The sequence below is a fragment of the Anguilla rostrata genome, chromosome 2 (genome assembly GCF_018555375.3).
Source record: "Anguilla rostrata isolate EN2019 chromosome 2, ASM1855537v3, whole genome shotgun sequence".
Lineage (NCBI taxonomy): Eukaryota > Metazoa > Chordata > Actinopteri > Anguilliformes > Anguillidae > Anguilla > Anguilla rostrata.
In genome coordinates this window covers 26,410,233-26,616,138 of record NC_057934.1, presented here as the reverse complement: position 1 = coordinate 26,616,138, position 205,906 = coordinate 26,410,233, and the positions used below count along the sequence as shown (strand labels likewise).

Here is a 205,906-nt window from a genome sequence, read left to right as displayed (position 1 = left end):
AGCTTCTTTTTTGACCTTCACCATTTTCCTCATTGTGTGTGAGGACAACAGGCAAATTTCCTCTTCCTGGCAAGTTTGCGACTGCTCCAGATGTTTGAAACTTTTTGTTTCTTGCTCTACCTGTGCTTTGTGGTATGGTTATCCATTCATGCTAATCATTTATGATGTGTACGTCAATCCCTAGCTGTATTTTTGACAGGTCTTTGACTTTCTTTAACTTTGATTCTATTCATTAACAGGTGGCAATCACTTTGATACTCATGATTTTCATTTTAAAAATGGAATTACTTAAGGAAATTATAGTTTTCCCATGTGTTTGAGAATAAAATCGCACATTGTCTGTGTTGTTTATTTTATAGTGTTTTCTTTCATTTCCATCAATAATTTTTTTAACGCTAAGGACTGATTTTAACCAAATAAGTGTAGAAGAGGCATACATTTATTTTTTCATATTCTACAAATAATTTGTACATTTTCCAAAATGTAACTAAATCAACAAATTAAAAAATACATACACAAACATTAAAACATTCCCCCCACCATTCAAATATTACAAATAAATTATAAACTGCTTCTTTGCATAATTACACAGTTTTCACATAATTGTATAAAAATCAAGAATAATGTTATGGACAGATCTGAGCAAAACCAAACACATTAAACCATTCACTGAAGCATTGAATGAGTAGAGAATCAGATGGATCTCACTAAGCCCCTTATTTCAATTCCATTGTAGAGGATGACTTCCCACGTTTCTTTGATTTTCTGTAATTGTAGCCCAAGTAAATTGTGGTGACCAGAAACACCAGTCCCAGTACCAGCAGGATCCACTGTCCTGCTGCAGCTCCTGCGCTGTCCACACTCATCCCTAGGAAATCCACCACGTCCACCTTACCTGGGAAAGAGTATGGGACAAGTTTACATATTGTGCACAGACACCAGTGTCTCCTTTTTAGCGATAATATAGCAGGCATTGGGACTGAATTAAGCCATGCAAGATGATGGCCAATTATCAGTACACCAGTATGTTTGTAACATCCAGTGCATTCCCAGGTGATTAAATAGAAACCTTTCTGGAAGAAATGGAAGTGAGTTAAGCTTATGATGATAGAGTGAAATACCCACTAATATGAGTGGGGGAATTATAAAATAGATTATTCAATAAGTAAAGGGTTGACTGTGAGCGGATGTGGGTGGTTGGGATTGAGACTTACTCTGTGGTTCCCAGTCATAATCAGGCCAGCCCAGCTCTTCTTGATTCCTTTTGTTCTCCTCTTTCAACCAGGTGCTGAGAGGCTTAAAGTACTCCATCAATGGCAGGGCAGACATGTGAGGCTGACCTGTGATCATGGCCATGGCCTCTGGCCATGGTTTGCTAAAGCCCAGCTTCATCACATCACTGCAGAAAAGATAGCTCATGAATATATGTGTCATACAGCACTCTTAACACATTTGAGCTTGTGAACAGGGGTCCACAGAAGGTCCACAGAAGGTCCACAGGTTGCTGATGGCATAACACAAGGCCTGAATTCAGTCACCTGTCCAACTTTGATTTACAAATAAAAAGTTTTCTTTATTTTCTTAAAAAACACAACCAAACTGTGTTTTTGAAAAATGTTGATAATTGGTTAAATATGGATTTCTTGAGAAAAATAAGCTAAGTCTGAAAGTAGATTCAAGTTTAGTATAGTTTACATGGAATTATAGCACATATTATCTGTTTTACCTATTTAAAAAACTATGTAACACCATGTTGGGTCTCCATAGGGGGAAAAAACAACAAAGCTCCTATAGTGATACACATTGCTAATTTCAGATGAAAGTTAGTGATAACCTTTCACTTGATCAGTGCAAGGAAAGTACAATGAAGGTGCTCTGCTGCTGAGCAGAAGCAGGTAGGTGTATTACTCACCCAAGTAGTTTCCCTGCAGCCTCTGACTTGTAGATGTCACAGGTATGGAGTGGACCTACATGATTGGCTGCATTGCACAGAGCTTGGTGGAACTGGAACTGGATTATGAAGCTGACAAAGTACCTGAAGAGTGAACAGGTTCTGTCAAGTCTACTGGTCCATGCTGACACCAGAGGCATTGGGGCACTTATGTAGTGCATGGTACTTCATGCCCATCATCTCTCTTTTCCAAAATCTTAAAATTACAGCAACTTTATCCAACAAATGTAGAACTGTGACACCTAGAAAGGGTTACATTTTTGACAAAAATGTGTATGCTTACAGAGCTGAAAGTGCTGAAGTATTATTGTTTAGCCAGTATGGAATGGTAAGTATGAAGTATAAAATTAAATTGACATTCTATTAAAAAACAAAGGAGTAAAAATGTACAAGCTTTCCCTGGCCAATTACCGTGGTTGCTAAAGTGTTATTGGTGGTTGCTATGGTCTTACTAGGTGGTTGCTATGGTCTTACTAGCTAGTTGCTAAGGTCTTACTGTGCAGTTGCCAGGGTACGACTAGGTGGTTGCTAGATTATAGTAGGCGGTAGTTAGGGTGGTTTTTATCTTAGCCCTTTTCTTCCTGTCGGAAACTCACAAAAACATGATTTCTCATCAGCACAGCCATGTTTACTCATAGACATGCATATTTAATAGACAGGAAAGCATGCCTTGAGCTAACCTAAGCTGGGGAAGCCCTGGAAGTAAGCCTGTACTGTGCATGTTCAAGGAAAAACACTGGAGCTACCATTAAATTGAACTGAGAATATCAAACTTTTGAAAGCAAAATAAAACTTCCCTGGTTGTATTTTGAAACTCGATTAAAGATTGTTTCATATGAAAAGCAGATTGTGAAAATATGTAATATGTAATAAAATATTTACATTTTAATCGTATTTTCCCAAAACTTCTGGACCATAACAACCATACTTCATTATATGTCACAAACTGTGACATATAATGAAGTATACAATAAATATATGGTCTTCTATATTGAATTCATGGGCAGCAAGCGCTTTTGCCCTCAACATGTGCAGTAGGCTGTTTACCTGTTTCCCACTACTTCCTTTAGGCAATGGTGAGTGATTAAATAAACATTTTATTTAATTTACAGCTGCAAGAGCAAACTTACATGCCAGTTTCCTTTCATGTTATTAATTTCACTCAAACAGAAGTGACGATACCATTAGCATATTTCTAGAGGTATTTCCTGCCAGTAGGAAAGGGCGGGACCACTGTCTCAGTTAATGTGGTGGTATTTTGCATACATAGATGGACCTTTTATAGCCTTTTTTAAAGGGTAGCTATTTCAGAGTGACGTGGAAGTGCATTAAGCATTTTGGTTTCTGTGTATTTTGGTTGTTTATAATCCTGGAGAAATTTGAGATCATCCCAAGGGGGAGGAGTCAGGGTAATATAACAGCTGCAGTTAGGCTGATTGAGTTTTCTTTTGATCCTAAGGTGCATGTGTGTGGGTGGTAGTCTGGTGGCAGGGTCAGGCAATGACGTAGCCTGCCTAGATGGTATTGCCTAGCTAGCTTTTTTGTCTGTTTTGTACAGTTTTTGGTTTGATTCATTTTTACTGAGATTTTCCATGTTTTATTTTTCTCAGTTTGAATTTCCGAAATTAAATGATTTCACCAAATGTTTGGCACTTTGCAAAATAAAGCATCACAGGTTTTCTACATCTGTTGTTATGCTGCTCTTTCCATCTGCCAACCCTGTGTCTATCCACAGCAGTGGTCTTATGGCTGCTTGAGGCACATTTGTTTTTTGCGAGGAGGGATATCTACTGAGATTGTTTTCAAGTCTCTAGGTCAAACAGTGCACTTGTCATTATAACTTAAGTACCGCAAAATACACTACATGGCCAGAAGTATGTGGAGACCTGACATCCAACATCTCATCCAAAATGATTGGCGTTAATATGGAGTTAGTCCACCCTTTGCTGCTATAACAACCTCCACTCTTCTGGGAATGCTTTATAGTAGAAATTGGAGCATTGCTACGGGGATTTGCATCCATTCAGCCAGAAGAGCATTTGTGAGGTTGGACACTGATTGTGCGATTAGGCCTGGCTTGCAGTGGCTTTCCAACTGATCCCAAAGGTGTTGGATGGGATTGAGGTCAGGGCTCTGTCAAGCTCTTCCACACCAATCTTGACAAAACCATTTCTATAGGGACCTCACACCCCCACCCCTCCCAGGGGGCACTGTCATGCTGAAACAGGAATGGGCCTACCAAACTGTTGTCACAAATTGGAAGCACATAATTGTCTAGAATGTCATTGCATTAACATTTTCCTTCATTGGAACTAAGGAGCCTAGCCCAAACAGCCCCAGACCAAGGGGTGTCCATATACCTTTTGTAATATAGTGTATATTTGGGTGGAGTACAGTCAAGAAAAGCACAGTGAGTGAAAGATTGAGCTGGGCTAGAGAGAGGCAGGGCACTCAGGAGGAACTGCCATGTGGGCAGTTGTGTGTGCTAGTGTTTCTCCGTCCATACGTCGCTGGCACAGCGAACAATCAATATTTTTGACAATGCTAGTTTATATAGAAACATGTTTTGTCCTATTGTGTTCAACCACTGCTACAAGAGTGCTTTATGAAAGGTTTTTTACTCTACCTGACATAAGGGACATTGGCAGGTATATGGAACTTGGCACCAGGGTCAAAGTCTTTCTCACTGCGGGCCACTGGTGGGCACAATCCTTGGTACTTCAGTCTAAAAGAAGTAGCAAGTTCAAGGTTAGGTTTATGTTACAAAGGGATAGGGGATAAGAAAGGAGGCAGAGTGACATATATGGTGAAGATTCACCTGAGATTCCACCACTCTTTGTTGTATTCATTTTCAGAGATTCGCCCATCAAACACCTTCCACCTCCACTGGTCCATCAAGTAACCAAAAGGAAGGAACGCAATCTTGTCCAAGGCGACGCTGATCAGGTAGTTAATGTCACTCTCTGTGAACAAGGCATATGCATTCACCATAACAGTACCATCTGTTCTATAAAAATGTCTTGCTCAAAATATACTGCTTTGTCTAACTATGGACTGCTTTGGCTATGGACAAACAGCAGATGGCATATGTTGGAGCAATCCTTAGCTGACATTTGCAACCTGAAATTGTAGTTCTCTTTTTCCACAGCAGGGGAAAGTATTAGAACAAAAACTGAATCGCCTACACAGTCAGGTCCGTCAAAAAAGCATCAGTTTCAATGAAAAAAAACAAACCAATATCCTGTACTAACACAAGGACAGTTACCAGTATGTTATTCTCCTCTCCCAGGATATAGCCAGCATAGCCTAGAGATAAGATAAGCAGGAACTAGGGGGTTTCCATTGGAGGTGTGGAGGTGTGAATGTGTGTTTCTGTGTGTGAGTGTGGGTCTGTGTGTATGAGCGTGTGTGAGTGTATGTGTGTGTCAGAGGGGGTGTCCGTTCCCCTCCTCCCTCTCTTCTTTTGCACTAGATAAATTATGTGGCTTTTTTTTAGTTAAGTCAGTTCTGGGCAACCTAAGAAGTTTGTAACAGTTAGTCGAAAGTGGGCATCCTGCATCTAGGTCTGGCATTCTACATTTCATCTCTGGTTCTTTGGGAATATTCTGCTGTCTTTTGGATTTTTTGGGACAAATAAGCTGTGGTTTGGAATCTCCTTTCATTCATTTCTTGTGTGACTGTCATGTCTGTAACCTTTGTTAATTGTTTTAAGCTGGTTGACCCTCATCTTTAGATTAGACGTGAATATTTGTTGTAACTTAATAAATACAACTGGTTGTGAGTTTTACATTTTGATAAAGGTTGATCCAAAAGTTTGCCCTGTCGTTCAACAAATTTGGTAATTTAATTTATATCTTTGATAAAAATTACCAAATTAAATCAAATAAATATATTTTACATGTTAGATAAATGAGGTGTGTGGTGGAGTGGGCGTGGTTTGAGCGTCGGCTGCAGAGAGAGAGAGTGTGAGAGGAGCGGCTCTCGGATCCTTCGTCACAACTGTCAGCTGGAGGTAATCAGCGCCGATAATTGTCAATTGTTTAATTGCTTTCAACAGTGAGCCTGGGGTTTTTAAAAGTGAGACCGGAAGCCGGAGAGGAGGACGAGCGCCGGTGACAAGACGGCTACGAAACCTTGTTGAGTTTAAGAATTGTCTGGAAAAGACGAGAGTTTGAATAAAATAGCACGGCAGTGCTAATAACGAGTGTGTTTTTAACCAGGAGGGGTGGCACTCACTTGCCACAAGGTGTTTTAACTGTTGATGCATTTGTGTTCGGTGTTCAGAGTGCCAGACATCAAACGAGGGTGTTAATGGTTAAAACCGCAAGGTTTGGAAAATTAAATATATTTCAATTCATCTTCACCTTGCTGACAGGTGATCAAGTCATCCATATTTGTAGTTTCCCTTCATAAGTCAAAAATTCATTTATTTCAAATTTGTAAACTAATTTGTAGTTAACAGGTATTTAAGAATCGTGGTTGCTTTGCTTGGCAAAAGTCGATTTGGTCCTGGTTTCTCCATTGGGAAAAGTTCCACAACTTAGTTTTTAAGTTCCACAAATAGTTCCTGAGTTCTGGAAAAAGGTCCCTGAGATGGAAGAGCGGCTTAAGATGGAAACATGTCTTAAATTGTTGAAAGAATGTCAGATTCAATGTTAATCTCAGAAAAAAGTTCAAGGTTTGGTGCAGTGTTTTATATTCAACACTCTTTACATTATTGATAGACATTCCTGAGCAGAATATTCAGAGAGCCCATTTGCCTCCTATTTGTTATAAGAGTCCAATGGAAATTAAAGATAGCTCACCACTGTTGCTCTCCACTTTGTCCAGCAAGCCAATGCTGTTGAGATGCTTGGGAGTAGAAACAGATAGAGCCAGCACATCACCGATGGCCTCATGGAAACCTGGGTTGGCACCATCCCGGAAGGAGATGTGCTGGTCCTTGTACTGTAAGAAGTACTGCACGTGGCCCATCTCATGGTGGACAGTGATGAGGTCATCCATGGTCACAACTGTGCACTGCTTGATCCTGTAGGGATTAAGGTGGATTACAAATCTCTGAACCAGAGAGCGTGAATTTTATTTTACAATAAGGAAATAGTATAATTTTACCTCAACTGAATTATCTTTTGCAGTTACAACTTAAGTGGGTGTAAGGGGTGTAGGGGATGATTAGTCAGTCAGATGTAGATTTTTCTCATTTTTGTCAAAATTCAACAATTTCTGACAAGGGCTGGTAAATTGGTCCACAAATATCACAGGATCATTTTTATGTTTTTTATAGGTTGTGAAAGTACAGGTCCTGACCATTCAAATGATGTCTCATGCACTGCAATCTACACTTAGTAGAAGAAGATACACAACAAGACCACAGGTATGTGGACACCTGACCAACATCATGGTCCATATGGGCTCAAATTAATGCCAAAGTATTTTGTATTTGTAAGCAATGACTTGTGCTTGCAATTTATGGTTTGTGTTTGTACACTGCGAGTTGAAACTGAAACAAAGTATTCGTCTTTGTATTCTGCAAGTTGAACCTGTAAAAAAACGTTGTGTTTGTGGATATAGATTGTCGTGAGGGGGGAGGGTCACGTCTGTAAATTAAAATCTACATGTGTTTTGTGATCTGAAGTGGTTTATTAACATCTGTGAACAGAAAAAGTACGAATGCAAAACAGTTTTTTACGTGCGACACTCCCTCTACATGCAAGGCCAAGTTTACAAGAAGAAAGCTACAGACAGACTTTTGGCGCTGTTTTTACACTTCCGGTATGGAGAGCCAATCGTTTAAGGCATTTTCAACTATCCAATCAGCGCTCCAGTAGAGACCAGGGTTGCCATGTTGGGCAATGTTCCCCCCATTGAGTCTCCAAGAACGTCATTATTAAAGGGAATATTGCAGGTTGGAGACCCCAGTGAATCAATGTGTAGGAAAATGATGTTGGAACTAGATTTTCATTTTTAAAAATATACTTATATATACACTACTGCAATTAGGGTATCTACTTTATTTCCATAAGAGATCATTTCAAAATAATAGCTAAGACAGATTTATTTCAGCTCTTATGTACTATATCAGATTTTCAGTGGATCAAAAGTTTACATACACTTTGTTAGTATTTGGTGGCATTGCCTGCTTAACTTGAATCAAATGCTTGGGGTAGCCTTCCACAAGCCTCTCACAATACTTTTACAATACAATTTTTGCCTATTCCTCCTGACAGAACTGGTGTAACTCAGTCTGGTTTTTGGGCCTCCTTGCTTGGACATGCTTTTTTAGTTCAGTCCACAAATCTTCTATGGGATTCAGGTCAGGGCTTTGTGATGGCCACTGCAATACTTTCACTTTGTTGTCTTTAAGCCATTTTGTTACAACTTTGAAGGTATGCTTAGGATCATTTTCCTGCTGGAAAACAAGTTTTAACTTTCTAGCCGATGTCTTGAGGTGTTGCTTCAGTATTTCTAGATAATCCTCCTTCCTCATGATGCCATCTATTTTCTGAAGTGCACCAGTTCCTTTTCCAGCAAAACACCCCCACAACATGATGCTACCACCCCCATGCTTCACAGTTGGGATGATGTTCTTCGGGTTAAAAGCCTCATCCTTTTTCCTCCGTACATAGCACTGATCATTATAGCCAAACAGTTAAATTTTTGTTTCATCTGACCAGAGAACACTCCTCTAAAAGGCTAGGTCTTCGTCCTGGTGATCACCTGCAAACTTCATTCTGGCTTTTCCATGCTGGTCTTGGAGTAGGGGCTTCTTCCTTGCATGACAGCCTTTCAGGCCATGGCGATGTAGGATTCTCTTAATAGTGGATGTAGATACTTTGGTACCTGATGCCTCCAACTCCTTCACCAGTTCCGTTGTTGTTGTCTTGGGGTTCAGTTTGACCTTTCGGACCAAAGTTCGTTCAGCCCTGGGAGTTCATTTGTGCCTCCTTCCTGAATGATGCAGTATCTGTATGGTACCAAGATTTTTATATTTGCATACAATGCAGTTGTTTGTACAGATGCTTGTGGTGCCTTCCGTTGTTTGTAAATTGCTCCTAAGGAGGAACTGGACTGTAAAACAGACGGTATTATTTTTATATAGTTGTTCAAGGAACACGTGAAATTGCATAGGAAAACTGTTGTTCAAATGTACGTTTATGACGTAGAGTACTAGTAGCTATAATTACGAATGAGTCGTGTTTTTAAATAGAATCTTTTTAATCTCTTGGTTGTCCATCGAATCCGATGATGACGCCCACTTCTGTCTTTTATCGATGAACTCTTTGATGGCTGAATAGTCCTATCCTGGACCCACAAGTCCTATTGCAGGTAGGACATATATATGTGGTGGTAGTGGTAGCAGCAACCATGGGTGTGTTCCTCCTGAGTCTCTTTTGCTGTCTCCTGGCTGTCCTTTCCTCCTCCAGCATGCAGATCCCACCCAGACATAGCTGCCGCCAGTTGTTACGGTCAGCAGCAACATCCTCCAGGCCCTCGGGTCTGATTTTGCACGTCCTTCATGCAGTCTTCAGCTGGTTCTTGTAGCGCTTCCTCTGCCCTCCTGCTGAGCGTCGTCCATGGTGTAGCTGGCCATATAGCACTCTGCGAGTCAGCCGATTTGGGGGAATCCTTACCACATGCCCCAGCCATCGTAGCTGGTGCTGGGAGATCATAGCCTCAATACTTCTGCAGTTGGTCTTTGTGAGTATTTCAGTGTGAGGCACACGATCACGCCAGGTAATTCCCAGGATGCGCTGAAGGCAGCGTATGTGGAAGTGCTCCAGGGACTTGATGTGGCGGCTGTAAGTTACCCAAGCTTCACAGCTGTAAAGGAGGGTGGTGATGCAGATGGCTTGGTAGACGCAGACCTTTGTGCAAATGTGCAAATCTTTTTAATGGGGTGTTCCAGACACTACATATGCACTAATTGTTATCATGACATTTGACATTTAACCACTGAGATTAGTTGCAGCGTGTCGCATTTGGTCTCAGTCAGGCATACATACCTGGGTTGCGTTAACCAATCAGCCCAGGTGCTAAAGGTGTGTTTCTTTCCACAGTTTGGCGCCAAGACCGGGAGCTTACACCGAGAGTGCGTTTATTACAAAAAATAAAAAATAAAATAAAGAAGACAGCTTCGCCTTTCACCCTCACGGGATCCAGGTAAAAATAATAAACCAACACCACAAACTAAAATAACAAAGACAAAAATAAACAAAATTATATAACAGCCTTCCAGCTTTGCTGGTCACTTCCTCTTTCTCGGGTTGTGAATCCCACGGTCACAGATCCCTGCTGATAATACAGCACATTTTAAATAACTGGACTGATCAGTGATGCACTCCCGATGCATGTGCCTACTTAACCAGTAGGCATGGTCCTCCAATTGCCCTGAACCTCTTTCACAAACCAAGCTCTGCCACACAGTGATATTAGCATTATTTGGAATGGTATGGTATTTTCTATATAAGTATCTATATGATTTAAATCATTGCCATGAAATGTATGGTTTTTTTTATTTTATTTTTTTAATTTTTTTAAATAAATTCCATTTTTTTGTTGGGGCCTTACCTATAGATAGATAGCTAGATAGATATATAGGTAATTTTGATGTATATATAGGACGGAGTGTAGCACAGTGGGTAAGGAACTGGGCTTGTAACCGAAAGGTCGCAGGTTCGATTCCCGGGTAAGGACCCTGCCGTTGTACCCTTGAGCAAGGTACTTAACCTGCATTGCTTCAGTATATATCCAGCTGTATAAATGGATACAATGTAAAAAGCTATGTAAAAAGTTGTGTAAGTCGCTCTGGATAAGAGCGTCTGCTAAATGCCTGTAATGTAATGTAATATAAGAATATATTGACGAACATGCTTGCAAGTGATATATTGTTTGGATATACAACTAGCTACAGTAGATAGCTAACTGTTAACTTAGCCTGCAAAGGCTTTGTTTGTGCTACCAAACAAAACACCCAAAAACAGATAGATATGGATATTACAATGAACAAGCTTGCAAACGATACATCGTTTGGACAAACCACTAGTTAGATAGCTAGCTATCTAGGGACAATTTAGTATTTTGCAGGATGGTTGGCAACCCAAACAAAGTAGCTACAGTAACGAGAACCGTTATTCTACGATGCCATCAGTTGTGAAATTGGACAAGGGAGGGGATGTAACAACAATTCAAAATAAAAATAGAAATGCTATTCTAACTGCTTTAGAATGTTGGATTTTGTAGCGCATTGATTTTGGAACTGTTAAAAGGCAGAGGTGTCCTTGGACCAATCAGTATCAAGTATTCAGCCAAGCCGTATAAAATTCGGTGACGATGTTGTGTAAAATTTCTCCCGTGCAATTATGTATCTTGTGCACAATAAGCAGTCTTTTTCGTGAATGATTATTGTGTGGTATTTCTGAAACAACTTCCTTGCAAAATGTTACCCCTGGTGTTTCTGGTTTTGCTAGCTAAACCGTTCGAGAATAAAGCTGAGCTGGGTGTTAAATTAGCAATCAGAACAAGAAGAATAGAACAAAAACAAAGGCGATTTCATCAAAAAGGGCATCAAGGCTGAAGGAACATATGAGGAAGCGTAATAAAATAATAACAATGCTAATCCATACTGCCGTATTTTTTTATTTAGTTTTCTCCTGCATGACGTCTTCAGAAATCAGACTGCCCACATACCCTGGCTTTATTTTGACCATTATAATATATTACATTACATTACATTACAGGCATTTAGCAGACGCTCTTATCCAGAGCGACGTACAACAAGTGCATTGGTTCACGATGTAGAGGTGCAAAAGAAACACTAGAGTGAAGTAAGGATCGTAGTGCCAGAAGTGACCACATCGATCAGGACTCCAACCCTGTAGAGTAAACTGTTCAGCAAACAAGAATCCTACCAAGTACAAACTAGCACTTTTGCCTAATCAGACAAAAACAACAATCCTGCCAAATACACTAACGTAATCATATTATCCTAACTAGGTACAGTGAGCTAAACTATAGGCTAGGGAGGGGTGGGGAGAGGTGCAGCCTGAAGAGATGAGTCTTCAGTCTGCGCTGGAAGGTGGTAAGATTCTTTGCTGTTCTGACCGCCACGGGGAGGTCATTCCACCAGCGAGGGGCCAGGACAGACAGCAGATGGGAGCGGGAAGTACAGACGCGATAGGCCATATTGATGAACTCGATGGCAATGTAAATAACGGTAACGTTAAGGCCAGTTCAGATCAATGATTCGCAACGAGGCAAAACGGTTTTAGAATGTTGCAGAGAAAATTGCAGCGGTGTGAACTGGTTAGTTGCAGAGCCGTTGCCTGCCCTGAGGTTTTAAAAGACCGTCCTTGTCAAATCGCCAAGTGCAGTTTTAGAACATTTACAATGAGACGTCTTGGAATTTTGCAAGTTGCACCCAGTCTCGTTGCGAATCATTGATCTGAACTGGCCTTTAGTTAGCTACACTGCAACGTTGCAACAAGGTAGCATTGCATTCGAGAGACGGTTTGCGAGGTCGGTACTGGTCGGTAGCGTTAGCTAGCGTTTTTTTCTAATTGTTAGCCGACATTAGATTGTGTTAATTACATTAGCTAGCTAGCTAACGCAACGTTACCTGATATGAGAGATGGATACTGTGCGCAAAGTCTAAACTAATGTTGTCTTTCTTGACATGGTCCGGTAGCTAGCGTTAGCTGTGCAAATAGCTATGTAATTTAGTAAAGTTACATTGTCATTAAATGTAATACGAAATCTACATCAACAAATAATATGATCTCTCATGTTACACAAAACCTTTTTAGGGTTCCATAACTCCCCCAACCCCCCCTTTCTCTGTTATTGTAACGCATGTAGACACCGGAAAAAAACAGTACGCCGCTCACACACAAGTGAGTTGAAGAGCGAGCCTGTTGCGTTAGTTCCGCCTACCCTCTCTGGCGGACCAACCACTGATGGGTGATGAAAAACGCGTCACCAACTGTGCGCCCCTTGTGATTTTTTCCCGGGAATGTCGCCACAGACACCAAGTTTTTTTATCATGAATTATGATAATAATAATAATAGTATAAATTAATATAAAAATAGGCTTAATCACCATTGTGTTACCCAATGCAGCGATAGATAGTGACTTAAAAGACATTTATTTTAATGAAAATCTTCGAGATTATTACTTTAAGTGCATAATATTTCCCTTAAACTTAAACTTAAATTAGCACAATACAGGTTTGACTCGTTATCATTTTCTTTGTTTTTGAATTCTTCGTTCTATCAAATGATTAGATTTAGTGGCCAGATGTCCTCACTTTACCCAATTAGGAACCTGTTGATTTGCCTCAGTCTTTATTTTGATTAGTTTAAAAGTTTTTTTAACCTCTTTACGTTATCGTCTACAATACAGCACAATGTGAATATGGGACTTCTATTCTTTATGGCTTGCACAGCTATTTCTGACCAAGGTGGCTTAAGTGGGCAAATAATCCCTCTGACATGAGAAGCACCTAATTGAGGAAAAATAATAGCTTGTTACAATTCCGGGATTGCAATTGTGGCTGGAACGAAAACCAGCATACACAGTGGGCCCTCAGGACCAAGGTTGAGAATCACTGTACTAGGCAACACTGCTGACAGTGGCAGTCAAATATCTGTTTGCAATTGACAAGGACAAGAATCTTGATCTCAGAGCATTCTAGAATCAATATAGGCCTACATTGTCACACTTGTTTCTCCCAGCATTTGGAAATAGGCTACTGTTAAAATACGTAGGCCTATACAAATAACACAGTATAGGCTATTTTAAGGTTGACAGGTTACCATCTAAAATTTCTATGATGAATGCATATAGCCTTACTGATCGGTAGACTATATCTCAATCACATCATGAAATCCCCATCTTTATTATATTATATAATTATTTTTCTCATTATCATGCTATATTATTGGGGGGGTTATTTGGCCTGTTTTGTAATAGCCCCAGAAGTTACGCTCTTATTAAGATTGTATATTGATAGTAGAATAATGTGGTATAATTACACTAAAATTACTCGTTATTTCACTATTCAGTGGGCAGCGATTTTTGCCGCTGTATTGGCATACGTTTTGGCTATTGTTAGATTTATCTTGTTACTATGAAGGAATATAAATTTTCGGGGGTGAAAGAATATTTTTATGAACTCCCAGATAGATGCTATTGCCCAATGTGTTACGCTATTTGCATTTCAGACTGGGCGGGGAGTAGTTCTTAAATAGACAAACTACACAACAATGGTGGAGAGATGTATTTGGTGCTGTTGTTACATATCATCAACTAATAAAGCTAGAACACAGAATTTGTTTTTTCCACTCAGAGTTTGGTTGCAAGGGAATGCAAAGTTGAGAGCAACTTCAACTTCACTATAGCCGGCAGAGAATTATACCATTGGGTACATGACTCAAGTTGTTCTTTTATATCCTCCAGCAGCATGATTATTGAGTGGCTGTTTAACCTGTATTGCTTCTGTTAACTGAAAGAGTAATTGTTGGACAAAAGACCCTCTCTTGTCTTCTGTTTTACTTTTGTCCTCTGGGTCTTCTCCTGGCTCTGATGATTGCTGCCATGTTTGGGAGAGAGATCCCCTTACTGTATCACACCTTTTAGAGTCTGAGCTATTGCTACATCAGGGCAGACAAATAGCTGCCTGCTTTCAGGCGTTCAAAAAATTTTCACGTAAAGAGGAGAGTTGCAATTAATGCATGCTTTTTTAAATTCCGTGGAATACTTAATGAGTCTAATTTACACAATCTGCACTGTTTTAGCGCATTCATTTTGTGCACTTCCGGTATACATATGCACAAATTTTATTGTGCGTCAAAAGGAAAGTTGCAGAGTGACATAATCATTGCAATTTACATCCTAATAGAAATTTTACAATTTAGTAAATCAAACTTAGATATCGCGACCTTGTAGCAACAACTTTCATACCAGAAAAACAGTCATTATCCTTCAAAATCTGGTGCTTAGTTTTCCCTGGAGGCCTCCTATCCAAGTTCGTCAGAGCCAACAAGTACTTACTTCTTGCAGTTTAACAAGAGAATGGTATAAGGCCATATGGTTTCTGTAGAAATGTTCTGTTTGTAGAACAAGGAGTTACCAGAACACAATAATGTTGCGGGCAGGGTGGACTCCTGTACCTGAAGTCCTTGCGATTGTAGAAGTCCCAGGCTGAGGCGTGGCATACCACCTTGCGCCCATCATTTGGCTTCTCCAGCATAGACTTGCTCCAAAATTCAGGGGGCATGGGTAATAGACCCAAGGAAGTGAAGAAGTCATCTGATGTCTGAAACATTTTTGTGGCATCCCATCCCTAAAGAGATAATACACATTCCTGTGACCTCAAGGTCATAATTACAGTCATATCACCCACACAGCATCATAGAACTAATGGGGTGTTACCTTGGCTATCATGGCTGGAGTGGCATCTACCTGTGTGGCATCAGGGAATGGGACAACAAGGTCCATTATACCTGACCAGGTCTGGGCCCACATGTTACCTGTAAGGAAAATAACCACAAAGTAACATTGGCATTGCTTTAACCTGACATTGCCAAGCAGGCGATTTGCTGGTATGTAGTCTGTGCTTTGACAGGCACTTTCCTTTTTCCCAGAAGTAAATTCAATCACAAGTGTTATTCAACTTTAATTTGTCATGCTGACTGATGATAAAATGTTACATGTTGCATCCCAAAGGACATTTACAAGTAATTATAGAATATCAATGGGTATGTTGAGTATCTAGGCATAAGTCGTGTCTGTCCATTTAAATGCATTTATATCTAAATTGACTGCCCTCACCCAAAAGGTGAGCAGGGATTGGCCCCTTCAGGTTGATACGGCTGGGTCCATATTTCTTGTAGAGAGCTCTACGAACATAAGCATGCAAATCAAGGTAGAGGGGCTCAAGCTCCTTCCAGAGTTTTTCCAGATCTTGTTCAAATGTGGGAGTCTCATACAGAGAGCGCCAAAAGGCTCCATTGTCAGCATGGCCTGCAAGAGAAAATGACACGTAGAGAAGTTTATGACCAGTTGGAGACACTAATGTGTTACAAAGTGTGTTAATTGTGCATGTATACAGTTGTAGCCTTATAAAATGTCTACTGAATTGCAGGATTACAGGGGGGGCCCTCCACCTATAGTTTTTCATGGATTTTTTCAGATGTCACGGATTATATTTGTCATTTTATAGACAAGAGCGTAAGAGTGGTTGACTGGCATTCCCAAACGCTGGGAGAAACAAAGTGTGACAATCAAAATTCCCATCCTTGTCAGTTTGTTTGACTGCTCAACAGTGTAGATGTACTCCAAGTACAAAAAATGACGTTCTGTGACATCAGTCATTTGAAATAATCATGCCAAAAAATTGTTATTTTCTGTTAAAAAAAATACTGGACAAGGCAATACATGTTCAAGCAGTTTTTAAAATTTCCACCAGTAAGATACTAGATAAACGAATACATATTGGGATTTGTAATGAGTTCATGCTAATCATTTCTACATTTTTGTTTTTGCTTTGTTGATATTAGAATTAAAAGATTGTTCAAGTTCCATTTATTGTCATTCTTCTCATTACAGAAGGGTTTAAGAAAAAGAATGAAATACAGGACTACAGTTCAGTATAAGAACAGCCATAAGCAATTAAAAATTGAAATAAGTACAGGAATTAAAAATATAAAAAAGAAAAAAGACAACGAACATCTATCCATTATCTATCACAAGGGGTGCTGGAGCCTATCCCAGCATGCATTGGGCGAGAGGCAGGAATACACCCTGGGCAGGCCGCCAATCTATTGTACAGCATGCACACCATTCACTCCCCATTCACCCAAACACTCATACTTGTGGGAAATTTAGCATCTCCAATTAGCCTGCCTCCCTGCATGTTTTTGGACTGTGGGAGGAAACCCACATGGAGAACCACCGTGCCTACCAGATAATGAACAATAAATGCATTTTTCCTACTCCTGGGATTTATATTGAAGTCAAATTTGGCAACATAAGATCCATGAGAACTGTTGATTCCCTTTTAAATAGACTGTGAAATATGCGCACATTACATGGTAAACCCCCGAATCTGCCAGACAATGTCCTGTGCCATAAGCCATAGACGTGTTCTGGGCAGGTGGGTGGCGAATGGTGCAAATGACAGACCAAAATGTCCCGAAAATTCCAATGAGCTGCCAAAATTGCATGTCATGTGATATTCACTGACACACCCCCAGCACTGGCTCTCCTCCCACTTAGGTGCATGGTGAGTCACAAAATTACCTAACCACTCAGGCCCATCATGTAGTCACAGTTTCTCAAAATGCCACTCAAGGATGTAAAACTAGCAAGCATATACTGTAAAATGTACAAGCTTCCATTGCTGATGTTTGTTTGCTGTTAGTTGCTCGTTTACTCAGAAAAATGTTACCTGCTTTTGTAAAAAAAATAATAAAATAAAAAAAACGTGATATATTCTGAAAATGCAAGCAGATGTTTCTACTATGTTGTTTCCACAAGCTAGGTTACCAGAGCTCCAACAAGTCTGGGCAACTAGAGAATCCTTCCATCTTGCTGTCCTATGGCCAACTGAATCCTGTCACTCAAAAAGGACCTGCAAAATTAATTTGAACATCGATGGTCTGTGTGGTCTAAACGTCAGAATTTCAGAAATTGGCCGATTCATCTGATCAGATTGCCAACATGAATGATGGTCTTAAAAGACACAAGCAACATGACAATTGTCATCAATTGTCACTTTGTACAGCAAGTTTTCCACCTGGTGCATGAAGACAAAAATAATGTACATTGAATTTCTAATTATTATTAGGCTTTTTTTTTTTTTTTTCTTGTAGATCATCAAAACCAACGGAGAAAAGCCAATATACGCAAGGAGCCCCCAGGACCGATTCTGAGAACCACTGTCTTAAATACTCTTGTCAGTCTCCTAAATGCTAAGAACATGTTCCTTTCTAAATGCCAGTCTTACAAAGATGGTTAATTTCGTTAAATTCTGTGTGTGATTTGAATCGTGTGTTGTATATTATCCAGCAAATAAACCTTAAGACTCTTAATTCCCTTCGTGAAACTGAAAATTTAGCAGTGTTTATCCCAAAATCAGGATTATAGTAGCTTTGTCACATGCATGAAGCATGGCCCAGGTAGACATTTACGGAATGTACACGACTGACAAGCCTTGACAGATTGAATATTTGCAGCTTAGGGTTAGCTAGCTAGTCAAATGGCTTGGTAGCCGAAGTTGCAAACTGTTTTAGCATAGGCTACTGGACTACCAAATATAGCAAGCTGATTACGCTTTCTGCCAACTAATTATTTGGTTAAGTAGGCTAAAGGAAATAGTAAAAATGACTCAGCTACCGAAAAACTTCAGGGGATTATTTTATGGTCGTCTAGTGCAGCTGTAAATAGCACACGCCATAATGAAATCACTACGAAATGGGATGCCTGCATTTTCTGACTTCGCACAGGTGGACCGTGGTCGGAGCCGCAATGTCAAGGCCAAGAGGTGCCACCTCCCACCCCAGTGACCATAGACTGTAGCCCTTACTGTAGCTTAGTCCTCCGCAGTAATCAGGAAGTGACGCAAACTGTACCTCATTGGTCCACAACAAATATTATAACAGTGCCCAAATGACACAATAAATCATGAAATCGACCCATGGACAGTCATAAGACGAATAAAATACACATATTTGTTCTCATGAGAAAAAATTATTGACTTTGTATTTTGACCGCATTTGTACCGTAGACTTATATGGAAACTGGATATGAAAACACCTATACTAGAGCCAACCGTAGTGGCGCTAGTGAGCAACCAGGAACAACAAGACCAGGAAATGAGCTTCAAAAACGAAGTCTGGTTTTGGCCGCTTGGGTATTCCAGCAGGACACTGATCCTAAGCATACCTCCAAAGTTGTAACAAAATGGCTTAACCACTTAGCGCACACCCCCTAGTGGTCGGCATGCTGGCATGCCTAGATTGTTCAACTCAGACATTCATTGCTCCTGTAAACAAAGTATGAGCTGAAAACAGAAACGCTTTGTTTTAGTTTCATTATTAGAGGATACACGACAACTATGCCGAATACGGAGTTTTGCAGTGCCACCATTGTCGCTCTGGTCGTTCATTTAACAAGCACCCCCTCCCTGCAGTCTCATCTGCAAATACACGTCCCAGCAAGGAGGCCCACAAACCTGACTGAGTTACACCAGTTCTATCAGGAGGAATGGGCAGAAATTCGGGCATAGTATCGTGATAAGCTTGTGGAAGGCTACCCTTAGCGTTTGATTCAAGCTAAGCCATTACCACCAAATACAAACAAAGTGTATGTAAACTTTTGACCCACTGAAAATCTGATATAGTGAATTAAATCTGAATAAATAAATCTGTCTCTATCTAATAGATTGTTTTAAAATGACCTCTGATGTCTACAAAGTAGATGCCCTAATTGACTTGCCAAAAAAAAAAAAAAAATAAATGATGGTAACATGAAATGTGCGGAGTTCTGAAAAACTGAGTTTGAATATCTTTAGCCTAGGTGTATGCCTCAACTGCAGGTTACTGTATGGAATTCAATGGTCAAATTCTCCTTGACTTCATTTGTGTAAAATTTCAGCAGTTGCCATAAACATGCAATCATTCTCTGCCAAATTTATCACAAGCAATAATCCTACAGGTAGGTTATATTCATTAAACTGTTGAAATTTTAGGATGTCAGAAGTCATAAATGTTTCTCAGCAATTCTCACTTGTACCTGCAATGTGCAAATATAGGCCTATACTGTAGGCTACAACATCCAAAGTAAAATTCTAAAGGGAATCTTTAACAGAGTTTTTAAATGGCTATTTGTGACATCTGCAACCATGATGTATGTAGACTCTTTCTAATTAGTTGTCCTTATTGTATTTCGGTTGCTTGCTGTTCTTAGTTCTTAGCTCCATTAACAGTCATGAAATCATTTTTGACTAAAATGAGAATGTAAACAGCCTTTACAGCCTTTACAAAAGCTGCTTACATGGACACTGCGTCTCCTTGTGCCTCTTGTCAACCACTGCAGGCTATTGCTCAAGGCTCCCCAACACCCGTGCTGAAATGGCGGGTTTAGCTGAGGTAATTTGAAAAACCTCCAGAATTTTGTAGACGTTTTATTTGGCTACAAATATATACATATATTTGAATTGGGAAGAACTCAAATGTATAGAAATTGCTACAAAATACTGGTCAGTGCAGCAGGTTGGTGTAGCCAAATAAAGTTGATGGACTTCACAATGGAAATTATATAGAATGCAAAACTTCAATCAAGGTATTTGTGATTTCTGCAGGCCTTTCATTTGAAATTTACTCCAGGGCTTATTTGTAAGCTTTTTTACCATTAAGCCGGGCAGCCTTGTTGGCAAGCTGCACATATTTCTTGTAATCATCTCGGAGAATCCTGCCAGATGCATTGCGCCAGCCCTCCCAGGCAAATAGCAGCTCATCATAGTCCCTGGACCGAGCCATGATCTCATTGAGATCTGCAAAACAACAGAAGGACATTGATGTATAGGTGTAAGTCTTATAAGGGCTTGGTTAAAGGGTAACATGGGGTTAATAGTTTTCACTGCAGTTGTCATTTTACATGCATATATAATTACAACAGAGCTTAAATGTGGAGATTTTCATAACACTTATGGGACTCAGTGGAATGAAATGTGCAAAGCTTAATGTAAAACTCATAAGAGGAGAGATGTATTGCCTAGCGAATGATGCTGGAAATTAAAATGAGGGAACATGCTGTAAGTGCAGTTGCTTCAGCAACCCAGTGCCTGTTCTCTTGCATACTTATTAGTGTGGCTGCTTCAGCAAACTTATTCTTTTTCTTATTTTTATTTTCTTTCTCCCTGAATTTCTGCACGCTACTTCTCCTACAGCTTTTAAGCTAGACATGCCATTTCAACTTCATGATATTCAGCTTGGTTCAGAGCAGTGTGCTTGTTCAAAACCTTTTGAACCAAATATTCCAAATATTTAATAAGTTTTTTCAGAAATAATTCTCACAGAGAATGAATGGGGAACAAAAAGTAAATTGCAACAATGGCAAACATTGACCTATGGTACATGTGATTCTATTTCAGCCAATAGGACACATAGCGAAAATAGAAAAGACACCATTATGCGCCTGTGAAGCAAGCCATCGAGCTTTCAATTCATAACAACCAAATAAAAGTGTTAATCTAACAATAACAGGCATCATACATTTATAAAACCAGGTCTTCAATTGAAAATTAAAAAATTTGCATTTAGCGATGGCTGTGCCATTGTTATCTATACAGTAACTACACTATGTTAATCTTTTCAAAATCAAATACCGCACCCTTAACTGCAAAATGCTTCCCTAATTGTAACGTGTTGCAACGATAAAGATATTTGCAGGATAAAAACGCTTTCTTCCCAGCATATTTAACCATTTTTAGCTATTTCATTGTGTAGTCCTCTAATGCATGTTTGGCCTATTTGTAGGCAGCTGGCTCCCTCATGTGGTTACCTTTTGTATATTTTAAAATTAAAGTTAAATAGCAATATGCCTTCCTATGAACAATTCTCCAATTTTGATACTTGTTATTTTCAGCAAATGACAATATTGCAATTACATGTATGGTGAAACAACGAGACTATCTTTACTTGTATTAGCCATTAAAAAATACCCCTTCCAATCTATATCTATGTATAACATTTGGGAATATGCTGTCTAGGCTTTAAGGAAAACTAACTTCTTCATCAGGCAACAGCTAAACAACTGCTGAAGCAACCACAATAAAGTTTATTCATAACCTTTATATTCTAGTTGTTGTATATACTCTTATCATCAGAAGCCTGTCCAAGAGCACAAGAGGGATCAAGACCAAAACCATGCCTGACATTACTGCACTAATTTAGAAATGTTAAACAATTTGTTTCTCCAGTTTGGCAGTATGAAATTAACATTGTCTATGTGAGCCAACCGGGATCCAGAGGGTGGCACGTTCCATCCTCTCTGCATGCTTCAGCCACACTGTACTTGGTCTCCATGTTGGCCAGTAGGTTGTTGTACTGAGGGAAAAATGAGGGAGGGCATTAAAACCATCACTCTGGCCTGAATATCACAGTAGATATGATATGTTCATATTTTTCATGTTTCATGAATAACCATATGGAATATTCTTAATCATTCCTGTACTTCCAAGGACAACTGATGGTAAATTAGACTACAAGCATCCACTTGGTGCATATACAGTGATGTGAAAAAGAAAGTACACCCTAAATTTTAATTGTTTTACATATTAGGACATACCTAAATCACATCAAAGTCCTCTCCTAGTCCTAACAGTAGTGTTACTACAGTGGTCATAATAGATAATTGCTGCCTTCTGTCTTTTCGTTTCTTTATTTGCTCTGAATGTCTGGGAAGTGTGGCAGTGACAGAGAGCTCCAAACTGGCAGGTCACTTCCAGATTGGTTGGACCCCGAGGGATGGGCTGCTAGGTATCTGCAGCTGATTGGCTCACTGATGACAGCTCAGAATTTAAAACTGACCTGCGAAAAAGAGACTGGATCCCTTCTTTGCAATTCCCAAGCCAACATTCAGACATTCTCACTAAAACTTTTCTTTTGGTAGGTTATTTAGAATCTTGGCACTGGTGGCTTGTCTTTTGTTTCTGTTTTTGGCCTTGGCTCACCCTGATGACTACGTTTTCCTCTGAGTTGTAAATAAATATCCCTCATATTGGCAATGCTGGTTTTCTGGAGTTGGTTTTGGTAATTGGAAGGAAGTGTTCTACCTTTTGTGTTGTGTCCTGGTCCATCCTAGCTGGGGCATAACAAGTATATACATCTTACTTCATGTGACTAATAACACATTTTACCTTGTCATTATGTATTCCACAAAAAATAAGCTAGCATGTGGTAGCAACATGTGAAAAAGTAAGGGCACCCTTACTGCTTTTATAGTTACCTTACAAAGGTAACTGAAACCAGGTGCTGCTATTCAAGTGCACAAAATTAGTTGATCATCAGGAAGTAGTACCATCTGTATAGGTAATTTAAAAATTTGGTCTGGAGCATTCAGGTCTACCCAGGAATGGGTGTCCCTGCAAATTCACCCCAAGATCAGACTGCATGACGCTCTGAGAAATTGCAAAGCACCAAGTAACATCTTGTTATCTACAGGCCTCTGTCCACATAGTAAAACCACATGACAAAAATCAAGCGTTGTGCTCAAGTAAGGCAGTGAATACACATGAGAAGAATTGAGTGCACCAGCTGGTGAAATTTGAAGTTGGTTTGGAAAACAGTAACAAGCGACAACAATAGAAGGGTGTCTGAGTGATAATGCTAAATTCTGAACTTTCTTTGTGAAACTGGAAATCCTTTATCACAAAATGATCTACCTGTTTCCTACGAACCCGTGATATGATTTGACACACTACAAAAAGTCAGTTTTAACATTTTGGCATAAACTCAGGATTTTCAAACTATATGAACTTTGAGGATTGCAATCATTAATTTTGAGCTGTGCACTACACCAGGCTTAGCATTGCTGGCAAGTTGGGGGTCAATGCTACCTCCAAAGTAATTTAATGGTTTGACACCATGTTGAGCATTCATAAGCAGTTAATATTTTAAAAATTCATGACGCCACCATTAGGAAAAGAATGAACAAGTATGGCTTTCTTTCACATAATATTATTATTACAAAATTCTTATTTCAACTATCAAGCATGGCGGTGAAGGGGTGATGATTTGTGCCAGCATATTCTAGAGGAAAATGTCTGTCTGACAGCTAAAGCTTGGCTAAAAGCGGATCATGCAACAAGAAAATAATCATGAGTACATGAGTAAATCTGTGACTGAATGGCCAGACCTCAACCCCACTGAGATCTGGCATTACTTTCAGAGGGTTGTGCATAAAGGAATGCATAAAGGGAAATGTCACTGAGTGGAATAGGGCTGTCAAACAATGGTTCGATATCAAATACTATTCAAATTTTTAAAATGACATTCAAGCGTGAAAATTTATATTCTAATGTGAAAGAGAAAAAAGCACCATGTTTATTGCAGTTATCTTTCAACCTGGGTTGTATTAAACCAAAAATAAAACTCGCATTTTAGTGCCTCCTCTGATGAAAACTGAAGTTGTTAGGTCAGATCATTGCTATGCTGCTTGGCGGGCAGACTCTTCCACTTCACCCTTGGTGCTATTAGAACACGTCTCTTCCACCCGCAGGGAATATAGTGAATAAGTGAATCATGAAGTGGCACTGGCCTCTTTGCAAGTTGACCATTTGGTGTTTTTGTCAAATAACCTGACATTGGCATAAAATGCTTAAACAGTTAAGTTTTACTTATTCCTTTTTCCATGCTAGTGTTTTGGGAGTTCTGGAATTTTGGCAGGATAATGTTACAAATATTCTGATCTTAGGTCCCTCTCCAAAAGGTCCAAGAAATTATACTTTTTACTTTTATGGCACTTTATTGTAAATTGTCCATCAAGATTAAAAAAAAATCTCTAAATATGTGCCTTAATGCTATTTAAACAAAAGTATTATAAACAGGGGTTGACATAAGTGATACACACAAGCAGCTTACGCATGCACAGCAAAAAGATTAAAATGTGCAACAATTTTACTGTATCCTTCTTTAGGTATGGGAGATTCAGTATTAATGCACACATCATAAATATAACAAGGTCCTCAAGTTTTTGTACACTGCTACCACATGATTTGTATGCAGTAGCTACCTTTTTGTACACAGTAACCATTTCAGCTTTGTACATGCGCAATTCAGTTCTCTACTGAGTGATAAAATAATGTAGCAATTCGACAACCTTCGTGGGCAATAATTATAAAAAACTGTTCTTGAGTAAGCTACATAAAAATTTGTAAAACATGTTCCAGAAATAATTTTCAGATATAAGGCAATTTTATTCACAATAAATCCAATCATCCAACATTTTAAGCAGTTGTCTGTCATTGAAATGTTCTGAGTCAGTTTTAGCAGGAATTGTTTGCTAGGTGATCCAGGAAACATGATGTCCCCGTCTGTATAAATGTATTACACAATTATTCCGCCTCCAAGTTTCTTTAACAAACAACATGCTTTTTTAAAGAAATCTAAAAAGAAAACGAGGGGGTTGGTACCCAGAGAGGTCATGCTGAGGTCTTTAGATTTGGAGATTAGGGACACTAGACGGTGTTGAAAACCATCTACATGTAGTGTCCTTTTGGGGAGACCTTAGGGATTTTAAATAGTGTTTAATATCTGTTAAATAAATAAATTGTACTCATCAACATGTTTGACTTAAATTAGTTCAGTGTTTAATACTAAATGTGTTCAACTAATTTGCTTGCTCCATTGACATAGCATCATCTTCTTGATGCTCCAAGTGGATGGAAAAGAAATAGCCACCTGGTCACAAGCATTTATAATAAGCACACACCAGATTGATCTGTATAGTAGGCTATTTGCTTAACACCCAGCTTGCCTGGGTGTTAAGTAACAAACAGAAGCAGCTTTCCTCGATTTTGACGTTACAACAACTCACTTTACGCTAAGTTATGAAGCTGCTTGTGCGTCAATGTTTGTGCACTTTGTGTTTGTGTCTTTTTTCATAAATAAAGCCCCAGGCTTCATAATCGGAGTGTGAATATGACTGGTCTCACATCACCATTGGAAATGTGTTTTCTGTCATTAACATTAGTATGTGCTAAAAAAAAAAAAAAAAAAAACACCATACGCTCATTATAGAGCTTCTCATTTGCTGCCACAATTATTCTGCCCCTTAACAATTATACCGACTAGGTCATATGAATGTAACATCAGACTGCTTGTACCCTACTTTGATTAAAATTGTATCCAACTCAATTAAATTACACTACATGGCCAAAAGTATGCGGACATCTGACATCCAACATCTCATACAAAATTATGGGCATTAATATGAAGTTGGTAGACCTTTTGTTGCTACAATAACCTCCACTCTACTGGGATGACTTTATACTAGATGTCGGAGCACTGGGATTTGCTTCCATTTAACACAGCCCTAAAGTTGGTCAAATTCTATGTAATATAATTCAACATTTTAAATTGTAATATATATTAAAATATGTGTTTTTTTAATGAATATTCAAACATCATTTTTGGCCCATGTTGACAGCCCTAGAGCTGAAGCAGTTCTGTAAGGAGGAGTGGGCCAGAATTCCTCTGATGCAATGTGAGAGACTGATAAACGCATACAGAAAATGATTACTTCAGGTTATTGCTGCTAAGCTGAAGTAGTCATTCTACATGTTACTGAATGATGAGGTGCACTTACATTTACACGGAAAACTTCTGCATTTTAGCTTATCTTTGTTTGAATAAATAATGGCAAAATACAAATCTTTTATGTATCATTTGTCACATAAGGTTATACTTATCTACTGTTAGGACTTGATGAGGACTAGATGGGGATTAGTTATGCCCTAACATCACTGCAATTTCCCTCAGATATGATTTTTTTTAGTTAAATATTATGTGCTGTATGGATCCAAATACATCCCTGTCCCACCTCCTTTAGCTCTTCCTCTGGAAGCACCGCCCTTTCAATGTCACCGAGTTTCTTCAGTATTCGCTTTACTGATGCATCCTGGAAGTCCGTGGGGTCAAATTTTCGTGCCTCCACCCCATACGCATTTGTGTGGTTGGACATCTCCAGGCTTTTCTGAAGCTGTGAAGCAAACACCATTTGTATTTTTAAACAGACTGGAGCTGAAGAAGTGAACCCCTCAAATCAAAATGGAAATTTAACGAGCCCCTAGCTAAGATTGCACTTTATTTTGTACGTACTATAAAAGCCTTAGATAGTATTACTCTATCTAGATGAGGCAATTACATTATGTGAAAGAGACTCTCACTTTGTAGATATATGAATGAGCCCTTACCATGATTTCCTTATTGGTATCAGTGATATTTGTGTTGTAGGCCCAGGATGCCTCAGTGTAGGCATTCCACACCTTCTCTGCAGTGCTATTAAACTGTTCCAGGAACTGTTTGGCTTTTTCCTCATCTGAAATTTTATCTGAAGGAAGAGAGGGAGGATGCATGATCCATCATTATCTACTGCATTAATTAATGTATTGACTGATGTAGTATACACCCTCACAGCAGGCTTCATACTTAGTGCATGAAGAGAAGAATCAGGTACTGTTTTGCTTTCAGAGAGGCTGATCAAATACACTGCTCTGAGAAGCTTTTGTCCCCTAAACTGGTTCACAGCTAATTTGATGGAATGTTAATTATGTATGACTTAACTGTGTGTTAACATTCATAAACTGATGCACAGACCCATTAAGTGTTAAGTAATCACGCAAACTGATAGTGTCTTGATATGAGCTACAGGAGTTCATGATACGCCATACATTAATTCATCTAGTAAATCATGAGTCATACATTATTTATTTAAGCATGAGTTGTATCCATGTATTATAAACAATTACAAACATTTAAAAATGTGTTATGCATAAAAACTTAATTTAAATTTTACCCACAAAATGTCTCAAACCTAAAAATATTGTTTATGTCCAAAAGACACACAAGTAAACAGTACAAGAGTAATAGCATAGAAAAAGCAAATGTCTAAGAGGAAATGTTATAGCACACATTAGAAGTATGGGGGGAGGGGGGGATGTAAAAGCACAAAAATTCATCAAGCAGAGGAGGGGACAACATTAGCAGTGGCAGGGAAATCCCCCCCCCCCCCCTTCCCTCCATCAATTTGCATCCTGGAAGGATCTGCAGAATATGTGAAAGAAATGGTAATTGGTGGCTATACACTAAACATGTCACTAAGCCAATCTGTCACACAGTAACAGAGCTTTTGCAAACGTGAAGCTGACGACAATAAGGACTTTCGCAAGGGACTGAAATTTTCTAATTTAAAGATCCATCAATAAAATCACTAATACATTCAACATAATGGAATTAATGAAGCTATAATCAAATCTGTCTTCTTACTGTTGCTCACGGTCACTCATTTCACGGTACTAACGTTACATATAGCTATCCAGCTAGGTACATTAGGTTGAATAACTTACTTGGCTTGAGTGGGTGGTGTTGAAGATTGAGGAGGAGACTTCTTTGATATGTCGGAGTAGACTTCTTTGATTGTAAACATAGGCTAAGAAATCCTGCATAGTATACCTTTATCTGGCCAGTCATTCCCACTGAAATGCTATTCCTCACCCCAGAAGCATGTATTGATCACGACATCTAAAAAAAGATTCTGATGAATGATGGGATACTTGTGCTTTCCTCTTACCAGTATCTTCCGGGTAGCCCTCAGGCAGTGGAGGCCTCCACTCAAAGTCAGGCCAGCCAAGAGTTTCATTTTTGTTCTGTTCCTCAAGCCAATCTATGATGGGCTGGAAGTACTTCATTAGAGGGCGAGCATCCATCTTGTTGGTACCTAGGGCCTCCATGAGCACCTCTGGCCAAGGTTTAGAAGAGCCAGCTTGGAGGACCTTCCTGTATAAAAGCAGTCAACAGGTCACCGTTAAAGGTCTAGGAAACTGAAATCAGTTTATTCTTTTCTGATGCATTGTTTTAATACTTTTTTGGATTTACAAATGGCAAAGAAATATTTTTCACCAATCCTTGCAAAAAAACAGTCTAAAAGCCTGAGCTGAAATTGGCTTGCTTTCCCCCTTGGCTAGGTTTTAAGTGAATGGGGTTAATTGGGCGTTAGTTACTTAGCGAACTTATGTCCAGTGAAATCCTTTCTATATGCAATATTTAAATGACGCTCTTGCCACTTTTGTGTGGGCAAGGCAAGCTAAGTTGAAAATGCCCCTTCTCTGCAATACGCTTTTTTCTTTTTCCAAAAATGAAGAGACCTACAAGAAATGGGCTGTATTTCTTGATCCTATGGGCACTGCAATAATTTAATTACCTGTACAGTGTATTTGGAGCACCAATTTTCGCCCTGAACTTGTCACAGAACATAGTCGATTGGTAAGTAGGCCTACCATTAGCCAGTGATAATTAAATAGCTTTCCGGCTTAGACATCCATCCATCCATCCATTATCTATACCCGCTTATTCCGGGCAGGGTTGTGGGGGCTGCTGGAGCCCATTCCAGCGTACATTGAGCGAGAGGCAGGAACACCCTAGGGAGGCCGCCAATCCATCGCATGGCACACACACCATTCACTCACACACTCATACCTATGGGAAATTTAGAGTCTCCAATTAGCCTACCTGCATGTCTTTGGACTGTGGGAGGAAACCGGAGTACTCGGAGGAAACCCACACAAACATGGGTAGAACGTGCAAACTCCACATAGAAAGTTCCGGGCCGGATTTGCACCCAGGACCCGCACCCAGGACCACCATGCCACCCAAGCTTAGACATGAGTAATCAAAGACTTTATTTGGATGTAATGTCCGGAATTTGAGACTGCTATATAATCTAATGTTAGTGTACAGTAGCTCAGTGTTACAAAGTTATTACGCATTGACTGATCTTCACGTTCAACCATACGATGGCAAAGTTTAGTTTATGTTACTTTTTTGTTTTGTCTGGTAGTGTAAGATTACAAAGGACAGTCTGTTCTAAACCTACCTAGCAATGAGGAATGGTTTACAGATGACGTGTCTTACGGATGTGAATGTTAATGAGCGCAGAATACACGCCCACGTCTTTGTTTGCTGAACAGGTTACAATAATCTAATAGTGTTTATTTCAATTTAATGGTTATAATTGGGTTAAAAGCTTGAAATAATTTTTAGAAGACAATCAATAGTCACTTCGGGAAATATAACCACAATCTGAATCCAGTTTCCTGGACCTTTAAGGGAACACACTGTGACCATTTTTGCTAATGTATATTTATTGGAGTTAATTCACACTTACTCATTAAGTTCAGAAAAAAACCGCATAGAACTGTTAGAGCAAAGGATAACTATTTATAGCTATATCTGCGCAAACAAGGCAAGTAACTTGTTTTGATTACATGTACTAGCCTATATAAACATTCACTACACATTTACATTCACTATTCTTTGTAAAAAAATATTGTATATACATATAGTTTCAAGGACCTGTATAAATAGAGATGGTAAATGGACTGCATTTATATAGCGCTTTTATCCAAAGCGTTTTACAATTGATGCCTCTCATTCGCCAGAACAGTTAGGGGTTAGGTGTCTTGCTCAAGGACACTTCGACACGCCCAGGGCAGGGTTTGAACCGGCAACCCTCCGACTGCCAGACAATCGGTCTTACCTCCTGAGCTATGTCACCCCCAGAGGAAGCTAAGACAACAGTTTCTTTAATTTCCTGTATCTGTAAGAGTGGACACACACTCACAAATAAGCAGCTACATCTTATCCACAGCATTTGTATATGAATTCTTTGTATATGAAAGTTGCACATACGCAAGGATCATTCCTGCTTCCTTGGACTGGTAGATGTCGCAGCTGTGTAGCGGTCCATCTTGTTTGGCTGCTTCGCACAGTTTTTCATGGAACTGGAATTGCAGGATGAAGCTCACAAAGTATCTGTGAGGGAACAGACAGTGAACTCTACAAGTATAACTATGATTGCAGAAAATATCCCCTTAGCACAGATGCCAAATCTGCCCAATCTTTTCCCATTTACGGGGTACCTTATTTAAAGCTTTATAACTGCAGTTGGGAGCATCACAGAGACTTGAAAAATGCCTTAAATGAAGCAGGACATTTGTACCATTTACAGTACTAATGTAGATTTGTTTATATTCATACTGTAGGAAGAAATAAAGTGCCACAAATGCAATTGTCTAGGCAAAAAAGTAAAAATGAATTTGGTTTTTTAGTTTGCAATGAAATACTGAGAGATCTCATATATAAAACAGGTTAAACTATACATGTCCTACAAACTCCTTGACCACAAGTGCGTAAAATCTAAGGGTGGATATGCGTAACTTCTAAAGATCTATGAAGCAAAAAGTAAGCAGTTTTCCCAGTGTCTCCAAATCTATCCAAAATGTCTAAATTATGCATTGCTGTAAATCAACACATTATCATGTATTTTACTACTAATCAACTGTTTTGACTCGTGAAACTCACTTTTGCACCGTTTTCAAGTGGGAATTACAAGCTTTCCATCAGTATGGTGATCTAAAATATCTAGGGGTCCAGAATCGTATCCAAAACCTCTCTGAAAATTAATCAAATAGTTTTGTCTATTACACTGTAAAGCATTTAAATTAATCCACTTTTCACCAAAGCTCTATTACAAATGTTAGAATAGGAACAAATGACATAATGAAAAAGCATTATAACACACTTTGTCATACACATCTATATATGTAAAGATACACACCAGTACTTCAATAAAACACCACTTTTTCTGTACTCTACATTATGTAATATTTTTTTGCATGGCCAGGGATGATATTTTGCTGTAGTGAGTTTCAGAAATGTTACAATTTATAATCAGTCAAAGGCAGTCCCTTGCATTGACTATTTGGTTGGCCTGCCCAGAGAGATTTTTTGTATTTAACCCAGACACATGCTTTTCTGAACACTAAGTTTGTGGTATTTGTATCAACCTTAACGTGGTATGCGGAACATAAGGAAGTAGTGGAGTTTTTTTTTCTGTTTTTCTATTGGTCCAATTCACATCAATCAAAGTGTTTTAGTGTCTCTGAGAGCCAATAAACAACCACAATCATAAAGATTCATTAGGAGAAAAACTGCCATTGAAGGGAGGTAAACGTCTGCATGAAGCAGCCGTCTCCCCATGTTTTATTTGGAACACCATGTTTGGCAACGCACTGTACTTTGCATTCATTATTTTTTCTTTCAAATATCAAGTGCCATATGGCCAACTGTCATTTTGCTGTCCACGCTGCCCTTCCCCCTTCCTCCAATTGCTTATTATAATCGACTTTTGGCTTCTTTTTTTAAAGGTCGCTGTCGCTAGCATTTTTTTTTTCCAGTTGTGTCCCTAAATCACATGTAAAACGAGGATAGCGCAGACATTGGCTAAAATAAATAATAAATAAAAAAATTCATATATTTGTCTGTGTGGTAGGAAAAAAATATTTTACCTCGGAAAAATAAGTTATAAGTGAATATAATGCACGACGTTAACATCAATATTAGAGCGGAAGTATTTAATTTTTGCTGTCAAAAAGGTTCTTTTGTACTATGACTTTTTATTTTTTTATTTTTTAAATATGCAAATGAGCTATTAGCTGATTAAATATGTGCTAATTTGCATATAAGCGTATTCAATATTTAAGCTCAACAGATAAAATCTGAATTGATTTTTTTTTATGTGATAAATAACTCAATAGTTAGGGCTTGTCAGAGGCTTTTGTCAAAATATTGTTTTTTTAATTAATTATTCCAAAAGCAATATGTACATGCTGAAAAAACCTTTTTTTTAAAACTATTTTTTACTGATAAAATGCCACATAAAATGAAAATGACATAACATATCAAAAAAAGCCTCTGACACATCCTAGCTATAACATTTAAGAAGCAGTATGTAAAAATGATGTAGCTGTATCTATTGTTAAAGTAGAGATAAATTGAATACCCTATGGGCAATATACAGTTTTGAGAAAATGGCTGTTAAAGGGACTTTTAAATGGTAGTAGTCAATTTTAAAACCGTGGAGGCATTTAATCATAAATGATGCTACCATAAACTAATTTGTTCATTTTATGAAACTATAGAAGTTATAGAGGCAAAATATAAAAAAATATCAATATTGACATATGGAACCAAAATCATCGTTTTTGACGGTGGTGTCAAAAGGCCATCTGGCCACGTTCGATTTCCCTTTTAAAAAAAGTCATATATGGGTCTGAATTTATGGGAATGCCTTTTTGATGATTATATGCACCCAAAAGGATATCTATACCAAGTTGGGTTCTTCTATCTACAATTTAACAATCTGGCCTATTTTAAAGCTTAAACCTATCTTGAGTTATATACCCCAATAGTGGGCTCAAAACTACTGATGGGAACAAAAAGTTAGCAATAAGTAACCTATAGACTCTTGGTCCTTGAGTGTGTTTTTAAGCATCATTACCTGCATTTCTGATCATTAACATACCTCTCACAAGTGAATATTTAACCCCTTTGCACAAGCCCCCTAAGTGGCCGGCACGCTGGTGTTCATAGATTGTTCAACTCGGACATTAATTGCTTCTGCAACCAAACTATGAGTGGAAACAACAAGAATCTTATAGATCAAGGGAAATCCTTTTCAACCACTAAGGTCTACCTGGCAGCTTTGGTCATGTTGGTTTCAAAGACTATGCAGTGGGGCTACACCACCCTCATTCGCAGTTTTATGAAGGGGACTCGCTGTTCTCTGCCTGTTGCTAAAAGCACATCCCTATCACTGGTGCTGGAGGCTCTGTCTCTACAGCCATTCGATCCAATAAATGAGATTAAAATTGCTGTCTTGCTGCTTGCTCTAGCTTCGGCTGAGCGAGACAGTGACCTCCATGCGCTCTCAGTACATACCTTGTGCGCAATATTCTCCCCTAATATGGATAGGGTTTTTTAAACCCAATCCAGCCTTTTTGCCTAAAGCGCTTCCCAGCTTTCACATGTGAGGTGTTGGAGCTTGCTGCTTTTCACCACCTTTCTCTCAAGAGGATCAAAGGCTGCATATGCTATGTCCTGTGTGTATTCTCCACACATATATGACAAGGATTGGGCTTTCAAAAAGAGCAACCAGCTCTTTGTCTCCTGGGGTCTGAGCTGCAAAGGGAAAGCCATCTCTAAGCAGCGGCTGTCTCATTGGCTTGTGGAAGCTATTGCTATGGCATATGATTCAAAGGGGTTAACAGCCCCCTCGGGCCTGAGGGCTCATTCTATGAGGGGCATGGCTGCATTGTGGGCCCTATTATGTGGGGTCTCCTTGCAGGAGATTTTTTCAAACGTAGGCTGGACTTCTCCACATACCTTTGCTAGGTTATACCGCCTGGACATTACCAGGACTTCAGTAGCCCACGCAGTTCTGGGGGTGAGCTCTGTGTGAAGCTTAGCAACCACGGTGCTGTTAAAATATTCCCTCTGCTTATTCAGTATTTTGATTGGAAGAATGGTGGCGTGGGAAAGATTCGATCTTCAGGGAAGTATACCAGAACACATCAGGAGGACTGAAAAGTGTCTAGTGAAATAGTGGATTTTTTATGGCAACTGATTTTTTATTTTTTTATTTTAATCTATGGCCATGAAAAGAAACAGTGTTATGTAAAAGGTGTTAAAAGCTAAACTATTTTTTTTATTTGTTTGTTTTTATTTTATTGTTGAGGGCCAAAAGTTGAATGGAAAGGAATAAGATTATCTGGCCATAATGGCTTTGAAGGCATTTGTTATTTGTCTTGTTAAAGACTAGCTGTTTATGTATTAAAGTTCAGTAACACAGTGGCATGGTTGTGGACGCATTTGTCAACTATTCGAAACCCCCCCCACCCCCACCCCATACACATTGCCACGGTGCCACCAATTACTTGAACCCTCCCCACAACCCCAACCTTCCACTCACTGCGGGTGTCCGTCTGCCCCATGCCGCCATCCTGCCCGCAGTGTCCTCTTTTTTGAAAACCAAAATATGGTCACCCTATATTTTCTGAAACATTATCGATTCCGCTTGGCCACAGTGAGTGAAACTAGGCGATCTGAACGTATAGTTGCTATGTAAATTGCGTCAGAAGGATTCAGCCTTGTTGTTTGCTACCTAAACTTCACAGAACACTCATTTCCGTTACCATGATTGTAGCATGAAGTGTCTACTTTAAAAATCCATTTAAACCATTCACAAATGACTTGGGACTCTGAAGTTATAAAGCAGGATGTATCAAGTGAAAATACTGACCAGGCTATCAGTCAGAATTCTGAAAGAACCAACTGCCATAAATGACCACGTAAAATCAACCAAAGTTATTATGATGTCACTGGTTCAGAACCCCATAAATGTAAACAGTCGAATGTTCGGTGAAATCTATTGGTTTTCGGTGCCGTCGGAGTCCCGATCTTATCATTGATGGAATTTAGGGAAAGTGTGAGCTAAAAGACCACAAAAACAGCCAATATATCACATTAATATTCCATATATGTACAATCGCTGTTCACAATACATTAATTTAAGGCTAAACTGGTATTTTAATCACAATACTTTTTCGATTGTCCTCTCTACTATCAGATATCATAGTTAATTCGTTGACAACTAGCTAGCTAACATTGACGTTAGCTGGCATATTGATAGGATTACCATTACCGTTCTTTCCAACTGCTGTGAGTCACTGACTTTAGGTGACGTTGTCATAAAATTTTTCCCAACCGTGAAAACTCACGGTAAGAAGAAATATTAGGATAGCGCTTCCAAAATTGGGTGGGACAAATGCAACTGTTTCCAATATTGCAGGGGACACGTCCCACCCTGTTCCTACGCCAATGTGCTAATTACATTGAATCGAGAAAACTAACCACTTTATCATATTTTATAACAGTTAATATTTTTCATTCATCATGATGATATGATTATTTGGGGGGGTTGTATTGGCCGGTTTTGATTATTGGGGGGGTTACAACCCCCCATCCCCCCCGTAATTTACGCCCATGCATGCATCTCCCCTCACCTGTTAGGTGTTTAGTACAATTGGATGCTTCTGAGGAGTTATGATCAGATTTCAACCTACCACTCGATGTTTCAGAGAACTGGGGTTACGACAGTAACCTAAATTTCTGTATACCAGAGGTCAGCTCCGGCTCTACAGACATGTCTAGCGGCAGCAGTGGTTCATTGTATTCACCTAATTTTCAGCCCATTGCATAATTATGGGCTTTATTGGTATGAGGTGGCATTGTGGGCAAAAGTCGATAAAAAAACGTGAGAGAAAACAAGCGCAAGAGAGATTCAGTAAACCAGTGAGAGCAATCTAAACACTGTGAGAGAGATTGACAGCAAGGGCGACTGAAGGTGGTCTGCAAGAGCGGTCCAGTGGACAGCACGCACAGTCCAGAGGATAGCGTGAGCAAATAAAATGAAGCAGCTAGTTAAGTAGTTTCACATCAGTTAGCTCGATAAATACATAGTATCCTGAGTTAGAGTATGATCGTGTTGACAGTTATAATATAACGTTGCTGCTTATTTCCAATTATCAATAAGGCTTAGTATCCTGAGTAAGGGTTAGGGTTAGGGTCTAGTTAGCCAATACTGCATCATACTGCTAGCTGGCTGGTTAGAAAGTTGGGGCTGTTGATTTAGCAGGTGAATTACTGTTGAGCTAATATAAAAATGATGATGATCGTGTTAACAATTTATATATATAGTATATATAGTAATGGTATCACTTATTTTCTACCCTAGAACACTAATGTCCATATGTGTTACACTAACACTAATGTCGGGTATATTATACCCAATTTTGGGAGAAAAAAAAATAGTTGTAATAAAGATTTATTAATGTACAAAAATACAAGACAAGTTAAACTACTGGACTTTCAATTCCCCCCATGAAAAGGCACAAAAAACGAAAAGAAGGTATTGAGGGGGGTACTACAAAAAATTAGGAAAATTTGTCAAAAATGAGATATATGTAAACATTTAATTCCTGAGAACAAAAACAAGTAGAGCTAAGAACTTCTGCGTTGACCGATGTAATCCCGGGACATGTGGGCCCTGACTGGAAAAGGCGCAGCCTTCCAGCATCTCCATAAACTGTAGGGGAGATAGACAAATAATGCCAATTAGCGAAAAATCACTAATTGGCAATGTATCGTATGTATCCCCCTGTAAATGGACACTAACTGATATTTATTCATTACTGTTTTATACTAAATAAGGATTGCAGGCAAATTCCAAGACCATTATAACTTACGGTACCTATGCATTACATGCAGTCAGTGCAGACAGGGTAGTAGTGGCAAGGACAGACAGACTTTTCTCATGGAATTTCACCAGAAAGTATTTCACTTCTTTTTTTAGACACTGTTGTTAATTTAACTAGTCACTCTGTAAAGCAATATTCACAACCTGTAATGAAATTTATGTAATTAGGGCACTGATTTATAGTAAACAAACACTAACTAACGCAAAACTAACCTGGAACTAACCCGAACATTTCTCATACACAAACACTAGTGTCGGGATGTTGGGTGGAAATCACCCAAAACCGCGCCTGTTGAAAAAACCAGGGACGCGAGTGGCGCAATACACCCTCTGCTGGCAACGTCTGGAAGCACACTGAAGCTACCCGGGGACCCATGCCGCTACCATGCGGTAGCGCGAGGCGATCATGTGACCATGTCTTGGTGTGGTGAAAATCTACTGACATTAGCGTTCTAGGGTTAAAAATAAGGCAACTCACCTGTTTTCTGCATTGTCATACTTCATGTGTAGCCAAGTGACATTGTTTACAATGTCAGTATCATGCTCCCATACCATTCGTGGACTAATTTGGCAACATTTCACTGGTGGACTGGTGCTATTAGTGGTACCATCAGCAGTAAGACTACAGGGCATAATGGATCCACAAGAGTCAGATCAAGTTAGTTCCATCTGCACAACCTACAAGTGCAGCACCTGATCCTCTGGCCTTCAGACAAACCTAAAATTGACACATTCTTGATTACATAAATATTTTCCTATCATTTTTAAGTGATTACTTTTAATTTAAGTGTATACACGGCTTTTGTTTGCATGGTTATATTTTTTAATACTTTTTCTATTTACAACTGTGCACAATTTAAGTGTTTTCTGATGCCATTATGCCCTTGCATTGCGGAGCATTTACAGTATCTGCATCTCAGCGAGAACCACGGGCCTCACAATCTTCAACTGAAATTTTGATATGTACCACAGAAATTGTGTGGCTGCCTTCAATTTCTTTCTCCGCAAAAGGAGTGAAAACCCTACTAAATCAAGATTGCGAAGCTCAAAAGCCAAGAAATTAAAATTGTTAGGATGACTGGGAACCATCCTCTTGTTAGGAATATTTAATCTAAGACAAATTAGCAAAGCAACGGGAGACAACATTTTAACAATACCAGACCCATTAGAGATAAGTGGGCCAAGTGACTTTAAAGAATTGAGGAAATATTGGGTAGCATTGCTTTGGAATACATCTTATGTAATTTTGGTGAGGCAAGATAGCCTATATTGTTTGTAGTACCATAAAACACTGGCTCTGACAAAGGGTGCGGTGGCGTAAGTGTAAACGCGTCCGAAACGCAGGTGAAATATGGCCAGTGTATGTACTCACGGATTTGACGGCCATCCAACGAGCCTTGATTGACAAAAGAATCAGCAAGCCCATAGAATTAGAGCTCCCTAGGTCGCAACTTGTGTACCCTTCTGTCCTGCTCCGTTGTCTGTTATGTCGTGGAGATGCACTTTTAGTGTTTGTAAGGTTTATAAGGCATTTTGATAGGCTTATTTGCAGGTGGGAATCCTCTTTGCTGTTTTGCTAAGCTAGAACCGGAAAACTTAGTAGTGGATAGTGGAGAATAGGAGCAGACGCATATGTCCCAACAGGCTTTGCATATCAGAAAATAACAACAGTGTGAGAGAAATTAGGATGAAATGATGAAATTGCGTAGTTGAAACGATGTGTTTTTAGCAGAATGGGCATGTAGGTGAAGGTTGACATGATCACAGACTATAGTGCGAAGTAAATGAAGTGACCATGAGCGAGCTTAGTATCCTTATCGAACGGTATATATAACAGTGGGTATAAAATTTCAGCTGTTGAAGTGGAGGGTTAAGTAACATGAAATCTATTGATTTCACGATTTTAACGTGATATGCTTTTCTCATGTTCAGTACTAGTAGTTATAATTATGAGTGAGTCGTGATTTTAAATGTAATGTTTTAATGGGGAGTTGCAGAACGTACATATGTAGTAATTGTTTGTATGTGGCTAGATAGAGAACAGGGCGAGGTGACATGAATGTAGAAATATGGCGTTTGCTGAGAAGAAGGTTTTGTACAGTAGCCAAGTGAAGAAATATAGTTAGTAGAAATGGGAGAGTGGTGAACTGGTATAACTTTTTAATAAAAGGAATACATTTGCCGTCATGAAATGCATATGGGTGGCCGTGAGTGAGTTTTGGTAAAGCAAATATAAGCGTAAGAAAACGTTAGTGTAAAAGAGGAAATTATATGCCTGAGGGCGAGGCGGGATTCAATCCTTCAACCGGAGGTTTACCAGTCTGTGACTTTATTAGTGCGGCACCATGACATAGCGATGCAATGCGTGAAATATCATTAGAAAACCTGTCCGTAGTTTTAAAGAAGAACACAGGCCAGTAAGCACAGAAGAGCTCCCGTTGAATCCATATGGCTTTGCAATATTGTAGCCGGTTAATAACTGAACGTGCAGATGGTACGTCATAATGCAGTGTATACGTTCGGTGAACAGCAGGTAGATATGGTGCAAAAGCAATAATTGAGAAGTAGTAGACAATTATTAGTGAGGATAAAAGCAGGTTAAAGAAACATGTTCCTAGCTGGGCTTGAACCTGGGACCCTGTGTTTCCAAGACTGTAACCTTGCCCACTAGGCCACAGCAGACTAGCTGTTTAAATTGTAAATGTTTCAGAAGAAAAAGGTATGGGTATTTTGCGTGTGTATGCGAGTTTTGATTGGGTCGTGTAGGTGAAGATTTGGCTGGTGTCGGTAAAATGTCCAATGGGGAGACATGTTGTTAGTGGGATTGGTGGCAGGAAAAATAAGAAGAATAATGAGAAAAAGAAGAAGAAGGAGAAAACACAAAATCCCCTTAGTTTGGGGCTTTATTGTGTGGACATGTGAAGTTGTTTATGAATTCTGTCTGTTGAAATGGGGTCAGAATGTACAGAATTTAATGTTTTTAAGGGCTGGGTGTCTGTGGCTGTTGTGGTTATTTGTGTGGGGAACCCTGAAAAGTGCCAAACTCTCGGTGCTGTATAGGTATGGGGCATGCCCCTGCCAAGGCGTAACTTGGCGGGATGGCATACCTGCCATGCCAATCTTTCTTAATGTAAGTAAGTGGAGACAGATCCCAGCTGCAGTATAAATCAAGTGCATTAGGTATCAAAGGACTGTTGAAGTTGGAGGAGGCTCACATGGTCAGTCTTGGTATGGACTCCCTGATCCTAGCTCGTGGCCACAAAGGGAACTTTTGAAAATGGTGATTGAATGAATCTGGAACAACAGTTATTTGTCTCCAAAAATATATAAAAAAGTCTATATATATATACCCATATTGGACTTTATATTTCATTTTATATACTTTCAAAGAGACTTAGCTTCCCATACTTCTTTAGCAGGCATATTACAATATTCAGCTTTACTTACTTTTATTAATTGTATTACTCTCAGTGCTATCACTTTTATGTACTATCTTATACAGTCTATTTTTTCTCTCCCATATGGCTTTGTTTATTCACTGGAGAGACTGCTTCTTCAACTTACGTTTCCTTTCCATTGGAATAAATTTACATTGTGCCTCAAGAATAACTCTTTTGAACCTGCCCCACTTTTCATTCACAGTCTTGCAGTCAAGAAGCTGCACCCAGTCAATATTACTTAAATTTGCTCGCAAAGTTCAAAAAATGAATTTTTTTTTATACTTTAGCATTTCATAAATGAATGTACAGAAATAACAAAATGAATAATATCTGACATAAATGGGTATTTCTGAATACATTTATATTGTATCTATTAATTTCTCTCTGTGTATATTCATTTATGTTTACATTTTTCTTGCATTGGCATTGGCAGTGGGTGGAGTGAGTTCTCCCTCATCACTGAAAAAAGCTTTGAACATCTGGAAAAGTGCTACATAAATGCTTTGTTTCATTATTCATTCATTGAATTTAGAAATAAAAATGTTGAAATTGATTGTGTACTTTATTTCAATAAAATAGTTTTGCAAAATATGGTTTCGCAATCTTTACGAAATTAGGTTACTCTGGGTGCAGAAAATCGATGCTGTAATACTGGACAAGACTGACACCGCAGGGCGTCAGGTTTGGCGGTAAAAGGAAGTTAAAAACGTGGCCTTTCTAGTGTCAAAAAAGGCGCTCCATTAGCGATGTGTGCATGTGATTGGTTGAGTATGAGAACATGTAGTGGCTGAGGCTGACTAATGGTCAGCTGCAGCAAAAGTCACCTGACCAAACTCTGCGCATTTCATGTGCAATGCTCATTTGATTAAATCTAATGGAGAGTTTTTAACAGGGTGGCAGATGGCAAGTGTAGGGCACGTAAAGAGGTTTCATCAGGGACAATACCTAATGTATGGTGTGTTTCCAGGTACGTGGTATTTGGCTCCTGCATCAAAGTGCTCCTCTGTGCGCTTGGTGGGTGGACAGATTCCCTGGTACTTGGTTCTAACCAAGGGAGCAAGCACAGAACATTAGACATGAATGCTGTTACCAGATACATACAGTAAAGTTGCTTGAATTTTCTGGCTTTTCGAATGTAATGAAATTTAAAAAGCAACATTATGGCTTCCTAAAACATCTCACTATGAATATACCTCAGGTACCACCATTCTGCATTGTAGCGTTCAGGAGGTGTGTTGCTGTTGAAAACTCCCCAACGCCATTGATCGATAAGATACCCAAATGGCAGGAAGGCAATCTTTTCTAGGGCCATCTTCAACAGGTAGTTTATGTCACTCTCTGTAAGGTAAAGACTACAACATGTTACTGAACAGAAAAACTAAAAGTCATAAAAATGGAGAGCAAAAAGTAATGCATTAAATAAATGAGGGACAATAATTGAAATGACAGTGTACCGTAGTCATTAGTCAACTGTTCCAGCAGCCCAATCTTTTGTAGATGCTTTGGTGTGGAGACAGAGAGAGACAGCACATCACCCACAGCCTCGTGGAATCCTGGATTGGCACCCCGACGGAAGCTGACTGGCTGATCCTTGTACTGGAGGTAGTATTCAATGTGGCCCATCTCATGGTGCACAGTGAACAGCTGCTCCATAGTCACAGTGGTGCACTGCTTGATTCTGTACATTAAACCAACACAGGTTACAGACCAACACAACCTTAGTGTGTCACATGACAGCATTTCTTTTTAGGTGCCCCTTATCCTTCATGACTTGAGAGACACCGCAGCTGGGTGAGATTTACAACAATTACCTCCTGTCTTCCACATCGCTCTACACCTCGAACCAATGCTTGTACACCGTTGCACAGTAATACCCTTAGTTGTTTTTTCATGCTTTATCCACTCTGCCTGCATCTTTAGTCAAAGGACATCACAATGGACACATCAAAGTACTCAGAATGTGGAAGGCTTTATGTCGAATAAAACTCTTTGTTTACACGAAAAGACATGGCCTACATTTACTGGTTTCATTTGACGCATTTGCCTCTTGCAGGGTTCTGACAGTAAGGGGCAGCAGAGTGTAATTTTTACTCATAAGGACCACTTCAACCATTCTGCATTGTATTTGATGTCACGCCGCGTTGCATTTTGGGGTGATTTGCTATCTTAAGATGAAAGCTTAGCTCTGTGATTTTAAGATAACATTAATATTTGGGAAAAATAAAGCCCTAATACCAGCTAATACTGGGCTGGTATCAGCATAGAAGTCATTCAAATATTTTTATGGATCCGGTAACTCTCTTGTCATATTACAATAGTTAGCAGCATAAAACTCATAAGACCCTAATAGGGACGTCAAACCCGTTTTGGCGATTTTTCAGAAAACTTTTTTTTTTTGCCATTTTCTCCCCAATTTAGTTGTTATACCAATCCCTGTGTATATCACATTCCTGATCGATGCACTATCCTCTGTCGGTCTGGGGAGGTTGTAGACTACCACATGCCTCCTCCAATACATGTGGAGTCACCAGCCGCTTCTTTTCACCTGACAGCAAGGAGTTTCACTGGGAAAGCGTAACGCGCGTGGAGGTTCACGCTATCTCCCCCAGATCCCCTCCCTGCCGAACAGGCGCCCCGACTAACCAGTACGTGTCGCTAATGCATCGATCAGGATTCATACCCTCACCGGCTTCCCACCCGCGAACACTGCCAATTGTGTTCGTAGGAATGTCTGACCAAGCCGGAAATACTGCTGCCGGGGATTGAACCCAGGTCTCTGTGGTGGTAGGCAAGTGCTTATACTTCTACACTACCCAGACGGCCCCTCAGAAAACATATTTTGACAGTTTATTTTTCACAATGTCATAAATGCTACTCAAATAATAGCATATAAATTCCTAACTTGTCAGAAAATAATGGCTGTTTTCTTTAATACGATTTACTATCCGCTTCCCATTTCCTGTGTAATTACTCTAGTTGCAGAGGGAGGTGACACTTTCTGCTGGCATTGTATTCACGGGCGTTCCACGCACAAACATTAACACAAAATTGGCATCTAGGCTCACTTTAACAGGTCATTTGACTTTGTTTACAAGCATTTGTGCCTGCACCTAACGCTGCACCGAAGTCAATTATGGGTCATTATAAAAAATATAACCTCATTGAAGGTATTATTACACATTTTGGTTGTAATAAAAATTTGGTGTAAAATGTTTAACATGTTATTCGGTTATTATGTAGTGTCCTAAAATGTTAAGCTACCAGCGTCCTGAGGAATTCTACAGCAAGCAAAATGTCACTAAAAAAAGAAAAAAGGGCACTCACTATGTTTCCAGAAGGGATTTTTTAAATTAGTAAATAAAGTGCCTTCAGATTTCCACATTAATATTTTTTTTAATTGATATTTTTCTACATTTGGCCCCTGGTTGTCAACAACACGAGTAACCGATTGATTCTCATTTTTCGATTTCTGTTTTAAAAATGAACATCGAACACCGATTAATTTCTTGCTTTTTAATTTCTGTTCCTGAAACAGAAAATGAGTAGCCAAAAAGTACACAGATCCTTTCCCTCCAATGATAGTTATTAAATGCCGAGGGAAGCAGCTAATTTTTAACATTGTATTTTCTGGAAAGTCCGTGATTTATATATTTATTGTTATTTGATTATACTGTAGCATTTATGCCATTATGGATTAAAAATAAACAGTCAAACTCTGTTTTCTGAAAATCACCAAAACAGGCTTGACCTCCCAAGGGATATGCATCATCGCACACTGGCAGCAGGCTGGGAATCGAAAAGAGGCATCTCCTTTTCACCGTAATTAAAAAATAAAAATAAAAACAAGAAAAAACACCCATTTGTAAAACTAAAATGCATTATACCACACTGCAGACATGATCTTGGTGAAGCCTAGATAATGAGCACTATACACCTGATTATCTATATCTCTTCAAGCGATAGATAGCCTAATGTAACACTCTTCATCAGTTTCTTTGATGACAGACTGTTCAATTTACACCTCTAATTACTCATTTTCGAAACAAAAGGAACCTGCAGGCTGAACGGAGGTCTCCAAATTATATTTATTTAAGATAATTTCTTGCAAGTAGAACATAAAAAATGTTTCTATGGGTTTTTACATGAATATGAGGTTGTTTAACGTTCAAAAGGCCATGTTTTGATTACTTCTGTTACTTCTCACAACAACCTAAGTTCATACAATAATGAAACAAGAGGCCGAGGCTATGTTGCAAAACTATTTTCTTGAAATAAAGTACTCAGTTGGATCAACTCTAACAGTTTTATTTCTAAATTATATCATTTTTGTGACAGTATATAGGCGATTTCTTTAGGGTTTTTTAAATTTAGGATTTATGAACATTTAAAAATCATTGCACACATCTTTGATCACTGCCCAGTGAAGATGCAGAACCTGCCAAGATGGCCACAGACCAAAATACGGCTGGTGACAATAGCCCAGTCAACTCTTTTGTGAGAGAAGTGTGAAGTCGTTTTTATTTGTTTAATTACCCTATTTACCGTGTTCATACTCAAAACAGACTGCTGATGTGATTGATTGCTGAAGGAATTGTGCTGTTTGCACTTTTAGCAACATTTTTAGATGCTATACTTACATTTAGGTTAGGGAACAACAGGCGCACAATTGTAAAACGTCACATGCCCAACATTTTAAGCACATGAGTGAAAATGAGTCCATCTCTGCGCTGTACTGTCCTTTAACTGGTCTGTCACTGAACTGTACAGGCCATCAACCAGTTAGCAAAAACAAGCAGCCAAAACTGCTCATTTGCAAGGAAAATGTCTAAGTTTTACCACGAGGGTCTCCCGAGCCGCTAGAATAGTATGCCACAGCCACAACGTCTTGGAACCATGCTTTCTTAATTACGGTGAAAAAGGATAATTGATAGTTAATACTTGTTTGTGATAGTTAATACTTGCCAGCTAGCTTACTAATAAAAATGTTTGTCATTTTTTTAGGAGTTGGGTGAACATATGGATGCTAAACAAACAAACTCTATAATATAAAGTGCCAAGTCTGATAGAATGACTTAAGATTTAGGACAGTTTACTGGAGTGTGGCTTGTCTTCACATCCCCGCTGCCTTACAATAGCCAGGTGTTGATACGGAATGCGGATGTGCGAATGTATTCTGTCTCTCCTCTGGCAGGCTATTTACAGTTGAGGCCAAAAGTTCACACACCCCTAGGCTAAAGACATTAAAACTCCATGTTAGTTTTTCACAACTCCATACATTTCATGTTACCGTACATTTCCTGTGTTAAGTCAATTAGGGTATCTACTTAATTTCCATAAGAGGTAAGTTCTAAATAATAACTAAGAGACAGATGTATTTCAGCTTTTATGTACTGTATCATATTTTCAGTGGGTCAAAAGTTTGCATACACTTTGTTAGTATTTGGTGGCATTGCTTTTTAATTGCTTAACTTGAATCAAACGCTTGAGGTAGCCTTCCACAAGCTTCTGACAATACTTAGCCAGATTTTTTTCCCATTCCTCCTGATAGAACTGGTGTAACTCAATCAGGTTTGTGGGCTTCCTTGCTCGGACACGTTTTTTCAGTTCAGTCCACAAATGGGATTCAGGTGAGGGCTTTGTGATGGCCACTCCAATACTTTCACTTTGTTGTCTTTAGGCCATTTTGTTACAACTTTGGAGGTATGCTTAGGGTCATTGTCATGCTGGAAGACACATTTGTGACCAAGTTTTAACTTTCTAGCTGATGTCTTGAGGTGTTGCTTCAGTATTTCCCTTTAAAGTGAATGGGGAATATCAGACCTTTGTCAAAATAAGTCAAAATAAAACGTCCTCGATGGTATTTTGATACTCGATTGACGACCGTTTCATTTCATATGAAAAGCAGATAGAAAAATATGTATTATTTAATAAAATATGCACATTTTAATAAATTGTTTTCCAAGACTTCTGGAACAAAACAATCATTGTTTCAGAAACTGCTGCACATAATGAAATTTATGATCACAAAAAAAGGATCGCTGAGGTTTTCCTTGGTAATTTGTCTTGAATAAATTCTCAAATAAAACAATTCATTTCGCATTAAAAACAAACACAAAACCAAATAGCCAAAGCCTACAATACAGACCAATCTGGTGTGTGCATATTATAAATTTAAGTGATGAATGGTGTTCCTTTTCCATTAATCATTTGGTGTACAACTGAATTGAGCGTATACAATCCTCAAATGACGACTGTAGCAGCAGTGAACAAAAAGTAATTTATCGTGTTACATTTATGGTGCGTAACATTTATACAGACTCTCCCCTATATCCTAAGTGAAACTAACATGGATGACATTAGACTGTGCTCAAAACTATCTGACTATTATTAAATTTCACAGTCTGACCACGAAGTTCGTAGAATAACCGTTTATAGGCGTACATTTCACTTAAATACATGCAAAAATGTTAGGGGTAACAAGCATGTCCCTATTTTCAGCTTGTCTTTAAAATATATTTTCCTCTCCTTTCCCCTTAAAATAAGAGCGGTGATAACACTGTTCTACTTTGCTTGTGAGTGCCACAGTTGTAGTGTTAACTTTGAGTGCTCACATTTGCCACCGGGTGGTGGTTTTGCGAACAAAAGTAGTTCTTAGGGAAATACAAATAAAATATATGCAAATTTGCCTCCGCCAGGAAGATTTCTTGAAGCAGAAGCTCCAAATGAAACCAGTAACCACTGTACATTGCATGCTGTTCACCTTACATGCAACACCGTTCTTTTGTACATACTTCATGATACATCTCTTCTTAATTTCATTTTGGAGATTAGGCTTTTAATTGCCTTGACCACTCACACTGCACAGTCTGAACCTTGTCGATCACCATAGGGGCTCACCTGAAATCTTCACGGTTGTAGAAGTCCCAGGCGGAGGCATGGCACACCACCTCCCGACCATCTGTAGGCTTTTCAAGCATGGATAAATCCCAGAATTTCTGGGGCATGGGCAGAAGGCCCAAGGAGGTGAAGAACTCCTCAGAAACCCGAAACATGTGAGTGGCATTCCAGTTCTGTAAACACAGGGATAAAAAGTTTTTAGATCCTGCGAGTGGGGGATTGCCTCCTTAATATTCACAGTGACAATTGGCTTAAATGCTGTGAGTGTCTTTTAACCTAATTATGAAGCTCTTGTTTTATATTGACCACAATATTCAAATTCTGTAAGGTTGACCTGGAAAACAAAATAGGCAACATTGGGGTGGAAAAAGTAAAGAAAAAATCTGTTAGGCAGCCTGTATTAGCATGATCCTTTTAAATATTATGGACACTAGATCAATTTGACTTTGTGACAAACTTTCCTGCCAATGATAACATGGTGAATATCTGCTGATGATAACATGGTGAAAATGTATTACTGGAGAAGCTTTTTGCAACTGAGACTCATTGAAATGATGCATTCAATAGATAGATGTTAAATCAATGCCAGTTCATCTCTGACTTGCAGTAATATGACAAATAAACAATGAGTCATGCTGATATGCATGTGTTTTGTTTTTGCCATTAATTTTGTTTTGTATATGCATCATATCCATATCAATTAAAACATTTTATAAGATCAGTCACAGTAAATACAGAAGTAGGTTTTTTCCTGTTGCTACAAAATATCAGTGGGCATCACAGGCTGCCATTAAAAAAAGTAGACAGCTCGAAAAGTAATCACCTGACCGGCAGCCAGTGCATGTGGAAAACACATGCAATTGGATGCAATATCTGAAAAAAGTAATGGTTACGTGGTTGGTACAATGGACTACAAACGACACTCCACAAGACTACAATGCCCTGCCTCAAAGGGTAACGCATTTAACCATGCCTCCAGAAACGCCCTTAAGTCATAAAGCACAAATAGGAACTGGAGAGGCAGGAGCAGTCAGAAGTTGCTGAAATCAGTATGGCATCCACTGCACTGCAACTCTTGATTTCCCATAAGCTATAATGGAGAAACTGTCATGGTCCTGTGTTCCTGTCTGCGTTTTCCCTGTTGGGCCGCCAGATGGCGGCACTTCTGTTTTGTGTCCTGCTCCCCCTGTGTAATTGTTTGATTGTTTCCAATTGTCCTATTAGTGTTTGCTGGTTGTCTCGTTTTCCCTTCCCTCTCTGTGGCCTGATTGTTCATGGTGCCCTCCTGTGTCTCGTCAGTGTCTGTTCTATTTAAGTTTCCCTCTTCCTTGACTCAGGTGCTGGTTGTGTGCGCGTAAGCCCCTACCCAAGTACCTGCTCCATGTGTTCCTGCCCATGTCCTGGTTTCCTGGTGTTTTTGTATTGTCTGCATTTTCTTTGTTCCTGTGTTTTTAAGTTTTCCTTGGTTTGTTGAAAGTTGCCCTGCGAGGCTTTTTGTTCCCTTTGTTCCCTTGTTTAAGTAAAGTCTTTTGTTCCTTTCATTTGGAGTTCTGTATTTTTCCACCCTCTGTGTTTGGGTCCAAACCCCCCACGCATCCAAACAGAAACCACTACATTTTATATCAAACTAAGGGGTTTACAGTCATATTTTTAACCCAGTTATACCTAAAATACATTTTAAGAATAAGAATCAATCCGCGATTACACTTGACATGATTTCATAAACAAATTTATATGCGGTTGACTCTTATTAGTGGAACGCCTACAACCGATAAATAGCCTACAAGGAACACAACTGTAAAGTAGTTTGAACAAGTGTTGGGAAGTTTGATTCTTTAAAATGAATCGGTACATTCGAGTCAGTACATCAAAATCATCTTGACTGTAATTTCTCATTTCTAGATCTCGCAATAGGCTACCCTCATTGGGGAGACGGGTATGCCATCCCGCCAAGATATGCCTTGGCGAGGCAGCATGCCGCATACCTATACAGCACCGAGAGTTTGGAACTTTTCATGGTTCCCTACATAATTAATAAAGTTTGGGGCTTTATTGTGCGGACAAAGTTGGTTGTGAATTCTGTCTGTTGAAATTGGATCAGAAGGTATCGAAATTAATGTTTTAAGGGCTGAGAGTCGGTGGTCATTGTGGTTATTTCTGAAGGAAACCCTGAAAATGGCTAACTCTCGGTGCTGTATAGGTATGGGGCATGCCGCCCAGCTAAGGCGTAACTTGGTGAGATGGCATACCAGCCACCCCAATCACCAGATGTGAATTGGGCTAGGACAAAGGACAATGTTACTGAAATTAACAGGCAATTAATCACAGTTTATAATCAATTAGTAGAATTTAAGGCTATATCAATGAAGCATAGTATGGGTAAAGTGCTCAAAGCTGCCAGACAGAAAACCGTAGGATAAAACAAAACATTTCTTCCCATTAACACTGAAGCCATCATCAGTGACTCTGTTTTTAATGGGACATATCAGCCACTTATCCATTTCTCCTCGGGAAACTTTAAACAAATTAGCTGACATTTCAGTACAGCCAATACTACAATACTGTTACAGATTTTTATGTCAAAAACACAAAAAGACTGGCTAAACCCGTTATCTGTCTTAACTTGTATGAACAATAAACAAGTTACTTATTGTAGGTAGAATCGGTGCTATCTCGGAATGAGGCACCAGTAAACATTAAAGTAGGCATTTACGTGATCATATGAAATACACTGTCAAATGCAAACAATAAAAAATGTGTTTTTGCTATTTGGCATTTATTTGTACAAACACAGAATAACATGAATATTAACCCTTTTTTTCATACAGGCCTAATTGCATTGCTGCTGATATCACCCATGATATAACTTTGGCTGGCCAACTAAACTTGCTACCCAAGAAAGAGCATCAAGGACAGTTATAAGCAGTTACGTTAATTGGTACTATGCAGCTGAGTAGAAATTATGTGGGTCACCCTCTCAAAAATAAAAAACTTTCAGCGAGAACACACTAGGAATGCTGCGTTTAGTGTAAATTCAGGGGAAGGCCACTCATAATGATTACACGACCCATATCATTTGAGGCCAAAAGTTTACATACACCTAGGTTAAAGATATTCAAACTCAGTTTTTCACAACTCTGCACATTTCATGTTGCCATACATTTCTTTTGGCAAGTCAATTTGGGCATCTACTTTGTTCATATCAGAGGTCATTTTAAAACAATCGAAATTTAACTGACCAATTTCTATATATTACAAACCAGTCATTGCAATCTGGCTTTTTTCCAACTAATTTCAAGAGTTCAACAGTAAGACCGAATTTGAAAAAGTGTACCCTTAGATTCCACCTCTCAGTAATTTCTTGCAAATTTCCAATTTGATGTTCATGTAAAGTACTCAAGAAGCTGGTTTTCCATCAACTAACTGATTTTCTTAACTCCATCTTCATCTTCGAGAAATTTCAGTCTGGCTTTTGTGCCAAGCTCAGCACTGAGGCTGCTCTGACTAAGGTTGTGAATTATCTCAGAGTTGTTCTGGATGCCAAAAAACCTTGCATCTTGGTACTGCTGGATCTGAGTGCCACCTTTGATGCGGTTGATCACAGCACCTTAACTTCCAGTGGGTCGGTCCTGAAATGGTTTCTTACTTGACTAGAAACGACTACTTTGTCTCAGTAGGTGAATCCTCCCCTCAAAGAGTAAATATCACATGTGGTGTGCCCCATGGGTCAATCCTCAGACTGTTATTCAGTTTTTACATACTACCGCTGGGGACCATTATCCAAAAGCATGATATTAACTTCCATTGTTATGCAGACACCTGCGATAGATTGGCAGCCTGTTCAGGGTGTATTCCTGCCTCTCGCTCAATGCACACTGAGATAGGCTCCAGCACCCCCCGCGACCCTGCTCAGGATAAGCGGGTATAGATAATGGATGGATGTTATGCAGACAACACCAAATAATACATATCTGTGGCCTCAGATGGCCTTCACCCTATCGACACCTTGGTAAACTGTATCTCAGATAGTAATAGTTGGATAACCAAAAACTTCTCATACTAAACAGAGACAAAATGGAGATTTTAGTAATTGGGCAAAAAAAGATACCATGATGGTATACCTACATTCACTATCTTTAACAATTACACCTCAAGCTAAAAACCTGGGAGATATTTTTGACAAAGATTTGAATTTTCAAACACATATCAGAAACATTACTAAATCTTCCTTTTACCATTTTAAGAATATATCCAAGGCCAGCTCATTTCACTCCAAGGATGGCACTGAGAAACAAATGCAGGCATTTATTACTAGTCGCCTGGATTATTGTAATGCCTCCCAAAGAAAACGACTGGTCAGCTACAACTTCAACAAAATGCTGCTATCAGAGTGCTATCCAAAATAAAGAACAGCAGACATATTACTCCAATATAAAAATCACTGCACTGGATCTCAGTCCATTTTAGAATAGATTTTAATGTGCTTTGATTAGTTTTTAAATCTGTGCATGGACTTGCTCCGGTTTACATTTCCCACTTCTATATACAGTACAGTGTGTCTATTTACTGTCTACACATGCTGCTTTCAGATCATTTGATTCTCTCCAGTTAACCATTCCATGTGCCATGATGAAGGCTTTTGGGTAGGCAGGGTAGGGCTGCAAAGCATGAAACAGCAATGCAAACAGTAACATCTACCAAACCAAGCAGACATAATGTGCTTTTATATGCTTTCAGACATCCGCCATGCTACATAATAGATGGAAAGCTCTTCAATCTATGACAGTTTCAAACCAAGACCAAAGTTCATGTTGAGAGACTGCATGGCTTCCTGTTTGTAGACATCTGTACACTGATTGTTTGGAATGAGTCAGACATGCAGTCCAGTGTGGAACTGTTTTTTGAATCCTGTGACAACTTTGGACTCACCATCAGTACAAAGAAGATAGAGGTCATGATCCAACCTGCTCCAGATAGCCCCACCAAGAGGCAGTGGACAGATTCACCTACTTGAGTAGCACGCCATCCTGCTGCACAAATGTTGGTGATGAAGTCATCTTGTTTTAGTTATAAAATCAAGGGGAAACTCATTTTAGCTACATAAAGAAAAAAAAAAAAAAACAGTTTTGGACTATGGAGACAAACTTTACATACATGCTTCCTCCTCTACTTTACATGCCTTAGTTTACCATAGCGCCTTATGCTTCATTTCAGCTGCTAAATCATTAACCCATCATTGTTTGCTATTTAAATGGTCTGGTTTGTCTTCATTACATCTGCGTAGATTGATCCACTACTATATATTCATTTATAAAAAACAATAATTGGCCTATTTCCTTCTTACTGCAGTGGTCTACTAATTAGAAATAGAGATAATTATCACCTCCGCTCCAGTGATGTGATACTCTTCAAATTCCCTCATCCTACTGAATTTTGAAAGCTGGGTTTCAGATATTTTGCACCGTACAGTTGGAACAATCTTCAAAAAAATCTTCAACTTGACAAAATACTTTTAATTCCTGATTCAAACATGTAATTCATGACTCTGTACCTGAAATATGCTCCTGTTTTTAACTTCAGCACTATTTATAACTACTGTTACACTGCTGTCACCTTTCTCCATTTGATGTCTATAAATTGTTTGTCTACTGTCTTGTGTAACATTGTAACTTTTTGTTTTATGTCAGGTCCCCCTTGCAAAAGAGATCTCAATCAGGGTTTTCCTCGTTAAATAAAGGTTAAATAAAAATAAAACAAAAGTCGATGCCAGACTCACTAAGGCTAGTGTATGTTTTGGAGAAGACTCCACCCAACAGTTTGGAAATGGAGATTAAGCACATAAACCAAGATAAGTCTACCAAGCCATTATCCTTACCATCTTTCTGTATGCCAGTTGTGACATGGACTGTCAACCAGAGGCATGCAAAGAAACTCAACCTATTCCGTTTTACGTGTCTTCACAAGGTCCTAAAAAATTCACTGGCAAGACAGTGTCCTTGAGTGCTCAAATATGCCAAGCATCTCCACAATGCTAAGGTGAACACAACTCAGATAGGCAGGCTGTATAATTTCTGATGAGCACCAACCCAAACTCATTTTCTATGGTGAGCTACGAGCTGAAGCATGACGCTAAAGTGGTCAGAAGTACTTCAAAGATGCTTCAAAGAGGCCTCCCTGAAAATTGCATTTCTAAAATAAAACACGGTTATTGTCTGTCAGTTTTAATTTCTTGAAACTTTATTTTGGTACGATACTTTGTACATTAGGAGGTTTGAGTATTTGATGGGTGCCTGTTTGTTTCACTTTGTTTCTCCCAGCATTTGTCAGTGGGCTATTCTTAAAATGTGTACGCCTATAAAAATAACACTGTAGACAATGTTAACCCCTTCACACACATGCCAAATCTGGCCAGTCCTTGTCCAATTAGGTGGTACCCTATTTAAAGCTTTATAACTCCAGATGTGAGCATCACAGAGACTTTTTAAATGCTTAAATGAAGCAAAATATTTGTACCATTTACAATACTAACTTAGATTAGTTTATATTCATAACTATGGAAGAAATAAAGTGCCACAATATAATGCAGCTGTCAAGGCAAAACATCAAAAATGAATTTGCTCTTTTTAATTTTCAGTAAAATACTGAATGATCCCATTTATAAAACAGGTTAAACTATACATGTCCTGGATCAAAAACTCCTTTGTCACAAGTGCGTAAAATCTAAGAGTGGATATGTAGAACTACTAAAGAATCTATCAAACAAAAAGTCAGCAGTGTACCCAGTGTCTCCAAATCTATCCAAAATGTTTAAATTATGCATTGCTATAAATCATTACAAATCAACTGTTTTGACCCAAGAAACTCATCTAGCTGCTCATGCATCATTTTCAAGTGGGAATTACAAGCTTTCCGTCAGTACAGTGGTATAAAATATCTAGGGGTCCAGAAACATATCCAGAATCTATCCAAAAATGAATAAAATGCTTTATATCCATTATAAAGCATATGAATATGCCCCTTATTAAGTTTTAAGATGAAACATTGATAATCAGAACAATGCAAAAACAAATGCAAAAACATCATCACATAATGTGTTACAGTACCTAGATGTGTAATCATTAACTCTCGTATGTTCTTCTGTACTCTACAGTATGAAATGTTTTTAGTATGGGGATGGGATGACATTAAAACAATATTCAACCCGTCCACCACATTTTGGCAATGTTCCGGCTGCATAAAACACAAACCCTGCTGAAGCTACCACCAAATGCTTGTTACAGTGTGAAATATGGTCATTATAAAATTCCACTAACCTATTTAAAGACACTAAATTTAAAAAATAACATGCATAACCAAAATATTTCGAGCAGTAACACTGACATATCAACAAAGAAATCTTATCTGTGTTCAGTAGATAGAGACAGAGACCAAGAATCAATGTTGTTGTCAACGGTCTCCTGACTTACTCCACAAAACTATGTCAGCTAAGTCTATCAGCAAACATTTGGCTTAGTTATGCTCAGAAGCCCTCAATAATAATGGCTTAAAATAAGTCAAAACTAATCAATAACATTTTGCCAGTGTCTTTTACTGCTACCACAGAGTGAATGTCACCTATTGGATAGATTCATTGCCAGTCACAGCTATTTTGGAAGGTACCCAGGCATCACAAATGAGCATATATTTCACAAACGGATTGTCCAAGACAATATATGACCACTCAATATCAAAAGGGACATCTCTACAAGTAAAACCACTGGTAAGTTTGTATATTTATTCCATATTTAGTCCCAGATATTGACAGTGGAATAACATGGTATAATTTTAGAACAAGTTGTCTTGTTTAATTTGTTATTCAGTGAGCCAAATTTTCACTGCTGTATTGGCATATCTTAGGGTAATTGTTTGGTTTATCTTGTTGCTATGACGGAATACAATTATTTAATGGTGAAAGAATATTTTTATGAATGCCCAGAAAGGCACTATTGTCCAGTGTATGATGAGTGGGGGGTGTAGTGGCAGATGAGACTGCAGGGAGGGGTGCTTCTTAAATGAACAACCGGCGCGACAATGGTGGCGATGCAAAACTCGGCATATTCGGCATTGTCTACTAATGAATCTAGAACAAAGAGGTTCTGTTTTCATCTCATAGTTAGGTTGCAGGAGCAATGAATGTCTGAGTTGAGTAATCTATACACACCGGGGGACCACTTGGGGGATTGGTTAAAGTTGCCAGTTACCATTCAGAACCAAAAAATCACAGAAATAGCAAAAAATGGGGAAAGTCACAGAATCTGTGGCACCTGCAACTTGTGTGACAAAAACCCAGCCTTACTTATCAGTTTAGCCTATCCCATTGACATCATGGAATCTCCATTTCTATTATATCTAATTATTTTTCTTATCATCAATCTATATTATTTGGGGGTTATTTAGCCTGTTTGGTAATATTGGGAGGGTTGTATCCCCTCCCCCTCCCCGAATTACACCCTTGCATAGGGAGCTTTGAAAACAGGCCCATGCCCATAATTATTGAAAAACATTTAGGAATAAGAAAAACACAGTAGCTATCGAACTGAAAATATGTAGGCCTGTTTGTAATATAAAACAGTACACCCATAAACAAAAAATCTGTCTTTGCATTTTAACAAAGATATCATTATACAACTATGCCTTAGGCTGACATCAGACAGGACATGCTTTGTAGGCTTCAAAAGGTATCTTGTCTAGATTTTATGAAGCCTACTCTTAAAAGGTGCTGGAGACAACTTTTATTCTGTTGCTAGGCAACTGCACTGCACTCCTGTCGATCACTTGGATGGCATTGTTAACAGCATTAGCAAACTAATTGCACCTTTTTTATATCTTTTTGCATATATGTAATAATATATATTTGCATTATGTTTTCATTATAAATAGGAGCTAACAATAGTGGAAAGATAGCAAACTTTCAGTTGGGATAATGACAGTGAGGTTGAGTTTTCTGGGTTTTTGCAGCAAGCAAAATCCAGAATCTAGACATATAAAGGGTTGGAAATCTAGTTAAGATGAAAAACATTTTTACATAAATAGAATAGGTTAACACCAATATAGCTCAGGTTTTACCCGAATATAGACTGGCTACATCCTAATCAGCTTTCACAAATGCAGAGTTTTCACCTGAATGCCTATGCGATGTTTCGACTTTTCACCACAACAACGTTCTGTGGGTTGTGACCAGCAAAGGCTCACCTGTCAAACATGCTCTCTAAAACACCCTGCTATCCTGAACTCCATCAGCTCTTCCTCTACTGTTGAAAGTGGGAATGACAAATAACCAGTCTCAAATTCCTCTCCCACAACAGACAGTGAAACTTGTGGTTCTAGTGGAGCCAGCGAAGCAGCCTGTGAACTTTTGATTATTCCAGTTAAGGTCAGGTCTGTGAGAAGCAAATAAATATCTGAAACATACACATAGATCCAGGCAGTACAGGACGCTTTTGTATGAAGGAGCTGGTGAGGGACCTAAAGGTAACAGGGAAAAAATCTTGCCAGTCGGTAAATGTTTGGGGCTTGAAGCCAGCGGATTGGATGAGAACAAATTTTTTGGAACTCCCCCCTTACTCACAGGTAGAGATCTCAGTCAAAAACATTCCACAACAGAATGATGTGGACAGGAGAGAGAGAAGAGAGAAAAACAGTGAAGGAGACAGAGTGGCCACAAGTAACAGTAAATAGAATCTAAATGGCAAAACTAGAGCAACTCACTCAGCAACAAATGAAATATTACTTTCCTGAGTCTCAGCTGCCTGAGAAATTGGAAATGTCTATTGAGGATAGACAATTCTGGGATTTTGTGACACCATTGGTGAGGCTGATCGAGGGCCACTACAGAATTGGCATTTTCTTAAAAAAAGCAAATAATTTCCCCAAACAACCGGGCTGTTATAGGACAGAGAGCGGGAAAACTGAAATGGAAGTTATTGAGAAACCAGGAGTTTCATCACGATTACAAACAGGTCATATTGGTGGTGGAGAAAGGCTATTCTGAGGAGATCCCCATGGTAGAAATTCACAAAGGCTGTGACAAGATAATGTACATTCCACATCATGGGGTCTACTACCCAACAAAGCACAAGGGTCATGTTCAACTGTACAGCCATGTTTCAACAAACCTCGCTAAACTCACAGTTGCTGCAAGGACCAGAACTGACTAGTTCCCTCATTAGTATGCTGATAAGCAAATTGCCTTCAGAACAGAGTTCCTGCTGAAGACTCCTCCTGATCAGCTAAGATTTCTTTGGTGGCCACAAGGAGAGCTCAGTCTGGAACTGAAGGACTACAGGATGGTTGTTCACCTATTCAGGGTAACCTCATCACCAAGCTGTGCAACTTATCCTCTACGAAAATGGGCTGAGGACAACCACACACACAATAAATACAGTCCTAAGGAACTATTATGTGGATGACCATGAATTATTCATAACAAGCCACTGACAAGAAGAGAAGCACTTTCGATAGTGACTTATTATATCTATGACCTACTTTGGATTATAGCCCCACTCATCTCCCAGTGAAGTCAATTCTGCGGGCGCTCTGCAGAATAAAGCATGCATGGAATGACAGCATGCCAGATGCTCAGCCTCAGCAGTGGCAACAGTGGGCGACAAGTTTACATCAGTTGGCCAACTATCAGAAGACAAAATGTTTGAAGTCACTCGATTTTGGTGGGACCACTTCGCCACTTTGTCAATGGAAGTGAAAAAGAGGTATGACATTCAAATACCTGGTCTCCAGAACACATCAGAAGCACACACACTGCACTTTCATCATTGGCAAAGCAAGGGTTGCACCGGTAAAATTACAATACCACAACTTGACCTCACTGCTGCAGCTTTAGCAGTAAAGATGAACGTGATGATGCAAGACAAATTGGATCTGAATCTAAAGTAATCTGTCTTTTAGACAGACATTACTTCAGTCCTGAACTGGTTGAGCTTGAGGCTTTAAAAAAAAATGTAAAGCTACTCCTGCACTGTCTGATTATAAGAATGGAAATCTCACCTGTGAGACCATGGAATTTGTGACATCCACATTGGGTTTACTTGGGAAGGGGATCATCATATCATATACATTGTTCCAGGTTTGTGCCCACATGTTTCCTATCGAAGAATAATAGAGCATCTGAGAGTTAGAATAAGGCCTAACAGAGCAGTCAAGTAGGACTGTGCTGTACAGAGGTGTCCTGCATTGTCATGATTCCAATTTACATGTACTTTGTAATATATATGTCTAATAGGACATTTTGGCATTTTGCACTGATAGGCATAAGGTGAAAAGTAGTATTAGATGGGTTTTATGTTAGATCAGGCTTGCTACAAACAGTAGAATTTCCAGTGTTAAATCAACTCTCACAGAGTACTTTTGCTCCAGAGTAGGATCGTATGTGCTCTGTTAAGCCGGACACCCACCGCATGCGTAACGGGCGTGAGCAAATGAGGCGCGTACTACGCGCGTAAGTGAAGTGTAGTTGAAGTACTGTTATTACAACTGCTGCGGGCGACGTCCTCTACACCAGCCGCAAACGCGGCGCTAACCTAGTGCGAAACTTGTGCGACACAAGCGAACTGAAGCATAGTTTTTAGCTTCTGTTCTATTTTTCGGCTTGCCGCGCATCATAACCTGTTTAACACACAGAAATATGCTCTAAAATGCTAGGTATACATGCTCTGATTTATATTTCATCCTTATATTACTGGGGGTGTGTCCCTAGTTCCATCTTGCAGTAGTGGAGAACAAGATAAAACCAGATATTTTATAAGCAGCTAAAAAATACCAGCCTTTTCATTTTTGCATTGTCCTTGCAGAAAAAAATGGAACCTGGGAAAAAGGCAAAATACATTTGAAAATACACCACAGAAAGACGTAGCCTATTGAATGATGTAGAAGTGAATGCACTGAGCAGCGGTTTGTTAGCTCAAAGTGTTGGAAGGTAGTTTTTAACCAACCATTGCTCAGCCTATTTGACTTTGATGTCTTTGTTCGCTGTGCTTTCAAAAAGGGCCTGCTAATAAAAATAAGATAATCCACAGAACTTTAAAAAATCAGATTATTTAGTGGTCTTGCTGATGACAATGCACCTATTTTATAAATGAAGTTGTAAGCAAGCCTTTATTGCACTTGTACTTCAAAGCTTCCAGTATTCATGGCGTTGTGGTGTTCATATCCCTTCAAGTTTAAACTGTTACGCTATCTTTTTGATGATTAGCTAATTTTATTAAATCTGATCATTTAAATGTTTTTGACAAGACGACGCGGGAATTCCAAATGGTTGATTACGGATTATTTATTATTATTATTATTATGATCATTACATATTCTTCATAAAGTTGGCATGCTTGTTAACCAAGCAATTAATTAATACAGTTTGAGATTGATTATTATGTAGGCTACGTTGTAATTTAAGTTTATGGTAATTCTTTAAAGCGTTTATTTTCTCACGTATTTACATGAGTTAACGAAATATTACCAAATTAACAAACTGAAAAAGGTCTCACCAAGTATTCACTTAACCCATAATCAACAGTCGTGAACAAACATGAAATACAAAATGTAATCCCACTGCAGAATGCGAGAGCTACTAGAAATATAGAGCTTTAACCAAGCCTTTGTGCGACACAAACGGAACACGTGTAGACACGACATGCCGCGCCATGCTGCTTCGCCGTGCTGCTTATGCGCCGCTTACACTACGCGTGCGGTGGGTGCCCGGCTTTAGAGTTGAATTAACACTAGACATTTTACTGTGTAGGGCTTTTTTTAAACCATCTTACCAAGCAAGTGGGCAGGAATGGGGCCTTTGAGGTTGATGTACTTGGGTCCGTAGTGATTGTAGAGCTTACGGCGCACAAAGGCATGTAGATTCAGGTAGAGGGGCTCCACCTGCTTGTAAAGTTTCATCAAGTCATCTTCAAAGGTAGGTGACTCATACCATGAACGCCAATAGTCACCAGTGTCTGCAAAGCCTGGGGAAGACAGGTATGACATGAGGAAATGGAAATCCTTAAACCATGTGTTCAAAAAAGCATACTAATCTATACTTAGCATACTGTGAACAGTGACTATGTAGTATTCTTCATGTGCACAGTATGCTCATTTAAAAGTTATTGTCAAGTGGCAGAAAATAGTTGAAATAACCATAATTATCACAGAGGGGTATATCAACTACACCTCCATCAAATATCTACTCAAAATAAAGTCAATAACAGTAATAACATTAGTTTTAAAATAGGCTATAAAATCCATATGTAAAAAAACCTCAGGGTCCCACCACAAGTAAACAAATCTCATAATAAACACATTTTCAACATAGAAAAATGCCAAGTTACTCACACAAACAAAGCACTGTCTATAACTCATTCTTTCAAATTGGCTAAATCTAGGCCTACCATTAAAAGTATTAATATCAAAATGACACCAAGTTACTGTTCTAGAAACTATATAGACTATCTTGCTTCACCGAAATTAAAGAAACTGTATTCCAAAGTAATGCTACCCAATGTTTTGTAAATAGTTTCAAGTCACTGAACGATCTGTGGACCACGATGTTACCACTGAGCCACGAAGTGACTAGCTGTAGTGACTGGCAATTGTCTTGGGTAAAAAGATATGCCCATTTTGCGTGTGTATGCGGCCTTTAGATTGGCTGGTGTTGGTGAAGGATTGGCTGGTGTACGTAAAATGACCAACGCAGAGACATATTCTTTGTGGGCTCGGAGGCGGGAAAAAGAAGGAGAAAACGCAAAATCCCCTTAGTTTGTGGCTTTATTATGTGGACATGTGACGTTGTTAATGAATTCTGTCTGTTGAAATGGGGTCAGAATGTACCGACATTAATGTTTTTAAGGGCTGAGAGTCTGTAGCTGTTATTTCTGTGGGGAACCCTGAAAAGTGGCAAACTCTTGGTGCTGTGTAAGTATGGGGCATGCCGCCCCGCCAAGGCGTAACTTGGCAAGATGGCATAACTGCCCCAATGTTCAACAGCAACAAATGCAATTTGTACAATTTACACAATACTGTGGCGTTCCGGTTTGTCAATTCTGCCTTTCAACCCAGATTCTGTGATTCCGTCCTCTATTTCTGCAAAACAGGAAATATGAGCCCCTACATGTAGCCTATTGTAGCCTACCTCATAAAGGAAAACAATTACCAATAGTCTACAACTTCTCAATATCATAGAATATTTTCCAGCACATGCATGGGCACAAATTAACCCTCAAAGTGAATGTTCTGCACTATTCATAGCCAACTGGCTTCCTCTTGTGGTTAACTTTAGTATAGAACGTATTTTTGTATATACAAAAGACACTTGATAAGAGCATTATGTAGTTCCATGGTTGGTAAGTTTATTAAAGGACACTTTGTGACAAGACAGTTAAATATTTAATTTTTTAAGATAAAACGATTGATGTCAATGGCTCACCTTTTATTTCTTCATTAGCCTTGAGAGATAGGCTATATGGCTGTAAGTAGTATGGCTATATTTATATTTTTATAAAGCCAGTAAAGTACCTGAACTTCATTTTACAAGTCTGGAACTTTATTGGGGTTCCTATTTACTTCTGAGGCAAACTGACAACCAAGGCACACTGCTACAGGCAACCTCTAATCATGACATAAATGTGTAATGCATCCCATATTGATTTAATAAGAATGCAACATTATATTCTTATTTATGGGACAATTTTAAAATTTAAAAATTGGGTGGCAACCTGGTATTTTTATACATTCTGGATTCTCCATGTGGAAATTACTGCACTTGTTATATATAGCCCCTCCCATTTTTGGGCACAATGATGTTTTGTCATAGGGCAAACCTTAGGGACATAGGGCATGTCCTTTAAGGTCTGAAAGTGAAAAGGGTAGGGAAGTGCAGACTGCCAGGATGGAAGCTCTCAGGTTTTCATATAATAGTCTGAACACTAATGAAGTCTTATTAAAGCAAAGTTGTCGTAAGGGTGTCTTGGGATGGCGGGAAGTGACGGAATGGGAATTGATGGGTTGTAGAAATAATCTGAAATGTCTTTGCTTAAATGCAAGAAATATAAACAATCTGGAACTTGAGACTGCTATAAATAGGAGGGGTTATGACATAGTTGGGATTACAGAGAAAGAGCCTTATGGTAGGAGTGTGTTACTGGCCACCAGCTTTAGACAGTAGTGTGAACTCAACGCTCTTGGGAAAAATAAAACAAGCTTTTCAGGACTGTGAGACATTATTATGGGTGGCCTCTATAACCCTGCTATTAATTGGGAAATGATGACAGGACAAGGAAAAAGTGAGGAAGAATTTTTAGATGTTATAAATGACCTTTTTTGGCAGAGTATGTCAATCAGCCCATAAGAGGGAAATCAATTCTGGATCTGGTGCTATGTAATGATCCGGACAGAATTTGCAGCATAAGCCGTGTTTAGTCCCAGGAACTACTTTTCGAGGAACTAAAAGGTTCCTTCAGCCCATTGTTGTCTGCGTTTCCACCGCGGTCTAAAGACCCGCGATGATTAGGCGGATTAGTCCACTGACGTATGTAAAAGCAACGTCCTCGTCGGTCCATCTGTCCTATGATTTCTTCTGTAACCCCATACTACCACCGAAGTACATTATTTTCCAATAACCGGGACAGCTGGAGGGGTTTATTCCACTTAAACAACGGGTTACCAACAATGACTATATGGTTACTTTAGTATTTATTTATTTTTATTGACTTAATCACCTGAAATTGAAATATTCTTCTGCGGCTGTTTGGGCATATTATTTTACCGTTGTCAAGCAAAACTCTCGTTGGTAGTTCGATTGGACCGTTGCTATGCAACAAACAGGATATAACAGGCTAATATACAGATTGTAACTGTTTTATATATCCTCTCAAACACATTCATTATGTTTTTATGCGAACATTCACTTTCATGTCTTGACATCCGAGACGACAGAATGCATTCACATTCTACAAATAACTGGTAACAACAGCAGAAAACATGCACACGTTGTAAACAATTTGCTGTTGAATTGATTAATTCGACTCTTATCGTCATTTCCAATATAGGCTAATCGCAAAAAGGACAAGAATAAATAGAATGACAACTCGGACTTGCGTGCAAATTTAAATTAATATTGCAGTGGTACGGCCACCGTTTGCTTTTCTTGAAAGTTACTGCTAGCGGAGCAACGAAGTGTGCCCTCCAGATGCGAACCATGCATAAATAGAATCCATGTCTAGTCTTCCTGGTCTTTTTGTGGAATTGAAGAATCGCAGAGTGAAATTATGGCAGTCTGAAAAAGCAAAAGGGACAATTACTGGAATTAACCTGTTATTTCACCCTGACAAAAAATTCAGAAGGTGATTTCTAGTTTGCTTTTACTGTATCCCCAATGTAAATTACGTGGAACTACCGCATACCTCATGTAACTGTGTCAAATGTTTGGAGTCAGTTATAACGGACTAACAAAGAAAATCCGGAGGAAAATGTTCAGCAACCGAATTAAACTGTTTGAATGTTTTGGTACGTAATATGCTGTCCCAGCACGAATTCTTAACATTTTATAAAACGAATACTAAAGCAAGAAAAGAACAGACGAGCACACATTATAATCCTCAATCTTAATTTCTCATCCGTTCCAAGACGTTGGCAGGCTATAACCAAAAGTAGGCTACTGCGCCACATAACATACAAGTTTGAATTCAAGTTATTATTATGAAAATAAATCGGTTTGCGGCCGCAGATTTTTAAAAATGGCGGTTGAAATAAAATACTGCGAGTAGTCGACCAATCAGAAATATTCAGCGCTTGCGCCCCACCCCAAAAGTTCCAGTACTTTTGGAAAGTACTACCCCCCCAGCAGGGACTTTTTTGCGGGTAAAATAAAGTCCCCGGAACTTAATTTAGACCCTGGTTCCTGCGGTGGAAACGCGGCTATAGAGGTAATTGAGCCACTTGGGACTAGCAAGCATTCTGCAGTTAGATTTGATGTATTATGGCAAATTAACAAGGCCTCCTCTATGGCCAGAATCTTTTATTTTAGACAAGCCAATTTCAACAGGATGTGAGAAAATTTAAGTAATATTGACTTGGTGAAACTTCTTAACTACAGGACTGTGAATGAAAAGTGGGGTTGGTTTAAAAGGGTTAATCTTGAGGCGAAATGTACATAAATATGACAGCACTGATAAGGCTGAACATTGTAATATGTGCTAAAGTTAAAAAAGAACTATGGGAAGCCAACAGGCTTTTCGAAAGGCAAATTGCCCAAGATGCTAAAAGTAATCCTAAATGTTTCTTTCAATACTTTAGTAGGAAAAGGAAAGTCAAAGAGGGTATCTGGTGCAGCAGGAATGGAGAAGGAGCATTCCTTTCTAAGAATAAATATATTGCTGATGCCTTAAATAGTTATTTTGTTGAGAGTTTTACTAGAGAAGAGGTTACTAATAGACTGGAAGTCATATTCAGTACTCAGAATGTCTTATTAGATATTGAAATAGAGGATAAAGAAGTACTGGATGAATTACTTAAGCTAAAGACAAACAAGGCAGCAGATCCTGATGGTATATACTCAAGAGTACTCAAAGAGTTAGCTGAGATCATTTTTAAACCACTGGCAGGTATTTTTACACAGTCCTTTGAAACTGGTGAAATACCTGATGGCTAGAAGCAAGGTAATATAACACCAATATATAAGAAAGGGGACCGTATTGATCCAAGAAACTACAGACCTGTCAGTTTAACTTGCATTACATGTAAAATACTGGAATCTATCATTAGAGACAAGTTGGAAGTATTTCTTGGAAATAGCAACATCCTAAGGGATAGCCAGCATGGTTTTTGTAAGGGAAGGTCATGTCTGACAAACCTTCTGCTACTCTTTGAAGCAGCTACCAAGTGTTTTGATTATGAGGTGTATGATATTATCTACTTAGATTTCCAAAAGGCATTAGATAAGGTACCACATGAGAGACTTGTTAGTAAAATGAAGACAGTAAGAATTAGAGGACGTATTTCAGAGTGGATTCGGAACTGGCTATAGGGTAGAACACAAAGAGTAGTAGTAGGAGGGATATACAAGACAAGACCTCCCTACTACGTGAGCTCTCAATCACGGTTGATGGCACGACAGTGACTGCCTCTCACTCTGCCAAGAGCCCGGGGGTGGTCCTGGACAACCAGCTGGACCTCAAGGAGCACATCAAGGCAACATCACAGTCCTGCAGACTCCTCCTGTGCAACATCAGGAGGATTTGCCCAAACCTGACTACGCACTTCACCCAGCTGCTAGTCCAGGCTATGGTGACCTTCCGCCTTGATTACTGAAACTCTCTCCTTGCAAGCCTGCCAGCTTGTGCCATACAGCCTCTACAGATGATTCAAAATTTTTCTGCCTGACTCATTTTCAACCTTCCCAAGATCTCCCACGTCACTTTTCTGGTGAGGTCACTCTCCACTGGCTACCAGTCGCTGCCAGGATCAGGTTCAAAGTCCTGACCCTCGCGTACACTGCAGCCAACAGGATGGCCCCTGTCTACTTACAGGACATGATTCTATATGCCTGCTCGACCACTCCGCTCTGCAGCAGAAGGGCGCCTTGCACCCCCTCCCATCCGAGTAAAGGGATCATGGAGCTTCTCCACCCTAGCTCCCCAGTCATGGAACAAACTCCCTGTCCCTCTTCAAACCTCTCCCTCACTACCATCTTCTGCCGTGGCCTGAAGATGCATCTCTTCAGACTATACCTGGACTAACTTCCACCACTCTGTGAATCATTTCACTTAAAATCCCTCCTTTCATGGCACTCATGTTACATGTACCCCCATCCCAGCACTTTGTAATTTGTATTTTCGTCCTAATATTGTCGCTTGTTCCTCCCCCTAGTTTGACTTGGCATAAGTTAGATCAGAATAATGTTCACTGTGTGAACTGAACTGTGTTCTTGGCTATTAATAGTTGTACAAAATGAGTATTGTACCTTATCAAACCTGTGTTTTGTAGTTGTTCCAATGACTATGATATGCACACTTTTGTACATCATTTTGGATTAAAAGCATCTGCTAAATAAATGTAATAGATATTATCTGAGCAGGGAGCTGTTGGAAGTGGAGTCTCACAAGAATCGGTGCTGGGACCACTGCTCTTTCTCATTTATATCAATGACCTTAACAGGGACATAGAAAGTACATTAGTCAAATTTGCAGATGATACAAAACTGTGAGGCCCAGCTAATAGTTTGGACTCTACTAAAGTAATCTAAGATGATTAAAATAAAATCCAGAAGTGGGTGGAAACCTGGCAAATTAAATTTAATATAGCCAAATATAAAGTTCTGCATGTGGCATTAAAAACATTGGGCAAGATTACTTTATGGGAGGAACAAAATTGGAATTGGTGCTCATTTTGAAAAAGATTTAGGAGTAATGGTTGATCAAAGCCTTTCAGGTTCTAGGCACTGTGTTGTAGCAGTAAAAAAGGCCAACAGGATGCTTGGATATATAGCTAAATCTTATACAATGCATTTGTTAGACCACTTAGAGAATTGTGTGCAGTTCTGGGGACAGTACTACAAGAAAGATGTAGAGGCTCTGGAAAAAGAGCCTCTTCAAAGAAGAATAACCAAATTGATTTGTGGTATGAAAGATAAAAGCTATGAGGAAAGACTTAAGATGCTTAACCTCTTCAAGCTTAGTAAAAGGAGACTCAGGGGTGATTTGACTGTGGTTTTTAAATTCATAAAGGGGATCAACGATGTGAACTACAAGAGATTCTTCAGGTTGAGTTATGTTAGTAGAACGAGGCTACATAAATTGAAATTAGCAAAAGGTAAATTCCATACAGACATTAGGATTTTTTTTCACGCAGAGAATAGTCAATGTGTGGAGTAGCCTGCCAGGTCACGTAATACAGGCAGAAACTCTAGGGATTTTCAAGACTAGGCTTGATACAGATTGTTATGATCCAGCATGTGTTTTTGTGTCTTTTGTCTCTCTCTCTCCCTCCCTCTCCACTTTGCCACTCTATTCCAGATTTTTTGTTACCCATTGGCTGCCCAGATTCCTGTTACCCATTGGCTGACCAATCTGAAGCAAGCAGCCAATCAGAAGCCCTCTTCCTCTAAAAACCCATGTCACTTCCTGGTTCACTCTCTTACTCTCTGTTTTGCTGTTGGCCTGCTGTGATTGTCTCGTATAGCCTTATTGTACTGTAGTTTTCTCATGCTGCCAACTTTGTGTGTTTGTGTGGTATGTGGAACTGGACTAGGTAAGGGGCCCTACACATTTTGCTACACATAGGTATTGGATTGTCTAAACACCCTAGGTTAGGAGTGGATGCCACCTCCTGTATGTTTAGTTTTGGGTAGTTAGAGTAGTTAGTCAAAAGTAGGGTTTTTGTTTGAACTTTATTTTTATTGGATAGTTAGGCAGTTTACTCCAATTGAGTTAGCTTGGTTTGAGTTTACTTTGTTCTTTCTTTTGGCATCGCTCATCCGGTTCCTTTGAATGTGAGTGTGAATGCAACCAGCAGTGCATCTTTGTAAATAGTGTAAATACCCATTGTAAATTCTACCTTCTTGTAAACATTTTCACTTGCACTTTGTCACTAAACTTATTTCACATACCAATTGTTGTGTATTGTTTTCTGTCCTCCCATCGGTTCATCCACCCCAGATTACATCACAATAATCCTTTTATGTTAAATACCCCTTCTCATATTCCCCTTGACTATTGGGGTCGTAACACAGATACTATCTAGTCTGTAGGTAATTTCAGCACTAATTTAGTCAGAAAAAAGACAAGCATTGTTGGGCTGAATGGGCTGTTCCCGTCATCATGTTATGTTAGGTTTACCCAAATCAGCTGTTTAGAACATTAAGAAGAAGGAGAGCACTGAGGAGCTCAGTAATCGCAAAGGTCCTGGTAGGGTAAGGAAGACCTCTATAGTTGATAACCGAAGAAATCTCACCATCAGGATGAGAAAAAAAAATGAAGAAAAAACCCCGAAAACCTGTCCATTACATCAGAAACACTTTAGGATGTAGGAGTGGATGTGTCAGCGACTAGACTTCAGTCGCAAAAAAAAACAGGATGACGAAGTTTCCTGCAAAGTACATAAAACAACTTGCAGAGTTCTGGAAAAAGAGACAGATGGACAGATGAGACCAAGATTCACTTGAATTAGAGTGATGGCAAGAGCAAAGTATGGAGGTCGAAGAAACTGGGCAAGATCCAGAGTCTAACAGACTACATTTATGTCTTTGAAAATAGAAGTGAATTAATGTTGGTATTGTGGGGCTAGCAGAAAATGTTGAGGGAGACTGGCCAGTGCAGTTTTGAAAAGTGCCTTCCCTGTTTTTTAAGCACTGAAGCTAAAGATGCCACACCGCTCTCGAGCATCCAAGCCAAATGCAAGCTAATACCCTCAACCAGTCATTATATGACTGCATCACTTTACTGACAAGTAATGAGTGCTGGACATGGCACGGTGTGCAGCAGGGCAACAATCTGAAATATGAGGGCCCCAGCATTTTTTACCTGGACTTTTCAGCGATGGTGCAAACATGGGGTTTGGTGAGGCTAGGAAGTGCCTTAGTGAAATTGGGGCTAAAAAGCCTTGCTCTATCCTGCCACTCTTAAGCCTGATGTATACTTTGTTGCACAAACCTTTCGACAAGTGTTGTGTGACAAAAATGAAAGTGTTGAATGACGTTTCGCATTTAGGGTGCGGTCACACATGCTAATGCAGGCGAATGACCATTGCCTGCCGAGGCAAAATTCGTATCTTATCGTGCTGAATGTGGGCAGTGCAGGATGTGACACACACGGAAATCAGTTTGCTGGTTTGTAGTCCGTTTGAGTGGTTGTGGTTGTTGAGTGATTGTGATATCACATGAGCGGTTCTTGGGATTGCGACGGGAAAATGTATACAGTTGTTATAGTTGTATTTGTTAGCTAGCTTAGCCAAGTTAAGCTAGCTAACAAATACCACAAAATATGAATTGATGTTATTGATACATTTTCCATTTATTTACCTTCATTGCCTGTCTCCTGACTCACTGCCAGCCAGGCAACATTTCTCTTGTGGGGCAGTTTGTAGTTTTCATGGGCAAGATGTTACAATACCAGCTGGTTAGACACAGCAAAAATCAAAGTCTCCTCCATCCTGGCTCACTAAGAAAACTACAGCCAATTACAGCCAAGTGGGGTCAACCACACACACTTCTTTGCTATTGGTTGAGGCTGCGAATTCGCCGGTCAAAGTTCACCAAAGTTGAACTCCAAGCGAAGATGCGAATTTCCTTCGCCACCGGAAGCGAATGTTTTATTCGCCCCTTTGCTCGCATAGAATGGAAATGAACGGGATGCGAATATTCACAATGTGTGACCGCGCCCTTACACTTCGGAAAATGGCTGTGGAGAGGGTTCGGTTGTCTATGGTAACGAGATGCAAAACTGCTGATGTTTACATCTGAGAAAACACTGCGGCGCCCGCTGAAATTACAGAGAAATAGGGGAGGAATTAATTTTATATCAACTTTCGTTTTTTAAAAATGATGCAAACTGAAAAAAGAAGGCAGTCTGTCACTCCAATAAACCGAAAGTAATGACATATCCATGACCATGAATTTCGGAGTGCCATTTGGCTGTTCAATCAACACTGTGTGACAAAGTTTGAAGTTCTGCGACATAAAATTCTAGAGGTGCACGACACTGAAAAGAGTGTTGTGCAACACTTTTTCCCATTGAAAATACGTCATTCATGCAACACTCATCGTAAGGATCGTGCGACAACGTATAAATCAGGCTTTAAGGAGACCAATAACAGCACCATAACAGTAACCATACCACCATGCACCCTGCTCTGGCTGAATGGCTGAAGATAAGCTAGTGTGGGCTTGGTTAATCCTTGGAATGAGAGACCTCCTAGGAAAGCTAAGTTGCTGCTGGAAGTGGTGTTTGTGAGCCAGTAGGGGGCAATGCCCCAATGCAGTGACGGGGAAAGTGCTGGAGGAGACATCATCCTTCAGATGAGACCAAGACATTTCTTATAAAAAATGGTTTCTAATATTTTTAAAATGTATGTTTGGAACACTAGGGGGCTCTATAAACAAGCCAAGACCTAACCTATGATTTTATATTTAAAGAAATAAGGGAGTAGTGTTGCATTTTTTCAAGAGACCCATTTGGGAGATATGACTTCCCAAATTTACAAAAACAAAATTAGGACAGACAAGTTTTTTTTTTGTACTCTTTTAACAGTAGGTGTTGCTATTTGGTAAGTATCTTTCATTTAGTTTGTCCTGCTGTATGAAGGCTGCTTCATACTTTCCGCGTTCCGCGTCCGCGGACAGCTGCGGACTTGGACCGGTCGCGCAAACGCGCACCTGGTTCCATTCATACTACAGTTCAGGGTCCGCGTCGGTCTGGCATTCCACGCATGCGCATTTCCCGATCTACTCTCCATTCCAGTTCCATTACCACAGAGCGAATGCGTAAGTGAATGCGATAAGAAAATTTTCGATTACGCTGAATTGTCAATCAAGCCAGACTGTACTAAAAAGGGCAACAACGCCGTAAACAACAGGTGTGGTATTACGTACAGCTATTTTGGAACGTACCCAGGCATCACAAATGCACGTGTATTTCACAAACAGATTGTCCAAGACAATATATGACCACTCAGTCTCAAAAGGGACATCTCTACGCGTAAAACAAATGGGAAGGTTGTATATTTATTCAATATTTAGTCCCAGATATGGACTGTAGAATGACATGGTATCATTTTTAAAAACTTTGTTTTGTTTATTTCGTTATTCAGTCAGCAGCGTTTTCATTGCTGTATTGGCATATCTTAGGGCTATTGTCAGGTTTATCTTGTTGCTATGACGGAATACAATTTTTGAGTGGTGAAAGAATATTTTTATGAATGCCCAGATAGACAATATAAATGTGGGTAACGGCGGATCTCCTCGCACAACTCTCTTCAAAACAAGCATCCATTAAATTTTGTTATCTGGAGCATGCGCAGTCGGCGCGCTTGCTATGCATACAGTCCACGCGGTCACAAACTTTGGGCTGCGGGCGGACGTCCACATAGGGCTACGTAGACCCTCTGGACATGGGCGGATGACGACATTTACGTCACGAGGACCAAAGCGGACCCTCGCGGACACGGGAAGTATGAAGCAGCCTTAAATTGGAAAGTTGGATATCTAGTTTTTAGATTATCACCTTTGGAAAACAGACTATATAATTGTATCTGACCACAGGAATGTTGTCTGTTGTCCTTTCTGTCTTCTTCCTTTTTAGAAGCGGTTCCAGTCTCAAGTAGAAAACAATGCAGTGCGATTTGGTTTTGTTACATTCCTAAAGAAGGGGATTAGAACTGGCTCGATTAAACTGAGCTGGATAACCTCTTAACAAATTCATGTTTGGTGTTTTTATGATGAGGAGAAAAACCATAATCTTTTGATAATAATATTATAGTGCTTAGTCCTGCTTCCAACAACATAAAACAACTTTCATGCCTGGCACCCACCCCCCTGTTGCTTTCACCTTGTGTGTTATTTCTCTTTTGGATGGGGGGGAGGTGGGGGGAAGGGGGCTTGCTGAGCCAGGCGTGGCCTCTTAATTGCTGCTGGCTGTAAATAGGCTGGAAAGTCTTCCAGTCTTACCTTTTTCCCTTTTCCTGCTGGCCAGCATGGGCCTGCCATACACATTTTCTGCTTTTTAGTTTAGTACATGCAACACACACTCACCAAATATCACACAAACACTGATTACTGATACTGACAAGTTTAGGGTTTTTATAGCATTTAAAAAAATTTTTTTTTAATTAAATAAACTGTTATTCCTTTTCTGAAGTTTATGGTTTTGGTGTGTCTTATTTCATGTGGTGGGCTGTGAGCCAGGTCGTCACACAACTTTAATATGTAAATTAGTTAACTTTCAGAGAAGACAGTCATTGTCTGAGCCCTCTCCTCACCCCATCCTTCCACACCTCACCCAATCAGTGCAACCATGCCCCCTGTGTCTCTCAACCACCCCCTCCCCCTCCCCCTCTTGCACAACATAAAATGTGGACTTTTTTTTCTCTTTAGTGGAAGATGATTTTCGCTGCTTAACACCAGCCAGTTAACATCTATTGTGGTGTACATTCAGGGGGTGATATCTGCTGTTGCCATCTAGGGAATCTGAACCATGCATCTTGATCTGGTTTTCCTTGGTGTTTGGTGTGTGCAGTCTTATAGCTCATTTGCCATTGTTACGGAATTCCTTTGGATTCAGCAATCAGAGAGAAACTTGAAATTTGCCAAATAGAAATTATGTGAATTGGGAGATAAACCAGGTAAATATCTTGTTCATTTAGTTGAGAATCAGCTTTTTTCCTAAGTGATAGGATCGATTTCGGATTCACATGGTAGTAGATCATTTGAAACTGAGATTATTAATGAGGTATTGACAACCTTTTATTCTAAGGTATATGTAAATGCAGAGAGACTGGTGATGCCTCTATGCTAATGACATTTTTGTTTCCAATTCCAATCTCCAAAAAATGTAAAATAATCAAAAATGAATGTTATATGCTCCCATTACAAAAGACGAAGCCCTGCAAATATTGACAGCCTTATAGTCTGGTAAGGCCTCCCAGGCCAGATGGAAGAAAGAGAAATGCCTTAAACTATGCCTCCTATAAGCCAATTGCATTTCAAAATGCTGGCCTTACATTGCTATCAAAGGTAAAACACATCAACTCTACTTGCACCTTTAAGAGAGAAATCAACTGGGACTGCAGCAGATGTCATTCCATCCATCGTTGAACTGAAATGTCTCATAAGATAAAGCGCTAGTGCAGATCATGGTGTGAACCCAGCAAGCAGATGAGAAAAGATTCAGCCTCATTGAATCAGAGCTTGTTCACTGTGTGGCTAAGGCAATAATGGTGTTGGTATCTGAACGTATTGGTAACCTATAGAGCAAACAATCTTATGTTTTCTTTGTTACGTAATGCTTTAAAAAATTTATTAATTACAAACTTTAAAAATCGACTATCGGAATCGGCTGATTTGGCTTTTAAAAATTGGCAATCGGCCATGAAATTCATAATCAGTGCACCCCTAAGATTAAACAGTGAATTGGATACAATATTATATTGTTTCTAAGAATGCCACCTATTCTCCCCTCCACAAACATCAAAGGAAACTTCCTTGTGGCAATTAAAATTTATGCTGATACCATAATCTAGGCATGTGATCTATGGGTCTCATTAGAAAGTGGCTAACATCATGAATCTTTTGATAATAATATCATGGTGCTTAGCCCTGCTTTCAACAACATTTAGTAAGTACATGTCTGTCACACACCAAACGTGACACACCGGACAGGGAGATGTGACCATACCGGCGAACACCGTTTCTGTCGCATGGAGGGAGAGCGCGCACACACACAAACACAAAATAAAATAAACGGACCACTTCACCCTTTCCCCTCACGGGTTCCAGGCAAAAACAATAAACTGAAACAATAAGCTTTAAGCACCTGGGCTGATTAGCTAACGCAACCCAGGTGCGTGTGCTCTCTCCACCAGCGGGCGGAGCAGAGCCCAATCCACCTCTCTGGCAGACCGACTGTCACACACCTTCCACGCGAGAATTCAGCCGAAGGCTAATTCGGCTTATGCTGAGACAGCTCCCTCCCGTGTTTCGGCACCAACCATCACACACCAAGCGTGAAACACCGGGCAGGGAGACACGACAATACCGGGGAACACCATTTCTGTTGCATGGGGAGAGACATAACGCACCTACTCAAACACGAAATCAAATAAACGGACCACTTCACCCTTCCCCCTCACGGGTTCCGGGCAAAAACAATAAACGAAAACAACAAGCTAAAATAACAAAGACAAAAGAAAGTAAAACCAAGCAGCAACTTTTCAGTTCGCCTGCTCTGTAGCTGACCCGCCTTCCTGGCCAGGTCCAGCTCGCCCAGCATCCCAGCTGAAGATTACTTACTTCTTGACTTTCGTGCTTAAAAGAAAGGTTGTTTTTCTGAGGTCTTGGCTGAGTTGCTTGGATTTTCCCATGGTATCAAGGACAAAAAGGCAGTGGCTCTAAAGGTAGGCCCTTAAATACAGCCACAGGTGCCAATTAACTCCTAATTATGACAATTAGTGAATCAGAAGCATCTGAAAACTCATGACATCATTTTTTGGAATCTTCCAGACTGTTTAAAGAGACAGTCAGCTTGGTGTATGTAAACCTTTGACCCACTGGAATTCTGATAAAGTGAATTGCTGAAATAAATCTGTCTCTATTAGATTGTTTTAAACTTACCTCTGATGTGAACAAAATAGGTGCCCTAATTGACTTGCCAAACAAAATATATGGTAACATGAAATGTGAAGAGTTGTGAAAAACTGAGTTTGAATGTCTATCCTAGGTGTATGTAAACGTTGCGTCAACTGTATGATTTCAATTCATTATTCTATTTGACTCCTCCTAATTTAATTGAATTATTTAACCTTAAGATCTGATAGTTTGTTTAGACTTGTTGGTTGATTACACCAGGTCACTGTAGACTGACATATCAACAAATTCAGCAATTTAATTGATAATTGTCGTTCTCAATCATAATTATTACATTTATATTGAATTATTAAACAGAGTGTCTATTTGCACCCGGGTGAGAATAGTCACAGGGCAGCTATTCGGCTATTTACACCCAGCCCCCGGCTCCACAATGCCCAACAAGCTGTGGCTCTAGCCACTTACAGGTTATGTTAACAGGTTTGTAAGTCCCGGTTCTGAAGCACAGCACGCTACAGCTCGGATCGGAGTTAATGTGAGTCCATGTGGCGGTCCCTGATGCCCGCTACTGGGTGGCAGAGACTGTCAGACTTGGTCTGGCCTCATGGAAACTAGGGATGAGCGAGTACACCATTATCCGTATCCGTATGTGTATCTGTTCAACCAACAAAATTATCTGTATTTGTATCCGTACCAGAGACTGTAAAAAATATGGACAAAGCTACTGTGACGTCACCCATTGACTCTCCGTGGGTCTCTAAAACACATTTTGAAGCTCAATGGCGGGCGCGGCCATGTTGTCAATTTGGAGCCAAAACCATAGAGTTAAGCGGTCTTGTGATTTTTACAATGTGATTGACAGTCTGGTGCGGAAAAGCCCATCAACCTGAACGAACGATTGCAGAACGAACTTGAGGCTGGCTGACTGTCTGCCGTTATGTTTTAAAATATATTATCAAATGTTTATGGATTTTAATTTCCATCCTTGACTGTACTGTGTCATGTAATCACGTTATATGTATTATTATTATTATATATGACATTAATAATACAATTATGTTCAGTTATCTTCAATTTATGTTTCCCAGCAAAACATAAATGCTTAGCTAGCATATCAGCTTTCCCGTGAGCTAGGTAGACTATCCGTGGTTAGCTCACACATTAGCAATATGAACCACAGGGGAAGAACATCGACTACACTGATGGTCAATCAATCAGAGATGTGTAGGCTACTGGTGATTTGACTAGGCTAATTTTCATATAACTGTCTGGTAGACCTGCTGTTAACCGAGCAAGTTATCGTCGTAGGTTTTCGCCACAGTCAGTTGATGAGCCAGTAACTGCTACTACTCCATCGCCGTTTGTGGTGTTCACTTACTGGGTGACGCTAGCTGACCGATCGTTCGCAAGTCACTTTTTACCGAATAAAAATTAACACTGTCAGCGGTGATTAACAAATCTACCAAGAATTTTAATAACTGATCTGCAGGCGTGTAAATATGACAACGCACTTTGTACAGCAAGTTTTCCACCTGGTGCATGAAGACAAAAATAATGTACATTGAATTTCTAATTATTATTAGGCTTTTTTTCTTGTAGATCATCAAAACCAATGGAGAAAAGCCAATATACGCAAGGAGCCCCCAGGACCGATTCTGAGAACCACTGTCTTAAATGCTCTTGTCAGTCTCCTAAATGCTAAGAACATGTTCCTTTCTAAATGCTAGTCTTACAAAGATGGTTAATTTCGTTAAATTCTGTGTGTGATTTGAATCGTGTGTTGTATATTATCCAGCAAATAAACCTTAAGACTCTTAATTCCCTTCGTGAAACTGAAAATTTAGCAGTGTTTATCCCAAAATCGGGATTATAGTAGCTTTGTCACATGCATGAAGCATGGCCCAGGTAGACATTTATGGAATGTACACGACTGACAAGCCTTGACAGATTGAATATTTGCAGTTTAGGGTTAGCTAGCTAGTCAAATGGCTTGGTAGCTGAAGTTGCAAACTGTTTTAGCATAGGCTACTGGACTACCAAATATAGCAAGCTGATTATGCTTTCTGCCAACTAATTATTTGGTTAAGTAGGCTAAAGGAAATAGTAAAAATGACTCAGCTACCGAAAAACTTCAGGGGATTATTTTATGGTCGTCTAGTGCAGCTGTAAATAGCACACGCCATAATGAAATCACTACGAAATGGGATGCCTGCATTTTCTGACTTCGCACAGGTGGACCGTGGTCGGAGCCGCAATGTCAAGGCCAAGAGGTGCCACCTCCCACCCCAGTGACCATAGACTGTAGCCCTTACTGTAGCTTAGTCCTCCGCAGTAATCAGGAAGTGACGCAAACTGTACCTCATTGGTCCACAACAAATATTATAACAGTGCCCAAATGACACGATAAATCATGAAATCGACCCATGGACAGTCATAAGACGAATAAAATACACATATTTGTTCTCATGAGAAAAAATTATTGACTTTGTATTTTGACCGTATTTGTACTGTAGACTTACATGGAAACCGGATATGAAAACACCTATACTGGAGCCAACTGTAGTGGCGCTAGTGAGAAACCAGGAAATGAGCTTCAAAAACGAAGTCTGGTTTTGGCCGCTTGATCCGTACTCGGAACGGGTGGGGCTTAAACCGGAAATGGACAGGGAATAACCGGAAGTTGGTATTTTAACCTCTTAGCGCAGAGCCCCTAGTGGTCGGCACTCCGGCGTGCCGAGATTACTGAACTCAGACATTCAGTGCTACTGCAACCAAAGTATGAGTTAAAACAGAAACGCTTTGTTTTAATTCCATTAGTAGATGATACATGACAACTATGCCGAATACGGAGTTTCGCCGCGCCACCATTGTTGCTCTGGTTGTTCATTTAACATGCACCTCCCTCCCTGCAGTCTCATCTGCAACTACACCCCCCACCCATGACATAATGGACAATACTGTCTATCTGGGAATTCATAAAATATTCTTTCACCACTGAAAGATTGTAACACGATAAACCCAACAATAGCCATAAGATGTGCCAATACAGCAGTGAAAACGCTGCTCACTGAATAACAAAATAAACGAGAAAAAGTTTTTAAAAATGATACCATGTTATTCTACAGTCAATATCTGAGACTAAATATTGAATAAATACACAACCTTGCCATTGGTTTTACGCGTAGATGTCCCTTTTGAGACTGAGTGGTCATATATTGTCTTGGACAATCCGTTTGTGAAATATACGCGCATTTGTGATGCTTGGGTACTTTCCAAAATAGCTGTGTGTAATACCACACGTGTCGTTTACGGCGTTGTCGCCCTTTTTAGTACAGTCTGGCTTGATTGACAATTAATTTATTCAGTAGGTGAGAGTATAAGCTTTCTAACGATGTATAACATGTCTAATTTTTCTTTTGGAATAGCGTTTTATAGGTCAGCATAACTGAAAATGTTCTTATCATCGCATTCACTTACGCATTCACTCTAGCAGTAAAAGACGCTGTTATCGTTACTCTGGTTTTATTAATAGTAGACAGAGCGCGCCAGGTTACAGTTGGCTAACCACGATGTACCATATGTCTTGTGATTTCAGGTGAGCGATGACCTCTAAATGTGCACAAAAGTGATATTGCATTAGTACAGTGGATGTATAAGAATGCTAGGATGTCAATGATGCTAATAGAGTATGTGTGTGAGATCGCTAAATGTAAATACAGGTACATGCTTATATCATGTAGTCGCTAGCTAACTGACTAGTTAGCCCCACTGTAGCAAGCTAGAAGCTAGAAATGTCCGTTTGTAATCAGTATGTACTTACGTGTGAATGTCCAGTAAATGTGTGTTTAGCTATGGTGAGAATAATGTGTTGAGCCAAATCTGAGAATTGTAAACTTTATTTTATTGAGAATGACAATAGATAATAGATCCCTGTTGACAGAGTGGCTGCGATGATGGCAAGATTGTGTTGTGTGGCGCAGCAGCAGTTAACTTTGTATAGGCTCTGTGTAGAGGAGGAGCTCTGTGTGTGGCTGGCCTATCACGGAACTATGTGGACACTGGACACAGTTACCCAATGAGGATTTTCCTTCATCGCGAGTACGAATATTGACACATTTTACTCGGATGGTACTCGTGCTCGTAAAAAGTACATTATCTGTACCGGATACTCGTTTCATCCGAGTATTCGGCTCAACCCTAATGGAAACCTTTGTCCTTTACGCGGTGCAGCAGATCAGGACTCTGATGCTGTTTCTAAAATATACATACAGTACATATATACGTACAGTACCTAATGTGTGACCGGGTGCAAATAGCATTGTTGGCTACGGATACCTGGGTGCTTGTCTCTGCCATGCTATATACATCCGGGTGTAAATAGCCGCATTGGCTATATTCTACCCCGGGTGCAAATAGCGTTGTTGGCTACGAACACCTGGGTGCTTGTCTCTGCCATGCTAAATACACCCGGGTGTAAATAGCCACACTGGCTATTCCACCAGGGTGCAAAAAGCATTGTTGGCTACTGACATCTGGGTGCTAATAGCATCTGCTATTATTAAATCACATCTATTTTATATGTAGGTTAAATAAGGGGTTCTAGTATGCAATGCCACTTGTGTTCAGTATTCAGAGCACTGAATATTTTAACAAGATTGGATTCAGAAAATAAACATATAATTCATTTTTAAAATGATTGAAATTCCAATAAAAATATGTACAATACGTATAGGGGTTTTAAAAGTCAAAAGGTTTTTTCTACATAGCTTTTGTGTCTACCTAACTACATTAAATATTGTGGTTTTGACCTGAATTCAGTATTTTCATGAATTACAATCTATGATGGTCTATGCATACTGTGTGCTGTAGTTCCCTGGTTTATTAGTGAGAGTGGCATGACATTCTTACCATCCATGCGTGAGGCATTGTTGCTGAGCTCCACAAATTCTGGATAGAACTTTTTCAGGGGGACACCTGATGTGTTGTGCCAGCCCTCCCATGCGTAGAGTAACTTCTTATAGCTCCGTGAGTTTGCCATGATGTCAGTTAGCTCTGGTGGAGACAAGGGCAGAGTAGCAATTTGTTAAAGATTATTGAAGCTGTTTGTGTCTGTGTGTGTGAGAGACGGAGAGACAGACAAAGAGAGAGATAGAGAGAGAGGATTGTAACATTGGGCTAATATTAAACATGCAACTTGTGATTATATCATTTTTACTCTAGTCCGGTAACAATTCTCTCTCACATTGCCTGTAACCTATAGAACCACGTGACCCATTGTAGCATTGTCTGAGACATCTGAAAGTTGTTTCATGCAAATAGGAATTGTAAATATCTAGAGAATGCACTGACAACGAGTGTGGCCAGGTGTAGGGAGAAACTAATGGAAACTTTTGAAAGGAAAATGACATGAGTGGGTGGGCGAGTGAGAAGAAAGGAATTTTTTTTTTGCAGGTTATGCAGGGTGTCAAAGTTACAGCAGTTTTGAAAGGCTGGCTGTTTTTCATGGAAAATATTGGCTAAAGGCATGGAGCAGTCACTGCAAAGTTGTTAAAAAATCACAAAAAGATGAAAAAAATAGGCAGAAAAAATTATTTATTACATTAACTAATAGATCTCATGCACAGCAATGACTGACTGAAATACCATGCACAACTGTAGTAACAGTAACAAGTGCTTGAGGAAAAAATCAACAGTATGGTTGCACGGTATATCGGTGTTGTGTAGTAAATAACACTCTGGGCTCTATCTTACACCCGGCGCAAAGCGGTGCCTAGCGCAACGCAAGTGTCTTTGCTAGTTTCAGACCGATGCAGCATTTTCCTGTCCAGCGCCTACGTTGTTTAAACAGTAAATGTACTTGCACTCATCTGAGCGCCCATGGGCATGTTGGTCTTAAAATGAGATGTGGTCAGGCGCATTGTTGGCACATTGCTATCTTGAGGCAGCGGAGAGAAATTGCGCGATTGACCAACAAAAACCTGGTCTTAAGTCAATGGCGCAGTATTTTATTGTTATTTTAAGGGCGCATTATTAAGATAGTAATATGCGCCTATATAGGCGGGTGCACAACGCGCAATATTTTTAAAAAAAAATACATGTCATAATGGTTAGTTTCCTCTGCAGAGAAGCGTTCTTTCCTACTACTTGGAAAATCCGCCTTTATAATAGCAATCCGCCAAGGTGCAAGCGCACCTGGCTTTTAAAGGGAATGGGAGATGACACTCTGTGGCTGCATTGTGTTTCTATGCCCACCAGGTAATAGCCACAAGCATCTGTATCCACTACAAAGATTTTTTTAGGCGAGAAAACAACTTCTGCTTCTGCACTATGCTGGAGCTGCTGTTCCTTTCTTTTAGTAACGGTGACTCTTAAAAAACAAGGGTTAACTTTCAGAAGAGGCCAGAATTATGCTTGTAGTCAAAGGGCTCAAGAATAGTAACAATTTTAGGTATTTTCAAGGGGGCAATACAGAAAGGGTTAATATATATCCTTTTGATAAGGAAAACAAATGTTCTGTGGCTAAATTAAGAACTAACTTTACATTGCATGCTCGTAATCAATAGAGGGAAATAATTTAAATCTATATTCTTCAAATTAGAGATTAACTTAATGTGAATTTAGCAAATTGAGCATTTTCACTCTTGAGTTTTAGCAAGGTGGTTGCCAAATCTTTCAGGCATGCCAGCAAGTCAGCTGGTCCATCATGAAACAAATTTATCAAGCTGGTCAATCTTCTCAGCTGAGCTGGTCCACCACAAGTCAGCTTGACTAAGCTAGTTCATCAGTGTGATGAAGCTTATCTACCAGTTAAAGCCAGCTTGACCAGGCTGGTAAATCAGTTTAGCCCAGATCAGCCAGACTGGTACACCAGCTCAGCCTAGCTAATCCAGCTATATCTGTAAAATACACTAGGATTTTAGCTGGAATTTATCTGTGTGAGGCAGTGCCACAGCGAGCATGTTTACAGAGGCTGTTCGGGGACTTGGATTTGGAAGGGCTAGGTCAATGATTGACTGAACCTTTGGAATGATTTATTTTATTTGTTGGCTGTATTCTACAGGACGTAGCAGCAGCAGTGTAGTATAATGGCTATGGAACTATTGTTGCATGATACACCAAAACTTCAGTTTTTTTTTTTTTTTTTGGTACTGTAAAGTGAAAAATGGTCCAGTTATAGGAGTTTTCATATTTTCAGTTTTGTTCACAAATGTATTTCAGGTTGTATATAAACTGGGGTTCTTGTCTGTGTAAGGGGATTCCAGGGGCCAGAAAAGCCAGGCGGTACTCTGGTCAACGGGGCCAACCAACTAATATTCTTGGCTTTATTACCAGACCAACAGGGGTGACTTTGGAGCCATCTCACAAACTTTTCATGCGAAGCAAGATACCAAAACCACTCTGACTGGGAAAACTAGGCCACAGACTCTGTCCTCTGTCCTCAGGGTCTACCATGGTGTGAAAGAGCTGAGTCATAAACTTGGTCTGTCAATAATGCTTTTATGCATAACAAGACCAGGTTAAAACCTAGTATATGGCTGGACCTAACACACGTGATCCGGCGGACTAATGGTGTAACTTCATAACTCGACCGACCAATGGTGTAACTTCATCACTCACTCACTCAGTCAGTGTTACGCGCTCCCCCCTGTTCTGCTCTTATTCCCCTTTGTCTGTCTCTCCCTCTCTTATTTCTTATGTGCCTATGATTAGGGACTGATTGCACCTGTAGAGCCCCTCCCCCTTCAAAAGGGCTCAGTGGAGAGTGGAGAGTCAGACTCTTGGCTGGCAGCATTCCATTTTGTTTGGTCCCTCTTCCCCTTTAGAGTTTTTGTCTAAGTTTCCTATTTTTCCTTTTGCTTTTGGGGAGGGAGGTCTGGTAGTATAGTTATCGTGGCTTTATTGTTGTAGTTTAGTTTTTTCTCTATTTTGTTAGTTTAGGGATAAGTCCTGGGTCTGATGGTCCACTGTGTGGTTGGCCCAGGCTTCTCCTTCCTTTTGTTCTTTTTGGCCAGACCTCCCTGCTCTTATTGCTCCATCATTTGTGAGTATTTTTTGTGTTTTGTTAAATAAATTCCTTTATTCTAACTCGGTGTGGCGTCCAATTAATATGTTTCTGCCTCATGGTAAAGCCATTGGTTTTTGAGGCCGTAACAGTCAGTCACAGACATTCGTGTTTGTAGGGCTGGTCCCGCTGTTGTGGTCCAGCCAAAAAGGAGCGAGAAATATATACAGTGAGCTAATGTTTGGGACAAAGACACATTTTTTCTTGATTTGGCTCTGTACTCCACAATTTTAGTTTTGTAATCAAACCATTCACATGTGGTTGAAGTGCAGCTTCTCAGGTTTATTAAAGGGTATTTATATACACTTTGATTTTACCATGTAGAAATTACAGCACTTTTTATCCATACCCCCATTTTAAGGTACCATAATGGCTGGGACACATTAATGTTATGTATTAATGTGTAATCAAACCATTCACATGTGGTTGAAGTGCAGATTCTCAGGTTTATTAAAGGGTATTTATATACACTTTGATTTTATCATGTAGAAATTACAGCACTTTTTATCCATACCCACATTTTAAGGCACCATAATGGCTGGGACACATTAATGTTATGTAAATTAAAGTAGTCATGTTTAGTACTTAGTTGGATATCCATGGAATGCAGTGACTGCTTGAAGTCTGCGACCTATAGACCACTGGTTCTCAAACTATGGTACGTATGCTAAACAGTAAGGAAATATGACTTGAGTTACGTCAAATTTGGATTCAACTGGAGAGGGACGGGGGAAGAGCCTAGGCCGCAGTGTGTGGTATGTAGTGATGTTCTTAGCAATGAATGCATGAAACCATCGCATCTCAAACGGCATCTTACAACCAAAAACGCAGTGCTGAAAGACAAATCAGTTGATTTTTTTCTAAGAAAACGTGATGAACTGAAGCAGTCCGTGTCCACGATTCAATCCTGTGTTACACCTGTAGCCAAAGCACAGGAAGCTTTGTATCGTGCCAGCCTCCGTGTAGTGAAAGCCGGTAAGCCACACACAATTGGCGAGCAACTGTGTCTACCATTAGCCAAAGTGATGACATGCATCATGTGTGGGGAGAAGGCTGCCAAACAGTTAAACTTGTAAAATAGGAGCCATGGCAGATGACGTTAAAAACACACTGATTGAGCGCATTAAAAGTAGTCGCTATTATTCCATCCAGCTAGACGAGACTACTGATGTTGCAGATTTAGCCAATTTGCTTGTTTATGTCAGAATATGATGGTGCAGCTCAGGAGGACTTTCTGTTCTGTCAATCACTGCAGACTAGAACTACAGTCGAGCACATATTCCAGCTCCTGAACGTGTTTGTCCAAGAGAATGGGCTCGATTGGAAAATGTGTGTTGGAGTCTGCACAGACAGCGCCAGGGCTATGACCAGTCACCACAGCGGAGGAGCAGCTTGAATTCGCGAGTTAGCACCCGAGATGCGATGGACTCACTGCAGCATCCATCGCGAGGCCCTGGCGGTGAATAAGATGCCCGAAGAACTGAAGTCTGTGCTGGACTCGGCTGTGAAAGCTGTGAACTTCAGTAAGGCCCGACCAATGCATTCTCGCCTATTCCATGTGCTCTGCGATGAGATGGGGAGCGAGCCTGTCCAACTCTTGCTTGGGACTACAGGGACTCTCCATCAATGTTTTTGATGTGCAGGACTAACACTGCAACATGGGGGAGTCACGTGAATTCCCTGCTTAGCAACCGAATGCAGCTATCGCCAAGTGAACATCATATTCAGACAGTGTACCGACAGCTATTACCTAGCTAGCTACTTATCATACTATCAGATATCATAGTTCATTCATTGACAAGTATCTAGCTAACATTGGCGTTAGCTGGCATATTGATAGGTAACGTTACAAATATAAGATTACCGTTACCGTTCTTTCCAACTGCTGTGAGTCACTTACTTTAGCTGACATTGTCATAAAAGTTTTCCCTACTATGAAAACTGCCTGGCTTGTTTACATTTTGGACAGATGCTAGTGGGTAAATCTATCGCTGTTTCCATTGCAGAACTTTCGACACAAGCAAAATCGGAAGCGCTATCCTAAAATTTCTTCTAACCATTTTTATTTCTATAAGGGTTATGGGAAGTGAAGTCTACAGTGTGATCGGCTTCAGCAATCACCTCTAATTGTTGACTACATATCCCATTTGTGCTTTCGTAAGCTGAAACTTTTCGTGGCCATGGGAGTAAATCAATGCTACTGTGTGAAGAGGGGAGTCAATAATTCACGTTATGTTTACAGGCATTACAGACCTTTCCGCATAATTTTTAACTAATCTTTTATTGCTGATTGTATGAAAGCTCTGCATGGGAGAGGGATCAGTTATGGTTGGGGGGGGGGGCAATTTGATTCTTTACACACATGGAGGGGGACACGTCCCACCCGGTTCCTACGCCAATGCAAATGTCTCATTTGGTACTCTCACGCCGATTTTGATCCGGGCTGCAAAAACGATGGAATGACATTCTGAAACAGCTGTTGTACCCATAGACATATATATGTTTATGGTTGTACCTGTTGTGACATGCTTGAAGTTTCGTTGCGGCGTCCATTCCTATGCCGACGCTCCCAGCCCTGCTGCATTCTGCGGCGATAAAGATTCTAAGACAACTCCGCAATTTCTCTGGTTTAACGGGTTATTTTCCAGCCGGTGCAATGGTATTAGTAAACGGCTACACGTGTCATCTAACTTGCAAGTAGTTGGCGATCTCCCTGAATATGAATTAAATGTTTTTAACAGAAAATAACAATTATAAATGTGATTTTATCCACGGAAACAGCTATACAAAAATGCTGGCTAGCTAGCTGGCTAATCACTAAACCAAGCTTGCAAAACGTGCAAACTCAACTGTGAAACTATACAAGACTATTAATATAACTAGAAAGAAAAAAGGTATTAACAGTTTTAATTGGATTTCTGATAGCAGCTAGCTACAAACAGGTTTTACAGTTCACTTAATCATGTCTGTACCGCATGTGTGAAGAAGTGGCGTGGTTTCACGATAATTTAAAGGAGCAGCACTGACTAAGCACACCCACGCCTTCAAAATGGCCAATAGGAAAGCAGTGCATTTTTTGATGACCAATGACAAAATTACAGAAAACTATGGACCCTAAAAAATAGCTATAACGGTGATTTTTTCAGAGTTTTCATTGGATGGGCAGATGATTCCTCTGGGTGGGCAAGGCTTATCTCTGGGTGGGCAATGCCCACCCCAGCCCACCCGTAGACACGCCCCTGGTGTGTGTGTTTGAATGAAATACAGTTGTTATTCTTAATGTTCTCACTTGCTGTGTGTGTGTGTGTGTGTGTGTGTGAGGGGCTGCCCCTTGCATTGTATGAGAGTTGTGTGTAAGAGTTTAAGTGCCAGTTCTAGTGCTACCCCTGTGTACAGCGTGGCTATGGCTGACAACAGTCAACAATAAATAATTTTCTTATTAGGAATATATTAGCCTCCTGCGTGAACTATGCATAGCTGAATAGGATAGGCCTACGCTACTATATTTTAACGTCGGTCATAATGGTGGTACTTGGACAGCCAAATATTTTCTGAGGTGGTACGCAGTTTGAGAACCACTGCTATAGACATTGCCTGGTGCAGAGTATCTTTGGTGATGTTCTGCCAGGCATGTACTGCAGCCAACTTCAGCTTGTTTTAGGGGCCATTTGCCATAAGATTTTTCTTCAGCATATGAAACACATGTTCAATTGGATTCAGATGGGCCAGTCAAGAATTTTCCAATTTTTGACTATTGAACTCCTTTGTTGTTTTAGCAGTATTTTTGGGATCATTATCTTGCTGTAAGATGAAGCACCGTCTAATGAGTTTGGAGGTATTTGGTTGAATTGAGCGTAAAATGCTTCTGTGCACTTTAGCATTCATGCTGCTGCTGCTATCAGCAGTTACATCATCAAAGAAGTCAAGTTAGCCAGTACCTGTGGCAGCCGTACATGCCCAAACCACAACACCCTCACCAAAATGTTGCTTTGGGGGGTGCTTTTGGTGATGGGCAGTTTCTTTTGGCCTCTACACTCTGCTCTTCACTCTGATACAAGTCAACCGTAGGCTCATCTGTCCACAAAACCTTTTTCCAAAACTCTGATGGCTCTTCTAGGTACTTCTTAGCAAACAGTAACCTTGTCGTCCTGTTTTTGCAGCTAACTAGTGTTGTGCATCTTGCAGTGCAACCTTTGTCATTCTGCTTGTGAAGTCTTCCGTGAACAGTAGTCACTGACACATCCATGTCTGCCTCCTGAATAGTGTTTCTGATCTGTTGGATGGGTGTGTGGGGTTTTTTCTTCATTATGATGAGAATTCTGTGGTCATCAACTGTAGAGCTCTTCCTTAGCCTACCAGGCCCTCCGCAGTCCCTCCTCACCAGTGCTCTCTTTCTTATTAATGATGTTCCAAGCAGTTGATTGGTAAGCCTAGAGTTTGGCCAATGTCTCTGACTGTATTTTTTCCCTTATTTATCAGCCTCTATGTATACAAATGCTGTAATATCTACATGGTGAAACCAAAATCTATAAAGATTCCCTTAAAAAGCAGATAATGTGCACTTCACCCACATGTAAATTATTTTAAATCTTTGTCTAAAACATTATGGAGTTCACTGTATTTTGAAACACACGTGTGCTTATCATTGCTGTTCATGGAAGGACCTAACACGCTCATGAAGGATCCAAAAGAATAATCATTACATTACCCATCGTTCTTTCCATAAAAAACAACAGTAAGCAGATGTGAGTCAACACATAGTCAACAGTGTAGTTTGGCCTACAGTTCAGTTCACAGTGTGAAGGTATTGAATATATTGATATATTCAATATATCAATATATATATTCACAGTTAAAAAATTTCAAATAGATTAATTTCACAGTTCAAAAATTAAAATCAGTCAAGTTCAATGTGTAAAAATTTTTTGACCCCTATTTTTGACCCTTTGTCTGTCTTTAAAATGCTGCCAGTTCGGCCAGATCTGTCTTGAAAAAGAGATACTTGATCTCAAGAGGTAAAATAAAGGATATATAAAATAAATAATTAGTCAGGTGATTGCAACAATCCCCCACAGGGATTAATGAATCATTGTGAGGCAGGTGCCCAAGGTAAACTGGTTTCCGTAGTTATTACACATAATTGGAGCATGTGAATCGCTTCAAGGGAGGATTCCAGTAGCAGGGGAAGCACAGTGAATACCAAAAATAGTAATTACAATCCTTCTGTAATAAATGGGCAAACCCAGAACGCTGTACATTGTGTACAGCAACAGTGAGAGGGTACAGGTACTTGACATAAAATAAGTGCATAATTGAGTTATTTGTGAGGTACGTTGTGCAGTGAAAGTGAGAATAAATAGGATTTTAAACTGTAAACTGTATTTTAAGTGTGTTTCATATGAAACATTCACAGCTGAGTGTGACCTCAGTCCACTCAGTATTTATCTTGGCATAGTTTGAAAGGAAATTATTTTCTATGGGGATCAGATCTGTACAAACATGTTAAGACAAAATTGCTTGCTATCACTCAGGTTACATAAACCTCTATATGCAAGTTGGAATTGAAACAGGGTGGGCAACAGGTTTTGATGACATAAAGGAGAAAATGGTTTTCTTTGTCAAACCCTACAGTATGTGAGCTGGATTAGTTTCACAAAGGGAGGTTATGTATTTTAAGTGATTACTGACAGGATGCATGACTTTAATCCAGTAAGAATCTGCAATGTCTGGTTTTTACAAGTCAGGAATGTAAAAACACCAGACTGAATTACCATCTGTGTTTTGTCAAAATCAAAGTTCTTGCAGAAAGAGCAATTCAGTTGAAATGGACTCTGCTGTAATGTAATTGCATATGGAAAGTGTTTGTTTTGGTTTTTGGCAGCCAGTAATCAGATTTTAACTAGCCACTTCTTTTCTCATGGACATTTACATTCGGGCTATCTGTGGTAATTTCAGAGGATTTGCCAATATAGTAAATCCCATACAAATAGACCAGGTATCTTGAAAATGTAATTACAGCACATCCCACAGTAAAATGAATTCAGCTCAAAGTTCTATTCACATGAGCCTAGTTTAACCCCAGGACATCCTGTATTGCTATTTTTATGCATTATGTGGGTAATTGCAGCGGATCATTCATATGGTACAAACCAATCCCTACCTTTTCATCCCTGTCACAGAAATAGTTTATCACATGTTTGGTGTCTGTCTGTATCTCCACACCCTGGAACAGGAACCGCACTATGTGTGTATGCGACTTGACCACGGCTTATTATAATTGTTTAGAAGCTGGTTATCAGGCACTCTACCAACTGTCATTGATACTCATTTATTCTTCCCTCCTGTGTTTTTGGTAAAGTTGTATACATTTTTGGAGCACCAGTCACTTGTGCGAGGGCTGGAACACAACTAATACTGGTTGGTTAAAGTGGGGGTGGATGATTAAGTGCAGTTAACAGAGACTTTTCTGTTCTATAATATAGATAGGGATGTGATTTGTCCTGCTTTATATCAGGCATTGCTGCATTTTGGACACAACATGCACATTCATTTCTAATGGAGGTTCATACACCATAAGCCTATAGCAAGAAATCTGACCAAATGCAGTTACACTCGCAATCCATCTTACGTATTTGTGATATTTTCAACTTCTGGCTTTGATCATTTTTCCTTCTGTAAATTGATCTGCATGCTGGGTTGGTTGAGTGTATGTTATTAAAACACTCATTGTTCCAACAGTCTTCCACTGAACTGTGCCTTTTTTTTGTGAAATGAAAAAAAGATATGCAAGACCTGATGTGCGACAAAAATAGCAAAAATCCGAGGACCCCCCCAAAATGGGGAGAATAGGCCTAGACCTCTCAGTGTAAAAATATCCCCTCATTATGTTTATTTGTTGTAATTTAGTTGTGATAGTATAAAAACTTTTTGCAACATTAAAAAAAATATATAGTTTTAATCAAATATCTTATTTGCAACATATTACATACAGCTAAGCATTAAGTTATTAACTGTAAACTTAAAGTACACAGCATGACCAAATATATCCGGATACCCCTTGGTCCGGGGCTGTTTTTCATGGTTTGGCTAGGCCCTTTAGTTCCACTGAAGGCAAATCTTATGCTGCAGCATACAACCACATTCCAGATAATTCTGTGCTTCCCCAAGAGTTTAGGGAATGCCCTTTCTTGTTTCAGCATGATAATGCCACCAGGCACTAGGGGTGTGCAGAGACGTCATTATCTGTATCTGTATCTGTTCAACCAACAAAATTATCTGTATCTGTGTCTGTATTAGGATAGAAGACAGGAAGTGGGCATGGTTTATACCGGAAGTCAAGTTAAATCCCCCCCCCCCTTTAACTGGGGGGACATCAGAACAATCAGAAACTGAAAAAATATATAAATGGAAAGATTCTGTATGGCATCGGAAATAGAAACTATTTACAGTAAAGATATATAGAAAAATGTCCTTCAGTTGAAGGGAATAATCTTAAATACCAATGATGCTGCGTTAGCGTTTCTTGATGTGTTAAAGGAGTACCATGGTGATTTTCACACTTTCTTGGTTTTATGTGCTATTTGCACAAGAGGCATTGAAGAAACACAATGAGTGAAGTATTAAATATGTCCGTTCTGTATTTTTGGAGAAATATGCGTTTTAAATTTATCGTTCTATTTTCAACCGGTTGAGAAAGTTGTCAACTTGATGCGTCACGAACACAGTAACCACTCCCCATTCCACGCCCCGTAAACCCATGGATAACTCGAGACCCATAGTTTGTGCCGCTGGCTTACGGGCAAGACAATGCAAATATTTGACTAACGTTAGGTTCACTTAAGTTATAGTGCCTTTTAAGGACTATTAGATTATTTCTGGTTATATTCATTTAGCTAGCTAGGTAGTTTGCTTTCATAAGGCAATGTTATCGATAATGTTAGCTAGCTAGTTTGCTATTATGAGGACGTTATAGTTGTGCTTTTATCTTAACTTGGCTAGCTAGATAGTAAAAATTATAATTGGATATAAGTCAATGTCCCTACCTTAGCTATCTATCGATACTTGATATACTACTAAATTAGCTAGCTTGTGAAAAGTCTCCCAAAAAGAGCGCTTATCATGGGGGTAGCTATGGTAACGGGGCACGGTCTGTCAATCATAGCTAACTGACAGTTCTCATTACCACGCCCAGGCGGTTCGGGTGAACTTTTATAGTGGGAAATTTAGGCTTAGAAAAATAGGTTTTAAAGTACATTGAAATGACTGAATAATAAAAAAATTATGCACATTTGTTTCGTGACAAGTGTCACGTTCAACCACCATGGTACTCCTTTAAGAGTTCACTATGGAAACATGAATGGACCACTTTACAACAGTAATTAGCCTACATAACAGTAATACATGAACTTTTTTGCCTGTTTTATTTTTTTCCCCTACTGAACTAAGTTTGGATAGACTGATGTCCTCATATTTTCCCTTGGGGGCAACTGTTAGCCTACCATGAAAATCTGGACTGGATTTCGTATTCATTTGATAGCCAAGACCTATGGCTGATACATACAGCATGTTACATCTTAAACGGGTGAATATTGACTGAAATACAAGGTAAAACGTTTTATAAAATATTTAGACTGGATTTTTTTTAATGGAGGAAATTAACAAATACAGCTGAAACTACAGGTTCTAAGCTGCTTCATTTTGATGTATAGGTTGCGGGGGTTTGAAAAAAATCCAGCTGCCACACCAGGCTTTTGTCTCGCTAGCTCCCACACCTGACGTCTCCTCCTCCTCGATGCGAGAGTTTCCCTGAGTGATAGCCGTGAATGGTCAGCTCTCAGCCCGCTGCCTGCTGTGCGCTGCCTCGGTGGGGGCGACTACATAATATAGCGATCACTTTTCAATAATGTGTAGTAAATTAAACGACTGGTTAGTTAAATAAAAGTCCTATGTTGCAAACAGAATGGGCAATTTTATCTTGTGGCCATCCACAATGATATGAATCGATTTGAAGAAACATAATGGCTGACGCACATAACTTATTCATTAAATGTTTTGCACCGCAGTGGCTCAAAGTTTGTTGGTGTGTGTACCGGAGTTCCAGATACAGCTAGCAGCCGTGTATGAAATGTTGGATGTCAGGTGTCCACATACTATTGGCCATGTAGTTTATGTTGGAAGCATTATCTTTGAGTTGTACACCTGTCATTTCTATAACTACAAAGCCCACAATTATTGATCCCCATGCCAAAGTAAATCATCAAAGTAAATCATCATCATTACATGATTGCAATGAATTAATTTTGTGTGATTTTATGTGCTGAATTATTTTCAATAGCACATGATCAAGCAATTTGTATCAAAGTGTTGATAATTCAGTTGCTGAATAGCATGTCAGAGGAGTGAGAGACCAATTCACACCTGTTGTACCAGCACTTGTTACCTGCTGTCTGGTGGAGTTTTAGAGAAAAATGGCACAAACTACCAGTATTTCTTTAATAAGTCGATTTTTTAGCATTCCAAAGATACTGTTATTTCAAGCCAAAACATATTGGAAAGGTCCTGGAAGGAGGGGGATATTGCATTTGTGGTGTGTGAGTAATTTAAATTTTAAAGTCCAAATGCCTGATGGCATTGGCTCTGGCCTTTAGTGTTAATTTTCCATTTGTGTCTTCCATGTTCCAAAGAGCTGCCTCTCAAAGTCTTTCTCTAAAGGCTTTTGTAAATTGGTCATTTTCCTGTTATTTTTCTTTTCAATGTTCATTTTTCTACATAGTTATCCTGATGTAAAGAGGTACAAACCTCAATCGACATCGTCTAGTAAATTTGTAACCTTGAACATCTCTGAAGTTACATCATTGCATATACAGCTGTAGAAATGTTTAAATATGAAACTATCACAGCCAGATGAATCCTTATACAGCTGAACATACAAGAAAGGACTACTCCAGAATGAAAGATACTCACCAGGCTCAAGAGACCAGCAATTCTCAGTCACACCCGGAGGACATACTTTGGCAGTAGAGTAGATACTGTCCATTTTGCTAAGAATGGCATTGTACTGAAATTGAGCACAAATTACTTATTATACATAATTTAAAATCACATGCATTACCCCACATTTAAATCAATAAATCAAAATAATAGCATTCATTATGAACATTCCTTCACGGTTTGCTTTCAAGCTACCTGCCATTGGTTAACTGGCCACAATCAAACCCTCATTTGTAGGTCAATATACAGAGTTAGTGTCCAATATAAGGCAGTGCAACAAATATACAGACAATATAAAGACTGGGACAGTATATAAATTTGGTGGGTGGATGTATGCTATTTAGCTCAACATACCATATATAGATTCTGGTCCGTATATAGTACAAAGACATATCAGTATACTGAGACTGTGGATAAGTAGGCAGAATAGAGACCAGTGGTGAGTAAACTGTACATGCAACAGGGAAGTGCATAGAGACTGTGAATAAATAGACAGTACATACTGTGGGATTGTGAGTCAGTAGATAGTATGTTACCAATCAGTTTAATAAATGTGGGTAACTTGATGGATGTACAGAGTCAACTGATGTGTCATATAACACCTGAGAGCAGGTATGGAATATATATACCGTCTCTCGTTCCTGCTGGGGTAAGTTTGCTGCTCCAAGAACATTGATCTTCTTGATTAGGTTATTCAACATGGGGTTAGTGAAATTGTCCATCAAAGCATCACTGAAGAGCTCCTTAGCTTTCTTTCCCCAGGCCTCTGTGAAGGTCTGCTCATCCAGCGAAGCTGCAATCTACAAAGAAAGGTAGAAACAATTACACATCAAGAGACACATCCCAAAAAATGTTTATTTAGAAAATGAAGTATGTTTTCATTTTTAGAGGAGGCCAAAGGCAGAATTTAAAGTGGTCTCAAGAAAAGAGCCCAAGTGGAGCACACCCAAGAAAGCATTTCCCTCCCAAGACATATTTGTTTTGGATTCAAATACTTTTCTGTGCTCTATGGATCTTGCCCGGTGTAATTGAGCCTGCCAATCTGAATAAATTTAGCATTGGGATGACAGGTATGCCGTCCAGGTATGCCAAGTTATGCCCTATATACCTATACAGTGCCAAGATTTTGGCACTTTTCAGGGTTTCCGACAGAAATAACCACAATGACCACAGACTCTCAGCCCTTAAAAACATTCATTTCTGTACCTTCTGACCTCATGGCAACAGACAAAATTCACAAACAACTTCACATGTCCACACAATTAAGCTCTAAATTTAGGAGATTTCACACTTTTTCCCTCCTTTTTCCTTCCAATTACATCATCACAAATGCTCCAGGCCCACACAAAAAATCTCCCCATTAGACATTTAGCTACATCAGCCAATAAAAACTTCAGATACACGCGCAAAATGGACATATATTTTAACTTTGTGGCCACAGCAGCTAGACTACTTCACTGGGTAGCACATTTGCCTATGGGACGAGTGACAGGCACGGGTTGAAATCCCGCCCCCCCCCCGGACTCAGGAAAATCTTTAACTCGTTACACTGACTTGATTGCTAATGAATAATTGCCTAAAAAATATAAATATTGCTTTGCAGGAAACTCATTTATATTTCTGAAATCCAAATAATATACAACCAGAATAGACCATTTGGTTCTCGGCATTTTGAGTTTAACATTAGCTACCGTGCTAATGAGTCGACAGACCGAGTATACAAATCTAGTACAGATGGCTCCGAAATTAAGCACCAAAATAAATGGTAAATGGACTGCATTTATATAGCGCTTTTATCCAAAGCGCTTTTACAATTGATGCCTCTCATTCGCCAGAGCAGTTAGGGGTTAGGTGTCTTGCTCAAGGACACTTCGACATGCCCAGGGTGGGGTTTGAACCGGCAACCCTCCGACTGCCAGACAATCGGTCTTACCTCCTGAGCCATGTCGCCCCAAAATCTGCATTGCAGTTCGGTCTGGTAGGTAACGTTACTGGTAGTATGGAAACCCGCTCATGACTTCTTCACAGGAGGTATATCGATTTTGAGAATGGTCAAATTGACAGCTGTACCGTTTGTACTGTTAACTACTTTTTAAGTTGGCTACTCTAGCTAGCCTGCGAAGCCACATTTCTAAATTAATATTAATTACCCCTATAGATGCTCTTCTGACCTACAAACAATTAGTAGGCCTGTTGTGTACACAATACCTCATTAAAACACTTTTAAAACACATTTAAAAATATGACTTTTATTTATTTGTCATTCATGGCAAAGGAAAAATGGGTGACTCCATGCCTATGTGTTTCTTTCAGCTAAAAAGTATGTTTGTTTGCACGTATTTATGTGTAAACTTCTCTCTCATAGCCGAGAATTATACGTATTACTATTATCACTTATAATAAACACAATACAAAAAGAAATGATATCTGAAGAAAAAAAATACTCACACAGGAAACATTGTGTAGCATTGATTTGGAATACAGCTTGTTTAATTTGTGTGAGCTAATATTGTTTCTTGTAACTTGGTCTAATTTTGCTATGCATACTTTAATCACAAACCTAGATTTTGCAAGTTTGAATTAATGACTTATAGACAGTGCTTTGTATGTGTGACTAACTAACATTCATTTTTGTATGTTGCAAATGTGTTTCTTTTCAGATCTTATTTACCATGGCTGCAGTTAATGACACAATAATCAAATGGGTCTGCCTACTAATTGCACCTGTGGAGCAGAGCTTAAAAGACACAGTTCAGGGGTATAATCTGTCTAAAATGGCATCAAAAAGGTCAGAAAGAAAATGAAAATCAAATTTCATTGATGTACTGATTAATGAAGTAACAAGATACCAAAACATTTCACAAGGCTGCAATTTGACTCCAGCTGAGTCCAAATTTGGGCATCTATTAATCATAAAATCCATGCAGTAAGTGACTAAATGAACTTTAATAAAAAATACAAATGAAAGAAAAGGTTGCATATAATAAAAACCTATGCCACCCCAGGTGCAGGTGAAGAAGTTGACACGAATGAAGCAACTCGTCCAACAGCCAGTATTCTCAGAGTAGATGGAAGGTGTGGACAACTGATGTCTTCATAGAATCTGAACTAGGCCTTGCTGTAGTGTAATGCAAACTGGGTGAGCTTTCTCCTAAATGTTTAAATAAAAATGGTGAAAATTTCCATAGTGTTTTAGCAGTTTATTATTATTATTATTATTATTATTATTATTATTATACAGGAAAACACCTCTACGAATTGTTGAATAGTAAGGACAAATAATTAAAATGTGTTTGTTGCAGGAGATATAAGCATATTACCTCATACAGTGATCAAATGGTGAAAAGTATAATCAGTCTCATAAAATTAATTATTAAATCATGATTATGAATTTCAACACTAAATATTAATATAATAACCAATGGTGTAACAACATGCGTAAGTGTGGGTCAGGGAACAAAAGCTCCTCTGTTGGAGTGAAATTATGAATCCAATTTTAGCATGTGCAGCTGAAACTAGCCTGGAAATCAGGGGAATGGCTGTGTCTAGCTAATTTCAGTGTACTTTTGGATTCTAAATATACAAGACCATATACTGAATGAGTATATGTTAGTGCATGAGCGATCACATGCATAGATCTTGGTTAAAAGCAAGGTGAACTGTAAGCTAATGTTAGTAATAGAGTATATACATTTGCTATGCAGGCTAGGTAGCTGAGGGTGCTAGACTGTAGCTAATCAACAAGAGATGTGATATAATCTAAACATAACATTATATACAATCAATAACATAATTCATTGAAATCAAAGAACAAAGAAGTTTCCTAAGCTAGTTGATGCCAGGATGTTTGTCAGTCTAACTGCGGGGAGTGCAGATGGTTCCATGTAGTGCTGGCTTGTCAAAGGGACTTGGGAATTGGCTCTAAATCTCCGTTGCGCTGTGAGTAGAAAAGCCGCTCTTCGTTCTGGTTCTCTTTTGTCCTGGAGCTTGCTTTACTTGCCATCACAGGAAAGTACATGGACTATGTGCGTTTAACTTGTTGCTATGTTGCAGAACAATAGCAAGTATAAAGTTAGTAAATTAACTTATTCCTTGATGGATCAGTTTCTTTAGCTTACTTGCAGTATAGCGAACACATTTACTTTGAGTTATAAACTGCCAGTTGTGGCTACAACACGAGAGAGCCAGTGCATCTCTCTGCGTGTCCCGTGACTGGCAGGCCTTAGCTTTCTTTAGGCCTGTGCCCTTAGAGAGTGCCTTGTGCACGTCTCTCCACTTGAGCAGCAAAGAGACATGGACAGACAGGGATGCATGTTTTACAGGTGTTAACAGGAAGTACCCAGTCCATGTGATCAGTCTGTCTGTGATCCCGTGATTGTGACGTGACGTCATTGAACCAAAATAGCGCCCAGTCCTTACATTATTATTATTGATTCTCATAGTGCTACCTATTAGCCTAAATCAGTGGTGTCAAACTCGTTGCCATGGAGGGCCGTGTGTATGCAGGTTTTCATTCCAGCCTCAGATCTTGATTATATAATTAGTTAAATTATTTGCTGAATTAGGGATGCAGGTTTGTGCACAATGGTGACCCGACGTCTATGGTGACCCGCATTGTCTAAATAAAAATTTTCTTATATTCTGTGCTTCAATGCAGTTAAACGCATATGGCTGAATGAGTAATTGGACTCAATTAAGGCAGCATTAATTGGTTGGAATGAAAACCTGCATACACACGGCCCTCCATGGCAACGAGTTTGACACCACTGATTTAGGCTAATAGGTAGCACTATGAGAATCAATAATAATAATGTAAGGACTGGGCGCTATTTTGGTTCAATGACGTCACGTCACAATCACGGGATCACAGACAGACTGATCACATGGACTGGGTACTTCCTGTTAACATTTGGCAAGTCAATTAGGGCATCTACTTTGTTCACATCAGAGGTAATTTTCAAACAATCGATTACAGACAGATTTATTTCAACTTTAATTCACTATATCAGAATTCTAGTGGGTCACAAGTTTACATACACCAAGCTGACTGTCTCTTTAAACAGTCTGGAAGATTCCAGAAATTGATATAATTATTTTTAGAAGCTTCTGATTGGCCAATTGTCATAATTAGGAGTTAACTGGGCACTTGTGGCTGTATTTAAGGGCCTACTTTTAGAGCCTCTGCCTTTTTGCCCTTGATACCATGAGAAAATCCAAGCAACTCAGCCAAGACCTCAGAAAAAAAATTGTGGACCTCCACAAGTCCGGTTCCTCCTTAGGAGCAATTTCCAAACAACTGAAGGTACCACAAGCATCTGTACAAACAATTGTATTCAAATATAAAAATCTTGAGACCACACAGACACTGCATCATTCAGGAAGGAGGCACAAATCAACTCCCAGGGCTGAACAAACTTCAGTCCGAAAGGTTCAACTGCACCCCAAGACTGGTGAAGGAGTTGGAGGCAGCAGGTACCAAAGTATCTACATCCACCATTAAGAGAATCCTATATCACCATGGCCTGAAAGGCAAGGAGGAAGCCCCTACATCAAGACCGGCATTAAAAAGCCAGAATGAAGTTTGCAGGTGATCACCAGGACGAAGACCTAGCCTTTTGGAGAAGTGTTCTCTGGTCAGATGAAAAAAAAAATTGAACTGTTTGGCCATGATGATCAGCGCTATGTATGGAGGAAAAAGGGTGAGACTTTTAATTCGAAGAACACTATCCCAACTGTGAAGCATGGGGGTGGCAGCATCATGTTGTGGGGGTGTTTTGCTGTAAAAGGGACTGGTGCACTTCAGAAAATAGATTAAATCATGAGGAAGGAGAATTATCTAGAAATACTGAAGCAACACCTCAAGACATCAGCTAGAGGAATAAAACCTGGCCGCAACTGGGTATTCCAGCAGAACACTGATCCTAAGCATACCTCCACTATATTTAAAAATGGCTTAAATACAACAAAGTGAAAGTATTGGAGTGTCCATCACAAAGGAGCAAGGAGGCCCACAAACCTAATTGAGTTACACCACTTCTGTCAGGAGGAGTGGGAATACATTCTGGCAAAGTATTGTGAGAAGCTTGTGGGAGGCTACCCTCAGAGTTTTATTCAAGTTAAGCAATTAAAAGGCAATGCCACCAAATACTTACAAAGTGTATGTAAACTTTTGACCCACTGAAAATCTGATTTAGTACATAAAAGCTGAAATAAATCAGACTCTTAGCTATTATTTTAAAATGACCTCTTATAAAGTAGATACGCTAATTGACTTAACACAGGAAATTTATGGTAACATGAAATGTGTGGAGTTGTGAAAAATTAAGTTTGAATGTCTTTAGCCTAGGTGCATATAAATATTTGGCCTCAACTGTCACACAAGACTTTTTCACAAGACTTGTCCCTATCTGAAAATATCTAGTTTAGGCCTGGATATGATATGGATTAGTTGGTAGGCCCTATTTTCGGCGGAAATAAATAATTTTTTTTCATAAGGGGCTCATTTATATGCTTTATAATGGACAAAAAGCATTTTATCCATTATGGAGAGCTTCTGGATATGATGCTGTACTCCTAGAAATTTTAGACCACTGTACTGATGGAAAGCTTGTAATTCCCACTTGAAAATGATGTAACAGTGAGTTTCTTTGAGTCTAAACAGTTGATTTGTAGTGAAATACGTAATTATGTTATGATTTACAGCAATGCATCATTTTGACATTTTGTATAGATTCTGGAGTCACTGGGTACACTGTTCAGTTTTTGCTTCATAGATCTTTAGTAGTTCTACATATCCACCCTCAGATTTTACGCACTTTTGCTCAAGGAGTTGTCAGATGCAAATATTATTTCCTGTATGTGACGGCATACTGGATATAAACTATTCTAATTTAGTATTGGAAATGGTACAATTGCCTTGTTTCATTAAAGCCATTTTTCAAGTCTCTGTGATGCACACATCTGGAGTTATAAAGCTTTAAATAGGGTACCCCCTAAATGGGCAAAGATTGGGTAGATTTGGCATGTGTGCAAAGGGGTTTATAAATGGTGTGTAAGTAAATGAATGACTGTGTGCTTGTTTTAGCTGAACACTTGAAATGTAAACGACGCTTCTTGCACTCATGCACAATCTTGAACTGGTACTGATTAGCAGAGGTAGCTGTAAAATAGCTGTAAAAATCTTTCAAATGGAGAAATGAAAACCAGAAACAATGAAACAGATGACCTAGAAACAGACGAATAAATGAGCAATATTTAAAATCCTTAGGTGTCTTTAATCGAGTAGGGAAATGGCGCATTTAGAAATGAAATGCTTGTGTGATGAGGCTGGCATGCGGCAAGTGGAAAGTATACATAGTAACATTTGTATTTCATTACATAATCCATAAAAACAACACTTAACTCATTAGTATAGCATGAATTCATCTGTTTCAGTTTCACTTCAACCTCAATTCCACATTGTCTTTCATGAAAATAAACATCCCCAGTGCCCTTTACTTTCACCTCCAGAAGCCATCATCTTTGTCCTTAGAATGAAGTAGTGTTGTAGTCGAGACCACCTAATCCAATACTGAGTCAAGACCAAGACCGAGGGGGGGCGAGACCGAGACCAAGACCGAGGGGGGGGGGGGGGGGGGCAGACCGAGACCAAACCAAGACCGAGGGGGGGGCGAGGAACCCTGGATCTATATGTCAGAGTATGCTGTTAATAAACAGAAACATTAGTTTATAGTAGTTATATTCAACATATATATATTTATTTGAAATTTAAATTTTCAACAAAAGTTTAAATTAAAATGTAAATTTGTTAACTGTTGGCCTGCAGTAAAAAATAAAAATTAATTTAACAATAGAACAGAATATAACAACAATTTAACAAAAATATTTTAGCACAATGTCTGTAATGGTGCTTGCCTAAGTGAAAAGTTGAGATTTAGTTTAACTATTTTTCCATTGTGAAGTAGCTTGTAGTTTGGTAGACTAGTTTTAGATTAGTTTCCTCAACACTGTTGAAAGGTGAGTCTCTAATCAACCAAAATACAGATTTTACTAGATTAAATTTTTTTCAGTTGGCCGTGTGACATCATCTGTCTGTTGCCCTGCCTTGTACTCCTGAAATACAGGGAGGAAGAATCTATATGATTGTTGGTAATATGAACATCAATCACATCAAAAGAGCATTTCCTCTATGGAAAGTAACCCCACAGCAGGGGTTGCCTGCGGTACTTAAAATAAGCCAAGTTATTGGTTGCAACTGAAGAGGGACGTTTTACATCCAATCACAGAAAAAAAAAAAAAAAGCCCAGGCAGGTAATGATGTGTCACTGTAGTTGTGGTCTTGGCCGGTCTCGACCTAAAATTCCGAGTCCTCTCTCTCCGAGGCCAAGACAAGACCGAGTAAAAATGCAGTCGAGACCGAGATGAGACCAAGACCATCAAAATATGGTCTCGAGACCAAGACCAGTCTTGAGTACTACAACACTAGAATGAAGTATGGCATGAAGCGGTAGTTCTACTAATAAAGTTTATCTCTAAAACATGTTTCTGAAGCATTAGAACTGCAGAGCTGAGTGCTCTGTGATTTGTGTCCTAATTTCAGCAACTAATACTGTTGGTGATGGAACAGCCAAAATTTTGAGAAATGTAGTCGTGGTTGTCAAAAGCATATCTGGTTTGATTGTCATTGGTTCAGTTTATTTGAGAGACGCAAGTATCCACTGCAAAACAAACAAAAAAAAAAACGATCCTACGTTCATATATAAGAGTTATTTAATGGAGATTAAAGGGGGTGTTTTATAATGCCAATACACATCATTCAGGTTCAAGGAGTTAATCATAGCCAAAGACTGCTCTCTGAAAACTTACATATTTACTATTGTGCCCCCTAAAAGCCAAGTGATCCCAAATTTTACAAGGTAGTACCAAGTCAAAATGTCAAACTTTCACAGAAGTGTAGTATACAAAATTTCAGCCCGATTTGTCAAACGGATGAAGAGTTATAGCTAATTAAATAAATTATGTTCTTATAGCGCCACCTATTGGCAGAGAGGTGCCAAAATTTGCATTCTTCTTCCTGTAAGTAAAAATGGCCATGTAAGGGTAACGCCGATAGCCGGAGGCAAACAAACGTGGCAAAGCAGCAGTGAGGTCAAAGAACCCAGTGAATTTTATTTTTTTTACAGTGCCAGTTCCCAAATAAGCGCAAAATATATACAGTGAAGAAAAATACTAGAAAATAAATATTGTACCTAACAAAAAGAAAAAATAAGGAAATAAAAAGAAATGCAGTACTTCACAAAATTTGGCTATACCTTGTGGCCCAAAGTATACTATGCACGTTGAGTCAAGACTGCCTGGAGGAACTCTAAACTGAGAACTTTTTACAAGTAGCTCCTCCCCTGGCATGAACCATCATAAATTAAATAAATTAGCTTAGAACAGCCAAACTACAATAAATGAACAATACAGAAAACATGAAACCAATTACATAAATAATATATAACCTAAGAAAAGAAAATAAAGGCACTTGAAAAGATCTACACACAAATTATATATAAATACAAAAATTCTCCCTGTGAACTGAGACTGCAGTGGTAGCTGCCATCTAACCCCATCTACAGTACATTAGGTTGGTTTGTTCTCTTGCTCCGTTTGGCAGTGCATGGAGCTGAGACGCGGAAGTGAGTAGCCTACGATAAACATGGTTTTAACAGTCAATGAAAATAGTGGTGATTTGTGTTATTCAAAAAAAACAGTGAAAGAGAAACATTTACACGCTCGACATTTGACACAAACAGTAAAAATAACACACAAACACAAGATTATAAACTTGCACCAGCAGGCCTTATCTGATACAAGAAAAATAAATAATCACATTATCAGAACAGACATTGCCATACAAATACATAACACAAACACTGTTTTTCCCTATATGAAATAAGCCGGCATGTTGGGAAAACAGAGTTGCGCGGTCTTTAATGAAAATGAATAGCATAGGCCTAGCTTACGGGCTCATCATGGAATCAGCCTGTGACAGGCCATGCCCACAATTGATTGACATTTGATGGCCATATTTTTTTGAATAGTCAACATTTTTTATAATTATGTGGTGTTCAGAGATTATTCCAGCCTTATTTGCTGACGATAGGAAAAATAGCCATAGATTAGTTCACAAAAGTAGGTTTTGCTAAACAATTAAAATGTTGAAAGATTTTGGCATGCACATTAATTGGAAATATATGTTTGATTTGGCGAAACCCAAGGAATCTGGCAAATAAAGAATTTTGATTCTCGACACGGTTCAGGAGTTATGGCCAAAATGTAAATGGTTCTGTTACAGCACCACCATCTGGCCACTAGGAGTCATTGTGACAACCTGAGTAGTCGGGATGTAGAAATATACCTGCCAAGTTATATACCTGAAATAGCTCTACAATTTACAGTTTTTGCTGCCTGTTCTGTTTAAGGGAATAATAATAATAATAATAATAGTAATAAATGGAATTAATAATAATATAGGCAACTTTGATTTATTAAAAAAATAATGACAAAATAATTAAGGAATAAATAGAGAATATAAAAGGTCCATTTAATATAATGGTTTGAATTCTAAAATAATAAGACAACAAATAAAAACAGGAACCTGTAAAACAGAGGCATAGGTAGAAAATAGTATGTCGTCCCCCACTAAAGACGCAATATTGTGACCTCCAAGTTCCTTTGGGTGGGGGACAATTACTTGATGTCTAATGTTGGTGGTATGCATACAGTTAAAGGTCTGGCAAACTGAAATTATCATGAATTTTTTGCTGATGTGATATTTTTATAGAGATAAATAAAAATATAGCTGCAAGCAGCGATTCCCGGGGTTAAAATTGCATAACAAGAGTTGCCAAACACAAAGACTCTATGAAGGTGGAAACATGCTTTATAGATATATTCCAACTGAGATGTTGGACCATGCCATCAACTAAGGGACACCTCTGACGCTGTGAGTTTAAATAAATTTTTAAATATATTTTATATTTGGATTTTAATTATATATTTAGATCTGTATAGCATAATCTTGTGGTTAGATTGGGCTAAGCTTTTATAGCTGGAGTCTGGATCTAACTGTCAATGCACATATTAAGTTTCATAACTTTATGTCAAACCCTTTCAGAATTATTTGCATTTTAATGAAAATATCTGCAACTAAATATGGAACAAATATACAAGCATACCATTGGTTTTACATGTAAAGATGTCCCTTTAAAGATTCAGTGGTTATTTATTGTCTTGAACATTCTGATTGAGAAATATACACAAATAGAAAGCGGGGATAGGTACTTATAATGGCACAAAACACCACTCACAATTCAGACCAGTTTAACTCTGTTCAGTTTATTATGGTTTGATTGATACCTCCATTACCCAGTAGAGGACAGTATAAGCTTTCCAACAGTGTATCATATCTCTCATGTAATTTTTTTTAGGTCTCAGGCCCGCATGCAACCACTTGAATGGTTGCTTTGTCACAGCATTGTGCAGTAAACCATAACATTATGCAGTAATATACAAGCATCTGTTGCAACATAATTGGGTTTTTTTTCCTTTGGCTTTTGGAAGATTATACTCATTCTTCCAACTCATCAGTATGGCTAAAGCAAATTCTCTGGGGAGTGGGTCAGAAGAGGAGGAAACATGAAGTCTAGCCAGGATACATACGAAGACAAAAGTATTACTGCTTGTAACACTTCATTATTTATGGTGTGTCATATTTTTGATATTGTTATATTTGCATTGGTCATAAGAGACAACTATTAGACATTGCTAATAATGTTCAGAACGTTTGTATTGCGCCTAGGTGTTTGTATAGGGGCATACAATTTCAGTCTGAAATAAGACACCTAAGAAATTTAGGGAAATGCCTTATAATACATAACATATACATTTTTCCACACATTTATTGTAAATTAAAGAGTGGAACTTCACCAAACTGCCCAAAATGTGAAGACTGTATTGATACTAGGTCCCATTGTTTATGGGAATGCATTCACATGCAAGCATTCTGGAGGAAGCTCTGTGACAAGCTATCAGGAATACTTGAGCACACTGTAGATGTTAAACCACTCTTAGGATTACTGGTGGTCATATCTGTTACCTTGAAAATGCAAAAGAAACTTATCCACCCCCTTATAATGCTGCAAGGAAAGCGATAATGATAAGGTGGGTAGGGGACCAACCCCCCACTACTATTTTGTGGGAATCAATGACTTTATTTTCAAAGGTGAATAAGCATAATTTAGGGCATTGTGGAGAGAACCTCTGAAACTGCTGGGCCTGAATCCTGACCAGTGTACTTATCCTTGGCCTGGCAATATGATTATTTCAGTCCATAGCCTACAAATAGTGCTGTAGGTGACTTGTTGCACATGACCATCACATTAGTACACATTATTGCTGTACCTTACTGAACTATTTGCTGTGATGTTAACTGTGTTACTGTGATGTTCCCTCTGGGATGTGTTTGTTTCATAAATCATTTAAAAAATTAACTGTTTGTTAACGCCAGTAATTGTAATTTCCCCCTGAAAACCTGAACCAATTAACTGTTATCAATAACAAGAACACATCACTGTATGGATCCAGCATCATTTGTACTAGCTGAGGTACAGCAGATGAAAGTAAGCCCATATTCATTGCAGTTCTCGATTCAATATCACCAACCACTGGTCTGTTAGATTTAAGTGTGAATAATAACTCCCTCGACATAATATGTTCAAAACATTATGATAACAATAACAATAATAACACTTCTGCTAAGAACCAAATTTCACCCTCAACTGTGTTGAATCACAGTGAGGCCTGGGGACGATGAGATGGGGTTTAATGTGATTATTGAATGGGATTTGTGAGGTATTGAGAGTTTGTTCACGTGTTCTCTCCTTATTCTCTCAAAGCCAGAGGTATGTTCATTCATTCATTGTGGCGCATTAATATTTTTGTCTAGTCCTTTGCCACTATGATCTGGCATTTTGTGATCCACTGTTTCTATTCCTGTACAGTTGAGGCTAAAAGTTTACGTACACCTAGGCTAAAGATATTCAAACTCAGTTTTTCACAACTCTGCACATTTCATGTTACCTTACAATTATTAGTATTATTTTTTTTGATTTTATTAATTAAGTCAATTAGGGCATCTACTTTGTTCACATCAGAGGTAACTTTAAAACAATCGATTAGAGACAGATTAATTTCAGCTTTAATTCACTGTAGTATATCAGAATTCCAGTGGGTCAAAAGTTTACATACACCAAGTTGACTGTCTCTTTAAACAGTATGGATGATTCCAGAAATTGATATAATGAGTTTTTAGAAGCTTCTGATTGGCCAATTGCCATAATTGGGAGTTAATTGGCACCTGTGGCTGTATTTAAGGGCCTACCTTTAGAGCCACTGCCTTTTTGCCCTTGATACCATGGGAAAATCCAAGCAACTCAGCCAAGACCGCACAAGGAAGAAGCAACTACTCCAAGACCGTCATAAAAAAGCCAGAATGAGGAGATCAAGTGATCACCAGGACGAAGACCTAGTCTTTTGGAGGAGTGTTCTCTAGTCAGATGATAGAAAAATTGAACTGTTTGGCCATAATGATCAGCGCTATGTATGGAGGAAAAAGGGTGAGGCCTTTAATCTGAAGAATGCCACCCCAACTGTAAAGCATGGGGCGGAAGCATCATGTGGGGATGTTTTGCTGGAAAAAGGACAGGTGTACTTCAGAAAATAGATGGAATCATGAGGAAGAAGGATTATTTAGAAATACTGAAGCAACACCTCAAGACATCAGCTAGAATGTTAAAACTTGGTCGTAACTTAGTCTCCAGCAGAACAGTAATCCTAAGCATACCTCCAAAATTGTAACACAATGGCTTAAATACAACAAAGTGAAAGTATTGTAGTGGCCATCACAAAGCCCTGACCTGAATCCCATAGAAAATATGTGGACTGACCTGAAAAAATGTGTCCGAGCAAGGAGGCCCACAAACCTGACTGAGTTACACCAGCTCTGTCAGGAGGAATGGGCAAAAATTCCGGCGTTGTATTGTGAGGAGCTTGTGGAAGGCTACCCCAAACGTTTGATTCAAGTTCAACAATTAAAAGGCAATACCATCAAACACTAACAAAGTGTATGTAAACCTTTGATGCACTGAAAATATGATATAGTACATAAAAGCTTATAAAAAATAAATCTGTCTCTTAGCTATTATTTTTAACTTGCCTCTTGAAAATAAAGTAGATACCCTAATTGACTTAACACAGGGAATGTATGGTAACATGAAATGTGTGGAGTTTGAATGTCTTTTGACCTCAGCTGTATATGCTGTTATACAGTAAATGTTTGAAAGGAGCTGATGGCTCCCTGCTTTCTCTTTGAGGCCTTTATTTTTAAATTATCATTGGGAACCCTCTTAAGTAATTTGAACAACCAGTGTTGTTTGATCTATTGCCTGTCTATGACCAAAGGCAAACTGTGCATATGCTGAATTAATTTATCTGAGGGCTCTGGTCTATGTGCATATGTGGGGAAAGCAGAGGACCATAGACTACATAATGCCACATAAAATAATTAATTTTCCCTAAATCATTGCGGTAGGGGTTTCTGTAATGAATTTAGTAGCTATGCTCCAGCACATTACAGCCATATATCACCACGTCCCTAAAAGAAAAGGAAATAAACCTGCAAAAAATTTTACTTTACAAAAGTTCTGTATACTAAGTTCTGTATACTATGTAAAAAGAGAGGACTGCAGACACCTCAGTGGCTGCCACCTCGAATAGAAGTCAATATATAATTTTGCTTGCAATGAAAACAGTCCACGGCTTGCCTTTCTGTTACATCATAGCCATTTTAACGAAAGAATGTCTCTTTTTTGTAAGCTGAGTTGGCTCTAAAAGCAGTGTTGGCAGAATTAGCAGGTGTAACAGTCAGACTACAGAGGTGGTCAGTGCCTGCTGTGTGTGCCTGGTTCCCTTCAGATTCAGTGAGAACAGACGACTACACCTCCTCTGATTCAGAGATTCAAGTAAGGAATCCCCCACCCCATCTGCTGAGGTCTGCGTTGAATCCCCTGCACCCCCTTCTTCAGACAGATAGAGGTTTTCAAATGTGTAGATATCTGCACCAAGTGCATTGAAGCAACCTGTACGGAATCTGGCCTGCATATCTGTATAATTAAAACAATGGCAGAATCTCCTTTCTTTAATTGATTCCATAGGTTTTATAAAAGCTCAGCTCCATTACTTCACCATTTGAATATTTCAGTTCGAGGTATGAGAGCTCAGAGTTTGATGATTGTGGTGCACAACAGCTGTCAGGACAATGGGCTGAACTCAGATAGTGTCAGTCAGCAGCGGACTTTGACACTTCAGCATACTGGCTGTGAGTAAGGAGGTTAATTAGTGTTAAAAATGTATAAAAAATGATCAGGTGTGTAGACCCTACTCCACAAATGAATATGCGCAAATGAATAGCCTCTCCTATGTATATATGAATGGAACCCCTCCTTATGACTGAACCCATGCAACAGCCCTAAAGACAGAAAACTGGAGGCTTACCTGTAGTTGGGAGTTATGGTCAGTCAGGTTAGTGTTGTAGTTCCAGCTGGCATTTGTGCTATAGAAGAAGACTTCTTCAGCAGTGGTATTGTAGTCACTCACAAACTTTTCTGCCCCAACCTCATCTGAGGTAAAATTCCCAGGGAGCCAGTGGGGTGGCAAAGCATGGGAAACTCCCAGGATGAGCAGTAATAATGCTGCCCAAAACATTCTGCTTCTTCCCTCTCAAACCTGAATGGTAAGAGAAATTAAAGTTAAAAAAAGAAGTCTGAAAATAAAAGTCTTGCTGATGTGTGCACAGCTTCTTGGCTGGTTTATGAAATTGCCCTCTAGTGAACAGGCTGCCCCCCCCTGCCTCTCCCTCTGTTTCTCATGTGCTGCTGAGCCAGAGCAGGCACCTTTTAAGTGCCAGTTTAACCCAGCCCACACTTTCTGCAGCCTTCCCCTCACAAATCCACAGCAACATCCCTTAAGGTATGTTTCCCTCTCTCTGTCCCTCCCTGTCTATCAACCAGTCTCACTATGGATTCCCACTAAGTCAACGACAGGAACAATAAGAATAATAAGCCACAAATTTGCTCCGCAGCTTCAACAGTTGCTCCTGTCCTTCAGAGATAAGCTTTCCACACCATTGCTGGCAAGAGATGGGTCTTCAATCACTGTTCTCTGGGTCTGACAGTCACTTCTGGATTCTGATTTCTGGGTCTGGAGGAGATGAGAAAGAGAAATGGCGTGTGTGTGTGTGTGTGAGAGAGAGAGAGAGAGAGAGAGAGAGAGAGACAGAGTGAGAACTGAAGGAGGGGAAGGTAGTCTTGCAATGCATGAGAGCGCAAATGCAGAGGAACTGAATAAAACGAACTAGGGTGCATCTTGAGGTGTATCCTGCTCAGAATAAATGCTGATATTGGCAGCATGTGAATTAATTGGTATTTAGCTTAAAGTAACTATCTATCTCTATCTATTGCCGAATTAGGTAACACAATGGGTATTGAGCCTATTATTATATTAATTTATATTATTATTATTATTACTATTATTATAATTTATGATTAAAGAAATCACAGTGACTTGAAAGAATTGAGGAAATATTGGGTAGCATTGCTTTGAAATACATCTTATGTAATTTCGGTGAGGCAAGATAGCCTATATTGTTTGTAGTATCGTAACTTGGCGTCATTTTGATATCAATACTTTTGAGTAACTTGGCATTTTTGTACGTTGAAAACGTGTTTTTTATGAGATATAATTTCTTTTTGCAAAGCGTTTTATTATGAGAGTGAGAAATGCGAAGTGACCCTGTAAGAAACGGTTGTGGATTATGGCTATCCTTGTGTGAATTTGTAGCCTACAGTCTGATGAGCGTGTACTGTTTAGCAGTTTCGGTTTGCTATATATGTAAAACAGTGGCTGTGACAAAGGATGCAGTGGCGTAGGTGTAAACGCAACAGAAACGCAGGTGAAATATGGCTAGTGTATGTCCTCACGGATTTGACGGCCATTCAACGAGCCTTGATTGAGAAAAGAATCAGCAAGCCCGTAGAATTAGAGCTGCCTAGGTCGCAACTTGTGTACCCTGCTGTCCTGCTCCGTTGTCTGTTATTTCGTGGAGATGCACTTTTCGTGTTTGTAAGGTTTATAAGGCATTTTGATAGGCTTATCTGCAGGTGGGAATCCTCTTCGCTGTTTTGCTAAGCTAGAACCGGGAAACTTGATAGTGGAGAACAGGAACAGACGCATATGTCCCAGCAGGCTTTGCGTATGAGAAAATAACAACAATGTGAGAGAAATTAGGATGAAATGATGAAATTGCGTAGTTGAAACAATACGTTTTTAGCAGAATGGGCATGTAGGTGAAGGTTGACATGATCACAGACTATAGTGCGGAGTAAATAAAGTGACCATGAGCGAGCTTAGTTTCCTTATGGAACGGTATATATAACAGTCGCTATAAAACAATAGCTGTTAAAGTGGAGGGTTAAGTAAGGTATGAAATCTATTGCACTCATGTGCTTTTCTCATGTTCAGTACTAGTAGTTATACTTATGAGTGAGTCATGATTTTAAATGTAATGTTTTAATGGGGAGTTGCAGAACATACACGTATGTATACGTAGTAATTGTTTGTATGTGGCTAGATAGAGAACAGGGCGAGGTAACATGAATGTGGAAACGTGGCGTTTGCTGATAAGAAGGTTTTGTACGGTAGCCAAACAGGAACATTTCCAAACGTCGTGGACGGTTGAATATTGCTGTAATGTTGTCGCATCCCCATTCAAGAAAACATCACATACTGTGGAGTACAGAAAAACATACGCAAGTTAATAATTACACATTTAGGTACTGTATCACAGCGTGATCATGATTTTGCAGAACAGGGCGAGGCAACATGAATGTAGAAACGTGGCGTTTGCTGATAAGAAGGTTTTGTACGGTAGCAAGTGAAGAAATATAGTTAGTAGAAATGGCACAGTGGTGAACTGGTGTAATTTTTAAATAAAAGGAATACATTTGCCGTCATGAAATGCATATGGGTGGCCGTGAGTGAGTTTTGGTAAAGCAAATATAAGCGTAAGAAAACGTTAGTGTAAAAGAGGAAATTATCTGCCTGAGGGCGAGGCGGGATTCAATCCTTCAACCGGAGGTTTACCAGTCTGTGACTTTGTTAGTGCAGCACCATGACATAGCTATGCAATGCGTGAAACATCATTAGCAAACCTGTCCGTGGTTTTAAAGAAGAACACAGGCCAGTAAGCACAGAAGAGCTCCCGCTGAATCCATATGGCTTTGCAATATTGTAGCCGGTTAATAACTGAACGTGTAGACGGTACGTCATAATGCAGTGTATACGTTCGGTGAACGGCGCAATAAGATATGGCGCAAAAGCAATAATTGAGAAGAAGTAGACAATTATTAGTGAGAGTAAAAGCAGGTTAAAGAAACATGTCCCTAGCTGGGCTTGAACCTTAGACCCCATGTTCCCGAGATTGTAACCTTACCCACTAGGCCACAGACAGATTAGCTGTTTAAGCTGGAAATGTAGTAAACTGGAGTAAAAAGGTATGGGTATTTTGCATGTGTATGCGAGTTTTTGATTGGGTCGTGAGGGTGAGGATTTGGCTGATGTCGGTAAAATGTCCAATGGGGAGACATGTTGTTAGTGGGATAGGCGGCAGGAAAAATAAGAATGAGAAGAAGAATGAGAAGAAGAAGAAGAAGAAAGAGAAGAAGAAGAAGGAGAAAACGCAAAATCCCCTTAGTTTGGGGCTTTATTGTGTGGACATGTGAAGTTGTTTATGAAATCTGTCTGTTGAAATGGGGTCAGAATGTACAGAATTTAATGTTTTTAAGGGCTGAGTGTCTGTGGCTGTTGTGGTTATTTGTGTGGGGAACCCTGAAAAGTGCCAAACTCTCGGTGCTGTATAGGTATGGGGCATGCCAAGGCGTAACTTGGCGGGATGGCATGCCTGCCATCCCAATGAAAAAGTTTGCTGGCCCTCTCTTTACACAAGAAGAGATCAGCATTGGTTTCTATTTATTTATAAAGCCCTTCTGTGTAATCTACCCCTTCATTTGTCATCACTCCTGGACTGGAAAAATTGGAAATCGCTACACTCACTCTCAGGACTGGCTAACACTCCACATTCCTCAAACTAACTCGGAACTAGGAAAGATTGCTTTTAAATTCTGTGCCCCTCACACCTAGAATGAACTGCAAAAAAGACTTAAATTGAATTCCATTGTATCACTGGGCCATTTTAGATCCCTGATCTTAGATTTGATCAGTTTGGATTGTAAGTATGTTAATTGATGCTTGTTATTATCTCTTTTATGCTCTTTTACTTCTTATACATCTTATACATATATGTGGGGTTACATTTTGGTATGTGTCCATAAATGAAGAAAGAATGTCAAGTAATTGAACCAAATTAACACAAAGACCTCAAGCCAGCTCATACATTTTTATTCAGGCCACTTCCTTCTTGTCTTCATAATGCTTTTCACTTTGAATATTTTATGTAGCAATGATGTACGCATGTGGTTTTGAAATAGTGCTTCCTTTTACTGCAAAATGTTATACTAAAAAGTGGCAAATAAAATGTTTGTCCAGTGACTGTCTGGTTCAGGGGTCTGTAACCCTGATCAGCAACTAATTGAGACCTAAGAAATCAGGTAAATTGAGGTGACTATGTTATCAGCTGCTATAATTGATGAATTAAGTGCTCAGTAATAACAAAAATCAGCAGGCCCTTTAGTTCCCCAGGACCAGGGTTGTAGACCCTATTCTAATTCAAGAATGAATTTTCTTCCTTGAAATGCGGCTTATGATTGTGTTATTCCCTGGAGAAATTTCCATGCAATCTAGAAAGGGTTGTTGAATGATATATTCTCTAATACATGTTTAGTAAAGGTAATAAAAAGAAGGAAAGGGGCCATTTCAAGGGGAAAGTGTGGCAAGCCATTTAGCACATCCAACAGGCCATTCAGTTTTGTCGAAAAATTGTTTCAGACTTAAATCACAGTAAGTTTGATCTGAACTTTTTAGCTCTGGCTGGAGGTTACTAGCTGCACACTAAGGGCCTATTTAGCCATGAGATACATGCAGGCAAAGTCTACTTAATTCCAAAAATTGCAGACCAGGCAGTTTAAGCCAATTTATCTAGGCACATTGTGCAGAGACTGAAGGTGTGTCTCATGTGACCAAGATAAGTGCATTCAGACTGAGTTAAGCATATTGTGTCCACGTGCACTTTATGCATAAATGGCTGGAATATCTGGTGTGCTCCATCAGGGAATGTTGCATAACTACAAGGGGGTTCAATGTTTTATTATTTTATTAATTTATTTGTATTTCATGTACAGTTGAGGCCAAAAGTTTACATACACCTAGGCTAAAGACATTCAAACTCAGTTTTTCACAACTCAACACATTTCATATTACCATACATTTACTGTGTTAAGTCAATTAAGGTATCTACTTTATTTCCATAATAGTTCATTTCAAAATAATAGCTAAGAGACATATTTATTTCAGCTTTAACGTACTATATCTGATATAGTGAATTAAAGATGAAATAAATCTGTCTCTAATAGATTGTTTTAAAATTACCTCTGATATGAACAAAATAGGTGCCCTAATTGACTTGCCAAAAGAAATGTATGGTAACATGAAATGTGCGGAGTTCTGAATTTGAATATCTTTAGCATAGGTGTATTTAAAATTTTGGCCTCAACTGTAGAATACTTAAAAAGGGACTTATATTTCTAATTATGAATCAAATGTACACAATATTGTCATTGCTCACTTCCAAAAATGTTTTTCATCAGCTCTGATTGAGTTTGTAATTAAAAAAATTAAAAAATAATGTACTTCTGTCAATATATGACCTAACGTCTGTTTAACTAAGGAATACTCAATAGTTTTTTTCAATCTAATAAATTGCTTAATAGAATGAGTTAATAATTAGCACTGAAAATGCTACATTCATCCTACTGTTCACTGAATTAATCTTGAATATTTTTGCCTCCACATCTCCATCTCTTGTACATTTGAACCAGTGTTGGCTGTTTGTGTAGGCACTAAGCCAAAGGAAATTTGAAAATGATCATTAACTCTTTAGTAACCAACAGAATGATATAGTTCTGGGGCTTGTTTCACAAAGGATTTGCAAGGATTATAACCTGCAGGTTGTTATATCTTATCGAAATGCTTTCACAAAAATGCATCACTCGCAAATGGCAAATACAAGTGCAACAACTACAGACCTCTGGCAAAACAATTATTTTTTCTCACAAGTGTAGCCTTTCCCCTGATTGTGTGGTGACTATAGAGGCAGGCTACAGAAATAATCTTCTAGGATCATGCCCACCTTTTTAATATCTATGGATATAATGAACTGATCAAACAAAATTGATTTATGCAGCATGAAATATTATGTTTATGACCTTGACAAATATCTTAGGTCAATCATTAATAGGAGCATGGCCGTACCAGTCTCACTTCAAGTGTTTCCTTAAAAAAAATAGTACATATATGTTTTTTTTTTTTTTTTTTAAGTAGGGTATAAATTATTTTGTTAATTTTGTTGGTTTGGAAGTGTCAGATTGTGAAAATCCAAGCCAGTTCCAAAAAACAGAGTTTAACCTTTTCTGTGACTAATTTTTACGTCAGTTGTTTTCTCAATCATTTCTCTTGAGGAAAAACTAGAAAATTTAGTTAACCATCAATAGTAGGGTGAGTTGAAAAATGTATGGTGGCACCAACATTTTTCAGCATTTTTCAGCTATTTGTTTCTATGCAGCTTAAAAGGATGGACCTTGACACAATTGGGGTTTTTTTTTGTAAAAACCTATAATAAATTATGAATTACAGTATTACAGAAACCTGTCCAAAATGCTTTTTGTCCATTATAAAGCATATAAATTTGCCCCTTTATAACATAGCATAACATAATATAATGGCAAGAACGGGCTGTTCAGCTCAACAATGCTCACCTTTTCCTAACTAGTGTTCTGATTTCCTACAGACTAGATAGTATCTACCACTACTCTAGAGTTTCTGCTTCTACTACGTGACCTGGCAGGCTATTCCACACATTGACTCTGTGTGAAAAAATTCTTCCTAATGTCTATATGGAATCTATCTTTTGTTAATTTCAATTTATGTCTGTCACGGATTGGCGAGGGAATGGACCCAAATGCAGAGTTAAAAAAACCCCAAGAACTCCAAAAGGGGAATACAGACTTTAATTACAAAAACTCAAAAACAGAAAACAGAAAATCCAAAGAGAAGCTAAATGGGCAAACGGGCAAACGGGCAAACGCTCAGGCAAGACACATGGAAACACAAGCGAAAACACAAGGAACCAGCACCGAGTCAGGGAAGAAGAAGACTTAAATAGACTAGACCCTAACAAGACACAGGAGGGCACAATGCACAATCAGACCACAGAGGGAAGGGATAACTAGACACAACTGAAAAACAATAATAGAATAATTGGAACCAATAAAACAATTAAGCAGGGGAAAGGAACAAGACTACCGCCACCTGGCGGCCCAAAAAAGGAAAAAGAGAAACAAGGCAGAACCATAACAATGTCCCCTTGTTCTACTAACAGAACTCAACATGAAGAATCTCATGTATTTCACTTTGTTCATCCCATTTATGAATTTAAAAGCCTAAATCAAATCACCCGTGAGTCTCCTTTTACTAAGCTTCCTCAGAGCTTTTATCTTTCATACCAGGAATCAATTTTGTTGCTCTTCTTTGAACTTTTTCCAGAGCCTCTGTACCTTTCTTGTAGTACGGTCCCCAGAACTGCACACAATATTCCAAGTGTGGTATAACAAATGTATTGTATAAGATTAGTATAATGTCCTTGGATTTATACTCAGTACTTTTGGCTATATATCCCAGCATCCTGTTGGCCTTTTTTTTACTCCTACAACACAGTGCCTAGAACCAGAAAGGCTTTGATCAACCATTACTCCCAAGTCTTTTTCAAAATGAGCACATTCCAATTTTGTTCCTCCCATAAAGTAATCCTGCCTAATGTTTTTATTTCCCACATGCAGAACTTTACATTTGGCTATGTTAAATTTAATTTGTTTCCGCCCACTTCTGGATTTTTATTTAAATCATCTTGGATTACTGTATTAGATTTTAAACTATTAACTGAGCCTCCCAGTTTTGTATCGTCTGCAAATTTGACTAATGTACTTTCTATGTCCCTGTTGAGGTCATTGATATAAATGAGGAAGAATGCGAAACCATTGTGACAGACTGTAGTACACATATCTAAACATGTAATAATTCACACGTATGTTTTTCAGTACTCTGCAGTATGTAATCTGTTGTTGCACGGGAATGGGACAACATATTACTATTATGAACACTTCATTGGAAACCTTTACCGCAATCTAGCATGTATTAGCTCACTGTAAATTTGAATGAGTATTTCCCATGCCGTTTCCATTCCATAAGAACAGCTAGGGCTGTTGGTTAGGCCCCAACACATATGTGCTGAGCATTATTAGCAAAGGCTAACAGATGTCTCTTATGAGCAATGGGAATATATAGCAATATCAAATGGTACACATGTCTTCCTTCATTTGAGGCATTTTCCAAGTCTCTATGATGCTCACATCTGGAGTTAAACCTTAAATAGAACTATGCGTACACTCTGATCATGGCATCTCTGAAACAAATACACGCTGTGTGTTACGCAGTTGGCTCTTCATTCATCTAATTTCACCACAAAAAAATGCATAGTATAAACACAAGGCAATATTTCTGAAGTAGCTTCATTTTGCATTCCCCACAAAATGACATTGGATAATTTTTTAATATTCCATATATCACCCAGCCCCAGTATCGTGCTCCATTGTGCCTCAGCATAGTTAAAAAGGCAGCATTACCAATGTACTTGTGAACATTTAAAAAGCCAGTGGCAGATGACCTGAGGGTTGGGTTACCCTTATGCAAAAATATTTAGGCATGTATTGAAAATAAATAGTGCAATACAATCAATACATTGTAATATATAGGTGGACCCTGCTTATATTCATTATATCCATAACCACAAATGAGAATATTATGTGAGATACATTGACATAATTTATTCATAAACCATACATTTTTATTTATTGTCAAATATATTGAAATAACACATAGACTATACATTGCTATGTATTTTCTGATATATTCTATACCATATATAACTGTAAATTGTGATACACTGAAATGCAATGTATTCAAGACCATACATGGATATGTATTATGAAAAAAATATATTTAAGTATCAGGGTTTTTCCTGGCTCAAAATAGAGCTTAGGGCATTTGTGTGACAGTGACTGCGGCCAGTCCAGCTTTACTCCTACCATCAACTCAATAAGCTGTCTCCCTGTATTTAGCTACATTTAGAATGTAAAGTTCTAGTCATCAAGAGACCACTACACTGCACTGAGATGTAGGCTATAAAAAATTAAACATTTGAAAAATTGGAAAAATTAAAATATTTATTGAAGGGTTACGTATTGCAATTCGGGGGGGGGGGGGGGTTATAGTCTGTATTGATGGATTTACATATTGTAATGGGGTTATTCTACAGGAATAGTGGCATTTAAAACTGCAATGAAATGGCTTGAAGTGCATTTTGTTTTAGTCACTCAAAGCTTATAATAATAATTAACCTTTTAACTTAATCGCCATATTTAAATATTTTTTATACATTCACTCAAAGAATACCTGTACTATCCTTTTTTGCCACTGGTGTTACTTGTACCCTACACAACATTAAAGGCTTTTCAGACTTTTGTTTCATTCTGCACAGATAGGCCAAAACAGTGTAGGTTAATACAGTAGAATCCACTTAATTGCATAGCGGATTATTGCATAATTCGGGGACTTCGAATTCGTAGAATTCCCAAATCCAAACCATTTCCGATTAAATTCCATTCTAAAGATATCACATATTTGCATAAACCACTAGCTCAGTGATAACCAACCTTTTCAAGCCCAAGATCACTTTTTATTCCAAAATGTAAGCCGAGATCTACCACTCCGAGATCTTCCAATTAAAACCCACTTACCACGAGTAAGACTGTTCACTGTATTTATTTTTGTTAATTTGTTAATTAATTTCTGTTATGACAGGCTTTATGTACGTGCATATATGGACCTAGGACCCCATGCTCCCAAGACCGTAACCTTAGGCCACAGGCAGGCCACAGGCAGACTAGCTGTTTAACTTGAAAATGTTTCAGAGTAAAAAGATATGGGTATTTTGCGTGTGTATGCGAGTTTTGATTGGGTCGTGTAGGTGAAGATTTGGCTGGTGTCGGTAAAATGTCCAATGGGGAGACATGTTGTTAGTGGGATAGGCGGCAGGAAAAATAAGAATGAGAAGAAGAAGGAGAAAACGTGAAATCCCCTTAGTTTGGGACTTTATTGTGTGGACATGTGAAGTTGTTTATGAAATCTGTCTGTTGAAATGGGGTCAGAATGTATAGAATTTAATGTTTTTAAGGGCTGAGTGTCTGTGGCAGTTGTGCTTATTTCTGTGGGGAACCCTGAAAAGTGCCAAACTCTCGGTGCTGTATAGGTATGGGGCATGCCCCCGCCAAGGCGTAACTTGGCGGGATGGCATACCTGCCAATAACTTTATTTTGTGCATTTTTGCCTAGATTTTATTTATTTATTTGCTTATTTATTTATTTATTCATTTGTCGGACTTAATTTATACCTACATTATGAAAATAAACTTTAGATGGTATTTTAAATGGTACATGTGTCTTGATTGATTTAAGCCATTTTCCAAGTCTCTGTGAGGCTCACATCAAGACTTATAAAGTCTTAAATAGAACACTACATAAAAAGGTGAGCCTTGGCCAGATTTGGCATCTGTGCAAATGGGGTTAAAGGTCTTTTACTTGTTTTTAAAGCATTATAAAGGTGCTTCGCACATAAATATAACAGTGATTGCTTATCTATACGTGTACCCAATGGAGCCCTAAGAGCCTCTAGTGCTGGCCTGCTCAAGAGTACAAAGGTAAAACATAAACAGAGAGTTTTTATGCCCCAAAGCTGTCGAGGACTCATAATATATCAGATTTGATTTTAGTTTTAAAACACAGCTGAAAACATGTTTACTGAGGATGCCTTTTAATTATTACATTTGTTTTATTTTGTATTTTTAAAAAAAATTATCCTATTTTATGCACATTGTCTTTTATCACTGTGTTGTTTCTGACTTCACATTTTTATTTAATTTGTATCTCAACATTTTTTATTTTGTCCGTTTATTTATTCTTTGCTTTATATTTCTATTTTCTAAACGCAAATGCTCTTCTGTGAAGCACTTTGGGCAAACCATTGTATGAAAACTGCTATATAAATAAAGCAATAATAATAATAATAATAATAATAATGATAATAATATGTCTCTATTACTCAAATGTATGGAAAGAATATCAGTAGAAAGTTATTCTTATATTCTTTCTAACCCCTAATAAAAGGGAAAAATAAGACCAGAAATATAAGGTCGGGTCAGAGTTTGTGGGGGACAAAACAAAAAACAAAAAACAAAAAACATTAAATACTGGTTCTAGAACAAAGTTTTATGGACAGATGAAATGAGTATTAACCTGTACCAAGTGTTGCAAAGAGGAAAGTGTACTGAAAGAAACAGGTTGATCACGATCCAAAGCATACAACCTTGTGAATCATGATGGACATATAGTTATGGATTGGGCATGTATAACTGCCACTGGAACTGGCTCATTTGTGTTCACTGATGATGTGACTGTGACAAGATGAATTCTGCAGTGTATATGCTCAGATCCAACCAATGTCCAAATACTGCTAATGCAACCAAGCAGTTTATGAGGGCCCAAAAGTGGAATTTTCATAAATGGCCAAATAAATTACCTGATCTGAATCCAACCTGAACATGCTTTTCATTTTCTGAAGAAAAGACTGAAGGCAACAAGCCCCCAAAACAAACAGGAACTGAAGAAGGCTGCAGCATAGGCCTGGCAGAAAATCGCCAGGGAAGATAATTAGATTCTGGCTATGGGTCGCAGACTTTAGGCAGTCATTGAAAGCAAAATAATTTGCAACCAAGTATGATGACTCATACTTTAATGCAAATAATGTATATGAATCAGTGTTGGCAAGTAGGGGAACTGAATCTAACAGATTTATGAGCTTACCTACCTTTCCCTGTAGCATGTGGTAACTACTTGAAAAACAATCAGCTTTTAAATAGCTAGTTTTTTAACCAAGTAATGAGGCAATATGGCAAAGCTACATTTCCCCCAGGTTAAACTGTGGAAGCAAGATTCAATTCAATGTGCTTTTTTCCTGTTTACATGTTCATAGTACAAATCCAATCTGTGCCACATGTGTGTAATCAAACAATTCACATGTGGTTAAAGTACATATTCTCAGCTTTTATTAAAAGGTATTTTTTATGCACTTTGGTTTCACAATGTATAGATTACAGTACTTTTTATACGTAGTCCACCAATTTCAGCTCCTCCAGCATCCCAGCTGAGGATTACTTCCTTTTCAGTCTTTCTCGTGCTTAAAATAAAACGAAACGCAATTGCGCTCTTGGTGTTAGCTCCCGTTCTCGGCCCAGAACTGTGGATAGCAGCACACCTTTAAGCACCTGGGCTGATTAGCTAACGCAGCCTAGGTGCGTGTGCTCTCTCCACCAGCCGGCACACAAAACCATATTTTAAAAATAATCTTTAATAAAAGCTGAGCTAAATCTTCACTTTAACCACATGCATTGTTTGATTACAAAGCTAAAATTGTGTAGTGCTGAGCCAAATCAAGAAAAATATGTCTGTCCCAAACATTATGGAGCTCACGGTATATTGTTTAAATTCTATGAATTAGTATTGCCCAATATTTAAAATGTTCACAATTTGGGAATTCTTGGTAATTGAATTAAAAATGCCAAATTCGAAAGTTTCCGACTAAATTCTTCTAAAACTATTTTTCTCTTCGATAACCTCTTTGATATCTTGTAACAAGGATCACATGATCAAAATCTGGTTAATAGCTATCTGATAAATAATAATAATAATAATAATAATAATAATAATATATTATTATTATTATTATTATTATTATTATTATTATTATTATTATTATACATTTTATTTATATAGCACTTTTTCAAATGCTCAAATATTCACAAAACAAAATCAAATGGACAAGTATGAAAAAGTTCAAAACCAAAAACTAGATAACTGTAAACATAATACAAGTAGCATATGAATTATAAAGTGAATGCTATTGTGAACAAATTAGTTTGACAACTTTTTTTGAAAGTGGAGAATGATGGAGACTCTCTAATATTTTAGAGTGGAGTTCCAGAGGGATGGGGCAGCAATGGAGAAAGGCGATGAGGAGTAATTTGAACTGATGAATTGGGAGCCAGGAGAGGTTTTTAAGGACTTTTTAATGAGTGATGTGGGATTTGGGATCAATGATGATTAATTCCAGCTTTTCACAGTTTAATTTGAGAAGGTTAGATTTCATCAAATATTTGATTTCAATCAGGCCGTTGTGAGAGTGGAGTGGGTGGCTGTAATAGATTTAGTGGCAATGTGGAGCTGGGTGTCATCTGCAAAAGGCTGAAACTGGAGATCATGATGACGGAAAATATGATAGAGGGGAAGCATGTTGAAGATAAATAGGAAAGGGTCTTGCACCGAACCTTGGTGGACACCATGGGAGACTGGGGCTATGTCAGAATTACAGTTGTTGATGTTAATAAATTGATGTCTGTCTGAAAGGAATGATTTAAACAGGATAATGCTTTGTCAGTAATGTTAATGGAAGAATCAAGCCAGGAGAGGATAATGGAATGGTCAATGATGTTGAAAGCTGCACTGAGGTGGAGAAGAATTAGAATACTAAGGGAGCTGGAAGCAGATGAGAGGAGGAATCATTTGAGACTTTGAGAAGAGCTGTTTCAGTGCTGTGCTGTGATCTGAACCACACTGAAACTGTTCACATAGATTATTAGAGTTTTTAACTCTGTGGCGTGTACGGTCACACTGGTGTTACAGCTTTAGAGTGGAACCTGAAACATACAATCACACCGGTGTGATTAGAACACAAGATTAGAACGTCTCTTTACGAATGACCCACAGTCGTCATTTTGGTTCTTTCTAGGACTAAACACATTTATTTTCCACAAAACATTGCACCAAATCAATTCTTTGGAATGCTGGTATGTATGCTATAGTCTTTATGTCTTTATGCTAACCAAGCTGTCAAAATGAGCAAACTAAGGGCTGACAGAAAGCAGAATATAATAATTTACAATGTAAAACATCACGGGTAAGTCCGCCAGCAATAAAAACAATTGACTAAATACTCCGCAAAGTGGAAAATAACTTTTATGTATTCGACCAAAGATAATAGTGATAAAGATCCACTTGCTCCCAAAATAACCTGTATAAATTCCCTATCAAGTCTTCTGGGAAAATTGTCAAAAACAAGTAAGTAATCTTTAAACATTATCATCTTTGATTGGACCAGAGGAGATTACATTACAGGCATTTAGCATACACTCTTATCCAGAGCGACTTGCATTGTATCCAATTATACAGCTGGATATATACTGGAGCAATGCAGGTTAAGTACCTTGCTCAAGGGTACAATGGCAGTGTCCTACCGGGGAATAGAACCTGCGACCTTTAGGTTACAAGACCAACTCCATTATACTACACTGCTGTCTAGTGGATTATATGGTAGTACCTGTGTTATTCGCTTTATTTCAGCATATCATGATCAGTAGAACTTTCAAAAAAGTACTCCAAAAACATGGTGTCCGACTTCCGGTTTAGCGTGACATGGAGTAACCACATTTTTCTAAAGCTCCCACTCGTCCGCTCTGCTTTTTACACTTTTTATCAGAGCTAAAAGTGAAAATTAGTTGTTAAATCAAGAAACTGAAAATAACTATAATTATGTCAAAACAGCTCAAAAACGCGGAAAAAACAAATGAAAACGAAGACGGTGATGCTAGCAGCAACTCCAAGGAACAGACGCCAGTTTCTTCTGGGCCTGAACCTCTAAATACAACGGACATAATGAAAGCAATTGATAACCTCAAAAAAAACATGGATACTCGGTTTAATCAAAGAAACTATTGCTGGGTTTGCTCGGGTTCTGAAGGAAGTGGATGTATGAGTGACCTCCACGGAACGAGACTCGCTTTGAAACACTTGAGAGACAGTACGCTGCCCTGACAACTGAGGACCAGCAGCTCAGGGGAAAAACAGAAGACTTAGAGTCTCGTTCAAGAAGGCAGAATATTAGGATTATTGGAGTTCAGGAAAATGAAGACCATTAACCCAACAGATTTTGTCTCACGGCTCATCCCATCACTGCTCGGGGAGAAAAATTTTAACAACAAACCAGTGAAGGTGGACCGTGCACACCGCACTCTGCGCTCCCCCCCTACAGCAGGAGGCCGTCCGAGATCCATTATTGCCCTCATACACCACGACTTGGTCAAAAAGCTGATTCTACGTCTCGCCAGGCAGAAGTTCCCACTAAAATACAATGGGTCGAACGTCTTAATCTATCCTGACCTAGGCCCAGCAATCATGAAGAAGCGACAGCGGTTCGATAAAGTCAGGGAGAGATGCATAACGAGGAATGTGAGATGTGGCTTCCGACACCCGGTACGCTTTGTAGTGTCTGTGGGAGAGGACATGGCCTTTTCGAGGATCCAGTAGAAGCAGACAAATACCTGGATGAGAAGGGGATACCACGCTGACTTGAGTATGTGTGTATACCTATGGTTTTTTTCTTCTATTTTTTTCTTTCCCTGGTCTAAACTCAACCAAAAAGCAAAGGTAATTGTGTCCCTCTCGCTCTAACTTGTTTGACTGGCTAGTCAACTTAACTGAAATAGCTTCTGCGGCCACTACTATTGTTTATACATCTCTTGAATCATTCAGAAAGGAGGACACATTAGAAATGTTTCTTGAAAGACAATATGCTCTGGAATCAGGGGGGAGATGGGGTCTTTTATACTAAACGTTATACGATGAAAGCACGGAAAGTCACATTGAAGTTAAGGGGAGACTGTTTCTCATAGGCGAGAGGGAGGGTAGTAGTTCCCCGGAGGACAATGTTGGGTATGTTTATGGGTTCCGCTTTGTTTTTGTTTTTTTCATTTTGTTTTGTTTCCTATGTTCAAGTTGTTTACACATGGCATATCTGTTGGTGGTGGAAAGGAAGATTGTACAGTTATTCAGTTATTTTGTATGCCGATTACTTTGCTCACTACATTGGTTAAAAATGTCAAATAATAATAAAGATACTAAGACCACGTCCACAAGGTTTCTGAGCTGGAACACTAGAGGACTTAACCATCCAGTAAAATAAGTTTTTGCACATATTAAAACTTTAAAGGAGTAACATGGTGGTTTTCACAGTTTCTCGGTTTTACGTGCTATTTGCACAAGAGGCATTGAAGAAACACGATGAGTAAAGTATTAAATATGCCCGTTCTTTATTTTTGGAGAAATATGCGTTTTAAATTTATCATCCTATTTTCAACCGGTTGAGAATGTTCTTGACTTGGTGCATCACACGTACAGTAACCACTCCCCTTTCCACACCCCGTAAAGAAATCTGGCTGGACACACCGTCCTGCTACAAGTGTGCTGTGACGTTTAGGCAGCAAACAAAAAGGCTGAATCATTTTGACGTAATTTACATAGAAACTATACACTCAGATTGCCTAATTTCACTCACTGTGGCCAAGCGGAATCGATAACGTTTCAGTTAATTCAATCTTCTACTGGGAGTTATACCATTTATTGAGGGTTTGACAGAAAATTTTGGTGCCGCTGACTATAATCCAATGTTTTTCACATTTACCGTTCGATTGAGCAAGTACCATTCAAAGTACATTTTTATGGGTTAGTGCTGTTCGATTGTGCTAGCTACTTCATATTAACCTTGTACGGCGATCAGTAAATGCTAACAGCACAGTGCCACTTCATTCTTGTCACTTCTATCACCACTGTAATGAACTAAAAATGGCGAGAAACTACCTTTTCTGTGAGAAATGTATTGAGCTCACGCACATACACTGCTGGCGAAATTCTAAAGGTCCGTTTTGCCCGCCCTACTGTCAGTCAGATTGCTGTGATAGCTAATTCTAAATCATATTTGGGGACCCATGGATAACTTGTGACCCATAGTTTGTGCCGATGGCTTACAGGCAAGACAATGCAAATGTTTGACTAACGTTAGGTTCACTTCAATTAGAGTGCCTTTTAAGGACTATTAGACTATTTCTGGTTGGTTATATTCATTTATAGCTAGCTATTAACGTTAGCTAGCTAGTAGTTTGCTTTCATAATGTAATGTTATCGATAACGTTAGCTAGCTAGTTTGCTTTCATAAGGACATTATAGTTGTGGTTTTATTTTAACTTGGCTAGCTAGCTAGCAGAAATTATTATTGGATATGTCAATGTCCTTAGCTATTGTTACTTGATATATTAAGTTAGCTAGCTTGTGAAAATTCAGTATCCCAAGATGAGCGTGTATCATGGAGGTAGCCCAGACAGTTCGGGTGAACTTTTAAAGTGGGAAATATAGGCTTAGACAATACGTTTTAAAATACATTTCATTGACTGAATAATAAAAAAATTATGCACATTTGTTTTGTTGTTTCCTAAAGACAACTGGGAAGTGTCACATTCAACCACCATGTTAATCCTTTAAAAGCAGACGTCATTTTCTTACAGGAGACTCATATTAAACAGATTGCAAGCACCAAATTATTATGCATAAGTTGGGCTTCACATATTTTTCAATCAAACTTTGGGGCTAAGGCTAGAGGGGTAGAAATAATAATATGCAAAAACGTACCCTTTGATCACCGGTGCACTATTTCAGATCCCAATGGGAGATACCGCATTGTGTCGGGTGTGATGGACAGTATACCAGTCACATTAATAAACGTGTATGGTCCAAACTTTGAGGACCCATTGTTTTACCAAATGCTCCATAAATAAAATCCCTTACATTGAAAATACCAATATCATAATGGGAGGAGATAAACAATCCTCCTGCTCTACAGTTGTTAGTAAATCCAGCACTGTATTGATTAACGCCATGACTAGTTTGAATATAGTGGACATTTGGTTAAATCCCTTGGGTAGAGATTACTTTGTAATTACTTTTAGATTCTTTTTCATTTTGGACTCAATTGATACCCAATGTAGTATCATGTCAATACCATAATATTTTAATGAGTGATTATGCCCTAATGTCATTTGACATTCAACTAAATAATGTCGGCAATAGCTATACGTGGCGATTCGACACCTCTCTTCTAAGTGACAAAAGTTTTCTAAAATACATGTCTGATCAAACAAAATGATGTGAACAACTCAATATTATGGGAATCGATTAAGGCAGTTTTAAGAAGAAACATAATTTCATGTGGTGCTACAAAGAGGAAGCAAGGCAAATTAAGACTAAGGAGATTGATGAGACAATATCTAAGTTGGAACAGATATATAGAACTACTTCAAACCCTGATACTCTGAACTCAATTGTGGCACTGATACATGAATATAACACAATCCTTTCAGCCCAAATACAGAGACAGCTACATAGGATTAAGCAAAAACAATTTGAGATTGGGGATAAACCCCATAAACTACTTGTTCAACAGTTAAGACATGCTCAAGCCTCACGTGCAATATTAAAGATAAAATCTGAAAAAGGTGATATTCAAACAAATCCCAAATAAATTAACAAACGATTTATGGAATTTTATTCTACATTATATGAGTCTAAATGTAACCACAACCCTGAAATTATTAATGAATTTATGGCCAATCTGAATCTCCCTCAGCTTAATATTGAAGCAAAGGAAGACTTAGAGTCAGAAATTACACTAGAGGAGATAGAAGAAGTGGTCAAACAGTTCCCCAATAATAAAGCTCCTTTGCCAGACGGATATACCATGGAGCTCTTCCAATCCTTTTCCAAATCGCTAACCCCTTTGCTATTACGAATGTTCAAACACTCCGCTTCTTCTGGATTACTCCCCCAATCACTGTACAAAGCTAATATTGCACTTCTACTGAAGAAGTACAGAGATGAATTAGACCCAGCATCATTCCACCCTGTGTCATTGCTCTCGATCAAAACAAAATTGATCAGAAAAATACTAGCTAACCGGCTGAAGAATTATATTCACACCATAGTGCACCCTGCTCAAACAGGATTTATCCCTAATCGTCATATGTTTTCCAACCTGCGACGCTTGTTTAATATTTTATATAGTAAAAATGATACTGAAACAGTAGTTATATCACTGGATGCTAAAAAGGTGTTTGATCAAATTGAATGTAAAACTTAAAAAGAAAGAAGGCTCCGTTTACTCCAATGCAGATTTTTATCGCCAACGTTTCAGCAGCTACAAGGTGTGCGTTTTCTTTTTCGCTTTTGATTGATCAAATTGAATGGCCATATACTGTATGTACAACACATTAGACAAATTTGGTTTCGGTAATAAATTTATAGATTGGATCAAAATACTATATGCTCAACCTACAGCATGTATCAACACAAATCATCACATCTCCCCCCCATTTCGGCTACATGGATCGACTCGCCAAGGTTGCTGCCCATCTCCTTTTCTTTTTGCACTGGCCATAGAGCCTCTTGCTACTAGTATCCGACAACACCCAGATATAACTCTGGTGGTTATTGAGTCAGGAACATCAGATCAGTCTATATGCGGATGATTTACTTTTGTTTCTTAGTAATCCTACAGACTCGATTCAGGCTCTTTTAAAAGTTATTAAATATTTTGGTACTTTTTTGGGGTTTCAGATTAACAGGGAGAAAAGCTAATTTATGCCAATTCATCTGACGCAGATTAATCCCATTTAAAAATCCACTCCATTTAAAATAGCGAATGAGAAATTTACTTATCTGGGGATCATTGTCACCAGGAAGCAAAAGTTGCTGCTTCGAATGAATTTGCAACAAAAAATTGAACAACTGAAGCGGAATGTAGAGTTTTGGAAGACACTACCAATTACTTGTGGGACGTATAAATGCTATAAAGATGGTGGTTCTCCCGAGATTCCTCTATAGCCGCGTTTCCACCGCAGGAACTTTACCCCGGAACTAGGAACCTTTTGAGGAACTCAGTGCGTTTCCACCGCAGGAACTAGGGTCTAAATTTAGTTCCGGGGGCTTTATTTTACCCCCTAAAAAGTTCCTGCTCGGGGGGTAGTACTTTTCAAAAGTACCGGAACCTTTGGGGTGGGACGCAAGCGCTGAAAATTTCTGATTGGTCGACTACTTGCAGTGTTTTATTTCAACCGCCATGTTTAAAAATATGCAGCCGCAAACTGATTTATTTTCATAATAACTTCAAATCAAACTTGTATGTTATGCGGCGCAGTAGCCTAGTTTTGGTTATAGCCTGCCAACGTCTTGGAATTATAACGTGTGCTCTTCTGTTCTTTTCTTGCTTTAGTATTCGTTTTATAAAATGCTAAGCATTCGTGCTGGGACAGCATATTACGTACCAAAACATTCAAACGGATTAATTCGGTTGCTGAATATTTTCTTCCGGATTTTCTTTGTTAGCCCGTTGTAATAGACTCAAAACGTTCGATACAGTTATGTGAGGTATGCGGTAGTTCTGCGTAATTTACATTGGTGATACAGTAAAAGCAAACTGGAAATCACCTTCCACACTTTTTGTCAGGGTAAAATAACAGGTTAATTCTAGTAATCGTCCCGTTAGCTTTTTCAGACTGCCGTAATTTTACTCTGCCATTCTTCAATTCCACAAAAAGACCAGGAAGACTATGGACTAATTTATGGTGCATGGTTCGCATCTGGAGGGCACACTTCGCTGCCCGGCTAGCAGTAACTTCGAAGGAAAGCAAACGGTGGCTGTACCACTACTAATTTAAATTTTCACGCAAGTCCGAGTTTTCGTTCTATTCTTGTCGATTTGCGATATGGAATTGACGATGAGAAAGTAATCAAACAGCAAATTGTTTACAACGTGTGCATGTTTTCTGCTGTTGTTGCCAGTTATACATATAAATGTGAATGCATTCGGTCGCTTCGGATGTCAAGACCTGAAAGTGAATGTTCGCATAAAAACATAATGAATGTGTTTGAGAGGATATATAAAACAGTTACAATCTTACTATTGGCCTGTTATATCATATTTGTTGCATAACAACGGTCCAAGTTCAACTACCAACGACAGTTTTGCTTGACAACGGTAAAATAAGCCCAAACGGCTGCAGAAGAATATTTCAATTCCAGGTGTTTAAATCGATAAAAAATAAAAATACAAAAGTAACCCTATATAATCATTGTTGGTAACCTCTTTGTATATAAGTGGAATAAACCCCTCTGGGCTGTCCCGGTTATTAGAAAATAATGTAGGCTACTTCGGTGGTAGTATGGGGTTACAGAAGAAATCATAGGACAGATGGACCGACGACAACGTCGTTTTTTCATACGTCAGTGGGCTAATTTGCCTAATCTTCGCGGGACTTTAGACCGCGGTGGAAACGCAGACAACCATGGGCTGAAGGAACCTTTTAGTTCCTGGTAAAGTAGTTCCTGGGACTAAAAGTTCCGGGTAATTTTGGTGGAAACGCGGCTTATCTTATCCAGTCGATAAGTTGCTTTATACCACAAAGTCTTTTCAAGGAAATTGACTCCATCATCATCACATTCATCTGGCAATACAAAACAGCCTGTATAAGTAAGAAACATATTTCTAAAGTGAGGGGAGTTGGTGGATTCGGTCTCCCTAATTTTAAATATTTTTATCGGGCAGCACACCTAAATATACTATCATATTGGAGGAATTGTACTGGTGACACCACTGAGGAGTTACAGCCAGCTTGGCTGATGCTAGAACAATCTGCATGCAGAGGGACATCTCTCCCAGACCTTTTTAAGATTAAGATTGATAAATCGATGTAAGGAGGAAACATCCTGATGCATAATTCACTTAGAGTGTGGAAACAAATTAGAGAACATATAAAAGCCACAAATATGTACGATGACAGCCCTATTGTAGAGAATTATGCCTTCATCCCTGCTAGGGATGACGCCACATTTATACAATGGAAGCAATTGGGCATCTCCACATTAGAGGACCTATATGTGGATAATCACTTTGCATCATTTATGCAATTTAGACAGAAATATGAGATTACAACCTCACAGACATTAACACAGACAAGATTAAAAGAGAATGGGAAACTGAATTAGGTATAGACATTAATGTAGTAGATTGGAAGACATGTTTAAAGAACATACACCACTGTGCAATTAATTCTAGAGATAAACAAATTCAGTTTAAGACTGTTCACAGCCTGCACTATTCTTAAGAATAAATAAAATGTTCCCAAATGTCCCAGCAATATGCAATACATGCAATATGGAAGAAGGTACACTTAGTCACCAATATTTCACATGTACCAAGATCCAGATCTTCTAGTGGCCATTTTATGTTGTACAAATAATATTGTGTTGGAGTCAGGAAGTGATAAATGGGCTGTGTGTCTAGGCATGATACTAGCCAGAAAATTGATACTGCAATTACGGAAGGCAGATTCAGTTCCTCCATTTGAAATGTGGCTTAGAGAACTTGGAGAAGTACTCCATTTATATTAGAAAAGTTGAGGTTTAAGCTCACTGGGAGACTGAAGTAATTTGATAAAACATGGAGACCTGTTTTAGATTGCGAGAGACAACTTTGATTAGATATTTAAAATGCACTTGTGTGACCTGGTTTTTCTTTTTCTTTCCCTTCTTTTTTAAATTTATTTTTCTTCTGCTTTTCCTAATCTGTACCACCTAATAACTGTATATTTGTGCAAACTGCCTAAACATATATATATTTTTTTTTTTTTTTGATATAGCCATGTGTATGTAAAAAGTTGATTTGGTCTTGGGTTGTAGGAGATGGGTAAAGAAAATATGTGTCATTTTTTGTTTCCGTTGTGTTATGTAAAAAGAAAAAGAAAAATATTGACCGTACAGATTGTTCTTGCAACCATCATGAGTACAATAAAAATATTTGAAGAAAAAAAAAACATGGTGTCCATTGCAATATTTGCTGGAATTGGAATACACCATTTGTGTTACATCCCAGTGTTTTTTGTGCTTTGTGTTTTGTTGCTGCTGTGTTTGTTTCTGTCGCCCCTAAAAACGGGCATAATGACATCACAATCCTGAGAGACATTGCATGCCATCACTTGGCAACCAATGTAAAGGATCCCTGTTGTGAGGATGCCGGGACCGTCGCGGAGCAGCGTTATTAGAAAGATGCCGGACTATATATTGAATATGTGCATCTGAGTCTTGGTCTACAGCTCGGAGTTGCCTATTGCCTACTGTCCATGTTGTCTTTTGACTGCAATCTGCTCATCTTGACAGCACATATATTAACACACACTTTTCTATAATGTGTTAAGTCACTAATAATAGCCTCTGTGTTACTTTTTAGCTGTAGAAAGTTATTTTAGAGTACAGATTATAAGGATAGTCAGTGATTACCCCAGTTTCCAAACATCTGTACTACAACTAGAGGACTGACTTTTAGATAAAAGGACCAACTTCAACTCTGCCGTGGGTTACCTGCCCTGTGAGATCCTGCAATCCTGCGCTGAACCTGTAAATATGCTTAAAGCACCTTTAGGATTAAAAAAGTCTAACTCCCTGCTTTGCTGTATAATAAACCCCTTCTTGCCTTTTATATATCACTTTGCTTAACTGGGTCTTCTTTTGGGTTGTGGTTATTGTTGTGGTGGCTTCGTGTTACGTTCAATAGTGTACACCTAGTTGTTGTAACGCATGTGAGTTACGGGACGTAACAAGTATTTGAAAATATGCAAACAATATTGCAAATAAAGAAATTTTCACTACACGAACCATTAGCTGACATTGACAGCTGATTTTTTATTGATTTATTTATTTATTTATAAATAGGCAGTGCAGTTGGCTAGCTAACACGTCACACATCCCTTCATCCCCAGTGTTGTTGTATTCATTTGTATATTGACCTGAATTAAATGTTCAGATATTAAATGCAGGTAAAATTGATGAGTTATGCTTAAAAAAATAACAACAGCAGCTGCTAAACAAAGCTCAGATACACAGTGTATTGCCGTGTGGTCACATGGTGTGGGTAAAGGTGAAGGTGGCCAATATCTGCAGATGTGGGGGCAGTTTGGCAATTTCCCCACTAATGCGTGACGTTACAATTATTATTATTACTACTATGCTATAATAATAATAATAATAATAATAAAAGAAGAATAAGAAATCATACATTTGTTTGCCTGTCAGCATATGTTCCAAGCCAAACACTTAGATCATCAGCTGCTGGTTTAGAACATACCAAAAATCAAATCCAATGAAGCTGAAGTTTGTTTTTATGCAAACTTTTATGTATATTTAAGGCCTGGGATGGATTACCAGTTGTTATCCATCAGGCAACTACTGCACACAATTTTAAACAACAGCTGAAGACTCAGTTTTTTTTATTAAACTCACTTTCCTTTAAATTGTTATTTATAAAGTTTTATTTAATTTTAACTCTTTGGTTTACTCTACTGTTCTAATGATATGCTTTTATTATATTCTTTTATTTTCAAATTTTTATATAATTTATTTTGTCACTATGCTTACTATGTTTTATCATTTTTATTTTATTTCATTATGCTTGGAAAGCACTTTGAGCTGCATTTTAATGTATGAAAGGTGATATATTAATAAAGCTATTATTATTATGGAGTGATGTATGTGAATGGTTGAGAATGAGAACGTGTTTGCTGATGCCGATCAATGGTTAGCAGCAGCAAGAGTATCCTGACCAATCTTTCTCTGTGCATTTCATGTGTGATGTTCATTTGTAATACAAATATATAATCACAGAGGAACACACTGAAATATTTTTCTAGGACCTACATAGCGCTTTTGAAAGGAAATGCAAAATCCAAGATGGTGATTTGAAAATTGGACTGCAGTTCTACTTTTGTTCTTTGGATATATTTTTAGTATGATGTTATACATATATACATATTTAAGGTAAGCCTTTAAATTTCTTCAAATCAAAACATGAAGTTTCTTTACTGCATTACATATAATTACAAACAAAGACAGTCTGATATAACATTTATTGCTTACAAGTATGGCAAACAACATTGCAAAAGCTGTGCTAGTGACATTTTCTTGTCAAATATTTGTGGGTATGGCTACATGTTCCATTGAATGTAGCATGTGTGTGTGCGTGCGCGTGCGTAATATACACAGTTGAGGCCAAAAGTTTACATACACCCAGATTAAAGACATTCAAACTCAATTTTTCACACCAGTCCGTTTTCCAGCAAAACACCCCCACAACATGATGCTGCCACCTCCATGCTTCACAGTTGGGATGGCGTTCTTAGGATTAAAAGCCTCACCCTTTTTCCTCCATACATAGCGCTGATCATTATGGCCAAACAGTTCCATTTTTGTTTCATTTGACTAGAGAACATTCCTCCCAAAGACTAGATCTTCTTCCTGGTGATCACCTGCAAACCTCAATCTGGCTTTTTAATGCCAGTATTGGAGTAGGGGCTCCTTCCTTGTGCGACAGCCTTCCAGGCCATGGCGATATAGGATTCTCTTAATGGTGGATGTAGCTATGAGCTATAAAGAACAAATAAGAATCATATGTTTATTTTACCAATAAATTTACATATGGGTCCATACAAATATTTGCTTGCGCAGTTGACATTAGACTAATTAGAAATGGGCCTTTTTCCAAACACATCTGTATGTCACTATGTAAAAGAGCATATGCCAAGTGATTAAAATAGAAGCTGTAAGCTTTCAATGTGTTGGTTATGTTTCAGACAACTTGTTTACTTCTGACCTTGTGCAGTACTTCCTCATGCAGTGTGTGAGTGAATGTGCTGACACATCCTCCCATGACAATAAAGTTCTGAACATGCTGACAGCATACACTTTGTTAGCTATTGCCCAATCAGGTACAAAGCCTACCTGTGATTAATAGACCCATACTTGGATTTATAGGCCGATACTAATAATTGTTACAAAATGGGTGCCTTTAAACAAAGTGCCCTTTGATAGTAGAGATAAGTTTACTGAAGCTGCTGTGTTCACACTAAAAGAAGAACTGGCAATAATTTTAATTTTAAATGCTTTTACGGACAGGAAAAAAGTGTCTTATTTTCAGGGAAAAAATGGCTATGCATTATGAACATCCATACGCTTCCTAACAATATGCAAACAACGCTGATGAAAAAGCATCATGCAATGTAACATTGTAAAATTTGTGCCAGTATTAAATAAATAAATAAAATAAAAAAAAGAAATGGCAACATAAGTAAATACAAAATCTGTTTCCACATTAAATTATTTATATCTTCATTGTATTATGTATTTACACATTTAACCTCTTAGCGCAAAGCCCCTAGTGGTCGGCAAGCCGGCGTGCCGAGATTACTGAACTCAGACATTCGGTGTTACTGCAACCAAAGTATGAGTTAAAAACAGAAACGCGTTGTTTTAGTTTCATTAGTAGACGATACACGACAATTATGCTGAATACGGAGTTTTGAGGTGCCACCATTGTCGCTCTGGTCGTTCATTTAACACTCACCCCCGCCCTGCAGTCTCATCTAGAAAACACCCCCCAACCTTGACATAATGGACAATATTGTCTATCTTGGCATTCATGAAAATATTCTTTCACCACTAAAAATCGTACTCCGTCATAGCAACAAGATAAACCCGACAATAGCCCTAAGATATGCCTATACAGCAGTGAAAACGCTGCTCACTCAATAACGAAATAAACGAGAAAAAGTTTTTTAAAATGATACCATGTCATTCTACAGTCAATATCTGGGACTAAATATTGAATAAATATACAAACTTACCATTGGTTTTACGCATAGAGATGTCCCTTTTGAGACTGAGTGGCCATATATTGTCTTGCACAATCCGTTTGTGAAATATACGCGCATGTGTGATGCCTGGGTACCTTCCAAAATAGCTGTGCGTAATACCACACCTGTTGTTTACGGCGTCGTTGCCCTTTTTAGTACAGTCTGGCTTGATTGACAATTCATTTATTCAGTAGGTGAGAGTATAAGCTTTCTAACGATGTATAACATGTCTATTTGTGCTTTTGGAATAGCGTTTTATAGGTCAGCGTAACCGGAAATTTTCTTATCATCGCATTCAATTACGCATTGACGTGGTAGCAGTAAAACAAAGACGCTGGTAACGAAACCTTGTCAAAGATTTTTTGAAATTTATTGGAAAATACTATTATTATTGAGGACTTCTGAGCATAGCTAAGCCATATGTTTGCTGATAGACCTAGCTGACAGTTTTCTGGTGTAAGACAGGAGCGGATAGAACTATATCATTGATTTCCTTTCTCTGTCTCCATCTACTGAAAACAGATTTCATCATTGCTATGTAAGTATTACTGCTCAAAATACTTTGGTTATATGCGTTATTTTTGAAATTGAGTGTCTTTAAATAGGTTAGTGGTATTATATAATGTGGATATTTCACACTGTGATGTAAGCGTTAGTTAGTAGTGTAATAGTTTTTGTGAAGCATGCAACAGTGATGATGTATAGAAATACATACAAGAGTTAATTACACATTTAGGCACCGCATTGTGTGACAATATTTTTGTATTATTTTTTAACCTGATAGCAATGTTCCATCTTAAAATTTCATAAGGGGCTCATTTATATGCTTTATAATGGACAAAAAGCATTTTATTTAATTTTGGACAGATTTTGGATATGTTTCTGGACCCCTAGATATTTTAGACTACTGTACTGGCTGAAAGCTTGTAATTCCGACTTGAAAATGATGCAACAGTGATTTTCTTGAGTCAAAACAGTTGATTTGTAGTGAAATACGTGAATATGTTGTGATTCACAGCAATGCATAATTTGGACATTTTGGATAGATTTGGAGACGCTGGGTACACTTAGTTTTTGCTTCATAGATCTTTAGTAGTTCTGCGTATCCATCCTTCGATCTGACGCACTTGTGGTTAAGGAGTTTTTGATCCAGGACATGTATAGTTTAACCTGCTGAATATTTGCAATCTCTCAGTATTTCATTGCAAACTAAAAAAGAGCAAATTGATTTTTTGCCTAGACAATTGCATTTGTGGCACTTTTGTTTATATTCATAATTTAGGAAGAAATAATCTCAGTAAGTATTGTAAATGGTACAAATGTCTTGCTTCATTTAAGACATTTTTCAAATCTCTGTGATGCTCACATCTGGAGCAGGACACACCTAACAGTCTTAATAGCTTTAAAAGTTAACACAAAGTAAGGCAATTCAATACAATTCCATGGTATATGATACAAACGGTCTTTAATTTATTGATTGAGTACATTATGTTTTTTCTGGCCTACTTATATTTGAAAAATCAATCATAAGACGGTACATTATTCTTTGGTTCCCGTCGAATGTCAGCTGTATCAGCTGATGTCACACATCACCACGTAGCCGATTAAAGTTGAGTTAAATATATTTATGAAGATCTGGTCGGAGTTGAACAGATTCAATCAATTGGTTAATTAATGGTCTTACAACAGGCTAACAACCCTGTTCAGTTTTACCCCCCGGGGGGGGGGGGGTCTGCACTTTTGCCTGGCTTGCAATCCCAGCTAGCATGCTATATCAAAATTATGGGATCTGTTAGTCACTAAAAAGACTATTATGATTACACACATTTGGATTTATTGTTGACATACACACAATACAGTAGCTGAAAAAAACACTTCCGGTGAAAAAATTCTATTGCATATAGCCAAAACAGACTTCGACAATATCTCCCCAAATATTTACAGAACTCTCCCGTTGTTCATTGAAGACAGAGATGGGAATCCTGCGTGTTTAACCTGAAATACGTTGTTCAATCTTGATACATTTACCTAAAAAGTCTGTTACATTCTACTAGGGGTGTGCTGTATCTGTATCTGTATCTGTTCAACCAACAAAATTATCTGTATCTGTATCTAAATTCGGATAGAACACCGGAAGTGGGTGTGGTTTATACCGGAAGTCACGTTAAATCGAGAAAATGTTGTATTTTCTAACCTAATATTTATTGGCAATGCAATTGTTGTGCCTTCAAAGCATCAAATTGATTTAATTTTGGCATATAATTAATTATTAAATATATTTCCACATCCTCATACTGTACTGTTCATATCTCTCTCTCATTTTTATTTTTTAACTAAACTAAGTTTTATGAGCTGTTTGAGCCCCACCTCCACCCCCCCTTTAACTGGGGGACATTGAACAATCAGAAACTGAAAAAAATGTTTTATAAATCGAAAGATTCTGTTTTGCATTGGAAACAGAAACTATTTACAGTAAAGATGAAAATATCCTTCAGTTGAAGGGAATAATCTTAAATTCCAATGATGCTGCGTTCGCGTTTCTTAACGTGCAGTTCGCTAGGGAATTACTTTACAACAGTAATTACATAACAGTAATACATGAAATTTTTTTTGCCTGTTTTATTTTATTTATTTATTTTTTTTCCCTACTGAACTAAGTTTGAATAGACTGCAAACCATCTGAACCCCACCACCATCCCCCCTAAACTAGCTGGGGGACACTGACCAGTCAATTTGAACTAGGAAAATGAAGCTTTATAAATCAAAACACTCTTTTAAACATTTTCTCACTGCGCTCTTTTTGTAAGGCTATACCTCCCTAACATGGGTCAATGAATAATCAGTTAGCCAAGACCTATGGCTGATACATACAGCATACATCTTAAATGGATGAATATTGACTGAAATACAAGGTAAAATGTCGATTTTTTCAATATTTCGACTGGGTTTTTTTTAAATGGAGGAAATTAACACATACAGCTAAAAATGATCTTTGATCTATAGATTGTGGGGGGTTGAAAGAAATCCAGCTGCCACACCAGGCTTTTGTCTCACTAGCTCCCGCACCTGATACCTCCTCAATGCAAGAGTTTCCCTGAGTGATAGCTGGGAACGGTCAACTCTCAGCCCGCTACCAGCTCTGCGCTGACTCGGTGGGGGCGACTACAGAATATAGCGATCACTTTTCAATAATGTGTAATAAATGAAACGTCTAGTTAGTGAAATCAAAGTCCTATGTTGCAAACAGAATGGGCATTATCTTTTAATTAGTGGTTATCTAAAGCCGCGTTTCCACCGCAGGAACTTTACCCCGGAACTAGGAACCTAGGGTGAGGCGCAAGCGCTGAACATTTCTGATTGGTCGACAACTTGCAGTGTTTTATTTCAACCGCCATTTTTAAAAATCTGCAGCCGCAAACCGATTTATTTTCATAATAACTTGAAATCAAACTTGTATGTTATGCGGCGCAGTAGTCTACTTTTGGTTATAGCCTGCCAACGTCTTGGAATTATAACGTGTGCTCTTCTGTTCTTTTCTTGCTTTAGTATTTGTTTTTATAAAATGCTAAGCATTCATGCTGGGACAGCATATTACGTACCAAAACATTCAAACGGTTTAATATGGTTGCTGAATATTTTCTTCCGGATTTTCTTTGTTAGCCCGTTGTAATTGAATCAAAACGTTTGATACAGTTATGTGAGGTATGCAGTAGTTATGCGTAATTTACATTGGTGATACAGTAAAAAGCAAACTGGAAATCACCTTCCGCACTTTTTGTCAGGGTAAAATAGCAGGTTAATTCTAGTAATCGTCCCTTTTGCTTTTTCAGACTGCTGTAATTTTACGCTGCCATTCTTCAATTCCACAAAAAGACCAGGAAGACTATGGACTAATTTATGGTGCATGGTTCGCATCTGGAGGGCACACTTCCCTGCTCGGCTAGCGGAAACTTTGAAGGAAAGCAAACGGTGGCTGTACCACTGCTAATTTAAATTTTCATGCAAGTCCGAGTTTTTGTTCTATTCTTGTCATTTTGCGATTAGCCTATATGGAATTGACGATGAGAAAGTAATCAATTCAACAGCAAATTGTTTACAACGTGTGCATGTTTTCTGCTGTTGTTGCCAGTTATTTGTGGAATGTGAATGCATTCTGTCGCCTCGGATGTCAAGACATGAAAGGGAATGTTCGCATAAAAACATAATGAATGTGTTTGAGAGGATATATAAAACAGTTACAATCTGACTGTTGGCCTGTTATATCCTATTTGTTGCATAACAACGGTCCAAGTTCAACTACCAACGACAGTTTTGCTTGACAACGGTAAAATATGCCCAAACGGCTGCGGAAGAATATTTCAATTTCAGGTGATTAAATCGATAAAAATCAATAAATACAAAAGTAACCATATATAGTCATTGTTGGTAATCCGTTGTATATAAGTGGAATAAACCCCTCCGGGCTGTCCCGGTTATTAGAAAATAATGTAGGCTACTTCGGTGGTAGTATGGGATTACAGAAGAAATCATAGGACAGATGGACCGACGACAACGTCGCTTTTTCATACGTCAGTGGGCTAATTTGCCTAATCTTCGCGGGACTTTAGACCGCGGTGGAAACGCAGACAACAATGGGCTGAAGGAACCTTTTAGTTCCTTGAAAAGTAGTTCCTGGGACTAAAAGTTCCAGGTACTTTTGGTGGAAATGCGGCTTAAATGAATCCGATCTCTTTAGCTCGCTAACTTTGTGCACAAAGCAGCTGCAGTAGTCTAATAACGATAGGCATAAAGCCTACTGCAGCTGCTATGTGCCGGAGTTCCAGATACAGCTAGCAGCCGTGCGTAACTGCTGCCGCCCCCCCTCTCCCTCTCTGCCCGTGTAACGTTAGATAGAGGCTATGAGAACTCGACATGGAGCTTACTTTTTTTTCCCCAAATCCGAATAATAATGAGCAACTTTGGGTAGAAGAAATATCTGTTTCCATCGCATTATTCGTGCTTTCCCGAATACCGTATTCGGATTCGGATACATCCCTACATTCTACTGTGTTAGGTTTTGCCACGTTCTCCCCTATAATTGGAATGGTAGGTATGCCATCCTGCCAAGTTACGGCTGGGTGGGGTGGCATGGCCCATACCTATACAGCACAGAGAATTTGGCACTTTTCAGGGTTCCCTAAAGAAATAACCACAATGACCACAGACACTCAACCCTTTAAAACATTCATTTCTCTACCTTCTGACCCCATTTCAAGAGAATTCACAAACAACTTCACATGTCCACACAATAAAGCTCCAAGCTTAGGGATTTTGCATTTTTTCCTTCTTCATCCTGCCTGATTACATCATCATACATGCTCCAGGCCCACAAAGACTAAGTCTCCCCATTGTACATTTAGGTACATCACCCAAGAAAAACATCGGATACACACACAAAATGGAAAAATAATGGACTTCATAGCTCACTCGGTAGCAAGTTTGCCTTTTGAACTTTTTGGATGAGTGACAGGACCCGGGTTCAAATCACAAAACACACTCGTGGCATTCAGTCTACAATGTCAAATATTGTTTGGAAAGATCTTCCCAACACTATTGCAGACGTTCTCACAAATGCATTGCACTTGTGGGTTACTTTGCTTTCACCCTTCTCTCCAGTTCAACCCAAGCCAGCTCGATGGGGTATAAGTCCGGAGACTGTGCTGGCCATTCCATGATTTGAAGCCTACCGTCTTGTTCTTTTCTTCTAAGATAGTTCTGACATAGCCTGGAGGTATGTTCTGGGTCATTATCTTGCTGTAGGATAAACCCCTGACCAACTAGGCGTTGACCAGAGGTTATTGCATGGCGCTGAAAAATGCTGTGGTTGCCCTTTTGGTTCAGGATTCCAGTCACTCTGAGCAAGTCGCCAACTCTGGATCCAGCAAAAGAACCCAAGACCATCACGCTTCTTCCTCCATGTTTGACAGTTGGTGTCACACACTGAGGAACCAACCTTTCACCTACTTGACGCCGTACAAAAAACCCTGCGTGATGAATCGAAGATTCCACTCCAAATGAGCGTGTTTTTTCAACAGCAGGAGACTTTGTGAACTGTCAGATGTCTCAACTGCTGCCTGAAAATGTCGACATGCTGATTTTCTTTAAAAAAAAAAAGAAATAAAAAAAAAACATGTAATTGTTCTAGGTCAAAAATATAGATGAGTTCCTGTGAAAACATTTAAACTGGGTTTTGTGGCCTGGCCAACTCAGGTGTCTTGTAGTTTGGTAATGGCTTTTCAACAAAAGTTCAGACATTTGCCCCTCTTAATGAGGACATTGTTTACACATTAAGGACATTCTGATTATTTTTATTTTTATATTATTTTTCCTTTTAGTTTCAAGAAGGTAGGGATCTGCTTTTTTTTTTTTTTAAAAAAAGCACAATTTTAAGCACAAGTTAAGAGATTTTGAGATTTTATTTTTGCATTTTGCACTGGAGTCTGCAGAATAAGGGAAAAACTGCAAGAAAAAAGAAATGGTTTGAAAACAGCTTTTTTTGTAAACGTACATGCCTAAGGAGGAATAAATAAGAACTGTGAGATCTTAGTTTGTTTTCAGTCTTACTTTGTTGAATATATTGTGAGTGTATCGAACCGTGAGCCCTGAATCGCCTATCGAACTGAATTGTGAGTTGACTGTATCGTTACACCCCTAGTTGATAGTATTTAGTTGAGTTATTCAATTTAAAATTAATTTATTGGATTATTTCAAATCTAATTACAGTTCTGTATTCAAGGATCACCTTTTAGGGGTCACCCTCAGTTAGCCTGTTAGTGGCACAGCACTCTGAATACTGAGCCTGAAATAACTAGAGATCAGCCTTTATCAACCTCAGCACTTAAAATTATTTAGAGGGAATTGACCCTCGGCACTTATGAATTCAGATGTCTCTATTTGACTTTGTTGGTGGATCATTCCATCAGTATGAGAGAGGAAACACAATCCATAAAAAAATATAAGTTTTAATGACCAATAATTCTGAAAATTAAGCAGTTTGGTTGTAATATGGGATAGCATACTGCCAGAGTATAGCACAATACATCTCTGTACACATGATGTAGCATGTGGTGACAAGTCAGACGTTAAAGTATTAGTATTATGGTTAATAAATGATACACTTTCTCAACAAAGTTGCTGGGTACCGCTACACTGAAACTAACTATGAACAAATACAATTCTATGCACGTAGCCTACGATTAGTAGGTGGCAGACAACAATCAGTTACATCGACTCATAACAGAAATGTCTTTAAAACTGCAATTAGTTTTACAGTCCAGCAGCTGTGTGGTTGCCAGATGGTTAGGTGAGGGTAAAAAAATTAATTAATAAAATAAATAAAAAATAAAAATAAATCTAAAAATAAAATTAATTAAAAATTTAAAAATTAATAAAAATGTTCAGAATGCTAAACGCCTTGTGCGGCAAAGTACTTGTGCAACTTTATTCTTCTGCAGTAAATTAAGCAATATGTGAGAATATGTAAGTTTTAAAGCAGTGGCTTGTATGTTAGTTTAAAGTAAAGTCTTAACAAGCTGATAGGGTGACGATTTAAATGTATGAAAAAAGCAAGCAATGAAACAGTGTAAATGGTTATAATAGCAATGTAGTTTAAAAGCAAGGATTAGCAAAAGTGCAAAAGTTGCACTTTTTGGCATTTTCAAAGCCTAAATCCAATGGCATGGCGCTCAGTTTCATTGGCCCTCATTTATCAATCTAACGTAGAAACCACCGCAGATCCGAGCGCAGAAATCATCTTACGACAGGGTTCACGTGTGATTCATGAAACTTTCGTATCTCGTCAATCACAGCGTAAGAATGATCGGGTGTTGATAAATGTGGCGGCTGAAAACAATCGTCATTTAAATATCACACCCCTATATATTCTCGGTTTAGGAGGCCTCGCCCCTAGAGTTTACGACATGGAGAAGCGTAATACAGCCAAGAAGAGGAATTTTTCCGAACTGGAAATAGAATCTCTAACGTCCCAAGTGCAATTGAACCAATTAGTTCTATTTGGCAGCCTAAAAAGTGGCATCAAAGGAAGTCTGAAACAAGCAGTGTGGAAGGAAATCACTGCTGCGGTCAACAGCGTTTCCGTGGAGAATTGAACTCCAGCTGAGGAGTTGGAATATTTAATTTATACATCCGTGATGTGTGTGTGTGCATATATATATATATATATATATATATATATATATATAGTATATATATATATATATATATGAAATAGTAATATAATGGCTTATATCGTAATTCTTTACATTTAGGTCAAGAAAAAATGGTCAGACCTGAAACTCGCCACCAAAAAGCATATTGCAGCCCTTCGGCGCAGCACCCAGCTGACTGGAGGAGGCCAGCTGGATCCCAGCCTTGCATTGACGCAGACTGAGGAGCGAGTGGCCGCGCTTATCGGGTCTGCTTCCATTTTGGGCATAACGGGTGGCAGAAGAGACACAGACTGTGTCCGAGCCGGATAATGGTAAAATTGAATAGCCTAGGCTACTAGTATATAAATAATTACACGGTTGCAGGGTTTATTTTTCTTCATTTGAATGATGTTATAAACATGCTTTCGTTTGTCACTGTTCACACAAAAAAATTGTTTCAGATGAATCACAGCCAGGCACCAGTGGTGTTCAGCCTTCGGCTACACAAACCGGCCTGGAGCCAGCCCCACAGAGTCAGGCAACCAAGAGCTGTGAGAGAGCGCGTGTCCTTCGCCCCCCGTGCTGGGCCACCACGACCCTGGATTCTGACAGCAGAGGTCCTGGAAAAACAGACAGAAATCTGTCGGTCAATGGTGGAGATAAATCGCTCACTTCTAGCGATCAACGACACTTTAAAAGAGATCAACGAAACTTGAAACGTGCATCACATAAATAAAATGTTTGACTAAATGTTGTGCATTGTCTGTTTCCCATATTGAATAACCTACTTGCCAAACATAAGTATTAACACTTTACATTTTAGAAGCGATGAATGAGGTCCTGTCTCCTTCGTATAGCCCCCCAGTTGGGGCTATGCTGGCCATGGCTCTCTGGGCATAGGTTCATCTGGCTGCATCGGAACATCAAATGGCACCCCGTTATCCTGCGCAATTATTGTGCAGAACCCCACAGGCCAAAATTATCTCGCACACTTTCTCTGGCGTGTACAGAAGAGTTCCCCCCGCTGATCCTAGACAGAGCCATCTGCCCTTAAGCAACCCGATGCAGCGCTCCACCGTAGCCCGTGTGCGTATGTGCACTGTTAAATCTGTGCTCCTGCTCTGTTGCAGGTTTTGCCAGTGGGGTTACCAGGTATTCCGTGAGGGGATAACCTTTGTCACCTAGTACAGGAATCACACAAATGTTAGTCGTTGGAATACTTTTAGAACATTAATTAACGCAGAAAATTAATTTTTTAACGCAGCACCGAGGAGATGACTCCGGCCCTGCAGTGCGCCCTCCTGTAGCCGTGTCCCTACGCTGCTATTTTGCCAAATTAAGGAGTCGTGCGTCCCCCCGGGCCACCGGGCTACCACGTTTAGGAGCGAGAGTCTGGCATCACAAATGCCCTGAACGTTTATGGAGTGATAGTTTTTACGATTGATCAATGCGTAATCATTCATGGATGGTGGCTTCAGACGCACATGGGTACAATCAATCACACCAATCACATTAGGAAACCCAGCAATCACCTGCACTGGCACAGGTATGGCATTCGAGCGGCGGGTTTGTCTCCTTAACCGAGGTTCCAAATTGTGGCATAATTCCAGAAGGAGATGCCTTGGGAGACGAAAGCGACTTAATAACCACTCGTCACTCTCCATAAAAAGATCCCTGCGGTCCCGAAAAACCCTCTCGCGTCTTACCGGCGCGTAGAGGTCTTCTAACAGAGTCAGATCTGCCATTGCCGAAATTTTATGGCTGTCATAAAATTGTTTAAATAGGTGAGGGAATAAGCATCTAACCTATCATATTGCAAATTGGCTAGCCTACCCATTGCTTTTAATTGCTTCATTTTAATTGCTTGTAATTATGTCACCAGTAGCCTAGCCTAACAAGTAGGCTATCTCAAAATGAAAGAGAAATTAATCTCATAGCCTACACCAAAAAACTGTTAACCCTGTTAATTGCAAACAATTTGAAAATGCCTATTTATGTTGGGGATATATGACACATAGTTTTGCCATAGGCTACATATTTTTAAGTGATGAATATGTGGCTGCATATGCTTAGATGCCAGTCAGAATATGGTCTAATAACAACTCTCCGACTCAGACAGATTTACTATGCTGCACTGCAAGTCCACGCTGACATGAAAACTTGCGTACACGAGTTGAGACTTGACGTGAGATTTGATCATAGCTTCCGCTCACGTCCAAATTGATAAATGCCAAGCTTTGCGTGGAAATGACCGTACGCCCAGTTTTCTGTCGTACGTTCGTTTCGTAAATGAGGCCCATTGCTGAGGGAATCTATGTAACGCTGCTCAAATGCATCATCGGTGATACAAGGAAGTTTGCTGCCTTAACCCTATAATGTGTGGTGTGATGCCTTGTTTAATTAAGTGTTGCATAATTAGGTAACCATCATAACCCTTTGAATTATGTGTAATAAACGTGTACCCTTTGTATTTCGAGGTGCAGAATCTACGGAAAAAGGCCTCTACACAACCGTGACCCGCTGCTGTCCAACGCACCCCTTAAAAATCAATACAGCATATAAAATTAGCAACATGTACACCATCATCCTGTCGGCTCTCAAAGTCGTAAAACAGCGTTCGCTCGGCTGTTCAGGTTTGACTTGCTGAATGTAACAAACATGCCTACTATCAGCAACCAGCTCATCATTACAGTTGACGCAGCGCTTCACACTACAACGATGTGGTACAGGTTTTTTAGCACTGACAATGCACATCCTGCCACACTGCTTGCAATAGGCTACTTGTATGTGCGCTCATTTTACCAGTAGAATTATTCGGTTTGGCAACTTTATGCTCTGTGTAACAAAAGTCTGACCGACATACAAGTCCACAGTCTTTACACTTTGCCGTTATTAAAGGGTGCGAAGAACAATCAGCACTAAAACAAACATTACAGTAGTACTTACATCGGTCGTTAACTTTTGCTGTAAAAGGAGTTTAGCAGTAATCACACACATTTGCAGTGCCTAAGAAACCTTTCAACGACTTCATACCAAAGTAATATTAGATTTCTAGGTACAAAAACACAGTCTTTGGATGCAGCTCTGGGTTTGTTTGAAATTTGCAAAAGACATTCTGTGCATTACGGTACCACACAACAATTTACCTTTAACAGCTGTTCAGACTTTTGTATGTCTGAAAAAGACACTATATCCTGCACGCCCAGGCCTACTGATGTCTGTAAATGTATGGCGTATTGCTCCATCCGCTCTACCGTAAATTCCGGATTTAACAGTTTAGAAAAACAAATGGCAAAGCAGAGGTTATTTTCACGGTTGTGACTTACAAAGAGACATCTTTTTTTTTTTCTTAAAATCTAATTTCTGAGACTGGCTATTTTCCTATGGGCACCACCATTTGGGTTTTGAACTATCTGAACCACCAGTTCCAATGTATCATCAGAATGGATTTCAAAATCGCTCTGAACCAGCTGTTCAACCATGCCCAAAAATGTGTCCAGATCGACACTACCGCCATTAGCAATTATGGACACACCCCCAGACAGGGAGTCAGCACGCAACTCCAGCTGAATCACATCATTGGGTATTGCCAACTGCATAGCTCTATGCAATAAACGATCTAACATGTTGAGCAGCACATTATAGAAGTCCTCATAGCTGTCCACGTTGTGTAAGGATGCAAAGTTAAACCGTTGCCTAATTTCAACACAATTAAAGGAGGGCCTTTGCACCACTACCATGTCAGGGTCACAAGTCACCTCACCAACATCATCATAACTATCAGCATCATGCACATCACCAGAACCTTGTGGGTTATCATCAGCTGTAGATGTTAGTGGTAATTCATTAAGATGGTTTAGTTGATCCTAAGATTCCTTAATCCTCATTAAGATTCATTCCTGGTTTAGTTGATCCAAAACTTAATTCAAAGTAGTCACCAGCTAGTTCATGCATGTTGTAAGTATCCTGGTTATTATTATTAACAAGCTGTAGCAGATCTGGGTTTATAAAAGCATTGTGAATGTTTTCAGCAGGCGTACCTGATCTGGTTGTTGCCTCTGTGCCATTTCTAATATTTTTCAAAGAATTTCTGAAACACTAAGACGTTGTTCAGACAAACGAAACTCACAGTCCTGCAACACTGCGAGACGTTGTTCAGCCAAATGCAACTCACAACTGAAGATTTTCAGTGCTTCCAAATGGACCTTAAAGGATCGCCTTTCAGTGTCCTCTGGCTTCAGGAGTATTGCTTCAACAGCTGGTTGCTCCTGGAGGTGTGATGTCCAGGCCTGTTGGTTGATTTCCTCAGCACTGCAGTCCTCTCTGTGTCCAGGGGCTTCCTCAGTTGTAACTGCAGTAAAGCCCAATATTTAGCAGTTTTTGTTTCAAACCATACCTTTCATCAAAACTTACAAGTATCACAAGTTCTAAATAGACTTACCACACTCTTCAATCAGTGTAGGGTTTTGTGTTGTGATCGGTTTCACCACCGTTTCTTCCAAGGCCCTCTTCCCCATGTGGTTCTCAGGACCGGATCTTGTAGAATTAGTATAATTTTGTCTAAAATGCATACAAAACAACAGTCTGTTAACAAGCGTACTTGAAATAATTCTCACCACTAAAAAGTTTCCTTTTTTTCCTGAGATTTAGGCGGGATTTTTTTCACCTCACCAAGTTTTTTCTGGTTCTTCTGAGCCTGTATAATAAAGAATATCTGTAAATAACGAAATCCTTCAACCAGCATACTGAGCAGTTTAAAGAAAGGATTCTTACGAATAAGTGTAGGTGTCGATAAGCATGCGTTCTCCTTGGCAGGGTTGATCCGCACTTGCTCTGGTGTTTGTGGATTCGTTGGTGGACTTGGCACCAGCTCTTCATCCATTGTCAAGATCTCTAGAACTGGTAAAGTTATCCTGTTTTATAAGAAAAATCAAAAGGCGGTCCCATGAGCAATGTCGTTAATGCATATGCAAATTGCTAACCCACCTTCGTTCGTGATTTGAATGCTGGACATACCTGTTTTTTTTATTTTTTTTATTTTTAAACACTTTAGCTTTAACATACTTTTGCTTAAAGTGTATTTATTTCAGAGCATTAGAAAAAGAAACTCAAATAAATGTGGATACTTACAGGATGCATCGTAAAAGTCGATTCCAGGCATTTTTGATTGTAGTTTGAACTTCTCACCTAAGAAAAGAAGCACCAAAGAAGAAACACAATTTTAACTTAAAACCCTTTTTACCTTGCTTGCAACCCATGTTTTTTTCCCACATGGGGTGCTGAAAAACTTAGTTTAGGCCAATTATCTGTAAAGAATACAGAAAGAATGTTTGAATTTTATACATGTTAATATTGTAAAAAAGTGCAACAATTTTCCTCAGTGAGAATGTGCATATAAAATGCACATACTTTGGAGATCTTGGGTCCCAACACAGACCACAGTTTGAATGGCTTATTATCTAAGAGCTCAGTGCACTCTTGTCTAGCTGACAGCAGACACATGAAGTTTCTCTATGATACTACATCTTGACTGTGTAAAGGAAAAAAAAAAAATTTAGCAGGTCAATTCCAAAGAGCAATGCAACTTTGTAGTTGCCACTGGACAAACTGTCTAAGCACATGTGGGGAAGAGTCACTTGAGATCAACGTTGCCTAATGAGCTCTCTGGCTGCACGGGCAGGAAGCCCCTCCAACAATGAACAATTATGGCATTATTCAATGAACCAGAAGTGTTCCAGTTCAGGGTAGAAAAATATAAACTTCCTGCCATTAGCAAACCCCTGCGGATACTGCAATTTCCTTGGAAGCTGAACTCCAGGCAAAACAACACACAGTGACCCTTATATAGAGAACTCAACATAAAGTATCCGGTTGCTATGCTAATAAATATATTATTTCAGCTTTTTAGACCCTGTTCAATAGCAGTGCATTTACGCCACCTGTGCTATAGGGTGTCACTTGTCAATTGCATTACCAAAGAAATAGTATAATACTCAGTGTTGTTGTGCGGTCCCAATAGTAGTGCAATTCATTTCATTTCAGCTTAGTTTGTAATAATAGTTTGTAAGTCTGGGGTTAGTTACAAAGTACACAAAACCATGTACTGAGAAAATCAGTTTCAGTGTACACTCTGAGATCATTTGTTTTTACTGCATTAGAAGCAGGGATGCATAAATTTGCAATTTTTGTTTATATGGTTCAAAATTTTGGAAACACTGAAATGTATAGAAATGTAAGATTTCAGCAGTGAAAACCTCAGATAATTGGGCAATTAAGGGAGAGGCATATAATGAGATGAGAATATTCTGAAAGACAACTGTGGCAAACAAGCCTGCCACAGGCCACCGAAGTGGCTTTCCAAGGGGCCCTCCAGCACAGAGACACAGGGAGATGATGTTCAAACAGTCCACATTTATTTACAAGGGTGGCAAGATGGTACAGCCAAAGAGCAGATGTTAACACTGTCATGACCGAGAGGCTCTCCTTTGTGTGGGTGGGGATGGCAGATTTAACCTGTGCGCACTGATTGCCTCACTACGCACAGGTGCAGCCACCCCTGTTCCCGGGTCCAATTAGCCTGGCCAATTATCTAATTCCTAAACAATTATCTGATTAGCCAGGTCTAATTAGCTTGACCCAGGGCAGGTGTGGCTGCTAACACCAGCCATCCCCACACCACAACAACACACTAAAGTCATGCTGAAGAAAGACATAGAGTGGTTTAGGGTATCAGTTGGCGCTGCCAAATTTGCAAATATTTTTTTTGTATTTCCACAGGAACTACTTGTTTGCAAAACCACCACCAGGCAAATGTGAGCACTCAAAACCATTTCTGACCGTTAACACTTCAACCATGGGACTGTAAACCACTGCAGGTGTTCATTTGGGTTAAGATCTGGTGATTGCGAAAGGGGCATTGTCATCCTGGAAGAGAACACTTCTATCAGGATAGAAATGTTTCATCATAGGTTAAAGGTGATCACTCAATAATGTTGTATTGATTTGCAAGGACCCTTCCCTCTATGGGGACAAGTAAACCCAAACCATGCCAGAAAAATGCTCCTCACAGCATAAAAGAGCCACCGGACCACCTCACTATTTTTTTCATGACAAGCAGAAAAATTGTGGGCAAATTTTTCTGCTCGTCATGACCACCACTGACCGCCCACTGGCACAACATAGTGTGCTACTGCGCTTTGCTTGCCTTGGGAATCGCTCATTGCTGGATTGCTGTTGACTGCAGCCACTAGAGGCGGGTCTCTCAGAAATACACAACCTATCACTAAGCCTCCTGTGTTTTGTGTACTCACTAGAGCCCGCCCTCCCAACTTTGATGGGTGAAAGTGACGGTTTTAATTTCAAGCCTTATTTCATGTTGCATATAGCGTCATTGAAATAAATAATAAAATAAATACATATGTACATTTCATGCCTTATTTAATTATTTATGCTCAGATTTCATTTTATTATTATTTATGTATTGTCACATTACACAATATATTTAATTATTTATAGATGTATTCATTTATTTAATTTTGTCCAAAATATTCCTCCATAGATGACCACTGTCCTCTCCTGGAAAAAGATAGTTTGTCTCCTTGAGGGAGGGAGCACCTGCCCAAGATGGAGGCCTTCACGTATCTTGGGTCTTATTCATGAGTGAAGGAAAAAGGGATTGGAAGATTAACCACCATCTAGGCGCAACAGCCACAGTAATAAGGCCATTGTGTCAGACAGGCATAAGGCAAAGCTCCTGATTTACCAGTCAAAATCTGTCCCTACTCTCACCTATGCTCACAAGCTGAGGGTAGTGATCGAAAGATTGAAATCAGAAATGCAAGCAGCTGAAATGGGGTGTCTCCATAGGGTGATGGGGCTTACTCGCCTTGATAGGGTTAGGAGCTCAAGCACCTGAGAAGACCTCAAAGTAGTGCCACTGCTCTTCCACATTGAAAGGAGTCAGTTGAGGTGAATTTGGCATCTGATAAGGAGTCAGATCAGCTGGTTCTGGCATCTGATAAGGATGCCTCCTTGGCGCCTCCATTTGGTGTTGGAGGCACGGCCATCCGGGAAGAGATCCAGGGGCAGACTTAGGACATCCTGAGGAGATTACATCTACAGTCTGGCCTGGGATCGCCTTGGGATCCCCCGGGATGAGCTAGAGGAAGTCACTCAGTTGCTCTGCTTGCCCTGTTGCCACCGTGACCCTGATCTTGACTAAGCGGTTATAAAATGAATGGAAAACACTGAAGGGGTAAACACTGATATACAAACAGCTCTTGACTGCCCTGGTGTAGCCTCTATTGCAGTTGGGGAGGCAGTGAAATGGCTTCCTTGAGCCCTTATAGCACACCATATTCATGCAGTATTGACTGTTGTCAATGAAGAACATGCCAGGAGAATCCGTACCATGTTAAAGGGGAGATACCATCAATCAGAGGTAGAAGCACATATGCCAGTTCTGACACTTGTATGGGCCTGCCAAACAGTTATGGGCTGATCATGCTGCATTAACCTGTTGAAGCCAAGAGACGCAAATTGCATCAAAAAACATCTTTAATCTCCGTCAAACAACTCTCTTATTTCTGAAAGTAGGATCATTTTCTTTTTTTTGTTATGCACGGAAGACTTGCAACAAATATGGTGAATCTACTGACATTAAAGCTAGGGCTGCATTTTGAAAACGACGCCTACTTTTGCCATGTTTACACTGTTCTGTCACCACGAATAGTAGCTACAGAAAACTTCCGAAACATGACTTCAAAATAACTAAGGTAGTTCACGCCATATTTCATTCTATTGAGAAAGATGATGGTTCGGGAGATGAGGATTTGTATTTTCATGCGACGATTCAACTATTCTAATAGGTTATGTGTCTTTACTGCTTGTGGAATAAAATATGAATATGAATATTTACTATGACAGCTACTGGAATATATAAACTGGCAATACAGGAATACAAAACCTGCAGTTATTCTCAAACTGTTTGGTACATTGAGATTTCATGTCACTTTTACTTTTGAAGCAGACTGCCAGCTGTTATTCGCAAACATGACATTCATTTCCACTGCTATGCAGATGACACCCAGTTGTATCTATCAGTTAAGCCTGATGAAGTTGTCCAGCTGTCAAAGATCAAAGCTGGTCTTATAGACATAAAGGGATGGATGACCCAAAATTTTCTCTTGCTAAATTCCGATAAGACCGAGATAATGGTAGTGGGGCCTAAGTCCCTGAGATGCAAACTATCTGACTATATGTTTAACATTGATGGGATCTCCATTACTTCAAGTGCTGTAATCAAAGATCTTGGTGTTACCTTTGATCCAGATCTTGCATTTGATATACATATTAAAAACATCTCTAGGGTTGCTTTTTATCACTTGTGAAATATCTCTAAAATTCGGAAAATACTGTCCTTACATGATGCAGAAAAGCTAGTTCATGCTTTTGTTACTTCAAGATTAGATTACTGCAATGCTCTTTCGTCTGGATGTGCAAATTCCTCTCTGAAAGGGCTCCAGCTAATTCATCCGTTCGCAGGGAACAGGCCTCCTTGTTATTCCTAGAATAGCTAAAAGTACCACAGGTGGTAGAGCCTTCTCCTAACGTGCTCCCCTCCTGTGGAACAAGTTTCCTGTCCATGTTCGGGGCGCAGACACTATCACCTTATTTAAAGCTAGGCTCAAAACGTATCTTTTTAGTCTCTCCTATATTTGAGGGGCAGGAGTGGGTGGCGGGCATAGCTATAGAGTCTCTGGTGGACTGAGTGGTTAGTGCTGTCACTGGATCATCATTGGTATTGCTGTGTTAAGCTGAACCGTTCATGGTCTGGTGATGATTGTCTCAAGCCTGCCCTCATGGCTACGTTGGCCCGTCTCTGTTTCCCTTAGCTATGCTGCCACAGCCTTATTCTGCCGGGGTTTTCCTTATTGCATGCAGGCACCTCTGTCTCTTCTGCTCTGCTTGCTAATCTACCATTTGAACCCCCGAACAATGCGTTTTCATGTTCCTCGGTTCTAGGCACCTGCCTGGAGCTCTACCCCAAGTTTGCTGTGCACCAAGCCTGTCCCCGTCTGACCCTGCCACCCATTGGTGTTCCTGCCCATCTCTCTACGTGACCGGAGTCACCTTTGCTTGGACTTAATTCATTAATATTGGATTGGCTGTTTATGTATTATAATTTATGTTTTCATGTAAGCCATTTCCATAAAAAACCGGTGCCTGCCCGCGGCAGATGGGTTCCCCCTCTGAGTCCAGTTCTGCTCAAGGTTTCTTCCTGTTATCAGTCAGGGAGTTTTTCATTGCCACTGTTGCCCTAGGCTTACTCTTTGGGGGCCGGTTCTCTGTAAAGCTGCTTTGTGACAAAGCTCCTTTGTTAAAAGCGCTATACAAATAAAAATTGATTGATTGATTGATTGATTGAACAGCTTGTAAACTAATCATTCAGTTTATGACAAAACAATTTGTACTTGAAAAGTTATTCATAGAGTTTTTATGATAGTTATATATCATGCTAATTTATTTTTATTTTATCATTTGTTATTGTTAAGCATAATTATTGCTTGAATTGGTTGCATCCATCCATTATCTATACCCGCTTATCCTGGGCAGAGTCACGGGGGGGTCTCCAATCGTACCCGGAGGAAACCCACGCGGACATGAGGAGAACATGCAAACTGCACACAGAAAGGTTTGAGATTTGAACCCACAACCTTCTTGCTGTGAGGCGACAGTGCTACCCACTGCACCACCCTGCCACCCAAATTGGTTTCAGTCTCATCAAAATAAAAGAAAATGGTTTTATTTTACCATTTCAGTTCTCTTAACATAATTCCGCCAGGTACTATGCTGATATTTTTTTTACCATTATAAAGCAATGGTACGTTCTATTGACATGACTGTATGATATTGTTACTTCATACAACCTATTCATGTAAGGTACATCATATCCAGGCCAAAACCTGGACATTTCCTGATATGTACAAGTCTTGAGGAAAAAATTAAGGGTTGCATGAGGTGTTATCTATTAGATAAACCTGTTTAATCTGTAAAAAACTGAGGATAGGGAAAAAACGGCAATCAACCTAGGTTACTTAAGGGTTAATCAAAGGAACTTCTCATTGGGTTAGCCACATCATTTTCCACACCCAACTAGAAAACTTGACTGAGAGGGAAAACTAGAAGGTTTAAAGGGGAGTCCCTAGAGAGTAAGATAGCTACAACACATTGCATAACTGGTGTTAGAAACCCTTCCGATACACCAAATGGCATGTCAAGGTCACCAACAATAAGAAACCAAAACTTTTCATGTTAAGATCACCAACTGTAAGAAACCCCTCTGGAACCCAAACTGGTTAAGGAATGCATGTAGTCTTACCCGGTACCACAGGAACAGGATTCATTTAACCCCTGAGCGCAAGCGGTGGTCTGCACGCCGGCATGCCGAGATTGCTCAACTCAGACATTAATTGCTCCTGCAACCAAACTGAGTGGAATTCTAATATAGTGAACTAAAGCTGAAATAAATGTCTCTAATCGATTTTTAAAAAATTACCTCTGATGTGAACAAAGTAGATGCTCTATTTGACTTGCCAAAAGAAATGTATGGTAACATGAAATGTGCGGAGTTGTGAAAAACTGAGTTTGAATATCTTAAGCCTAGGTGTACGTAAAATTTTGGCCTCAAGTGTATACAGGGTTTCCAAGCAGGGGCAAAAGTCAGGATGGGTAGATCTTAGAGAGGGTAGTAGTAGCTTGCTTTTAGGTAATTTCCTCAGCACTGGAATGTCTAACTAAGATAATTTTCACTGTTTGTAAGGTAAGAAGTTGCTTTTTTAGAGAAACAACACTTTTCGCATTTGACATTGTATTTACATACATTGCAATGCTCATTTGCAAATGCTCATGATAACTCATTCAGTTCAATGGAAATAACGCATAATTAATGTGACTTTTGCTAGCTTGTATACAAAGAGCAGACAGATTGCTTAGGGATCAGAGGGGAATTTTAGCAAAATCAATACCTCACTGTAGTATTAGCAGTTGTTTGACTTGTTTTGGACAGTTATTGGATTATAAAACACCACAATCATCAACCTGGGGTGTCAATTTCAGCCCTCCTTTGGGGAAGGGGACTGCCTTATTTCTTTTATCTCTAGTGGTTTTACTGGGTTTTTTGCATCAAAGTGCGAAGAGTCTACACTTTACAACGCTGTAGGTCTTAAAGCAGTGCACCTTGAATCAGTGTCGACTGAAAGCAATAATTAAAGAGGATGCTATTTTCAGATGCCGGTGTCTATTTGGGGGTATAAGCAAATAATGACAGGTGAAGCATGACCAGGTTTCATGCTGTAATTTCCATTATATGGGGCTGAGTCTCTGCTGGCAGTGAGCAGCTTACCGACTAAACCACAAGGAAGTTTTTTTTTTTTTGCTGTCATCTGAACAGTTATGTCTTAGGCATTGAGTCAAGTGGTAGGGGGCTACACTACCATCAGTAATTAAGAGCTATGTGGTCTTAGCTTTGAGGAGAACAAGCATTTTGTTATCTCTGTAAAGCAGACATCCACTTCTCAGAGGTCTAGATAGGTCTCCACCAGCACATAAGTGACCCTTTCATCCTGAAAGATTTTGCAGGGGAAATGTGGAACAGTTCTTCCTGGAGCAGCCAGCAGTCCTGCCTCCCACTCTGATAAACTGTGTCCCATTGACCAGCATTTTCAAGATTTTCCACATACTGCTCCCTGGACCATAACTTCCTAAGAATAAGAGTACAGTGTTGATACATTCTTGCACAAATACTAACTACAATTTAACACAACAGTTTTTTCAGCACTCAAATAAGAACACAGGATGAATGGCTTCCTGGCTGATTGGTCAGGCAGAATTCCAGAGATTTAATGTAATGTAATCTTACATTTTTATAGTAAGCCATAGAAGAGTGGTGTGTATAGCATTATGTCTAAAGAACATTCACACACAGAAAAGCCATTATCTAAAAAATCAGACGGAATAATTCCTTATGTAAGTGGCCAGAAGGAAGCGACTTAATGGTAGCAGTGGAAAAAATAATTATGAAAAGTAAACCATATTAAAAAAGGAACTGAACTTGTGAACTGCTCATGAAGCAATTGGTCAATGAAACTTGACAGTTCTAACTGTTCTATAATCTATTATAAAAGGCTTAAGGTTAAACTGAATGTTTCTCTGGGATGAATGATGCTAATGACACAAATTTCCTCTTGCAGTTGGAAAAGTGATAAGCTTGTGGGTATAGTAGGACTCAATGTGCCTGCCTCCCAAACCCCACCCTCATTCTCCAGCACATCCCTGTCACAGATATTTTTCTTTATAATTGAACAATGTTCACAAGCTGTTCCCAGTTGTAATAGAACCAGCAGTGTGTGGAATAATGCTAATAGCCTGGAGCATCTGATCTCCACAGACAGATTCCAAATTCACAAGCTAAAAATCACAGCCAGCTACTTGGCTGTTTAGTTAAAGCGGATGCAGCATGGCACAGGCAGGCTGAGGCAAGCTGCTTGAATCAGAGAGTCTTTCAGGTTTGCAGGGTATACATGACTGTTCACTTGACATCTATCAATGTTGGTTTGATTTATCAGATAAAGAAACTGAAAATGTGATATGTTGTTCCAGCTTTCCTGTTTTTAAAACATTGTTAATGCTGAAACTAAAGCAGGAGCCTATCATGAACACTGACATTAAGGACATTTTGAGTAGGGGCAAGTGCCCACTTGAAAGGTATCCAAACACAACAATGTGAATGTATTATTTGATGAACAATGACCGTTATGTAAACCAACTGGAAATGTGCAGCCCAGAGAATACAGTACAATATAAAAAGTGGTGATATCCTCCCTAGAGTAAACACAGCCTGCTTGTTTGTTACATGGCACAGTGCTTAGTCCTTTTGTTCAGTGAGCTGGGTTTGTTAACCCTATATCCCCAAGATCTATAAAAGGAGATTTCCAGCTGGTTGGCAGTACTCTAAAAAAGACTTAACTTTATGGCAACATACAGCAGAGACAGATAATGGTGTAATTTGAAGGGCACAAGTGTACTATCAAGACAATAGTCAATAGTATCAATACCTATGAAATATATGAGGAATTATTCATGGTACACACCTAAATACATAAAAATATAAAAAAACAGAACATTTTGGAAAGTATCCATCCATCCATTATCTATACCCGCTTATCCTGAGCAGGGTCACAGGGGATGCTGGAGCCTATCCCAGCGTGCATTGTTTTTTCTGCCTAATGATGGCTTGCTTCACCGACAGTGACAGCTCTTTGGACTTCATATTGAGAGTTAACAGCAACAGATTCCAAATGCAAATGCCACACTTGAAACCAATTCTAGACCTTTTATCTGCTTACTTGTAAATGAAATAATGAGGGAATAACACACACCTGGCCATGGAACAGCTGAGCAGCCAATTGTCCAATCACATTTGGTCCCTTAAAAAGGGGGGGGGGGGGTAACATATAAAATGTGCTGTAATTCTAACAACGTTCACCCGATTTAGATGTAAATACCTTCAAATTAAAGCTGAAGGTCTGCACTTTGAGCGCACATTCATTATTTAATTTCAACTCCAATATGCTGTGGTAGACAGCTAAAATAATAACTTTGTCAATGTCCAAATATTTATGGACCTGACATTATATATTTTAAACCCATATGCCAACCCCTTTCAAATTACTCCAACTCTGCCTAGTCCTTTCAAACATCAGACATTTTATTATCACTGTACATATTTTTGTTCCCAACACCTGAACAAATTGGATGAGCCTATTCTACTGTACCATTTTTTTTTTTACTACTTTACCATCCTTTGCAAGCAAAGAAGTTACCTTTCAGCTGACTACAGCATAATCTGTACTACTGTACAACATTGTTAATCAGAAGTTATATACATGTATACACACACACACATACACACACCAGTATACACACGGCTTGCACTGATGGATTAATTGCGGTACATGTAGCATTAGTCTGATATGCATTCTTTGCCTTGTTCAGCAGGTACAAATTTATAATTTTAGTCTCTTTATACTGATAGTCCTATTCAAGCCTACATGTAAATGTGAGTTTTTGCATTTTGTCATGCTGCTGTATCCAGATGTGCAGACCTTTAAATGGGTACAATGCTGCAAATGCAAAGGGTGGCTCCTCGTGCTGGACCTTCTCATTCTCACCTGAGGGATGGGACATTCAGTTGTTGATTTGAAGTGACAAACACCTGTAACAGGTGAACATACAGTACAAAAGTATTTGGCCATCTGAGTGTTTTTTTTGTTTTTTTTTAAACGTTAAGTAGAGAACAATTCAGTTAATTTTGTCAATTTTTTCGAATACAATAAAAACAATACCTACAATAACAAAAAGGTGAGCTTTACTAAGACACAGCTTTCCTCAAAATAGCCTCCTTTGGCTTTAATTACAATTAAACAAATTATTTGAATTATATCCAACCATTTTGCAAAGGGGGAGGTGGAAGGGTGGGAGTGAAGTGAGGGAGTAATTAAATTGACTGATATCTTATCTACTTAAAAATTTTTTAACCATAGGTAGCTTAATATCAGTGGACTGTACTGTACGTATATTAGGCACTAAAGTAGCGAGAAATATGGCAGAAGAAGGAGTTAGGCTTAGATGTGTGGAGCCAAGTAAACACATTGTGGCAAGGTTATTCCAAGTGAAAAACTGCAAAGAGGCATAATATTTCCCGCAGTGCAGTGTTCAGTATACACGCAGAAGTGTTATGTGGAATAATGTTGACAGGAGAAGATCGGGAAGATCAAGAGGCAGAAGACGAATATTTTGTCTTCTCTAGCAAGAGACACCATCAAAAAACTGTACCACAACTACAGGAAGAACTCAACGCAAATACAAAGAAAGCAGTTTCTCTGAATACAGTGAAACACCAACTATGATAAGCTGGTCTAAGAGGATGTGTATCTGCCTTTTCCCAATCTTGCATGGCCCACTGTCTTTTCTTCTTGTTAACGGCACATAGCACAACATGCCTTTTCGCCTATGTATACACACACACACAAGTACTGCACTGTGTAATTTCACTATACTGAATTTTACCTGGTAACATCATCATTACCCCTGGAATAATGTGCCATCTCACAGGGCCATCCTGGCTAACTGTACAACCGTGCCATAAACATAGACCATGCTACCAATTTTTGATAATTTCTTTGTGTACTGTCAAGACTATGTATAGTCTGTCCAATGTATGCATTGTGTCCCCTACACTATATGTACTATGTGTGCAGAATACACTGTGCCACCTGTATTGCTGTGTAATGTCGTGCCACTGTTTTGTACCAAAGGAAGTTCCTTCATCATTGTTGCATTGCGTTTTGATTGTGATGAATATAAATGTAATTCTCACTTTAATTCCAGAACTTGCATGAGGGTCTAAAAAGTGGGAGCACTAGGTCCAGCTGGATGTACCTGTGGGAGAATCCCACAGCATCATTGAATCTAAAACAATGAGAACCCGGTAAATAAATCAGACATTTGATTTAATATGTTTTTTTAAGATCAACTTTTCACAATATCTTTAATCTTGTTATATATAAATGTAAAGCTCTTTGCATCCATGCTTTAAAAAAGTGCAATCCAAAATAAGTTGTCAAACTGTTTAAACATGTAAATTTGGCAAATCTTTATCACCGATTCCCAATAGACAGTCAAACTCATGTAGCTCATGAAGCCTGCTACAGATATGCAACACAAATTGACAGAGGTGAGTTGAACATGGACTACCTATTTGATGTGATACTTAAAGAGGTGAGATGTGAAAGCGGAATTATTTCGAATTGGTATTGGTTACGTGATAAACAATAATTGATGTATAAAGGGGACTAGTGACTTGTTTTGTTGTAAAGGTCATCAGGATCCTGGAAAGGAATGAGAGTGTCAGCCACTGTCAGGCAGAATTTGCCTTGGCCAGAGGAATTGAGTTTTACCATTAAAAGCCTATTAAGAAATCAAATAATTTATTGTCTTGATTTTTTTTGTTTGTTTCTTTTTGGACTCTTGAATAAAGAATAATGAATTAGAATAACTGGTTTTTGCCTCACTTTAATAAGACCATGCAAATTTTTTAGGAATTAAGATTCTTCAAGTACAACTATATCTGGGATATAAGAGTCCACAGTTATGACTCGAAGTTTGAATGCAGAAAATGGCCTATGGTCAAGTGATCACAATAAGTGTGAATGCAACAGAAAAATACATTAAAACCCATAATGCCGGCATTACACCCTGCTATTATTGGCCTAGTAAGGTGCACTAAGGTTATCAAAGTAAGTACTACTTTGTAACCAGAGAATTATCCACCCTTAATTCAAACTGATATACAATCATAAATGACAGGCGTACAAGTGGCTACATCTAATTAATGTATTACCTTTGTAAAAAAATCTATTGTTTATTTAAAACACACACACTAGCTAGCCAAACCGGTTTGCTGTTGGTTCCTTCTCTTTAACCCTTTAACGCACATGCCAAATCAGGCCAATATTTGCCCATTTGGGGGTACCCAATTTAAAGCTTTATAACTCCAGATGTGAGCATCACAGACACTTGTCTAGGCAAAAAATCTAAAATAAATTTGCTATTTTTCCCACGTGGGCTATGCATGGCAAATTGTGGTCACTCACTCACTCACCGACGACCTGTGCGACACATGCGCAGGTGGTGCTTCGTTTAGTAGGACGCATGGGCAGGTGCATCTTCCAAAATCACCACTTCAAGCAGCACAAGATTTTTAAGCACAGCTTTATCGCCTAACGTTACTTTTGCTAACCCTAACATGTTAGCATTTCGCCTACTTTAGTTAACCTACTTAGTGCGTGCCACCGATACAGATGTATGGACACACGGAGGACAACAAATAACGTTACAGAGGTGAGGACATGCCATAGGTAGCTAGCTATATAGTTAGCCAAGTTTTACTCATGACACTCTGTACAGTTGCGCCGTAGGTCTGCACAGTTTCGTGCTTGTTTAGTTTGCAATGAAATACTGAAAGATTGCAAATATACAGCAGGTTAAACTATACATGTCCTGGATCAAAAACTCCTTGACCACAAGTGCGTCAAATCGAAGGGTGGATACGCAGAACTACTAAAGATCTATGAATCAAAAAGTAAGCAGTGTACCCACTGTCTCCAAATTTATCCAAAGTGTCTAAACTATGCATTGCTGTAAATCACAACATAATCATGTATTTCACTACAAATCAACTGTTTTGACTAAAGAAACTGACTGTTGCATCATTTTCAAGTGGGAATTACAAGCTTTCCATCAGTACAGTAGTCTAAAATATCCAGTGGGCCTGAAACATATCCAAAATCTCTCCAAAAATGAATAAAATGCTTTTTGTCCATTATAAAGCATAGATGTGCCCCTTATGAAGGTTTAAGGTGAAACATTGATATCATATTTTTTAAAAATGCAAAAACATTACCATACTGTGGTACAATACCTAAATGTGTAATCATTAACTCTCGTATGTTTTTCTCTACTCTACAGTATGTGATGTTTTTTTGTATGGGGATGGGTCGACATTAAAACAATATTCAACTGTCCACGTTTTGGCAATGTTCCAGTAGAGGTCATATCCAGTACATACATTAAACACAAACTACAAGCAAACCAATGAACGCTTACGTTACAGTGTGAAATATCCTCATTCTAAAATACCACTAACCTATTTAAAGACACTCAATTTCAAAAATAACGTATATAACCGAAATATTTTCAGCAGTAACACTTACATTGGATGATGAAATCTTATCTGTGTTCAGTAGACACAGACAGACAGAATGAATCCTTTTGCTCCCCAGTTCTAACTACCCAGAAAACAGTATATCAGCTAGGTCTATCAGCAAACATATGCCTTAGCCATGCTAAGAATTTCTCAAAAATAATAGTATTTTCCAAGAAAAAGAAAGTCATCGATAAAATTTCGCCAGGTGCAGTGTCTTTTACTGCTACCACAGACTGAATGCGTAATGCAGCTATAAGACAAAACTTCTGGTTACGCTGAGCTATAAAACGCTATACCAAAAGTAAAATTAGACATATTAAACATTGTTAGAAAGCGTATTCTGTCACCTATTGGATCGATTAACTGTCGATCAAGCCAGATTGTACTACAAAGGACAAAAACACCAAAAACAACGTGCGGTATTACACACAGCTATTTTGGAAGGTACCCAGGCGTCACAAATGGCGTATATTTCACAAACGGATTGTCCAAGATAATATGACCACTCCGTCTGGAAAGGGACATCTCTACACATAAAACCAATGAAAAAGGATGTATATTTATTTCATATTTAGTCGCAGATATTTACTGTAGAATGGCATGGTATAATTTTTGAAAAATTAATCTCGTTTATTTCAGTGTTCAGCGAGCGGCGTTTTTCACAGCTGTACTGGCATAAGGCTATTGTTGACTTTATCATGTTGCTACGGCGGAATACAATTTTTTAACGGTAAAAGAATGTTTTCATGTATACCCAGATCGACAATATTGTCCAGTGTGTCATGGGTGGGGGGGTGTTGCAGATGAGACTTAATTTGGTTTCAAGAGCACAGAATATCTGAATGAGCAATCTAGGCACGCCAGCGTGCCAACCACTAGGGGCTTTGCGCTAAGAGGTTAAAAAACTAACTTGTTTCCTAAGTAGTTGAGGTCACGTGATTTCCGTTCCTGGTGTGGTCACGTGCTTCCGGAACCGAGCGTGCAGGTACTCCTGGTGGAGGTTGCCCAGCGTGCTGCAGGCAGGTCCTCTTGAAGCTGTTCAACCGAAGGAGCAGAATCTACTGATGTAAATTATAGAATTTTACATTAACCATAAGCAAAGATATGCTCTTTGAAAACTAATAAGTTTGCTATAGCACCCCCTAATAGTTGACTGATCCCAAATTTTACAGGGAATTACCAAGTCATGAGGCCAGTATACTCACCAAGTTTCATAATGATCGGCCATGGCTAAGCCTGTGAAATGGCTGATATCTGCCTGGCTGATGGCAGACATTTTTTAAAGGGATTTGTTTGTATATTTAAGATCTGTTTGTAAAGCATTGGCAAGGGCTTTCACAGAGATGCAGCTTGCAAATTTTAGCCTGATTGGTCAAACAGTTGAAAAGTCATGCATATTTCAATAAATTTTTTTCTTATACTACCACCTACTGGCAGAGAGGTGCTAATATTTGCATGCTTCCTTAGAATCATGAGCTGTTCCTATATAACAAATTTTCTGAGGATTGGACGTCGTGCATGAGTTACAGCTGTTTTAGTAAAAACAAATTACACGCCCACAGCAAGGAACAAGGAATCTGAGGTAACATTTTGATTGTAGCCCACACAGATTAGGAATTATGGGCCAAAATAATTGCATTACAGTGCCACCATCTGGCCACTAGGCATCATTTCAATAGTGGGGGGGGGGGGGGGGGTGCACTGGATTAAAAAAAATATGTATAAAAATATCCTCATAGCTCTACAATTTCGTTTTTGCTGTCCATAAAAATAAATAAATAAATAAATAAATAAAATAATAATAATAATAATACAGAACAAAAACAGTATGGCTCGGACCATCAATAAAAAATGAATAAAATGAAATAATGATAATGTAATAAAAACAATGACCGAAATATTTCATGTTTTTTCAGATATTACTTTATCATTGTGCATCCAATGCCAGTCTGATACAAAGACATAGTGTGGTGTGGGGATGGCTGGTTTAAGCAGCCACACCTGCCCTGGGTCAAGCTAATTAGACCTGGCCAATTGGATAATTGGTTAATAATTAGATAATTGGCCAGGCTAATTGGACCCAGGAACAGGAGTGGCTGCACCTGTGCGTAGTGAGGTAATCACTGCGCACAGGTTAAATCTGCCATCCCCACCCACATCAGGAGCTTCTCTGTCATGACAGTGTTTGAGATCTGCTCACTTGGCTGTAACATCTTGCCAAACCCTCGTGGAATAAATGTGGACTGTTTTAACATCATCTCCCTGTGTCTCTGTGCTGGAGGGCCCCAAAGAAAGCCACTTCGGTGGCCTGTGGCAGGCGTGTTTGCCACAGTGGCGCCCAACGTGGGGCTTCTCCGGCACAAGAAAGAGGCACAGGAGGGCCAGCCAGGAAGCACACTGGAGGAGGAACAGCTGCGGTGTTCCTGACAGGGCTTTGGGCGGATCCTCCAGGCCAAAAGCGGGGAGCGGGAGATGACCACGGAGGGGAAGGAAGCGATCCTCAGCTGGGACGCTGGGGAGCTGGACCTGGCCGTGAAGGCAGGTCAGCTACGGGCGGTGCACGAGAGGTGGTCGCGCCGTGAGCTGGACTTGGCCGGGAAGGCGGGTCAGCTACGGGCGGCGCACAAGCAGTGGCCGCGCCGTATTGCTTCCTTTCTTGTCTGTTGGTTGTTTTAGTTCATCGTTTTGGCCTGGTTGGGTTGCCCGGAGCCCGTGAAGGGGAAAGCCTGCACCAGCCTTCCAGCAGAGCCGACTGGCGGCCACCACACCTGCAAGGGTTCCTGGTCCCCAGCGCCACAAGGAAGCCAGCCCAGCCAGCCCACCAGCCCAACCACCCCACCACAGCCCCTGGAACAGCCCAAGCCGGTGACATCCCCACCAACCAGCTGAGCAGCCCAGGAATCCCCGCGCTCCGAGAGGGAGGAGGGGGGAGGGCTGCCTCATCATCCGGGGGAGGGTCACGGCTGTGCACTGGACTGTTCCGGGGCCCTTAAAGTGTTAAGGGCGCTTGGTTTTTTTTTTGTTTCGTTTTTTTTTTTTTTTTCTCGCTTGGTTGGAGTGCTGGGGGGGGAGTAGGCTTCGGCCAGGGATTCTCCCTGGCCTCAGTTTGGCGTTGGGGGTATGTGGTGTGGGGATGGCTGGTTTAAGCAGCCACACCTGCCTGGGTCAAGCTAATTAGACCTGGCCAATTGGATAATTGGTTAATTAGATAATTGGCCAGGCTAATTGGACCCAGGAACAGGAGTGGCTGCACCTGTGCGTAGTGAGGTAATCACTGTGCACAGGTTAAATCTGCCATCCCCACCCACACAGGAGAGCCTCTCGGTCATGACAGTGTGTTAACATCTGCTCCTCGGCTATAACATCTTGCCGACCCTTGCAAATAAACGTGGACTGTTTTAACATCATCTCCCTGTGTCTCTGTGCTGGAGGGCCCCAAGGAAAGCCACTTCGGTGGCCTGTGGCAGGCGTGTTTGCCACACATAGCATACAAAGATTCAACTTGATTGGTCCAGCAAATGGCATTTTTATTTATTTTCCTTACAGCACTGCCTATTGGCAAAATGCCAAACAAACAGCCTCAAAAGCAGTAATTGCACATGTACCAAGTTTCTTTATGATCAGTCAATGCATTCATGAGTTACGGTTTTAGTAAAAAATTTCCACAACTGTTGATTTGGCAGCCATATTATGAGAGTTCTACATTTGTTTGATAATTATTTAATTTCATTCTCCACAGATCTTTTCAAGCCTAATTTGGTAACACTCAGCTTAAGACACTCAAGCCTACATTTGACCCACCAAAGAAATTAAGTAAAAGCGGTCCCGTGTTATATTGGTTTATTGAAATGTATTTGGAATCGCACTCTAATGTTGCAGTAAAAATATGGCACTGCATGCTATGTCAGATTTTGAGTTGAATGAAAGGTAAGATATCAAGAAAAAAAACATTACACCAAACATTTTCAAACAGCTAAAATATTTGATCAACGGGTTTCAAACAGAGATTCTCTAGAAAGGATATTCCAACTACATGAACATCTGGTATTAACATTCAGCTTAAAACAGTACTTGAAACTGAGTAACAATCAACAGCTTTGAATACATTTATATAATAGACATAACATTACATGTCAGTCAGGATATAGCTTTGCCTTAATATCGCTGAAAATGAAGTGAGAGTAACCTCAGAGAATAGGCTACTGTATCAAACTTGGCCAGGCACTAATAATTCATACAGGAGTGCAAATATCCACAGTATCACTCATCAGTGTCATGTAATAAACATATTTTTAAGCTTCAGAATTACCAATAGCTTTGCTAACTTGTTGCTGGAAATAATGTTTTAAACCACATTCACGTCAGTTTAGGTAACAAATAGAAAATTAACTCAATGTCGTCTCAGAATGTGTTATGGACCAATGGCTTTGAGATTCAGGATTTGAATGTTCCAGAGACTACCGCCAGTCCCGAAGGCCCGCTCTTATCTTGTGTGCACGTATAGCAAGGGTGAATTGCTGAATTGACGGTGTAAAAAGAACAGAGAAATCTTTTATGTTTATTATGAGAAAAAAAAATTTTTTTTCTTCATTCTGAAACTGTGGCAGTACAAATTAAATAGTGGCGGGCGAACACAGTTTAGTTAATTAATGAGAAACACTGCAAAACCCAACACCGCATAATCACATCAGGGACCGAAGCACACTTTAAGATTGGGATTAGGATTAAGATTAGGACTGCAATTGTGGTTCATACAAAAACCAGCATACACAGGGGTCCCCAGGACTGAATTTGAGAACAGCTGAACTAGCCTACTGCTGTTCCTTTGAGTTTTGTATAATTCAAAAGAAATGCATGTCGCTTAAGATAAGGTGTTTAATTTAACATTGGCATCATGAGAGTGTATTAGACAGTGCTGTACATAGAGGATGATGGAGAGTGAGGTTTTGTTTTATTTTGTGAGGCATTTATTCAATTTTAATGAATTTCTTAAATTCATTCATTTTCAATTCATTCACTCATTGTCACACTTACTGGTGAATGCACATGTACCAGGCCATAGAAAACTGTTACTGACCTTTAGAAACATTCATAATAGCTTCTGCCAAGTAGGTTATATTACAGCCATCTTAAAACAACATTTTCTATTATTAAGTACACTGAGTACATTTTGTGCACTCTGAGCAAAATGGCATACTTCTCATTAAAGCAAAGACATTTTGGGTCTGCTGGATAGCTCCTTTGCTAAAGGTACCATGCTGCAGTGCACAGATGAGCATCACTGCCTTGGAATGAACTTGGACCATTCCAAATGTCGACTGTGGCCAGTACTCCATAGGCAATTGGTGATTGTGTCACCCATGGAATGGGAAAATTCATTCAGTTTGGGGTTCACGTTCAGCGCTATCTAGGGATCCCTGCTGGTTGATCGGTGAACTCGCATACTCCTGCTTTTAGGAGTATGTGAGTTCTGAATAGTAACTTCAGAAGAGCGAATTCAGACAGCCAGCAAGTGAGTACACATGTATATGGCCTCAACCTGGGGAAAAACTGGGCTGGGAAATAACACAATCTATCAATATATTATATCAATCAGTATAATATATTATTAGGATACAGTTATGAAAATGAAAACTAAAAAAAAAAACTTTTTTTCAAAACCAAATTCTCACTGCTTCCTAAAAAGTCAGGGCAGTTTCAAAATCTTTGGCTGAATGGCATTTGGTATTTATGAGCTACTGTACAGTGTACACATTCTTTTAGTCTCTTCCATGGCTCCAAGTTAAACTAATAAAACATGCATTAACCTAGTGATACTATGTTGACATCTTTTCTCTCTACTTCTACTCCAGGAGTTTCTCGGTCATCTTTGGCAGAAAGGATTCCAGAAAGTGGAAAAAGTCCTGAAAGAGGCCTCCATAGTCCTCACCAGGAGTGAACTTCAAAATAGTCTGGGTGTCTTCTGTGCAACCCAGCACCTCTGCTTCCAGTGTAAACTCTAGTAGCTTTTGTGCTTCCTTATTCTCTTGAGCAATACACTCAGTTACTTGAGTTTCCAGCTCTATGGTGCCCTCCTCAGGCCTGGAGGCCTCCCGCAGCCTCTTGAGCACATTGTGTCTCACTTTTCTGCGCCCTACCCAAACTCTGTGAAACAGCTGGCAGTGCCAATGGGCTAAAGGATGCTTGGCGGTGGAATCCAGCATCTGTCTTTTGCTAGGAGGTGATACCAGAGTGTCATCTCCACATGACAAGGGCCTCTTTAACCCCACATGGTCTGTGTTCTCAGGACTGCAACCCTTACTTAAAGAGGAGGGACATGCATCTGAAGCACAGTTATTTTTTGCCTCCTGAATATTCTTTCCATTTTCACCTACTGGTAGAGTGCAGTCAGTTATGGAGACATCCTTCACATCTTCATTTGCAGAATCTGCATGAGCTGATGCAGCTGTGTCTGTCACAGCATCATGCTCCGTTTCCTCCTGGCTCACCCTGACCTTTGAAGGCTTATCAGAGGGAGCCACCCTGCACTTGAGCACATTCTGGAACACACACACCACAGCTTGGCACACTTTCTCAAACCACAGCTGACGAAAGTGGCCTCCAGCCAAGCGAAGCTGGTTGCGGATCAAGTCAGAGAGCATAGCTGCCTTGAAGGGAATGCTAATAGCCAGCTCCCGCTCTGTTCCCCTGCTCAACCCCTGTATTCCCCCACCAAGAGGTGCAAACAGCCGCACCAGCCCCCATTCCTTCCCCTTTGTGGATTTGCACTGGTACTGCAGGCTACGGCAGTATTTAGCTGCCTCCTCACACTCTCGACAGAAACCCTTTTGCGTACGCTCGTTCAGATTGCCAGCAACATTGTGGCACAGCTCAAAGGGATCCAGCACATTGACAGGGCCAAGTCTGACGGTTTTAAGCCCACAGATCCCTGGTTTTTCTAGCTGTCCTGTCACCTCTTCTTCCTCTTCTGTTTTACTGAGAAAGCCAGTGATGGACAGAGCTTGGCCCTCCCGAAGGGAGATGACAGATCCAGCAAAGTCAAATTGGCCATAGAATGTGAAGAAGCCAGCCAGCAGGGCACCTGAGAGAAATCAAATTTGCAAGATAAAAAATAATGCTCAGTGTTGGGAATGGACCATCTGGGACAAATGGACACATTTCCAATTTGATTATTATCAGTGCACCCTCATTACTTACAGAGATCCTCTGTGTTCTTGCTAGGGGGCACACCAATGGGTTGGCTGGGGAAGGTGCAATCCCAGCCTTCAATCACACAGACCTCCTCTTCACCTGGGAACACAACATAGTATATGACCACACACGTTCACACTAACACCTCACTAAAGGCTAATCCTAATTGCAAAAAAATAGAATAATGTTCAGGTAAACATAAACATTATATTACAATACTATAATCCCCTTGTTGTGAAAGGAGCCCAGAAATGATTGGTATTCTTGCTTCTTATGTTTATCACAGGTTGGCCACAGGCTGGACATACAGGCCATTTCTTTCAGCTGATTTACAGAAGGAAGAACAGGAGGGTCCCGATTCTGAAGAAAGAAGATGACCAGCAGAGTCAGAGCATAGTTGTTCAGTAATGGTCCACCACCAAATGGGTTGCCTAGAAAAAAGAAATGCATGAGCTATACATTTTAATTTTTGCTGTTGTTTTAGGTTCTCTCATTTCACCCACACTGCAGTATGAGTAAACAGAAATTGTGAAGGAATCATGCAGATAAAAGTCAGTGGCACAGCTCTTTCTGTGTCTTGACTTTCAGAATGCAAATATGATCCTGCATAGGATTTCAAACAATTTGTACATAGTCTGACAGTTATATTTGTAGGGTGGTTTACAAAAGTGTGCCCCTTACCAGACCCACAAAGGAAAACAGACTGTTTACTCCGCTGTCAGTAGGTGTGATAAAGAGACACTGCTCAGTTGCAAAACATCCTACTAGATCAGCATTATGTAAAACTCGGGTTCTCCATAATACAATGTAATCATGTTTCGTATTGTAGGAAAGCCAATGTCATGGGGAACAAGTTGGTGTCTCTGGTGGTGGGGTGCCGACTAAAGATCTTGGTACCTATGGATTACCACCCAGCCAGACACAAAGGTTAACCCGGTGTGGCATGCTTACAGAGATGATGTTTTCTTATGATTTCATTGATGTTTTGTTTTGTTAGGATTGTGTGTTTATTTGATGACTTGTGGTTTTCCTTTGATCTTCTTGTACATAAGGGGAAAAGTGCACTGATTCAAGAAGATTCATTAATATGCTCTCCGACGCATCATATGCGTTTAGCCATTCAACTACACACACATTTGCACCATTGTATATTGCTATTATTAACACATTGTACAATAAATTACATTCACTTTAACCTGGCAATCCTCTTTGACTCTTACCACTGCACACCTAGCAGTTTAAAGGACCGAACATACATACAGAACTCAGGATATGTGCACCCCGTAGTCACTCGCCTATACAATAGTTTTGCAGCAAAACACACAATTGTATTTATGCAGGCTACACAAGCCAGAGGCTTGTCTGTATCTACCAAGATAGATAGCAATCCATATAGAGCCACACTACAGTCGAAATCAGCCTCCACCGTCTATAACTGAAGAGAGGACAGATTATATTCATTACACTATATTACACAGATTCGAATGGACTAAGCTGTAGGGAAACCAATTTTTGCCAATATTCCATACAATCAATGTAATTTCAATTGTTGTGGATTGCAAAGAATCTAAGCCTTAGATATTAGGCGACATAGCTCAGGAGGTAAGAGCGGTTGTCTGGCAGTCAGAGGGTTGCCGGTTCGATCCCCGCCCTGGGCGTGTTGAAGTGTCACTGAGCAAGACACCTAACCCCTAACTGCTCTGGTGAATGAGAGGCATGAACTGTAAAGCGCTTTGGATAAAAGCGCCATATAAATGCAGTCCATTTACCATTTATTAAAAAATTACAACTACACAGTAAAAGGGTTACATGCAAATTGTTGGTGAGTTAGCATTTAAGGTAATAAGCTAGGCATGTCAAGCCAGGACAAACAGAGTAATTGAAAATGGTAATCCACATTTCTGGCAGCATAAACAGATTAATCCACAATACACAACTGGCATTTCTAAATTAAAATTGAAGCTGCCATTTGATTTAAATATTAATTCAGAAATTGTGTATTGTGGATCTGCTTATGCTGCCAGAAATATGGATTACAGGTTTCAATTAGTGTTTGTCCTGGCTTGACATGCCTAGATTATTACCTTAAATGCTAGCTCACCAATAATGTGCATATAACAGTTTTACTGTGTAGTTGTAATTTTTTTATATGTAAGGCATGGATCCTGAGAAATGGTACCATAACCATGTGTAATATTTGACAATCCCCTGCTTGTGGATTAGTGGCATATGTGGGAGTCTGCTCTAATTTTTTTCCGATATTAAAGCAGCCTTAAATTAATGGCAAAAAAATGTATATATTGTGTCTACATAATGGTATTAGAAATTCTTGTGATGCAGAGCATAGGCCACTCTTGTGTGACTTACCAGCCAAATTCTTCTGCTTGGCCCAGTAGCGGATGCAATACACTAGGGGGCGAAGCCTTGCATCCACCCTGGAGCACAGCTGCAGAAAGCACGTGTTTCTGACGGCCAGCCTATTGGGGGGGTGGGGGGGGGGGGGGAGAAGCGTATTTAAGGGGACCAGGCAGGGAAAAACACATCTGCATTCTACTCTCAAATAGTGCAATTGACCAATATTCTGAGAACATATTGCTTGTGACCTCTCCATGTGACTCTGGAGCAACGCCTGTCAGGTGTGGAACAGGCAACATACAGTATCTGCAATACCTTCAGAATTATTTTTGCCAGAGCAACAAAAGAACAACAGTTAGTGCAGTGCTTTACAGACATGGCCTTTTGGAGTGGCTTTTTTGAGCAGCTAGATGGAAGCCAGTTCTGAGAAAGGCCAACATTAAGTAATGCCTGGAGTTTGCCAGAAGCAATATGATACAAACTGAAATCATCTGGGAGAAGATTCTGGCCTGATGAGACTTAAAGTTACAATCTCGAAGATTTCCGTTTCGTTCTCTTTGGCGGTACCAATGGCGAGAAGCGGTAATTGCAGGTGTGTTTTTGGACCTCACTTCCTAACTTCCAAACAGTGTTGCCTGTGTGTGACGTCAGCCAGTTGCCACCTGGGCCACGGTAACTATAACACTTACTATTTACTGAATTACTGGTTGTTATAAAAGTAACATTATGTACATACTCATTCATTGTCTAACATTAGGCTAACTTAAGCTGTCTTTACACTGTCAAGCTGGGTTAAAATGCCGTAGCAGACCTGGGGTAGAATTAGTGATGATCAATTTCCACAGATGTTCTTTATCCACTTTTGCCCGGTATGAAAATCTTTACACTGCAGAGAAGATTCCGCGGGATTCGCTGTGGCTCATGCAATTATGTATCTCGTGCACAATAAACATTGTCTTTCTCATGAATGATTATTGTGTGATATTTGCAAAATGTTACCCCTGGTGTTTCTGGTTTTGCTAGCTAACCTGTTTGAGAATAAAGCTGAGCTGGGCGTTAAATTAGCAATCAGAACAAGAAGAATAAAACAAAAACAAAGGAGATTTCATCAAAAAAAGGGCATCAAGGCTGAAGGAACATATGAGGAAGCGTAATAAAATAATAATAACACTAATCCATACTGCCGTATTGTTTTTTATTTAGTTTTCTCCGGCTTGACATCTTTACACAGAAATCAGACTCGGCTTTGCTCCACCTGTACCCTGGGGCTAATGCTCTGTATAAAGACGGCTTGCCTTTCTTGACATGGTCCGGTAGCTAGCGTTAGCTGTGCAAATAACTACGTAATTAAGTAACATTACATTGTCATTAAATGTAATACGAAATCTACATCAACAAATAATATGACCTCTCATCTTACACAAAAACTTTTTAGGGTTCCATAACACTAGTAGACACTGGAAAAAACAGTACGCCGCTCACACACAAGTGAGTTGAAGAGCGAGCCTGTTGTGTTAGCTCCGCCTACCCTCTCTGGCGGACCAACCACTGATGGGTGATGGAAAACGTGTCACTAACTGTGCGCCGCTTGTGATTTTTTCCCAGGAATGTCACCACAGACACCCAGTTCTTTCATCATAAATTATAATAATAATAATAATATAAATTAATATAATAATAGGCTCAATCACCATTGTCTTACCTAATTCGGCAATAGATAGTAACTTAACAGACATTTATTTGAATGAAAATCTTTGAAATTGTTACTTTAAGTTGAGCTTTTTGGCCTGAAATCAAAACACTGTTTTGTGAAAACCAAACAAACTTCATCAACCAAGTGATACAATAGGAACCATTATGGTGATGGTAGCATCATGCTGTAGGGATGCTTTTCATAAGCTGGTTAGCATGTTGGCAAGATGGATTGAGTCAAATATACAAATATTTGAGGAAACCCATTTTAGCCTGCAAGAGGGCAGCAAATATCTATATTCCAACAGGACAATGACCAAAATCACACTTTAAAAACTATGTCAGTAATCCATAATGGCCCAGCTAAAGCCAAGACTTGAATCCCATTGAAATTTGCGGAATGACCTGAAAACCACTGTCCACCAACCATTTAACATGGCCAAGTTTGAGCAAAGCTGCATGCAGGAATGCATAAAAATCCCAAATTCTAAAATGCTCAAATCTCGTACAGACATACCTTATGACTGTAAATGTAAGCATGTTTTTTTTAAATTTGTTTAATATAGTTTTTTTGTGTTGAATATATTGAGACAAAAAAATTAGCTAAATGTTAGCTAGGAATGCTAGCAAATGTTAGCTAACAATGCTGTGATTGATCACTTTGAACAAATTTGTGGTCTTGAAGGTGATTTCCCAGTGATACAACTTATAGTGGGTTATTACTAGAATAGATAGCCAATACTGTTCATGACGTGCTAATGTTTCACAAAGGTCAGATGATTGTTAACATTAATGCAAAATTAATGTTAATAATAAACCTTGATAAAGCTGTAAAGTAATGGCAGGTGTTCCATTGTCATTGCTCGAGAAATGAAGTGACTCCAACAACTCCCGGGCTCTTCAATTAGATCTAATGTTATGTAATTTAACTTGATCTAATATATTTTAATTGAATGTTCCAAAAAAAAAGTCACTTTATATAATGATAAAACTGGTCTATATGCAATTGTAAAGTCTTAATTGTAATATGCCATTGGTTACACAGCTTATTTTTATGCAACAAATGCAGCGTATTAAGTTATCCTCTAATTTAGTTTTAGCCAAAGTCTTAAATATCCACAGCAAACAAAAAATTTGAACATGAATAAAAATTGCAGAGTGCCTGTTGTAGCATTCAACTGACGCCAACCATGTCAATACGGCAATATTCCATCCCGCATGCCGGGGCTGCTTAGGGTTTCTTTCATACTACCAGGTAGGGTTGCCAGATGCCTGATTTTGGATCTGAATGTTTTCAAATTATTTGTACAGGTCCGGACCAGAATGTCTGGTTTTCTCCCTTCACACTATGTGTGAAAGGACCTTGAAATCAACCAATTGGAAGTGCTACAAATTCTAAATGACATCTCGGAAATTGAATGACCGAACGAAACAAAAGTAAATACAAATCATTGTGGAACGGATATTCGTCAAAATATCAAATTTGGTGGAAATCAGTCCAAGAGGGAAATGTGTATGACATAAGGTCATACAAGTCCCAGGGGATGTAGCCGATTGGGGGTTGGGCATCAAATTTAATCACCGGCAACTGCCTAGAAACAATGTCTGCTGATGTGGAGCACTCACTTTCTGTAATTCTTTAGGAAGTACAACCCTCTAGTTACTTTTGTATTTGTGTGAAAATTATCCATTTTGTCCTCAGAGCTATAGAGCACTTACCTGTTATTTATGGTGATATCTCCCTGCAGGCCCAATTCCCGGTGAGCGAACTTTACCACAGGGAGACGGGCAGTGCTTAGCACCTGAACTTTGTGCACTCCTGGCACACACTTTCTCAGGACAAGTGCTACTAGATCCAGTACCTCAGCTGCAGAGGCAGTGGATAGGTCAATGTCAGATAGGATGGAGTCCTCTGACTGTACGTCCTCTGACTGGCACTCTTCAGCCTTAACAAAAGAATACAAAATTAAGACAAACAGAAGCAGTAGCTTATTACAGCACATAGTTCAGATTCCATCACTACAACACAGGCAACTAACAGCCTGATTATAACCCCCTAGCCCAAGCCCCCCGAGGTCAGCACACCGTCATTCTGAGATTGCTCAACACTTACATTCATTGCTCCTGCAACTAAATGAGTTGCGACCAAATGAGTATGAGTGGAAATAACAAACTCTGTTTTAGCTTCATTAGTACATGACACACTGCAACGATGCTAAATATGAAGTTTCTAAGTGGCACCATCGTCGCGTAGGTCGTCCATTTAACAAGCACCCCCCTCCCTGCAGTCTCATCTGAAACTTTACCTCCCCAGCACGACACACTGAACAATAGCATCCAACTGGGAGTTCATAAAAATATTCTTCCACGACCAAAATTTTGTATTCCATCATAGCAACAGGGCAGCATGGTGGTGCAGTGAGTAGCACTGTCGCTTCACAGCAAAAAGGTTGTGGGTTACAATCTCGGCTTGAGCCTTTCTGCGTGGGTTCCCTCCGGGTACTCCGGTTTCTTCCCACAGTCCAAAGACATGCAGGTAGGCTAATTGCAAACTCAAAATTGCCCATCAGTATGAATGTGTGAGTGAATGGTGTGCCCTGCGATAGACTGGCAGCCTGTCCAGGGTGTAATCCTGCCTCTCGCCAAATGCACACTGGGGTAGGCCCCAGCACCCCCTGCAACCCTGCCCAAGATGAGCAAGTATAGATAATGGATGGATGGATCATAGCAACAAGATAACACCAACAATAGCCCGAAGGTATGCCAATAGAGAGTGGTGAAAAAACACTGCTCACTGAATAACTAAATAAACAAGAGGGATTTTTGTGGAATTATACCATGTCATTCTGCTATCATATCTAACAACTGCGACTAAATATGGAATAAATATACAATCTTACCAGTAGGCCTTATGTGTAAGTTTGTCCCTTTAAAGATTCAGTGGTCATTTATTGTCTTGAACAATCCGTTTGAGAAATAAACATGCAAATAGAAAGTGGAGGTAGGTATTTACAATGGCGATGCGTAAAACCCCACTCACATTTTATGCCGCTGTAAGGCCTCTCAGTTCCTATACTGATGAAAAGACTAATTCTCACTTTTTAGTGAAATATATGACTATGTTATGATTTACAACCATGCACAATTTAGATATTTTGGATAGATTCGGAGACACTAAGGAACACCAGGGTACACTGCATACCTTTGCCTTCATAGATATACAGTTCTTCTGGATATCACCCTCAGATTTTGCACACTTGTGGTCAAAGGGTTTATGATCCAGGGCATGTAGTTTTACCTATAGTTTCATATATGAGCTCTCAAAATTTTATTTCAAACTAAAGGAGAACAACTTAATTTTTGCATTTTCGCCAAGATAATCAAAGTTAATATTGTAAATGGTACAACTGACTTGCTTCATTTAAGCTATTTTCCAAGTATCTGTGATGCTCACATCTGGAGTTTTAAAGCATTAAATAGAACACCCCCTAAATGGGTGAGAATTGACCAGATTTGGCAATTGCACAAAGGGGTTAAGGCCTATTTGTGCTTTTGGTGGAAGTTGATATGTACCAGCGCATGCAAGCTCCCGTGAAAAGACTGTCTGCATGGCCTCTTTCTGTGTCTCTCAAAATTTGAAACACCTATGCAGAGTGCTATTGTTGAAAAAATAGTGCCATTTTATTCATAGAAATGAAGTGAAACCAGTGGTGAAATGGCAGCCTCTGCTGCATTTGATTGTACTATTAAATAAAGGAATAACTAGAAAAGTAGGGCTGGGCAATAAATCATAACAAAAATTAAATAAAGCATAATAACAATCATATTTCTTTTCTGCGATCATGTGATGTGTTTGCATAGAAGTTGCAAGATCATATCAAAACCCAACTGACTGGAGTGGTAATGTTTGTTTTTTGTTTTTTCTCTGGAAGCATTTCAATTGGTCTCTAAAGTTTGTATGTTTACAATGGTATCAGGTATGATTAACCCCTTTGCGCAGATGCCAAATCGGCCCAATTCTTGCCAATTTAGAGGGTACCCTATTTAAAGCTTTCTAACTACAGGTGTGAACATCACAGAGACTTGGACAATGGCTTAAAGGAAGCAAGACATTTGTACCATTTACAAGACAACTTAAATTAGTTTATATGCAAAATTTTGTAAGAAATAAAGTGCCACAAATGCAATTATCTTAGCAAAAAATCTAATCTAAAAAATCTAAAATCTAAAAGTGGATATGCAGAACTACTAAAAATCTATGAAGCAATAATAAGCAGTGTACCCAGTGTCTCCAAATTTATCCAAAATTATTAATTGCTGTACTGTAAATCACAACATTATCATGTATTGGCAAATCAACTATTTTGACTCAAGAAACTCACTTTTGCATCATTTTCAAGTGGGAATTAGGAGCTTTCTGTCAGTACAGGGGTCTAAAATGTTTAGGGGTCCAGAAACATATGAATAATCTCTCCAAAAATGAATAAAAAATGTTTTTTGTCTATTATAAAGCATATAAATTTGCCCCTTATGTTGTTTAAGATGAAACATTGATATTAGATAAAAAATAATGCAAAAACATTGCCAGACAATGTGGTACACATAGCTAAATGTGTAATCATTAACTCTCGTATGTTTTTCTGTACTCTACAGTATGTAATGATTTCTTGTATTGGGATGGGATGACATTAAAACAATATTCAAACGTCCACCACGTTTTGGCGATGTTCGAAACGTCAAATCTGGTGCTTGAAAATACAAACACTACAGAGCTACCAGCAAGACTTATGTTACAGTGTGAAATATTCTTATTATAAAATACCACTAACCTATTTAAAGACACTCAATTTAAAAAATAACGCATATAACCAATATATTTTGAGCAGTAATACTTACATAGCGATGATGAAATTATATCTGTGTTCAGTGTATAGACAGAGACAGAGAATCAATGGTTATTTGTTCTCCTCTTCAGACTTGCTCCAGAAAACTATGTCAGCTAGGTCTATCAACAAACACATGGCTTAGCTATGCTCAGACGTCCTCAATAATAATAATATTTTACAAAATAAGACGAAACTGATCGATAACGTTTGTCAAGTGCAGTGTCTCTTACTGCTACCACAGAATTAATGCGTAAGGCGGCGATGATGATTCACAACTTTCAGTTACATAGGCTATTCCAAAAGTATAATTAGATGTGTTACACATCGTTAGAAAGCTTATACTGTCACCTATTGGATAGATTAATTGTAAATCAAGCCAGATTGTACTGCAAAGGGCGAGAACACTGAAAACAACGTGCGGTATTACGCAGTTATTTTGTGACACCTAGGTGTCACAAATGAGCGTATATCTCATAAACGGAATTGCCCAAGACCATATATTACCACTCAAAAGGGACATCTCTATGCGTAAATCCAATGGTATGGTAAGGCTGTACATTTCTCCCATATTTAGACCCAGATATTGACAGTAGAAATAGTATAAGTTTTTTTTTCTTTGTTATTCAGTGAGCAGCATTTTCACTGGTGCATTGGCATATCTTAGGGCTATTGTTGGGTTCATCTTGTTTCTATGACAGAAAAGCGTCACACACCAAATATTTTTAAGCAAGAGCATATGAAAAATGTGTTCATATTTACTCATTGGAACTGCTCATTTGCGATGGATTGGTAACTTGGGGTTACCACTAATTTTGAGCCTTGTAATTAATGTTTATGATGTGATATGAGTGCTATGCATTGCATGAAGCAGGGTTGTACAACCAGTAAACTTTAAAAGTTAGCAATGAAGTGATTTGCTTATGAATACTAAATGTTCTTAGTCGATCAGCTAGCAAATACGCAAGCATAGTTGTTAGAGTTACCTGTTTCACAAACAATTCATATTGAGTTTGACGATAAAATGCTATTCGTACAACTGGCCTACCACAAGAAGCACACCTCACTGAGGCAGCAATGTCAGTGGAGCCACTTGATCAGTTCTGAGAACTTCTGACCATTCTGACAGTGAAGCCACACTGTACGCGGCGACGCCACGTCCTCATAATCGGCTGTTTGTGGGCGTCACCTATTTTTTACAGACAGTCGTGTTTATTAAATGTTGACAGGTGTAAGAAGTCTGTCTCTGATGCCAATATGTCTGCTAGCCACACATTCCCTTGATCTTATCATTATCACAATACAGTTGGTACAATGGTAGAATAGCGACCAGGAGTGAGAGATTGGGAACCATTCAAGTCAACAGACGTGCTAATTCAATCACAACAGGACAGCCAATACACTATGGCCTAATTGATAGGTGTTACAAGGACCGACTACATCCGTCTTGGTATGTGTATTCAACACTACTGATCAAAGCTTCGAAAACAAATAAGAAGCAGCCTCTGGAAAGGTTCGTGGTTCATTCTGACTCTGCTGAATCCAAGGTGTCATTCGTGCGCTTTGTCACTGCCGGTATTGGAAATAAACTTTGTACTTTTTCATCACGTTCGAGAGACGTCCTTTTTTCCTTACAACTGGCGAGCCACCCAGCGAGGAATTCCGAAAAAAAAAACCGGGGACACTAAGGTAAGAAACGCGGTTTCTTCTTTTATGCTGCTGGTTTGTATTTTAGGGAACCCCCTCGTTTAAAAAAACCTAGAAATGAGTTTTAAGGACTGGGACAGTTTGTTTGTTTTCACCATCATACTGGCAGTAAGAGTTTTAATTCCGAAGCACTGGAATTAAGAGTAACTGGACCGTGCCCGACGGAGTGTGGCACTGTTGTAACTTGTAGATACAAGTAGGCCTAAAGTAACTGGTCTTTAGAATCAATTGTGCCCGAAGCACCGGGACCTTTATGCTAAAATAGTATTCCTAAAGTAACTGGAATCCTCGACCTGTGTCCGAAGTACAGGAACAGGGTAGCTGTCGTTTATCTTAAAGCAACTAGATAATGCAACGGTTAGAACATAGACCTAAAGTAACTGGTCTGTAGAATTTATTGGTTCCGAAGCACTGGAACATAGATTCTTAAATTGGGTGTACTCTGTAATTTATCACTTACTAATTCACGTGACTAGATTGCGAATTAACGCTGGTTTGGCAATATTGTTCGTGTATTGTGTGATAGCTAACTATAAATTAGAGGATGGAAGACCTTGTGGTTAGGTACATTGCTAAACATGGCAAAAGCAGTGTGCTTGAAGGGATAGAAAACCAAGACGCGCCTTACGAGTGGGCATTGTCTCAGTTTGAAAACGATTCGAAATTACCTAAAAATAAGAAAGGGAAGATTGCTGCAGCATTGCAAGCGATTCTGGCATCTTACAAAATGACTAAAAAGAGATTAGACGTTGTAGAGATAGAAAACCATACTCTTCAACAGCAAGTAGCAGAGAATGCAGTCACTCTTAAAAGCTATAAAGTGAATGCCACGCTTAACATGGAGATTCAAATAAAGCTGAGGCAGGAGGTTGCACAGCTAGAAAACAATAATCGGAATCTTATGTCGTCACTAGAAAAAACAGTCAATGACTTGAATCGTGCACAAGCGGCGTATGATTACTTGATTAGTAAATGTACCGATCTGACTCCCAGAACTCACACTAGCAATTCAGACCGGGTAGGAAAATACAAGAGAGCAGTAGATATCATGCAAGGACACATAGCAGCGGTAGGGGTACCCCTTCCTGAGGGATTAGTGGCTGAATTAGACAATGAGGATGATAAAACCAACAATTTTGGGGGAAACCTGCATGGGGTAATTGGGATAGCTATTCGGATTACACAGTTAAGTTTCCTATGGCCCCTGTACATTCAACCACTACTATTCAGCCTGGGGAGGGGGGCAGAGGGAACGCACAAGTACAACCACTACACTTAGGCCTCTCTCACCTGGTGACATTGAATCCCTAATCAAGAACATTGGTTACTTTGAGCCTTATAAGAGAGACCCGCTCGAATTCATTGCATCACTAGAACGTGCGGTAGATCTACACAGACTTACTGATGCTGATGCTTGTGTCACACTAATTGCATGCCTTCCACACGCCTTAGCTAGAGCGCTTTCTACTAATATACAGAACAAAAATGCAGACAAAGCTAGCAGGAAGAAGGCACTACTAGAGGTCCTGGGAACTCGAGAGATAGATTGGGAAAGAATTAGGGAAGTAGAAATGCAACAGGGAGAACACCCAGCAGCATATGCTTCTAGATTATGGGAAGCTTTCTCTGACTATAGTGGTATGCCACATTTAACCCAACAAGACCCTATTTTCAAGTCTACATTGATTGCACAGAGTGACACATACACCCGAGATGCCTTAACACTTCACATAGACTCCCATACCCCATACACAGAAATAGTTACAAAAATGACTCAACTTTACAACTCCAAAAACAACAGGTTGGTGAATAAGAAGAGATATCCAGTAGCTGCAGTTGGAGGAAGGCCTCATAATAATAGTTCACATAGGTCTGTGTCATGGAGAAATGAAGGATATGAGCCAGATTACATTAAGCAGCAAAGAGGAGAGAGCCCATTACCCTATAATTTGGATGAAAAGTTTGTTTGTTATGCATGTGGAAAGGAAGGACACATAGCTAAGGAATGCAAATCTTTTCACAATAAGGGTACTGATCACTCGAATTTGAGCCAGACACTCAGTAGTATACAGTCAGCAATAACAAAACTGAGTGCAGAGAATGTTGATTTGCAGGCAGCTATTTCTAGGATGAAGAGCAATACCACTTCACACTCAGCATAGGGGTGTCAGGCCTCCGTGCTGCACGTGGCACCTTTGTCACGTGATAGATGGGGTAGACCAATTACACAGATCGCTGTTGGAGGCCGATGCGATAATTGGTTAGTGGATAGTGGTGCTTCTTTGTCCATAATTCATTCTAATGCAGCCCTAGTCACAGTAATAGGACTATCACAGTAGAAGGCTTTGATGGTACTATGTCTCTGGCTTCCCAATTAGATAACCTTACCTTTGAAATTGGCAAAGACAGGTTTAAAGACAAAGCTTGGCTTAGTGCAACAGGAGATGGTCGCAACATTTTAGGTTCAGACATCATGAAAAAGCGTGGTTACATTATAGATTATGGCAACAATTGCATTTGGCGCAATACTGAGTCTAAAGATGAGTTTGTGGAGATTTCCGATGTTCATGCAGTGCATGCCATAAAGAAGTCGGAAGAATATGACTTACATCCATTGCTGAGAGTTAACGATGCAGGTTTGGAGGAAATGTTAGCAAAACATAGAGGTGTTTTCGCTAATAGTAAACATGATTGTGGGCGAATAGATCGTGAAGTCATGGAGGTGAATATACAAGGCCGTGATCCTCCGTCACTCCACCAATATAAGTACCCAGAGGAAGCAAACCCTTATATTCAATCTACAATTGAGTCTCTTTTGCAACAGGACGTCATACGACCCTGTCTCTCACCAGCAATGTCTCCCATATGGCCAGTTCAGAAACCAGAAAATTCCTGGAGGCTTTGTGTTGATTACAGAGAACTTAACAAATGCACCCCTACCTGTGCTCCAGTAGTAGCTTCAACACCAGAAGTACTAGCATATTACAAAAAAAAAAAAAAAAAAAAAAAAAAAAAGGGGGGGGGGTTATAACTATTTTTGTTTCTCTTCTCTTTATTTCAGAAAACCAGCATAAATATGTGGGAGACCCTCTTGACTGTAATGCTACCGGTGATGGCGATGACACAAGAGTGCCCAGAGCAGCGCCCAGCACCTCTGTCTGGGATAATTGCAAGACCACATCAGGGCGCCCTGAACAACAATGTCCAATGGGTCCATATTCCAGTCCTGGTGAACTTGACAGCATGGTCTCCAGATCTGGATGAGTACTGCAAGGGGGAGAGCAGGACCCAGTACAAGGACCTCATGACAACAGCATTCCTGAAATACCATGACATGGTGGCTGCCAACTTCCAGAGCGACAGCCCAACCCCCACACCTACCAGACAAAAACTGCTTGGGTTCCTGGATGGTGTTCTAGGAGCTACGGGAACCGGATTAGGTGTTTCAAATTGGATGGATACCCTACAAAGGAAAAAGAATGAACTAAAACTGAAGGAGTTGATTGCCACTCAGGTCCTACAGCGTGGTCCATTGGGCCCTACCATTTTCCATATGTAAATACCACACGTCACATTTTGTCTACTAGGCCTGAGGATGAGTTAGGATTTGTAGAAGAAATCCCAGAATTTGATTTTGAACTTGACATTTAAAGCCGCTGTATGCATCTGTTTGATACTGATTTTGATTCAAGGTGTTATGATTTGTTGTATGTGTTCTGTCCTAAACCGACAAAGACTTATATTTTGTAAAGCAGTCCCCTTGGCTTGGGTAGTACCCAGTCTCAAATATCTCGGCCGCTGACTAATTGTTATAGTTTATTATTTATCAGCATGGCACCCAGGTTGTGGTGGTGATAACATCCACAGGGAAAGCAGAGGCAATAGCAGGCAGCGCTCAGAGTAAGACCAGTGGAATGAGGTGTTGCTCCAATGACGGGTAAGGTTCTCCGCGTGATAGGAGAGCAACCTAAGGCAGGACAGCACCGCCACTGATGAAGACTATGTGCATGTGATGCTTTATTGCAAATAAGCATCAAACGGGGGACTGTAAGAAGTCTGTCTCTGATGCCAATATGTCTGCTAGCCACACATTCCCTTGATCTTATCATTATCACAATACAGTTGGTACAATGGTAGAATAGCGACCAGGAGTGAGAGATTGGGAACCATTCAAGTCAACAGACGTGCTAATTCAATCACAACAGGACGGCCAATACACTATGGCCTAATTGATAGGTGTTACAAGGACCGACTACATCCGTCTTGGTATGTGTATTCAACACTACTGATCAAAGCTTCGAAAACAAATAAGAAGCAGCCTCTGGAAAGGTTCGTGGTTCATTCTGACTCTGCTGAATCCAAGGTGTCATTCGTGCGCTTTGTCACTGCCGGTATTGGAAATAAACTTTGTACTTTTTCATCACGTTCGAGAGACGTCCTTTTTTCCTTACACAGGGTTTAATGTCATGTTTCATGTTACCATTATCCAGTTTGAATAAAAATTTAAAAAATATGAAAATGTAAGTTTGCATTTTGTATTTGAATTATTATGACAAACTAGGCTCCCTATTTAATTTCGTCGGCAGCATTGCATCTGTGAAATTTACACGGTAATGGCTATCGACATACCAGAGACACCAACAATTTCAGCGACTTTCCTCCATGCTGAATTCCTCTTGTTGGTGTCTCTGTAGGAGGGCAGCGCAGGATCATATAGAGACGGGTAACCCAACACTGCAATTACCAGTGAGTCTTCCATTTAGTTTGAATGTGGTATGACAGAATGTGGAACTAAAATAAGAAAAAAATGGGGACAATTTAGTTGATGGATCATTAGATCAAATCTGATTGGTTACCGCGGCGTGGGGGTCAAAGTTGAACTTTCGCCATCTCCCCCGTGGCCTCGCCGTCTGCAATCCCAACATGCCTTGCAGGGGGCCACTGCCACCTCTCATTCAAAATGAATGGAGGCGGTTTCGCCGCACCACGGCGTACAAGTGTGGCTTCACCATGAGCCACTGAGGCTGTTCAATTATTTTCTATGTATTACGAAACGTTCAGCCCTCAGTCGCATTGCATTAACGTTAGCCAGTAGATATGCGATGGTATTCATTCATAAGCCTACCTTGCTCTGTGAATGAATAACTATTCCATCATAGAAGAGTTGATACAGATATTCTCCACATTAAAAAAAAAGACAAAAAAATGTTTGTCTCCAGTTAATTCATTGCCATTTTTCAGTATTACTAGTTATACTGCCAGTTAAAAATTTACTGTGAAAATGTACTTGTCAGTAATCGCCCATTTCAGTTGTTTATAACTTAATCGTGTCGGATAATTTATGCTGGATTTTTATCACCATTACCGTAAATTACTGTAGCCTACGTGAAAACTTCCATGTAGCCTACTGTTGTAAGACGATGTACTGACCTGTGAATTAAGTTATTTTCATTGTTGTACAGCATCAAAATGGGATGCATTTATCTCATTTACAACAGACCATTCAATTTCAACCAAGATTAGGTTATTTTACATTAAATAAATGAAAAGTTTAATTAATTTATCCATAGCCTATTTATGCATTAAAAACAAACACAGAACTAAATAGTCTACTATACAGACCAATCTGGTGTGTGCTTATAAATCAATACATGTGACCAATTTCTTTTCCATCAATCATTTGGTAGACTGAATTCAAACACCGACTATAGCAGCAGTTAACAAAAATGTATTGACATTTATGATGCTTTTTCACTATATCCTAAGTGAAACTAACATGGATGACGTTTGACTGTACTTAAAAAAATCTGACTAGTCTATTGTTAAGTTTCAGTCTGACCATGAAGTTCATTGAATAACCATTTATAGACGTACATTTCACTCAAATACACACAAAATGTTACGGGGAACAAGCATGTCCCTATTTACAGCTTGTCACTAATATTCCTCCTTTCCAGTTAAAATAAGCAGTAATTTGATGCAAGATACTGTTCTAGTTTGCTTGGAAGTCCCAAAGTTGAAGTGTTCACTGTCAGAAATGGTTTTGAGTTTTCACATTTGACACCTGGTGGTGGTTTTTCAACCAACAAGCAGTTCCTGTGGAAATACAAAGACAATATATGCAAATTTGCCTCTGCCAGGACGATCTCTCACAGCAGCAGCACCAAGTGAAACCCTAAACCACTGTATTTATAAATAGGAGAAAAACAGAGCTCTTCATCACGCCATAAGAATATGCCTGCATTTTAAAGATATACTCATTACAGACTTGAAAGTTGCCCCTATCTGAAAAGGTGGAACTGGTATATAAGAGATGATCCTAAATGGCAGTTTCCAGAAGATGGATCCTTTGATTTATGTGTAAAATGGGTTTGAGTCCCCTACGGTGTATCTAATATAAGTGATGTTTGTTTGTCAATTGCCTGTCGTTGAATGTTTCTTGCTGAATTTGGCTAGCTAAAAGAGTTATCAATCTGAAATTGCAAGACGGCATGGAGGGGAAAAAAACATAGATGGAAAAATGTTTTTAATTATTATTTTTATCCCGTTAACTATATAAGTTGACCATCTCAGTACTGAGAAACATTTCTTTACGAGTTCATTTGACTCTGACGGTGAAGAGATGAAAAACAATGTGCATTTTGAATCTACGTGGTGAAACTAATAAATTAACAGTATAAGCAAGATGATAAAGGAGAGTTTGTACCCCCATGCTCAAATGATCAAGCAAGTTAAATGGTATGATGAAATAGTGGCAAAAGACAATGGTAAGGAAAACACGGCTGCTGGTATCGTGACTCTGAACTATGAAAGAGTATTGCAGCAAAATTCTGCCATCAATGCTCAGTGTAAAATGCATGAAAAGGGAGGTTTCCTTGTAGATTAAGTCTATGCAAAATGAATGGTGAAGAAAGGACCTTTCAAACCAATGCACAAGTTCTACCTGTACAACCTGTAAGCGCAGCGCCTGATACTCTGCCTCCAGACGAACTTTAAATTGACACTTCATCAGAGTAGTGGGGAGGATATTTAGACACCTTTTGATTACATAAATATTTTTCCTATTATTTTTTTAGGGGCCTTTTCTCATCTGACACACAGTACCAAATGAACTTCAGCACTGGAACTTTTACTGGAAACAGGTGTTATCATAAGCATACATTTCATAATTTTATCTTCCGGGTGATAAAATTATGGGGTGGGTATGCACTTGCTCACCAGATAAATATATCTCTAGACAAGTATATGAATTTCTTACCCTCAAATATAAAGGATGGTTTTCTGCCTATGATTTGGAAAGTGCTACCACAGATCCAACAGACAAGACGGCTGGGTTGCACACCTTATTAGAAGAGCCTTTGGCACGGGCCTGGAAGATTGTGGTGTTCTCCAGGTTCAGGGAGAGGTCCAGGTCACAGGAGTGAATATCAAAGGTGTTGGCAGAGGAGCCAAAGGGCTGGAGGCAACACTCTGAGGGGTACATATGTAGACACACAGATATCACAGAATAACTTTCAATGTTCTCATCTGTGTTTGAGACAGAAGAGATGATGAATGTGGTTGGGGGAATATACCTGGGAAAAACTCAGTGAAGACTCCATGCAGCAGCTCTACCAACAAATGCCGGACTTTCTTCTCATTCTCAGACAGCTGGAAGCTCTCCACCACCCTTTGCATCTGCTCATTCACCTGTGCACAAACATATTTAGCTCTCTGCTGTGCTGAATGGCTGTCACTGACTCACTGAGCTCTCTAATCTTTAGCAAGATATTTGACACACTGACTGACAACCTCACCCATATTTAAATAACCTCAACAGCATGAATAGTGTTTCCCCTTCAATACATTCAGAGGGGCGGGCCAGACTGCCTACAGAGTTAACCACCCCACCCAAAAATATAAGAAATATAGTATAGCAGTGTCATTGTTTCAAAATGAATTTACTATGATTTAAACTTCAATAGAATATTTGTTAGTGTAAGTGCTCCGTTTTGTGATCAGTCTTCAGAAATGATCAGTGATTCAATACAATTGTGGGGTATGGACTCCCCACGGTTAGTAGAATGGTAACAGTGGGACTTGTTCTGTTGTCATTAAAACCACTGATAAAACAGAAGTCAATGCTACAGATGCAGCCAAACAAAACATCTGGAGTCTTCGTGGAACCTGGTTTAGCTTGCTACTAACCATGCCTTTACAAGCCAAGGAGAGTATCTAATTCATTACTAAAGTTAGTTCAGTAAGTTTGTTAAGTTTGTCAAATGTACCTCAAAGTACAGCTAAGAGAATGCGGAGGCCTGCAGTCCCTCAAAGTAGAACATCTATCCAGACATGCTTACAATCAGGCCTGTTGGGTGGCTTATCTTGATAAAAAATTGTTCTGGGGGATGGATGATCCCCACAGACTGATATCAAATCCAGACCTCACAAGTGGCAACTATAGCACTGGCAGCCCCAGAGGGCGATACAGCATCAGCCAGAAAGAAAGCTGATCAACATGCACCAGCAACCCCAGCTGGTTGACTGGCTACCTGCAAGTACAACTGTCAAGCTGCCGATGATGTGTCTTCCTCTGACTTGTGTCTATTAGAGTCAGACTTGTGAACAGTGTGATAAGAAGCAGTGGTTAATCTCATGCACTTCAAAGAATACAAACTTCTTTGGGCTCTATCAACAGCAGGGTCTCCAAAGAGTGTTGCATGAGAGCATGATTCAACAACCCAAATTGGGGAAAAAATGAGGAAAAGCAAACAAAAATGTATTTTTACACCAGGAGTACACATCAGCAGGCAAGACCCCCAGTACTACATATTTTTTTGTCTAGGGCTACCAAGCTGTAATGCATCAATGCCCAACAAATTCTCTTGACCCAGGATTAACACGTATTATACATATAAGTGAGCTCCATAATGCTAAGTTTATGCTTAGGGTAGCACAGGATTATTTAAACTACGTACCTGGGCGGAGGGTAGGTTAGAGTGTGAAAAGGGTAGGGAGGTGCTGACTGCCCTGATTGAAGCTGTGAATGCTACCTACAATAGCATGAACAGCAAACCTTTTTAAAGCAAAAACTTTGGAAAAATGGCTTCGGACAGCGGGGGTGAGGGAACAAGAGGATATGTAGAAGTAATAATAATATAAAATGTCTTTGTTTAAATGCTAGAAGTATTAAAAAACATACAATTTTATAACTTGAGGCTGCTATGAATAGTGGGGACTATGACATAGTTGGGATTACACAGACATGGCTTGGGGGAGGAGGATGGGGATGGATATAATATAGAGTGGTACACCAGATAGTGGATAGATCCAGTAAGAGAGATGGAGGTGTAGTTGTCTATGCAAAAGAAAATATTAATGTGTAGGTAATTCCAGAAACTGACCAACTCATGCCTAGTGAGGATATTTGGATTAGGCTCATAGGAGAACATGAAAAAGGCCTTACTATCAGTGTGTATTACCAGCCACAGACAGTAGTGTGAATTTACTGCTTGTTGGAAAAATAAATCAGGTTTGTCAGGAAGGTGAAACTGCTATTGATTGGGAATTGATTACAGGACAAGGAAAAAATGAGGAAGAGGTTTTAGATGAAATCACATTTTTTGGCACAGGTATGTCAGTCAGTCTACAAGAGGGAAATTAATTCTGGATCTGGTGCCGTGTTATGATCCTGACAGAATTTGTAGCATAGACATAATTGAGCCACTTAGGACAAGTGATCATTCTGCAGTTAGTTTTGATATATTTTGGCAAATTAACAGAGTCTCCTCTAAGGCCAGAATTTTTTATTTGAGGCAAGCCTACTTTGAAAAGATGCAAGCAAACTTAAGTAATACAGACTAGGTGCAACGTCTTGACTGCAAGAATGATAAGTGGGGCTGGCTCAAAAGTGTTATTTGTGAGGCACAATGTAAACTTATTACAAACGTAAGGAAAAGTAAGTTGAAGAAGCAGTCGCCCCAGTGGATGAACAAAGCCATACATGAGAGTTTAAGGAAAAAAATTAACTGTAGAAGATATAAAAACAACAGCACCAAGAGTAATAAGACTAAATATTGTAATATGTGCTCTTAAAAAAGGTTAAATAAATACTATGGGGAAAATAAGAGGCTTTTTGAAAGGCAAATTGCCCAAGATGCAAAAACTAATCCTAAACATTTCTTTCAATACTTTTCAGTAGGACAAGTAAAATCAAGGAGGGTGTAACGTGGGTCAGGAATAAAGATGCAGTTAGGTGAGATCATCTTTAAACCACTTGCAGTCTTTAGAAATTGAAGAAATACCAGAGGATTGAAAGCAAGGTAAAATAATACAAATATATAAGAAAGGGGACTGTACAATTCCAAGAAACTACAGGTCTGTCAGTTTAACCTGAATCACATTTAAGATACTAGAATCTATCAATAGAGAAAAGTTAGAATTTTTTCTCGAAAATATTAACATTCTAATGGATAGCCAGCATAATTTTCACAAGGAAAGGTCATGACAAAACTTTAGGTATTCCCAGAAGAAGTGACAAAATGTTTTCACTGTAACAAGGCTTATGACGATATACACTTACATTTCCAAAAAGCATGATAAGGCACCACAACAGAAACAGATTAGCAAAAAGAAGACGGAAGGAATTACAGGATGCACTTCAGAATGGGCTCAGAACTGGCTACAGGGTTGAACAAAAGGAGCAGTAGGAGGGATCTTATCTGAGCAGGGTACAATGTGAAGTGGAGTGCCACAAGGATCTGCTGTCACCACTACTCTTTCTCATTTATATCAATGACCTTGGCTGGGAAATTGAAAGTACATTCGTTAAATTTGCATACAAACTGTGAGGCCCAGTTAATAGTCTGGACTCTACTAAAGTGATCCAAGAAGATTTAAACAAAATCCAGAAGTGGGCAGAAACCTGTCAAATGAAATTCAATATCGCTAAATCCAAAGTACTACATGTGGGAAATTAAAACATGAGGCCGAATTACTTTATGGGAGGAACAAAATTGGAATGTGCTAAATTTGAAAAACACTAGTTTGGTTGATTAAAGGCTAACAGGATGCTGGGACATACAGCTAAAAGTACTGAGTATACATTCAATGACAGGGCCGGCCCGTGGCATAAACGCTCTATGCGGTTGTTTAGGGCCACAACCGTTAGGGGGGCCACACGACCACGAGGGGGGGCCACACGTTCCATTGTTTATCTAAGGTAAATAACATTATTTTCGTAATTACGTTATGCATCCCCTATCGCGGAACGAGTCATATAAATTTAAAATGGAATGGCAGCAGATCATTTCATAACAATGTAATGTAAGAAGGATTTTACCAAGAGAAATCCCGCCCCCCCTCCCCGAACGCTGTTTAGGACAACCAAACTGATCCCTGGTATGAAAGATAAAAGCTATGAGGAAAGACTTAAAGTGACAATCTCAAAGATTTCAGTTTCGTTCTCTATGGCGGTGCCAATGGCAAGAAGCAGTAATTGCAGGTGTGTTTTTGGACCTCACTTCCCATAGATCCAACCGGATCCAACCAGTGTCGCCTGTGTGACGTCAGTCAGTTGGCACGCCAACTATAACACTTACTGAATAAAAAACGGTTGTTATAAAAGTAACGTTATGTACATACTCATTCGTTGTCTAACATTAGGCTAACTCAAGATGTCTTCACACTGCTGAGCCGGGTTAAAATTCCGTAGCAAACCTGGGGTAGAATTAGTGATGATCAATTTCTGCAAACGTTCTTTATCCACCTTTTGCCCGGTATGAACATCTTTACATGGCAGAGAAGAGGCCTTCGGGGGGATTCGCTGTGGCTCGTGCAATTATGTATCTTGTGCACAATAAGCAGTCTTTTTCGTGAATGATTGTTGTGTGGTATTTTTGAAACAACTGCCTTGCAAAATGTTACCCCTGGTGTTTCTGGTTTTGCTAGCTAAACTGTTCGAGAATAAAGCTGAGCTGGGTGTTAAATTAGCAAACAGAACAAGAAGAATAAAACAAAAACAAAGGAGATTTCATCAAAAAGGGCATAAAGGCTGAAGGAACATACGAGGAAGCGTAATAAAATAATAACAATGCTAATCCATACTGCCGTATTCTTTTATTTAGTTTTCTCCTGCATGATGTCTTCAGAAATCCACATACCCCGGCTTTATTCTGATTATTATAATATATTGATGAACTTGATGGCAATGTAAATAACGGTAACGTTAAGGCCAGTTCAGATCAATGATTCGCCGACGAAACGGTTTTAGAATGTTGCAGAGAAAATTGCAGCGTTGTGAACTGGCTAGTAGCAGAGCCGTTGCCTGCCCTGAGGTTTTAAAAGACCGTCCTTGTCAAATCGCCAAGTGCAGATTTAGAACGTTTACAATCAGACGTCTTGGAATTTTGCAAGTTGCACCCAGTCTCGTTGCGAATCATTGATCTGAACTGGCCTTAAGTTAGCTACACTGCAACGTTGCAACAAGGTAGCATTGCATTCGAGACGGTTTGTGAGGTCAGTACCGGTCGGTAGCGTTAGCTAGCGTTTTTTTCTAATTGTTAGCCAACATTAGATTGTGTTAATTACATTAGCTAGCTAGCTAACGCAACGTTACCTGATATGAGAGATGGATACTGTGCGCAACGTTGTCTAAACTAATGTTGTCTTTCTTGACATGGTCTGGTAGCTAGCGTTTGCCTTGCAAATAGCTATGTAATTTAGTAAAGTTACATTGTCATTAAACGTAATACGAAATCTACATCAACAAATAATATGATCTCTCATGTCACACAACAACTTTTTAGGGTTCCATAACTCCCCCAACCCCCCCTTTCTCTGTTATTGTAACGCATGCAGACACCGGAAAAAACAGTACGCCGCTCACACACAAGTGAGTTGAAGAGCGAGCCTGTTACGTTAGTTCCGCCTACCCTCTCTGGCGGACCAACCACTGACAGGCGATAAAAAACGCGTCACTAACTGTGTGCCGCTTGTGATTTTTTCCTGGGAATGTCGCCACAGACATCAAGTTTTTTAATCATGAATTATGATAATAATAATTAATAGTATAAATTAATATAAAAATAGGCTCAATCACCATTGTGTTACCCAATGCAGCGATAGATAGTGACTTAAAAGACATTTATTTTAATGAAAATCTTTGAGATTATTACTTTAAGAGGCTTAATTTCTTCAAGCTTAGTAAAAGGAGACTTACGTGTGATCTTATTGAGGCTTTTAAATTCATAAAGGGGAGCTACAAAGTGAACTACAACAGATTCTTCAGGTTGAGTTCTGTTAGTAGAACGAGGGAACATAAATGAAAATTAGTAATAGGTAAATTTCTCACAGACATTAGGAAGCATTTTTTCATGTTATGTTAAGACTTCACAAACAGAACTACAGAGGCTACATTGCAAGATGGAAACCACTAGTTAGTTGAAAAAAACTGGATGGTAAGGTTACAGTTTGCTAAGAAATACCTAAAAAGCAATAGGTAGAGCAAAGTATAGAAACCAAAAGCTACTGCCCAAGATCCTAAGCACCCCCCTCATCTGTGAAACATGGTGGTGGGGGTGTTTTGGTTTGGGCATGAATGACTGCCACAGGTACTGGCTCACTTGTCTTAACTGATGATGTAACCACTCATAGCAGCAGAAGAATTAATCCTGAAGTGTACAGAAGAATTTTATCGGCACAAGTTCAAGCAAATGTCTCCAAACTTCATCCTACAGCAAGACCATGATCACAAACATGATGCCTGGAAATAGGGAGTTTTGTATTAAAAGTGCTATAATTTCTACATGGTGAAAACAAACTGTATAAAATGCATTTAAATACAAGCTGAGAAGTGGTTAAAGTGCAATCTAATCTAAATCTAAAATTGTGGAGTACAGAGCCAAATCAAGCAAAAAATGTCTTTGTCTATTATGGAGCTCACTGTATATGGTGAGATCACTAGTGATTTCTGTTGGGTGACTTCCAATTTGTTCTCCATTGATTAGATAAGCAGCCAAAGTTCTTGACAAATAGCGTTCAAATTCCTCTTGTCAAATTATACAATTACAACAGGCTGTACAATTATTATTAGCTGCAACCACAGCTCTATAGCTGTCGGTCCGTCGGTCCACAAAAGTGTCCCACCCCGTAGCGGCCACAGTTTTCACCCCAGGAGGCTGAAATTTGGAATGGAGGTTGGTCATGACTAAAGGTAGTGCTGAGTAACTTTCAGGCCAATTGACCAAGAGGGGGGCGTGGTGATGGGCGTGGCCTATCACAAAAAGGCGCATAACTCCCGAATGGATTCACAGATTTGCACAAGATTTTGTGGAAATGTTGGTCATGAGCCAAAGAAGAGGTCATGTGTTTGTATGAGGGTGTGTGCGTGGATGCATGCACACATGGATGCATGCGCATGTGCGGTCGCAGCTATTGCGGGTTTTTACAAAATCGTACAAGTCACTGGAAACAGGGCAACATATTTTGGTGCAGACATGCACATGAATATATTCCAGTATACCTAGGCTACCAAAAATTGGGCTGGGCTACTATATTTGGCAACTCAGTAGCCCAGAGGACTACAACATGGATTAATGGTTTGTTCATACTTTTATACTCCTGTACAAATCACTGTTACCAATTTACCAGAGACAATTACTGTAAATTTGTCCCTCCCCTTTTGTGTCAAGAATGTCATCTTCACTTACAAAACGTCATCATCACTTACTAAAATAATCTCTTCTCACTGCCACCTATACTTAGCCAGATCCTACCAATTTCTATTCTGTACCAAGCACATTGTCCAAACTTGTAGTTTGACAATAATCTTACAACATTATACATTTTATGAGAACAATTCATTAGCAGGAGCATTGTCTCTTCCCACAAAACATGACATTTCACTCAGTTACTCATCTTCCTTGATGCATCTTACTCAAAAGACACCCCAAAAACCCAGATACATCTGCCACTATGTATTACACTGTTGTTTAGACTTCTTAAATTTGCATCAAGTGTAATTTCTTACACAAAGCCTTGACCAAAAAAATGTACACTTGCGGGTAATACTTCCATAATTACCTGCACCTTTTCATTCTTAGGGGGATGTATACCAGTCAGTTTTGTTAAATGTAGAACCAGAAGTGAAATTCTTGATAACTTTGGTTATCTTTGGTAATCAAAAACCTGATCTGGGAGTATAGTTCGAGTGATGTAGACAGGTGACTCAAATTCACTACCAATGAGCAACAACATTTGTATCACCAACCTCTTAGTAAATCCATATAAAACTAATGTGAAATTTACAGTCTGGAAAGAAAAAAAGTGAAAATACACCATAATCATTCCATCAGTATGTTTCCATCTTTACTGCAGAAGTGAACCTAAGGTAATTTCTTTTTAGATGATTAACCTTATAAAACTTTATAAAAATGTATGATGTGCTTGTATTACAGTTCCCATGAAGAATTTCAGGCATTTCATTGACATCATCAGGCAATAGCCGCACTTCAATTTACTAAACATTCTGCCCTCAACTTCATTCAGCAGGATGCAACACAGCACAAAAAGAACATGCTCATTAATCGAGAAGGAGAGAAAGGGGAGAGAGCCATTATTTGAATTGGACAACTCAATGCACTCAAAAATGAGTAAAAAGCTATAAACAATGGAGAAGCCTGTTGCGGTTTAGTACGCTCCACAATGCGGCACCTTCAAATTGTACCTCATCATCATGGCCAGAGATGACTAACTGATTTGACTCGACTAATTTGAATAAGGTCAAATTTAATTATGCTATCAGAATTTAATCAGGATTGATGCTGTAGCATTTCATATTTTACCCCCCACTTCAAATGCATCCACAGTACACTTAGGCTACATTTTACAAGCAACATTACTGTGGGAACACAAAAACTCAATAACTTTGAGACAATTACACTGCATACATTTAGTAAGTTCACAAAGAACACTGTGGAGTTTCTGGGGGTTTGTTGGACCCACAACTGCACCTGCCTCAGTAGATGCATTGCCTGACTTGGTTAGGGACTTCATAGCAAAGAATATACAGAATTAAATATACAGAAAAGGCTGAAGCTGGTTAGACACCAGATGACTGGATTAGTAGGGTCTGGCAATTCATCAGGAATTTAAAGCACTGGAAAGGAGTAAAACATACAGACGCTGCTTGGCACAGTTCCTGGGACAGATGCTCAACACTCAGATGCAAGTTCCTGGGATATTGCTTCTTTTTGGGGATGTATTTGAACTCCTTCTTCTCTCTGGGCTTAACACGAAGTTTCTGTCCCTCTAGGATATGCTGAGGTTGAGAGAATGCGGACTCCATTCCCTCTGTCTCACAAAACTCGACAATGGCATACACACCCTGGAAGGGACACGCATTAAATGTACACACCCTACAAAGGGGACTCTTATTGTACAGATGAAGCCTGAACAATTCAACATGCCAACTTGTAGAATGACTTCCTTTTCAGCCCTTGTGACAAAGAATGCCAAAGTGGTGACAGGAACAGATGTTCAGTTTAATGAAAGTATTCCTACAAAATTGGTAACGTCATGTAACGCCACCAGTTTTAATAAAAAAACATTTTAACTGGACATCAGAAACAAACTTAACTGTACGATTACATTACATGGCCAAAAGTATGTGAACACCTAACATTGGTCCACCCTTGGCTGCTATAGCAACCTCCACTCTTCTGGCAAGGCTTTATAGTAGATTTGCTTCCATTCAGCCATAAGAGAATTAGTGACATCAGGCACTCATTTGGCAATTTGGCCTGGTTTGTAGTCGTCTTTCCAATTGAGGTCAGGGCTCTGGGCAGGGCAGTCAAGTTCTTCCACACAGTTATTGATAATACCATTTCTATATGGACCGCGCTGTGTCCCTAAGGGCATTGTCATGCTGAAACAGGCAAGGGCTGACGAGGAAGCACCGAATCATCTAGAATGTGATTGTATGGTGTAGCATTAAGATTTGCCTTCACTGGAAATAAGGGGCCTAGCCCAAACCATAAAAAATAGCCCCAGACCAAGGGGAGTCCAGATACTTTCGGCCATACAGTATACATTACATAACATATCCTATGTCTTTGAAAACCAACCTTTTTCTTGTCCATAATGACTTCAGCTACAGGTCCAAACTGCTGGAAGTAGTCCACCAACTGCAACTGGGATGTCTGACGTGCAAACCCAGTGACAAACAGGCTGTTCTCTGCCTGTGCCTTACGGGTTGCCCGCACACTACTCAGCTTCTGATGCTTTCGACCTTTCAAATGATCATCCAGACTGGCTTCTGCACAGGTGCAACACAAATAAGAACAAAGCTATGATACATGCTAATGTCATAACTGCCAACATCCAATGTCCCTGTGTAGCCCTAAGGAGCTATGTGACTGCATATTTTACTAAATGCAATAGTTTTTGTGTGGGATGAAAGATATTTTAGATATGGAAGTTTGTAACAACCAGATGGTTTTAACACGGTTGGTGAAGGGGAAGGGTTTGTGGTTTATAGCAAGAAAATAAACATTTTACAAAACTTGTGATGTACTTGTAATGACCTGTGATGTAAAATGAGTATGCTTTATGTGCATAGTATGTTTGAGTGTGAGAAGTGCCCAGAAATGCACTGCATGGGCAGAAACTTCTGAGAACGCAATGAGGTTTTGCAACAGTAGAGACAATCCAGGATACCATTATAGCCACCATCTGGTAACACCCTTATATCCACCAAGAATATATTAGCAACCACCTTGCAAACTCCTAGTAACCATCCAGTAAAAACCCAGCAACCACCTAGTAACAACCAAGCAATCAGCTGACAACAGCAGAGTGTAGTCATCTGAGCAACCATTCGTATGGAGTAATTACAAGGAATAATTTCTGATCATGACAGCAGCACCACCTACAACTGAACTAAAATATTATAAATGAGTATGCTATCTACTTGGTTATGCGGCAAATTCAAAATCAAAGCACATCACCAAGAATGACCTACCACATTGAAGAAATGTGCAAGAAAATACAGAACAAAAGAGCATCCCATATTAGGCCTAATTCAATAAGGAATGGAACCTTTTACTCTTCATTAAGTGATGATTCCATATTATAAGTGATGGTTGGAAGCCCTAAAAGAGTGGGCAAATTACTCTTGGTACATAAACAAATACTAGAAAAGTACAGTTCTTGAAGAAACCTGCATTAGGCTGGTATTTAAAGGGATACTTCACTTTGTTACAACACAAATAATTTTGTGGAACTCACCTCATTGTATTTACCAAATATTCAAAAAACCTTGGACCTTATGATGTTAATACTCTTTTTTATGGACCAATTATCCTCCGTAGTTAGTCTGTGTTTTAAAATAAATTTTGGCGAGGTCACAAAAATGAATAGGAGTGAATGGGAACTGAAAATCTGAGAGAAGCGGTGCTACCGTTAACAGAAAACAAGGACATCTGACATTGCTAGTATTCATGCTATGTAAATACAACGGGATAAGCTCCACAAAATTATTTGTGTTGTAACAAAGTGAAATATCCCTTTAAGGTACATTATTAGCTTCAGCAGCAGGCCATTATGCAGTGTGATTGCGACATGTAAGAAGAGACTATTTGTAGGCAGTTACCAAGTGTTCGCTAGGTTGTTACTAGGTCATTGCTAGGGTGTAGGCTAGTAGCTGGTTTCTTGGATGTTAAGATGGTCACTAGAATCTTCTAGGTGGTTGCTAGGGTGTTACTATATGGTTATTCAATTCAATTTTATTTGTATAGCGCTTTTTACAGAGAACTGACACGAAGACACTTTATAAAGTAGCAAGGCAAGAGACAGAGCAAAAAGAGCAAACACAGCACACAACAGGCCTGAACCCCCAAATAGCAAGTACAGTGGGCTCCAGAATTGTTGGCACCCTTAATAAAAATGAAGAAAAAAGGCTGCATATAATAAATGACACAGATAATAATATATATGTTATGTTCAAACATATGGGAAAACTGTAGGCCAGTGGTGTCAAACTCGTTGCCATGGAGGGCCGTGTGTATGCAGGTTTTCATTCCAGCCTCAGATCTTGATTATATAATTAGTTAAATTATTTGCTGAATTAGGGATGCAGGTTTGTGCACAATGGTGACCCGACGTCTATGGTGACCCGCATTGTCTAAATAAAAATGTTCTTATATTCTGTGCTTCAATGCAGTTAAACGCATATGGCTGAATGAGTAATTGGACTCAATTAAGGCAGCATTAATTGGTTGGAATGAAAACCTGCATACACACGGCCCTCCATGGCAACGAGTTTGACACCACTGCTGTAGGCTATACTTTTATTTCAATACATTTACTCTCATGCTTTAATGTTTTTTTTATTAAGTAATCTAATTTTTTCTGAAAACCATAGGTGCCATAATTATTGGCACCCCTAACAATTATTGTAAGTAAAATCAAACAAAATGAAATTGCAAGTTTATGGTGTCCCCATGGACAGAGAGGAAGATGGTGAGGGAGGCCATTAATAACCCAAGGATCACTGTTTAAGAATTGCAGAGATTGGTTTGTTTCTTGCGGTCAACAAGTCTAAAAAAAACATAAAATGGCACCTCCATACCAACTAGGCCTAACTCTTTGGAAGGGCGGCACGAAGACAGCCCTTTCCGAGCACAATAAACAAAACCAAGAATCTGGAGCTTGCCAAACCTCATTGGAATTATGACTGGAAGAGAGAGCTATTGTCAGATGAGACCAAAATTGAACGTTTTGGCCATACACGCCATCAACATGTTTGGTGGAAAAAGAGGAATGCATACAGGAGAAGCACCTCATACCTACGGTCAAATATGGAGGGTCATTGATATTTGAGATGTTTTGCTGGCACTGGTCCTGGGGCACTTTTAGATCAATGGCACAATGAATTCAACAAAGTACCAGGAAATTCTGGCAGAAAATTTAGTTGTCTCTGCTAAGAAGCTAAGACTTAGTAGATTTTCCAGCAGGACAATGACTCCAAGCATACATCAAAATCTAAACAGAAATGCTTACGTGAAACCAACATCCATGTTTTCCAATGGCCATCTCAGTCTCCAGACTTAAACTCCATCAAAAACCTGTGGTCTGAATTGAAGAGGGGGGGTCCATAAGCGCAAACCCAAAGATATCAATGATTCCAAAAAGTTCTAGCCTACATGGAGCAATGGTCAAAAATCCCTCCAAATGTGTTCTCTAACCTTTTCACAAATTATAGGAAAAGACTCATGGCTGCCGTCTTTTCCAGGGGTGTTTTCGCAAAGTATTAAACCAGGAGTGCCAATAACTGTGGAACTTGTTTTTTGGGGACATTTTTATTTATTTAAATAATTTAAGACTTTGGTTGATTCCAATGAATCATTAATCAAGCACACTCGTTTACACATGTTGGAAAATAAAGCTTATGTCAATAACTGTATGTTTTAGTTTAGCAATTTTTTTTTAGCATTTTTTGTGCATATTTATCAAGGGTGCCAATAATTCTTGAGCCCACTGTACATAAGGTAAAAAACTCCCAGCGGGGAGAAAACCCTCAAACGGCAGCGAGAAAAATCTCCACAGTGGGACGAAATCTCGAGAGGAACCCGGCTATAGAGGGGGAGCCCATCCTCCACTGGCCAACCTGGTGTAAAGTAGCAGACAGCAAATAAAATGGGTTGAGCAGGTTACAGCTGAGGGGAAAGCTAACAGGAACAATAGAAGGTAACAAGGATGGTTGTTAGAATCTTCTCGGTGGTTGCTCGGGTGTAACTAGATCTTTCCTAAGGTGTTACTAGGTGGCTAAAAGAATCTTCTAAGCGGTTGTTAGGGCGTACTAGGTGGTTGCCAGGTGGTTGCTAGGGTGTGATTACGTGGTCACTAGGGTGGCTGCAAGGATCTTCTAGGTGGTTGCAAGGTTGTTACTTGATTGTAGCTACGCTGGTACTTGTTAGTTTCCAGGGTCTTGCTAGGTGGTTGCTAGCATAAGGTGGTTATTAAAGGTTTGCAAGGTGGTTGCTAGGATTTTCTAGATTGTCACTAGGATCTTACTAGGTTGTTGCCAATGTCTTCCTAAGTGGCTGCTAGAGTATACTAGGTGGTTGCTAAGATGTTAATAAGCGGTTGCTAGTGTGCATTAGCTGGTGGCTACGGTCTTAATAGGTGGTTGGTAAGTTTCATATCAGGCAATTAAGAAAGGTGAGTTGAAGTTCTATTTGAAAAATGCATGGAATTTTGTGCAATGAACGTATATGAAGTTGCTCCACTTCATTCTGCCATCATTATGGCTGGGTGCTTGTCAAGGAAGTTGTGGCTGTCACCAATTCCGGGATTTTTGCCTTTTTTGGCAGTTGTATTACTCCCAGTTATAAATTCTTTATGATTTTCTTGGCAGTTTTGGAGGGCAACTCAACTTTAAAGGGATAGCTCACATTATTTAGAACCAAGTCTTTTGAGTTAATAACCAAAATTATGTCTTAAATTAGGGACTTGTACCTGGAACCAAACTGCATTTACACCTGATAGTCAGATGCATCTCCAGTTAGCTGGATTTTGCTACTTTGCATGTAAAATGCAAAAACCTGACAACCCACTTCCTTTTTGTTCCACCTCTGAAAGCAAAGATGGTAGCCACGTCCAAAATAGCAAGTTTGTACGCCATTTTCCAGTCTCTTAAAGTTGAGGGAAGAAGCCAGATTTGGCAGACAATATACAAGAAGTCGAGGGCACAGATCCAGATTCCGTGGTTGTGGTAAGGCAAGCATGGAAATTACTAGCCTATGTTCTACTTATTTTTTATTTTTCAGCGTTTCATTTATAGCCAACATATAGCATGCTTGGTTTGACTTAATGAGTAAAAACATTCTTTTGGGTAGCTCTGAATGCAATACATTTATGTTTATATATTTTGTATTTCGTAGGCTAGGTTAAAATAAAAATGAAACATATGCCGCACCAAGCATAGAAAAGCTGTATTAAGGAGGCAGAACCTTTGACAGGTATCTTGTAATCAAAAAAAAAAAAAAACATTATTTTAGTTAGTGTTGAATCACCTTGGGACCTTTAGTGTAAAATACAGACTTTGAAATGTCCAACGTTCCAAAGACACAGCATTCTATAGGCTAGCGAGGGCACTGGTGTGATATATTGGGGATATTCATGGTAGCTTTTGAAGCAGCAAGTATGACATTGTAACTATCGTCTTGCTTGCTCTTACAAATTTCCACTGTATTTATTGACTCAAACTGATCTGTGGTCATTTAGAACGATGATTGAAATTTTACAGGTGCTGCTCCATAGACAGACACGTATGGAGAAATAATACACGTCCCAGCCAATTAGAATTGAGTATTCAGCCAAGCTGCTGTGTATTGGCTTTGTGGGCATGCAACATTTGAAAATAAAATTATTCATGTCATATCCAACACTGACTGTGTTTATTCACACAATAAACTAAGCATTAAAATATTATTATGATAGGTGCCATCTGGTTAAGATGAGTTCTAAAGATAGATTCTTCCCCATGCTAGAAATTGCTTTGGAATCAAGCACATTGTGATCCCTCAATCTGTTAAATAATTGAAAATCACCATCCCTAGTCTAAACCTTGTAAAAACACTGTATGTGCAAACTTTAAGAACATATCGCCTGGGGCGATATAGCTCAGGAGGTAAGACCGATTGTCTGGCAGTCGGAGGGTTGCCGGTTCAAACCCCGCCCTGGGCATGTCGAAGTGTCCTTGAGCAAGACACCTAACCCCTAACCTCTAACTGCTCTGGCGAATGAGAGGCATCAATTGTAAAGCGCTATATAAATGCAGTCCATTTACCATTTAAATGATTTTATGGAGTTGTTATATGTGGAATGAAGCTGGCTTATCATGGTTTCACATTGAATATGCTTATGTATTTTTTAAAAGTATCCAATGGTTTCCACCAGCATCATGTCCTTTGCCACTGGATGTGCAATAAATAAAATCTGTGGTGACGAAGACATCAGCTCTCATTGCTATAATGATTGCCAAGGATTATAATGGTGTTGCCAATTAGCATTGGGGAAGGAAATGGCTATTGAGAACTGATGGCCTACATCAATCCAGGTGTATATGGTCCCCTCTCTAGAGCCATCATGCCTTGAGAAAAGGCACACTGTATGCACCGAGTCTGTCCACTGCACTTTGAAAACAAGAAAAAGAGCTTTGACAAAGGATGCCTGGACCTCAATTAACTTGGAGCCAGTACGTCCCTTCACATGCAAATAGGTTACCGCTCCTCAACAAAAACCCTGTTTCATCAGACTTTTCAGGAATTTTTAAGTTTGATTACGCTTTGCCAAAAAACCAAGGGCAGGTCATAAGACAAATGATGTACATGTTCTTGTGTATTTAGACAACCAATTGAGTTATCTGCTGCCATGTTCGTTTGCTTTTGTGAATGTTTTGTTTATTAATGTGGACTTTTTTTTCCCACATCACAGACGGAGTGTAGCACAGTGGGTAAGGAACTGAGCTTGTAACCAAAAGGTCGCAGGTTCGATTCCCAGGTAGGACACTGCCGTTGTACCCTTGAGCAAGGTACTTAACCGGCATTGCTTCAGTATATCCAGCTGTATAAATGGTTACAATGTAAAAAGTTGTGTAAGTCGCTCTGGATAAGCGCGTCTGCTAAATGCCTGTAATGTAATGTAATGTAACATCAAAATGTAAAAACTAAACAAAAATTAGCACTATTTATATTAGGCAGTGTGCTTGTATTAAATATGCATAATGGTTCCAGCATGGCCAATCTCTAAGATAGATACTGCCCATTTTTATAAAAGAAAAAAAATTGCACAGTTTGTGCTTGTTTTTATGGTTAATAGCTGATATTTGTTGTTTTAAGTTATTTCACTGGTCAGGATCATAGGGAAGCCTATCCCTGCATGTAGTGGGGGAGATGGAGGGATACACCTTGAACAGGGTGCCAATCCAATTGGAGGGCCCACATGCAATTCACTCACACATCCATACCTATGACAATTTAGAGTGTCCAATTAGCCAACTGCAACTTTGGACTGTGGGACCTATCAAGCTAGCCTACTTAATAAAGAGCACGAACAGGCTAGGTTTTTTAGGTTCCAGCCCACTAAATATGCATGAGGACAGTAATGACCACAAGTGCATTATTTGCACAGAAACTGACAACAGTTAGGCTCCATTAAATGATAAATTATCCTGCAGCACGTATAAATATTTTCCTTTGTTGTGGCCATGGATAAAAATACATTAATGGTGTCACAAATATTTAGTTAAATTCTGTAAATCCAATGAATTTTCTTTGTAAGGTTACTGCGTTCACAAGGTTTTTTTTTTTGTTGTTGTTGTTTTTTTAAGGGACGCAGGTCCGTGGCACGGTTAAGTATACTCAATTCCAAGACCTCGTGATGGCAACTAGCTACTAATACTAACATCTGTTGTACACAAAACGTGCTAACGTTGTATTGTATGTAGTAAATTATTATTCGGTTTCGAACTTAACCAAAGCCCTAAACCGCATAACATCCGTACTCTCCATACTGCGACGAAAAGTGAGCATGTATTCATAACATGCGTATCTATTTCTGACCAAATTTGGTTTAAGAGGGTAAATAATCCACCTAAACATGAAACTTACCTAAAAACAGCCTGTTAAAATTATGGGATTACAATTGTGATTTGAACGAAAACCAGCACATGCAGGACTAGTCCCCAGGAGTTTGAGATATACTCACTCATGAAGCTAACGGAGCACACAGTACATCCTAACGTAATGTGTATCCAAGTATGCGGCCTCGAACACAACCTATAGCTGACATAACTTAGCCAGATTTCACAAAACTCTCAAGAACGTGAACTATCCCTTTTAAGGCAACAGAAAGCGTTATATTTACGGGATGTCAAAAGAAAACAATCGTTAGCTACTAGCCACTTACACGTTTCAAAGCACTGGGACGTCATATTGTTAGCTACCTATAGCTAGAGAAGGCAATACGTTTTCTGTCATTACTTTCGTATATATTCGGATTTATCAACTAGACTATTATTCAAAGCACTTTAACATCTGTTGTCATTAACGCTGTCTGAGCATGTGTTAGCTAGCTCGGTAAACAAATGGCATAGGTAATCCTAGGCAGCGAAACTTACTGTTGGGTACATTAGTATCACAAAGCTTGCAGTGGAATCCCCCTTTCAAAACCGACTGAATGTCACTGTTGAACTCCATGTTTGAGGTATGTATTCCTAAGAAATATGAATTGTTTGTTAGTCGGACAGCTACTTCTAAAAGTTACTCGTCGGAAAAAGTTGAATCTCCCTCCGAAATAATCTTCTTCTTCTTCTTCTTCTACTTCTTCTTCTTCTTCTTCTTCTACTTCTTCTTCTTCTTCTTCTTCTACTTCTTCTTCTTCTTCTTCTTCTTGGCTGCTGGAAAACCAGCATTGGTGCATTACCGCTACCTACTGGGCTGGAGTGTGACCCAAAGACAGCTGTGACATTATGATAAATAAAAATAAAATAATAATAATTATTATTATTATTGTTATTAGTATTATTATAAATAAATAAATAAATAAATAAAATTATATTACAGTAGAATATAATAAATATACCCAAACTCAACTAAACCAGAAATCAGTATCTTAACAGAAAAGCAACTACACTATAAAATAAATAACTAATTCTACACCCTGCTAACTAGTCCTGTTTCCCAAAGGAAGCTAAACAGATGTCTGAACACCACATTTCCCAAAAGCATCTTTAACAGTGCTCCCAGTTTTTTTTTCTTCTCAGGTGCATACACGGCCACCTACTGTGCTGGAGTGGTTAAAAGTGGTTAAAAGATTCTGCCTAATCCTAGCAAGCAGGCCTATACCTAACCTAAGGTTAAATTCCATGTTAGCTATGCAGGTTCTCTTAACTTTCTGCCGTAAACATACCAACTAGAACACGAAAATATGAGATAGGCTAAAATAAATAATAATTTTAAAAAAGCATGTCTTTGTCTGTGTTGTAGGGGTGAAAAAAACTTTACCTCAGAAAAATAAGTCTTTTTTCTTTCTAATATAATGCACATAGTTTATATCAATATTTGAGTAGAAGTATTTCATTTTAGCTGTCAATGGGAGTATCCATAGGAAACCCATGCGGATACGGGGAGAGCATGCAAACTCCACACAGAAAGGTCCCAAGCCGAGATTTGAATCCACAACCTTCTTGCTGTGAGGCAACAGTGCTACCCAATGCAATACCGTGCCACCCTAGGTAACATTATTATGAGTAATATTAATTGTAATAATATCAGTATAATTAAAACAGCAATGGCGGTGGATTCATGTAATC

The 205,906-nt window shown here is 39.2% G+C and overlaps 2 protein-coding genes and 2 long non-coding RNA genes across 5 annotated transcripts; 2 read left to right on the top strand and 2 right to left on the bottom strand.

Annotated features, from left to right (window-relative positions):
- Window positions 1-417: 417 nt before the first annotated feature.
- On the bottom strand, window positions 418-108,584 carry LOC135247692 (angiotensin-converting enzyme-like). Of its 2 annotated transcripts, XM_064321440.1 has the most exons (25): window positions 108,196-108,584; window positions 93,228-93,398; window positions 92,572-92,665; window positions 79,455-79,598; window positions 60,034-60,225; window positions 58,265-58,362; window positions 47,222-47,394; window positions 41,779-42,002; window positions 41,518-41,662; window positions 41,270-41,368; window positions 30,419-30,541; window positions 28,302-28,507; window positions 26,926-27,062; window positions 26,553-26,711; window positions 21,970-22,057; window positions 20,359-20,502; window positions 15,780-15,971; window positions 15,381-15,478; window positions 15,119-15,291; window positions 6,757-6,980; window positions 4,770-4,914; window positions 4,578-4,676; window positions 1,913-2,035; window positions 1,215-1,399; window positions 418-895 (listed from the first exon to the last, which is right to left on the bottom strand). In XM_064321440.1, the coding sequence occupies exons 1-25, from the start codon at window positions 108,403-108,405 to the stop codon at window positions 717-719; spliced, it is 3,825 nt and encodes a 1,274-aa protein (XP_064177510.1). In that variant the 5' UTR covers window positions 108,406-108,584; the 3' UTR covers window positions 418-716. The 2 variants fall into 2 exon arrangements, with proteins under 2 accessions (XP_064177510.1, XP_064177511.1); XM_064321441.1 differs by lacking the exon at window positions 79,455-79,598 and having other exon boundaries at window positions 108,196-108,583.
- On the top strand, window positions 102,202-107,829 carry LOC135247693 (uncharacterized). The gene is made up of 2 exons (XR_010328270.1): window positions 102,202-102,278; window positions 107,617-107,829. It is a non-coding gene; the product is annotated as an uncharacterized LOC135247693 (long non-coding RNA).
- A 56,633-nt stretch (window positions 108,585-165,217) lies between the features above and the next one.
- On the bottom strand, window positions 165,218-204,975 carry tut1 (terminal uridylyl transferase 1, U6 snRNA-specific). Its single transcript, XM_064321438.1, has 10 exons — window positions 204,713-204,975; window positions 196,656-196,846; window positions 195,710-195,916; window positions 187,128-187,242; window positions 186,896-187,023; window positions 174,683-174,909; window positions 171,284-171,393; window positions 169,225-169,347; window positions 168,923-169,015; window positions 165,218-168,806 (listed from the first exon to the last, which is right to left on the bottom strand). Exons 1-10 carry the CDS (start codon window positions 204,789-204,791, stop codon window positions 167,569-167,571), a joined length of 2,511 nt encoding a protein of 836 aa, XP_064177508.1. The 5' UTR covers window positions 204,792-204,975; the 3' UTR covers window positions 165,218-167,568.
- On the top strand, window positions 179,072-183,976 carry LOC135247691 (uncharacterized). The gene is made up of 2 exons (XR_010328269.1): window positions 179,072-179,535; window positions 182,615-183,976. It is a non-coding gene; the product is annotated as an uncharacterized LOC135247691 (long non-coding RNA).
- Window positions 204,976-205,906: the final 931 nt, after the last annotated feature.

Excerpts from the sequence above, each read along its gene's own strand:
- tut1 (XM_064321438.1), bottom strand. The coding sequence starts at position 204,791 with ATGGAGTTCAACAGTGACATTCAGTCGGTTTTGAAAGGGGGATTCCAC. Across the intron at positions 174,910-186,895 it reads CCAAAGGCTCTTCTAATAAG|GCTGAAGAGTGCCAGTCAGA; the intron begins GTGTGCAACCCA and ends TCTTTTGTTAAG. Across the intron at positions 171,394-174,682 it reads GATATCACCATAAATAACAG|GCTGGCCGTCAGAAACACGT; the intron begins GTAAGTGCTCTA and ends CCCCCCCAATAG.
- LOC135247692 (XM_064321440.1), bottom strand. The coding sequence starts at position 108,405 with ATGTTTTGGGCAGCATTATTACTGCTCATCCTGGGAGTTTCCCATGCT. Across the intron at positions 93,399-108,195 it reads ACCATAACTCCCAACTACAG|ATTGCAGCTTCGCTGGATGA; the intron begins GTAAGCCTCCAG and ends CTTTCTTTGTAG. Across the intron at positions 4,915-6,756 it reads CAAAGTGGAGAGCAACAGTG|AGAGTGACATTAACTACCTG; the intron begins GTGAGCTATCTT and ends CCTTGTTCACAG.